Source organism: Lygodium microphyllum, chromosome 3 (genome assembly GCF_053477565.2).
Source record: "Lygodium microphyllum isolate KBCC chromosome 3, Lygodium_microphyllum_v1.1.10, whole genome shotgun sequence".
NCBI classification, from domain to species: Eukaryota; Viridiplantae; Streptophyta; class Polypodiopsida; order Schizaeales; family Lygodiaceae; genus Lygodium; species Lygodium microphyllum.
The window spans coordinates 33,942,642-34,205,521 of record NC_141137.1 but is presented as its reverse complement, the minus strand read 5'-3'; the positions used below and the strand labels follow the sequence as shown (position 1 = coordinate 34,205,521).

At 40.5% G+C, this 262,880-nt stretch overlaps 1 protein-coding gene and 1 long non-coding RNA gene across 2 annotated transcripts; one reads left to right on the top strand and one right to left on the bottom strand.

Annotated features, from left to right (window-relative positions):
• Positions 1-47,252: 47,252 nt before the first annotated feature.
• LOC148038214 (ARM repeat superfamily protein) lies at positions 47,253-172,930 on the bottom strand. The gene is made up of 17 exons (XM_087670041.1): positions 172,737-172,930; positions 172,606-172,669; positions 155,635-155,734; positions 155,290-155,352; positions 154,115-154,215; positions 144,660-144,726; positions 130,324-130,395; positions 109,580-109,741; positions 98,680-98,753; positions 98,491-98,591; positions 98,190-98,297; positions 97,995-98,092; positions 89,071-89,205; positions 48,564-48,611; positions 48,347-48,461; positions 48,140-48,237; positions 47,253-48,035 (listed from the first exon to the last, which is right to left on the bottom strand). Exons 1-17 carry the CDS (start codon positions 172,819-172,821, stop codon positions 47,949-47,951), a joined length of 1,578 nt encoding a protein of 525 aa, XP_087526167.1. The 5' UTR covers positions 172,822-172,930; the 3' UTR covers positions 47,253-47,948.
• Positions 172,931-240,012: 67,082 nt separating this feature from the next.
• On the top strand, positions 240,013-243,963 carry LOC148038213 (uncharacterized). Its single transcript, XR_015690418.1, has 3 exons — positions 240,013-240,540; positions 243,585-243,684; positions 243,797-243,963. It is a non-coding gene; the product is annotated as an uncharacterized LOC148038213 (long non-coding RNA).
• Positions 243,964-262,880: the final 18,917 nt, after the last annotated feature.

Genomic DNA, 262,880 nt, shown 5'->3' with positions numbered 1-262,880 from the left:
TGTGGTTCTCTAGTTTCCTAAAGTTATTTTCAAGTCATCCAACCATTGCTGAGATATTGCAAACATCTAGTTATTTTAAGAAGGTTGAAAGTAAGATAGCATTTATAATCTCAATTCAAAGAGGCTAAAAAGTTTAAGGTTTGTTGGAGTTGGAGTACAATGACCCTTGACTTGGTAATGATTAAACTAAACATTTTGATTATTTCATGAGTTAATGAATAGTCTAGTTGAACCTAAGAATGCATAAATGCACTACCTTTATATTTAAAGATCTTTGACATCCATTCAACACCTTTGGTAAAGCCCACTTTTTCAATGAAGCGAAGGAGGAAGAGGAGGAGAAACATGGCATCAGAGACTAGATGTGGCTTTTATTGGTATTTAATGCATTAAAGGGCCTTAAGTGCCCAGTTTAATGGTGGCGATGGGCATGCCCATGAAAAAGTTGGCTGGAGGCAAGAGATCACGTGAGGATGTCAAGGATGTAGAAGCTTTGACTAGGAGTTGCTTGAGAAATGACAAGGTTGTGGAGTTGGATTTCTTGGTTGCTACTAGGAAACACAATTAGGCAATGGGGAAAGTTGAGAAGCAACTACAATAGAACATCAAGGTGTTCAATGAAACAAGGAGGAAGGCAACCATAGACAACAAGGCAAAGGCTTTCAAAGCTCTTGTGGTGTTCTCCCTTCAAAAGATTAAGAAGAGGTATGCCAATTTTGCTACGTGTGGTCTCTTTCTTTACTTCCTAGGCAAGATACTTGATGAGGAAAACTTTCCATGTTGACTCATGCAAACATATCATGGTAGAGCCATGCTTAATCAATTCAAGTCCATTAGAAGTGGATTCTACTTCACTCTTATCAATACGCAACAAGAAAGACAACTTTGTATACACCTTGCCACGATCCCACGCTTCAACCTAGAAGACTCTCTCTAGCACAAGTGCCTAGTTTGGATTACATACTCATGCCTCCACAATTGACTTGATGAGGAGGTTGGAATCCTCTCAAAGCTTGCTAGCACACTTCTTCACTACATCTCACATTCTTCAAACAACAAAATGGAGAAGAAGACATGTATGCTATGGGATAGGAGGAAAGAAATCCCAGAGTTCCTTGAGGTCTTCAATGAGTTTCAAGACAAGTTGCAATACCACCCACTAGCCCTCCATGATTTGCATATACATGATCTAGCCTTAATGTATGTATTGCCAAGTGAATGTCCTAACTTCATCATCTCCAATCATGTGTGCTACATCCACTAAGTCATGGTACAATGACATAAGTTCTCCCATGATTCTTTTAAGATAGAAAAATAGAGCCACATGCATGCAACCTCTAAAATTGACAAGTAGTCATATTCCAATAGCCAACTAGAATGGTACACTCCCATTGGACTTTATATCATAAGGCCTCCTAAAGCATTATGCTTTTCATTAATACTATTGGTGCATATATAGACCAAATTTGCTAATGTACCCCACCCAATATAATTTATGTTGTAACTATCAAGCCTTCTTACTCCTTTTAGCACATGACCGATCTAACTTCTTCCTTGATAAGTAGCATTGCAACCCATTTTCCCCTCTCACCTCTACTGGCACCAAAAAACTGATACAATTAGGAAACTCGTCTATCTTCAAATCATCTTCTCCTATCTTTACCACTTATAAAAAGCTAGAACTTTTGGCTTTTTGGTGTCAAGTATTCATTTGCCATGCTACTCTACAACCAGTAGAGCATAAGGCCCTAGTATTGCATGAGCTTATGGTGAGCTTTTTTGTTGAGCTAGCCATGGTATGGTTTAAAATAGAACACGTAGAGCTCTTTTCTCTCTTTACCCAATGGAGCGTATATGTTTTTGTCCACAAATGGCATCCTTGCAAGTTTCTCGAGAGACACATGAGGCTAGTGTTTGTTACCTTTGACTTTTTCCCCTTCTTTAAATGGTGCCTAATTCTCCTTCCCATCCCTCAATGCATTCTTGCTCCTCTCCTTTGGCTTAACCTTAGTTTGTGTATTTCTTGTTTTGTTCTCGATAGTTTAGGTGGGTTTGTGCTTAGATTGTCCTTCCTTTCACACTTTTTCTTGCACCTATTCATTTTTAGCACTCTATCTTCCTATGTGTTGAACTTCTCAATGCCGTTTACTCTTGATAGTACTTTGGTCGACCTCCTACAAGAAGTTGAAACTTTCCTTAAGTTGGAAGAAAGCTACAAAGTTGCAAGTATCGAGATGCAATTAAGAGGAGATTATTTCCTTGAGAAGGGTGTACCTACATCGACATTCTTCAAAGTACTTCAGTATAAGTAGAGGAAGGAAAACATAATGGTAATAGAGGATATTGATGGTACAATATATATTGATGAAGTTTCTATTGCAAGTGTAGTTATTTGCTATTCAGTAAGTATTCTAGGAGTGTTGACCACATGAAGAAGACTACTAGCAAGCTACAATTATTTCTAGAACTCATTGATAAGGTGGTAGACTTGAAAGGCACTCATCCTTGCATGCCCATTCTCAATTGAAGAATTGCATTATGTAATCAAGAAAATGAAGAAGGGGAAATCCCCAAGACTGAACAGAGTCTCTCCTGAAGTGTATGAAGTAATCTAGAGCACTTGTAGAAATGACATATGTGCCTTTGATAGTTGTTGTATGAGAAGAGGGGAGATCCCAATATTTTTTAATGAATGAAAATCGACCATTTGCCTAAATCATTGGTTAGAGATAAAGCAAGGCAATAGAGCCCCTTAACCATGCTAAATGTTTTTTTTAAAAAATCATGTCTAAAGCCTTGGCTCTTTAAAATTCACGCTAGCTAGAGTACCGCATTGAGCACAATATGGCTTTGTGTTTGACCATGTAGTACATGATGCTATAATGAATATTATGGTGGCAATAGAGCATGCTATGGATATGGAGGCAATTTCATATTGGTAAATATGTACTAAGACAAAGTCTATGATAGCCTACGATGGGATTTCTTATTGGTTGTCATGGAGAAGCTAGGTTTCACAAAAGCCTTTTGCAAATGCCTCATTTAAGGCGTGAGTTAATGATTATATGTCTCATGCGTTTTCCCTAAGGAGGACAATTAGCTAAGGTGCCCACTTGCCGCTCTTTTATTCACATAGTTGCAAATCCCTTACAGAAAGCTTTGGATTTTAGAATCCACATGGTCTATTGCATGGCTTCCATTCCCAAATGGCACACAACTATTTGGTGATGACAATTCAAATATTGTCAAAGTTGAAAATTCTAATGTTGATAGGCTATTACAACTATGGGAGGAATACTCACAAGTGTCAAGGGCTGTGATTAGCAAACCTAAGAGAGAGACTCTACATTGGATCAAAAGAGACCCCAAAATGGATTCAACAAACAATTGGGTTTCAAGATCTTCAAGGTTGGGAAAATCCTTAGATATTTGGGTGCATCCATTGGTCTACGAATCTCAATTGCTCAAAATATGAGTTGATAGTTAATAAGGTAGAGAAAAAGGTAGGCCAATACTCCAAATTTCATGTGTTGTTTGGTAGAAGGTTAACCATTGTTGATAAAATACTCACACCTAGACTTATTTTTATGGCTATAGTCATGCCATTTGTCAAGAATCAATGGGAAAGAGTGGAGAGATTGATGAGAATGCTTGTGTGTAGCTATGGGGATGGGGAATACTAGCATGTGATATCTTGGGAAACAAGCACATCACTTACCAAAACTAGAGGTTGGGACTGGATAGAGCCAAGGATAGAGCTAAAAGGCTTGCCTTTAAGCTTCTAAGGCATCTACAAGGGGATGAGTCTTGGGCAAAGTGCTAACCAAGTTTGCAATAAATAAAATGAGACTGTTATAAGGGTAGCTGGATATGCTAACATGGGAGCATAAATTGGTAGTTATGAACTCTAAAATAACGATTAAGGGTTATGAAGTCATTAATAAATACTTTTTGAATGGTTAGAGAAATATTATTTAGGAGTTGAAGCGGTGAGAGAAGAATGCACACAAAGGTGTATGAAGATAATTTCACGCCAATAAATAGTAATCCCAAGAGTGTCAATACACTTGCAAAAAAAAGTCATGGTAAAGTGGCAAGATGTCTGGGATAACAAGAAGATGGAGCTCATGTAGCAAGAGGATATTGAACCCAAACTTAAGGTACATGGAAGTGAGAAAGATTGGATGGCATGTGTGCTAAGAAGAAAGAAGCTTGACTAGCAGCCTTCAACAACAATAGGTTCTACAAGTGTATGGAGCTACTAACAATGAAGATGAAGAAGAGGGTGGGATTTCAAAGAAACTCATCAAAATGGAATTTGTGAAGGTAGCCTCAGTATGAAAATATAGTTACCCTCACACATTGGTGGCTACATGGAGGAGAAGAGTGATAAGAGTTTGGAGGGCAATTAAATCTCTTGCTATTGAAAATAACCACAAGAAAGATACCCACAAAGGATAGAGTTGGCAAAATGAAGAAGCCCAATTTGAATTATGTATTCTATGTGATTCATAAAAGGAGGTTGTCATGCATTTGTATTGGTGTTGTAGAGAAGTTAAATGCTTTGCAACTTATTAAAAGATCAGTTTTTGGGCAAGGGGTTGAATGATATGCTAAAAATGAGGAGAATGCCTTTTGCAAATGAAAGCACTTTAGATGAGGAGTCCCTAAAGTTATGGAACATTGCCTACATCATAGCCATGAAATACCTATGGGTGAATGAACAAGGAAGTGAAAATTCGAGTCCAATGTGCTTAAGATGTGTAAGAAGAATTGGTTAGCCTATTTTAGGATTTCGAGAAGTAAAGCCCATGTGTTCAAGGTAGCTTGTGAGCAAATTTCTAGATGTGGTTAAGGTTTTGGCATACGCCTACTACTAATCGATGCCAATATTTGATTAATTATTATATACACCACATTACAAAACAATAAAACACCTACGATAAAGGAGTCAATATTGAGAGATGCTAGCCTAACCCAAGGTTTTTGCTTGCTACATTCATAACTTTCCAATTAAAGGCTTTCCTTATGCTTAAGTGCTTAGAGCACAAGGAAAAACATTTGCTATGATTGGTCTAATACGACCTTAGATTAGAGGATTGAATGTACTCATCATTAGTGAAAATAAACTCCATTGATATTGCAAATGAGAATTAGTAACAAGACAACCTCTTAATGTCAAAATCCAACTTTTCAACTAAATACATACTATATTTAAAGCATACTTGCAAGCTCTCAATGCCATTGAATTCATTATGCACATGGTTGGGATTTGGGGGTGATGCAACCATAGTTTTGGTGGCTTCCTCTTTACTAAACCCTCTTTCATGAAAGTAAGGTTGAAGAAGTACATGTTGTGATTGGTTAAAAATATCACAATTAGCAAACTATTATGTGAATTTTGGTACACTTGCCAAGCACAATAATTGTATGGCTAGCTTTGTTTGTAATGTTGTAGCATCTTCAAATGTGGTTAGATATACCTATTGCAATTGCTGTGATAAAATAGATCTGGCACACGGAGAGTCTTCTTTAGACATAGTTAACTTTGTTTACATTTTGAAAGCAATAGGACTAATCGACAATGATGCATTAACTTGTGTGGTTGCAAATTATGCTCTAATTAGGTGTGTTTACACCCTAAGTACATTTTAGCCAAACATTTTGCTAAATGTTACAATTTCTCCAACCAAGTAAGTTGAAGCTAATTATATGCATCACCTTTAGCCACCTGAGTTTGCCTATCATGATAAGTTGAGCTTTTTTGTTGTTTATTTTGTTAGCTTCTTTATGGTTCTCTAGATTGCGGAAGACACATTCGATTATGTTCAAGTCACATAACCATTGCAACACCAAGATATTGTGAAACATCTAGTTTTTTAATGAAAACATAAACATCCATTAACAATCTTCAATTCAAGGAGGCCAAAATGTTGCAATTTCATCACTTAAGTAGAAATCAAACTTATTGAGAAAAAGTGCAGGATTCACTACATAAAAGCCCCTTGATTTTTTTTGTAACAACCATATTAAACAATTTGTAACAAGTATATTAAACATTTCATTTACTTTACAAGTTGAAGTGCATAAATAATCTAATAATTAGGGGCAAGGCATTGGTAACAAGTTGGTGACTTGTCATCCCATGAGTTAATGCACTAACTTACTAGTGCATAAATAATCTAGTGACTAGGCACAAGCTATTGATGATTTTGCATCCCATGAGTTAATACACTAACCTATAGCATAGCTTTATCTCACTTTAACTTGCCCTATTTAGGGATAAGCCATTATTGATTTTGCATTCAATGAGTTAATACACTAACTTATAGCATAGCTTATGTCTCTTAAATTGCCCTATTTGATAGTACGTGACTTTGAAAACCAATAACACCTCACTATGGTCTATGATAAGGGATGGAGTTCTTTGTAAAGAGAACATTATCAACTCATTCCAAACTCTCTCGCATCTTCACAAATACAATGTGTAATGATCTTTGTATATTGATAAGAGGAAACAAAAGTCCATGCTAAATTAAATATTACAAAGTCTTCTTAGATTGGCACAATGGTCACTTTAAAGGAATTGCTTGCTTATTGAACAAAGTCAGAGAGAACTAATGCCAAAGCATGCCATTTTACTATGATAGTCCACCCCTTCTAAATTGAGTTCTAAATAATTGTTTTGTTCCAAGTGCATTACTCTATGATAAATAAAATTATACAATAGCAAAGCATCTTACCTTCTCAACAAATTGTTGCTTCTTTAATATTATCTATCTATTTGTGAAGCTTATTTATAAGATGGCAACTTTTTAGTGTTCTAAGGATTGCTAGACACTTTGATCATTGCCAAAACATTTGTAGCTTGCTAAACTCATATTCACATCCTTGTTTATCAATGAAAGGGACTTGTGAATGTTCAAATAATATGAAAGCAAGCCGAAAAGTTAGCATCATTATCTCAAAAGGCATATTTTCACCATCTATAAAAGGCAACCACTTAATGGTTTTCTTACCATAGTAATTTGCCAAAAAGTGGATGCTAAAGTGCTAGTAAGAAAATATCCTACAATATTGAAAGAGATATGGTCCTTCCACGTTGGAATCTTGGTCCTTGCATCTTCTAAAGATTCTATGTTTCCTTTGCTTGTTCAATTGTTTACAATTAACTTTAAGAACCTCCTAGTGCTATTGTAATAGTGTTAGCTTTTCAAAAGTGAGAATTCATATGAAAAAGTAGGTGGGCCTCGATTGGTGGATGTTGATTAAGTCACCTAGTTTAGTAACTAATCAATACAAATTGATAAAGAACACTGTCCACTTTTCTTATTATTGAGCATAAAGTAATAATGCATTCATAATGCTAATTTCTATAGCGAATTGACTCACAATAATATGTTAATGCAATGTGGCCTAGGTCCCATTCAAAGCTTGTTTAAATATGCACACTTTATGCAAAGTTTGAAGGTAGAAGTGCATGCTTTACAATGAATGTATGTAGCCACAATTGATTGCATAGCATGAAGTATAAAAGCACTTTTGCTCATTCACCAATCCTTAAGTAACTTGTAAGTCTATGTGCTTATTGTTTCTTTCATTACAAATTTTATTTCTGCTCTCAGTACTTCAATGGTCATTATAGGACCAACTTCTATGGCCTTTGTAGATACATTCCATGCATCACATGTGCCAACTACAAAGAGTATGATACTCCAAGTTATTAATAATCTTCAAAGAAAGTCATGAATAGTGGGTGGTAATATTGAAATTTCACACATAAAGATCAAGTTAGCATGCCCTAAAACCATATGACCATTAAATTAATGCAAACTAGTTGTTCTTCTCCATGTGTCTAAACAAAATTTCCCTTGTGAACCAACCAAATCCTAGACTTGTTTCAAACAATTTGAAATTGTGTAATATGTAGTCTAGTAGTAAAATATTGAATTAAGTGGATGATGCAATATTGTAGAACTCTTGTGATCCATTGGATCAAAGTTATCAAAGGAAGGGGCAAGTAGGAAGCCCAAAACAATGAAAGACTCCAATAAGTAGTGTGGATATGCAACAAAGCATGCATAATAAAACCATATTTTCTTTCCTAGATGCCAACTTTGTAGCATGGATTTGTAACAAACATAGCAAAAGTTGTTTAACATAAAAGTAATGTTTTTGTTGGGCCGAGTTGGAGTACTAATTGTCATTGTCTCCATAAACAAAGTAAAAACCAAACCCAAAATAAAATAAGTCGCTATGAAGAGCAAACCCAAAATAAAATAGGAATGTTCTCACATTTCGAGAAATGTGTACACGTACCTATTATATCGAATTAGTGATCAAGGTAGGGACCCATAATTAAAATAGTGACAAAAGAGTGAGGCTTCAATCACGCATAAGCATAAGATTTGGCAAGTACAAACATTTTTTTCAGCAACAAAGAAAGAGAGGCTCACTCTTAGGCTTCACATTGATAGCTAGATATGTTTATGTCCTCCTAGAAAAGTACAAGTATGTCTTTTTTAATGATAAATAAAGGTGTGAGGTAAAGAGGTGCAAACTATGGAGGCCCAATCTTTTATTTAAAAAAGACTTATAGAATGAGTTACACTAGTCCTCATTTTCATTTGAAAGCACCATTCTATAATTAAAGAAGTGGGATATTAAACTTTTGAAAATAAACAACATATGCTTTAAGAAAATTGTGATTTGTACAATTCAATACCAAATGCACATTTAGGCTGCAATAAGAGCATTTTAATCATGCAAGCTATAATTGAGCTATAGAGACATCAATATTGTCTTTATAGAAGTGCAAAAGAAGATGCATAAGATTAGGATTACTATCACCTCCATATTAGAGTGAACCTTTTTTGGCATGTTAATAGTTTAACTTTTTATGAAGGCATTTGTGTGATTAAATACTATTCAATAACACAAGGGCCTATAAGAAGAGGCTGAAGAGCGTAGACATATGCCCTTTGCATTAATAAAAATTGAGTTTGTAGAAAAAAATGAACACTCGGTAAGATTTTATCCTACATCATAAGCTCATAAGAAGAAAGTGAAAAGGTATGGGGCATAGATCTTTTCAAATCAATGGTCCTCAATCCAATTGTTGCACTCTTGTAGTTAGTCAAATATGCCAATGGAAAAGGGGCCATAAATTAAAAATTGAAGTTGAAGGTCAAAGATCAAGTGGAAGTTGCTAGCCAGGTAATAACACTAAATTACAAAAATAATAGCTTTCTAGCAAATAAAAGTTATTAAAACTAGCAAAATGAGGCCAAGAAGCCCATAAAAAGACACAAAGCCCAAAGTGGAAGCTAAAAATCTACAATAATAAGTTTTAATGTTATTTAAAACTCTAACCTTACCAAAAGTAAGATATTTTAGTCAAACATTGAGTTCTATAAACACTGGATACAAGTTTGAAAGTCTTGTAGTATGGTAAGAGTGTTTGATGTAAAATCAAAGCACAAACTCACTCTCGTGTAAATTATCTTAATTTGTGGCTAAAAAATAAAAATAAATGTCCCCATGCAAATTAAAAAGTTATTAAGTTTAATTAAAACCCTCAAGTGCATTGGAAGACTTAAAAGAAAGGGATAAGAGTGCTTGATGGTGTAGCTTATGTATTCAAAGTTCAAATTTGTTTGTGAAAATTGTTTACAATTTCTTTTTAAAAATCATTTTCTCTTTCTCCTTCACTCATATATATGAGTAGAGAGCTCATAGAGAGAGAGAGAGAGAGAGAGAGAGAGAGAGAGAGAGAGAGAGAGAGAGAGAGAGAGAGAGAGAGAGAGAGAGAGAGAGAGAGAGAGAGAGAGAGAGAGAGAGAGAGAGAGAGAGAGAGAGAGAGAGAGAGAGAGAGAGAGAGAGAGAGAGAGAGAGAGAGAGAGAGCTTCTCCTTTATTCCTTCTAGCTTTCTATTCTCTTCTTCTTTCTTTATTCACTCATGCGATTTTGCAAGACACAAATTAAGGGCTTCAAATAGACTTACCATAGTTGCATACCTTAGTTCAAGAAAGAATTAAAGATTCTCCCTCTACATATAAACTACAACTATGGGATAATAGGTAATTGTGAGCATGTCTTGAATCTCTTGCTTTTGATTATCTCATTTTTTTCTTTCATGGGATTGAGAAAGGCATGCATGCATGAGAACAAGAGATGAAAGTAGAGCAATATGTGTGATGGTAAACTATGAGGTCCACATACTTTGATCTCTTAAATTAATAAGAAAATGTGATTACTCTACAGGATTGAGTAGTGCTTTAGTCTCCTTTATGGATAGTAGAACTCCACAAAACCTATATTGCTAGAGTAGAAAGGTTGAACTAGAGGAACCAATTGCATGGAATATGAGTAGATTAGAAGAGGATATCAATAGGATTAGAACAAGGTGAACAAAAATAAAATTTCGTTAAAGTTCTGTGTATATCCAAAATAATGTAAGTGTCTAGCATGGGAGTTGTTTGTGTGTGCTCTATGAACAATCTCTTACGTGGATAGTGTGCAAATGGGGCATGGTAAAGTAGCTTTCACTCACAAAAATCAATATATTGAGATTATACACATAAAATCAATTTATATTCTTAGTAGATATTGAATTTGACCTTTAAGGGCATCAATTTTGTGTCATGAATTTCCTATAGAAGTCAAAGTATATCCAAACTACGTCTTGAATTGATCTAGTTGATTGAAGGACTTCATACCTTGCATAAAATTGGGATTGTATGACATTTGGGCTTCAAATTGTTATGAGAACATGAAAATTTGTGCAATTCCTTCTTTCTTTTCCATTTTGCAATGCATATGAGGGATCTAACTTGGTTGGGATAGTATAGGCATCTAGGCATTATTCGTAAGCTTCCAGATGCTTTGCTTGGTTTAATTTTGTGTCTAGCATGTCAAATGAACATGAATTAGACTTCCTTGAGGTAGAACCTTCTATAAGCGACCCCTTTGGAGTATCTTGCTGATACCTCAAGCCTAAGAGGAAATGTGTTAAGACAAGGACATAAATACTCTGGGCCTAGGACATCATTAACTCCACTCATGGTCAATGCTACCTATCCTTAGAAGATGCAAGTTCCACATGGCAAACATAGGCTTTGTCTAGGCCTAGTGAACTTTGTATTGAATTCCTGTATATATTGAAAGGCTCATTCCTCGATCCATAAAGGCTTTACCCTCGAGTGTGCAAGTTCGTTGGGTTCTATAACATTCTTGTGACTAACTCTTGAGCACATGTCTAATTTACTTAGGACATGGCCTTGATTTTGTACCTAAAGTTGCAGCACCTTGAATTTTTGGTTTGAAGGCCCCCACATACTTAAAAGTAGCCTTAAGGAAGAATAGGTTGATGCTAATAACTTGATTTAACAAACCCTTATTCCCCTCATGACAACTACTAGTGACATAGAGACTTGGCTTTGAGAAGAGATCCCTTGAGTGTCTACCTAAAGAAGTCGTTGTATTTGGGCACACACTCTTTACCACAACTCTATCAAATACCTTAGTCTAAAAGACAATACCTCAAGTCAAATCATACTTTTCATTCCTTGGTGCATAAGTTTAAACTATGTATCACAATCCAACCTTGGTCTTCAAGGAGGAATATCATTGATCTACCTTATGTTTTGGAGTCACTCTTCCTACATAGCTCAAGCCAAGTAGCTCATACATCCACCTAAGAGGACAATACCTACATCCTCAATGCTTTTGACATTCCACACCAAACTAGGGATTTAGGCATATAGCACTTGTCCTTACACCTTTTGTACATGACCTGCACCTTATGCTTGCTCAAACATTCAAACCACATGCATCACCCATTACCTCAAGCTTGAAGAAGGATCATCTTTAGCTAGACTATTGCTTCCAAAATCCATTGAAGAAGGATTGAAAGCCTTGAACCTCGTAGGTCACCCTTGAGCACACAAGAGTGCTTGCTTCTAGACTTGCAGTGTTTTAAGCCTTGGAGCCCTTATACTCAAAGATCGTGGCTAGAGGAGTTTACTTTGAGGTTGGATACATTTACATTTACATCCCTTTGATTGGAGTTTTACATAAGGCCCAAGCCACCAATCACACACAACCTTTTGCCACATCATAGGGCTCAACCCTTGAAGATTACACAATAGAATTATCAAAGCTTGAACTCCCAATGATTTTTAAGACTCTTGCACATCTTTACCTTGAAAATTTCAAGAAGTTTACCTCTAGGCTACTATAGCTTTACCTCAAGTTTGGATTGATTGCATCATATTTCATCTTCAACACCTAAGACTTAATGATACATCTCTCACATCTAATTTGGTCTTTGTGCAGACTAGTGATATTTGCTTTAGTCCTTGTTTTGGAGGTCCCTACTCATCAACTTTCCTTGAGTATATGGTATACTTGAGCCTCCTTAAAGCAAATTTCAAGAAGGTTTGCATTGAAGCTTATTATTTCAAGAAGTCTTGCATTGAATCTTATTACTGCCTCAATCATATTTGGCATTTTACTCCTATTAAAGCTTAGTAAGAAGATCCTACACATTGTATTATCTTGAGCCCTTAAGTTAATCCAAAGTCCCCTTAAGAGGCATCTATGACTTGAATGCTTGAGCTCACATAGACCACCCTTGAAGCACATATTTTTCTTGTGCATAAATCTATTTTACCTTGTGCCTTAGAGGTCCTTTTTGCATCAAACTCATTCCTAGAAGTATTTTTACCTTGAGCCTACATTTCTTTTCATTTCTAGTGTGCTTTAACCTTTAAGCTCCACACAATAATGTGTTGCATCATAGGTCACAATGCCCTAAAGCATGGGCATACAAAATCCCAAAGCTTGAACTCATAAGGCATTTGAGGCCTCTCAGACATATTTACCTCAAGCCTAGTAGGAATAACTCAAGCTTACAATGAAGCCAAAGGCATACTTCTTGAGTTCCCTTACACCCCAAACACGACTAGTAGACCATTCCGAAACTACCTTGGCTTGGTATCATTGATTCTAGGGATACAATATTTAAGTTATTAATAATACATTGATCCAAAGCCATCATTACCCCAAGCCTAGATGTGGGTTACTCCTTAGGTTTGGAAGAATCTTGGTACTATCTAGTGCAACCTAAGCACCCTGAACCTTGCCAAGGATACAATATTACTTTTTTTAGAAGAGTTTGGCATGTAAGATATTTTAGAATCATAATTCTATACATATATTAAGGAAGAATGTAGGAACACATGAACTAAATCATGAACCCCCAATGCTTGCAAATTAGAGATTGTGCCTCCATTGGACCTAGAAGTGTAGGATCTAAGTCTAAAGCTCAAAGATTTTGATCATGAGACTAAAAACATTAGAAGCCTTTGATAGGCTCTTTATCTTAAAAGATATTGTCCTATATCAATAAAACTAAAATCGAAAAGGAACCTAAACAATAAGGTAAAAGCTTATCACTTGCAAAGAAGACTAGGTGTTGTACCTTCATAATAGAATGTTTAGGTCTTGCTTTTGATTCAGCTTTTGCATCAACATCTTTTGATTTAGCAAAAGTAGGATTATGTTGTGACAACATTAAAGAAAGACATTGCGCCTTAAACAATGATTAAACGAATAGTGAAATTAGGAGTGGTTTATGCACTTGATAAGTGGAGCTGATGTATTTCATTTGAATCTCCTAGGACCTCTAGCCTATCACACCTAGTCCAAAGGACACTAATTTTGATCCTCAAAGTAAATCTCTTGATGAGATAGTAAATCAAATAGGGTACCTGGTTGACCTTGAGAGCAAAAGTTTAGATTGCATCCTACATTCCCCAAGAGCAAAGATGGATTTCACATTCATGTGACTTGACAAAGGAGACTAAGTAGGTTTTGATTGCCAACAATATGTTGAGTATCTAGAAGGACACTTTATAGTCCTTACTCTATCAATAGAGGGACATTCTATAAGACGATATCTTCCTTGGCACTTTGAGTGCCATAGGAAGAAAGCCTCCTAGGATTGAGATCAAATTGTCAAGAATCCCTTAGGTGCATGCACTGTCACTTATCCTCTTAGTAATGTCCTTGTTCCTAGGCCACTATGTGGAAGAACCATTTAAAGAAGAAAATTATACAAATCCTTATGTAGCCACTAATTAGTATGGTAACACAATCCTTATGGACTACTAGCTTTCCCTTATCATGTCATGGTTCTTGGAAATAGAGAAAGATGCATGGGAAAACTTTGAGAGTAAGTAGTTTGTTGGACCCAACATTTTCTCACAATTTCCTAAAATACAAGAGGTTGAGAAGGACAATTAGGTAGATTAGAGATGCCTGGAATGAAGGAAGAGAGCTTAGAGCAGAGGTGCATGAGTGGAAGAAAGAGCTATGGTGGAAGGAGCAAGAGCAAGAGAGAGAGACACAAGATGTGGGGACTCCAATACTCACAATGTGTGACTTGAATAAAGAATGAAGTGACAATGATGGGCACTTGCCACTTGTAGTGTACAAGTGTGTAGGTATTGTCAATGTAGTAATATATAGGCGGCTAGGCACATGCGCATTTACCCCCAATAACCTCCCATTGAAAGGAAAATGTGCCCTTGGTGAGGAGAGGACAAGAAAAAAGTGGCAAAGTACAAATGCACATAAGTACGACATGATGAGGAAGACATCATCTCATCCAATATCCATCAACTGACTAAAGAAGGCAGAATGCTATGCTAAGAAACGTTTCATGAGCAGATATGTAGGATTTTGGTCAGTTAAGATCTTGACAAGGTCAATAAACCTGTCTACCGGCCTCTCTAATGAAGTGGTAATGCATCTCAATGTATTTCGTCTTTGCATGGAAGATCAAAATCTTAGGTAATTGGATAACACTCATAGAGTCTAAATGCAATGTAGGGACCACATCCGTAACACCAAGGTCTACCTCTAGACACTAACCAAAGATTCTCCTTACAAGCCTCAGTGGTGGCTTGCAACATACTCAACCTAAGTAGTAGAGAGGGCCATGCATTTCTGCACCCTAGACATCCAAGAAACAATACCTCCAACAAAGGTAAAGACATATTGTCTCTGCATGTCCTGCATAATTAGAGTCAATGTACCCCCAAGGACTCATGTATCTTGGCCATTATAACATATGCATATAGATGTTGTGCTCTTCAGGTACCTCATGATACCCTTGACGATATCCCAATATCATCTGTCAAGTGTAGCCATATAGCATGCCACAACTCCCATTGCAAATGCTATGTCAAGATGAGTGGCAACATGGCATAGATCAAATTGCCCACGGCAGATGCATAAGAGATCTTGGCCATCTTGGCCTTTTTCTCACTAGATGGTAAACAATTGGCCTAACTAACATTCACATGAGAAGATAGAGGATAGCCAATAGGCTTACCATCTTGCATATGAAATCACTCAAGGACTTTTTGCTCCTTCTATTATAGATTATAGATAAAGGAGTCCTTTAGAGCGATCATGCATGATGCGTATCTCCCAAAAATATGCGAGATCTGTCTCATGTTCTTTATCTCAAAGCTCTTATTGAGCTAAGCTTTCAAGGTATCTAGCTCATCACATGAGCGCTTCCAGCAATAAGCATATCATCCACATAGAGTACCAAAACCATAAGGCTGCCACCACGAGCATTCTTCTTGTATAATCAAAGATTCATAGTACTACGGCTATATCACTACAAGGATTTGGGCCAGTAGCGATGCCGATCAGTGACAGCGGATAGCGGCGTCGCTATTTGCGCAAATAGTGACGCAAATAGCGACGTGTCGCAGGGAAAAAACGCGGCCGAAACCGAGCGCGGTTTTCATTTCTTGTTTGCTCCATTGAGAGTTTTGAGAGCGAGAGCGAGGGAGAGAGCGACCGTCGTGAGAGAAGGAGAGGAAGAAGACTTGCCGCCGTTGCCGCCGTCGTTGTTCGCGAAGGAGAGGAGGAGCCTTCATCGCAAAGAGAAGCCGCTCCACGCTCACCATATCTCATCGGTGAGTCTCCCTCTCTCTTTCTTTTGCTTGTTCAAGGTTTAAATCACTCTCTTTTGCTTCTTTAGGAGAGGAAATGAAAGAGAAAGAGAGGGAGAGTGAGAGAAAGAGAAAGAGAGGGAGAGTGCATTCTCTCTCTTCCTCTCCCTTTTGCTTGTTTAATGTTTAAATCACTTTCTTTTTTGCTTGTTTAGGGGAGGAAACAAGAGAGTAAGGGAGAGGGAGGAAATGAGAGAGGGAGAGAAAGAGAGGGAGAGGGAGGGAGAGTGCATTCTCTCTCTCCCTCTCCCTTTTGCTTGTTTAATGTTTAGATCACTTTATTTTTTGCTTGTTTAGGAAAGGAAATGAGAGAGAAAGAGAGGGAGAGGGAGAGGGAGGGGAAGGGGAAGGAAATGAGAGAGGGAGAGAAAGAGAAAGAAAGGGAGAGTGCATTGTCTCTCTCCCTCTCCCTTTTGCTTGTTTAATGTTTAAATCACTTTCTTTTTTGCTTGTTTAGGAAATGAGAGAGAAAGAGAGATAGAGAGGGAGAGAAAGAGAGGGAGAGGGAGAGGGAGGGGAAGGAAATGAGAGAGGGAGAGAAAGAGAAAGAGAGGGAGAGGGAGAGGGAGAGGGGGAGAAAGAGAAAGAGAGGGAGAGTGTATTCTCTCTCTCCCTCTCCCTTTTGCTTGTTTAATGTTTAAATCACTTTCTTTTTTGCTTGTTTAGAAGAGGAAACGAGACAGTAAGAGAGAGGGAGAGGGAGAGGGAGAGGGAGAAAGAGAAAGAGAAAGAGAAAGAGGGAGGGGAAGGAAATGAGAGAGGGAGAGAAAGCAAAAGAGAGGGAGAGGGAGAGGGTGAGAGAGAGAGAGAGAGTGCATTCTCTCTCTCACTCTCCCTCTTGCTTGTTTAATGTTTGAATCACTTTCTTTTTTGCTTGTTTAGGAGAGGAAATGAGAGAGAAAGAGAGAAAGAGAGGGAGAGAGAGGGAGAGAAAGAAAGAGAGGGAGAGGGAGAGAGAGGGAGAGAAAGAGAGGGAGAGGGAGGGGAAGGAAATTTAAGATAATAGACTTATCAATAATGGTATGCAATGTGCTTTGCCATGGGCCACGTACATTGGTGACTCTTTAAGATGGCTTAAAATTGGTCATGTCCTTCATAATGTCCAAGTAGGGGATCTAATTATGATATGCATAATTCATTGTTTTTGTATTAACTTTATAGGCATAACAAATTAGAAATCATGCCAACTAGTCAACGGAAGGACTAAAAGAAAATGATACCCTAGCTAATGGTCATTATGGTACTTCATCAAAATGAACCCAAAAGTATTGTTATAGAGGAAGAATCCCTTAAATTGAGTATATGATATTTTCTCTCAGGTCTTATGATTATGAGTAGAATTGATTGAAATAAATTTTATTACTATAGTTGATAAATTTCATAGATGGCATTAATTTTAATACGCGATCCTAGGACAAAAAAACCACATTTCTAAGATGCTTTTTGTTGAGACTGATTTATTATTAGACTAAGAGATCCTCAATGATGTTCAAAATGGATTACTTATACTCAAAGCCCTCTAGTGTAGTTTTTTACAATAACGAATAATTATCTACTGGGACAAACAAATCCTTGAGCATGATACAAGGCCGAGATATAACATCGGAAAATCTCTCAACTACTATGTACAATGCAAGATTTATGGTCAACTTGCAACTTGACGTACATCTCCATAAAGCTATCCATTTAAACCTCATTTGCTGTAATGTAGATAAGATGGAAAACGAAGAAGGTCTTGTTGTTCAAGACCGCGAGACGTATCTTAATCAGCGTGTCCCATGTCCTTGCTCTCAATGCAAGTTGGCAATTAGACGAAAACGCCAATTGTCTATAGAACACGTACGACGATTTGGCGAGTTTCAATCTGAGATCATTGATCAGGCGATTGCGGATTTTCAGCAAACGGTAATTTGAAGTTAATATTAATCATGCATTGTACTCGCAAGCTAATTGAAAACCATATACAATAAGATTGGGTCTTGTTGGCAAATTTTCTATCCAGGGGGGTGATGTCTCGACCCAAGGGGGAGTGCACCCTTTGCGGCCAATTAGAAGAGTTCGTGGACGTGTGATGGATGGATTGCAGGAGCCAATCCACCACTCGCAAGGCCCATCTATACCGTCAATGCCAGAGGAGATAGACAACCTTCCCGACCTACCTACAATCTTGGAGCCTGAGATGGAGGCAATGATCGATACATTGATTTCCATGGATGTTGAGACATCTGACCCGCTTAGAGAGGAAGCATCCATACCATTATATGATGGGTACCGAGTATCTCGGTTGAAGACATTGCTTGCACTCTTAAGTGTGCAAGCAAAATACGATTGGAGCGATACGAGTGTGACTGAGTTATTCAGGTACCTTGCACATAGGCTTCATTGATTTTTTTAAAACAGTATTATTGCAAACATTTGTACTTTTTCAAGGTGTTTTATGATTTTTTTTAGGTTATTGAAATATCATATATTACCACATGCAAATACCATGCCTGAGTCTCGTGATGATGCACGACATGTTTTACGGAAGCTTGGCATGGACTACAATAACATCCATGTATGCATCAACAACTGCATATTGTTTCGAGATGAATACAAGACTATGGAGACCTGTCCAAAGTGTGGTGCTCACAGGTATCGACAGGACTTGCAAGGGCAAACCATCCCTCAAAAAGTTCTCAGACACTTTCTGCTCATCCCTCCCATAAACCACATGTTTTGCACGTCTGGCATGGCAAGCTTGACAACGTGGCATGTGAAGAATAGGTCCACGGATGGAGTTCAACAAATATCAGCGGATTCGTGCACATGGAGCCACATTGACTCTACCTTCCCAGGCTTTGCGCGAGAGCCAAGGAATCTTTGGCTCGGTCTCGCCATGGATGGTGTGAACCCATTCGATCTGCGCTCGACTTCTTACAGTGTGTGGCCTATAGTGCTTGTCAACTACAACATCCCTCCATGGCTTTCTACGAAGAAAGGACATCTCATCCTTAGCTTGCTCGTCCCGGGCCGCTACAAAGTAAAAAATATGGACGTGTATCTTCATCCATTAGTCGATGAGCTTAAGATTTTGTGGGAGGAGGGGGTCACTGTGCAAGATATGAGCAGGCGCGATGGTCGACGGTCAACCAACATTCGAGCCATTCTCATGTGGACGATGCATGACTTTCCGGGATTGGGAGAGTGCTCAGGTGAGCAGACCTCCATTCTCGCTGGTAATATCTATATTTTATTTCATTCAATCAAGTATTCACTAGGTCGTGGCTCGCCTTACAGGTCTGGTTACCTCAGGTTATCATGCATGTCCATTGTGTGGGCCACAGTTAGACTCCCGAAGGTTACGAACCATCAAGAAGATGGTATATCAAGGACACGCCGCTTTCTTGTCGGAGGATCATGAACTCAGGGAAGGTTTTCTTGGACAACCTCCAGCACGTATGAACGCTGCAAGCTGGTATGAGCTGAAAATGGTAAACCTGGAATCACATCCAAATGGAATGCGACAGTTCTTAGTTTTCTACGAGTTGCCATATTGGACCCACTTACAGGTCAACTACTTGTTGGATCCCATGCATTTTTTCAAGAATGTGGGCAGCTTGCTATGGGACCACATCACAGGAAAGAGAGACACTATAGGGTCACGAATGGATTTGAAGGAGGTAGGTAAGATGGAGGCGCTTTGGCCGCAGTTGAGTGCTGAAGGGGGAGTGCAACTTCCTCGCGCTCCCTGGGTTTTGTCTACCAAAGAAAAGCGCATTGTGAAGCAAGTAATCAAGTCTATCCGCACTCCGACGGGTATGATGCGTTCTCTTAGGTCCGCATTTTCTAAAGATGACCAATTGTCGGGGCTAAAATCCCATGATTGGCATAAGATATGTCAGGTTTGTGAACAGAATGGATTGTAATTAGCGTGGGCATTTTGCAATTTGAAAAGTGGCCATTATTCATAATGCTTTCTCATTTGTGGCAGTTTGTCCTACTGATCATGATCGCAGGATGCCTTACTCGAGAAATTCGCGGGGCCATTTACAAGTTGTCGACTTTGGTGCAATGGATCTCACAAAAAGAGTTTAAGACGTCCTCTATTGAATCCGCAAGGCAGGGAGTAGTTGAGACGGTCTGTCTCTTTGAGAAATACCTGCCCACTAGCATGCTCACGATACAAGTTCACCTTCTTGTGCATCTTGTGGACGAAGTGGAGATTGCTAGACCTGTCCATACGCGATGGATGTTCTTCCTGGAGCGCTTCATGAAAACCCTGAAAGGCTTTGTGCGACAACGAGCTCATCCAGAAGGTAGCATGGCGGAAGGTTGGTTAGTGTCAGAGACGTTAGTGCATGTCTCACAATGGCTACCAATGGTGGAACCAGACAATGAAATGCTATGGACGCTGAAGGACGATGATAGGCTGACTGGAGATGTGGTGGTTGGAAACGGGGTAGAAAAAAGAATGGATGCCTCAATGGAAGAGAAGGTGAATCGCTTTTGTATGTTGCACCATGCCTCCATAGAGACGTGGCTTGCCAAGTACCAGATTGCAAGGCAAGATCGAGAGGAAGCACGAGCTGAATTCCGACGTAGTACGCATCACCGACCGATTCAATATCCCGAAGGCATGGAGGAGATGCCGCGGTTTATGTCAACACGATGGTTGCATGGAGCCTTGATCGCAGCATCCAACGAAGGGACAGAGGTCTCGATGGAGGAGTGGGAGTTCTCAAGGGGATGTAGTCCAAAGGTAATGAGGGGTTTAGAATGTGTCATATCTAAATTTGCTTGCTACATCTAATTTGAGTGTTTGAATGTACAGTACAAAATATATAGTGCAGCGTGGTCGCACGGACGACATTTTCGTGTGGAGCGTATTGACAAAATACGCTCCACAATGGATTGTGGTGTCATGGAAAGGTTTGAGCAAGAGAGTCGGTGATGAGCAACGGATCCGAACACGATTGTGGATGAGATGAAGTATTTTGGGAACTTGCAAAGTATTATTACGGTGGATTACTGTAGCTTCTCCATGATACTATTTGATGTGCAGTGGTTCAAAGTGGTACTTGGAGGAGCTGGAGCAACAGTTCGACGAGGTCCATCTGGATTTCTCGAAATAGATTTCGAAAAAAAATGGACGGATTTGTGCGACACCTTTATGTTGCTGGCCCATTGTGAACAGGTGCAAAGAGTCATTTGCTTGCTAATTGTAATACGACATGGTTTATGTCACAATGGTTTGAACTCCCTTTGTACGTGTTTGTGAACATGTAATCTTCTATCCAAACCCCCGACAACCTCGATGGTGGTATGTTATACCTTCAACTCCTCGAAGTGCGAGAGTATATGATCAAAGCGATGTTCCAGGCATATATGAAGAAAATATGCAAATAGAGGGATCGATATTACAAGGGGTGGAGGCCACCGCAAGTTTGGAGCCCGCATCGGCTAACAATGATGGAAATACAGAAGTCCAAGAATTTTTTGAGAATGAGGCAGACTCGTTCTTTTGTGGTGACATGTCTATCGACCTTCCAGTGTATGCAGAGTTGTGTCAGGAGATTAACATGGGACCATAGAATACTTCATTCTTGGAGAATTGTATTACTCAATTCGTTGTTTAGATCTTCCATAAAGGTACATAAGATATGCATTTTAAGAGGGATTTTTCAAAAATGATTTATATTATTGTGCTTTGTATAGTGTAAATTGATTATTATAACATCATTTTTTATCTGTGCAGGTGACATTTTCAGGATGAGTCGAGGGATGAGCGATGAGGAGTTTCAGGACATGATAGCACGCATGTATCCAGATTAGCTCGTGAGATTCAGAGAGATGGCAGACCAGGAGTTGTCTTGTTCTTCGTCAGGGCGCTCTGCTAGATCTGCTTCAGCGCAATTAGATGCTTCAGCTTCGAGCGACGATCTCGACACTCACGACTTGGGCCAGAGGGAGAGACTGCATCGGGATCAGGGGGTGCTACTGTGGAGACACGGACGTGGTGTCTCCGTCTCGTCGTTCAGCTGGAGCTGCATCACCTCCAGGATTTGTCACACCTGTGGGGACGTCTACTCCAGTTACTTCGGCTTTTGCGCAGCCGTCATCAGGGTGGCACCCCTTTGAGTGGCACTTCGAGAGAGGGTATCCTCGTCGGTACACCGAATGTACAGGGGTCTCTTGGATATGCCCAGGAGCGTGGACGGAGATGGGAGAGGACCCATCTTAGGCAGACTCCTAGGGGTTATGGATACCTAGTTGATAGTAGGTCAGGAGCGGTTATCATGAATGATGAGGGGAGGAGGGTGATGGCTCGCATGAGGGAGTTGTGCCAACAAGTTTTTCGGCACAACGTCCTGGATCATTGGAAGAACATACCGGAGGGGAGCAAGGACTACATAGTAGCATCCTTGAACGAGGAGTTTCCGGTGCCAGCTGCAGTAGATAGATTCTCTACGGGCTGGATGATGGATTGCATGTGTGCATACATGTCACATAGACGATCCGACGCACGCAAGGCAATCAAGAGTGGGGCTGCAAAGCCCGAGTGGTTAGATGTAGACGACTGGCGCCGACTGAGGGAGGAGGCTACAGATTTGCCAGGCCGTTGGAGTCAATAGCGGGGGGTGGCGAGGGCACGACTCGTGGCCGGAGTGGCGCATCATCTTGGGAGTGGCGGCCACAGGATATATTTGGAGAAGTTTGTAAGTTTCTCTTTTGTTTTGCTTATTTGTTTTTTTGAAATATTCTTTGTACTGACAATCATGTTTCTAACAGTTAGCATTTTGTTTTCTTTGTAGCACTCCATTACAAATCGTGATCCGCAAGGCCTTGAGACTCGATATGCAGAGAGGCACGGTCTCAATGCATTGATCGACCGATTGTATAGACGCGGCGGCCCTGTAAGTCACTCATCTTTCTTGTCCGTAGTTACCATGAGATATTTGAATGCATTATTGTATGGTGGATTGATATGTTGTTTCTTTTTTTGCAGAATCCGTTCGATGCTCCTTTGTGGTGGGACAAGCTTTCGGGGGACGAGGATTTGTAGCTCGCCCTTGGATCCTTGGAGCTCACACACCTTTAGTTTTTAGTCGTCTGATCTATGTAGACATTTTCTATGTATTAGTGACATCCTTTCATGATTGTACCAATCGCATTTTATGCGATCATGTATTTATTTCATGTATCAGTTTTATGATTTCAATATACATTCTTTTTGTTTGCAAGCGCTTTGTATGCAGTAGTGCAGAAACTATTTTGTATGGCTCTCATACAGCACACAATGCTATATGTGGCAGGGCAGCTTGCTGCCCTGCCACAAAAAGTTTTTTTCCCTGTTACCGTCGCTATTTGCGTCACAAATTTACTGCTCGCGTCGCTATTGGCCTCGCTATGAGCGTCGCAAATTTACTGGTTGCGTCGCTAGATAGCGACGCAAATAGCGATCTAGCGACGCAGATAGCGACGCAAATAGCGACGCATATAGCAACGCATATTGCGACGTTTTTATGGCATCATCAATAACGACGCTTTTTGCGACGATGGGGGCAAATTTTGTTGTTTGTATTTTTGTCGCTTTAGACGTCGGTATAAGGTCTATATCTTGTAGTGTATCCTTGTGAACGCATAAAAGTATTAAACTTGTGGTACCATTCCCTAGGTGCCTGCTTAAGGCCATAAAGAGTCTTTCTCAACTTGCATGTTAGGTGTTACTTGTCTTGTTCTTCAAAGCCCCTAGGCTGATGCATATAGATCTCATCATGCAAGTCCCCATGTAAAAAAGCTGTCTTTATATCCATCTAATAAAGGTTGAGCAACCAATGCTAATGCCAAGCGTAGGGTTGTCATTTTGACTATAAGAGAAAAAACTTCATAAAATTTAACACCATATTTCTACTTTAAACCCTTAGCTACCAATTTGGCCTTATAAGCGGGCTTGGGGCATCCAATGATACTTTTTAGCTTGTATACCTACTTACATGGCAATACCTTTTTACCACTAGAAAAATGAACCAAATCCCATGTATGGTTAGTCTGTAAGGAGTCAAGCTTCGACTACATAGCCATGTCCCATGAGTGACTATCATTTCTATACATGGACTCATTATAAGAGAGAGGCTCACCAACATTTGTCACCATAACATAATCCATGGAGGGTGTAAATAGCTCAGGTTGATGTCTAGCTCTAGTAGAGCATCTTAAAGTAGGCTAATCCTACACAATAGATGGGGCTTGGGCCATTGGAGTATCAACTATTGTAGGTTGTCTAGTTGGCTATATGGGAGTAGGAGGCTCCTCATGAAAGATCACCTTGTGTACCTCAACCACCTTCTCAAGCTACTTATGCATATTTTTCTCATGGAAAATGATGTCATGGTAGTGGATAACCTTGGGAGACTATGGATCCCATAGGCGATATCCCATCTCACTTGCATCCCCATAACCAAGTAAGATACATTTCACAGACTTAGGATCTAGCTTATTATGCTTATTTTTGGGAATATGGCATAATGCCTCACAACCAAATAAACACAAATGAGCATAGGATAGAGGTTTCCCAGTCAAGACCTCCTTGGCAACCTGGCAATCAATAGCTATGCATATTGTGGACTCTCTCTTGAATCATCCTGTTCATATGTTCAGTAATACCATTCTAGGGAGGAGTGTAGGGGGTGGTCAACTGATGCTTAATACCTCGCTCATTGCAATACTACTCAAAATCTTTTGACACATACTCACCCCCATTATCTGTTCATACTGTGGACTCTCTCTTGAATCATCCTGTTCATATGTTCGGTAATACCATTCTAGGGAGGGGTGTAGGGGGTGGTCAATTGATGCTTAATACCTTGCTCATTGCAATACTGCTCAAAATCTTTTGACACATACTCACCTCCATTATCTGACCTTAGGCATTTCAGCCTATACCTAGATTGGTTCTCAACAAGAGTAAGCCAACATTGAAAGGTAGACAAGACATCCAATTTTTGCTTAATAGGTAAGCCCAAACCTTATGTGAGTAATCATCAATGAATGTGACAAAGTACTTTGCACCACCTAGTGACTAACAAGGCATGGGACCATATACATCATCTGAATTAAAACAAGAGCCAAAAGCTCATCCATGCACTTCATGCTAGACTTCTTATGCATACTACCTATTTTCTTGCCATATAAGCAATGATTATAAGACTCAAAACACTTATAGTCTAGGGGTGAAAGATACTACAAATTGGTAAGCATTTTCATTCCTTTCAAAAATGTGTGTTAAAGGCGATAATGCCAAAGAGATACATGTGGAACTGTAGCCACAACTATCAATGTAGTAATACACATGTGGCTAGGCATATGTACATTTGCCCCCAACATGGAATGCAATATCACCCACATGTATCCTAACTATCCATAGAAAGGAGCTTCAAAAAATAAGGAAATAGTATCCTCATCACAAGCAACCTCTTTAGAGTGGAGATGAGATCACAAGCAAGTAGAGCCCTATTCCAATAAAAGTTATCACTAGAAGCAAAATGGGAGGTGTAAGCCTTCTTGCCCTACTTTGGTTGTTGGCTCAACCATTAGTAAGATAAGATTCGAGAAGAGAGTACAAAGGAAGAGCTTTAACAAGGTTAACCTAAAGACTAAAAGTGAGACCGCTAAGTGCACAATACTACTAGCACTTAATGGGAGGAGTGCAACAAAGCTTCCTCCATTAGCTTCTAAGAGACATGCTATGATAGGTGTTAGGGCTCGGATTCCATTGTTTATTTAGTAATTTTATACCTTAGTACTTATATGTATGTAGGCATTAGTAATTAGCATATGTAAAGTGGCCTAAAAATGTTATGTGACTTCACCAACTATGATATAGAAGGGCAAGTTCTAGAGCAAATCCAAGAAAATACATAGCCTAACAATACCCTAGATTGACACATATAAGGAGGAATGTTAAAAGTAAATTTGGATCTTCACTAGCTAAAGCTCATGGATGTTGGAGTAAAGGACAATGGCCAAACAATGGCCATGCGCTTCTTGTACTAGTGCATATTATACAATCATATATAAGTGAAGATAATGAAGTATAAATGTATTGTTCTATCCATTAAAAACTTCTTATGTAATCACACACACACACACACACACACACACACACACACACACACACACACACACACACACACACACACACACACACACACACACACACACACACACACACACACACACACACACACACACACACACACACACACACACACACACACACACACACACACACACACACACAGAGTAGAGCATTGACTTTGCACCCCACCATTGCATCCTGTGGGAGTTCGTGGCTCCATCAAAGAGTAAGAGGAGTCAAGCTTCATCGTGACGTCGAGGGTTTGAGATCCATTGCGAAATTGGTGCTTGATTTTTGATTTAAAGAAGTATAGATCTCGCTATTAAGCTCTCTCTTTGAGTCAAATAGGTGTTTCGATTAAAAGAGCCATGGAGGCTACCATAGCTTGATTTATAAGTCATTGGATGAAGAATAGTGGTTGGAAATAAGGAAGAACAACTTGATTTTGGAATGCTTGGAAAGAGGTTTGGGTACATGTATTTGATGTATATAAGCATGAGGGTTGCTTAAGCACATGGACAACTTGATGCAAAAGTAGGGGGTTAGCTAAGCAAGAGGCGTGCTTGTTTGGAGCACACGACGTACTTGTAATCTCAAGTAGGGGGCTAGCTTGTTTTTGCAACATATAGAGAGAAAGAGAGGTTCAACTCTTGGTTATGGTGGCTTTGTGTAAAAGAGCCTTGGAGCTTATCAAATGCAAGTGTGGAAGTAATTGAGTGTATTTTTGATCAAAATGTCATTTAGCATGGACATACTCTTATCCTATGAAGATAAGCAATATTCACCTTCTTTTGATTTTGATAATGCTTATGAAGCCTTAAGGCTTATATATTACGGATTAAACACCTTGCTTCATAAATCCCTTTCATACTAATAGGCTACTTGAATTGTTTTGAGGGAAAAATTGCTCACAAGAATTATGGTCACACTAACTTTTAGTGAGCTAGATATTTTTGAAAGGCAATCTTCATGTTGCAATTGTTTTGAGCTAGTTTAGTTTGAACCAATTGGCAAAAGACCGCATTCATTCTACAAAGACTGAAATTGATTATAATGTGGGCTAGTTGTTGAAATTGTTACTTTCATAACACCTTGGGGGTGTTTTTGTTTATCGAGTTTTGCCCTTTGGACTTACAAACGCTTCATCACAATATCAAAGAACAGGTAAACAAAGTGGTTGCTCCATTTCTTGGTAAGTTTGTAGGGATTTCATGATGACGTTTCTATGTATAGTTCACAATTGGAACATAGTGAGAAGCTAGATAAAGTCTTTGAAACAATGAATGGTCATGATTGTCAACTAAATCCAAAAGAATATAAGTTGGCTCAACTTGAAGTGAAATTACTGGAAACATTATTTTTGAAAATGAGATTGGGCCTGATCTTGATAAGGTAAAGGCTTTGGTTACTTTGGCATCATTGGGAACTACCAAGGAACTTATGATGTACATTCATAATGAAATATATATTTTTGGCTTTATTCCTTTAGCCTCTCAATTACTTTATACATTGCAAATGATTGCAAACTGTGATCCATTGACTTGGTATTTAGAAGTTGACAAAGCATTTCAACAGGTGAAGGAAAGAGCGGGACATGCATCAACTATACAAGCACTTAACTAGGAGAAAGAGTTCTATGTGAATCCTTTGGTAGGACAAGTTTCTATTGGAGTGGTCCTCATGAAACAAGGTGTGAATTCAAGGTATATGAGACCAATTTATTTTGCTAGTGTAGAGTGAAGTTACAAGTGTAGGAACTCATTCTCAAATTGCGACGATCATGGTTAGTGTGATCTTTGCTTGTAGAAAATTTAGAAGATACTTGTTGCCAAAGCCATTCACCATCTTGACTAGTTATACCTTATTGCCCTAACTTGTGAATAATGAAAATCTTTCAAAAAGAGTAATAAAGTGGATTGTGGAACTTTGTTGGATTTAGAGTTGCAGTAATGCAAGTACATTGCTAAAAGAAGAGGACTCTTGAGAGACCACAGCTCAAAGTGTATTGAGAGGCATGTAAGAATAAAATAGACAAGAGTAAGTGTGCCTTAGAGTGTATAAACATATATACAAGGCCGGTGAAAAAAAACCTCCTAAAGAGGGATAAATATTCCTTGACGATCCTAAGTGTGTTCATGTGCATCACTATCAAAATATGGTAACAAATCCCCCTAGGAGTGATGTGGTAAACAAGAGTTGGCACTCGTGTATAGGGAAGTGCCAATCATAGTGGTCTGGATCAATCCATAAATGAGATTAAATCCAAAGCTTTGTAGAGAGCTTCAAAATTTTTATGAGGCAAAGCCTTTGTGAAAAGATCTACAAGGTTGTCCTCTTTTGGCACATAGACCAAATTGATTTGTCCTGCAAAGAGTCTCTCCTTAACATAACGATAATGCACCTCAATATGCTTTATATGTGTATGGAACACTAGATTTTGTGCAATTTTCAATGCACTCTGACTATCAGTGAAGATGGTAGTGGTAGATAACTGTCCAACACCCAAATTAACCAAAAGGCATTGAGTCAAACTCATTCCGTTCTAGCTATGAAAGTTGCCCTATGCTTAGCTTCACAAACTAGAATTGGTCATAGTGGTTTGCTTCTTGTCACCCACGATATGCATGAGCTGCAAAGCATGAAGAAAAACTACTTGTGGATACATGAGTGGCATAACATCTAGCCTAGTTATAATCCAAAAAATCTAGTGGTAATGAACCCCCCTTGGGATAAAACAACCAAGATGCCAAGTACCACTCAAGTACTGAAATATCTACTTCATTGCTTGCCAATGCATATAGTGCATGGGATATACATAAACCTGCTCATCTATAAGATTGCAAACTAAATGTCAGACCTCATAATGCATACATAATTCAAACATCCAACAACCTGTTGATAGATGAAGACATCAAAACTTTCTCTCGCATTGTGAAGACTTGACTTCAAACCTGTCTCCAAGGAGTAGTAATAGACTCATAGTCTTCAAGACCAAATCTTTGCAATAATGCCTCAATGTACTGTGTTTGATATAAAGCAATACCTAGTGAGCAGTATGTCATCGACATAAACCACAATGATTAGAGGCTAATCACCCTCATGTCTGACACGTAAAGTTTTCTCAGTTAGACTATTGTGAAAGCCATGTGTAGTCAAATATGCATGTATATTTTCATAGCAAGCTCAAGGTGCTTGCTTTAAACCATACAATGTATTTTTCAATTTGCGCACTTTGTTTTCTTGCCTCTTCTGCATAAAACCACGAAGCTAGGAAACATACACTTCCTCATGTAAATCACCATTCAAAAATGTATTTTTGATGTCCAACTGTTTTACATATCAACCATTATGAGCTGCTGATACACAAATGTTGCTTGCCCTCACAGGGTTGCGACCCTCTATCTTGGCAAATTGCATTTGGGAAAAAAGGTTAGCTAGACAAACTACGAATAGACAACAAGTGAGAGCAAAGATCTCATCAAAATCAATGCCCTTTGCTGAGCATAATCCTTTGCCACAAGTCTAGCTTTGCATTGATCAATATTGCCATCTAGTTTGCACTTTAACTTATAAACTCACTTGGTGCCAATGGCCTTCTTGCCAAGGGACAAATCACATAAGAACTAAGTACAATTTTTGACAATAGCATCATAATCAGATTGCATAGCAACTACTCTACTTTTTGAACTTTGTGCTTCTTCAAAAGACATGGGCTCATCTTCATCAAATAGACTAGAAATAACCATTGCATAACAATCCAATCCAGAAGAGGCACTATGAGAGCTTGAACGAGTATGACAAGCCAATAGTGTATCCAACTTACTATCACACAATGTTTGCACCAATCATTTTGGCATAGTTTAGGACTGCTCAACTTGTATTTAACTATAAAGCCTTAGTGGGACATCTGTTAAGTACATAGGTTGCACATAAAAAGAGTCTCAAGCTAGAAACTATGTGGCAAGGCTTGACTCTTAGTCATGCATAATGTCATCTCCATGAGTTATATGATTTTTTCTCTCAGCTCTACCATTTTGCTATGGTGTATATGGCACCACACAATTGTGTTTTATCTCACATTCAAGTAGATATGCATTAAAATCCTTAAACATATACTCCCCCCCTTGATTTGAATGGAGAGGGCCCACTTTACATCCTAACAAATTTTTAGCCATGTTAACAAATTGTTTGAAGCACAAAAATACTTTGGACATAAGCTTTCAAACCATATACCCATGCATGCCTAGAATAGTTATCAATGAAAGCCACAAAGTATAAGTAGTTACCAAAAGATACTGTGTGCATTGGACCACAAACATCATTGTATACAAGCTGCAATTTGCGAACAACTCTTATTGAACCATCTTTTGGAAATGAAGAATGCTGCAATTTGCCCAATGTACAAACTTTATAAATGTGTTTCCAGGTGCCTCAAGAGTAGGTAATGAAGACACCATATCATATTTTTGCACACGCAACAAATTAGTAAAATTTAGATGACCAAAATGTGCATGCCAAAGTTTTGTATTTGTAATAGCATATGAATCTACAACTACGCATGCCACATCTTCCACACATTTACCATAATGATTGAACTTGTAGAGAGTGAACCATATGCAATAATTGCATCACCACAAGAGAGATCATGAACTATACATCTATCCCCTAGAGAACTGGATAGACTGTGATTGTTTGCTATACAAGTGGGTCATCCATTGTATCAAGGAAGAGAAACACTTGAGCTAAAAGATAAATTTCTTTTGAAAGGTAGAGTACCTTCTAAGGTTCCTGAAGAGAAGAAGTAGTATAGGATATTGAGATGAGTTGGTAAGTATAAACTTGTGAATACCATGCTTTTTGCAAAATGAGTGGATTTAGTAATCAGGAGAGTACCTTGGAAGGAAGAAATTTACCATATCCTCCAGAGTAACTATAAGCGGGATTACATGAGACATTATGCCTATAAGGTGACACTTCAAAAATTTTTAATTGAGAAATGTATGTGACCTAGTTTGCAAAAAGGTGTCAATCATTGGTGTCAAGCTTGCCATGTGTGTCAACAAATAAGTAAGAGGGTATTGAAGTTGGAGTTGAGAAAATCAATTCTTGCTTATGATATTTTTGAAAAATGGAGAATAGATGCCATTGGACCATTAGCCCACACTTCAAGGGGAAAAATCTACATTTTAATTGCAATTGATTACCTTTCTCTCATTGAAGTTGTAAAAAACATCAAAGCAACCAATGTGGGGAGATTCATCTATGAACACATTTGCCACAAATTTTGGATACCACTTGAATTTTATTCAATAGAGGCCTAGGTTTTCAAGGTGAGTTGCTTAACTATTTTTGTGGAAAAATGCAAATAACAAAATGTTATTCTCCATATTATCCACAATGCAATAGTCTAAACTGAAAGGCTTAATGGGGGAACTCATAATAATACTTTCAAAAATTACAAAAAACTATCCACAAACATGGGCTTTGGAGCTTTCAAGTGCATTATGGATCCATTGTATATCCAAATGAGAAAGCACAAGATTTTTTGCCTTTTGGTTGGTCTATGGGAAGGAAGCCTTATTGCCAATTGAAGTCAAGATATCGACCTTTAAGATGCTAGAAAAGTTGAGTGATGAGGAGAACAAAGATTGTTGGAAAGAGAGATTGCTAGAATTGCAAAAAGTGCAGTTGGGGATGATAGGCAAAAAGCATTTCACTATTATGAGAGAAATCAAGAGAGAAACCTTCAACAATTTGATAGAAAAATCAAAGACAAAAATATAAAAAAAGGGGCCTTGGTCTTAAGATACAACAACAATATGGATAACACATTCTAAAAGAAATTTCAAATTGAATGGGAAGGGCTATTAAAGTAAGGGAAGTATTTAAAAATGGAACATATGCATTGGAAAACTTAGATGGGAAAGCATATAAACAAAGATTCAATGAATGTTGCTTAAAGAAATATATTTCATGTGACTAATGACTCTTGGTTGGAAAGGAAAGAGGGGATTAATTATATGCAGGAAGAATCAAAGGATGGCAAGGAGGAATAGTTGAAAGATGTAGCCACATTTTATGTAGGTTGCAATGCATGAATGCTTGCAGGCTTGAGGAAGGGTGGCTAAATATGTCATGCGTCTATGAGAAATAAGAAAAAACCTCTAGGTACACAAGAAACATGTAATTTTTTCTTCATTGATTACATATACTGTAGAATAGTTTGAGTTTTGTAAGCTAGGTTAAGTTTTCTTACACACTTTTAATAAGGTTTCTATATTACACTTAATAATCCTTGGTTAAGAATGCATTACTTTTTCATAGATTGCTTGGAAGGCCATGATTGAAAGAGTGAGAATTGATAATCGGGTATGTGCCATCATTGCGCACTATAGCATAAGGCCCACTATAGCCATATGTAGCACATCACACAATTACTTGCACATGCACAAAGAGAGAGCACACTCTAATTGTATGCACATTTTTAACATGCACATAGAATGGGAATATTCAACACTCAAATAGGAACCCAAGCTGAGTGGGTAAGAAGGAAGGTGAGAACAAGGGACATGGAGGTCTCCAAAAATTGCAAACAAGGGATCTTTTCATTGGTCTACATCACATGGCCAAATTTTCTTGAGAGAATCATGAGCTTGGGATGGCTGGAGAGGAGCAACATTTGTTTGTTTAATTGAGAGGTGAGGATGAGAGTAAATGGGTCAACTTCAAATGAAAATTTCCATTGCAAATTGCATAGCGTGCATGCACATAGATAGGCTAGGCACAATCTTTCAATGCATTCATGTTTTTGTACCATTCATTCAGTGTGTCTGACATGAATTGTATCATTTTCAAAATTACATAACCCAACAAGTATCATGAATGTTTGAACATACTTTGATCTTGGCATTTTTTCCAAGTGGGCACACCGTATACCTCAACTAGATGCTTCAACAAAATTTTTGACGACCCAAAAATTCAAAGGTTTCCTTGATGTGTGCTACAACATGTTCAAAAGTTCTTGATGTATCTTGCAAGCAAAATCAAAAGACATATAGAGGAGCGTATGCTTGTAGGGAAAACAAAAAGGCCACAGATTTATTCAAGCATCCAAGCTTGCAAGCATAGGAGGACATGTTTCATAAGTAATCACATACCTATTCACCATAAACCCCCCATACCTTTGTGTACTATCCTAATAGATAACCATTCATGATATTGTTGCTACATATTTCCAAGATGACTCTTTAGAAAGTTGATTTAAAAAAAATATAGATGTTTTTACTACATCAATATTAATTCTTAATGTTATTGTCTATTCCACTATAGTTGACACTCTAGGGAATCTTTTCTCTATGCTTCTTGATTTCTACCCCCTATTTGCTTTCATAATCAAGCCTCTAAATATATTACAACCCTTTCTCGTCTCGCTCATAGATCTGTCTAGATAAGTGTACTAATATTAAGGTGGTGTAAGTCCCAAAAAAATTACCCATTGTCAACTTTAGTTAAGTGGTCCACTTAGCCTTGGAATGTGTGGATATTTTGCTTTTAGAGAAAGAATAGTTCATTTTAAAAAATTAAAGAAAAAGGTCTCTCTCTCTCTCTCTCTCTCTCTCTCTCTCTCTCTCTCTCTCTCTCTCTCTCTCTCTAATGCATGAAAAAAGGGCAATGCTCTTGCGCATGATAGTGCGTCCTTGTTTTACCTTCCACTCTTAAAAGAAAAATGTAGCTAAATCTCTAATGTTGTAAAACCCTCTATTGACTCAACCTCCCAAAAGTCTTGTTAATTTTGGACGAAGGTTGATGTATGTATGGGATACAAGATCATCCTATAAGCTTGTAAATAAATTTCTAGCTAGAGCTCAAAGTTTATTATTTTTTTCTTTTTTATGTGCTTGCATGGCGTTGATACCTAAAGTGGAATGTAATGAGCTATTGGATTTCTCTATAGGTCAACTTTGGCCACATTTTATACTAATTACTAATAATTAATAATGTACATTATAGTTGATGTGATATATAACTACATTACATATTCTGATTCTTGGAATATGCTAACCCATTATAGGTTTGGCGTTTGACATATTATGATGATATAATTTAAACACAACAAAAAAAGTTACTTTGATACATTAGTATATTATCTGTTAATATTTGGCATGTTGCAATTATATAATATAAAAAAAACAAAAAAATTACCCAAAATGATTGCATTTGAATACCACTTGAATACTCATACATGATACATACATAAAAGTCCTACTCACTTGCAATTACAACATAGTTGTTGGAGCAAGCACCTCCTTTTAGAAACTTCTTTTTCTCGACTTATTATTGATGCATGTAGGCTTCTAAGGCAATTATGTGTTGTTGATGAAAGGGATAATACTCGGCCCATGTTTTGATTCATTCTAACATGTAACCTATTGACCAATATTCTTCATAAATTGCCATTTGCAAAACTATTGAAATTATTTATAAAATATCCTATAATTGAAAGAAAGAGGGGGGTTTGGGATATAAGTGGTTGCAGGTTTTTAAATCATGTTTACAATTTGTTCAAAATTATTATTGTTTATAAATTATCCTTTAATTGAAAGAAAGAGGGGAGTATCCTTTAATCAAAAGAAAAAGGGAAGCTTGAGAGTAGTTGGAGAGTGACGATGAGGAAGACATGGAAGGACATGAGAGAGAAGTCCACATCATAGGACTAAAGAAACATGAGATGAATCTATGCTCTATAGTTGGATGACATAGACACACACACAGATAGAGACACAGACACAAACATAAACATACGCACAGACATAGACACGGACACAGACACAGACATAGAGGACAAAGAGAGGGAAGAAGAAGAAAGATAAGAACAAGATCCAAAAGTAGGATATGTAAGAGAGAGAGAGAGAGAGAGAGAGAGAGAGAGAGAGAGAGAGAGAGAGAGAGAGAGAGAGAGAGAGAGAGAGAGAGAGAGAGAGAGAGAGAGAGAGAGAGAGAGAGAGAGAGAGAGAGAGAGAGAGAGAGAGAGAGAGAGAGAGAGAGAGAGAGAGAGAGAGAGAGAGAGAGAGAGAGAGAGAGAGAGAGAAGAAAAATTTAGCTTTTTAGAAGGCCACAAATTACAATTGACTTTTTGTTTTAAATTGGGGAGGAGCCCCTTTATTCTTTTTGCTTCTAGCTAGTACCCCTCCTCTCACTATTGATCTTTGTCATCAACCACTTATAGATTAGCACACTTTCTACTCAACATCTCCACCTTCTACTTCATAGATTTGCAATACTTATATATTTAGACTCTTAAATTAAAAAAAGGCCTAAATTTAGTGCTTGCGATGACAACATCAAGTGAGGCCATATCATCATCAACAATACTAGTTTAACTCCCATGAATGGTGTCAATCTGTCTCTAGCTAGCATGGTGTCTTGATACAAAGTAGCTACAGATGATAGAATCGAGTGCTTCCTTTGCCATAGAGTGGCACTAGCCAACCACTGGTTCCATATCCACAATGCCACTTGCCAACAATGCAATGCCTCTTCTATGTCTTTATCCTATCCATGGTCATGTTCTCATCAAACATGCCAATCCAACAACACTGTCAATTTTTAAAAAGAGATTGAATGCCATAAATCAACTATGGATTAGTTTAATTTGTTTTAAGAAGCTTTTTTGAGTGAGGAGGACTAGGATTGGAGTTCAGAAGAACCTAATATTTAAATGAGACCAAGAGAGTTCTCAAGACATTGTTCTATACAGATTATTAGCATAATACATTACAGGGTGCATTAAGTGTTTGGAAAGGCATGCAACCACCACTACAACCTTACTTAACAACAGACTGAGTCATAATTATTGAAGGAACCCAAGTACATCTAATCGATGCTAAGTTTTTGCATATGCAACTTAAGAACAATTTTCTTTATTTTTTTGCTTTTAAAAAAATTATCCACCTTTAAAAGTGTGCTTATTTAGGCTTTTCGAATCACTCCTACAATTTCAATAACAAGTATATTGCATTGTATCAAGTCACTTGCTTTTCTTTAATTCTTATTTGCTCGTGTTTAAATTCTCTTTTCTACAAGCTTTTCAAGTCTTTCATTGTCTCATGTTTGAATCTCTGTGTGTGTGCGTGTGTGTGTGTAGCTTTTGAGAGCAGACGAGATAGTTTAGGCTACCATAAAGAGTGTCGAGTAGGCCATTGTGGGAGATGGTGCTAAGCCCAAAACTACCGAGGTTGATCTTTGGTCATCCAATAGGAAGAGAGAAAGCATGGGATACTAATAAGAGTCAAACTATTGCTCACAAGATGTGGAGGAGGCTAGAGTAGACATTTGGTTCCCACTTGATTTGTGAGTTGTCCTTGCTTGAGAAAGCAACTGTCTCAAGATCAAACTGAGCATCAATACAATTATTTGCATCGTAGGCTCGCAGACCAAAGTGATGATCAATACCATTATTTGCAAGATGCTCCTTAACCATGTAAATCAATGGGTTAATTTAGGAAAACAAAAATCCAATGAAGGAGCACACTAGTGGCACCAATAGTCAATTAGGTATGTTATGCATTGTTGTACCTTCTTAAGGCTATTCTCATCCATAAGATCGCATAACTTGGTAAAACAATTTTGGATGGTATTTCTTCTTTACCTTCCCTTCTTTTGCTTCTCTTTGTCATCATCTTCCTCCTAATTCTCATCCTCATCATCCTCATTCTTCTCCTCTTCCTTTAATCTCTCTTCTTCTCATAAGCAAAATCCAATGCTTGGAAACCAGAATTAAAATATCAACCTAAACATGCACCAAAGATCTAATTTGGTCCTTCATGCACCAAATTAGATCTATGCTAGTCCTTTGTGATTGATCTACATTGGCTTATTCATCACTCATCAAGTCTCAAGTGTAGCCAAAGCAAACTTTGTTGTGTGTATAAGAGGAGGAATCCATATTTCGAGATCTTATTTCTAGCCATACTGCCATGTACATAGTAAGTGGAGTCCATGTTCCATTTGATTTCTAGCTATACTTCAAATCAAGTCAAATACTTGGATGGATCTATGGTGCTATTATTGCATGATGCCATAGTTGTCCATTTGCTTTTCCTCATATGAAGAAATTAGAGCACAAAAAAGGAATCAAATCTTTAATTATATAATTATCGTTGAAAGTGCATGCATCTTCAATTGTAATTATGTGTGTTTGACATTAACAAACATTCAATATGTGTTTTGCTATTCATGGATACTCGTAACTTATATGCTTGGCTTATGAACTTTTTTTTTAGAGAGAGAGAGAGAGAGAGAGAGAGAGAGAGAGAGAGAGAGAGAGAGAGAGAGAGAGAGAGAGAGAGAGAGAGAGAGAGAGAGAGAGAGAGAGAGAGAGAGAGAGAGAGAGAGAGAGAGAGAGAGAGAGAGAGAGAGAGAGAGAGAGAGAGAGAGAGAGAGAGAGAGAGAGAGAGAGAGAGAGAGAGAGAGAGAGAGAGAGAGATTTGCTAGACCCTGCTATGAAGACAAAGCCTCACATTTAAGGTTTTTTTTCCATCACTTTTACAAACCTCTTGACCTAAAAATCCTGGTAGAAAAGCATATGGTGCTTTTCTCATCTTGTATCAAGCACAATCTTTTTCCCATATCAATTGATCTTGCTCTCACTTGTGCTCCTACTCCAATACAATCGATGTTGTACTTGTCTATGCTCAATTGTGGACCATGCGGGCGACAACCTTGGTTTTGCCCTCTCTCCCCTTATATTCTTTTTTCGAACTACTTATCTTAGTATAATCCATCTATGATAGACTTAAAGTTTCTTTTGAAGTGGATTTTTTAGTGGACTTATAGTCCACCTCCCTGAAGGTTTCTATAGTTGTGAAGAAATGAATGCTTCCAACAAAAAACTCTATTGCTACTGATCAAGCTAGGGCTGCTTCAAGTCTAGTCTCAATGTTAAACTTTTTCTCAGTTAATTAGGTATTACTAACATAATAGTTAAATTAGTTAGCATATTCACTAGTATAGTATATTAACTAGTATCAATTAGTTAGTGTATGTAGTAAATTAAGTGTCTAGTTAATTCATTAATATATTGTATTCTGATTACTAATTATATTAGTGTAACTAGTTTATTAATCTATCATGTTGCGATAGCTAGTGTATTTAGTTAATTTTTGTGTTGCAAATACTTATTGTATTAGTTTAACTATTTCCTCAATATATTTATACTTAGAATTAATGTACTTTGCACATTTGGTTCTATCTCATTGTCATAGGGTTCACTTTAGTAGAGCTACAATCTCGATACCTACAATCTTTAATAAGGTTAGATCTACTTTCTTCACTTTTTTTCATAATCCAATAGTAAAGAAAAGCAAAGAAAAGCACGTATCTTCTTGAAAGACAAGGGAATGGCACCTTCCCCCATAATTATAAAACAACAAAGAGACATGTGCTAGCTCTTCAACATGCTACTTGTATAGAATGTTTAAGCGTTCTTTTGTATTACACTTGTGCTTTCACGAAGTAATAAGCTAGTTCTTGCCTAAAAAAAGCAATCAAATGTGAAAGCCACCACATCTCAAACTTTGACCAAGAAAATTTTTGGTTTTTGGTTTCATCTTTTTCAAGATACTCTTTATCAATAGAATGTCTCAAGTAGTACGACAAGTTTCCAACCAAATATAATTAACTTCAAAACCTTGTGAGTGTTGTTCATCTAATTCATGCGTTAAAATAGATTTTAGGTATGGTTAAAAACAAATTCAATTAAAAAATATTACTATCATATATAAAAAAATTCACATTCAGTTCTCAGGGATAGGTGCTTCCTCTCTTTTGAACATGGGGAGGTGCTAGCCCTAAGAGAAAACTATATAGCAAATATTGTAGAAAAGGCTTTCCTATAAATAATAAAAGAAGATTGACTACTTGGTCCACTTCACTAGTTGAAAGAGAAGCAGAGGAGAGATAATAGCAAGAGGAGGAACCTCTTTTTGCTTCTATTGCTTGACTACTATACAAACCTCCTCCAAATATGCTAGGTTAAAACTGTATCCCTCTACTATTTCAGATGGAATGAGCATAGAATGGGAGAATGACCCCTTGTATCCTAATGTCACTTTGCCATGAAGTGCATTTGCGGATAGGGCTATCTTCCACCCAAGTGGATTTCTTAAGAGCCGCAAGTCGTACTACTCTATGCTATTCTTTACCTAACTAGCAACGTATACATGTCATTTCCTCATGATGTGTACCATCATCTATCTTTGGGTTGGTAGAGGAAGAAGGGGCCCATAAGTGATTTACAAATGCTCATAATGAGGATTTAAAGAAGAACCAAATAGTGACTTATATACCCATGAAAATAATATTTGCAAGAGATTACTAAATAGATAAGTGACATTGTTGTTTGAGAACCTCGTCTCCCTACCTAATTCCTCTTCCTTTGATAAGGATCCCCCTGAAAATGTAGGTGAAATTACTAAACCCACCTCAAGTTACTTGTCTAACAAACAAAATCTCAAAACCTAAACTTGGTTGCACATGTTAGCCTAATTGTGTTATAGTCGACAATATGGCACCGATACCTTGTAGCCTTGGGTCAATTCCTTCTGCGCAAGCTCTATGTTAAACAATAATGGGTTTGCATCAAGGTATTTAACTATACTCTCATAGTTGTGCCAACTATTATCCTTCCTATTGCAGATGCATTGTTGAAATTCTAAGTATTATTTCATCATGATTAGGACATTCTTGCCAGCTAGATCCTATTGGTTACTATAGCTTACATCTCTAGGACTGTAGCATGGCACTTCACCAAGATTCATAGTCTTAATTGATCTCATATCTACTCACCATAACTCCATCCTCTTTGTGTATTGTCTTGATGATGACAAATAACCATTTGTGATATTATTGTTGTGTATTCTCAGGACAACTCTTTAGAAAGTTGGTAGTTTTTGAAATATGGCCATTTTACTACATCATTACTTCTTAATACTATTGTGTATTCCACTCCACTTGGCACTTTGGGAAATCTCTTCTATATGCTTCTTAGCCTCTGCCTCCTATTTGCTTTCATAATCAAGCCTCTAACTATACTAGAGCTCTTTTTCATCTCAGTATTCTCACATATTTGTCTAGATAGGTGTACTAATATCTATGCTTGCTTGGATAGGTCTCAAATGGATTATTTAGTTTTACTTGCTTTTTTTGGTAACTTTTATTTGGATTTGTACAAGTATAAAGTGGTATGTAATGACATGTTCCTTTCATAAAAATTATTCCTTGATCAAAATGTATCTCTTGATATATACTCAATCAAGATGTGAGGTGCCTCCTCCAACTGACTCGGAGGAGTCCTCTCATTTAGTAGTTGACCGAGATTCATATCCATGCACATCACCATCCCGTCTCCCCATGGGAAACCTCGAACTTAGTTGAACATGGGAATCTCATTTCTACTTCAAAAGGGAAGCCTGGATAAGTCACCCCTAATAGCAATCTAACGCCTACATAAGAAATACGACTTTGTAATCAATCAAAGGCATGAGTGAGGTTAACACCGCACTTGGTTTAAAGAGAGTGAGAGATGGGGTAATGTAACTCGATCCCTCTACCCGTAAGGTAAAATCTTAGCTCCGACCCCCTAAAATGGTGTTAAACTTGGTAACTAATACTGCCGATATTAGGAGGGTCACGATTTAATTAGCTCTATCTAGTGTTGAAAAGTTACTCAACTTATCGGATTCACCTAGCCATAGGCATTCGCGATTGTCACATGATCAAAGCCTTCCATTTTCCTCAATTGGGTTTGCTTAGTTTTCTGATTAGCAAAGCATACTACCATGCTGTTTGGACATATAAAAACAACTTTGTTTTATTACTCCGTTAAATTGGGTTTGTTAAAGTCAATCTTTAGCACATAACAAATGATTCGAAAATTAGATACTTTATTCCATAATAAAAAGTAGAACCACCACTCCGCAGAGTGGTACAAAATTGTCTTTCCATAGAAAGACATCGTCCATAGGACTTTCAAATCCCTCAGGATTGGGCAGTATGTGATTGTACTCTGTTCACAGTCAATAGGGAATTTACTGGCTCAGAGTCCCTCTAAGCTTCCCTGAGCCTCAGGAGCCATCCTACATAACAAGGGCACTCATCACTTGGCCCTTTGCCCTCTCACGTGCTTGAGTGATCAAAAACCAAAAACAACTCCCTCCCTCGGGAGCATAGAACCCCCATCCGTAGGTGGGTTTTTCCACACTCCGTAGAGTGTTAGGGAGCATTGGGTTGGGGACCCCAATGTCTTGAACCACCACAATCCACAACTCATCCGTCTGTGCAAGCATAGAATCATAAGAGCTATAATTCATAATTCACAAATCCAAAAGCAATCATAACCATAAGACATTTTTAACACACTTGTCTCAATGTATGCGATGCATAGAATCTATCCCCTCCATCAATTCTCGTGTTGCTTCCTAAAAAGCAATTGATAAGTTAGTCCATGAGCTGACATATAATACCTCATTAACAATTATCTTCATAGTTAAAGCTAGTTTTAAAAATGTGCAATTTTGTTTTCAACATAAATCAAAATTTTGGAATCTATATGCACATTGTTTATTAAAATAAACAAAGTAATGGAGACATTACAAAAGACTATAGTTTCATCTATTTACATGTGAGCACAACTCTCATTCTATGGGCCTTGCTATATATAAGTAAACTTCTAGGAATGTTCATTTTACCTTCCACTCCTCCTCACTTGCAATTACAAAACGTAGCTATTGGAGCAAGTGTCTCCTTTAAAAAAACCTATTCTTCTTGATTTAACACTATTGCATGGAGTCTTCTAAGGTAATTGTGTGTTTTTAACGAAAGGGTTTGTTGATGTGTGCAACACAATAATCCCATCTTAGTTCTCACTAATTGGGTTCTTGTTTGGTTTGTAGGCACCAAGATTCAACTTTCACATTTTTTCCTTTCTTGTATGTCATTTAGCAATGTTACTCATCATTATTCTATCACTTCTTATCACCTCTTCAAAGTTTATCAATTTGTTTTAAGGTTATTCAAGTGGTCGAGTATTAATATAATGGGATCACCTTGCAATATTATGTGCAATTTGAATATGATGTTTCAAGAGTATTTTCTTATGTTTTATGTCCTGTTCACACACACACACACACACACACACACATGTACGCGCACGCGCACGCACGCACACACATCGGATGAATCTTCTACCATAGCCGTTCTAGTTTCTAGAGTAAATTGCATCACATTTTGTGGGCTATTGCAAGCAGTGATCAACAAGGAAAATCTATCTTCTATGCTTCAAATAGCTGCTCCTACACTTTAGAAAGACTGATCATCAAGTTGAAGTCTTCTTCTCCAATTTCAAGAGGTTAGTATTGAATACATCTCTCTCCTTTGTTTAAGATCTTTGGGATGGCAAGCCATCTCTCCATAAAAGCTTGCATCAAGCTTAAATAAGCTTCTATTTCAACTCTCAACTCTCTTCCTTAAAGCATTGGACATGATTTCACCCCTTTCTTGAACATTTTTGAAGTACTCTAGCTATGAAGTCTATGGGAAACAAGCAATCTCTTACTTGAATCTTATCAACTTTTCAAGGGGCTTTTATTCAATCTCTTCTTGAACACTCTACTTAACCTTTAGCATGCATTAATGATGCAATATTGAAGCAATATCATTCAATTATTTGAAGATTACTCTCATTTTCTTGATTATAAAATAGGGTAGTTTGGATCTTAGTTAAAATAAGGGCTTTTGATCTCTACTCATTCCAAGGGTTCACCTCTTCATCATACTTCAAGGATCAACAAAGATTTCTTCTCTCTTGATAAGCATTACAGCAGGCCACCAAATGTTTGTCAAATCTTGGATTATTGTGCTTCTAATCATGGGGATTTTAGGCTAAATCACTTCATAGGAATAAGAGGAGATTCATTCCATTAAATCTTGGTTAACATTGTTGATTTATGGAAGAATCTTGTGCCATTTCACACTCTTGAACAAGGGCAACATTTGTGAATGATGTGCCTTGATCATGACATGAGACCTATGTACATTGGCAATGCATGAGAAGCACATGTGCATGTACCTACAAATACACATATACACACATGCTTGTGCATGCACACACACTTCCTATTAAACCTACTCCTCTATCTATACACACGTATACAAGCATACATGCATGTGCTTGCATGCACACATACAACATTTTTAGGCACATGTGCAAGCACACACTCACATTCACATATGCACATATCTACCTTATTGCTTGGCTTATCTTTTTATGTATATGCATATTGTCACATAAACATACACAAACATATGCTACCCCACCCCCGCATATTACTTTGTTCATTATTCTGTAAGATGTAAGACACATACTTGTAAACTCACCAACTTTTACTTATCTATTCACATATTGACATTAAAGTTCTTTGGGTTAGTTTGTGTCAATACTTGCAATATACATTAATATTGATGGTTCTAATAATGTGTTTTTGTAAACAATTGAACCTTTCGCTTTTGTTGAGGCTTTGAAAATCTATATTCCAACAGCTTTTATGAGGATCTTGTTTAATGGAATTAGTGTTGTATTTATTTTTCATTATCAATGCATTTTATATTTCAAAAGATAATTTATCAAAACTTTTATATATTTTTCATTTATCTTATATGGTTCAACATTTATTTCAAGGACACACACACACACACACACACACACACACACACACACACACACACACATACACACACTTAAAGATTCCAAGACTCTTGAATGCTCAATATTGAGTGCCAATAGAAAACATGAGATTTGCACAACCATTGGATATTATATAGATTATATGTAGCTCACAAAATGTTTAATACTAGAGCTTGATTTGAAGTCAAACTTAGAGACAAAGAAATTCTCTAAAAACCAAACATATCTCATGAGATGTCTTTAACGATTGCAAAATAATGAAATAAGCCCTAGCTTTATAAAATTTTATTAGCCTTGGTCAATCTCTTGGCTTTTGCTTTGCAATTGAAACAATTCTCCACAAGCATGCTTTCATCAAGAACACTATTTTTTAATTTAGAGGTGTCATAGTTATTTAGATGCTTCTTTACACCCAAGGCAAAACGAATGATGAAGGCCCCCTTTGAAAATTTCTTGTGATGGCTAGATATGTAGATGTAGCAATAAGTACATCTTTGTCTACATCTTGTCCTCACTACTATGTAGCAAATGTGTCCTCGATGCTACCAAGGTTAGAGTCCCCTTGGAAGTGCATTATGATGGACTAGACATGGTACCAACCTTTGTGTTGCTTCCTAAGATATAAGCGATGGGCATTGCTGATCTTGATGGCTTTGTTTTTTATTAGCGTTGGAACATGTGCACACCTCCCTAGATCTAGAGGTGGGATTACATTTAATGGCAATGGAGTATATGCTTGATATCATATGGTAGTCCCATGGGGTAGTAGACAAAGCCTCTCAGAACTCTTTACGCGGGCTTCTCATGTCAACTTTGTTGACATAAAGTTAGGAGTCTTTATGCCTACAAAACTCAAGTAGATAGAGTTTGAGATGGTGTTAGTCTAATACGCTCATCAAATGACAAAAGAAGGACCCTTCAATGAGAATGTTACTATAGTGATTTCTAATCTCTTAACATGCTACATAGTAGCACATGTAATGCACCTTTTGATTATCTTTGCCTACTATTGTATGAAAATATCAAATGTCAAAGAGACTAGATGATCCCAATAGAAAGCCATGCATGTCCCCAAGTGTCGTGCAAGTTTCTAATTAAGTCTAGCATAACTCTCTCTTGCTTGATCACTTAGTTTTGCTTATGGAGGCTAAGTGTATAAGATGTTGCCTCCATGCAATGTTAGATAGGTAAAATCACCCAAGGGATAAGCTCATGTAGCCCAAATTAAACATCAACTTATGAATGCCAACATGTATCCATGTTTGCTTCAAGTTGTCATGCGAGGACTCCAAGGCTAGTCTAGAGTACCTATCCTTTGGGGTGTTAATGTAGAAAGCAAATAGGTGTAATTCCTAACTTTGTACACACAATGGCATGCAAAACCAAGGTAGGCATGCTTCAGATTATACAAGAGATCATCACTAGGGACTAGTTCACAAGTTCTTTCCATCATAACATTCCTCAATGCCCTATGCAAACTCTATCCTAAAATAGCTTCCGCTACACTATCTTCATCCCCCGCTTGTGCATCTAATGTGCTATTATCCTCATGCTCCATATGCCTACTTGCCTCTCTATCTATGGACCAAGCTCAACTCCTACATAAGAGTGTAATAATGATAAATTCACTAAGGTATCAAGTAGCCATAAATTTTTCTTAATTCCTCAACTCTTAAAATTGTCGATAAGTAGGACTCCAAATCACCAATGACTATGCATCCTTGTATCCACCAATGCTCAATTGCCTCCCTCACGTAAGAAATTGTGTTTGAACAAAAGCCATCCCTAAACATAATCTAAATATAAAAGCATTGAGATCAAAGGGATATACCATCCACCTCATCATTATATTATCCACAATTAAAGTAAAAGCGAGCAATTTCGTTTCACTCCAATGATGCTTCTCCTCCCAATAACCATTTGGAGCTTCAAACTTACATGTCATCTTCTATAGATTGATATGATACCCCAAAGCATCCTATTGGAATCTCCTAGATCCTACAACTTGCTCATGAGTTTAACTTTGGTACAATGTCAAGAGCTTTGTGCGAGTCCATAAAGTAGCAATTGCCAATCCTCCTATATACCCTACCCTCCTTAGTAATACCTTGAAGGCTAGAGATATGATTAAGTAGACGTATAGAAACATCATTATAGATCTTGGTACAAACATAATGGTTCTATAACTCTCCAACTTTACGAGGTTTGCAATTTTCAAGACTGACATTAGTGTGTTACTCAGCCATTGGACAAAGAATCCCTCACTTAAAATGTAGTTGAATAGATGTATCAAGAGTGACACCAATGTCTCATGCATGAAAGACGTGTTCAATCACCAAACCATCATGATCTTGTGACTTTCTAGAGAGAGAGAGAGAGAGAGAGAGGTAGATATCATCAATTAATTCAACTTCATTAGCACAATGAACTCTAACAAGGTTGTACATAGTGCCAAATGAGGGAGTATGTGAAGAAATCACTCGCATTGGCTCCATTTGACAAGGGTGTTCCTTGAGCCTTTTGTTTTTTGCATTGGTGACTCTCCAATTCGATCTTTATTATGTAAGCTTGTTGTCATATTGAATTCATGGTTTGAGTCTTCCATGATAAACTACATCCAAGATAGATTCATGAATTAGAAACCTTAGGGTTGGCTTGCGTGCGCCAGTCTCTAAAGCCAATCAATGATGACCAAAGTCATTACTTCTTTTTGACCTTTGCTCATTTGCATAGAGAAGATGAATTGGTGTAACCTAGTAGAATCATGTTATTGGAGTATTTGGGAAACTATCAAGGCTATGTTTGGGTCTCTTGATAGCATGCCACTATGAAGCACCCTTTATTGGATGTTAAAAGTGTCATACAATAGCTTTATAGATGGCTTATTGTAGGCTTTATGAGTGGAGCACCAGCCTTGGGTAGATTTTACCGAGGCTTTGATTGAGGAAGTCAAGGCTTCCCCGTGGCAAAGCAAACATCATGGTGGCAATGTCTTGAATTCGAAACGAAAAATCAAAACTTTACTTTGATTTGCTCTATCATATACTTTCTTATAGTACAATTTTTAGGTTTTACTACTTAGGATTCCACACTATTATGCCTACCTACTTTGTAATGTATCTTTCTTTTGTTAGTAGCCTTGTGGCTTCTTAGGTTGTTTCCTACCTTTCTTTTATGTTAGTATGTTGGTAAGTTAATCATTAAAAGATTGATGTTTTTTGTTAACATGAAAGTAGGATATCGTGAACTATCCTATTTGTGCATAAGAGCAGATGCCAGCGTGGCCTGCCCATGCTCTTGGCTAATGCTAGCACGTGCTCTGGGCTAACATTTGGAGGGGTGTTTGTGTCTTGTATCTCTGGGAAAGAAAACATGACAGTAGATAATACTTCAAAGCTGATGCACGAACAAAGGGAAGCAAATGTGCGAACTATGCCACAGCACCTTATATGACAGGCGAAGGAAGTCGGTCAACCTTTCAACACATGCACGTACGTGAACACCTTTTGAGAAGTGCACATACTAAAGTTGAAACTAGACTGCTTGTGGAGGCTACCTTGATGTAAAAATGTGCAGGAGGCCTGCTCCTGCTCCCGCTCCTGATCAACCACGACCCTCCCATCTGACTGGCAACTGTGTATCCAGCGAATAAAAGTAAGACAGACAAAGACTCCAGACGTTTGGCCAAAAGCATCTTTCGCTCTTTTCTGTCTCTTTCATAAAGGTACTCATTTCCAATATTTGTTCGGGCTTAGGAGCTCTGGTTTTGGCAACTGATCGTCAGTTTGATGGACTCTTATCTTATCCTATAGCCTTGACTCTGGCACAATGCTGCATGCGCTGAGTAAGAAAGAAACTCAGGTAGTATTTACCAACTTCATTGACACCAGGGTTCCACACACTCAACGGGTGAAGCCAGAATTCTTGATGCTTCACAATTTTGACATATATATATACACACACACACACGCACACTCATCTTAACATCCAAGACAGCAAAAAAGATTGACTGCTGGCTTCGAGTGATGGTGAACCCTCTGGTGTAATCTCCATGCTAAAAACGTTCCTGTGTTGCCACCCATGGTTGGGCTTCAGGCTTCTCCCTTGTTAAAAAGGGTCCTTTCCTCACAGCAGCTTGAAGCTGTAGAAGAAACCAGCAGATTGTTGAAGAAAACAGGAAATCAAGCATTACTTTTATTTATATTGACAATGCAAATATTCAACAATTAAAAGAGTACGGGCTACCCTTTCTATGACATCTTCCAGTGTTGAATCTGTCCGATAGGCGGATGTTGCTAATGCTGTACTTAATGCAACACAGCATGCATGCCGCCATTCCATACCTAGAATAGAAAGTTAAGTAGAGTAACTACTTCCAAACAGTGAAACGCAACACATAGCAAAAACTGAAAGCAGAAGGAAAACATTGCTCGCAGATCAACTTTAACTCACCATCCTTTGAATGTTCTACATGCGGGTCAGTAAGATACTTGATGATATCTTTATTGGAACAGATTCCAATAACAAACCAGGATCGTGCAGCCATCGGCACAATCAGCCTATAAGCCTGAGCATTGTACAGCAAATGCATACGGATGAGCCTGAGCATAACATTCAATGCAAGCCCTGAAACTTGTAAAATTTTCCAAGCAAGGCACTGTTATCTTACTGCTAGTCTTGTTTCATATGCTTGCTGCAAAAGCCATAGTATCATATCCTGCACAAGCAAGGAGAAAAGGAGTTGTGGAATCTACACGACTTTGTCAACACACATCCTTGTAAAGTAAAAGCAAGCCTCTCTTATTATTTCATGCTTTTGAAATATTTCTAACCTTGTTTCCTCTCTCCCTCCTTGCTACGTAGGCATTTGTACTTTGGAGACCCTCACTCATATTTGGGAAGAGATCATTCCTTCTCTCAAAGGCAAATCAGAGAGGCCTTGTTAAATACATCGAGTCTAACACCTTATTTCACTTTGGGATGCCCCACATGGTTTTGCATACTAGACCACCAATCTGGTTAATGTTTTAGCCTTGTACTCGATATCTCTCTTGAGCAAAGACAAGGAGCGTTTGTCCCTTCATACATTCGTTCTCTTCTTTTCATGTATTCATACTTTGTATATTTACCATAGTGGCAATGATTGTTGAGACGCCATCTTGTGAAAAAGACAAACCTAACTTTGGATGAAGGAGAACCACTGTTCATTCTCTTACAAGGATAATAAACCTCATATCTGGCAAAACGCATCCCAAGAATGCATGATTCCTTCGAGTCTAAATTGTCCACAAAGCCCAAAATCTAAGCCAATTTCCAAACTTAGAGAATTCTGATAGTGAGGATGAAAATCACGAAATCCCAAAGAAGTAGGATTGTTTCTGGCCTGCCTTAGTAGCACAAGATAGTGATAATCCATATATTAAGACCCTCTGTGTATCTTTGGAGTCCAGATCAAGTCTACCAAGAGGGACCAGTAGAATTGCACACCAAGCATAACATTTGATTGGACTGGGCCAAGGCATGTGGAGTCTAGCATGTAAGGGCTACGTTGATAACCTGCAATATTCTAGGCTCAATTTTTCTGACAGTATGGGTGCTGCTGGAATCACCCATACTCGCTATTCTTGTGACACTATGGGTGATTGGCACATTTTGTTTAGTGCAGAGTCGTGAGGTTGTCTAACAGCAAGGCTATCCTATTGGAAGGTGGGTATGGGTGATGCTGGAAAGGTCCTTGTGCTTCCAAATATGAGGTGTAAGTTTCCTTTTGTGAGCATAGGTTGGTGATGTTGGAAACTTTTGCTTTTAACATTGGTCATTGTAGTCATAAAGTGACCTAGTGTGAATACACTAGGGGCACTTTGGTTTAGGGCAGCTGAGTCCTATCTATAGGAGTCAAGACGCATTGTGCATATTAGTGTGTGATCACCACTCTTGGACTTTCGGCCCATTGGCCAACACATCCATACACTAGGATGGTGTGGACTGGTGGTATCGTGCTATGCTTTATGCTAATCAAAACCACACTCCTTAAGAGCTCCAGGAGGGCCTGTGGATTTACCTCATTGATTCAATAACTACTAGCAAGTGCTATAACTCATCTTTGAGGTATTGTGGGCCCTTCCAAATTACCAAGAAGAACAATAGCATGTCTTACCAGTTGGATTTGACATTTGAATTTCATGGAGTCATTTGAAAGAACGTTTTGGGCAATGTGAATTGATTGTTAGGATCGAGGAATCTGATTGGAATATACTGCTTACATTCCACTTGAACCCGATTTGGTTCTTGACAATAAGACAAAACCAACCCATCGAACTATTTATCCTGAGTATTTAGTCAAGTGGAAGAACCACCCAAAGGTGGAGGCAACTTTGCAGTTAGTGCATCATCAAAAAGTCGTTTTTCCCACTTCGTGCTTGAGGATATTGTTGAGGACAGCAATCATTCACAAGCAGGGGAATGTGACATCCTTAGACATATAGATGGGCGCCAGTAGCACTCGTCATAGTGGTAATAAAGGGACCTAGTGCGAATGCACTAGGAGCACTTTAGGGTTAGGGCAGTCAAGTCCTATTTGTAGGAGTCGAGGTCCATTGTGCACGTCGTGAGTGATCACCACTCCCGTTGGCCAATGTGTGTACACATTGGGACTGTGTAAGCTAGTGGTATGAGATGCTAGCTTTTGGGATGTGGTCATGAAATTGATATACTGCTGGCTCCATGCTTAAGGGAGCTTGTTTGGTTCTGTAGTTTGAAGGTAAGTCTGATGTCCACTCCCTTTATGTCCTATGCCATGGGTATCGTTTGTGTCATGTCTTGTGTGTAGGTTGGATCCCAAGGGGATATTTCAACTCCTTTATTGAAGCACAACAGACTTTTTCTAGTAGGGAGGGTGGTGGTGGTTAACCAGGTTCTACTTGCCACCATGTGATAAAGTACTTCTTGTCGAGCCTTCTCTAGGTGAAGTGCCTCATCAAGAATTTCATTTGCTCAAGTTCCTGATGAGGACTAGAGAAGCTTGCAATGTTGTCATTCAGCCCAAATCTTGGGCTGTGTTGGTGATGACAAACCTAGGTTGTCAAAGTAGAGCATTGTTGGTGAAGCTCATTGTGAGGAGTCTTCTTCTAGGCAAGGAGCTGCGGAAGAAGTTCTTGCTATGGAGACTAGAGACTCTTGCTCTTGCTGATGGAGAAACATGGTAGCCTAGCATTCATTTGATTTTTCAGCAAATTGGAGCTACAAGGTTTGGGAGAGGCTTGAGGTTACATTTGCAACTGTTATTATCAAGGCTAGATCATTATTCACAGGACTCCACCAAATTTATCTAGCTAGTGTTGAAGAGAAGACGAGACAACATGCTCTCTTCAACCATTTTCAAGATGGAGATAGGCTTGACAAAACCATTATTCACTCACAGAAGCTTGTATAGTGGGGGAGTGGTTTGCCTTTCTTGAATTATTGGCTGATCTATAGAGATAGTGACTTCGGAGCTTGAAGCGGCCAAAGATTATATAGAAGGTAAAATGGAGGTAGTACTCCCAAAGTAAACTAATATAGACACCTTTGAGACTTGGATTGGTACCTTTACCAGAGGACACATTTTTTCTTGTAGTGGTCGCCGCTAGTGGAGAGTGGGTGTTTCACTTTAGGTGCAAGAGGATGGCAAGCTCAAGACATTTGGATCAGTATGAGTTCACAAGATGTTCTTGGCAAAGGATGAGGGTGGTGGCTTGTTGTGAGAGAGTTGGTATTAAACTTGCGTAATTTTCTTGAGCTTTCAAAGCCCTCTTAAATCCTCTATGTTTATTCAAGGCTATAAACCATTATAAAATACAAATTGCTCTAAAACTATGCAGTCAAAATAAGGAGATTTTGCATGTCATTCCCGCTGAATTTAGAGTGAACACAATCTTCACAGAACATTTTCTCCACGTACATTAGAATTGTTATTTCATGCATCCTGCCACCAAAGTTTGAACACATAACTCTTGACAAAAAACTGTCGAAAACGAAAGCCACACCCCAAGGAAAGAGATCCTTAGAATTCGCCAATAAGCCACCAATGAAGTCTCCACAAACGCTTTGTCTGACTGCCGATAAAGCACCAAGCCTATATATTTGATTTCCAAGAACAAAATACCAGCAGCACTATCCAAACAAGAAATTGCTGCAGGGTGAAAAGTAGAGACTCTGAAGATATGTGCTTCAAATACTCTAGAAAGACTATCAGCTTGTTCGTAGAATAGACTAGTAGCTGAACATTTTCAGTAACTCCTCTAAAACGTGCATGGAATAAAGGATTGTAAGACCACGCAGGCTTTGACCTGGAACAGAGAAAAAAGGTCATTCGATTCTAATGAGCACGAGCCATCGTTTCACCTCCCAGCCTTGCCTAGTTCATTGCTGGCCAGACCCATCGTGATCCAATTGCTAGCAGTCAAACCTTGGTGAGTCCTACTATTCTTGGACTCTCTTTGGTTCTAGGCTCCCCTATACCCCGTTCGGGCGCCCAAGACCCCGGACGGTCATCCTCGTGCATGTTTCCCTTGATTTACCTTAATGTCACATTTAATGTCACATTTCCTTCCCCTTAAGAATCGGTTTCGTCCTCGAAAACGATACTTGGAAGGTCTAACTATAAATTGGGAAACCTTTTCTTTAAAGTACTTACTTGCTCCCATGTTGAGCTTTCTTCTGAACAATCTTTCCACTTAACCAAACATTCTTGATAAATAGTATTCCTTGTTCGACTATTACGAACATTTAATATTCTTTCTGGTTCATGTGGATTAGATTAGTCATTTAATAGCTCCTCAATGTCATCATTTAAGATTAGATTATCCAAATCACCCAGCTTCTTCCTTAATTTACTTACATGAAAAACTGGATGTATTTTACTACCAGCAGGTAATTGGAGCTTGTAAGCCAATTCTTCCACCTTTTTAAGTATTATGAAAGGACCACAATACCTCGGTGAAAGCTTTGGACATTGTCCCTTTTTCATAGTTTTAGATTGTTCAGGCACCTTAAGATAAACCAATTCTTCTTCTTCAAAGGAGATGTCTCTTTGGTGAGGATCTGCATATGCTCTAGCTCGATTTTGAGCTTTTTTAATATTTTCTTGAGCAAATTTTAACATACTATTCATATCCTCCAAAAAATCTTTAGCTGCCTGAACCTTTTCCTGTATGACTGCATAAGGAGCTTTGGGCTGAAACCCATACATTAATATAAATGGACTATATCCAGTGGAAGAGTGCTTGGCACTATTATATGCAAACTCTGCTATCGGTAAATACTCTTCCCAATTAGTTTGCCTTTTACTTACATATGCCCTAAGCATATCTTCAAGGATTTGGTTAACCCTTTCAGTTTGCCTACTTGTTTGCGCGTGATCCGCGGTACTCATGCTAAGTTTAGTATCCAATTTCCTAAATACCGCACGCCAAAATTGACTATCAAATTTTCTATCCCGATCAGAAACTATATTTGCCGGAAGGCCATACAACCGGTATATGTTCTTTACGAACAATCTAGCCAATTCCGGTGTTTTAACATCACTTGAAGTTGGAATGAACCTAGCCATTTTGGTTAACCTATCTACAGTCACCCACACAGAGTCGTGCCCCCTCTGTGTTCTGGGTAAAGCAACAATAAAGTCCATGGAGATACTCTCCCATTTTCCCAAAGGAATCTCTAGTGGATGGAGAAGTCCTCCCATTTTCAATCTTTCAGCTTTATTAACCTGGCATTTATTACATTTGACCACATAGTCAAGGACGTCCTTATTCATTCCAGGCCAATAGAACTGCCTTTTAATAAGACTATAAGTCTTATTAACTCCTGGATGTCCCGCACTAGGGGTATCATGACACTCAAAGAGTATCTGGTGCCTTATTTCTATATCTTTCGGGATACATACCCTACCCTTGTAGAGTAAATAACCATTATCAATGGTAAAATTCTTCCACTTGAATCCAGTTTGAGCAACCCCTGATGCTCCATTTCCTTGTTGAACATCCTCAGATATTTCTTCCTCAGTAGAAGCACTTTCATTTGTCCCCATTTTTTATTGCTTCCCATATGTTGGAATATGCAAGATCAACTTGGCATTTCCCTTTTAAAGATTCAAGCAAGTTGGAAGTGAACTGAGTAAAACTCAATTCATTAATGATGGGCATTTTGTTGAGTGCATCAACTACTATATTATACTTTCCTTTTCTATATCTTATCTTATAGTCGAACTCTTGGAGGAGTTCGGCCCATCTGGCTTTACGCCCGTGTAAATCCGGTTGATCATTAAGTCACTTAATGCTTTCATGATACGATAAAATCAAAAGTTTGGCACCGTACAAATAGTGCCTCCATTTCTTCATTGCATGTACTATTGCATATAGCTCCCTCTCATAAACAGAATAATTCTGTTTTGCACGGTCTAATTTCTTGCTTTCAAAAGCAACTGGTCGACCTTCTTGTAATAAGACCGCGCCTATCGCCTTATCACTGGTATCAGCTTCAACCACAAATGGTTTATTGGAATCCATTATTAATAATACTGGAGCTATAGCAATAGCTACCTTAAGTTTTTGAAAACTTTCATTTTGGTCTGTTCCCCAATTAAAGCTCTTTCCTTTCCCTTTAAGTTGGTCTGTCATTGGAACAGCTATTTTGGCATAATCTCGAATGAATCTACGATAAAATCCAGATAAACCTAGGAAGATCTACAGCTCTTCCAGGTTCCTTGGAGATGGCCATTCAATAATTGCCCTTACTTTTTCTGGATCCATGTTGATTCCCTCTTTTGAGATAATATGCCCCAAATATTTGACCTCTTGTGCAAAGAATTCATATTTAGTTTTCTTCGCATAAAGGGAATGTGTTCTTAACAGTTGGAATACTAATTGTAAGTGTTCCAAATGTTCTTCTCTTGATTTACTAAAGATCAAGATATCATCCAAGAAGACTACTACAAAATGTCCTAGATAAGGCCGTAAAACACTATTCATCAGCTTCATAAAGGTAGCTGGTGCATTAGTGAGGCCAAAAGGCATCACCAAAAAATCATAATGCCCGTATCTAGTACGAAATGCTGTCTTGGAAACATATTGTGCCTTAATTCTTACTTGGTGATAGCCTGATCTTAAATCTATCTTTGTGAAGAATTTTGCCCCTTGTAATTGATCAAAAAGATTTTCCATTCTGGGCATAGGGAATTTATTCTTCACCGTTATTTTATTAAGTGCTCTATAGTCGACACAAAGTCGCATAGAACCATCTTTTTTCTTTACTAATAAAATTGGTGAAGCCCAAGGTGAATAACTAGGTTGTATAAATCCTTTATCAAGGTAATCCCTAATTTGTCTTTCAACTTCTTGATGCTGTGTTTCACTTAATCTATACGGTGGTTTAGAAATAGGGTGTGTGTCCTTATTTGTGTCAATTGGGTGATTTATATCACCCCTATCTGGTGGAAGGCCACTTGGTAAATCAGAAGAAAACACATCTTTAAAATCATCTAACAAACTACTTAATTCATTATTCACATTCAACTCACAAACATAAGAAAATTGTTGCTTTATATTACAGAAAGTGAAAGTGTTTTATACAGGAAGAGACCATAACATATATACCTCACAAACTTCCTTCTTTATCAGCTTCTGAACTTCAGTAGAACACAGCAAAGGATTATCAGATACTTCATGTTCACCTTGAATGACAAAAGTCTTACCATCCCTTTCAAATTCCAGTGTATTATGATGGTAACTACGTTTTAAGGATGGTTCCAATCCCCATAGCCACTCCCTCCCTAGAGCAATATCAGCTCTTTCCATGTTCATAATTTGGAAATCAAGTTTATCTTTATATCCTTGAATCTCAATTTCCAAATTGGATACCATTGTATCCCATATTTTATTGTCTTGGCCTTGCATCATACGAACAACATATTGATGCCCACTCTTTTGTTGGGAAAGTTTTAATTTTTTGACAAGTGCATAATTTATAAAATTATGTGTAGCAAAGTCATCAATCATGACTCTAACTCTCTTTCCAGCTATCAATCCATGTACTCTAACTAAATCATGTGGCCCAAAAGTAGGCTGCCACATAGAAGTTGACATACAACACTTGTGTTGTACATCCATGTGCAAGACCTCTAAAGATTTGTACCTTTCATGCCCCTTTAATTCTAAGGTCTGCACTATATGGATTTGTTTTTCTTTTCCCTTGCCCTTGTCCTTATCCTTTCCTTTGTCTTCCCCCTTTTTCTTTTAAGGGCAATTCCAAGCAGCATGGTTAGGGGATAGGCAATTGAAACACAACTTTTCTTTTTTGGCCTTATCAAAGTCATCAGGACTTAACTTTGGCCTCACATATTGTTTCTTTTCAAAAGGTTGTTTTTTACCCTTAAAAAATGGCATTTTCCTTTTAAATTTACCCACAAATTTTGAGGTTTCCAATTCCTTAGACTTGGGCTCCGTATCAGTGAGACTAGTGAGTGTACCTGGACGCATACTATCTTCATTGATTAATGCAAATTTAATTGCCTCTTCCAGCGTCTTAGGTGAACTCCTTTTTACTTCCTTTTTACAGGCTTTATCTAGTCCCCTAATGAATACTCTTGTTTTTTGAAATTCATCTATTCCTTCCAATTTGAGGATTATCTCACAATATTCCTCCAGATATGTCAGCAGGGGTTTTCCCTTTTGTCTGACATAATCCCAATCTTCCCAATTTCTTTTCATTTTATTTTCATGAAGGAATTCTTTCAAAAAGACGGATTCAAATTGAGCCCAAGTTTCACGTATTTTATTTGCCTCCTTTAAAGTTCGCCACCACTTATATGCTTTGGGCCCCAAAGTTAAACTAGCCTCTAGTGCTTGGAGATGTGGTGGAGTATTTTTAAGTTTATGTAAATCTTCCCATTTTTGGAGGAAATTAAAGATCGTATCTTTATTTCTATCTTTTTCCTCCCCGTGAAACTGAGGGGGTTTCATATATTTTAGAACTGGATTATCCCTCAACTTGTGGTGGGGTTCCTTAGGATCTCGCATAGTCACATCTAAATCTTTCGATGAAGATGGGACATCCGAGGTTTCTATCTTATTTTTATCTCTTTCTAACAATAAAGTTAATTGAGATTTTATTTCAGTAAGTGTTTGAGTTAAAAATTCCATTTGAACCCCCTGAGCCTGCACACGAGCAGTAAGATCATCAAAATGTTCTCGTGTAGGAAAAAATTCTTCCCACTGTTCTTCTTGCATCTCTGGTTCATGGGGATCTACCATAGGGTGGTCCCTAGAACTAGAACCTTCCATTACTCCCTCTTTCCCTTTTCCAGCCATTAATACACTGGAATTGGAAAGCAAAGATAAGAAATTTGCATACAAAGTAAAGTACTTCCTTGGTTTTAATGGCAGGCTATTGTTGCTGGTTTTGTAAATAAACCCAAAGAGTAAGGAACAAATTTTGCCTTCCCAGACTAAAGCAGTGAAGCAGTCATGTTGAAAATGAAGTTTCTTGACTTCAATCATGTATCATCTGACGTTTTTTCCGTCCGTCCCATGACGTTTTCCCGTCCGTCCCATAGCAGTCACCTCACGCATAGAAATCATCTCACGTTTCTGGCGCACAGCAGTCGCCTCACATTTCTGGCGCCTTTTCACGTTTCGCCTCAGTTGACCACTGTCTGATGCTCCGCCCTACGCCTTTCCTCTGCCCACAATGTGTCAGACGTAGCATATCTCACGCCTTTCACTTTCCCTCACGGCCCGTCACGCTTTCACGGCGTCTCCTTCCTGCGACGTCTCACTTTTTGGCCAATAATGACATATGACGGGTAACGTATCCGTCATTTCGCCTAGCCTCAGACGTATCCGTCAATTCGCCTGGCCTCGCTTGAAAGGAACTTCACGAATGGCTCTGATACCAATGTGAGACCACGTAGGCTTCGACCTGGAACAGAGAAAAAAGATCATTCGATTCTAATCAGCACGAGCCATCGTTTCACCTCCCAGCCTTGCCTAGTTCATTGTTGGCCAGACCCATCGTGATCCGATTGCCAGTCGTCAAACCTTGGTGAGCCCTACTATTCTTGGACTCTCTTTGGTTCTAGGCTCCCCTATACCTCGTTCGAGCGCCCAAGACCCCGGACGGTCATCCTCGTGCATGTTTCCCTTGATTTAGCTTAATGTCATATTAATGTCACATTTAATGTCACAAGGATGTTTATTGGCGCTCTCTCTTCATCAATTCACTATCTGCTTGTTTCAAATCTACTCAACAAGATCTTCATATCAGTACCTTTCAGAGGATCAAATTGCGATTACCTCTTGAATCATAACTCATCCTTGTTGATACTTACCAAGTGCCATGAAAACTAGGACCTTGTGATGTGCATGATAGGATAGGGCATGGGCCACACCATAGGATAAGGAACAAATTACCTTAGGGGGGGTTCTCTTCTTAGATAGCTTCAATAGTGGGGGAGTGGTTTGCCTATCTTGATTTTATTGGCTCATCTACATAAACAAAGACTTCACGGCATTTAGGGGGCCAAAGACATTATAGAGAATATTATGAAGGTAGTACTATTGGACTGGACTAGATTGACATAGACACCTCTAAGAATTGGATTGGTAACTTTACCAAAGGACACATTTCTCTTGTAGTGATTGACAGTCGCTACTAGTGGAGAGTGGTGTTTACCTATAAGTACAAGAGGATGTCAAGATCAAGAGAGGATTTGGATCAATCAGAGATCATAGGATGTTCTTGGCAAAGGATTAGGATGGTGGCTCATTGTGAGAGGGACTGGTATTAAACCCTAGACCCTGTGACATACATGATGGATGGTTGGAGATATTGGGCCTGTTGAAGTAGGCCTCTCTAAAATTATAGTGGACCTTGGGGAGTGAGTTTGGAGAGATCCCTTTGCAAAGAGACCTATGGATGTCCCCTTTTTTGATAAACCACTAGATTGGGGTGCAATATTCAAATGAGCACGATTGGAGGGATGCAAGTTGCTACTCAACATTGGATTGGATAGGCTATCTCATTGGGTTTCCTAGTTGACCTCTGGAGGAGATTGAATGATAGCTTTGAATCCAAAAAGATTTCGCTCTTTTTGTGACTACACAATGTATATGAGCCTAGCAACTGGCACTTAGCTTGGTTATGGTAGACACCTAGTTGCTTGTGCCAGATATGGATAGCCACAAACATAGAACATTACATATGGTTTGCCTTAGGGCTCAAGAGGTTTGAGACCCAAGAAAGAAACATGGACACTGATGAAGCTGCCCCCCCTCCGGTCATCTATTGCTGCCCACCTCTAGCTAGGATGCCGTTGTCCATCGGCCTCTTCCTACCTATCTCCACCCTTGTCTAGTGTTGCACTTGGTGCATTGCGCAATCTGGTCGTTGCGGCTACCCTAGCTGCCCCCACCCCTCAATCACGTTTGCATTTTTGCTGCCCCCTAGACCAGGTTCACTCTTTCTATGAATTCACAATGTATATGAGCCTAGCAATTGGCACTTGGCTTGGTTATGGCAAGAACCCGGTTGCTTGTGCCAGATATGGATAGCCACAAACATTACATATGGGTTTGCCTTAGGGCTCAACACATCAGAGACCCAAGAAAGAAACATCAACATTGACGATGCTGCCTCCCCTCTTGTCATTTGTTGCTGCTCGTCTCTAGCTAGAATATTGCTTGCCCATTTGCCTCTTCTTACCTATCTCTATGCTCACTTGGAACTGAATCTAGCGCATCATGTAGTTTGGTCACTGCTACCCTAGCCGTCCCCACCTTGTGCCTATTTGTCCAATCGCCCTTCCCCCCCTACATGTTGCCTCCCGCTCCAGGTACAAGCTACCGCAACATGTATCTGAATTTCATACAAAATTTTTAAGTCTTTATGTCATATGATTGAAATCATGATTGATTACACATTTCACGAGTCACGAGTCACGACTCAGGAGTGAAGATTGAGGAGTCAAGACTGAGGACTCAATGGCGGAAACTTGAAACTTAAGACAACTTAAAACAATTAAGACTCAATTTTCAAAACTTAAGGCAACAAAATGAATTAGAATTTATGACTCATGAAAAATCTATGATCTAAAGAGTAGTGAAGACTAAAGTCTGACATCAAGAACAATGAAACAAGAATTAAGATGCATAATAAGTGGGATCAAGATACAATGATAGTAACTATGTCATGTGAATAATCTGTCAAAGCTCCAAAGTCTAGTGAGGCTATAAGTATCAATATCAATGTATATCATGATTCATGACTCATGACTCATGACTCATTCGGACTCTGAGGATCTGTGTACCATCTCCTCGTCCGACTCCAAGGACCCTGATCGAGAAGTTGATGAAGCAGCCTTAGCCTCATCCTCAGACTCTAGCTCTAACTCTGCCTGTGATGCACGACCACGTGTGGCCCTCACTCTAACCCTCCTTTGTGCGTGAGTCTCATGCACCGGTGCCAATAGCTCCTCATAGAGCATGGAGTAGATATCCCGCTCCTCCTGTGGTATTTGCAGAATGTCACGCAACTTCTCTACATCAATCTTGTCAACATTCACTTGTAAAGGTGAACAAGATAAAGATATATCATATGAGAGGAGATTCAATATGTTCAATGTTCATACATATCACAATTTACAATCCAACTTTCAAGCAAATTAGCAACGTCAAGTGTTAAGGAGTCAAGGTTAAAAAGCTAATTATATATAATACTAATCATTACTAATTTACCTGTGAAGGCTTAGGGGACAGAGCGGTCCTATGCTCCAGTTTCTCTCAGCAGGCCTTGAACTACAATCTTGCGAGAGGACTCAAATAGCAATGCGTTTCTATTCAAATTTAAGAGACTGAAGTTAAGGAATTGACAATTGCTAATATGCATACCACAAAATTAACATTTGACTGGGCAATAGATTATAGAACTTGTTACCTTGGTTGCATAATGCATTAGATAATCAAGATTCAAAATATAAAAGTCACTAGTCACATACCAAAGTAGGAGCATATTTGCCATATTTCTCCTACCAAGCCTAGCTATGGGTTGGCCAAAATGAAGAGAATGATTGCGGAATGCTAGCAAATCATCCTCTACTCTTCTCATCATATCTATATCATCCCCTGTGAGGCGCCTCATGTACTCTATGAAGCCCTTCTCTAACTCCTCGCTAGTGTACTGCTCCTCACTACGCCAAAGGGGATGCAAGATATGTGCGACAGCATGGATTGGTTTATGGAACCAATTTCATCGTGCATTCCACAGTGCACGAATCTCATCAACCCTATAGATAAAATAAGTTAAAAACTTAGAAGTTAGAATAATGATCAATAATCAAGGAGTCGTTAATACCAAATAATTACATGTGTAAAAGTCAAACAAAAACTTACTTGTCTTTGGGCAAAAAGCTGTTGCGAAGCAAGCTTCGCCAATTTTATCCATATACTCTCATTTAAAATATTGTGTCTAAAAGCAAGAGTCTTTGGAGACTCTCTCTTACTCCATGTGAGCCACTCCTGGGATGCAATGGTCCATATCAAATTTGGACGGACCCATATCAACCTCTCCAATACAATAAACATATAAGCAAGTCTAGTGGTGGAGCGCTTCAATAGCTCAAGTGTGCTATTGGCTCGAAACATGCTTGTGACAGATGGCCTCTTCTTTACAAATCTTACCATACTTGTTGCCGTCTTGAAAATGTCATCCACCCAAGATATTTGCCCAATATCTTTAATAAGCAAGTCAAGGCAATGGGATGCATATGGAGTCCATACTATGCTAGAAAACTCCTCCTCAAGCATACGTTCCATAGATACACAATTGCTTCCATTATTTGTCACTACCTACACTACATTTTGGACTCCTATGTCCATGATGACTTGTCGCATGTGCTCCCAAATGAAAGCTCCTGTGATGGAAAGACTTGAGCAAAGGCATCGATGGCTTTAATGAACATGGTACCTTTACATGAAGACACCAAAACATTGTAAATATTCCTTCGGCGCATATCTGACCATCCATCGCATAATATTGCGCATCTATATTTCACCCATGTCTCCTTCAAGAGTTCCAATTGAGCCTCTATGGATACTTTCTCCTTTCGAAGCTCTCGTGTGCGTAATGCATTTGCGGATGGACCTTCCAACTCACACCCTATGCGGCTTACTGCTCTAATTGTCTTCTTTCATTGATGTGTAGTGGCCACATTGAAAGGAATAGCACACCGAATAAATAAGCATGTGAGTTTCCTAGTTGCCTCTAGAATTGCCTGCCTCTGAAGTCCTGTATAGACACTTGCACCATGGAAGGAGCCCTTTTGCCCACCGCCACTAGAAGATGGCAACAGGGTTCTTTTTGCACTTGGCCCCGATACGGATATGGATACACTTCTTTTTGATGCACCACTAGCACCTCCAATTTGGCTAGCACCACTAGGCCCACTAGCCTCTCTTTGCCCCACTTGTGCTTCATTAGCTCAATGTGGTGTTGATTCGTTCTCTTCTAGCTCAATACCCATACGCTTTCGGTGGCAAAGATGGATACTTACTATTACTTCTGCCGGCACATTTGCGCAAGGCCTAATGTCTTTGTTGGGAATGCAAGCCAAGTGGTCTTTCACACGCGTTACCATCCCTAATTTCTCCAATCCACAATAGTTGCACCGCCACTTCTTTGATCCGCTGGAGCCCTCGTATCCCTTGATTGGAGTGACGTGCCTCCAATATGGGTCCGACGCCATGATATGATTAGCCTTTAGGAGTCAGGACCTAGGACCTAGGTAATGGATTAGAGGAGGAGGAAGAGGAGGAGGAGGAGAAAGAAGAAGAAATAAGAAGAAGAAAGAAGAAAGAAGAAAGAAAAGGAAGAAAAAAGAAGAAGAAGAAGGAGAAGTCTCAAGGAGAAGGAGAAGAAGAAGAGCTTAGAGAAAGAGAAAGAGGAAGAAGAAGGGGAAGGGGAAGGGGAAGAGGAAGAGGAAGAGGAGGCAGGCGAGAGCTACTAGTGTGCCGCGCGCGCAAGTCGGAAAGGAGAACGGGTTTTGTTGGCGTTGGATAACCACTCGAAACGGGCCGCAGGACTGCCGAAACGGGGGTCTCTCGTCTCCATCTTGGTCTAAAACGGCCGGACTGTTTCGGACCTCCTGAAACGCCGTTTCGAGATACACTGCTATGTAGGGAGATGTGAGTATGGCAGTGAACTATGTGGCGGCTGGAGTGTTTCTAGATAGGGATAGTCTTCAACGTCGCACTAGGCTCTAGTCCGTGCATTGAGGCAGATTGTGCTGGTCATGCATGGACGGGCCACATGGTCTTGATAAACCTTGAGAGGTTGGGTAGGTGTAGACAGCTGGTTTGAAACCACCATTGGATCAATTCATTTTTTGTCTCTACCTAATATTTTTCCCTTGAGGTTATGTTATAACCTTAACTGTAGCCCTTAAGAAAGCCCCTTAAGTTGGTGCTTTGCCTTTAATTTAAAAAAAAAAACCACCCACTCTTCATTAAAAGCAGACCACTCTTGCACCACCTTGATTATACCAACCACCAACAATCTCTTCTATTTCCTCTCTCAAACCCTTGGAGCTCGCATATTCATCAATAAAATAAACTCTCTTCTCTTGCTCTCTCTATCCTTTCAACTTTCTCCGTCACTCTCCACACCACTATCTTATACCATTACCATGGCCTTTCACAACATGCCTTGCTTCAATGCACTGCTTGTTAGTGAACCTTTTTGCATGGAGGATGTCCAAGAGGCTTCCCTTGATTCCAAACACATGCATAGGTGTTGTCCTAAGGTTCTTCTACACTAATATTATACATAGATTTGTCCTTGTGGTGGCTCTACAAGCCCAATTGAAGGAAATGCAGTGGCAACTTGCCAAGTTGTGCACTCCCTACTTTCCATTTGTGCCCGCAGCCACAAGGACGTTGCCTTTATGATTCCAACACAATCCCTTCAAAAAGGAGAAGAGAGAACGTGATGAGCCAAAGATTGACTCACGGTTTGCCAAATGGATAGCCTATTTTGACATGTATCAATTTGGTGCTGCTTAGCACGTCTTACAGATGTAGATTATGTTACACGGGGAGGTGTGAGTGCTTGGTGGAGGGGGCTACACCCCAAGCTGAAGACATGGGCAGATTTTCAATACCATTTTCGGGAGCAGTTTGTGTTTGATGACTGGATTTAAAACTTCTGTAAGCTGTTTGAATTGGATATGGGGAAGAAGATCTTGAATGCATACCCACAAGAGTTCAAGAATATCCTTGACAAAAAGAAGGCCTCAGAGGACTTGTAGGTATATCCACTACTTCTTGGGTCGCCGTTGGATTACCAAAATGAGGTGCTTTGCAATTCTTTGCATTTTTTGGAGAATGTCTTCAAGTACACGAATATTTTAATAAATAGTTTGACTATGAATAGGGATAGCCAGTCGATGGGCCAATCCATCGAGTTGTCTCTATCTTTAAGTCAAAGGAACCCCCTACATTAGCAACATCTCATTAGTCATCTTGGGAATCACAAAAGAAAAAAAATGGTAAATGCAAGGTGACTCATAGCAAAGTCTATTTGAAGGGTCATTGCTTTGCATATCACCAAACAAGACACTTTTGTGGGGATAAGGAATGTCTGCAGAACAAGAAGGCAAAGATGACTTCCAAAGTGTTAGTAAATACTGTGGAAGTTCTATGTATCTCTTTTGATTTTTCAGCACAGATTGCTTTGTTAATGTGAGTAGTTGCCCAGTTTGTTTAGTAAATAAAACTATATTTAGTCCACATGACCTTTTGAAGGTCACTCGTGGTGTTAACTACCAGTTGGTATAGTGTATTTGAGAAGAGTTCTACTCATAAATTGATTTCTTCTTGATTGGTGTAGGGACTTTGACTCCACACTAACTGAGAGTATTCGATTCGATATGCAGAGGCCTAATTGTGGATTGTTGGGATCGGATGGTGCCAAGATTGGATGTTTCGATCCAATAGTACCACAAGCCTTTGGACTCCTAATCGATGAGTTTGGAAACATGTGAATCGCATTCTTGGCACACCATGGGATTTTCATAGATGTTCCTCACTTTCCATAGACTATAAATCGCATGTAGTCTCTTTTGAACATGATGGTTAATTTTTTGCGATTGAGGGCTATCCACCTGCCAAGATCATGGAATCTAATGTATACTAGCCTTGGAATGCAAAGAATGTTTTCATGATCAAGATGTTGTTACTTGTATTTGTTTTATGAAAAGCCCTAATCATCAATGGTGCAATGTAATTCCCTTTCTTTGAATAATAATGTTGATAATAACCTTGATATGAATAAGAATTTGGGATTCATATTGCATGAATTTGCTAATGTATATTTGATGAACTTTTGTTGTCTCATGGTACCTTAGATCATAAGATCAACATGTTGCCTAGTAGCCATCCTGTTCTCGGAAACTGTAAAGATTTAGCCTAAGAGAGGAGGACGAGATAGCTAGGCAACTTCACAATTATCTTATGAAAGAATTTATTGAACCTAGTAAGTCTCCATGGGATACACCTATCCTTCACATAAAAAAAATGGATGACATGATGTGCTTCTACATGGATTATAAAGGTCTAAATAAAGTAACCATGAAGAATAACTATTTGCTACCTCGAATGGATGAAGTCATTGGAGAAACATCCAAACCATTTGCATATCATCTTATATCTCTTAAGAAAGGAACGGTTGCTTGCAAAATTGTTTAATTGTGAATTTTTTCGCATGGAGCCTTTTTATCTCGAATATATCATCTTGGTTTATGGCATCTGAATTGATCCTGAAAACGAGTCATGCTCGATTTGGCCTATTTTGAGGACCATTAGGCAAGTAAAATCTTTCTTGAGTTTTATTGGTTTCTTATGAAAGTTATTAAAGACAATGCTTACATTGGTGAAATCTTGATACGTTTGCTTGAAGTAGGATCCAAATGAGCAGGATTAAAAATGATGCACGTGGTGACTCCACTGTGAGAACACAAGTGGATCGAAGCTTAGCTGAGAGTGAAGTAGACAGTGTGGAGAGTGAAAGCATGACACCCAATGCAATAGAATGAAGTGTAAAACGAAAGTACAAAGTACAATCCTTAAACCTTTGGGTTGTAAGAGGGTATTCACACCCACACACGATAAGTGCCCGAAATTGTATAACATAGGCACATAAAATAAAGATAATAAATCTCCGGGAAAAAACCTCTTGTATGAAGAGTAAAAAGTGTCCTAGTGTCCTACTGAAGATCACTGACACTCCTCTGTGAGTGCAGGCGTAAGTGAAACCCAAGAAACCCCCCTGGAGTGAAGAGTGATCAAAATACAAGAGTCATCTACCACCAAAGGAGATCAAAATTAAAGCATTGCGAAATGCTTCAAATTTGTGAGGAGGAAGAGCTTTCGTGAAGATGTCTGCCACATTACTCGTGGTAGGACAATAGACAAGGCTGATATCTCTGACATGTAGCCTTTCTTTAACAAAGTAATAATGGATGTCAATGTGTTTCATGTGTGCGTGAAACACTAGGTTCCGTGCCAGTGCAATGGCACTCTAACTGTAAGTGAACAAAGGAGCAGGTGCTATGACATATACATCCAAATCAGCTAGCAAGCGTCTAAGCCATACACATTCCATTGTGTTAGTGAAAGCTGACTTGAATTCAGCTTCACATGACGATGTGGCAACAGTGGACTGTTTCTTACTAAGCCAAGATATGCAAGATGAGCCAAGAAAGAAACAATTGCCACTAGTGGAGTGAGGAGAATCATAATCACCAGCCCAATCAAAATCACTATAAGCATGTAAGTGCAATAGTCCCCCCTTGGCATAAAGCAATCCAAGAGTCCTAGTACCCTACAAGTAATGAAAAACATGCTTGATAGCTTGCCAATGTGACATGTGTGGCTGATGCATATATTTGGTCAGGGCTGAAATTGCAAATTGTATGTTCGGCCTAGTGTTGGATAGGTAGATAAGGCATCCAATTGTTGGAGCATATGTGTGTATATCAAACAAGTCATTGCCATCATGCAATGACAGCTTCAATCCAAGTTCCATTGGTGTACAGATTGGCTTGCAATCTTGTAAGCCAAACCTCACAAGAAGTTTACCAATGTATCTTGATTGTGATAAACCAATACCTCTAGCATCATGAATGAATTGAATGCCCAAGTAATAGTGTAAAGACCCCAAATCAGACATCTCAAAAGTTTGCTGCAAATTTTGTTTGAATGCTGAGATCTGATCAGCATGTGTCGCTATAAGCAAAAGGTCATCAACATATAGACAAATGATCAGCACACATTCCCTCTCTTTACATATGTAAAGAGTAGACTCTGATGAGCTCTTTATAAACCCTTGGCTTAGTAAAAAGGCATCAATCTTTGCGAACCAATCTTGAGGAGCTTGTTTCAAGCCATATAAAGCCTTTTTCAGCTTACAAAACAAGTGTTTGGATCCCTCAATTGCAAAACCAATGGGCTGCTAGACATATACTTCTTCATGAAGTTCCCCATGTTAAAATGTAGCCTTTATATCTAGCTGATGCACAGTCCATCCATAAGGGGCAGCCAAAGCAACCATAGACTTGATGGTAGTCATGCGGGAGGTAGGAGCAAATGTCTCCTCATAGTCAATGCCTTTCTTCTGTGCATAGCCCTTGGCTATAAGCCCAGCTTTATATTTGTCAATGGATCCATCTGCATTCTTTTTGTTGGGTTTTCACTCACGCCTACGCTCATAGAGGAGTATCGGTGATTAGTAGGACACTGGGACACTTTTTACTCTCAGTATGAGAGGTCTTTTTCCCCCGACTTATTGTCTTATTTCGTATGTGCTTATGTTACACACTTACGGGCACTTATTGTGTTCGAGTGTGAACACCCCCTACAACCCTAAGGTTTAAGGGTTGTACTTTGTACTTTCAGCCTGTTGCATTGGGTGTCGTGCTTCACTCTCGACACTATCTATTGCACTCTTAGCTGAGCTTCGATCCTCTCTCCATCTCACATTTGGTATTAGAGCCAGGTTATAGTTAGTGCATTCAAATGTATGTGGGTCTATGCAAACAAAGTCATTGGGAGGATGTTACTATTTTATGACTTTTATTGATGACTTTACTCGATTTTGCTAGGTCTATTCTTTAGTAAAAAAGTTAGAAGTGTATGATGCATTCTTGGCTTTTGTTGCACTTGTTGAAAACCAATTTGGTTGTAAAATAAAGACTCTCCGTTCTGACTGAGGGGGGAATATATGTTCTTCTATGTTGAATTCTTTTTTGAAGCAGAAGGGCATTGTTTATCAATTCACTATTGCTTATACTCCACAGTAGAATGGGGTTGTAGAGAGGAAGAATCGGTCACTCATGGAGATGACCAGATATATGCTGAAAGCAAAAAGCTTGCCACGCAGTTTTTGGATGGAAGCAGTTATGTGTGCTTGCCATGTTTTGAATAGATGCCCCATCAAAGCATTAAAGAATATCACGCCTTTTGAGGCTTGGAACAACTAGAAACCTTCTATTGGGCACTTTCATACTTTTGGGTGTCTTGCATATGCACACATTCCCAAGGTACTTAGAAAAAAGTTGGATGACAAGGCTGTCAAATGCATTTTTGTGGGGTACAGCAGTGAGAGCAAAGGATATAGATTATATGATCCTGTCTCTAAGAAGGTATTTGTCAGTAGGGATGTAGTTTTCAATGAAAAATCAGAATTATCCCTTGCTAGTTTTGACACATATCAGGCTGCCAGTGATGTATTTGAAGGGCTGCTGCCCATTTCATTTTGTGATTCAGCTAGAGTTTCAACAAGTGAACTTAATGTTCAGCCAATTGCTCCATTGGATGATGCATAAAATCAGCCGATGGCTGATCTGAATATTCAGCAAAGTGCTGAATCTGAAATTCAGCAAGAGCTTTGCACAGTCAGGAGGCTAGATAAATGCCTAGATGGTATTTACAGACTACGAAAGATAGTCATTTGGATGCTCCCATAGCTGGTCCTACTAGAAGGAAAGCTCGTATGCATGATAATGCACATACCATGGAGTTTGTTATGGCACCACATACAGTTGATGATGAGCTGCCTGAACGTTTTGAGGATGCACAACATAGTGTGCATTGGATGGCAGCAATGCAAGCTGAGTTGGATTCCATCATTAAGAATCAAACATGAGATTTAGTGTCTTTGCCTATTGGGAAGAAAGCCATTGGAACGAAATGGGTCTACAAGCTGAAATAGAATGCAGATGGATCCATTGACAAATATAAGACAAGGCTTGTAGCTAAAGGCTATACACAGAAGAAAGGCATTGACTATGAGGAGATATTTGCTCCTACTTCCCGGATGACAACCATTAGGTCTATGGTTGCTTTCGCTGCCCATTATGGATGGACTGTGCATCAATTAGATATTAAAATTGCATTTTTACATGGGGAACTTCATGAGGAAGTATATGTACATCAGCCCATTGATTTTGCAGTTGAGAGATTTGAACATTTGGTTTGCAAGCTGAAAAAGGCTTTATATGGTATGAAACAAGCTCCTACAGCTTGGTATGTAAAGATAGATGCCTTTTTGCTCAACCAAGGGTTTACAAACAGCTCATCTGAGTCTACCCTTTACGTATGTAAAGAGTGGGGATCCATGCTGGTCATTTGTCTATACGTTGATGATCTTTTGCTTACAGGAACTTATGCTGATCAAATTTCAACATTCAAACAAAATTTGCAGAAAACTTTTGAAATGTCAGACTTGGGGTCTTTGCATTATTACTTGGGGATTCAGTTCATACATGATGCTAGAGGTATCGGTTTATCACACTCAAGATACATTGGTAAACTTCTTGAGAAGTTTGGCATACAGGATTGCAAGCCAGTTTGTACACCAATGGAACCTCGACTAAAGCTGTCATTACATGATGACAGTGATTTGTTTAATATACACACATATGCTCCAACACTTGGATGTCTTATTTACCTATGCAACACTAGGCCAAACATATAGTTTGCAATTTCAGCCCTGAGCATACATATGCATTAGCCACGCATGTCACATTGGCAAGTTGTTAAGTATATCTTTCGTTACTTGCAGGCTACTAGATCTCTTGGATTGCTTTCTGCCAAGGGGGACCACTGCAGTCACATGCTTACCGTGATTCTGATTGGGCTGGTGATTATGATTCAGGTTACTCCACTAGTGGCAATTGTTTCTTTCTTGGCTCATCTTGTATATCTTGGCTTAGCAAGAAACAATCCATTGTTGCCACATCGTCATATGAAGCTAAATACAAGGCAGCTTTCACTACCACAGTTGAATGCATATGGATTAGACACTTGCTAGTTGATCTGGATGTATCTGTTACGGAGCCTATTCCTTTGTTCATTGATAGTCAGAGTGCCATTGCAGTGGCACGTAACCCAGTGTTTCATGCACGCACGAAACACATTGAGGTACATTATCACTTTGTTAGAGAGAGACTACATGCAGATGATATCAGCCTTGTCTATTGTCCTACCACCAGTAATGTGGCAGACATCTTCACCAAAGCTCTTTCTCATGACAAATTTGAAGCATTTTGCAAATGCTTTAAATTTGATTTGCTTTGGTGGCGGACGATCCTTGTATTTTTTATGACTCTTCACTCCAGGGGGGTTTGTTGGGTTTTCACTCATGTCTACGCTCATAGAGGAGTGCTAGTGATCAGTAGGACACTCACGCATTTTTTACTCTTAGTACGAGAGGTTTTTTCCCCCAAACTTGTTGTCTTCTTTCGTATGTGCTTACGTCACACACTTACGGGCACTTATCGTGTTTGGGTGTGAACTCTAATCAATAAAAGTCACATACGGACACTTATCGTGTTCGGGTGTGAACTCTTATTGTCTTCTTTCGTATGTGCTTATGTCACACACTTACAGGCACTTATCGTGTTACGGGCACTTCCTACTTTCAGATTACACTCTTTCAATCTATTGCCTTGGGTGTCATGCTTCACTCTCCACACTGTCTATTGCACTCTCAGCTGAGCTTCGATCCTCTCTCCATTTCATACTTTTCAGCTTGTAGATCTATTTCGTTCCAATGGCTTTCTTCCCAATAGGCAAAGACACTAAATCCCATGTTTGATTCTTAATGATGGAATCAAACTGAGCTTGCATTGCTGCCATCCAATACACACTATGTTGTGCATCCTCAAAACATTCAGGTTCCTCATCATCAACTATATTTGCTGCCATAACAAACTTCATGGTATGTGCATTATCATGCATACAAGCTTGCCTTCTAGTACGACCAGCCATGGGAGCATCCAAATGACTATCTTTCATAGTCTGTATCTAGGCATTTGTGTAGCCTCCTGACTGTGCACAAGCTCTTGCTGAATTTCAGATTCAACACTTTGCTGAATATTCAGATCAGCCATGGGATGATTTTCTACATTATCCAATGAAGCAACTAGCTGAACATTAATTTCACTTGCTGAAACTCTAGCTGAATCACCAAATGAAATGGGCGATAGTCCTTCAAATACATCATTGGCAGCCTGATATGTGTCAAAACCAGCAAGGGATAATTCTGGATTTTCATCGAAAACTACATCCCTACTGGCAAATACCTTCTTAGAGATAGGATCATATAATCAATATCCTTCGCTCTCACTGCTGTACCCCACAAAAATGCATTTGACAACCTTGTCATCCAACTTTTTTCTAAGTACCTTGGGAATGTGTGCATATGCAAGACACCCAAAAGTACGAAAGTGCCCAACAGAAGGTTTCCGGCTGTTCCAAGCCTCAAAAGGCGTGATATTCTTTAATGCTTTGGTGGGGCATCTATTCAAAACATGGCAAATACACATAACTGCTTCCATCCAAAAATTGTGTAGCAAGCTTTTTGCTTTCAGCATACATCTGGCCATCTCCATGAGTGACCGATTCTTCCTCTTTGCAACCCCATTCTGTTGTGGAGTATAAGCAATAGTGTATTGATAAATAATGCCCTTCTGCTTCAAAAAAGAATTCAGCATAGAGGACATGTATTCCCCCTCTCAATCAGAATGGAGAGTCTTCACCCTGGAGCTAGATTGGTTCTCAACAAGTGCTACAAAAGCCAAAAATGGATCATACACTTTTGACTTTTTCACTAAAGAGTAGACCCAACAAAAGCAAGTAAAGTCATCAATAAAAGTCACAAAATAATAATAGCCACCCCAACGACTTTGTCTACATAGGGCCACATACATTTGAGTGCACTCTTTGTAACTTGACTGTGGCTCTAATCAACATCACGGGAAAATGAAAACCAATGCATTTCTCCCAAAATACATCCCTCGCATAAGTGCTCAGGAGGTCTCTCCAAGTGAGGTAATCCATCAAGCATCTGTGTAAGCGGTAAAAGCAACAAGCTACCATAGTTTACATGCCCCATGCGAGTATGCCATAACTCCGCCTGTAGTAGAAGTAAGAGAGGATGCTAAATAGGCTGATTGATCAATTGAAAGAGAATCCAACTCATATAACCCATGACATAGAGTGTCAGTCAAGGCCAAAGTCATGTGTTTCTTATCTCTCACAATGCATCTGCCATCATCAAAGGTGACCTGCAAACCACACTGTGCCAAAGAAAAGATAGATAACAAATTCTTCTTTATACCTAGCACAAACAAGGCATCCTGTAGGCGAAGAATAGAGCCATCAATGGCTGTGAGCACAATCTCGCCAATACCTCTAGCATGGTATGTTGCATTGTTGGCACATTGTACAGACTTGCCAACTGGGGCTGGACCAATAGAAGCAAACAAATCTCTGCGAGATGTAATGTGCCTAGAAGCACCACTGTCAAAAAACTGTGTGCATGTATCCTCAGTAGAGCTAAATGCTCTATCACCCCAAGAAGAGTCATAACTGCATGCATAAAAACAATAGTCCCTGTTTACAACAAAGAACGCTGACTCAGTAGCAGTAGAAGGAGTATCATAAAGAGACATCCTTGACTTCTTTTTCTTCTCCTTGGCTATGCACTTTCTATACTCAGTGATGTAGTGGCCTGGCTTCTTGCAATAATGGCATTTTCTCTTCTTTGCTTGTGTGCCCCCTTGTTTCTTATTGCCCTGTGAAGTGCCTGAAGTCCCAGAACTCAAAAGAGTCTTCTTTGCTTGGCTGCCCTTGCCCTTTTGTTGTGCCATAAAAGCCTACTTAGAGGCTATAACATCCACACCACTCTTTCTTCTTGTCTGCTTCACCAACTGAAGTAAAGTAAGTTGCTGTGGGGCAATTCCCATGTTGAGGTTCAAGGCTGTATGAAAGGCCAAGTACGAGGGCGGCTGTCACCAGGACGTGAAAATTTAATGCTTTGCTCATGTTTAATTGACATTTGATTAAAGGATTAATCAAATGTACAATTAAAAGATGCACATGTGAGGTGCAAGCTACTTTTTCACAGTTGAAGGCCGAAGGACCTTGTGAAAAGGTTGGGTGTCAAAGGCAAAAGTTGTAACGAGTTACACTTATTAGATTCTAGGTAAATTTTGGTGTCAGTTTGCCCCTAGGACCATTAATTGACCATTACGTGTCAGTGGTGACACTAGGGACTAGGCATTAATTAATGGATTAATGCTTGTCCAAGAGTCAATTAATGCATGGGACCACTTTGGGTTGCAAATGGCCTAGCCAATTAATTTTTGGATGGGCAAGGTCAATTTTCTGGGCATGGATTAAGGGCTGAATTAATTTTCAGAATTAATTAATTCTGAAAATTAATTAAATGATTGAAAATTGTTGAAAATGGATTAAGAAAGCTACCACTTGGCATAACTTTCCCATGTAAGTAGGGAAAAGGCTAAATAGGGCTGAAGGGAGAGGGAAATCTCGTTTTTTCATTTTGGAGTTGTAGGAAAGAGGTGTTAGACTGGCCAGCTTTTGGGGCCAATTTCCAACCTTTGGAGACCATTTTGGTGATGGAGATTGCATATTCTTGACCTTGGGAAGCTAACAATTGCTGCTGATGCACTTTCTCCTGAAGATCACAGTCTCTGATGCTCCTATTGTTGTTGATGCATCCGTTTGGGGCTGGTATAGCAGGGCAGCAACTGATTTTGATTAGTTCTTCACGACAAATCTCAAAATTTTCTCTCTTTACAGCATTCTCTCATCTCCTTCAGCCTATGCTTAGCCATTCTCAGCAATTCTCAGCCATTTGGAGGAGATTCAGCCATTTTTGGTGGGCTGATCTATAATTTCTGTAGTAAACCCTAATTTACAGTAGAAATTAGGGTTTAGCAATCACCTTGGGATCTGTGCCAAAGATTGAAGGCTCAAGGGACTGAAATCAGCAGCTGATAATTGAAGATTATCAAGGGAATTCAAGAGCCAGCCCATCCCAGATTGAGTTGGGGTAACATTTGGCCAGCCAAGGGTCAAATTGGAGAAGAGGTCTTGGGTGAATCAAGGGGCAAATGACCCGAAAGGCTTGCTGGTCATTTAGGACAACAAGAGCAATTGGTTAGCAGGAGGAGATTGAAGAATCTCAAGTTGTACTCCTGCCAATTGAATGAAAGCTAAAGAAATACCGCAAGGGGCGCCACTTTTGGGGCCAACAGGGTATCTACTGTCCAAGAATGTTATGGTAAAGTGTGTATTTCATTTTATGTGCATTTATTTATTGCTGTAATTAACTCTTAAATCAGGTTATCATGACCCATTCTAAGAAGGAAGGCTAGTTTCGTGGTTCCATCACCGGGATACATCAAATCTCTTGATATGGTGGGCCCGAGGCACCTGATTGCAAGCGAAAGCTTTGTGTTAGTGCTAATCTTTGTGCTCAGTTGAGAAATTACAGCAAGATGTCTTCACACAGTGGGATGCAAGCAAGCAGTAATGATGTCTCCCATGATGCACACTCACATGGGGAAGAAGGAAATGCAATGCCTGATCTTGGACAAGGCACGAATCATGCACAGCATGTTGAAAATGTGGTTGAAGGCCAAGATGTTGGACCCTCAATGCAAAAAGAGGATGATGATCAACAAGGGGAAATGGAATTCGATGATGCATTCAAGAATCGAATGAGGGCAGCAGCCAATACCTTTGCTGAATTGGCAAAAGATCCTCAGTTTACTCGGTTTTTTGAACACTCCTACGAAGGACAACAAGGGCAAGAAGAGAAAATTCTCTTCTAGAACTTCGGGACAGCAAGATGCACCAAAGAACAAGCAAAAGCCTTCTCAAGATGCTCCTAAAGATGCTCATGGTGAAAAGCAGTTGGTGCCAATTGGGCAAGAAATGCAAATGCAAGTTCATGATGTGAATGCTAATCCTATGGTTTTTGGACAGCAAGGTTTGCATGAGAATTTAGGGCAGCTAGCTTACTTTGATGATAGTACAATTTTTCATGCTATGGTGGGTGAGCGACCAAATATGGGAATGTATGGCACACCTCCCCATAATTTTCAACAACCAATGCATGGCTTGCATAACCCAATGCACTCAGGTATGGCTCATGGAATGCATAATCCGATGTATGGCGGCATTGGTATAACGCCTGGTGTGCAAAATCACGCATATGGGCAAGCATCGGTACCTCGTCGTGCTTTTGGGGCTCAAGGAATAAGTGCTGGTTATGCAAATGCTCCGTTTAATGCTGGCTATCATGGAAATACAGCAAATGCACCCTTTTTGCAGCAGCCCATATATGACAATTTGACCCCCATAGGTCTAGCAAAGGACTATGATGAGGGAGGTAAAAGTGTGAAATTTGAACTGTTCAATGGTGCACAAGATAGGCTGAAAGCTTTGACTTTCATTCAGCAGTTTGATGCAGCCTATTCTGGGGGAAACTTTGCCGAATCCTCTAAGATTCGAAAGGTAGCCACTTTCTTGAAGGGAAATGCATTGTAGTGGTGGTCCACCCTCTTGATGCAAGGTAAAGCACCATCAACATGGGTACAACTCAAGCAAATGTTTGCATCAAATTGGTTAACTAGTACCTTTGAGGTGGACATCATGACAGCTTGGAACAAGCTTGATGCAAAGGAATGCAAGAATTTAGAGCAATACAATAAGAAGTTTTGGGATGCATTGCTGCCCGTCACTTCTTATCGGTCAGTTCCCCTTCATGAGCAGGTGGAGAAGTATGCATGTGGTTTGCCTAAAGGAATCAGGGATTTTTGCATTAAATCCACTGTTTCAAGCATGTCTCAGCTTATGGAAACTGCTACTACAGCTGATACATTGTTGTGTGGAAAAGATGCTCGCTTTCAAGACCATGATGAGTCAAATGTCAAGGAAGTGAAGGCTAAGAAAAATGGCAGATCTGAAAATCAGGCTGAAAGGAGGCAAAAACAGTAGCAAAGACCTTCGAAAAGTGTGGCAGAGCATAGAGAATTGAGGGCTGCTAATAAATGTTACATATGTGAACAGGAGGGACACATTGCTAGGAACTGTCCTAATCAACAACAAACTGATGATAGCACATGAGAGAATCAGTGATGTATGGAATATCACACCGGGTTGCATGTGATGAAAGATTGGACATGCATTGTATGTTAGCAAGTGAAGCATGGTAGGCAAAAGATGCCGTTGTTTATTACAGCTTATGTAAGAATAAAGTATGCGTTTCAGAGAACTTAAGGAACATAAAAGGGAGCAGTTGATCACCATGGATGTGTGTTGTATTTCTTAAAGGGTGATTATGTATTGCTGCATTTTGAAAATTCAAGGCTGAAAAAGATGAAAGGGCAAACGAGAATGTATCTGCAGTTCAGAATGAGGAACTATGGACCTTTCCAAGTGTTAGAGAGGATCAACGATGTGGTATATCGGCTGAAATTGCCTCTACACTAGCGGATACACTATGTCTTTCATGTGAGCTTGTTCCGGCCTTTTTATGGTGATGTGCCTAAGGATGTATCTGCTGAAATTCAGTCCAATGTAGAGGAGTTGAATAAGATATTGGTATCTGAGAAGATTTTGGCACATAAAGAGAAAAGGTCAATTCCATAAGCTATTGGGTGAAGTTTCACAACTATTCACCAATGGATGGAAGAGGATGACTTGGCAGACCATCCTCAATTGTTGCAGCTTTACCTTGATGCCTTTCAATTAGAGCTGGCTTTGGATTGGGCTCTTTCAGGTTCAACAGGGCAAGGATCCAGAGTACCACCTAATACTCAAGGGGGAGGTAGCACTTCCACTCCTCCAAGAATGGACAACTCTTATGTATAGTAGATCTTGGATGCATTCAATATGCATCCAAGGTACTATGCTGACAGTATGTCTGCCATGAGGTCACTATTCAGTGTACTAGTCACTGTGGTATGTATGCAGATGGGTATGGTTTTCACTACAGCTCTAAAACTGTACATTTGCATCAAGTTATGATCATGAGAGATTGATTACCGAGTGCCGGTTTTCAGTGTATGATCATTAGTTTCAATGGTATTCAACTGGTTCTATGGACAGCAGCATGTGTATTGAATGCCATTGACAATTCAGCCATGGTTTTGGCTCGAATTATGCTTTACTATGGTTGTGTAGTCAGCACTGTTGAGAAACAAGAGTTTGGGATGCATTCGATGAGTTTCTAACAACAATTCTAAACTATTGTTGAGCTTTATGCTATGTTTATGCTGGCTGGAAATTTTCAGCAAATGGTGGGCATATGAGATAGTTAGCCAACAGTGGCCAATGTTGTGTTGACTATGATGCCTTGTGGAAATTCCAGTGCAGTATTGTTTACTTTGACACATTCCAGTGCAATCGAGGACGATTGTAAGGATTTCAAGGGTGTGGTCTGCCATGAGGACGTGAAAATTTGATGCTTTGCTTATGTTTAATTCACATTTGATTAAAGGATTAATCAAATGTGCAATTAAAAGATGCACATGTGAGGTGCAAGCTATTTTTTCACAGTTGAAGGCTGAAGGATCCTGTGAAAAAGTTGGGTGTCAAAGGCAAAAGTTGTAACAAGTTACACTTATTAGATTCTAGGTGAATTTTGGTGTCAGTTTGCCCCTAGGACCATTAATTGGCCATTAAGTGTCAGTGGTGACACTAGGGACTAGGCATTAATTAATGGATTAATGCTTGTTCAAAGATCAATTAATGCATGGGACCACTTTGGGTTGCAAATGGCCTAGCCAATTAATTTTTGGATGGGCAAGGTCAATTTTCTGGGCATGGATTAAGGGCTGAATTAATTTTCATAATTAATTAATTCTGAAAATTAATTAAATGGCTGGAAATTGCTGAAAATTGATTAAGAAAGCTGCCACTTGGCAAAACTTTCCCATGCAAGTGGCTGAAAGGCTAAATAGGGCTGAAGAGAGAGGAAAATCTCGTTTTTTCATTTTGGAGCTGTTGGAAAGAGGTGTTGGACTATTGCTGCCAGCTTTTGGGGCCAATTCCTAGCCATTGGAGACCATTTTGGTGATGGAGATTGCATATTCTTGACCTTGGGAAGCTGACAATTGTTGTTGATGCACTTTCTCCTGAAGATCACAGTCTCAGATGCTCCTATTGTTGTTGGTGCATCCGTTTGTGGCTGGTACAGCAAGGCAGCAACTGATTTTGATCAGTTCTTCACGACAAATCTCAGAATTTTCTCTCTTTACAGCATTCTCTCATCTCCTTCAGCCTATGCTCAGCAATTCTCAACCATTTGGAGGAGATTTCAGCCATTTTTGGTGGGCTGATCTGTAATTTCTGCAGTAAACCCTAATTTACAGTAGAAATTAGGGTTTAGCAATCACCTTGGGATCCGTGCTAGAGATTGAAGGCTCAAGAAACTGAAATCAGCAGCTGATAATTGAAGATTATCAAGGGAATTCAAGAGCCAACCCATCCCAAATTGATGCCAAGGGTCAAAGTGGAGAAGAAGTCTTGGGTGAATCAAGGGGCAAATAACCCAAAAGGCTTGTTGGTCATTTATGACAGCAAGAGCAATTGGTTAGTAGGAGGAGATTGAAGAATCTCAAGTTGTACTCCTTCCAATTGAATGAAAGCTAAAGAAATACCGCAAGGGGCGCCACTTTTGGGGCCAACAGGGTGTCTATTGTCCAAGAATGTTATGGTAAAGTGTGTATTTCATTTTATGTGCATTTATTTATTGCTGTAATTAACTCTTAAATCAGGTTATCACCACCCATTCCAAGAAGGAAGGCTGGTTTCAGCAGCAATGAATTCAATGTAGTAGATATCATCTGTGTATCTGAGTGATACTCATCAACATTCATAAGTTGCTTACGCAAGTCCTGAATTTTGTTTGGGTGATCCTGCATAGAATCACCCTCATTCATCTTTAGTGTCTCAAGCTCTTTCATGAAGAAAGAAATGCAGGTATCATTCTTACCAGCAAACATCTGCTCCAAGGTCAGCCAAGCTACTCGTGAAGAAGTTGCAGATCGAATGTGAGGGATAATAGACCATTGAACTGACAATGCAATCAACGACTAGGCCTGTGCATCCCGTGTATCCCATGTCTTTTGTGTTGCTGATCTTTGGGGAAGTGGCTGAGCTGGAGCAGGCTGAACAGGCTAAGTTGCTCGTTGTCCACGTCCTCCTAGAGGAGTAGTAGGAGCCACAAATCCGGGCCTAACTTCTTCACTGTTGACATATTCCCAAAGATTCTTCGCAATCAGTACATTCTTCATCATAAAGGACCTGTCCTCCTTGGATACATAGGTAAATACATCACCTCCCTGATTTGCCATGATAAACAATGCTGATCAGAGTAAAATAGCGATGTCCCAAGCTCAACCAACCTAGAAATCTCAAAATTTCCAAAAACTACAGCAAGTAATTTGCTGCAATTAGGGAACTGAAGCACACACTGTCAAAATTGTCTGTAATGCACGCAGTCCAAGGTGCAATAAATGCTCAACAACATTGTAGAAGCAAAAGCCCCAAAATTTCTTGGCCCCAAAATGCTCAAAAACACTCTATTTCAGCCTGAACCTGTACTACATGTACCAATGTCTACAGAAAAGTCAAAAGCACCAAAATTCGTGACTGATTTGCCAAGAAATTCCTGCAATAATCGTGTCCCAGACACGTATTGAGACTGCTTGTGCCTGCCCAGGCAAAAACCCCTTCTCCAAATGAATTTGAAATGAAAAAGGTAAATTTTTCTTTTTTCCTTTTAAAAAAATTGTACCACCGATGGTAAATGCAGGCTCACTGGGGGATTAGGCGGCGCTGGCTGGGCAGCAATTATCAGGCACGCCTAGAGCTGCTAACAGGCGCAAGGGGCAGCGTCTAGGTCACAAGGGGGTGCTGGAGGAAGCGCTTACTGGAGCTACACAGTGTACTAGTGGGCGGCGCAGCGCAGGGCACAGGGGCAAGGGCAGCAGTTGGGAGCAGCTGGCAGGCGGAAGCTGGCACAGGGCAAGGGCAGCTGGCCCAAGAGGAAGCGCTGGCTGGAGCTGTGCTTCTACTACAGGTAAGGCTATTGGCTGGTGTCTTGGCAGCTGGCTGGCTGTTCCAGCTGAAGGGGGACCAATGGGTGTGTGCAAGCTACAGGTTCCTGAGTGTATCGTCATTTGGGGTTGCCTGCCTGCATCATGAAGAACAATTCTTGGCCTCCCCAGGTGCACAGGAAGTGAAAACAGAGCTCCTGACAATCTCGAGACTCGCCTTGCACCTCATCCCACCAACCGCAGAGGGAGTGGATGATGAAGGTTTAAAGCTCTGTCAAAGTCGCATGTACTGAAAGGCTCTCCCCACCAAAAACCTCTTGGCAGCGTGCCTTCCAGATGTGCCATCCAATAAGACTCCTTACGATTTTCATCATTCCAGATGTACAGAAAGCTCCCCGCGAGATACATCTCAGCCTGGGTGCCAGACGGAAGAGAATGCGACATGCTCCTCTCCACACGAGCCATGCCAACTCCTCCATCCTACTGCATTTAGGCTAGCCTTTACACCCTCCATCCTACTGCATTTAGGCTAGCCAACTCCCCACTGCCACACCTCTATGTGCCAAAAGCCATAAGAAATACGATACCCTCCTTGGCCTCCAATTGTCCCATAGGCGGCACCAGAAATTCTGACGGAAGGCATCCGTAATGTTGAGCTCTTCCCAGTATTTGCTACACGAGGGTGCCTAGCCCATGTCCTCCTGCATCAGTACATGTCTGTCAATCTTGGTTGTATATCCCAAGAACCTCGATGACTTCTTGGTGACCGTAGTGGCCGGCCATAGCCACTCTCCAAGGTCCCACTCCAGCTCATCAAGTGGCTTGCTCTCCCATATCTAGAGGTGCTGCTCCCCGAACTCCTCCCAGAACACATAGGGGTCCAAACGCCACATCTTCCCTTGAAGACCAGCCACCCGAATCCTCCTGCAAACTGAAGAAAGGCCCGTAGGGGCCACCGCCCTCTCTACCTGTCACCTGTAGGGGGATACTTGTTGGTGAAAATCTAGAGACCCAAACCTTGCCAGGCTCTACCGGCTCTTGTGTCAAGGGTTCAAGCCACTCCTCAGGTATCGTTGCGTCGATCTCCCTTCTCCTTAGCTCAACTCCTCTCTCACAACCTGATGCCTATTGCAACACCTCTTGGTCCATCATCTTGTACACCTCTTGCCATGTCCTGATGGTACGAGCAGGGCTAGCCTCCCAACCAGCCCACTGGATGTGGGGACGCTTGCCAATCTGTATCCTGTCCTTATCCCTGACCTGGGGTTTCAGATCACCAGCTAGAAGTCTATCTCCTCCTGGCAACCTGGGGGCTCTGAATTAGGGCCTTGCAGAGACCCTGCCACACACGAAGTAGGCTACGGAGGAAGGAAGATATGGGGGGCGTGATCTAGGTCATCGTGAAGATCCATCTCAAGGGCGGCCTCCAATCACCGCCAAGCCTTGGTCTATACTCTTGGAGACTCTCCTGCAATAGGACCTTCCAGGTCTACCCTCTTGTTGTGAGCCCGCAGATTACAAGCTTGCCCAAAAGGGCCAGGCTCTGGAACTCTAGGTCTATGATCCCAAGCCCTCCCTCAGATCGATGTTGGATGATAGTCGCCCACACCACCTTGGCCCGAGAATCCCTGTAACCGTCTAACCTAGCCCAAAGAAAATTCCACACTAGGCAGCGAAGCTAAACTACATAAGATGAGGAAAAGCACCAACACGAGGCAATGTACCAAGCTGTCGCTAGGAAGACCTGGTTGACCACCAATGCTTGGCCTGCTAAGGAAAGACGGACAGTACTCCACTAGGTCAGCTTCCGTCTGATAGAGTCGAGGATTGGAAGAAACTACTTGGCAAGAGTGATGTCGGGTCCCACCTCAAACCCTAGGTATCAGACGGTCTACCCTCTGCCCACCCATCTGACTCCCAAGTGGATGCCCCACTTCGTGGTAGAGTCCGGGTCTGCAAGAAAACCAACCAACTTTCGCCAGTTGATTTTCACTCTCGCTGCAATGCAAAACACCTCTAGAGCTAGTCTCACGCTCTTCAACATCAGCTCATCGTTCTCTATATAAAGTGCGGTATCATTTGCATACACTAAATCTAACAGCTCCGTCTCCTCTCTCACCGGAAATCGAAGGCGACGTAGCCCGCTCACATGTAGCCTGAGGAAGTAAGACATCGCCTCTACAAAGTGTAGGAACAAATATGGGGCCAGAGGACAGCCCTGCCGGACAGATCTCTCCAGCCAAAACTCATCCCCCCTTCTGCCACCTATGAGAATCCTATTGGTAGCTGATCTGTAAAGTGCAGACCCCGTGGATCCATGCCTAGGGGAAGTCCAACCTCACCATGGTAGCTAATCTGTAAAGTGCAGAGACCCCGTGGATCCATGCCTGGGGGAAGTCCAACCTCACCATGGTAGCTGATCTGTAAAGTGCAGAGACCCCGTGGATCCATGCCTAGGGGAAGTCCAACCTCACCATGGTAGCTAATCTGTAAAGTGCAGAGACCCCGTGGATCCATGCCTAGGGGAAGTCCAACCTCACCATGGTGCCCTCCAAGAAATCCCAGTCAACCCTATCATAAGTTTTCTCAAAGTCAGGAGAAGTATAGTCAATCTTTGACCATTGTGCTAGACCCACTCGGTCGCCTCAAAGAAGATGAAAACATTGTCTAGGATGCTCCTATCCTAGACAAAACCTGTTTGTGTGTCATGAATGATGTTTGAAAGCACGGGACGAAGTTGCCTACCGATCAACTTGGCTAGTGCCTTATAGGCCACTGACAACAGGGTGATTGGTCTCCACTAGGATAGCTCCAATCGGTCTCCCCCTTTGGGGAGGACACTGACAACACCAACCGATAGATTCCCTAGCACCCATTTTGAGCTGAAAATTTCCTAAAAGGCCAACACTAGGGGGTCCTTTACCACCTCCCAGTAGGTAGTGAAGAATGCCTTAGAAAGAACATTCTCTCCCAGGCATTTCAGCCCGTCTTGTGTATGGAAAGCCTCCTCTAATTCCTTCTCTCTGAAGGGGTCTAGGAGGGAGCGTCCCATCTCCTTTGTGACAGAGGGATGGGATGTGGTCCCAGACCTACTGCCTACAACGTTGTCCTCTGCCTAAGACTGTCTCCTGTTGGAAAAGATGTCTATAGTAGTTAGTGGCAATCTCTATCACCTCATCTGGGCTAGAGCAAATCCTCCCATACTGATCCCAGAGGCTGCATATCTACTCCTTGAGGTGCAGTGCTGATGCACCTGGAAAAACTCCCTGCACATTGTGTCCCCCTTCCGCACCCAAAAGGCTATTGAGGTGCGGAAGGAAAACTCCGAGCGCCTGTCCTTGAGGCCGGCGAGGGCTTCTCATGTGCGCACCTCCTGTGCATAGAGAGTGAGATCCCCTAGTGCCTCCTGAAGTAGTCTCTGCATGGTTGCTAGGTCTCGCCAGAGTGCTCTCTCCTCCTCCCAGCTCTGCTCCCTGGCCTGTAGGACTGCCTCCTGGGGGATCCTACCCGACTCGGCTAGAACCTCTGCAACCTCCTCTGCGATCCCGTCCCTCCTATTCCACTTCCTAGTCCAGAGCTGCTCAATCTGTCTCTTCGTGTCCTCCCTCCTCCTAAAGACCGAGTCAAGGATCCGACAAGATCGTGTGTCTAGGGCTGAAGCTGGGGCATCAAGTGTTAGGAGAACCGGGCAGTGATCAAACAAAGTGGTGCCAGCCAATTGCCCTACCTGACCTCTGCGAGAGCATCCCCACTCTCCCACATAGAACCTCTCCAATTGCACTAGCAAAACTCCGCCCAGCTGCCCGTATCCCCAAGAGAAGTCCAATGACCTCTCCCTGCTGTGAAAAGCTGAGTCTTTCCAAGCATCACATGCTTCTACTACGAGGAGGAAGACCTCCCATGCCTCTTGCTGCTCCCTAGCCATACCCTGGTAGTTCCTGCCTTGGCCTTGCTGGTCTTCTAAGGCCTCCAAGTTGTTGAAGTCTCCTCCAACAATCCAAGAGTCCACCTCTGTGAGTCATGCTGCTATCTCCATCGAGATGCTGCGTGTCCTAACCTCAATAGGGGCATAGACATTGAGGACTCCAAGGCATGAGTCCCCAATATCCAATCTGATCCATAGAACCCTCCTTGCCACAATCGTCCCATGGTCACGTACAGAGGCAGTGAGGCTCGGGCCAGTAGAGGTGCATACGCCTCCACTCCTACCGTAGGCATTGATGGTGTACTCCCAATAAGTGTGTGAGCTACCTGGGAGTACTTTCCCTACCCGACGGTCTTGGGTGGGGATGAGAGCTTGTGCTCCTGTAGAAGTAAGATGTCGATCCATCCGGCAAAAACAATAGCAGGCTGCAACTCCTGCCAAACAATCAACTTTGTGGAACCACACGCCCCACTGTAGTGGAGGCTATTCACATTCCAAGATGCAAGATGTAAACTCATAGGGAAACCTGTGAGTGATCGAATAGGCATTTGTTCAGTGTGGAAGCTACTGATGAGAAAGAAGAGCTAAGGGGCATGCCGATATGCTTTGCTGCAAGCCCGAATGGTGAACTCCATTCCCCCATGGTGGCCCTTGGGCACGGACCATGGGGGTGATAGATGCTCCAGGTGGTACCACTAGGGCATCTATCAACCACGCTGAGAGGCGTGACTCTCTATAGTGGTAGAAACGAGCCGCCTGTGCTAGGGGCCACTCGATCACATCCATCACTGCTCTCCACTGTGGAGGGGCTCGAAAGATGATGCTCAGATGTGGGACCTCGGCACCAACCGACCAGTTAATGTCCATCATGCAACTTGGCCACTGCTGGGAAAAGAGTGCTAGTCCTCCATCTCCCATCCACTTGGAGATGTGGTCTGCCACCTGACTCTTCATCTCCTCCTCTATCTATGTCATCATCTAGTCTCCCGTGTGAGAGGTCTGAAGGAAAAAAGCATAGTTTGGTCCATCCAGTGGTGCTATTAAATGGACCTTGCTGCTCCTTGACTTGCGTACCACAAAGATCCCCACCTCCAAAGGTAGTGGGAACTCTCCGCGCCCCGCAACTCTCAGGTAGGACCACGGACCACTGCGAAAGAACTCCTGTGGAAGTAGCTGCGCTTGCCTCGGGAAAGTGTGATGGGCGGCAGGGACAGATGAACTGGTGGCTATGGGGGGGGGGGGGAGGCTGTTGGTGGGTGGAGGATGTTGGCGTATGGGACTCCTCACCTCCTGTGGGAAGGGGGGGCTGGGCAAGGGGTCACCTGTACTGGGTGGGGATTAGGGGGACTAATCGGCACGGGAGATGGTGGGGAGGACGATCGAGGGATGGTGAGGTGGTTGGAGGTACGAGGCAAGTGTGAGGGGGGGCTATGGGCTAGGGTTGGAGGGGGAGCCGTAGGGGGAGGTGGGGGCTGTGGGATCTTGGGTGAGGTAGCCTGTGGTGCCTCCATGGGCGGTGGATGTGGAGGCATGTGGTCCTACCGAATGGAACAAGAAAGGGAGGGGGTTTGGGGGAGGGACTGTGCGCTGCAGGGTGCTCTACTGAGGGATCGACGCTTGCCCTCTTGCTCCCTACTGTTGTGGTTGTGTTTGAGGGGCTGACTGCGGCTCCCCCTGCCTTCTCCCTCTCTGTCGTCTCTGGATCCATGTAAAACCGCCAACGTCCACCTACGGGCTTGCCAACGGAGCCGCCTTGGCTCCGAAGTGCATGCAATCTGTTGCCTGATGCCCAAAGTCATGGCAACGTAGGCACTGCCTTGGCTGCCCAATCACAATAACCTGTTGCCTGAAAGAGTGCTCGCCTGCCTCGATCTCCAGGAAACTTTGGTATATTGTTTGTATATTTCACTGCCACCCATACCTCTTGGACTCCTGCAACTATCATTGCATCCATGAAGGAGGCACGAAGAACTATGCCGAAGAGCCATTCAAAGTCCTTCACTAACTAAGAGTAAGGTGACTGGATGTCTAAGAAACCTGTTATGGAGCGCGAATGCCTCCACTGTGAAGTTCACGGGCAACGTCTGTAGAGGTGAGTTGAACCATGAAGATCCCTTGACCCATGAGAACTGCCTCCGTGATCTGCGTTGTGCCAATGCGCAATGTAGAGTGAAGCATAAGGTGTTTGACTGGGGGGACTCATGCCTTGGAGTCCTCAATGTCTTGCCTCTCTCTCTTCTGTGCCACAAAGAGGACAATGCGTAAGGTGTTTGACTGGGGGGACACTCGTAGAATGCACGGGTGTCTGACCAGAGGTTTCCATTGCGCGTCCCTGATGAGAACCTACCAATCACACTATTGTGCTATCGGGGGGGGGGGGGGGGGGGGGGAGTTGCTGCAGAGGAAGGGAGCAATTGGGAGTGGGAACCCGATGGCGAGGAAAGGGGAAATGCTTATTCAGACACGTCTGATGGCTGGCTCTCAACAGGCGCAGCGCGGGTGTTGGGCCTGCCGAGCGAGGCCGCAAGGCGGAAGAGGTAGGGGGTCATGGCAGAGGGGGGTGGAGGGCGGAGGAGATAGTGCCACAGGGGGGAGAGTTGGCGGAGAGTCATCGGGCAGCAAGAGAGGGGGAGAATTGATGCAATGGCGGGGGTGCGGAGCGCAGCGCCTGTGACAACAGGGAGCTCGTGTTTTTTTTTTTTTTGCATTCTACATTGGAGGTGGCAGGCTCGCGTGAGTCGCCATGGGAGGACAAGAAAAGTAGATTCAATTATTCAGCAAGCCTGCTCCAACGAGCTCTCCCTAGCCAGATAGGCACGCACATACACAGAATGCAACAGGCCTTCCTAGCATCAAAATGCGACATGAAGGTAGCCAGCCTTCATGCTAGGACACACTTCTCTTCTTCGTCCACCATGCAAACTTTCCCCCTTCTTATCATCTTGACGGGGTGATATTCAATTGTCAAGTTCATGCTTGGAGGAGTGACATGATGTGTTTATGTGGTCTTGTATGACAGGACTCAAAGGGCATGCATATGTGCTAGTGGAAGAATCTTGGTGTCACAATGAGCTATCCATGGAGCATGTGTGGTTACAAGAGGTATAAGGTGGCTAGCTCGACTACTTTGCTTTCACAGAGGGATTTTGGCATTTGGACTTCTTCATCAGGGTGCTTTCTTGCCAAGGTGCATCAAACGGAATGCACGCTCCTTGAATATTCATGGTGCATCTTGGGTGTTCTTGTTAATTGCTTATTCACTTGTCCTTTGAGAGAGGGTGTTAGAAACGGTCATATCACAAGTTCATAGGTGCCCACGGCCTAATTATGGACACTTTGTTTATTCTTTATTTGGTAATTGGCCAACCTATTTTGTGGTAGCACAACTCCTTTATTTTTGTCTATAAAAGGAGGGAGTGTGGCCACTGTCCATTATTCCATTTCATGTACTTACAGATTCTTGGTGTGGACAGAGGGAGCTTGTGGAGTGTGAATGTACACTTGTCATAGTGGAATCCTATTCCTGGTTACATTTTGGAATTGTCTCTTTCATCGATCTTGTCTCTTTCATTATTCCACCGCGTGTTTTGCTCTTCTAACAATACCAACACATATTCATGTGCTTTGCATATTGGGAGTAACAACAACTTATATATCCAAACTTGAATATTGTACAAGATTAGAGGTACTATTCTCTCAATTATGACAATATTATTCCAACTGCAATTTGTCCAATTTCTAATGTAAAGTTGTTGCAATACACACTATACTTTTATAGACAAAGTCAATTGAGGTGACTTGGACTTTCTAGAGACTTCTCTCAGTCCTTTTTTGGACCAGACCCGGACCCAAATTTTGGACCCCCATTTTTGGACCGGACTCTGGACACAAGACTGAACTCATGGTTTCTATGGATACTTTTTCTCTAGGGAGAAATGTCGAGAACTTCCCCAAGTTGGTCTCAGAGAGATTCCAGGGAAAGACAAGATGTAAGAAGATTTTTTGCATTGCCCTTCTTTTCTATAAAAAGAGCAACTCTCTTGTAGACAGGATCATCTAGGAATGATAGGAGTGTGTATATACTTTCTGCTCTACTGTGCATTTCTCAATGTCTCTTCCCCTCTCTACTCCACCTCAGTTCACCCTCCATCTTTCTCTCTCCTATCACCTTTCTCTAGCATTCCCTCCCCTCTCTATTCTCTTTTTTCTTTGCTCCTCTCTGGACCTTGGACCTCTCCAGACCTTGGACCTCGGACTTTTCCTCCAGACTTCTCTCCACCTTCTCTCGAACCCCTCTCAAACTTTCCCTGCAAACTTCTCCAGACCTCTCAGACTTAACCTCCAAACTTCTCTCTGGATCTTTCCTACAAACTTTTCCTCCAGACACCTCTCTGGACCTTTGCTGCAGACTTTCGCATTTCTTCCAAACTTCTCCTTGGACCTTGCAAAGGCCCTCTCACCATTTTCTGTAGCACTTTTCCAACTTCTCTATGAATTTTCGGAGGCAATTCTGTGGCATACCAAAGATGTTATGGTGGAGTGCAGAGCAAGAATACTGCTCTAAGGAACACATCGGCACCACGCACCTGTATCCTACAATAGAAATGCTTAAACATACCTGGAGTAATATTCACATTCGAAGGCATAATTAAATATGTCTCAATCGAGAATTATACTCAAACCCTGCTTTCTGAAGAAGAAGACTGTGTTGCCAGAGATAACCATTAAAAAAATCCACTTAAAATGTTATCCAGACAAAAGGAATGATCTGCAAGTGATACTCACAGCTGGTGACCACTTGGATGATTTCTGAAGCTCTGAGAAAATAAGATTCTTCATCGAATTCTCAGCTTGCTCACTTAGAAGAGGGCCATCTGGACGCTCAGACCCAGCAATGGATGCAAGAGCATGAATGCTCACCTGATTATATAAAACAGAAAGATTAAATAACAAACACAAGTTATAAAGATACCCATTGAATATCAACAATATGCCAATATAAACAAAATTCTGATCTTCCTTTTTCAGCTCTACAAAGATAGGACTGTTAAACAGATCTTCTTGCGACCTACTGCTCCCAACCTAAGTTACATTATCAAGAAAGTCATACACACTTGGGCCGAGTCAAATAGAATAAATGGAATAAGTCTCCTGATACACAAGGAATCTTGAAGATCGAAGTCCAAATCAAGGTAGGTAGGTACAATTCATACAATATGTCCAATATGTGGACTTAGAACAGTACTGAACATAAACAAAAAGTTTACAGTGTACCATATGGTCACTAAAAAATACATAAAAATTTTATGGTTAACCTATAAAATATAAGCTATAAACTGAATGCTTCAACATGGTGGCCATGATACAAAATCTAACCAGGGTGACATGGCAAGTAATGCCAAAAACAGAGCTAGAGCTAGAGGTGAAGGATGATGCAAAGTAGGGCATCTCAATAATGCAAGGGATGATGCATAATTGAGATAAAGATAGGCATCTCAATTATGTGTGGATGGGATGAGGTAGACAAAGAGGATGTGCTAAAAGAGAGGTAGAAGGAGGTGGTATGAGCTAGATGAAGAGAAAAATGAAAAGAGAGAGGAAAACGAAGAGCTTGAAGCTTGCAATGATACTAGAGGTGAGAGCCTGAGGGATGGGAGACAAATGTGAGGAAAAGACACCCAGAAAATGGTCATAAGATGGGCAGGGAGACACTTTGTTGAAGCTTAAACAGCCAATTATTTTTCACCAGTCCAGACCATATGGATGATACAAGTCCGACTAATCCCACATGGATGATACAAGTCCGACTAGGTTGGACAGATCATACTATATGGACCTCTCTGCCAACTGAATGTAACTATGCTCCAAATAGCCTAAGTCATGAAGGTTCTATCTACATCAAGCAATTCTTCTATATATGATTTGCAACTCAAAATCCTATTTTGGATCAGGAGCTTGTCAAGATTTATTTCTTGCCCTTTGGCCAGGAAAATTTGGACCCTCTTGTCTAATATTTGGAGAGTTGTGTGCCCGTCCATGTGCCCCTTTGATTCGGATTTTGCTAAGGTAAAATATCCCACTTCGGCGCAGCCACATATGAAGATTTTGTTCCATTTCTCATATTTTGGGGCTATTGGCATAACTCGGTCACCTGGAATGCATTTGTTTTTGACTCTGCCACTGGTGTCCAGTGACATATTGCTAGGCTTTAGGGTCTCCCACATTGGCAGATAGATCTCATTTAGCATGCTGGTCTTCTCCCTAGGGAGGATCTGGTTCCTTGGCATACGGGATTTTCTTCTGTTTCCTTGCTGTGACTTTTGTATTTCTTTTGTAGTTTGATATAATATAATTACTCATTATGAAAAGAAAAGAAAGAGAGAGCATGCAATCAGCCTCTGGTTTCCTATCCAGACTATGAACACTAACAAGTGCATGGTAGCAGGCACAAACCTCATCGTGTGGGCAGCTGCACTTCAGATATGTCTTCACAGCAAGCAGGCATGACCTGAGGGCAACAATTGAGACCTCAGGGCAGCTAGGTGGATCTTTAGGGCAAGCTGACCAGCAGAGACGACCTGCAGAGCAAACACAATCCAGCAGGCTCTGCACTAACAAACCAAAGCACATATGGACCAGCAGGATCAGCATAATCAGACCAGCATGATCTGCAAAGAGCAAACTCAGATCAGAGGGGCCTGCCTTAATAGACCTGCGTGATTGAACAGAACTGCATACCTGTGGCACAGAAGAGAGAGAGAGAGAGAGAGAGAGAGAGAGAGCATCTAAATCGGCCCTTATCAGTTGCATTGAGAGTGATCTCTGGGCCTTGGGCGGGCAAGGTGAGCTGGTGCTTAAAGGCTCTGCCTTTAGCACTTGGGCTACCCCTTGGGGGTGCAGGTTTCGCCCAAAGTGCTAATGGATTGGATTTCCTCACGCATTATGGATACGTTTGTGTATTGGAAATCACAAGCTTGGCCTTTCCATGTGAGATTAAAAATAGCACAGACAATCGTGATAATGATGGTGTCGCATTACCTTCCCTTGCTCCCTTGGCCAAAGTCTCATTTACGGTAAATTATTCAACCCATCTGATTTTTGATGTGGAAAAAAGATTCTACATGGATGGGTATTTCTTGGATTTCTTGGCACCATGTTTGCACTCCCAAAAGAATGGGTGGTGGGGCTTGTTTGGGACCTGGAGACACATATGATTGGGCTTCGTTGACTGCTGTTCTAGGCTGTGTGAGGGCAGACAACCCTGGTACTTGATTGCCAATGGTTTCATTGAGATTGAGGGTATTAAGCATGGGAACACCAGGATTTCTGCCTCATGGTTGCATGCGGTTAATGCTAAGCAGCCTTTTTATATTAAGTCTTCTATGTTGCTGAATCATTTGGTCCACACTTGGAGATCAGTCCTTGTCAAAGCTTCTTGGCACCCACCTTTGAATCGAGAGGCAATTAACTTCCTGACAACAGAAGTGTTGCTGGTTTCAAAGCTTCTCTCTTGGCAAGGCAAAGAGGAACAATGGCCAATGTTGAATAGGATGGTGCACTTGGGACTCATCACTGTTGTTGATGCTCTTCTATTGGTCACTGGGGCTGTTACATCTTTCAGATCAGTTCGTTGCTACATTCGTGTGCCCCTAGGCTATCATAATTTGTGGAACGCCATCTCGACCTCTCTATGGGCCATGTAGCTTTTTCCCTCTTTGGACCACGAGGCCCCTTGGTAGGATTGGATGATTAATGGTCAGTTGCTTTTGGGTCGTGCTTCAACCAATCAGATATATCACTTGCTTATACATGATAAGAACTAGCTTGTCTAGAAAGCTAATACCAGCTGGGGTCTCCAGAAAGGCTGGGTGTGGTGAAAATATGTGGTAATGATAGGCTGACTTTACAAAACGCCTTTCCAATCCAAGGTCTTCATTTGGCGAATGTTGATTGGTGCACTTCCTCTTGCCTTTGCATTCTCGAAGCGAAGGATTTCCAATTATTTCCAAGGGTAGGAATATCTTGCATAATGTGTTGAATGTTCAGATGGGCATTGACTATGCTAAGTACTCTAAGCGGAAAGTTGTGCTGATTTAGTTGGATCTTGAAAAGGCTTTTGATTACTTGGATTGGTCTTTTGTGGCAAAGCTTATGCATGTTATGGATTTTGATTTGCACATGTCTCATCTAATATATGCTGTCAATACAAATGCCTCTTCGCAGGTTATGTTGAATGGTGGGGTCATTGAACCATTCACTCTTGCATGCTCAGTCAAACACACCTTCCCTTTGAGCCCTTGTTCTTTTGCCTTGGCGACCCATCCGATCCTCTCTATGTTATCTCATTTGGTGGTACTGGGACAACTGCTAATCTTTCTCTTCCTTTTGGCCAACATTTTGTTGGCCAATCTCAATGCAAAACGAGATAACCTCCACAAGGCATTGGACGTCTAGAATCTTTTTGGGCATGATTCTGGTCTTCATATAAATGCTGCCAAATCTTCCCCATTAGTTGTACTGAAGTGGATTTGCAATCCTTGCAATGGCAAGATATGGTGATTCCCTGTGATAATGTTGCAAAGCATCTAGGCTATCCTTTGGGAATTGATGTTCAGCCCAACCAACTGCTGCAATGGATTTCTCACAAATAGGAAGCCAATTTTCTTTACTAGAAATCACAGGCCTGGCCTTTCCATATGTGCCTTAAAGTGGCATAATACATCATGCTACCCATGCTCACTTATTTAGGCAAAAGATTATGTGTTCTTTGGAAGAGCAAATGAGCTAAGCTAACTTGTTACTTAACTCATTTAGAGATAAAAGTTTTTGCTGCTTTTGCCTTGGACTACCTCTACCTTGGAAGGATCTTACTAGACACACGTCTTATGCTATGGAAAAAGGACTCTTTCCACGCTGGTATCTCTTGGATCTCTTGGAGCCATGTTTGCACTCCTAAAATTATGGATCATGGGGCTATTCTAAATGTGCATACTTACATGGTTGCTCTTTGTTGGTCTCTCTTTCACGCTATGTGCACTGGTCAATACTCCTAGGTCTTTCTTGCTTGTCTTTTTCTCGAAGACCGAGGTGTGGTACATGGTAATACAAGCATTGAAGGCTCATGGTGGCACGTTCTTAATGCTGATGCTCCTTTCTCATCATCTTCCTCTTTCATTGTGACTCGGTTGGTATGCTCATGGAAGTCGGTTTTTCAAAAGGTGCAATGGCATTCTATTAAGGATCACTTGGTTGCTAGTTCTTTTCAAGTGGAATTGCTGACCGTGCCCAAGCTACTCTTGTGGGATGGGAAACAATAGGACTATCCTAGATTTAATCATATGGCACGCTTGGACCTATCTTCTGTTTTTGTGCCACTCTAGTGAGTCACAGTGGGTTGATGTCTTTCGGCATCACCTAGAGGCTATTTTGGATCCCTCAAGGATATCGAGATTTGTGGGACCAGCTTTTGACAGTATTGTAGCCTAGGGAGCCCTGTCTTGCCCTTGATTCTCATCATCCATGTGGCAAGATTAGGATCTTGCAGGTCGACTCCATTTTGAAAAGACTTTGGCTAACGAAGTATCACCTTATGATAAAGGATCACCATTGCCTGGCTACCAAGGCCAGTATTGTTTGGGGCTTGCATAAATATTATGTAGTTGCAAAATGCCAAATCTACAATGGCAATTACTTTTTCTATCTCACCACTGCGGAATCCTCTCACCATCAATTTCTTTCATGTCCTTTGGCTTGGAAAATTTGAACTCTTTTGTCTGATATTTAGAGGGCTGTCCATCCTACCCTCACTACAGTTTTTCACACTATCCATCTCCGAGCACTACCACTCCTGTTGCAACGGCCAAGAATGCCTTCATGCATAAGACACATTTTAACGGGTCAAATTTTACCACTTCGTCGAATTTCATGCAACAAGTGCTTGAGTCTCAAGGTCTTTGGGACCTCGTCATTGGTCTAGAGCCTATTCCAGACCCTCGACTAGCTCACCCTGACTACATCCATCAATGGAGAGCCCACAATGCCACAGCCAATGTTGTGCTAGTTCTTGCATTACGCAAGGCTGCATAATCAAGTCCACAAGAAATCCTCATCACAGCCTTATTCAGAGCAGAGGGGGTTGGTTGCCTCTTCTTCGGCAGGGAAAACCACCAATGGCAAGAACTCGCAAGATGAAAAGGCAAGCCAATCAAAGGGTGACTCCTCTTCCTCCAATGACCTATCTAGCAACAACTCCCTAAGAAAAACCAGTTTTGCACACACTGCCAGAGAGCAGGCCATGTGGACGAGGAGTGTCACTCCAAGGCCCAAGGTCTTCCACCTAAAAAGCCCCAGCAGACCGCTACGATTGCATAGTCTAGTGGGCTACACCTTCCGCTTCTGCTTCATCTGCTCCTTCAACACCTCTTGTTGTTAATGGAGATGTGGCTCAAGTACAGCCTCAACAACCTATCTCTTTCACTACCCCTAAGGGACTGGTTGATTGGTCTGCAAGTTCCGATCCCGTTGCACTTCATGCATCTATCTCACCTTCCTCCCCACCTCGTCAAGCGTTCCCTTGCCAGAGCCCTGCTACTGGATGTATATGATAGTGGCCACCTTCTTAGCCTAGCATGTCCTAGGTCCTTTCAGATACCCTAGGTCAATCTAGTGTCCATTTTTCGCACTCTTAGAGTTGGGCCCATAGGATTCATTGTCCTTAGCTTTTCCATTCTTTTGTCTTCCATTGCATTTACTCATACACATACACATTCATTGCATTTATTTTGAGTTGGATTTTCTTTATGTTATGTTTTGCTTTGGAGCATCTCACCACTAACCTTTGTGTTTACACATTCTCATCTCTTTTGCAGGGTTTTGTCTTTCAGTGTTGGCTAACTTGTAGATTACTTTGGTCCTACCTGGGCCAAAGACGTGGGGATACGCACCGTTCCTTTCATGGTTTCATCATCCTAGGAGTGTTTGCTCTTCTTCCAGCATGGCGGTTTCCCCTCTCGAGGCGGATTGTGCAGCATCTCTCTCGATGGTATCATGGCGGTGACTTCTACCTTGCTCTTCTAGCGCTTCATCCACTTCATCTTCTTTCATTCCTTATGGTTCTCGGCACCACACGAAGACCGACATAAGGCTCCTCTTTCTTCTTCGACATCTACATCCAGGTTGAGAGGGGGTTCCTACCCTTCTTGGTATTCTATAGGCTTTAGCACTTTGTCTTCGACACCGGCTTCTTTCCCCTGTTGTACCTTTACCTTTGCATTGCATGATTTCATCATTCTTGTACTAGGGCGCTTGGACAAGTGAACAATTTTCCCATGAGGGACATTGTCCAAGTGGCACCTGTTGCATGAGCATTCTTTAGCATGTAGCGTACTTTGCATCTCATTGTGCAGAGCACCACTTGAGCGAATCCTAACTTGTTTCCACCCACGGCTATTGTTACCACACCACTATCCTCCATCACATGGATACCTCATCACCTATTTTTGCTCGTCATCGACACCCTAAGTGGATGGGTTAGCTTACTCTGTTTTGTGATATATTGGGTGTACTCTCCCTACTCCCGTCGTCTGGGTCACTATTCCTCAATCGGCCGCATCCCATAAAATTTAACTCACTTATTCAAAAAAAAAAGTTCAATATGGTTCCATCCACCTTTGTTGGGCTTGGTAGGCCACTGGGCAACCGACGTGCACCCTTTGTCTAATGCCCTGTCCTCTCGGGGGTGACTACTTGGATTCCCTTGGTATGATAACCATCACCTCTGTAGCCTTGGTAGGCCACTGGGCAGCTGACGTGCACCCTTTGTTCGATGCCTTGGTTGCTTTGGGGTGGGATGCCTTGGAGTCAATAAACATCACAGTGGCTGGCCTAACCTTTCGGCTCAGGTTTGGACTTGAGAGGGGGTGTTGAGCTAAAACACGCTTTTCAACTGATTAGCATTCTTAAACAATCCCAAAACACACTTAATTAATGAAAAACCCTAAAAAGGGGAGCGGTCCGAGAGAGTTTCAAAGGTCTCCCAAAAACCCTAATTTTTGGGGCACCCTTCTACATCTATAAATAGATAGGCTACCCCCATTCAACCTCATTCCATCTATGCAGGTTTCACACTCTCCAGTGCAGATTGCAGCCATCAATCTACCTTCACATGGCTGTCCAGCCTTTGCGACTGTTGCCACCTCTCCCTCCAGCCTCGCAATGCCCTGGCGCCTTCTTCCAACTGTCACCCACTGTCTGGTGCCATCTCCCAAGCTGCGTTTGGTCTCTAGCTGCCATCGCCAATATCTCCAACATCAGGCAACATCTTACAACCTGCGTTTGCATCCTTCTGGAGCCGTTTGGTGTCATCTCGCCCCTTTGCAGCTATCGCCTCTGTCTCTGGCAGCCCTTGGTGTCAATGTTTTGCAGTTTCCTCTCTCTTCACACTCCAACCGGTGGTCACAGACTCGGGATCCATCTCCGATGGACGTCAGACTCCAACATTGCTCTGCCCTTGAGCACACTGTACACTCTTGCATTCATTTACAGCATTCATTCACTTTAGAGTTGTGTTCTCTCTCCCCCTTCTTCTGTTTGTGTTTGAGTTTTGAATTTTGTTCTCTGTGTCTACGTCTATCTCTTTGTGTTTCTATCGTGGTTGTACACTCTATGTGTCCTCAATGCAAACCCTAGCAGTTTTCTTCACAGATTCAGTTTCCTTTTCACTATTTTTGGGGCTGTTGGCACAATTGGATCACCTGGAATGCTTTTGGTTTTTATTCCGCATCTGGTGTTCAGAGAGACCTTGCTAGGCTGAAGGGTCTCCTGCATTGGCAGCTGGATCTTATTTCGCACACCAAACTTCTTTCCAAGGAGAACTTTGTTCCTTGGCATATGGCAATTTTTGTTGCTTCGTTGCCGTGGCTTTTGTACACTTTTAGTCATTTGACATAATATAATTACTCATTACACACACACACACACTGAGGGCGTGTCTATAAGGGGAGAGGGAGCCCTCAACCAGCTGCCAACAAAGTCCAAACAAACCACAAATGGCCAGAAACACTGGCCCAAACATCTAGTTCAGTAGGCACTTTTTTGCCCCACAAGCGACAACTGCTATTGGATGCCATCAGACTAGATTGGACAGGATTGAATAAACTGGAAGGATAGAACAGATAGGACTAGAGGTGCTGTCCATCGGCCATGGACAATCCTGGATTGGCCAGCACCTTGGTGATTGATTTGTAAATCACCGACATTAACATTACTAGCAGCCAAGCCTTTGCACTTTAGCCTATCTATGTTGGATAGGCCCATGATAATATTGACCACCACTCAAATGCTCTTCTTGCCTCAAAATGCTGTCATATCACTTCCACTGCTTTGCCATAACAATAGATGTATCAGATTCCTGGTTGTCATTTCTCCTGGATATTTTTCATTTCCTAGCTAGATTTTTGCTTCAATTATACGTTCGAGCAAGAACAGAGGGCAAATGCAAAGAGGATGAAAACATAAAAAATCTGCAAAGACCCTTGTGATAAAGGGAAGAGTGTGACAAGCTTAGGACAGCGGGCAACAAGACGAATGCAACAAGAGGCCTGTGATGCAGGTGGCAAGAGAAGACCAATAGGAAGACTGTCAGGCTCCACCACACCACTTTGTGCACATGCACCTCACAAATCCTATTAAGAAAGGAAAAAAAGGTTTACCCTTTGCAAATCACCTCCTTTACGACTGAAAGCAGCTTCAACGATATTATATGCAGCAGGAGGAGAACTTAGAAGGAGCCACTCAGCACCCAGTTTTGCTGCACAGCAAAACATGTTAATTTGCATGAATAGACCAAGCATTATCATTCATAACGCACAGAGAACAGAATCTTATAGAATAAGCTATTATCTTACAAATTCCAATGCGCCCCAGAGCATCAATTGCAGCTTCTTTAACCCTTGGGTCAATCTCTTCTGAATTTCTTATAGTTGTATCTATAATTTGAACCATTTTCATGGCATCTACAAGAAAAACCCATTTGTCTTACCTACGTTGCTTTACTGCAAACAAATTTCCTTCACACGCAACAATCAACAGTCCAAGAAATGAAACGGACTGTAAATAAATGCTGTTAAGGATTGATAATGTGTTTATGTAACTGTATAATATTTCAAACTTTTTTTGGAATGACCTTTTCAACTTTCCCACACGTACCCTCTTTTGAGACTCCTGATAATTGAGGATCTTCTGGAGAGATCAAACGGGCCGCAACCATCATAGACTGAGCATGTACAAGTGGATTGACAGAACTATCACTGCCCATTAGAAGTTTGATTTGTAATAAACAGTCATAGCACGTGTACAATGCAGTTACTCCACTAAATCAAAAGCAAAGGTACTTACCCCATAATAGAAATCAGGTGATTTAGAATACCCCCTTCGCTAAGAAGCCTTGATCCATCAGGTGTCATACAAATCTGCAACCAATCCCTCCCCAAAGCAATTACACTTACACTCCTAATTAGTCAATAATTATCTATGGACTAACAAATCCAGGCAAAGGTTAAGGTATTGTTTGACAAAGACCTCTTATCAAATAATCAAAGGTATTATGTAAACTCAAAGCTCATATAGGGATCCGAAATGTGCAAAAGGACTCAAACAAGCAACTAGGACTCATCCAACCTATTATCAATTGTATCATAGACCATATGCAATTGCTTGAAGAGTTTAGGTATTTGGCAGGGTAACCGGCATGATTTCTGCTATGAGCGATTGGAACTTTTTTTTTGCAAATAAAGTGTGGCTAAATATATTACTTCAGAAAAATCCTGAATACAAGAAAGTGATCATGCTCAACAGACTAGCTAGAGCTGATGCAGAGTCACAGCTAAATCAAGTATACAAGCCTCTCACGGCGGTCTAGGGGGAATGGGGGCAAGAAGCCATGGAGAGGGGGTGTATCGCCATCTGGGGCCTGCATCACAAAAAACAGGTCCCGGCCGCCCCAAGTGCGCATGAAATGAAAACGGAGCTCCTGCCGAGCTCGAGACTCGCCCTGCACCTGGTCCCATCGGCCGCGGAGGGAGTGGATGATGGAGGTCCAAAGCTCTGCTAAAGTCGCATGTACTGAAAGTCTCTCCCCGCCAAAAACCTCCTAACACCGGGCCTTCCAGATATGCCATCTAGTAAGACTCCCTACGATCTCCTATACCTCAGAGTGGTCTACTATGGGCTCTAGTACCTGGCGGATGGATGGATAGAGCCTCCAAACCGACCACTACGCACGACCATGCCCCAATAATGAATATCGTGTCCTGCATCCCAACCTCATACAGAAGGTGACAGCCCTGGCTAACTGCCTTCCAGCAAAAAGCTCCCCATGAGATATATCCAAGGTTGGGTGCTATACGGCGGAGGATGCGGCATGCTCCTCTCCACACGAGTTGCGCAGCCTCACACGACCAAAGGTAGAGCTTTGGAGACTCCAGAGGTTGCTGTGTACAGCATTTACAATCTCCCTCCTGCATCTGGGCTAACCAACTCCCCACCGCCAAGCCTCCATGTGGCACCATCCATGAGAAATATGATACCCTCCTTGGCCTCCAACTATCCCATAGGCGGTACCAGAAGGTCCCTTGGAAAGTCTTCGTGACGTTGTGCTTTGCCCAGTACCTACTATGCGACGGTGCCCAATGCATGTTCTCCTACATCACTACGTGTCTGCAAATCCTAGCTATGTAATCCAGGAACCTCCGTGGCTTCTTGACGACCGCAGTGGCTAGCCGTAGCCACTCTCCCGGATCCCACTCTAGCTCATCAAGTGGCCTGCCCTCCCAAATCCAGAGGCACCACTCTCTAATCTCCTCCCAAAATACATAAGGGTCCAGTCGCCATGTCTTTCCCTGAAGGCCAACCACCCGAATCCTTCTCCATGAAAGGACAACTATCCCCTCATTCTCCTATCCTTTGTCAGGGGCCAGACGCCCCCTCCCCCCTCCTACACGGTGAAGAAACTCCCATGTGGGGCGCCTCCCACTCTACTTGCGCCCTGTAGTGGAATTCCTGCTAGTGAATACCTAGAGGCCCATACCTCCCCGGGCTCTACTAGCTCTCGTCTCGGGGGAGCAAGCATGGCTGATCTCCCTTCTCCTCAACTCAACTCCTCTCTATCAACCCAATGCCCACTCCAGCACCTCCTCGTCCACCATCCTGTACACCTCCCACCATGTCCTGATGGTACGAGCCGGGCCGGCCTCCCAACCAGCCCACTAGATGTGGGGGCGCTCGCCAATCTATACCTCATCCTGATCTCTGACTTGGGGGTTCCAGATCACCGGTGGTCTATCTCCTCCGGGCAGCTTGGGGGGCTCTCAATTAAGGCCTTACAGAGGCCCTGCCACACACGAAGCAAACTACGTAGGAAGGGGGATCTTGGGGGGGGGAGAGGGTGTTTGTTGTAAGGGTGATGGGCTATCGTGAAGATCCATCTCAAGGATGGCCTCCAATCACTGCCGAGCCTCGGTCTACACTCCTAGAGATCCTCCTGCAATAGGAGCTTCCAAGTTTGCCCTCCTGGTGTGAGGCCGCGGACTACTAGCTTGCCTAACAAAGCCATACTCTGATACTCTGGGTCTATGATCCCAAGCCCTCCCTCTGACCCATGCCAAATGATGGTCACCCACGCCACCTTGGCATGCGAATCCCTGGAATCATCTAACCCGGCCCAAAGGAAGTTCTGCACTAGGCAGCGAAGCTGAACTACACAGGACGAGGAGAAGCACCAACATGAGGCGATGTACCAAGCTATCCCTAGGAGGACCGGGTTAACCACCACAGCTCGGCCTACTAGGGAAAGGCGAGCAGTACTCCAATAGGTCAGCTTCCTCCAAATAGAGTGAAGGACTGGAAGAAACTGCTAGGCGGGAGTTATGTGGAGTCCCACCTGGAACTTGAGGTAACGGACAGTTTGCCCTCTACACACCCATCTAAACCCCAAGTGGACATCCCACTCCATGCTAGAGTCCGGTTCTGTAAGGAAACCAACCAACTTTTGCCAGTTGATTTTCGCTCCCACTACAATACAGAACACCTCGAGAGCCAGTCTCACACTCTCCAGCATCAATTCATCGTCCTCTACGTACAATCTCCTCTGTGACGAGGGATGGGATGTGATCCCAGACCTACTGTCTACATTGCTGTCCTCTAGCTCAGGCTCTCTCCTGCTGGAAAAGGCATCTGTAGTAGTCGGTGGCAATCTCCATTACCTCGTCGGGGCTAGAACAAGTCCTCCCATACTGATCCCGAAGACTGCATATCTGCTCTCTTGAGGTGTGCCTGGTGCACTTGGAAAAACTCCCTCCACATCGTGTCCCCCTTCCGCACCCAGAAGGTTGTTCAGGTGTGGAATGAGAACTCCGAGCACCTATCCTCTAGGTCGGCGATGGCTGCTCGTGCGCGCACCTCCTGTGCGTGGAGGATAGGATCTCCCAGTGCCTCCTGTAGTAATCTCTGCATGGCTGCAAGGTCCCGCCAGAGTGCTCTCTCCTCCTCCCAGCTCTACTGCCTGGCCATTAAGGCTGCCTCCTAGCAGATACTGCTTGACACGGCTAGGAACTTTGCAACCTCATGTGCGATCCGATCCCTCTTGCCCCACTCCCTAGTCCAAATCTGCTCAATCTGTCTCTTCAACTCCTCCCTCCTATAGATTGAGTCAGGGATCCAACAGGATCGTGTGTCTAGGGAAGATGTAGGGGGATCAAGTGTCAAGAGAACCAGGCAGTGATCAAACAAAGTGGTGCCCAACAACTGCCCTAACTAGACCCCCACAAGAACATCCCCACTCTCCCACATAGAACCTGTCCAACCACTCCAGCAAGACTTCACCTAGCCGCATGCATCCCCAAGAGAAGTCCAGCGACCTCTCTCTCCTATGGAAAGCCAGGTCTCTCCAAGCATCGCATGCTCCTACTGCCAGTAGGAAGACCTCCGATGCCTCCTCCTCTTCCCTAACCATGCCTTGGTAGTTTCTGCCTTTGCCCTGTTGGTGCTCTAAGGCCTCCAGGTTGTTGAAGTCTCCTCTAACAATCCATGAGTCCACCTCTCGGAGTCCTGCAACGATCTCCACCCAGCACCTGCTCTGTGCCCTAACCTCAATAGGGGCATAGACATTGAGGACTCCAAGGCACGAGTCCCCAATATCCAATCTGATCCATAGAACCCTCCTTGCCACGATCATCTCATTGTCTTGTACACAGGCAGTGAGGCTTGGGCCGATAGAGGTGCATATGCCTCCACTCCTGCCGTGGGCACCGATGGCGTGCTCCTAGTAAGTGTGTGAACTGCTCGAGAGTACCTTCCCTTCCCGCTAGGCCTAGGCGGGAGTGAGCTTGTGCTCCTATAAAAGTAAGATGTCCATTCATCCAACACAAGGGCAAGCTGTAGCTCTTGCTGAACAATCAACTTCCTGGAACCGCGTACTCCACTATAGTGGAGACTATTCACATTCTAGGATGCAAGATGTAAACTCATGGGGAAACCTGTGACTGACTAAACAAACATCTATTCGATGTGGAAGCTGTTGACAAAGAAGAGGGGCTATAAGGCATGCGGATACGCTTCGTTGCCATCCTAGAGAATGAACTCCATTCCCCCATAGTAGCCCTCGGGCGGACCATGGGGGTGATGGATGCGCTTGGTGGTACCACTTAGGCATCTATCAGCCACAAGATGAGAGGCGAGACTTTGTACACTAGTAGAAACAGGCCGCCTGTGCCAGGGGCCACTCAAACACATCCATCCAAGTTCTCCACTGCGGTGGGGCTCAAAAGATAATGCTCAGATATGGGACCTCGGCCCCAATCTAGCACTTAATGTCCATCATGCAACCTAGCCACTGTTGGGATAAAAGTGCCAGTCCACCTTCTCCCATCCATTGGGAGATGTGATCTGCCACGTGGCTCGTCACCTCCTCCTCTATCTGAGTTGACATCGAGTCTCCTGTGTGAGAGGTCTGAAGGAATAAGGCATAGTTTGGTCCATCTGGTGGTGCTAGTAGATGGACCTTGCCGCTCCTTGACTTGCGTACCACGAAGATTCCCACCTCCAGGGGTAGTGGGAACACTCCATGCTCGCAACTCTCAGGTAAGACCACGGCCCACTGCGAAAAAACTATTGTGGTAGCAACTACACCTGTCTCGGGAAAGTGTGACGAGCGGCATGGACAGATGAGCTAGTGGTTGTGTGGGGAGGAGACGGACTAGACTACAGATGAGTGGAGGATGTCAGCGTATGGGACTCCTCACCTCCTGTGGGCGAGAGGGGGAAGGGGGAGGGTCACCTGTGTTGGATGGGAATCAAGGATACTGGTCGGGGGTGACGGTGGAGAGAGGAAGGATCGAAGGATGGTGGAGTGGTCGGAGGCACACGGTGGGTTTGGGGGGGGGGGGGGGCTAAGGACTAGGGTTGGCGGGGGAGCCGTGGGAAGGAGGGGTGAGGGGGTGGGGGATGTGGGCCCTCAAGTGAGGTGGCCTGTGACGCCTCCAAGGGGGGTGGATATGTAGGCATGTGGTCCTACCGGGTGGGACGAGGAGGGGGGGTCGCATGGTGTTCTGCCGTGTGGGTGTTGGGGGGGGGGGGGGGGGGGGGGCCCGGGTGCGCTCGCCCTCTTGCTCCCTGCTGTCGTAGCTGTGTCTAAGGGGCTAGCTGCGGCCCCCCTGCCGTCTCCCTCTCTATCATCTCTAGACCCGTGTAAAGCCATCCGCGTCCACTTGTGGGCTGTCAATGAACCTGCCTTAGCTCCAAAGCACGTGCACTCTGCTGCCAAATGCCCAAAGTCATGGCAACATAGGCACTGCCATGGCTGGCCAGTCACAATAACGTGCTGCCTAAAGGAGTGTGCACCTGCCTCAATCTCTAGAAATTGTGGTATGTTCTTTGTCTCTTTCATTGCCACCCGTACCTTTGGGACTCTTGCGGCTGTCACTACATCTGCAAAAGAGGCGGGAAGGACAGTGCCGAAGAGCCATCCAAAGTTTTCCACAAGCTGGCGATACTGTATCACCAATCCGAGGAAGAGTAGGATAACCGGGTGTCTAAGGAAACTGTTGTGGAGTGCAAATGCCTCCACTGTACCAAGGGACCATATACATAACCCCCTTCGTGGAAGCATAGGGTGAACTGGCCACTAACTCACGGGCTACGCGCGCTGAGGTGAGTCGTACCATGAAGATCCCTTGCCCCATGAGAATCGCCTCCACCATTTGCCCTGTGCCAATGCACAACGTGGAGTGAAGCCAATCTCAAAGCTGAGCCTTGGATGGGGAGCGTCCTACAATCTGACCAAATATCACTGTTCCTTTTTAGCTCCAACTCTGTGGGACGGACTGCTAAGAGTTGTTCCTCAGAGAGCACGACGTGCAAGGTATTTGACTGGGGGGCACTCGCAGAATGCACCAGCGTCTGACCAGAGGTTTCCATTACGCATCCCTTCAGAGAACCTACCAATCACACTGTTGTACTGCTAGAGGAGGGGGTGTTATTGCAAGTGGAGGGAGCAACGAGGGTGGGAGGGAGGTGTGATAGCGAGGACGAGGGGGATCTATTTTCTGATGACGATGGAGGCACTGAGCACCACGGGTGATTACGTCAAGCTGGAGCACGGGTGGGGGGCCTGGAGCTGCAGGGTGAGGCCAGCGGGTGCCTAGGGCGTCAAACTGGCGTCGCGGAGTGTGGTGAGCCTGAATCATCCGCCTGGAGCAGCGCGGGAGAGATACCAGGGCGGGGAGGGGAGGGGGCAATGCAAATGGGGTGCAAGCGGGCGGAGCCACAAGGTGAAAGGGGTGCATGCGGGGGGGGGGAAGACATTTCTTTTTTATGAGCAATTGGAGCTTGGAGAAACATATCTTACATTGCCACATGTCCAAAATGCTATCTGTGCTAGCCAAAGAGAGGGAGGGGACAGCTATAAGATGCTTTTCGTTAGAAAAAGGAAATGTCAACATGCCTTTTGCTCTTCAATCCTTATCCCACGGCAACTTGAGGTGGAGGTGTAGACTGCAAACAATGAGATTTCCCCAAAAAATGGCCATTGTTGATGAGGATGAAACAAAAGGCAGCAATCATTAAATATCTACATTCTTTGACAAAGGCTTCGAGATCACATCTTAGACTAGGCCAGTAGAAACATCTATTCCATGACTCCATAGTACCAAGTATATCATGATGACAAGCGTAAGTTATACTATCTATATATTTCATAACCTTTGTCTTAGATATTCAGTGGTCATTCAGGTAGCAACATTTGGGGCTGAATTTGTCGCCCAAGGAGCACAATTCAAGGCCAATCCAAACCAAGGGGTAAATTGGTTTGAAGGTTTGCTGGTCATTTATGAAAGCAAGAGGCACTTGGGTTAGTGGAGAAGATTAGAGAGTCTTATTTGTACTCCATCCATTTGCAACTCAAGATAAAGAAATACCATGAGAGGCACTAGATTTGGGGCCAACAGGCTGTCCATTGTCCAAGATTAAGTGGTAAATGGCACATTTCAATTTATGTGATTATTTACTTGCTGTAATTGTTGATTAATCAAGTCATTACAACCCTCTTGGAGAAGGAAGGCTGATTGCACAAACCCCTCCTGAAAAAATCAATGAAATCTACAGCATCCCTTCAACATTTGAATGTCTTTCTTTTCAATCCGTAGCCCCAAAACACACAAGGTGGAGACATAGGCTATAAATAGTGAGATTCCCTAAGAAAATGCCATTGTTGATGATGGCAAAACAATAGGCAACATTGATACAATGTCCAAAGTCTTTGACAAAGGCTTCAAGAGCACATCTTAGATTAGACCAATAGAAATATCTCTACCATGACCCTATAGTAGCAAATATACCATGATGACCAGTATAAATTAGACTATCTATTTCTGTCATAACATTTGTCATAGATCTTCTAAGATAAACAAATGGTTGTCATAATAAGGGCATCTGTTTACAATGTTGGATGTCTAGAATGAACACTCACAACATAGCCTTGGATCGCTTAGTAATTAGGTCTGAATGTGCCTAGTGCCATTAAGGGGTCACACAAAATAGGATTCAAGGGCTCATTTGCAGCACATCTTACCAGGCCCATACACAATTAGGTTCACACACTAGGATGGTGTGAGCTGGTGGTATGGGGTGCAGCTATGCCCCAAGCCTAAAACTGGACCGAATTTTAATCCACCTTTTAAAAATGATTTATAACTAAACATTGGATCAAAAGCTTCAAGAAGTTGTTTGAGATTAACATGGGAGAGGAGACATAAGATGCATATTCACAAATGTCCAAGGAACTTATATAACAAAGGCCTTGGGAAACACTCGAGCACTCCTCTATGTGTTGTTTGGGTTGCCCCTACCAAAGCTTGAAAAGGAAGTGTTGCCAAACCCCATCATTCATTGGACGAAATTTACAAGCACACAAAAAACCTCAACAACACTTCAACACTAAGTCAAGGAGACAAGTCTCCAAGAACTACTCATCATTAAGTCTCTACTTCTTTTCCATAGATTTATTGTACCTTTGACATGTCATCTAAGCAATGGCAATAGGATTGATCCCAAAATATGAGAGTGCTGCTTGAATGACCCACACTCTAAAAAATTAGTAAGATGATATCATTTTTGGATTTCACAATCTCGAAAGTTCATAAAGGACTATGCAAAGGTTGCCAAACCATTAACTTACTTGCTTAGGGATATTTGAAGTAAAAACACATGCATGTTGGTCCTATCCTCTAGAATGGTGATCTCAATCAATGTTTCCAAACATTGAAACAGCTGGTTACAGATATGATGTTGTAAACTGTCCATTTGAAGAAACCTTCGAAGGTTTGTACAAATGTGAGTGACTACCTTAGGTGCCACCTTGAGTCAAGAGAGCCCATTTATTGCACGAGAGCATAAGCTCAATGATACCTAGATGGTCTATACGACATAAGAGAAGCGCCTCTTGGCAATCATCCACACACTTAAACTTGGTGTCATCGTTTATATGGTGCCCAATTATTTATTTGGATTGAGTACAACTTGTTGAAATTCCTTTGTGATCAACCCAACCTTCAAGCTATAAGAAACTCTGGCCACAGCCAATGAAGGAGTTCAACTTTCAGATTTACTACCACAAGGGTAACAAATACATGATAAACTCGAGCCTGCAAATCTTAGGGGAATTTGATCATCTCTAAGTTGGCTATTGACAGAGATGGGGGGAATACTTCTCAAGATTGGATTGCTATTCAAAGTAGGAAAAGTAGGTTTGCTTGTTTACAAGGATATCCACACAAGTAAATTTTAGCATACACCAAACTTTGGCAATGGTTAGCAAGTAGTTTTACTGGTTGCACATGAAGACCTTCATAGAAAACTACTATGCCAATCATTTAACTATTTCAAATAGCATTGCACAACATTCTAACATGATTGAGAAGTGATTTAAGTTTAGTATTTCACCAATATACAAACTAAGATAGCTTCATGACATATCTATATTTGTGGAACAGGAATGGTAATAGTCGTCCTTATGGAATACATTTCCAAGTTCCTTGGTTTACAAAATGGAGTCCATGCACAGGGACATGATTTATCTCTGGCTCTTTGGGTGGGTCCAAGGCATTGCATGAGTTGTGCCAGACAGAGACAAGCCATTAGTTGCTAAGATTCTATGAATGAATAGTGAATTAACTAATGTATAAGTTGTGTGCATATTTAATGAATTCAACTTGGGTGAACCAAAATGCTCCATTTCATTTTGTGAATTTGAGCGTTGGCCAAAGTTTCAGGTTGGGACACTTAAATTGAATAAATTAATGGCCAAAAGTTAACTTAGTAAGTATGATGGTTCCCATAGTGTTGATCTTCTTTTAAAGTATATTTGTGAATTCCAAATAATGTATACGGTCATGATAACTATAATGAAAAAGAAAAGATTAAGATTACAACTCTTCATTTGACCAATCTAGGCCACACTTGGTAGCCATGGTTTGGACATATGATCATAGGTCCTAAAGACCCCTCATTTGCTTGTTGAAGGTCCAACTTCTCACTAAGCCCATTTCACACGAGATGCAAGATGGGACAGGCATGAAAGAACAAGACGTTTAGTGGCTAAACAAAGAGATTTTGGGAGTTTCTCTTGACAGTTCATCAAGTTAAGGAAATCAGTAGCTCCAAAAAGCTGATGAATTCTGAGGTAGTTTGCATTTCAAACAGACTACTCTCCATCACCATCATGACTCCAATATCCAGGAACTCATAGACTTTGCTGACACAATGGAGATAGAACACAATGGTGCTACCTCATTCCAAAAGAATGTTGAAGAGAGACCTGCTGATCAAGGGCAATATTGAGGGCCTAAAGGAGGACAGCAGCAGCAGCAGACATGGCATCAATCAAAAGAAGATGAAGGTCTACGAATATTTCAAATGCTCCCTTTTTTCCAAGCCAATCTATACCCTCAAACAAAGAAATATTTTGAAGAAGCACAAAAATGTTACACATGAAAGTGTTTCAAATCTGAGCAAATTTGCCAAGCAGTTAAACAGTGTCCAAATAAACAGGTAAAATAGTCTTTGACGGCAATGCACACATAGCAAGATTTGCCACAAACCAGAGATGATTGCTAACATTATCACTTGGTTCGTTTGGACAGATACACCAGCAAATCACACCAATATCACAGACTGTCTCAGATATGGTCAGCGATCATTTGTACTCTCATAAGTGGATGGGAGACATTGCAAAGGAGGAGGAAAAGCCTTCATAGCTGTTTAAGATACAGGAACTTTCTTCAAGTGGAGACCTTGTTGCAGCCCACCAGATTGGCTTTCTATTCAGCCCATTGTACAAGACATTCCCCTTGAGAATCCCCATCCTTAGGGATTTTCTAGTTGCACCTTTTCATAGACTTGGTTTCTTTCATTGAATCTTGAAGATCTATGTAGTTGGCTTAGCTGCTCAGCTGAGGTGTAATGGACAGAACATTTTTCCTTAATGGAAAAAATGAAGAATGAACAGAAAGAGAGCCGGATAAGAATATGAAAGATCCCTAGAGTGTCATTAAAGTAGTTGTATTTAGGTATTTGAAGTATTGATTATGAAACCCGGACAAGAATGGTATAAGTATATCGATATTAAATCTAAGAGGCCTCTTGGATATTGGAGAAAAGTTAACAAGAACAATCCAATAAAAGAAAAACAGATTCCAACAAATTTTAGAGTAAGGTTAAAGCATGTAGCAGCTTCAATGTTCCATACCTCATAAAGCAGTTCAAGGGCATTCATTTGCACTAGTACATCGTTTGTATTCCTCAATTCTACTGCCAAAACTTCAAGGATGCCTGAAGTCTTAATGGCACAATCAGCCTCTTTTGACTGCCCTAGCAACTGAGCAATCATGGAAAAAATGCGAATCCTGACCTGAAAATAGCCGTCACATTTCAAGTTCATCCACATATTCGAAGAGGAAAACAGAAAAAGATATACACCTCAGCTTGCTTGCATACCAAAAGGTCTTAAACAGAGTTCAAATGCCTGTATCCCTTTCTTAAACTTATAATATTATTCATAAGAGTTCATTTCAGCTTTCAAAAAGCATATGCTCTGCTGCTCTCACTCTATAAAGATATTCTTGCTGTAATGCTTAGTTGATTGCAATTTTTTTATTTGGGCATTTTCTATGTCTCCAAGATGTGCCCTCCATCGCTAGAGATGGGTTGTTGATAGCGAAACAGAGACTAAGGGCTTGATACATGAGGGAGAAAATGAAGAGCTACATGATGCTCTCTAATGATACACTAAAGCCTATCATTAACAAGTTTGCCTTGATGTTGCTGTACAGTCCATACAAGAGGGCACCTTCACAAATCCCTCCATGGCTATGAGGTGAGGTTGTTTTTTTTTAATAAACAAACATTGGAAATGGGCTTAAGAGTATGTTGCATTCACTTTTCTTGATTCTAATCTATGGTAGGATCCCAGTTCCATGGACTTCAGCCTAGGCAGGATTTGGGTCAAATCACACATGACAGGCTGCTCCTGCCACACTACATGCTAGTTTGACCATGCCTGCTTGCCTGCACCTTGCTACTGGCTTCCACCCAGCAACTGCCCACCAGCTCCACCCATCCTCTGCCTTACCAGGATCTGTTTTGCAATGGTCACACACTTACAACCTCTCATCTCTCCTTCCTCGCCTACTGCTCTAGCTCTGCCTGCCCCCTTCTCCACCTCGCTTACTTTTCCCAGTCTTTTGCATGACAGCCCCTGCCCTCCTCTTTCTGCCTGCCTGACATCTCCCACCAGCTTCCTGACAACCTCATATGCCATCATGGCTTCCACTCTCACCATGTTAGCCATGTCTTTTCAAGTAATGGCCACTCCCCTTTCTTCCTCACAAGCAGCAGCACAAGACCAGCAGAGTGCAGAAGATTCAGCAACAGAAGAGATCGACAGCAACAAGGAGAGAAAACTTGACTCATGAGATAGTAACCAGTTCCTCTTCCCTCCTAGGAGACTCTAGTGCAGCACCCACAGTCCACATAGCCGATAATTACCCATTGATCAGGTTTGACCAGGTCTGGATCTCGAAATTACAGAGAGAACGGCAGCCTTGGAGATGCCATCTATGGCGTGCCAGCTGGTCAGTTACAGACCACTAGCACACTTAATGAAAGATAGGATACAAGCAGCTCTCCCAAGCACCTTTGCAAGGGTCACAATAGTAACCCTCCTAGGGAACAGATGCTTTAGAGTCAGCTTCAGTACACCAGAGCAATTCCAAGTGGCAGTTGCCACCAGCCCATTGGATGTCACACAACAATGGCCTTCTTCACCAAGTGGACTAAGGGCAAGGATTACTCCATGCTCGAGGATTGTAAAACTATCACAATTCATTTTCTTGGCCTCGACTACTACATCTTGCCCCACATTGCTCAAATCGGTGGATCTTTTGGGCACATCATCCATAGGGAAAGGACCTTTGCAGGGTCAGTTGCAGAGTGGCACACTCAGCACCATCTATTAGGGTCATGGTCCTGAGTTCTTCACTACACTCTCTTCCTTGGGCCATCCAGAACCCCTCTGTGCATGGGGGATTCATGCTACATTGACCCCCCAGAGCAGTGTTTCACCTACAAGATAGTGGACTACTTGTAACAGATGCGTTAGAGGAGACGTGTTTGAGGCCCGGCAGAGCCACCTTTCAAGATGAGGGGGGACGACCCTTGCCCCATAGGAGTGAGAGAGAATAGTAGAGGAGACAAGCTGCCTAGATGGAGGAGGAGACAAAGACAGACACGCACCAAACAAGTGGTACAACAGCATATAATTGCTGTTACAGTCAAATTGATAAATTCAGAAATTTTGGTAAGAATCGGCATTACATTACTATAATTTGTACTTTTGAGGGCACGCATTACGAGGCAGGTGTGGAACAGCAATGCATTGCTGTTATTCCTTGGTTGGATGCTAAATTGGGTGTAATTGGGCACACTTTGGCATTTGTGTGAATTGGATCAAATTGTAAGACCTCAAAATCGGCATGGGATGTACTTCAACATATGTTTGCAGCATGTAACGAGGCCAAAATATCTTATCTTTGAAGAAAGTTGGCCAATGTGAACATGGATGAGGGTGATAGCATGACAGATCACCTTACTCACATATAGGATTTGCACGAGCAACAGTTCAATGTGGATAAAAGCATTCAAGATGATGAATTGGTAAACATCACACTGAACTCTCTTCTAGAGTCAAATCTTGGTTTCCACACCTCTTTGATGTTGTTTTTGAGGGAAAAGGTGGGGTAGGTGGGTGTTTTGTAGGGGGGGGGGGAGGGGGGAGGGGGTGTTGTGGTGCAACAGCTCCTTACATTTGTGGAGTTGGAAGGTCTCTTGTTGCAAGAGGAATAGACTCGGAAAAATGCTGCATTGCATTCAAGAGATGTGGCTGTGCTTTCCAAGTTCAAAGGCAAAGGAAAAGTCAAGAAAAATGCAAAAAATCAACAAAAGGGTGATTAGCCATCAAATAAGACTGCCGAAAACATAGAAAAGTCTAAAAAGAAGGAGAAATGTCATTATTGCAAGAAGCCAGGTCTTTATATTGAGGAATGCCATAAAAGATTAGCCAAAGAGAAGCAAAAGGACTCAGGTTTGGCCATCCAAGAGACATCAGCCAGCAAATCTACTAATGGTGATACTTCATTCAACTTTGTGGAGGAGGACTATGCACTTCTAGCTTGCAATTATGATTCTTCAATGGTTGATTCAGCATTTAATGTTGTTGAAATGCAACAAACATGATATTTGGACAGTGAAGCTTCAAAGCACATCACTTCTAAGAAGTGTTTGTTTTCCTCTTTGCATTCAGCTCCTATTGGGAAGTATGTTACATGTGCAAACAACAATAGTTATGATGTTTGTGGCATTGGGACAGTCACTATTACTGTTGTAGATGGTTTTGACTTCATCCTTCTAGATGTCTTGTTTGTGCCTAGCATTACAAAAGACTTGTTGTCTATCTATCCTTTCAACAAGCATGGCTTTTAGGTCATCTTTGAGGATAACAAATGCATTGTCAGAAACAGGGATATGCATTATGCACTCAAGCTATCTTCAACCCCCTATATAAGGATTTGTTTTTGTTGGATACCTATGGTGCATAGTCTCATGATGCTTTGGCAATCACTGCTCTATCGCCCGCTATGCAAAATGCAAAGCAATGGCATGCCTGCTATGGACATATGAGTTTTCGGAGTTCGATGACCCCTTCAAAGGTGTCATATGGTAGATGCATTGCCTCTAGTGGAGACTCCACATCCTCATACATGCGAGGGATGTAGTTTGGGCAAGATGCATGAATTTGCCTTCAAAAAGGATGGTGCACTGCGTGCTGTCCGGAACTTTCACTTTGATATTTGTGGTCCCATGGGGATGCAAGCACTTAGAGGTCATCTTTACTTTGTTACATTTAGTGATAACTACTCTTGGTATACATGGGTCTATGGACTGAAAGCAAAATCTGATGTGTTCATGCATTTTAAACATCTTGTTGCAAAGCTTGAGGCTGAAATTGGATTGAAAGTGCAAACACTTGGGACAGATAGAGAGGGCGAGTACATGTCTCAAGCTTTTGAGATATATTTGTTTAATCATGGCATTATGCATCAAGCCATTATTAGAATGACTCCTCAACAAAATGGTATTGCTGAAATGAAGAATCACACTCTTATGGAGATGTCTTGTTGTATGATCAAAAGCAAGCAGTTGCCACATAAATTTTGGTTAGAAAACCTTCAGCATGCAAATCATGTGTTCAATCGTGCACCCACTAAGGCACTAAAAATGATCGCCCCATTTGAAGCTTGGCATGGCAAGAAACCCAAGGTTGACTACTTTCGAGTGTTTGGTTGCATAGCCTATGTACATATTCGAAAAGAGCTTCGGGGTGGAAAGCTTAATGACAAGGCTGTTAAATGCATATTTACTAGCTACAGTTCAGAAAGCAAAGGCTATCGTTTGTATAACCCGCGCAAAAAGAAAGTTTTTGTCAATAGAGATGTCATATTTGCTGAAAATGCTGCATTTTCACATGATCAATTTCAAATGCCAGCCACCCATGACATTGGTGATGCTTTTGAGGGTCTCTTGTCACTTTCTTTGGAGTCCGTACCTACTATAAATGGCCGAACAGACATAATACGGCAAGCTGTGGCTGCACCATATGCGCCTCAACACTAGGGTATTGATGATGGTTTGCCACATGCAGTGGAAGAAGCACTATAGCTTGAAAGGGCTACTATAAAGGCAACAAAAATAGTCCTGAGATGGCTATTACCAACTCCCCAAGAGAGTAAAATGGATGCTCCTCTATCTCAACACACTAGAAGGGCTGCTAGACATGCCACACATGATGCAAAGGGAGCCCATTTGGCTGATTTTATGGAAGTAGATTGTAATGAGCATGTATTTATAAGCTCACTATTGCATGATGATCAGCCCACTTCCTTGGACGAAGTTCAAAAAGATTTACATTGGATGCAGGCCAAGCAAGATGAGTTAGAATCTATTGCCACTAACTCTACATGGGATCTGGTGGATTTACCACTTGGCAAGAAGGCCATTGGCACAAAATGGGTTTTTAAACTCAAACACAAGGCTGATGGTACCATTGACAGGTACAAAGCATGGTTGGTAGCAAAAGGCTATGCACAAAAGAAGGGCATAGATTATAAAGAGATTTTGGCTCCTACATCCCGTATGAGTACAGTGAGATGTGTAATTGCTATGGCTACAAATTATGGTTAGAAGGTACATCAATTGGCCATTAAGACAGCATTCTTAAATGGGGATTTGCATGAGGATGTTTATATGTCACAACCTCTGGGGTTTGTGGTTAAGGGGAAAGAGCACATGGTATGCAAGCTAAACAAAGATCTTTATGGTCTCAAACAGAATCCTCGTGCATGGTACTCTAAAATTGATGTATATTTGGCAAGCAAAGGTTCAAAAACAGTCCAATTGCTCCCACTCTATACATTAAGAATGAAGGGGGGGGAGTTACTGATTATCATTCTTTATGTGAATGGCATGCTGCTCACTGGACCTTCAGAAGCAAAAATTACAGATTTCAAGGCTGAATTAAAACATGCATTTGCTATATCAATATGGCTGTCTACACTATTACTTGGGGATTCAATTCACCCAAAATCAGCATGATATAATCGTGTCACAGTCACAATATGTGGATAAGTTGTTACATAGGTTTAATATGCAAGATTACAAACCTATGTGCACTCCCATGGAGCCAGGCTTAAAACTATCTATGCATGATGGTGAAGAGATGTCAAATGTTGCAATTTACAGCCAGGTTGTTGGCTATCTTATTTATATTTGCAACACACACCCTGACATTCAATATACAGTATCTCAGGTGAGCAAGTATATGCATAGCCCACGGACTATACATTTGCAAGCGGATCTTTAGATACTTGCAAGGTACTCAATCACATGCATTATTATTTCCCGAGGAGCCTTGCAATTATAGGCTTACAGTGATTCAAATTGGGCTGGTGATGCAAACACTAGGCTGTCTACTAGTGGACACTGTTTCTTTCTAGGCTATTCATGCATTTCATGGCTAACCAAGAGATGGCCTTCAGTGGCACGAAATCCTATGTTTCATGCTCATACAATACATATTGAGGTGCATCGCCATTATGTCAGAGAGTTACCATGTAGGAGAGATCAACTTGATATATTTTCCTACATAGGAAAATGTTGTAGATATTTTCACAAAGTCACTACCCCATGAGAAGTTTGAGGCTTTTCGCAAGTCCTTAAACTTGCGACCCTTTGGTGATTGATCGTTCCTATACTTTACCACATTGGCGTTGTAGGGGGGTGTTAGACTTTGTCAATTCTATGGGCAATGCCCAAAGCTTTAGTCTTTAGTTCTTAGTATGAATACAACTAAAGTTAAAAGTTGTGTCACCACTGTTAGAGTAACAAGTTAGAGTCAGTTAACTCTAGTTGAGTTAAAGCTAGGTCTATCTTAGATCTATCTTGTACCTTTCATTCTCATTCCTTCAATTTAGCAAGTACACTCTACTCTTTTGTTTCAATACACTCTCATTGTCTATCTTTTCACTTCTCCATTGCTAATTGTCATTTTTCAATGCCAAAATGTGAGGAGACATGCCCAAAACGCATTTCCCCAGTCAATCATTTCCCCTTCTAGGAGCCACGTGGCGTTTCAAATTGGGGAAATGTTTCTTGCTCACCTATTTTTACCACATGCCCGAAACGGCTTCTTTAAATGTGGCTAACTTAAGTGCTAACATTTGACGTTCTTCATTTTTTGTTTTTAATGTTTCATATAGGCCGTTTTTAATACCATTGTTTCTATCCTTTTAATGTTTAATTTCATTCGTTTATAATGTTATTGTTTTTATTCTTTTAATTTATCATTCTTAATGTTTCACTTTGATTCTTTGAGTTGATAGGGCTTCATGGCATGAACAGTCCAGGGGTGCATGAACTGTTCTAACTACTAGAAGATCATGGCAAATTGCGATCATTTCTCACCAACATGATAACGCTCTAGATCACTCACTATGCCATGTTAGATAGACCCATGTGGGACATTTTAGGATGACCAAGCTCCATCAGCAATTCCACACCATACTTGGAACACATATGAATTGTACCCAACCTGTATACCATTTTGTACCTACTCAATTAGTTTATCATTGCATTAGATGGTAGCTTTACTAGGACCTGGAAAGTTTCCCAAACATTTTGTATGTAACATTTTGGTCTCATAGGCCAACTTGGCCTTTCGTACACGTTAATATAACTTTCTTTCTTTCTTTCTTTCTCTCTCTCGTGAAGAAGCTTAAATTAAATGAAAGTATTTACATTAGGCCTTCCAGCCAGCCATTTAAAAAACCATAAAAGTAAAGCAAACAATAAACCAAGGAGCAACCATGTTAGAAGGACCAAGTCCTCCAAAACCATGGAAGAAATCTGCCATAATAGTAATCCTTGAACACAGGCCACACGGCCATAGATACCCAAGGCTGAATGAAAAAATAACAAAATAATGCATTAGGGTATGCCAAATGTGCCTGATAACTATCCATCTAAGAAATTGCAAGAGGCAGGGATGATTTGACTACATGGATGACAAAGGAGGCTTCTTATCCAAGACCCAAGAATGGACTAGCATCCACTAGCAAGTCACAGAGGTCCACACATGCAAAACAAAGCTCCCAAATATGTCTCGCTACACCGAGTAGGAGAAGAAGAGATAAATTGGTGTCTCAGCACAGGTAGTGCAAAAATCGACATTGTGAGATCTTGTGAGCATGTAGAGCAATGGGAGAGGCCCCCAAATAAGTAGCCTTTTTGTGTGTGTGTGTATGTGTGATCAGCCTTCCTTTCAAGAAGAGGGTGGTAATGACCCAATTAAACATTGATTACAACCAGCATGAAATTCACATAAACTGAAATGAAATTGTTACCAATCAATCTAGGAAATGGACACCAGATTCACCACAAAAATTGATGTCCTCTACGGTATTTCTTTAGTTTGTCTTGAAATTGCTTGGAAATGCACTAAGACTGCTCTCCAATCCCCTTAATTTCTGATGCCCTTGCTGCCCAAGGTGGACAGCAGGTCTTCAATTCAATTTTCCCCTTGATTCTAAAGGGGATTTGCCTCCAATTTGCTGTCACAAGCAGCCAAACTCTCCTCCTCAATAGCTCATGATTGGAAAATCAGCTTCTACCTCTCTTCCCTAGCCCAAAACAGCTTTTCCACTCTTAGAGAGGCAAGTTTTGCCAAGCGGCAGAGCCTTCCTTATCCATTTCCGGCAATTTTCAGCCCAATTAATTCATTTTCAGAACATTAATTCTGAAATTTAATTAATCTTTAAGATTTTTGCTCAAAAAATAATGGTGCTAGCCAATAATTAAATTTGGCTAGACCAATCTATCACCCAAGCTGTCCTGAGCTTTTATTAGCTCCAGAACTAGCATTCATTAATCAATTAATGCCTAGTTCCTAATGCCATCATTGACATTAATGGCTAATAAACTGTCCTAGGCCAACAATTGCCACCAAGTACCACCTAATACATGACCAATACAACTTATTATAACTTTTGAATTTGACACCCACCATTGACTTCTCCAAGTCCTTGGCCTCCGACATTGTGTATTGATTAACTTGGACACCACATGTGCACCTCACAATTGCAAATTTGATTAACAACTTAATCAGATGCTAACCAAAGCATCAAAATTTCACATCCTTATGACAAACCTCCCCCTTGAAATCCTTACAATCATCCTCAATTACACTACAATGTCAAAAAAAAGATATTGTACTAGAATTTCCATAAGGTATCATAGTAAAAACAGTATTGGCCACTACTACTTAACCATGCTACTGCCAAACACTTGCTGATAATTTCCAGCCAGCATAATCAAAACATAAAATTCAAAAAGAATCCAAGACTACTACTAGAAATCTATAGGATGCATCCGTTACTAATGTTTCTTAACTATTCTGGCCAGCAACCATAGTAGAACATAAACTAGGCATAAACCATAGCTGAATCAAACCATAGCTGAATCATCAATGGCATTCACAAAATACATTGTTGTGCATAAAACCAGCTGAATACCACTGAAAATTGATGATGATCCTTTACAAACCAGCACATGGTAAGGAACCCCTGATGATCATAAATTGATCCAAATGTATAGTTTCACAGCTACAGTAAAAACTATATCCAAATTCATATCGACTGCAGTGACTAGTACACAGAATAGTGACCACATGGCAATCATACTATCAGCCATAGTACCTTGGATCATAGTATCCCGAAACACCGTTTCAGCACCGAAACGGACCGGCTGTTTCGGACCAGGTTGGAAATGGGAGACCACCGTTTCAGGATCCTATGGCCCGTTTCGGAGTGGTTAACGAGCGCTGGATCGCAATTCAATTCGTTCTCCTTCCCAACTTGCATGCGTGGCACACTCCAGCAGCTCTTGCCTCCTCCTCTAAGGAACCTCCAACTCCCGCCTCGAGCTCCTGCCTCCTCTTCCTCTTCCACTAAGCTCTTCTTCTTCTCCTTCTCCTCGTCCTTCTTCTTCTTCTTCTTCTTCTTCTTCTGCTTCTTTCTTCTTCTCCTTCTTCTTCTTCTTCTCCTCCTCCTTTAATCCATTACCTAGGTTCTAAAGGCTAATCATATCATGGCGCCGGACCCATATTGGAGACACGTCATTCCAATCAAGCGATATGAGGGCTCCGGCGGATCCAAGAAGTGGCGGTGCAACTATTGTGGATTCGAGAAATCGGGGAGTATAATGCGCGTGAAAGACCACTTGGCATGCGTTCCCAACAAAGACATCAGGCCTTGCGCAAATGTGCCAGCAGAAGTACTAGTAAGTCTCCATCTTTGACGCCGAAAGCATCTGGGTATTGAGCTCAAGGATGAATCAACACCACATCGGGCTAATGAAGCCCAAGTGGGGCAAAGAGAGGCTAGTGGGCCTAGTGGCACTAGCCAAATTGGAGGTGCCAATGGCCCATCAAAAAGAAGTGCAAAAAGGACCCCATTGCCATCTTCTAGTAGTGGTGGGCAAAAGGGCTCCTTGTATAGTACAAGTGTCCATGCAAGACTTCAGAGGCAAGCAATTCTGGAGGCAACTAGGGAACTCACATGCTTATTTATTCAGTATGCTATCCCTTTTGATGTGGCCACTATACATCAATGGAAGAAGACAATCAGGATAGTAAGCCCATAGGGGGTGAGTGGAAAGGCCCATCCGCAAATGCATTACGCACACGGGAGCTTCGAAAGGAGAAAGCATCCATTGAGGCTCAATTGGAGCCCTTGAAGGAGACATGGGTGAAATATGGATGCACAATATTATGTGATGGATAGTCAGATATGTGCCGAAGGAATGTTTACAATGTTTTAGTATCTTCATGTAAAGGTACCATGTTCATTAAGGCCATCGATACCTCTGCCTCAAGTCTTACCATCACACGAGCTTTCATTTCGGAGCACATGCGACAGGTCATCATGGACATAGCAGTCCAAAATGTGGTGCAGGTGGTGACAGATAATGGAAGCAATTGTGTGTCTATGGGACGTAAGCTTGAGGAGGAGTTTCCTAGCATAGTATGGACTCCATGTGCATCCCATTGCCTTGACTTGCATATTAAAGATGTTGATTAAATATCTTGGGTGGATGACATTTTCAAGGCGGTAACAAGCATGGTAAGATTTGTGAAGAGAAGACCATCTGTCACAAGTATGTTTCGAGCCAATAGCACACTTGAGCTATTAAAGCCCTCCACCACTAGATTTGATTATATGTTTATTATATTGGAGAGGTTGATACGGGTCCGTCCAAATTTGATACGGACCATTGCATGCCAGGAATGGCTCACGTGGAGTGAGAGAGAGTCTCCAAAGGCTCTTGCTTTTAGACGCAATATTTTAAATGAGAGTTGGTGGGTTGAGACAGAGACATTGGTGAAAAGTCTCACTCCTATATACACTGTATTGCACATCACTAATATGGAGGGAAGTATTTTGGGGCTTCTATACGAGTATATGGATATATTTGGCGAGGCCTCAATTCGCAACAGCTTTTTGCCCCAAGACAGGTAAGTATTTTTTTAACTTTTACACATGTAACTATTTGATATTAACGACTCCTTGATGATTGATCATTATTTTAACTTCTAAGTTTTTAACATATTTTATCTATAGGGTTAATGAGATTCGTGCAGTGTGGATGCACGATGGGATTGATTCCATAAACTAATCCATGCTGTCGCACATATCTTGTATTCCCTTTGGCGTAGCGAGGAGCAGTACACTAGCGAGGAGTTAGAGGAGGGCTTCATGGAGTACATGAGACGCCTCACAAGGGATGATATAGATATGATTAGAAGAGTAGAGAATGATTTACTAGCATTCCACAATCATTCTCTTCATTTTGGCCAACCCACAGCTAGGCTTCGAGAAACACACCTTCAGCATGTCTCTTGGTAGGAGAAATACAGCAATTGTGCTCCTACTTTGGTATGTGACTGGTGACTTTTATATTTTGAATCTTGATTATCTAATGTATTATGCAACCTAGGTAACAAGTTCTATAATCTATTGCCCACTCAAATGTTGATTTTGTGGCATGCATATTAGCAATTGCCAATTATTTAACCCCAATCTTTTAAATTTGAATAGAAACGCATTGCCGTTCGGGTCCTCTCGCAAGATTATAGTTCAGTGCCTGTTGAGAGAAATTGAAGCACATGGACCCTCTTCCACACCAAAAAGAGAAACAAGCTCATAAATGCCCAGCTGGAGCATTTAGTGTTTTGCCATTGCAATCTCCAGCTTCTAGAGAGGACCGCTCTGTCCCCTGAGCCTTCACAGGTAAATTGGTAATGATCAGTATTATGTATAATTAACTTTTTAAACTTGAGTCCTTGACACTTGACATTGCTAATTTGCTTAGATAGTTCACCTTTACAGCTCCATGCTCTATGAGGAGCTATCGGCATCAGTGCATGAGACTCGTGCACAGAGGAGAGTTAGAGTGAGGGCCACATGTGGTCGTGCATCACAGACAAAGTCAGAGTCAATGTCAGAGGATGAGACTAAGGCTACTTCATCAACTTCTCGATCACGGTCCTCGGAGTCGGACGAGGAGATGGTGCACAGATCCTCAAAGTCCAGATGAGTCGTGAGTCATGACTCATGATATACATGAGTCAGATTAGCATTGCAGAGTCCAGACTAGAGTTGCTAGTTGTTCATTGATGTTGATACGTATAGTCTCACTGGACTTTAGAGTTTTGACAGATTATTCACATGACATAGTTACTATCATTGTATCTTGATCCCACTTATTATGCATCTTGATTCTTGTTCCATTGTTCTTGATGTCAGTCTTCACTACTCTTTAGATCATAGATTATTCATGAGTCATAAATTCTAATTCATTTTGTTGCCTTAAGTTTTGAAAATTGAGTCTTAATTATATTAACCTGTCTTGAGTTGCAACCATTGAGTCCTCAGTCTTGACTCCTCAATCTTCACTCGTGACTCGTGAAATATGTAATGAATCATGATTTCAATCATATGACATGAAGACTCAAAGTTTTGTATGAAATTTGGATATATGTTGTTGTTGTAGGCATTGATATATTTACATACCCACATATTACTGTATTTTTTTTAATATACAATCCGAAACGTCGTTTCCCCGTTTCCAAAATTTGGCCAAAACTCCAGTTTTTCCCGTTTCCGTTTCCCCCGTTTCCGAAACTCCCCCGTGCTATGCCTTGGATGCATGCTGAATACATCTGCAATCCACTATACACTAGATCCGTCCATCACTAGAGAAGTGAAAGTGCTACCTCCCCCTTAAGCATAGTTGCCAAAAAAGGTGTTTCCTCAAGTAGAAAATGTTAGAACCACCTAGACATTTCTAAAACCTAGGAAATGGTTGAATTGAAAATTTGTCCTTGAAGATTACAATCAGCACAATTTTGCATGTTGGATCAAATTGTCCTTTTAGAGACATGCATTTGAAGTTTGATCACATTTAGTAGCAGTTTTCATAATTCATGTGACATGTCACATGGTCCATGTATAACATTTTAATGTCCTGTAAAGAGATGGATTATTATTACTATATTTAAGGATTATAGTTCATATACTCGTGAAATTTTAAACTATGATATTATTCTTCTTTTATATTCATGAAATCTGGATGATGAATCATGAAATACCTATATTGTGCATGTAAATTGTTGGTCTATATATTGTTCACTTAGATTTTCTATACAATGCGTCAAAGGTACACTCAATATGTATTTTGTTGTGGCTATGTGACTTAAAAGTATAGTTACATGTAATTTAAATTTCACTAATTTTCATCTTGAATGAAACCGGTTTCCTACATTTTAGGAAACTCGTATGAAACCTTTGAAAACCTGTTTCATATCGCCTATTTCTGAAACCCCTGCAACTATGCCCTTGAGCATCATGCAATACTCTGGGCCCCTACTCTGTTGAACCTAATTGAGCCCAATTCAAAGTCAGCTCTAGTTCAAAAGCATCAAGGTAAAGTTGCAACAATTGAGGACCTTCCACAATGTCAACTAGCCCCTTGCCTAGGGAACTATTCACTTTATTATTATATGCAAACTCAACCAAAGGCAAGTATTGCTCCCACTATGTCTTACGATCTAACACATAGCACCTCAAAGATCTAACGTTGTGGAATTAGCTTCTTCACTTTAACTATATATTTGCAAATGGAAGAGGAGAGAAAATTTTAATGTGGTACCCGTGTTTTTAAACAATCGCTTTCAAAAAAAAATGGTCATTTGAGGATCTTAATCAGTTGCCGCCGCTGATGATCTACTCTGGCATGCCACAATACTTAAACACATGCTGCATACACAATCGTACCATATGATTAGCCTTTATTTTTTTCCTCAAATGGAATGAAATGGGCTTGCTTACTAAACCTACAAATAATAAGCCATATCCCATCATTTCCTATAAGTGTCCTAGGAAGATAAAAAATGAAATCCATTGCAATGCTCTGTCAAGGTCTATCACAAATAAGCAAGGGCTGCAATAAACCTAGCATCTTCCACCTATCATACAATGCGTATCCTAACAAACTACTCGATATTGTGCCTCAAAGCATCTTTTACCTATCATACAATGCATGTCCTAACAAACTACTTGATATCGTGCCTCAAAGCAAGCTAATAGAAAATAGCTCCATTGCCTTAATGGTAGCATCTATACCTCTATGCCCTGCATAAGGAGTATGACTCTTAGTCATCACCTTAGGCCTCAACTACTTTGTCACACACAAACGTAAAAAACCATCTCTAAGCATAAAGTGCTCATATTATGCGGCCATTGCAAAGCTGATCATACACATTTGCAAAGACTGAATCAGCAACATACTAATCTTTCATGGCATCCAATTCAATGTGATAAACAAGATTGATACAATCGATATTTGAGACGTACGAGACAATGCATCAGCCACTACATTCCTTTTGCCATCTACATGCACAATTCGAGAGACGGGTTTGGGCTACTATCTAGAGTCATGGATTTCACTAGCTAACGATTCCTTGGTCTCTTTTTCCTAGAGATACTACAGCTTCAAGACTCTCTCTGCATTTTGAATTAGATCATAAATAAATAAATAATGTGTTCTGGAATTAGACACTGACCTTGCCAATGCATGTGTTAAGAGCTTTCCAAACGCTTGCTCTATGAGATACTTTCCCCAGATTTTTATCCAAAAAGATTTATATTTTCCTTTATGATTCTATTAGGGACTATATTTCAAGGGGGGTAGTAACCACTTACCGCATGGCCTCTGAGTTGAAACTTGATTCCAAAAGCTATACCCATGTATTTTACCTCTGGTCATGTGCCCAATGCTTCTGAGCCACACTTGCTTTTGATCAGCCTCTGAGCCATGCACACGCACCTCTAAACCATGTCTTACTTCGGGTCCCTGAGCTTTTCGGTAGAACATATCATGATCTTTCTCGTGGTGCATCACTCTCACTTATGTATCTCCTTTCCAAAATCTTTGTACAGGATTAGACACTGCCTCTTAGAGGTAAGACCTTCCCTTTTCCTTTTTCCATATGTTTCGTGTCACAAGTTTAGCCACCCATGACCTGAAGAGACGATTTGTTAGATTTATATATCCCCGTGTTTGAACACACATTATTGTGTGCAAAAGTGTGTATTAGGTGTGAACACCTTTTACACCACTTAGCATTTAATAAGGGTCAAAGGTGTAGGTGGATACGCCAGACTATATATTCAGGCCCTATCACATCAATCTATTCAGCTTGTTGTGTACTTGCAAGAGCTCTCTCTCTTTTTTTTTTGTAAAAGGTAATTGTATTAATTACGAAAAAAGGTACAAGATTACATGATTACATGATTACAAGAGACACGAGGGCCCTAGGCCAACGTGTGGGAAATCCCTGTACTAATGCACTAAAAAGGTTACACCAATCATGGCGACGACCCAGAGGTAATTGCCATATGCCAGGGATGCAAATCCTCTCGAGGGAGCAAGTCGGAGCGTCGAATGAGAACTAGCTGCCAATGCAAGAGCCCTTTAAGCTTGGCAATATGTCTCGGTACATTAGAGGCCGAATCAAAGAGAAAAGCATTGCGCGTGGTCCAAATGTGCCAGCATCCCCAGTATCTGAAAAAGTGAAATAAGATCTGCATATGTAACTGTGGCAGTGTGGGGTACTTTGGGCGCACAAAAACCCAATCGAAAGGAGTTAGTGAGGACCCCACCACCGCACGCCAGATTTGCGACAAGAGTAACCAGACATTCTTGGCTAGCGGGCAAGAAAGAAAACGATGTCGGGCCGATTCCGCAGTAGTGGTACAGAAGAAACAATTGCTATTCGAGATTTGACGCTTGGAAAGGGCCGAGGCAAGAGGAAGACCACCAATCATTACCCGCCAAAGAAAGACTTTGCATTTGAAAGGTGCCTTATTCCGCCAGCCCTCCATCAGCGTCGCCTGCCACCATGACATCGATTTCCGCAGTCCCCAAACAGTATTAGCTTTCACACCCAGCCATTGGTGATCTTGAATGAGAAGATGATACACCTGATTAGTAGAGGCCTTTTCCAGACTCAACTCGCCTGCAAGGTCCCAGTCCTGCCAAGGACAATCCACAGCCAGGGCAGGAAAGGGTTGCCTACCCTGAAGCTCCAACAAAAGCTTTTCCCATAAACCACGGTATCCGCGCGGGATCCTGAAGAGTCTCCTAGCAGTCCGAAACGATGCGAGGACATTGCGAGTGGCAAGGGTAGCATCCGCGATCGACGTCACACCTAAACGGGCCATGCGGTTAAATCTCAGTCTGAGCTGATGTTTGACTTCCCATGAAAGTAATCTGGATACTGCCAACAATTCCAGCTGAAAGGAGTTAGTCTGCAAGCGGTCCCCTACTGGATGCCAACGGGCCTGTGTTTTCTGGATGTTGTAGCCATGATACTCCAACTATGCAACTTATATCACTTCAGAACATCATGCAATCCAAACCTCATACCCAGCCGACAGAATGGAATACAAAGGGCACCTATCTACATGGAATTATGCTATGATGGTTTCAGGAGTGATATTTGAGTTCCTTAACTCTGCAGAATATTTTTCATGGTCTTGGCCTTACGATGTATGCAGGTATTGTTTTGTTGAGGTGCATATCTTATCAACAGATAGTAAAATGTATCACCAAGAGCTGCTTCTTGTCAGTCTCTATGTAACATTGAGTGCTGATTACACGGGCTCAAAAGAGCACTGGTTTTGATTGATAGAAATCTGTTTTTAAGTTGGTTTTCTCATTCTGCATATAGCCCTGAAAAATGGGATGCTTTAAATAAGAGGAGTTGAAACGTAAAGGGAGCCTATCCAGCAACTGCATAAAAGGTGCAATAGATTGTGCCCGCATCTCAAGCTGGAGGGGGAAATGGTCCGACAACGCATATTGCTGCAAGACCTTCATTTCCAACATCTCGGGCAGAAAATCATCCCCTTGCATAATATACATTCGGTCCAACCGCGACCAAGTAGTTGCATATTGTGCGGAATGAAAAGTAAAGCCTGAAAAAGAAGGGTAAAGCCACGACCAAAGATCTTGCTTAAGCACGCGCAAAGCAAAAGAATTCCACACCCGGCTTTCCGGCGTATCCATTACCGAATGTCCTGAAGTGGACTAAGAAGAGTCAACACACATATTGAAATCTCCCATCAAAATCCCCCTTCGGCCAAGTGACATGGAGCCCTGCAAAGTCGACCAAAGATCCCGTCGGGATGCGGGATCATTCGGAGCATAGAGGCCCAGCAACCATAAAATCTCTCCTTCAAATAAGACTTCGATTACCAGAAAGCGGCCCTGCACATCATTTTTGTAAAGAACAGGCTGGTATTTCTCATGGACAATCATCAGCACGCCCGAATAGTGCGTAGCATGTGTCCCTGCATAAAACAGACGGAGGCCATGACAATCCACAATTTTCCCTGCTTCAGCGTGACTTTTGTGCTCAACTGCACACAATACATCCCACTGGTTCTCATGCAAGACAGTCCACATGGCATGTTGCTTATGGCGAGAGCAAATGCCTCGCACATTCCACGTGGCTATCTTCATATATCTTCAAACAAGGAAGTCAGGAACGAGGCGCCTGTTGCCTCGCTTTCACCTTTTCCGCGAGAGCATCTAGGACGCCCTCATCCAGAAAATCAGCCAATACTGCAAACGAATTCTGGCGACCTGCTTTAGAGGTAGAAGGAACATCCACTGCCTTGGGAGTGGGGCGGGGATAACACCGATCCCAGGGTGTAATCACATTACCTTTTGTATCAAACGCCAGCTTAGCAGGTGGGCCCTTGGGGCCGTCTGTATAGGCTTTCCTTGTAGACTGATTACGGGGGGAAGACGGGGCCATAGTATGCGCAGCCGGGTGTGAAGTGAACATTTCTCTCCTGCGCATATACGTGCGCACGGAATCCTGTGAAGTATTAGGCCCAGGATCCACCAGGCCTGCATCCAACTTTTTACCTTTTTTTTTACAGGCCTCAATCCAATCAGTGCTACGAGAATCCAAACCCAGGACCTGTTGTTTGCCTTTATCCACGACATTTGGTGGCTGAAGGGCCTCCTGTGTCGGGGCATCAAGCACCATGTCATCCTTAGGCAACACAACCTGCGCATCCTCGGAAGACGGTTGCCTTTCAGGGCATTCGGCCATGAAATGCCCCAATTTACCACATGAAAAGCAATGGCCTGCAAAGTTGCCCCATTTCAAGCGAAAATGCAAAGGATGCATGCCAGAACAATTGAGGCGAAGCCACGCAGGCCTTTTCCTGGCTGTATCCCATAACATGCATAAACGATTTCGATTCATAGCCCTGAGGCTTGGGGGCACTAGCACTGTTCCCACAACGGCCATCGCATCCTTCAACAATGACCAATAAACCGCCGGACAATTTTCCACTTCCACCCATACCGGGCATTCTCGTTGAAGCAAACGCTGGAAATCGCCCATAGGGCGCCATGGTACAACATGGACCAAGCGGCGATCAAAGAATAATGGCAGCTTGGACAGGAGCTCAGCTCGATGTGTTTCCGATTTCAACAGCACCTCATAAAAGCCGCGAGGTCCAAGGAAGATCTCCTCAACACACTCCCCTTGCAATAAATGGTGCATCCACTGGCGAATATGTGAAAGCACTGGGATCCTGCCAGTGAAGAAAAGTATAACTGCACGGTCATAAAACACCGAGAAGGACCGCAAGACTAATTTTGGGTCCACCGTGGCTTCCAGCACATCATCAGTTCCCATGTCAGAAAAAGTTAAACTTTCAGGAGTTTGCTTAGTTGCAAACTTTGTAAGGAACTCATTTTTGACTTCATTCCAATTCACCCTTGTCTCTTCATTCAGTGAGTTCCACCATAATCTTGCAGAACCTTCAAGCAGCATGCTGATCATTCGAAGCTTATCTGCATCAGTGTCTCTTCGATCTTGGTAAGCCATCCACTCCAATCTATTGATAAACTGATTAGCATCCTCATTTTTAGTACCAAAGAAGGGTTCATATCCAAAAGCCGCCATGCTTGAGTTTGTGTATAGGTTGGTTTCCAAACCTTACAGTGTTGTGCTGGACATAATCGCCAAGCAGAGTATTGGCAAAGTCCAGCAAATGCTCCCAGTCAATCTCCTGCGAATCCACCGGATCAGAGGCAACCTGCGCATAGGAACGTTCCTGAGGACCCATTGGCTCGTCAGAAGTATGCTTGGAGCGTTTGCCCGCAGGCGGCAGTTCAGAACCCGGAGGCCTCTCTCTCTCTCTCTCTCTCTCTCTCTCTCTCTCTCTCTCTCTCTCTCTCTCTCTCTCTCTCTCTCTCTCTCAGACACAAAGAAGCAAGTATAGATATAAATCAGACCTTAAAATGCCTCCCTAGGGCTGGAATTCCCCTTGGAAAAAGGAATTCCTCCATGGCCCCTCACCTGGAAAAGGCCGAGCTTGACAATCCAGGTCAATGATTCCAGAACATTGGCTGAATGTAACCTTCACTTTGGCTGGGTGTCCATCACCATCCAGCCAGACAAAGTTACAAATGTGCCACATCAATGGGCACTACGAGGATGGGTACTCTGATCCTTGCATGCATTTGCCAGTCGTGAAAGAGCTCATAGCCTCTGCCACAAACAAAAAGGAAAGAGTCTAAAAAATAATTCCATCTACTGTCTAACAAGCAATTCAACCTCCATATATTAAACCATTTTCTTCTAGCACCACTGAAAAGCACTTGACTATGCCCTGAAGATTAAAGAGCTGTGACACCCTGGACCCTCTGCTGTGGGAATCCCATCCTCAACATCGTGCCCTCCAAAAACCTCCTAATCAGCTCTGTCACATGCTTTCTCAAAATTGAGAAGCACAATAGCAAGGTCCTACCTCCTGGCTCTAGGGAGTGTTGTGGCTCGAAAAAAGTGAAAATGTTATCTAAGAAACAGCATCCCCAAGCAAAACCCATCTTAGTGGCATGGATCATGTCTTGCACACAGTTATAACAGATCAGCTAGAGTATAGAGATCATTAGCAATACAGTGGTTCCGCAATGTCCAGAAGGTGAGATGCAAACAGGCAATTGAGCAGCAAAGGATTCCACTCATAGAGATTTTGGCCATCTGGCTCACCACTAGGCGAAACTCCTGGGAGACTTAGACAGGATGAGATGAAGGCAATGCCTTTATGCATATTTCAATAGGTCATTCTTACTGTTTAGAGTAGGGAGATCTGTTGGTACTGTGGCTGGTCAAAAATCAATCATGGATGGATATCTAGCACTAATGTCATGTGTGTGGATTTATTTACATCTGGCTTCTTAGTTATTTCCTTCACTGCAGTACTCCAATATGTATGACAAGGATGTGCAATCTGGACTTACAACAATGCTCAAATAAGTCTAGTATGATAGCCCTCTCTTAAAGCTTACAATTACATAAAGTAATATCCTTGAATTCCATAGGTAGCTTTCATGGTACTCTCAATAATGAAGAAAAAAAGCAAGTATGTGTTGTATCTTGTAGCTGTTTATTATATCAATATTAAAAAATCTCCTGTTCTTCATCATCTATATTAAGAGAACACTGCTGTACTGATTTCAGGTAAATTACACTTTTTCTTAATATGTACTGCACAGGAACACTTAACAGGATTCCCCACTTCTGTCCTACTAATGGATCCATTACATGGTATGGTAGTCCAAAAGAAATGCAAAAGTCTTAAGATCGTCCACGACAGCAAGTCAATCAAACAAACTGAATCAGTAAACACCATTCCAAATCAAAACCTTTTTAAAAATTCGAACTCACTAACATACCAGGGATGACCCATGGATTGCAAGCTTCTTCAGATAACCTGCTGATTCACCTTTTTCTGCAAAAAGTAGTTCCTTCCACCCCAAAATCAAACATCGTTATGTTTTAGTCAAAGCAAAAGTCCAGACACAAATTACCTAGGGTATCGAATTTTCAACAGTATATAGGACCTTTCTGTTTCATCAGCATATGTCATATGAATGAATCATTATTGATAAACAAGATCTATGCGCTACATTAACTTTCAAAAGCCTTTGAATATGCCATGATTGCACAAACTAACGACTTTGAAAATACAGGAAAGGTAAAACTAACTAAAACCGAACTTCAATGACCACTTTCAACCTGTGCATGAAGAATATACTCTCAGAAAAGGGAAAAGAACAATTTATGTCTATACTCCGTTGCACAAGAAGGTTGTAGATACTTGAATGTTTAGACTCTTTTCTTGCACCACCTTGCAAGAGTTGCTGTTCCCAGTGCAATAGACAGTGTGCAAGTTTAGAAAGGCGTGTTATGGACCCAGCCACAAAATTTGGTCATTCAGATTCACAACTTCCTTCTTTCCAATGTTTAGTCTTAGAGGCTGTGCTGATGGATACATATAAAGGGCACATGATTTTGAAGGTATCAATTTGTGCTCTGTGGAGGACCTTATTGAAAAGTGTGATGATGATAAATTTGAAAGCACTCTTAACTTCAATTTTGAGATGACTGACCTTAAACTTTTACATTACTTATTAGGTATGCAGGTATGTGGCAGATGCATAAAGGGATTCTTTTGGCATAATTTAAGCTTTTAAGTGTACACCATGGGCCCTTTTAGATGTCCCTCTACTCCGATGACTCTTACAGTTCATTTGGTCCATCATAATACACCAGCTGCAAGCATCTATGTAGAATAGATTTGAAGCTAAGCATCTCTGTAAAATAGATTTGAAGCTAAGTGATGGTCTCAACTTAGCTTCATAGCAAAAAAAAAAGACCCTTAGCATATTTGCATATCCATGATTTGTGAGCCTACTCCAGAAAGAGTTCATGATTAGCCCTTCACTGATACATCACCAGTAACTGTCAAAAGGTTTGATGACTCATTTATCTGCACTAATGTAATGGTTGAAACAAGAAACAGTAAAAGGCTAGAGAAAACTAGACATTCTTCATAGTTAATATGATTGCTCATTACAGGAAAGGGAAACGAGGTAAAAGGCTAGAGAAAACTAGATATTCAATACACATCATTCATCTCTGTTCTCTAAAGATATGTGAAGACACATACAAGCAGTGTTGTTTTCAATAATTATAATATTACCACCACACAGGTTCTAATATATTCTGCAGCAACAAACATCCAAGTCCTAGAGGAATTCCATTTCATGGTTGTTCAATGACATTTGGCATTCCACTTTATAAGTGAACAAAGCAATAAATTGGATGTTAATTTCATGGAGGATAGGTGATCTTTGTGTTGAGTTAAAAATGCATTAGCTTTACTTAAACAGCCCCAAATCATGCTTAATTAATGCAGAAACCTTGTTTATTTAAAAGAGACGCGATCCTAGAGAGTTTTTGTGTCCCATAAGCACAAACCCACTCGGGAGGGCCCAAACTTTCTATAAATTCGTATGCTGCCCTCCATTGAGCCCTTAACCTCGTTTTTGCAGATTACAGGTGTTTCAGCTTGCTGCCCACACCCCGTTCACAAAGGACGTCTCAGCCAAAGCTGTCCATTCCTGTCTCAATCAGTTGGCGCCTGATTTCCAGCCCTCTTCACACAGTTTGGAGCTGATTCCAGCCAGGCAACTGCTATTCCTGTGCAGACCTGCTGCCGTACAGCCTGCCACGTCATCACAGCCCTGCATTTGCTTCCTGCAAGCTGCTGCAGGTGTCCACTGTGACAATTTTCTCTCTCCTCTAGCAGTCGCCAGCTGCTACAGGCTGTTCTGCCTGTGTTTGGCAGTTTTCTCTCTCCTGCAAGCTATCCTCCCTGCGTTTTGTCTTTCTCTCACCTGCTGCCTGCGTTTTTAGTCTCTCTCTCTCTCCTCACTTCTATCTGCATTAGATCCAACTTCTCACTGCTGCGTTTGCTGGTGTTCGACGTCCGAAGGCTGCCTTGCTACGATTCGAGATCCGTTCAAAGTACGACACACTCTCCAGCTCATCACCCGTTCCGTCCTAGTCCAAAACGGCCAGTCCGTTTCGGCACTGCCGAAACGGCATTTCGGGATACTATGATTTCAGACACCTCATGTCGCACCGCACATCACACCGGGGGGTTATGGAAACATAGGCACATCCTTTAGGACCTCATCCTTCCGTTAGCCGAGTGGTGTTCCACCTACTTCACACACATTTTCGGGATCATTGCAACCTGGGTATCCCCCCCAATCTCTCCCAAGTGTGGATGAGTTGACTCCATAGTTTGCCTCCATGGGTTTACCTAGTGGACTTTCTGGTCATACTATTGTGCCCCAGCCTCACTTTGGACAGGGCTTTCGTGTCCCAGTGCCTCCACCTACACCAGCACCTTATGGAAACATTCATGTTCTAGTACCTCCGCCTCAATCGGCACTCATTGGACACTCACAGCCTACTTCTGCCTACCCACCTCTACCCCCTCCTTCTACCTATCAAACATATCCACCTCCACCATCTTATTCCCCAAATCTATCTTATCCCACCTACCCGACACCTCATGGTTCTAGCTCATCTTCTGCTAAGCATGCATTTAATGACAGGACTCGTTTTAACGGGTCAAACTTTACCATTTGGTCGAACTTGATGAGACATATCCTTGACTACCAGAACCTATGGGATCTTGTGCAAGGGTTGGAACCCCAACTTAATCTTGCACTTGTCCCATACGAGGTTGTCCACTCATGGAAGGCTAGGAATGACTCCGCTATCGTCGAGCTGATATAGGGCTTATTGCCTGAGTTTTATTCTCAACTTCAACATTTCGACTTAGTGTCTAAGCAATGGGCATACTTGACTGACTACTATGCAGCTCAAGATAGGACCCGTCGTATCAATATTAACCATGAACTCCAGCTTTTCAAAATCACTGACCGGGATGACTTAAAAGTCAAGTTGGCCGAGTATCGACATCTTTTTGCTGAATTCTCCACTACGGGGACTTCCAAGTCCTCTAAAGATCAGGTCACATTGTTCCTAAATAAACTCCCCATGAAATATTTCAATTTTGTGAAAGTTATAGTTTCAAAACCTACCATGCTTACATTCTATGAATTTGAATATCAGTTGTTGCGTTACGCAGGGTTGTTCAATCAGTTTCATATGAATTCCTCTTCAGAGGGGGCTCTTGTTGCTCATTCTTAGAAAGGGCAACAAGGGAAGGAAAAACAAAACCAAACCTCCACTCAAAATCAAAAGCAAAAGCAAAATCAATCCGGAGAATCACAAGAAACATCCCAATCTCTCAAACCTAGGTGGTAGAATGCATCTAAAAAGAATAGGTATTGTCAACATTGTCAAAAGGCTGGCCATTTTGACAAGTGTCGATCAAAGGCAAGAGGCACAGCACCAAAATCTAAGTCACGTACCCCCGCCCCTCAGTCGAGCAACCCCCAACAAGGGAGGCAGGGTGATGGCAAGGGGTAGTTTAAAGGTCAGACTCATGCTGCCACCGCTCAGCCATCTCAACAACGTTCTCAACTCCGAAGGGCTTGTCTGACTGGTCTACAAAGGCCCACATCGTCTCCATAGAGACATCTGATGCGAGTCTCGTCCACATCTGTGAGTTGCCTCCTGATGAGGTTACTGCATAGGCCCACTCGTCACAACCGAGCACTTCAGCTCCTGTTCGGATTGTGAACAGTGGAGCTATACATCATATAACTCCTATAATAGACATTTTCCGTTCCCAAGCCCCTGTAGCCAGACGGGTCCGCATAGAAAACAACTCCTCAATCAAGATTCAGACTCAAGGTTGCATCAGTTTTGCCACTGACAAGGGTCTAGATCTGGCTTCGCTGGACAATGTATATCATGTCCCTCAGCTTGGGGTGAACTTGTTATCTATTCAGCAGCTTTGCCGGTTGGGGCAAGCAATCTTTTTTACAACGACTACAATCGAGATCCTTGACTCTCAGACTAGTTTAGTGATTGCTCGCGGTTAGACACAGCCTAATGGCCTATACCACATGACACATTTTCTGACTGAGCCGACACCTGAGGGCTCCATGTTCCATAGCTCCCAGGCCTTAACCACATCTTGGGAGCCAACGAACAATGAGCGCCTTTGGCATTTTTGCTTAGGGCATCTTAGTTATGACTCTCTTTATAAGTTGTCACGTCATGAGCTGGTTAAGGGCCTTCCGCGCCTGAAGCTAGCTCGAGATGTCTGTAAAGCATGTGAGCTCGGGAAGCAGCACCATATCCCATTCCCTCAACAAACCTCACATCGTGCAAAGGCACCTCTTAGATTGATTCATGCTGATCTTTGTGGGCCGACATCCATTGCCGCCTTGAACGGCACACTGTACTTCTTTTTTATAGTGGATGATCATTCCAAATACATGTGGGTGTACTTTCTTAAGCATAAGATGCTTCCACATATTTTTCTACTCGGGTGCTGCTGGTTCATAACCAGATTGTTCGTCGTGTTGGTTGCATGAGGAGTGATAGCAGTGGTAAGTTCATCTCTCACGAGTTTTCCGAGTTTCTACAGAAGCATGGCATCTCCCACCAGCTCACCTCTACCAACTCCCCTTCTCAGAATGGAGTCGTAGAGCGTAGAAACCGGACAATCATGGAAATGGCACGCTCTATGCTATTCGCAGCAAAGCATCCTGAGCGCCTTTGGGTTGAGGCTGTTAACACTTCAGTGTACATCCTCAACCGGTGCCCAACTACGGCTCTTCTTCTTAAGACCACGTATGAGGCATTTTTTGGCTCTCAGGCTGTTATTTTCCACTTCAAAGTCTTCGGGTGTCATGCGTACACACACACGCCTAATGACAAGATAGAAAAGCTCACTCCTCGAGCTGATCTCCTTATTTTTGTGGGATATTCCTCTGAAGCGAAAGCCTATCGTTTGTTTGATCCTCGAACAAACAAGGTGATCATTAGGCAGGATGTCGTCTTTGACGAGAGGGATATCATGCAATCCTCTGCACAGGACTCCGATCCGATTCCTTCTTCCACATCATCAGAGATCGTGCCTACTGTGCCTGATCTGCTTCCCGCTCCTAGCATTTCCGCATATTCTTCCGCTCCTAGGTCCCCCTCCTCGAGATCCATTACCTCGTTGGTACCAGCAGACCATGTAGGATTCAGGGATCCTACCACTAGATTCCACTCCAGAGGGACCTAGAAGATCTATCCGGCTTGCTCCTCACGCATCATTTGCGTTGTTGTTTACAGCTGATTATATAGCGCATTCTGAGTCCCGTACATGGCAAGAGGCTCTTCATCACCCTCAATGGCAAGAGGCAATGAAGAAGGAGCTAGAGAGTATTAGCCGAAATGAGACTTGGACATTGGTGGATCGTCTGAGCCACAAGAAAGTCATCGAGACAAAATGGATTTTTAGGACCAAGCTAAAAGATGGGACTTTAGACAAGTACAAGGCTCCCCTTGTCGTGCAAGGGTTTCGATATAAGCGTGGCATTGATTATGAAGGGACCTTCGCCCCTACTACGCGGTTGACTTCCTTTCGATTACTACTCACGCTAGCCGCTCACCACGGTTGGCCAATACATTAGATGGATGTCAAGAGTACCTTCCTGAACGGTTTCTTGGAGGAAGAAGTCTATCGGGAGCAGCCACCAAGCTTTCCTTCAGGAAACTCTAGGGATAAGGTATTTCTACTTGCATAAAGCTTTTTATGGGCTGAAGCAAGCGCTGCAGTCTTGGTTCCATAGGATGGATGAGTTCTTGCAGACTCATGGATACCATTCTACCCCTTATGACCCAAACTTATATGTTCGATCTACTAAAGAGGGGGTTAGCTATATCCTGTATACATTGATGACTTACTCATCACAAGCTCACATTGTGCTGCCATAGCGGAAATCAAGGCTAAGATTAAAGCTACATTTGAGATGACAGACCTTGGTTTGTTGTCCTATTTCTTGGAGATGAAGGTAGTTCATTCTGGGGGCTGTATTTTTATGTCACAACAAAAGTACACACTTTAGCTCGTGGAACAGTACACTCCTCGGATCAGACACGGCCAATGGCCACGCCTCTAGATCCTACTATCCACTTGTCGAAGGATACCCTAGGACAATCCTTCGATGAACATACCTATTGTTTTGTTGTAGGAAAACTTCTTTGGTTAATTCACACTAGTCAAATTTAGCTTACTCAGTTAGCATACTCAGTCAGTATTTCGCAGTACCTAGGATGTCACATTGGATTGCATGTCTTCATGTGTTGCGTTATTTGAGATGTACTTATTCTTATGGCTTGCCATATAGTTCTAGTTTATGTTTGCAGGGGTAAACTAATTCTAATTGAGCAGGAGATCCTCACACCCAACGTTCCCATGGCGGCTACCTCTTTACCTTGGGCATGACTCCCATTTCTTGGCCCAGTCGTAAGCAGGGGACAGTGGCAGCTTCCACAGCCAAGGCAGAGTACCGGGCTCTCTTTGATGGCACCACCGAGGCCATCTATCTGAGGAGTTTACTGGCAGCGCTTCACTTTCCATGTGACTCTCCCACAGTTATCTACTACGATAACCAGAGTGCCATTGCCCTTGCAGGCAAACCGATCATCAAACCACAGACCCGGCATGTGGGAGTCCACTTTTGTTGGAAATAAAGCGCCATCGTGCCTTTTATATGTGCACACGTGTGAACACATCCTTAGAATATTTGTACTTTCATATATATATATATATATATATATATATATATATATATATATATATATATATATATATATATATATATATAAAACCTAAAGAGGTACACTAGTCGTTGTACCCAATATCAAAGGTATCGTGCTCACTCTCTTTTCGACTACTCTCTACTCTGGGTGTTACCTGTCGCGTTCACTCTTAGCTTGGCGTCAAGCTCCATCAAACTGGTATCAGAGCACATAGGTTGTGCACGTTTCCTGAAGCCAGTGACAGTTGTCAGGCCATTTGACAAGTAAGTAAGAGCTTCAAGTACCAGTCTCAGCACGCACGACCTGCACTCGACCTGCGCAAACGTAACTAGGCTCGCGTGCAAACAGGACCAGACGAAAAGGGTTGCAAGTAACGGTTGTCACTAGTTGTCACTTGCAACCCTTTTCGTAAAGCCAATGACGGTTGTCAGACCATTTGACAGGCGATAGGTTGGAGTGACCAGCCTCAGCACGCATGACCTGCACTCGACCTGCGCAAACGTAACTAGGCTCGCGTGCAAACAGGACCAGACGAAAAACGGCTGCAAGTGCTAGACGAAACATGATGTATTTGTCCTTGGAACAGCTATAATCAGTTGAGTGTTGTAGCATAAGGTTTAGTGCTTCTGAAAATTTATCTACACATCTGACATTTCTACTTTTACGTGGTTATTTATTGCTGGTTGGTACTTGTTTATACCTTGGTCACTTGTGTGATAGTTTGGGCCTGCATTTGCTGAATTTTTTTGTCACATTTGGGCTGAAAATCATGGCTGGCAGTAGTGACAGCAGTCATCTCATGCACATTAAGAAGCTTGAAGGAGCACATAACTTTGCAATCTGGCAAAAATAGTGCTATAATATCCTGTTGCAGAAGAAGCAAGCAAAGCAAATTAAGAACAAAGGGGCAAAGCCCGCAAACATTGAATGGGAAGACTGGGATGAGTTAAATGAGCTTGCATGCTCAACCATTGAGCTATCGATTTCTGATGCCTTGTTGTTTAACATTGAAGGTTTGGATTCTGCCTATGCTATTTGGACTCGACTGGAAGAGCTGTATGCCCAAAAGAGTGCCGCAAGCAAAGTTTATTGGCTAAAAAGGCTTATGGATTTGTGTATGAAAGAGGGTACAGCAATGTCTACTCACTTGAGTGAGTTTAACTCCATTTTCAGCCAGCTGGTTGCCTTGAAATTTTTGATTGATGAAGAATTTAAGGCTACGTTCTTGCTTTGCGCTCTGCTAGAGAGCTGGGATACATTCAGGACTGCTATGAGCAATTCTAATGCGATCCTTTTGTATGTTGATGTAGAGAGTCCTCTACTCATGGAAGAAACGAATCGGTAGAACAACGCATCCAGTAAGTCTTCCAATGCTTTGCATACTAAGGGCAGATCACAGCAGAAAGGTAAATCTGATAGCAAGGGACATAACAAATCACGTGGTAAGGATGTTGAATGCCATCATTGTGGCAAGAAGGGTCACTTTAAACCTGACTGCTACAAATGGAAGAAAGAGAAAGGAAAGGGCAAGAAGACAAATGATAGCAAGGAAGAGAAGAAAGAGAGTCAGTCTAAGAAGAGCAGTGTTAAAATTGAAGAGGTGAATGTAGTCACTCATGGCAGTGACAGTGGGAATGACGTACTTTTTGTCTCTTCACACTTTAGTACACATGCTTTACTTGCAAATATGAATGATGACATGCATACTTGGATTCTAGATTTAAGTGTTTCTTTTCATGTCACCCCTCATCATGAATGGTTTTCTGACTATACAAGGGATCGACATGGTGTTGTCCATCTTGGAAACAACTATACATGTGACATTGCAGGTATTGGCAATATGCAATTGCAGTTTCAGCATGGTTCTGTCTTCACACTTCAGCATGTATAGCATGTATCTCAACTCAAGAAGAGCTTAATTAGCACAGGGCATCTAGATAAGATGGATTTCATACCACCTTTGGTGATGGGAAATTGAAGATCTATAAGGGATCTAGAGTGATTGCCAAAGGTTGTAAAAGTGATATCTTGTATCCTCTCCATGTATCTAGTATGCGTGACCATGTTGCCGTGACCGAGCAGCCAAGTGTTTCTTTGTGGCATGGCCGGTTGGGACACATGAGTCAAACTAGAATGAAAGTGCTTTCTCGTTTGGGTTACTTGCCTTGTCTTCGTTATGCTGATTTTGAGCACTGTGATCATTGTGTTTATGGTAAACATACACAAACATCTCATAAGAAGTCTCTTTCGCTAAAATCTTCTCCTCTAGAGTTAGTACATTCCGATGTATATCAAATGCTAGGGTTATCTTTAGGGGGAAGAACATGTATGGATTTACCCTATTCATAGCAAGAACGAAATGCTTAACAAGTTTCAAACATTCTTGGCATTGATTGAGAATCAGACTGATAAAACACTTAAGTGTCTTTGCTCTGACAATGGTGGGGAATATGTGTCCAAGGCCTTTCAGGCATTTTGTGACACCAAAGGGATAAAGAGAGAGCTCATTGCCCCTCATAATCCACCCCAAAATGGAGTTGCAAAGAGTATGAATCGGACCATACCGGATAAGGTCCATACAATATTGTCTCATGCTGCATTACCCCATGGTTTTTGGGTAGAGGCTGTTATGATAGCCGTATACTTGATTAATCGGTCACCAAACAGATCTTTGGGAGAGTGAGTTCCCCAAGAAGCATGGTCGAGCACCTTCGTATGCACACTTGAAGTGTTTGGCTGCAAGGAAATTGTGCACATTCGTAAAGAAGAACGCTGCAAACTTGAGCCAAAGTCCTGTAAATGTATTTTCCTAGGATATGGTGATGAAGGTGAAATGGGATATAAATTATGGGATCCCGACAAAAGAAAAGTAGTACGCAGCAATGATATTATCTTCCGGGAAGATCACATCCACAAACAGCCCGAAAGAACAAAGGAAGTCCGTACAGTTGTATTCCGGGAAGAAATACCTTTTGGACAGCAAAATGTACCCGCTGTACAGCAACAAATACTTGCTGTAAATGAACCTGCAAATGCAAATAATAATGCTGGCAATGATCAGCCAACCATTGCCTATAATGATGAGCCACTAAATGTGCAAGAACAGCCAGGACAGCAAGCTGTTAATGGTGATTTGTAGGCTGAAATGCCAGGACAGCAAGCTGAAAATGGAAATTTGCAGACTCTAACAGCCAACAAACAATGATCATTGGATTAGGAGATCGTCTAGGGCTACTAGACAACCTGATAGATTCATTCCTAGTGCAAACAATGTGGCTGATTATGTCATGTTGACAGACTGTGGTGAACCATCTTGCTTCCAAGAAGCAATGGACAAACACAACAACAAGAAATGGTATAAAGCCATGTTGTCAGAGATGGAATCTCTTGATAAAAATGGCACTTGGGACTTGGTGCAGTTGCCTATAAGGGCAGAAAACCCTTCCATGCAAATGGGTTTACAAGATGAAGGTCACTTCTAGTTCCTCACCAAAGTACAAAGCAAGATTGGTTGCAAAAGGGTACAAGCAAGAACATGGAGTTGACTTTGATGAGATCTTCTCTCCTATAGTCAAGATGACTACATTGAGAACCATTTTGGGCTTAGTTGCAGCTGAAGATATGGAGCTCATACAGATGGATGTAAAGACTCCATTTTTACATGGTGATCTGCATGAAGACATATATATGCAGCAGCCTGAAGGGTTTATGGCAAAAGGGAAAGAGAAGATGGTAAGTAAACTTAAAAGGAGTTTATATGGGCTGAAACAAGCACCAAGAGAACGGTATCATAAGTTTGATACATTTATGCAGTCTCAAGGTTTTCATAGAAGTCAAATGGATCAGTGCTTGTACACCAAGAAGGCAGCAGATGGCACCCTGATTATCTTGGTTCTGTATGTTAATGACATGCTGATTGCTGGCAAGGATACTCATGCCTTGGATTCACTCAAGCAAAGTCTTCATGGCAGCTTTCACATGAAAGATCTTGGTGATGCAAATCACATTCTTGGCATGCGAATACTCAGAGATAGATCAAAAAAATTACTCTATCTATCGCAGCAAGAGTATATCTCCAAGGTTTTGCAGCGTTTCAATATGGAAGGGGAAAAAACAATTGGGGTTCCATTGCCTCGATATGTGAAACTTAGTGCAGAGGATAGCCCTACATCTAATGATGAGAAGGCTAAAATGACCAAGATACCATATGCTTCAACTGTTGGCAGTTTGATGTATGCCATGGTTGCTACACGTCCTGACATTGCCTTTGCAGTGGGAGTGGTTAGCAAATGCATGGCAAACCCTAGTAAAAAGCATTGGGAAGCAATGAAAGGTATTATGAGATACCTCAAAGGCACAAAGGATTTGTGCATCTGCTTTGAAAAGCAAAAGGCATCTGCCATTGGCTTTACGGATGCAGACTATGCCGGTCATGCGGATTGCAGAAAGTCCACTTCTCGGTATGTGTTTACCTTCACAAGAGGAGCAGTCTCTTGGATCTCCAGGCTACAAAAGTGTGTTGAATTGTCTACTATAGAGGCAAAGTATATGGCTGCCACTGAGGCATGCAAGAAGACTTTATGGCTTTCACGTCTGATGGGAGAGCTTGGCATTACAGAGTGACCTATTATCCATTGTGATACTCAGAGTGCTATCATGCTAGCACGGAATCCCATCTTTCATGCAAAGGCGAAGCACATACAGGTGAAGTATCACTTCATTAGAATGCATACAGATGATAATCTTGCAGATCTTCTCACGAAGGGTCTTCCAACAGAGCGGTTTGCTCATTGCCGACAAATGATGGGAGTTGGATAGGTATATGTATTTCAGCTTTGTACATACCTAGACTTAGCTAATTCTTTTTTCCTCTTAAGGCACATTGCCTTTAGGTAGGAGGTTGTTGGGAATAAAGGGCCATCGTGCCTTCTATATAAGCATGGGTGTGAACACACCATTAGCAGATTCATACTTTCATATATATCTATCTGAAACCTAAAGAGGTATACTAGTCATTGTACCCAATATCAAAGGTGTCGTGCTCACTCTCCTTTCGACTGCTCTCTACTCTGTGTGTTATCCGTTGCGTTCACTCTCAGCCCAGCGTCAAGCTCCATCAACTTCCACTTTTCCAGAGAGCAGGTTGAGCTAGGCACTATTCGCCTAGAGTTTGTGCCATCATCAAATAATTTTGCAGATATCTTAACCAAAGCGGTCAATGGGCCGGTTCTTTAGTACCACCTACCCAGGATCAGCTTGGATACACCCTCCCCTACTTCTTCAACTTGACGGGGAGAGAGTGTTTCCCTCTTGCTTTCCCTTCCAGTTTGAGAGGGGGTGGCTTCTGCACTTGATAGTGACAGTGATGATACTTATAGTTTTTTTAGACATTACATTCTTTTATTCTTTTCTATTGTATTATGAACATTTGTAACTTCATCTGCACTGTCAAGATGACATGATTGTAAAAGGGTACTTGGACAAGTGAACAATTCCCCTGCGAGAGCATTGTCCCAATGGCACCGTTGCATAGCATATTGCATGAGTATGATATCTTGTATCTCCCTTTGCACTACCCTATGCATTGGCATTCTATTAATGTAAACATGCATCTGTGCGTATTTATCCCTTTTCGGTCGTTTGGAGTGGTCAACTCTAGGATCCACCATATTCGTGGCATTGCACATAGCAGTCTCCAAGGCAGTCTTTCCCAGCTTGCTTGCTCGCTTTGCTTGTCTTGCTTACTTGATATATTTGCTATACACACACCTTAGCCATTTTCTTCGTCATTGACACCCAATAATGGTAGAAATAGTATGCTTGTTTTGTGAAGGTCTTGGGTTTGACCATCCCTTATCACTCTCCCGTTTGGGACACGGATACTCAATAGCACGAAAATTGATTTGAAACCCTCACTTAATGCTTAATCTATCAAACCTAAAAAGCCCTCAAAAGAAAAACCAAAAAAATAAAAAATAAAAAATCCATAGCTGATTCCATCCGCCTTTGTAGGGCTTGGTAGGCGCCACTGAACAGCTAACATGCACCCTTTGTCCGATGCCCTATCCTCTCTGGGGTGATCACTTGGGCTCCCTTGGTAAGATAACCATCACCTTTGTAGTCTTAGTAGGCCACTGGACAGCCGACGCGCACCCTTTGTCCGATGCTCTTGCTACTTTGAGGTGGAGCACCTTGGGGTAAAAGATAAACCAAGAAAGGGCTTGGCTGGCCTCTATTCTCGTGGCACCATTTTTGGGCCTGAGAGAGGGTGTTGAGCTAAAAATGCATTGGCTTTACTTAAACAACCCCAAAACATGCTTAATTAATGAAGAAACCTTGTTTATTTAAAAGAAACGCGATCCTAGAGAGTTTTTGTGTCCCATAAGCACAAACCCACTTGGGAGGGACCAAACTTTCTATAAATACATATGCTGCCCTCCATTCAGCCCTTAATCTCGTTTTTGCAGATTTCAGGTGTTTCATGTTGCTGCCCACACCCTGTTCACGAAGGACATCTCAGCCGAAGCTGTCCGTTGCTGTCTCCATCACTTGGCGTCTGATTTCCAGCCCTCTTTATGCCGTTTGGAGCTGATTCCAGCCACGCAACTGTTATTCCTGGGCAGACCTGATACTGTACAGCCTGCCACATCATCACAGCCCTGCGTTTGCTTCTACAAGCTGTCACCCAGCTGCCGCGGGTGTCGACTGGCAAATTTCTCCTCCAACAGTTGCCAACTGCCCCAAGCTGTCAACAAGTTGTTCTGCTTGCACTTGGCAGTTTTCTCTCTCCTACAAGCTATCTTGCCTACGTTTTTAGTCTTTCTCTCTCTTGCAAACTATCCTCCCTGCGTTTTTAGTATTTCTCTCTCCTCATTGCTATTTGTATCAAATCCAGATTCTCACTACTGCATTTGCTGGTGTTCGACATCCGAAGACTGCCTTGCTGTGATTCCGGAAACATTCAGAGTACGACACACTCTCCAGCTCATTACCCCTACCTTGATCCTTGAGATACAAGAGTTCGAGGTGCAGTATTCATTCACTGCATAGTGTGTTTGCTGCATGAGCATCATATATTCAATAGTCATATCACTTCATTCATTCACTGTGTTCATCGTCTCTGAGTTACCCTAACCCTAACTGTGTTATTTTATTAGTCTATGCTTTGTCATACGGTTTCTATTTATGTTTCTGTGTTAGGGTATTTCTTTACACTTTGGGCAAACAATGAATCATTCATCGAATTATTAGCAAAGCCAAGGCTAAAGAATGATGGAACAAATGGATATCCATGCAAGCACAAGTTGGCTCTAGATTAATGGATGCAAGTAAAGCATGATTTTGACTCCTGCAGTTATAGTTTTGTTGTGCGAACATTAATCTAAACAGGATAGATGCTTGATTGGCTCATGTTGACTAGTTATATTGCAAAATTTCAAAAGATTTCCCTCCTGATTGAGCTTTGTTGGAATATACTTACAGAACCAGTAGAAGTCAGGGTAAAATTAGCAACAGCCTCCGCTGCAGCACTTGCCACACTAGCATCCCTGCATTGTCTTGCAATTATTACTAGCAGCAAACATTAATGCTAACAGGAAAAAAAAAAAAAGCCTTTCTTCCTAAGGGAGTATCATACAACACACAGATATAATAAAGTTATTTTCCTTCTACATGCCAAGAAGGTAAAGCAACCATAACCCTCCACATGCTTTGAAGAAAACACTCAGCACTATCAACTCTATGAAGCTTATCTCCGCATAGAAACAGTTTGAGACCCACAATAGAGCACTTCAATAGAATACACAGAAAGGCCTACAAATACAATGGTTAGAATGCATATTTACTAAGTGGAAACTACCTAACAGTTTAAAAGATGCTATAGATTACCTCTTCCCCTGTTGATCTACAACACACCCTCGCACGTTCACAAAACCCTCTTGTCTTTAGTCTTATTCAGCACAGAACAAAAGAGGCAAGCATGCAAACTTGGCTTATAACCAAATAGTATACTTCAAACAAAGGGGTTGGAAAAATTTGCACTTTGGAAAACAACAGAAGATTCCTTAGGAAGTATGCAGTCAACCAAGGATGAAGTGACAGCCCAGACTTCAGTTGTTGATTAAGGGTCAACAGAAAGCGCTAAACAACCAAGTCGGAAAGGCAGCAGTCGCTTCACAACTAGAATGAACAGCTTCACCTTGAAAAGCTCCTTTTTGAGACTCAAATGAAGAGTAACCGAGCATGAATACTTCATAATAGGCTGAAAGCAGCTCAACTTTCTGTGGGTCCAATGCTTTCGCTTTATTGACAGCATTTATGACAAGTAGCAAGATTCACTATTTGGCTAAATGTTTGCAATTATCTCAATACAAGAAGAACCTAGACAGGCTACAAAAGACACATGTAAAAAGAGCTGGCAGAGGCACATCCTTTCTGCCATGTCAACAGGTAACACATCTACATGTATGTCCCATGTTCCATTGGTTTGCCTTGGTATCATGTTCACCTGATAGTCCTAAATGACACCAAATGTCTAATCTCTATGCATTTAATGAACACTGCTTGAGTTTCCATTTGGACCTGTTGAATGGAAGCTCTACATCCATCCGACCTGGTTCTTGATCCAATATGGAAATGGGTATAATTGTCATACCATTCTTGACATGTATTAGAATCACAGAGTCGTGGGGAAGCTGGAGCATTATAGGAGAGACTTTAACCGACACAAGTATCTGGAGCTATGAGGCTTTAGTGGCGGCTAATATCATACTATCTGGTTTATTATTTCTAGTTTCCATCTATTTAATGATGATCATACAGGAAAGCCCTACTTACCCAAAATATTTAGTACTCATGTCTTCTTTTCAAGAGTGCTTTTTGTTGCTCCTGGAGCATCTCAGGCAACTCATCTATTTGGTCCCAGCATGTTTATCAGATCCCTACAGATCAGTAGGAAAGGTACAATCTATAGACCCAACTTGCAGTTCACATGATAGCACACCTCCAAGGACCTTTTACAAGATATCCATAGATGGCATCATCAAGAGCAGCATACATCACCATTCTCTCCATCCAAGATAAGTTACATTCAAAATGTTAGCACACGTGTCCACAATCACACCACTTTATTGGCTGACAGTGATGATTACGGATTAACTTTTGTAACTACTGCTTTTAAACTCCAACCCTCTACAAACAAGGTGGAACCCACTGTGAGTCACCTAGCAACTTTTCATCCACCTCTCCAGAAGTTAAATAGGAGTTAGCTTACTAACTACAAGTTAGAGTTTCTCTCTTCTAGCAGTTTCTATGGGAACTGATTTACATGTCTTTCTGTTTATTCCAGGCTCTCATTACTTTCCTGTACCCACATTAAAGTACATTCTAGAAAGGATCAAAATTGGCAAGGTCCAATTCTAGGACAGGTTTCAAGGGCATTGTCAAGGTAAAGGCTTTAAGATTGACAAACAATTTTGCAAACTAGCATGCTCATTATGAGTTTGCAATTATGTCTTCTGTTGCTCAAAAATGCACCAGTAACCTTTAATTAGCTGATAGTTAAGAGTATTGCAGGATGTGCTGAATAAGTCCTTTTCATCCTTTTGGGTGACAGACTACACATTGAAGAGCAGCACGAGAACAATGTGCAACAAGAAGACCATCATCGATCTCCCTGATGAGCTTAATTTATTTTACATTGTTAGTGCAGAGAATGTCATATTGGACAGAAGCTTTAAAACAAGCCGCAGACTTATAAGACTTTTTTTTTTTTTTTCGCAAATAAAGTGTGGCTAATTATATTACTTCAGAAAAAACCTGAATACAAAGAAGTGTTCATGCTCAACAGACTAGCTGGAGCTAATGATGAGTCATAGATATATCAAGTGTACAAGCCTGTCAAGGCGGTCCAGGGGGAATGGGGGTAAGAAGCCATGGAGGGCGGGTGTATCGCCATCTGGGGCTGCCTATCTGCATCATGAAGAACAAGTCCTGGCCGCCAAGTGAGAACGGAGCTGAGGGAATGGATGATGGAGGTCCAGAGCTCTGCCAAAGTCACTTCTATTGAAAGTCTCTCCCCGCCGAAAACCTCCTGACACCGCGCCTTCCAAATGTGCCATCCAATAAGACTCCTGTGATCTCCCATACCTCAAGGTAGTCTGATGTGGACTCCAGTACCTTGCGGATGGGTAGAGCCTCCAAGCCGAACACTGCGCACGACCCAACCTCAGTGATGAAGATCGTGTCCTACATCCCAGCCTCATACAAAAGGTGACGGCCCTAGTTGACTGCCTGCCAACAAAAAGCAACCCAAGAGATACATCCAAGGCTGGGTGCTATACGGCGGAGAATGCGGCATGCTCCTCACCACACGAGCTACACCGCCTCACACGACCTAAGGCAATGTTTTGGAGTTTCTAGAGACTGCTATGGGGAGTGTTTACAATCTCCATACTTCTGCATCTCGGCTAACCAGCTCCCCACTGCCAAGCCTCCATGTGCCAATAGCCATAAGAAATACGATACCCTCCTCGGCCTCCAGCTGTCCCATAGACGGCACCAGAAATTCCGTAGAAAAGCATCCGTGATGATGTGCTCCGCCCAGTACCTGCTACACAAGGGCGCCCAATCCATGTCCTCCTACATCAGAACGTGTCTCCCGATCCTAGCTATGTACTCCAGGAACCTCGGTCACTTCTTGGCAACCGCAGTGGCCGGCCATAGCCGCTCTCCAAGGTCCCAGGTCCCACTCCAGCTCATCAAGTGGCCTGCTCTCCCATATCCAAAGGCGCCACTCCCGAAGCTCCTCCCAAAACACATAAGGGTCCAGACGCCGTGTCTTCCCTTGAAGGCCAACCACCCGAATCCTCCTCCACGGAAGGCCAATTATCCCCTCATCCTGCTGCCCTCTGTCAAGAACCAGACACCCCTCTTGTAAGATGAAGGTCTCCTGTGGGGCACCGCCCACTCTACTTGCCACCTATAGGGGGATACCTGTGGGCAAAAACCTAGCAGCCCATACCTCACCAGGCTCTACCAGCTCTCGTAACAAGAGATCAAGCCACTCCTGGGGTATCGCAACGTCAATCTCCCTCCTCCTCAACTCCGCTCCTCTCCGGCAACCTGATGCCCGCTACAACACCTCCTAGTCCGCCATCCTTTACACCTCCCACCAAGTCCTGATGGTACGAGCTGGGCCGGCCTCCCAACTAGCCCACTGGATGTGGAGCCGCTCGCCAATCTGTACCCCCTCCTAATCTCTGGTTTAGGGGTTCCATATCACCGACTGGCGGTCTATCTCCTCCTAGCAACCTGGGGGCCTCAGAATAAGGACACCTTACGGAGGCCCTGCCACACACGAAGTAGGCTGTGGAGGAAAGAAGATCTGGAGGGCATGATCTGGGCTGTCGTGAAGATCCATCTCAAGGATAGCCTCCAATCACCGCCAAGCCTCGGTCTGCACTCCTAGAGGCCCTCCTACAATAGGACCTTCCATGTCTACCCTCCTGGTGTGAGACCACGGACTATAAGCTTGCCCAGAAAGGCCAGACTCTAATACTCTGGGTCTATGATCCCAAGCCCTCCCTCTGACCGATGTTGGATGATGGTTGCCCACGCCACCTTGGCCCTAAAGTCCCTGGATCGGTCTGACCCCATCCAGAGAAAGTTCCGCACTAGGCGGTGAAGCTTAACTACACAGGACGAGGAGAAACACCAACACGAGGCGATGTACCAAGCCGTCGCTAGAAGGACCTAGTTGATCACCAGTGCTTGGCCCGCTAGGAAAAGGCGAGCAGTACTCCAATAGTTCAGCTTTCTCCGAATAGAGTAAAGGACTGGAAGAAACTGTTGCACAGGAGTGATGTTGAGTCCCACCTAGAACCCTTGGTAACAGACTGTCTACCCTCTGCACACCCATCTAAATCCAGGTCTGTAAGGAAACCAACCGACTTTCCCCAGTTGATTTTCGCTCCTGTTGCAATGCAAAACACCTCGAGAGCTAGTCTCACTCTCTCCAACATCAACTCATCGTTCTCTATGTAGAGTGTTGTGTCATCTGCATACTTTGAGTCTAACAGCTCCGTCTCTTCTCTCACCACAAGTCAGAGACCGTGTAACCCATTCACGCGTGACCTAAGGAAGTGGGGCATCGCCTCTGCAAAGAGTAGGAACAAATACGGGGCCAGAGAGCAGCCCTGCCAGACCGATCTCTTCAACCAAAACTCCTCCCCTCGCCTGCCACCTATAAGAACCTTGCTGGTAGCCGATTTGTAAAGTGCGAGGACCCTGCAGATCCTTGCCTGGGAGAATCTAACCTCACCATAGTACCCTCTAAAAAGTCCCAGTTCACCCTGTCATAGGCTTTCTCCAAGTCCAAGAGTAGTACCGCCAATCCCTGACCACTGTGCTGGACCCACTTTGTTGCCTCAAAGAAGGTCAAGACATTGTCTAGGATGCTCCTATCCTATACAAAACATGTCTGTGTGTCATGAATAATGTCTGGAAGCATAGGCCGGAGACGCCTATCAATCATCTTTGCCAGTGCTTTATAGGCCACTGATAACAAGGTAATCGGTCTCCACTAGGATAGCTCCAAACGGTCTCCCCCTTTGGGAAGGAGACTGATAAGACCTGCTGATAGACTCTCTGGCATCCATCCTGAGCTGAAAATCTCCTAGAAGGCCAGCAGTAGGGGTTCCTTTACCACATCGCCGTAGGTAGTGAAGAAGGCTTTAGAGAGGCCACCCTCTCCCGAGCATTTCTGCCCGTCCTGTGTATGAAATGCCTCCTCTAGTTCCTTCTCTATGAACGGGGCTAGGAGGGAACATCCCATCTCCTCTGTGACAAGGGACGGGATGTGATCCCAGACCTGCTATCTACATCAATGTTCTCAAGCTGAGGCTGTCTCCTGCTGGAAGAGACGTCCGTAGTAGTCGATGGCAATCTCCATCACCTCATCTAGGCTAGAGTGCATCCTCCCATACTGATCCCAAAGGCTGCGTATCTGCTCTCCTAAGGTGCGGGGCTAGTGCACCTGGAAAAACTCCTTGCGCATCATGTTCCCCTTCCGCACCCAGAAGGCTGCTAAGGTGCGGAATGAGAACTCCGAGTGCCTGTCCTCTAGGCCAGCGATGACTGCTCATACGCACACCTCCTGTGCGTCGAGGATGGGATCCCTTGGTGCCTCCTATAGTAATCTCTGTGCGGCTGCTAGGTCCCGCCAAGGTGCTTTCTCCTCCTCCCAGCTCTACTGCCTAGCCTATAGGGCTGCCTCCTAGCAGATATTGCTCGAATCGGCTAGGACCTCTGCACCCTCCTCTGCGATCCGATCCCTCTTGCCCCACTCCCTAGTCCAAATCTGCTCAATTTGACTCTTCACCTCCTCCCTCCTGTAGACCGAATCAGGGATCAAACACGATCATGTGTCTAGGACAAATGCTGGGGGGTCAAGTGTCAGGAGAACCAGGCAGTGATCGAACAAAGTGGTGCCAACCAACTGCCCTACCTGGCCTCCACGAGAGCATCCCCACTCTCCCACATAAAACCTATCTAGCCGCTCCAACAGGGCTCCTCCTAGCCGCCTATATCCCCAAGAGAAATCCAGCGACCCCTCCCTCTTGTGGAAAGCTGGGTCTCTCCAAGCATCGTGTGCTCCTACTGCCAATAGGAAGACATGCCTCCTGCTCCTTCCCAGCCATGCCCTCGTAGTTTCTGCCCCTACCTTGCTCGTCCTCTAAGGCTTCTAGGTTGTTGAAGTCTCCTCCAACAATCCAAGAGTCCATCTATGGGAGTCCTGCTGCGATCTCCACCCAGAACCTACTGCATGCCCTAGCCTCAGTAGAGACATAAACATTGAGGACTCCAAGGCACGAGTCCCCAATGTCCAATCTGATCCAGAGCACTCTTCCTGCCACAATTGTCCTGTGGTCCCGTACATAGGCGGTGAGGCTTGGGCCAATAGAGGTGCATACGCCTCCACTCCTGTCGTGGGCACTGATGGCGTGCTCCCAGTAAGTGTGTGAACTACCTGGGAGTAACTTCCCTACCCGCTCGGCCTGGGCGGGAGTGAGCTTGTGCTCTTGTAAAATTAGGATGTCAATCTGTCCGGCAAGGGCAGGCTGTAGCTTTTGCCAAAATCAACTTCTTGGAACCACGTGCTCCACCGTAGTGGAGACTATTCGCATTCCAAGATGCAAGATGTATACTCATGGGGAAACCTACGATTGACCAAACAAACATCTATTCGGTGTGGAAGCTGATTACGAAAAAGAAGAGCTATGGAGCATGTGAGTTCGCTTTGCAATAGGCTTGGACGGTGAACTCCATTCCCCCATGGCGGACCACGGGGGTGATAGACGCACCTAGTGGTACCACTAGGGCATCTATCAACCAGGCTGAAAGGCGAGACTCTGTACACTGATAGAACCGGGCCGCCTGTGCCAGAGGCCACTCGATCCCATCCATCGGAGCTCTCCACTACGGAGGAGCTCGAAAGATAATGCTCCAATGTGGGACCTCAGTCCCAACCCACCAGTTAATGTCCATCATGCATCCTGGCCACTGCTAGGAAAAAAGTGTGAGTCCTCCTTCTCCCATCCACTGGGAGATGTGGTCTGCCACCTGGCTCTTCACCTCCTCCTCTATCTATGTCATTGTCCAGTCTCTTGTATGAGTGGTCTAAAGGAAGAAAGCATAGTTTGGTCCATCCAGTGGTGCTAGTAGATGGACCTTGCCGCTCCTCAACTTGCGTACCACGAAGATTCCCACCTCTAGAGGTAGTGGGAACTCTCCGCGCTCTGCAACTCTCAGGTAAGACTATCGCCCACTACGAAAGAACTCCTGTGGTAACAGTTGCGCCTATCTTGGGAAAGTGTGTCGCGCGGCCTTGCCGGATGAGCTGGTAGTTGTATGGGGAGGGCTAGGCTGATGATGAGAGGAGGATGTAAGCATGTGAGGCTCCTCACCTCCTGTGGTTGGGGGGGGGGGGGGGGGGGGGGGGTTTTGTTGATCGGCGGGGATGATGGTGGGAAGGGGGAGGATCGAGGGATGGTGGGGTGATCAAAGACTCAAGGCGGATGTGGGGGGGAAACCGGTGGCCCTAAAGGGCCGGCTATGGGCTAGGGTCGAGGGGGGAGCCAAGGGGAAGGGGGGGGGGGTGGTGAGGGGGATGTGGGCCCTCGGGTCAAGAGGTTTGTGACGCCTCCATGGGTGGTGGATGTGTAGGTCTATGGTCCTGTTAGGTGGGTTGAGGAGGGGGGACTGGGTGGTGTTCTGCTGGGGGGGCGACACTCGCCCTCCTGCTCCCTACTGCTATGGTTGTGGCTGTGTCTGCCAGGCTAACTCCAGCCCCCCCTGCCGTCTCCCTCACTGACGTCTCTGGACCCGTGTAAATCCATCCGCGTCCACCTGTGGGCCTATCGGCAAAGCTGCCTTGGCTCCGAAGCGTGTGCAATCTGCTGCCTGAAGGAGTGTCCAAAGTCATGGCAACGCAAGCATTGCCCTGGCTGCCCAGTCACAATAACCTGTTGCTTTGCCTGAAGGAGTGTCCTGCCTCAATCTCTAGAAACTGTGGTTCATTCTTTGTCTCTTTCACTGCCACCCGTACCTTTGGGACACCTGCGGCTCTCACTACGTCCGCGAAAGAAGCAGGAAGGAGTGTGCCGAAGAGTCATCCAAACTCTTCCACTAAATGGCAACACTCTATCACCAATCCAAGGAAGAGTAGGGTGACCAGGTATCTAAGGAAACTGTTGTGGAGCATGAATGCCTACACTATGAAGCCACTGTACCAAGGGACCATGTAGATAACCCCCTTCGTGGAAGCATAGGGTGAACTAGCTAGTAGCTCACTAGTTGCGTCTGTTGAGGTGAGTCGTACCATGAAGATCCCTCAATCCATGAGAACCGCCTCCACGATCTGCGTTGTGCTAATGCACAAAGTGGAATGAAGCCGGTCCCAAAGCTAGGCCTTGGATGGGGAATGTCCTACTACTTGACCAAAGATCATTGTTTCTTTTAGCTCCAGCTCTGTGGCACAAACGGCTATGAGCTGTTCCTCAGAGAGGATGATGCGCAAGGTGTTTGACTAGGGAGCACTAACAGAATGCACCGGCATCTGACCAGAGGTTTCCATTGCACGTCCCTGCTGAAAACCTATCAAACACTCTGTTATGATGCCGGAGGGGGGAGTGTTGCTGCAGATGGAGGGAGCAACAGGGGGGGATGCTGTTTTCCGAGTGGTGGAGGGGTGCTGGACTCCATGTATGGCTTGCTCCGTATGGGGACACGGATGGCCTACTGGGCAGGGCTGCCAGGCGCGGGAGGCTGGGACAGCATGGAGGGGCGATGTGATGGCGTGACAGGAGGGGGGAGAGGAGGTGCGATGGTGGGCAGCAGCCTGTTGGCAGGGAGCAGGGAACCTATTAGACTTACAAACATGAGTTGTTTCTTCTACACAACCCAGGCACAAGGTAAACTGGAAAGAACATAGAAGCGAGCTGACCTTGGTTGAGTGTCATTGGTCAAAAGCAAGTGACTGTAAAATAGGACACAATAAACAATCTTTGTTAGAGGATTTTATCCAGGTATAGAAAGTTGGTAGCGTATGGACAAGCAAATCAATCTGCATCCTCAGTCCCTACAAATATCAGTAATGTGCTAATGATGGCTTTGTGTTCTAGGAGGATGAAGCATTGGGACTAACATAAAGGAAGCACGCAATCACTGAAGCCTGGTATTCAGGAGTTAAAAGGGTTCACTCCCATCTGATTTTTAGGAAAATAATTGAATCAGTGTTATCTCTATGTAGGGCCACCTATTAGGTTGATCCATCTCAAACACTTATGTAAGCAGTTAAATGAAGCTTTCTTGTAGTTACTATGATGAATAGCTTGAGAGTTCATCTGCTAAAACTTTACAAAAGACATTTGCACGTACTCATCTGTGATTGCTTTGACAAGAGGAAGCACCAAGTTATTTGTCATAAGAGCACGAACTGCATCATTGCTTTTGCCTACATATTTGAGCAGCTTTGAAATCTGCGAAAAGAGTGGTTGTCGTTGTTTTAGAAATACGAGTTGTCTTGACCCATGTCTTAACCCCCAATAAACGAAACTGGGAGGAGGCAATCTAATGCATGGCTAACACACAAATTCTTTCATCTCACCTATTTAAATACTGTACCATCAAGATACCTACAGAGTTAATATATACTAAATGTTGCATGCCTACAAAGCAGGAAGTAGACAGATGTGAAAACACACGAGTTCAAAAGTTATTCCATTTTAATATATGCAGTTATTATACATGCATAATTACTATATAGCTGCAAAGCAGGAAATAGGAACATTTTAAAGACACAAATTCACATATGCTTGGACAAATACATTCCATCTTGATGATGTGAACATAACCAGATGTAATAATAATCTTCCAATCCAGCTACCAATCACCTTGTCATTTCAAGTGCACAAATACTTTGAATACTTCAGAGATACAACAGAATAAGGTAAAAGTGTGCAGAAACTGCGTAACGTACTGGTGCTAAAAATACGCCCCAGTAGCAAAACTGATAACACTCAACGAAAAACAGTTCCATATGTACCTCAATGAGAAGGGAAACTGGATAGAGGCAATGGACATATTCTGCTTGACAAGTATTTGTGATAATGTTGCTATAATTCATATGGTCAATATTAGACAAATGTCCAAAGGACCAAGGTTTTGGTTCTTGCAAACTTAGATAATCCAGCCTCGCTGTTTTAATGGTGTGAAGTTGCAGCTCCTTACAGGTTCTAATGGCAAAGCTTCACATCAACTTTATAGAATATACACCTTTAGCCCAGCCTCAATATCTTAGAAACCATGTGAACCTCAAGCATAATCAGCACTGGAACATGGCAGTCACTCTAACCAACCTAAAGTCGCGGATTGCATATCAAAAACCAGTGCATTGATGGATGATGTCAGTAACTCTCAACAATTTCACATAGGTTCGACAGGAATACTTCATTTCAGTAATTTTAAAACTTCTAATGCCTTTGAACTGCTTAGTTTTGGCAGAAGAATGCGGTACAACATTAGTAAATAAGAAAAGGTGAATCCATGCTTACGCCAGTACAAGTCATTCGTCTAATTGCAAGAGAACTTGCTTGTAGTCCAGCTGCAGCATAAGGCTGCAATACCAAACATAAGGGTTAGCAAGTTAAGATAGACACTCACGGTCAATGTAACAACAGTCTGTTTAATAATCTCAACACTTATTTCACTTTTATTAGAGGGTGAACACCAACATGTGCCAACAATATTTCTGCAATGGTGGATTTTTCTGCTTCAACCTTGAACCACCCTTTCTGAATGATGAATATTACATTGGCTAAAGTTACCAGTAAAAACAAGGATTTTGCTCTGGCTAAATATGTTTATAGGAACATGGGAAACAGCAACAGGATATTTACCAAAACTTGAAGAAGCGCATTTACTCCTACTGGATTACTAAAGAGCTTCTCCAAAACAAGAATTATCAAGTTCTCTAGCTCTCCACCTGTGTCCAGTGCACTGATGGGTGAAGTGCAGGAAAAAGTCAGTACATGAGAGATGATCAAGTAGAATGTTTATCAGTAATGCTAAAATTTTTCCATATTGTTGTAAATCATAACTTCTCTGCTCTTTCTTCTGTCTTAATGTATCTAGAAACATGTTAAATTCCATAATGACAAGGAGCTTTCACGGCAGCGGTTCCAAAGAAGTGAGATTTCCACAACTCTAATCTTAATATAGATTTCAATCCATATAGCCATGAGAGTTGTTTGCCAAGAGGTTACAAATAGGAGGTAACAAATGCTCTTTTAACAGATAGCAAAAGAATAATGAAGTTTGAAATTGGAAGAAGACCCTCTCACAGTACACACAGATGTAATTACGTATGTGCAGAAACAGTTCACAGCACTGAATGAGTAATACTTTACCGCGCTTGGACTTGAGGCCCATAGGTAACACATCCTCGTTGCAGATTGGTGGTACGGACACAAACCCTTACAACATGAACATGGTCCATTATGCTGCTTGTCCTAGGCTTGGGTCAGCCTATTTGGCTCCATGATTGGGAGGCAAATCTGATGTCAATGTCTCTATGTTTGATTTCTGCATGAGCCTTGTCATGTGCCTGATCTGCAGGTTGGATCTAGGTGGGCATTTCATGGGTAATGGAAAACCTTTAAGCATGCCAACTGGGTATATAGGCAGTTATCACATCTTCTATGATTTGAAACTTTTTAATGAAGGAAGAAAGAGGAGAACAGAGTATACTACATAGGTAGTTGCCATAGCTGACATGTCACTCAAATTGCCACGCTGCCTGAGTCAGCAAACTGCAAAGGTGTCAGGATTGGCACGAAGCCCAAGGCTGCAAGCATGCAGCTTGAAGTAGGCTTGGGTCAGCCTATTTGGCTCCATGATTGGGAAGCAAATCTGGTGTCAATGTCTCTATGTTTGATTTCTGCATGAGCCTTGTCATGTGCCCGATCTGCAGGTTGGATCTAGGTGGGCATTTCATGGGTAATGGAAAACCTTTACGCATGCCAACCAAGTGCAGGTATATAGGCAGTTATCACATCTTCTATGATTTGAAACTTTTTAATGAAGGAAGAAAGAGGAGAACAGAGTATACTACATAGGTAGTTGCCATAGCTGACATGTCACTCAAATTGCCACGCTGCCTGAGTCAGCAAACTGCAAAGGTGTCAGGATTGCGCGAAGCCCAAGGCTGCAAGTGTGCAGTTTGAAGTAGTTGGCTTGCACACATCCGAGTCGAGAAGGTGTAGCACTGCTATGCAACCAAGGCAATGGGACAGCTATTCAGAGACCTAGAAATTGCCACAAATTTTTCAGTTTGTTTTGGCCTTTTTTTCTGGCTCTAAAAACATTCCAAATTGAAGGGGGTGTGCGCAGCAAGAGTGCAGTGTGTGCAGCAGTAGAGAGTGCAGAGCGAGAGCAAAAACGTGAGTAGGGTGTGTACCAATGTGGTACGCACAAAGAAGAAATGAATGTGTTTATACTTAGGGTGCAATACACTTACACCTATAAGGGTGCGTTCACATGTGCAAGTTAATATATACACGGGAAGCGTAATGAAGGGCCTTTACACCCAACTACCTCTCACTTAAACGTCCAGAGTGAACCTTTAACCAATTCTCACCAATCAAATGCAATGCTCATGTTGAGCCTTTGCAAGGCTTTTAGTAATAACATCTGCAAGGTTATCTTGTGTTTTTATCTTAGTCAATGTGACTAGATCATCATCCAAAACCTGTTTGATAAAGTGGTACCACACATTAATATGTTTGGTATGTGCATGAAACATGGCCTTCTTAGCCAAGCATGTAGCACTCTGGCTACATCCAAGTACAAGTGTTTTGGTGGGCAATCCTAAATGCTTGACCAAACGGCCAAGCCAAATAGCTTCTTTTGAAGCATCAGTGTGGCTGTGAAATATATTCAGTCTCAGTGGTAGAGAATGCAACTATCTTTTGCAATCTAGATCACCATGAATCTACCCCACTAGTCAAAGTGAAAATGTATCCACTAGTAGACTTGCGAGTATCCAAGTCACCTACCATGTTTGCATCACAATATCCTTATAGACCTAATGTACCTTTTCCATAGCATATACATCTTCTTTGTGTGCTCTTAAGGTACCGGAAGATGCATAAACAGCGTCTTTTGAAGCATCAGTGTGGCTGAAATATATTCAGCCTCAGTGGTAGAGAATGCAAGTATCTTTTGCAATCTAGATCACCATGAATCTACCCCACCAGTCAAAGTGAAAATGTACCCACTAGTAGACTTGAGAGTATCCAAGTCACCTACCATGTTTGCATCACAATATCCCTACACACCTAATGTACCTTTTCCATAGCATATACATCTTCTTTGTGTGCTCTTAAGGTACCGGAAGATGCATTTCATTGCCTCCCAATGCACTTTGGCAGGGTTTGACATAAACATGCTCACGACTCCTACTGCATGAGCAATATCACGTCTAGTGGTAACCATAGCATACATGAGTGACCCACAAGTTGAAGCATAGAGAACACCCTTCATAGTACTAGCTGTCTTATCATATTTTGGGCAATCTACTTTGCTAATCTTAGTGTACGGTGGTAACAGTACACCAAGAGGCTTAGCACCAGCCATAGAAAACCTATCAAGTACTTTGTTGATGTACTTTTCTTCTGAGAGAAATAAGAGCTGCTGGTCTCTATCTCTTGTTACACGCATGCCCAAAATGTGTTTAGCTACATCTAAATGCTTTGTGGAGAAGGCTGAATTCAGCTGCCTTTTCAATGCATTAACTCGGCTATTATGCTTACCAGCAATAAGCATATCATCCACACAAGACAAGAATAATAAGTCTTCCATCATCAACCTTCTTTGTATATCAGCAGTGATCTGCATTACTTCTCTTGAACTTATATGAGAGTATAAGGATATCAAATTTCTTATACCATTGTCTAGGGGCCTACTTTAAACCATACAATCTTCTCTTAAGCCTACATACCAAATACTCCTTTCTTGGCAAACAAAGTCTTATCACTACTTTATGTATAGCTCTTCTTTAAATCACCATGCAAAAATGCAATTCTTACATCCATTTGATCAAGCTCTAGATCCATAGATGCTATAATGGCAAACAATACACGAAGAGTGGTCATCTTGACAACAAGTGAAGACACTTCCTAAAAGTTAATCCCTTCTTTTTGTGTATAGCACTTAGCCACAAGCCTGGCTTTGTATTTGGGTTTGCCATCTACACACTTGATTTTATAGACCCATTTGTTAGGAATGGCTTTCCTATATTTGGGCAATGGGACCAACTCCCAAGTATCATTCCGATACAAAGATTTCATTTCTTCCTGCATAGCTAGCTCCCACTTTTTCTTCAACTCACAAGATTGTGCCTCTTTGTATGTGAGAGGCTCACCCTCATCTGTGAGTAAGATGCGGTCCAAGAAGGGATCCAACCTCTGTATAGGTCTTCTAACGTGTAAACCTTGTCACCCAATGATCTATATTCTCGGGCAATTGGTCTATATCCAAAGAAAATGTACCTCATTATTTAACTACTGAAGTACATTTTCAAGCTATTGTAATTCATTTTCAGCATGCTGAGTATGCTGCCCAAGCTGATTTTCAGCATCCCTTTACTGCCCATTTTCATTTGGCTCAATAATAACATGTTGATCATCAAAACCAGCATCAAACGGGGCTGAATTTTCAATGGCTGATGGCTGTTCAAGTGGCTGATCATGCTGAATTTCACTTTCTTCTTGTCTAAGTCACTAGATGTGGCATTTTTCAGCAGCTTTGATTCATTAAATACTACATCTCAGCTGCATATTATCTTTTTCATGCTTGGAATCCAAACTCTATAACCCATTTCACCTTCATCTCCATAACTCATGAAAATGCCTCTAATGGATTTCATGCCAAGTTTAGTTCTGCTATCAACACGTACATGTAAATAACATCCACAACCAAAGACCTATTAGTGGTCATATGAAGCACATTTGCTAGACCTAACCTCTTAAGGGATGCCGCTATCAAGCACACAATGTGGAGATAGATTGGCAATATACACCGCAGTTTTAAGTTCCTCCCCCCAAAATGATTGCAAGAGATTAATTGTGGACAGTATGCACCGAATCTTCTCACATTAAGTGTGATTCATCCACTCAACCACACCATTAGATGACGGATTATAAGGGACAATGAGCTCCCGTTTAATCCCATTTACATCACAAAACTAATTGAATTCTTTTGATATGTACTCTCCTTATCTATTCTTATGCACTTTAGTTTTAAACCCTTTTGAGTACTAACAAACACATAAAACCTTTTAAAAACGTCCAATACCTCACTTTTTAGCTTAAGAAAGTAAACTCATAGCTTTCTAGAGTGTTCATCAATAAAAGACACAAAATAATGTAAACCACTATGAGTTTTTATTGGCATGGTACATACATCAGAATGGACTAAATCCAAAATACATGCCTTTCTAGAAGCTCCATGAGAGTATGAACTCTTTACATGTTTTCCCAAAATACAGTCATCACAAAAGTCAAGCTTTGAATCTTTCACATCAACTCTTCCAAGTGAAGAGAGTACTTGCAAACCCTTTTGGCTCATGTGTCCAAGATGCTTGCGCCATAGCTCCAACTACAACAAACTTTCCAAGAGGTGCCTTGCAATGCAAATAATACATAGTTCATTTTTTTACTACCTCTAGTAACAAGCATAGATCCTTTCTATACCTTCCACATTCCACCACCAAAAGTAGTGAAGTAACCCCTACTATCTAACTGCCCAACTGAAAGCAAACTCTTCTTGATGCTAAGTACATACCTAACATCATAAAGAATCAATTCCTGGCCCTTTTCAAGAGCCAAGTATATGGTGCCAACTCCCTCTATGTCACATGCATACTTATTTTGCCCCAATCTTGAGACAATTTCTGATCAGCTTAAGAACCGTTTACGGTCACTTTTGGGATCAGTTTTTGCATTGATTGCTGGTCAGTTTTTTGCAATGAGTTTGTGATCAATTTGGCGTCACATTTGCAGCAGTTTGTGATCAGTTCTTAGATCAGCAAGTAATCAGTTTATTATCAGATTATGCTCAGTTTTCAATGGTTTACATCTGGTTCCATGGACAACAACATATGTTATGGTGTCATTCATGTTTTAGCCATGGTTTATGCTTGGTTATGCTATGCTATGGTTTGATTTTGCCAGATGAGTTGAGCTCATAAGAAATAGACATGTCACATGATAATCTATCAATGTTTTCTAAGATTCTTTGTGAGTTTTATGCTATGTTATGATTGGCTCGTAATTTTTAGCATGTGTTGGGCATATGGAATGGTTAAGCAATAGTGCGCAATGTTGTGTTAACTATGATGCCTTGTGAAAATTCCAGTCCATTATTTTACATTTGATGCATCTGGTAGTGCAATCGAGGATGATTGCAAGGATTTTAAGAGGGAGGGTTGTCATGAGGACATGTATTTTTGAAACCTCGCTTAATATGTGGGAACCCGAGGAAATCACGGGATGTCAAACGTAAAAGTTGCTATAAGTTATGCCGCACAAGTACTTAGTGGTATCTGGTGCCAGTTGTTGGCCTAGGTCATTCATTTGGCCATAAGTGTCAATTGATGACACTAGAGAAGTGGCGTTTAATGGTACTTAACGCCAATCTAATGGTCAAAGATGACGCATAGACACTCAAGAATGAAAGTTACCTAGCCAATTTGATTATTGGCCAGCCAAATTAATTTTCAAGGCACCAAAATAATTATTAAACTAATTCTCAATATTTAAAGACTAAAAATTAATATTTAATTGTGGATAATGCTCAAAAACCCATTTGAAAAAGCTACCACTTGTCAAAAATGTCCATGCAAGACTAAAAAACGTATTTAGAGACTAGAGAGAGGAATTTTAGTATATTCAGTCTTCACAAGAGGGGGAGAAGATGTTGGCTGGTCTGATTTGCAGCCATTAGAGGACCTTCTAAGGCAACCAAGGGTAGGAGAAGACCAATCAATAACAAGTGACAACATCTATTTTCTTCAATTCTTCACGAAGAAAGTCTGAATTTTCTCTCTCCTCAGCATTCTCTCTCATCTCCCAACCTTTCTACAACCTTGCTCCGAAGATTACAGCATCGAGATTACCAGAGATTGAGAAATTTCAAACTTCTCTACTATAAATCCTAATCTATAGAAGAAATTACGGTTTAGCAACAGCCTCAAGAAGCGTGCCAGAAATTGGAAGCTCCAAGGCTTGGATTCAATAGGGCTGAAGCTGTTTTCAGTCAAATTCAGGTGGAGGGGCCAAAAAACCAATGAATTTGGGGCATTTTCTATCTCCATCAAAGTGGATAAAGGCCAATTGACTGCCCGAATCAAGGGGAAAATCAAATTGAAGACTTGCTGGTCATTTTGGATAGCAACAGGAGTTGGGATACCCAAAGGGATTGGAAGAATCCCATTGTGCATCAACTTCTTCTTCGATTAAGTTCAATCAATACCGAAAGGGGCGCTAGTTTTAGAGCCAACAGGGTGTCCAATGTCTAAGATTATATGGTAAAGTGTGTATTTCAATTTTGCGAATTTGTTAATTGCTATAAATAGTGCTTAATCAAGTTATTTACCACCCTATCCAAGGAGGAAGGCTGGTTTTAGCTATGCTGTTATATTCAAATGTGGAGATCTATTTACTCATGGAAGAGCTCAATAGGCAAAATATTTCAGCAAACAAGTCTTTCAATGCATTGTATACTAGAGGTAGATCCCAGCAAAAGGGTAACTCTGACAACAAAGCACGTAGCAAGTCTCATGATCAAATATAGAGCGCCATCACTATGGCAAGAAAGAGCATTTCAAGTAGGATTGTTTTAAGTGAAAGAAATAGAAGGGCAAGGACAGAGCACTAATGATAACAAAGATGAGAAAAAGGACAATCGACATGCAAAGAAGAGCAGTGTGAAAATAGAGAAAGTCAACGTAGTCAATTACGAGAGTGACAGTGGCAACAACACACTCTTTGCTTCTTCTTTTATTGCACAGTCATTGATTGCAAATTCTGATGATCACATACACACTTGAATTCTTGATTCAAATGCTTCACCCCATGTAACACCACACCGTGAGTGGTTCTCTTACTATAGTGGTGGTAGACATGGTGTTATCCACTTGGGAGACAACTATGCATGTGACATTGTAGGAATTGGCAATGTGCAATTGGCATTTCAGCATGGCTGAATGTTCACTTTGCATAATGTGAGACATATATCTCAACTCAAGAAGTGCTTGATAAGCACAAGGCAACTAGATGATGAAGGCTATCACACCACCTTTGGAGATAGCAAATGGAAGATATATAAGGGATCTAGGATTATTGCTAAAGGCTCTTAAAGTGATACTCTATATCCATTACATGTATCTAGTGTGCGTGATCATATTGTCGCCATAACCGACCAGCCAAGTGTATCTTTGTGGCATAGCCGGTTGAAACATATAAGTCAAACTAGAATGAAAGTACTTTCTCATTTGGGTTATTTGCCATGTTTGAGGTATGTTGATTTTGACCATTGTAATCATTGTATATTTGACAAGCATGCTCAAACATCACATAAAAAGTCTCTTTCATTAAAATCTTCACCCTTAGAGTTGGTGCATTTATATGTATGTGAAATGCCAAGGTTGTCTATAGGGCAAAGAAATATTTTCTCACTTTTGTTGATGATGCCACACACAAAGTGTGGGTTTATCCAATCCATTGTAAAGACGAGGCCTTGGATAAGTTTACAAAATTCTTGACACTTGCTGAAAATATGACTAGCAAGACATTAAAGTGACTTCACTTTGGCAATGGTAGGGAATATGTATCAAAAGCCTTTCAGGCCTTTTGTGAAAGCAAAGGGATAAAAAGGAAGCTCACTGCCCCTTATGATTCGCCCCAAAATGGTATCGCAAAGTGTATAAGTAGGACTATTCAAGAAAAGGTCCGTACCATATTGTCTACTGCTACATTACCTCATGGATTTTGGGTATAGGCTGTTATGACAGCCGTACACTTGATAAATCAATCATTGAACAAGTCTTTAGGGGGGAGAGTTTATCAAGAAGTGTGGTTGGGCAAGCCACCTTCATATGCACACTTGAGAGTGTTTGGTCGTGAGGCATTTGTGCACATACGCAAGAAACAATGCAGCAAATTGGAGCCAAAGTCATATAAATGCATTTTCCTAGGATAAGGTGACAAAGGAGAAATGGGGTATAGATTATGGCATCTCGAGAAAAGGAAAATTGTATGCAGCAATGATGTTATCCTCTAGGAATACCGCATAAATGCATTTTCCTAGGATAAGGTGACAAAGGAGAAATGGGGTATAGATTATGGGATCTCGAGAAAAGGAAATTGTATGCAGCAATGATGTTATCCTCTAGGAATACCGCATGCATAAACAACCTGAAAAGTTGAAAGGAGTCAAAAGGATTGTGTTCCGAGAAGAAATACCTATAGGATAGCATACATAAACAACATGAAAAGACAATGGAAGTCAAAAGGATTGTGTTCCCGAGAAGAAATACCTATAGAATAGCAAAGAGTGCCAGTTATACAACAGCAAATACCTGCTGTAAATAACCTTATAAATGCAAGAAATGATGCCAAAATTGATCAGCAAGAAGTCGCCCATGATATACCACAGTTTTAGCAAGAAAATGTGCCATTGGAACAGCCAAAACAAGCAGGACAGTCTGCTGAAACATTTAAATAGCAAGCTATTAATGCAAATTTGCAGGCTGAACAGCCAACAAACACTGATCATTGGATCCATAGGTCGGCTAGAAATACCAAACAGCTAGATAGGTTTGTTCCTATACAAATTATGTTGCAAATTATGTCATACTGACAAATTGTGGTGAACCATCATGCTTCAAGGAAGAAATGGACAAAGACGAAAGCAAGAAATGGCATAAAGCTATGTTGTCAGAGATGGAATCTCTAAAGAAGAATGGTACTTGGGATTTGGTGCATTTGCTAGAAGGGCAAAAAGTCCCACCATGCAAACGGGTTTACAAGATGGTCACTTCTAGTTCCACGCCAAAGTACAAAGCATGACTTGTTGCAAAAGGGTACAAGCAAAAACATGGGATTGACTTTGACGAGATCTTTTCTCCTGTACTCAAAATGACTACTTTGCGAACCATATTAGGCTTGGTTGCATGTGAGGATATGGAACTCATACAAATGGATGTAAAGACTGCTTTCTTACATGGTGATTTGCATAAGGACATATATATATGCAGCCAAAAGGTTTTGTGGCCAAGGGGCACGAAAAGATAATATGTGAACTCAACAAAAGCTTGTATGGGCTAAAACAGGCACCGTGTGATACGTTTGATATATTCATGCAATCTAAAAGTTCTAAAAAAACTAAAGTGGATCATCACTTGTATACCAAGAAAGCAGCTGATGACAACCTTATTACACTAATTTTGTATATTGATGACATGCGGATTTGATAGTAGAGATGTTCATGCGTTAGACACATTGAAGTAGAACCTACATAGCAGTTTTGACATGAAGGATCTTGGTGAAGCAAATCACATCCTTGGCATGCGTATACTCAGGGACAGATTGAACTATCTTCTTTATCTGTCATCATAGGAATATGTATCCAAGGTTTTGTAATGTTTCAATATGGAGGGGGGGAAAGCAATTGGTGTACCATTGCCTCCATGTGTGAAACTCAATGCAAAGGAGGACAGCCCTATGTCTAATGGTGATGAAAAGGCTGAAATGGCCAAGATTCTGTATGCTTCAGCTATGGGTAGCTTGATATATACTATGGTTGCTACACGTCCTGACATAGCATTTGCAGTTGAAGTGGTTAGCAAGCACATGGCAAATCCTTGTAGAAAGCATTGGGAAGTAGTGAAAGGTATCATGAGATATCTAAAGGGCACAGAGGATTTGTGCATCAGGTTTGGAAAGCAGAAGGCATCTGCTGTTGGCTTTACAGATGCAAACTATATTAGTCATGCCAACTACATGAAGTCTACTTCAAGGTATGTATTCATCTTCACAAGGGGAGCAGTTTCCTAGATCTCCAAGCTACAGAAGTGCGTTCATTATCTACTACAGAGGCAGAGTATGTAGCTACCATTGAGGCATGCAAGGAGGCTTTATGGCTTTCACGTCTAGTGGGAGAGCTTGGCATTACCAAGACCCCTATCCTCCATTGCGATAGCCAAAGTGCTATCATGCTAGCATGGATTCCCGTCTTTCATGCTAAGATGAAGCACATATACGTGAAGTATCACTTTATCAAGGATGTACTTGATAGCAGAAGCATTGAGCTCGTTAAGGTATATATAGATGATAATCTTGCATATCTTCTCACAAAGGGTCTTCTAGTAGAGCAGTTTGCTTATTGTTAACAGATGATGGGATTTGGATAGATGTATTTAAGCTTTATATACACTTAGACTTAGTTGATTCTTTTCTCCCACCTTAAGGCACGCTACCTTTATGTGGAAGGTTGTTAGGAATAAAGGGCCACCGTGCCTTTTATACGTGCTCAGATGTGAACACACCCTTAGCACTTGTACTTTACATATAACTATAACAAAAACCTAAAAGAGGTACAACTCTTTATACCCACACATCGTGCATCTCACTCTATCTCTCTCACTCTACTGCTACTCTCTTTTTTTTCATAAAGATAATTGAATTAAGTAGTAAATATTTACATCAGACCACCAAGTTGGCATAGAAAATAACTGACATAAACGAAAGTCTACCAAGACTCTAACACAAAAATGTCACACAAAAAAAACAGCTCGTGTGGAGCGAACAATATCCAGCCAAGGAGCAGCAATATCAAAAAGAACCAGATTGTATTGCTACTCTCTCTCTCTCTCTCTCTCTCTCTCTCTCTCTCTCTCTCTCTCTCCACCATTGCCATTATTGAATATTGCATCTCCACTACATACGCATCATTACATGGGAAACCATCGTGAACAAACAAGGCATGTATCACATCCTTTTTAGTGATATACATGTCTTCTATTGTCATAGCATGTGGGTCTGAAGATGCAGCCTACAAATCTGCAGTATCTTCATTTTCTTCTATCTCTTCAATAGCAACCCTTGGTACCACATTTTCCTTCTCTCTTTCTTTAGGGATAGAGTTGCTATCTTTCTCATTATTTTTGCCTTTTGCATTTATCCGCTTTTTGCATTCTTGTTCCTTTTTAAAATACCAACAATCGGTCTTTTTATGCCCTTTGCATCCACACCAGTAGAGCAAGTGATATCTTGTTGTTTTTCCTTGCTTTTGCTCTAATTTTTATGTTTATTTGCAGCATTTGACTTCTTTTCAATTCTTCCTCTTACATTATAGACTAATCTCCCACTTGCCTTGCATCTAATTTGCTCATTGAGAATAGAACCATGCACACCATCAAAAGTCAAGTTGGGATTGTTGCTCAAAGAGACAACCAATACTTCCCATGAATCTGGTAAAGTCATGAGCAAGAAGATAGCCTTCAACTTAGGCTTCATTTGCAACAAATTCAAGCCGTTTGCAACAACTTAAATCCTCTTTATCAGCCCTACATTAGATAACAGTGTTTTTGTGTTTTCTTCACTCTTGAAGGGCTGCCCAATAGTCGCCTTGATAGCAACCATTATCTCGAAGGGATTTCATCATATGCTTCATCTCTAACAGCTCTTGAGGACTACATTTTGCTACCTCTACAACTGATTGTCCTTTCCTTCATCATTTAGCATTACCTTCCATATCCTACTACTGTAGGCCTACATTTCTCTCCTTCACTATGCAAATTTCCGACAGGTGTTGCCGCTTGATTTAGACAAGACAACGTAATTATCTTCAAAGCTTCGGCCTACTGTATTAGCTTGATTCACTTAACATGATTCAATGATTCATCCTTCACCTTATTCTTCTTCTATATTTCCTGAGTATCTCTTCTCTCTCGGTGTTTGCCGTACACACTCCGTGTTTCCCCTCACAACCCCTACTCTCTCTCTAGTTTACTTTCACAACAATCATATTCTGACAACATAGACAATAAACACTTACAAACTTCTTCTCCAAGAACCCACTACCACCAATGCAAGCCTCACCACCTATCCCACTTAGTTGAGAGCCATTGAAGGTGACCATTGAAAGAGTCATAAGAGTTATGTAGAGATTGAAAACCCCATCCCCTTAGCACATGCTCATGAGATTACATGAGGATACATGCCATGATATCCCATCATTGTCAAACATTCTCAATGACCCATACCTCAAGAAATACCTCCTAGATATACTAAGACCCCTTTGTTAGCATATTAGTCAAACTCATGAGCGAGTTTATACATGTGTATTTGTGGGCTAGGCACGTGGGATTATTTTAGGTGTTTTTCTTATGCTCATTTTTCCATGGTTTCTAGCATTTTTTGGCTAGCCGACTTTATTTCTTAGCCATTATTATGTTGGCCGACCTAATTTACTTTGGGTATTATTTTATGCCTATTTATTTGGGCTCCCTCCTCCTCAATGATTCATTCACTTGTACTCTTCCAGAGTAGGTCCTATTAGAGAGAGGGAGCCGGTGCCAATACCCACACAGTCAATGACTCACTGTTGTTTGCGACTGTCTCATGTTTGGTATATGGATTCCATTTCACAAGCATATCTCTGAGTTCTTTCTTTGCAATGTTCCTCTATTCTTGTGCTCTCTCTTTATTCTCTTGTGCAACTATTACAGCAATCGTCTACGCTTCCATCGCTGCAACCTCCCACTCCTATTCCAATTGATTAAGACCCTATCAAGCATGAGAAAGTTGTGCTTACATGGGATTCTGATTTACACAGGTACAAGATTAGCTTTGGTATATGTAGTCTGCGCTTCCAAAGGCTCTTGTGGAAATTGAGCTCTATATGCTCCCTACAAAGTTAGATAGAGCAAACAATGCTCTGGGGGCCCAAACATCACCCAAACCAGCCAGTTTCACATATCCTCAATGTTGCTTGAGCATGAGGCGTCATTGAAATTACAAGGGAAGCTTTCATCTCGGTATGGTGGCCATGATGAGGCATTTTCAACTTCAAGAAGGGTTGACAGGAAGAAGTCGAAGGCTTGGTGCTATCACTATGGTAACAAGGGGCATTTGCACATGGACTATAAGGAGTTAGCAGTTTTGAAGAAGGAGAAGAAGAAGAAGAAAAAGAAGAAGAAGGATATGGACTCTTACCAAGAATCATCCTCATCCTCCTCCAACTCCAACTCAAATCCTCCAACCGAGGCGAAGACCAAGGCGCGAAAGGGGTCATCTTCTTTAGAGCAGGGGAAGAGGTTGGCTGCCCCTCCCTCTATTGCTTTCTAGTGTTGGTGATGCAATCATTCCTCAAGACTCTCCAATGCCAAAGTGAGAGTGTGAGAGGGTACTAAGGTAGGACTGATGAGTCTCATCCATACAAGTATACAGGTGCAAAGGATCTAGAGAGGGACTTCCCCTCCGCATTGATTCAAATGCAATCGTTCCTCACAACTCTCCAATGCCACAGTGGGAGTGTGCGAGGGTACTAAGGTGGGGTTGATGAGCCTCATCCATACAAGTATACAAGTGTAAAGGATCTAGAGAGGGACTTTCCCTTCGCATCAACTCAAGTCTGGCAGGTTTTGAAATCCTGGAGCTGCGATTGACATCCAAATTCATGATGGGTTGTTCCTTGATAGAGAGCAAGACTAGCTCCAAGTCCGAGCTCAAATGAGGGACACTTTGGCAATCTAGCTAAAGGCAGGAAATCCACGGCCATATATGCTCAAAGGCATTAATGATAGAATGGTCATGTATGCTACCATGAGGCATTGTTGATAAACATAGAGAGTTGCTATGATTCTTCTCTATTTTCAAGTTCTAGTACGATCGACATCGACATTAGGTTCTCTCTAAGGCACTTTGACGATGGCTTGATCACCCACTACTTGAGTATCCACGGTCCTATTCTGATGGTCTTTGTTGTGTGGACTATGATGTGTCATTATCATTGTATCATCATATTGTAACAAATTACTCATGATCTAAGAGAGGGTGTTAGTAGATTAGTCAGCTCATGAGTGAGTCTATACATGTGTATTTTTTAGCTAGGCACATGGGATTATTTTACGTAATTTTCTTATGCTCATTTTTCTACAGTTTCTGGCATTTTTTTCTGGCTACCTTTATTACTCAGCCATCATAATACTAGCCGACCTGATTTATTTTGGGCATTGTTTTATGCCTATTTATTCGAGTTCCCTCCTCCTCGGTGATTCATTCACTTGCAGTCTTCCAAAATAAGTACTATTAGAGACAAGGAACCGGTGCTAGTGACTCACTATTGTCTGCAATTGTCTCATGTTTGGTATATGGATTTCATTCTTGAGCATATCTCTAAGTTCTTTCTTTGCAGTGTTCCTCTGTTCTTGTGTTTTCTCTTTCCCTCTCTAGAGTTGAGCAATCTATTACTGTAGTTTTCTATGCTTTTGTCACTACACCCACTTCTAACACCCTTCACACTAGGTATCCCTATGCTAGATAAGGTGAGCTAGGAGCTCTCGTGCCCATATATGAGTCTCCTTTCATGTTGTTTATTTGTTTTATTGATGATCAAACATACTATGGATTAATTAAAAATCACCATTTTGGTCTCTTAGGTCATTTTGGTCTTCAATAAACATAGTATGACTTACTCTCTTCTTTCATCCTCTTGAGTATCCATCATTACTACCATAAGAATCCACCATGACAAGGTCAACTCCAAAGTGGATGTGCTCAAGTATGTCCAAGCACATTTAAAACATAAGAATTCCATCCATGTCACACCATCAAGTCTACAACAACTTGCCGATGAGTGGCCACCTTCACACCTTACACACATCTTCTTCAAATACATGCCTTTGCCAATGGACTAGAGAATCCCACCTTCAAGGCAAGTTGTCCTTTCAATTATTCGATTCTTCTTGTTCAAAAAAAGAATGGCATGTTTCAAATTTATAACTATTAAGACCTCACTGTGAGGAATCAATTACTAACCCAAAAATTGATGACATTCCAAATTGATTACTCAAGGATAGCAACGCCTACAGCTCATGGCCAAATGATATAGTATATCCAATGTAGAAAGAAGTAACAGTTTCGACAACTTCTACTCACTTTAAGCTTTTTCCTCATGTGATTAGTTTCAAGCTTCACAACACATGGCATTGTTTCAAGTTGTAGTCCTTGGGACTTGATCCAAAATACAAGTAATGTATTCCACATCAAGTAATGGTCCTTAGGGCTTGATCCAAAATACAAGTAGTATATTCTTCTCTAAGTAACCAAGCAAACAACTATGTCATGAGATCAATTGTTCTTTTGTCTGTAATTGATTACACTCAATGACTTCTTCATATGGGATAGTGTACTTTGTATCTTGTTCAAATCCATTCCTTCCAATCTCTTTAAATTGAAGTGTGATTGAGAGGACAAATTTATTTGGGTTGAACAAACCAATACATACTACCTAGTGGCAATGACTTTGGCTCAAAAATATGCTTGATTTCAAACCACCTCTTTGAGAACAACAAATCAACACATACTATCAAGCTCAAGAATATGTGTAGTATATGGAGACACTTATGACTCGACACTTTTTGGCTAGCCATGAATAATTGATTGATACGCTAGGACTAGATAATCACTCAAGGGTGAGAGACTTAGATCTTGTGCCATGCATTGTTGAACAAGTGTACATCTAGGGGTAGAGTTTGTACAAGAATCATATCAATCTTGCAAATAATATGCTATTGTTGTCCACAATGCATCACATAGGCTGAATTTTCTTTTTGTTGAATGTTGTAGGATTACACTTGGCACTAGAGCTACTTTTACACAAAACTTGTAAAGTGTTAGTAGACGAACAATGAAGGCAATTGAACTCACTTAGCTACTTTTATCCTCAAGTGATTGCTCTAATACAGATAGAACCAAAATTGGTCAAGTGTTTATATGCTTGGCTATAAGTGCGATTGCAGTCAAGATTTTTGAATTGTATCACAGATGCACAATAGCTTCACTTGCATCCAAAGCCAAAGCCAATAGATGGCATGTATAGTTTGGGACCCAATGCTGATTTTTGTGAACTCTCTCATTCCTTTAATTCAAGTGCATAGCACCACTTAATGGACAATATGCACTTTAATTCAAGTGCATATTGTTCATTAAATGATGCTAAGCTTTAAAGCTTGTATAGCGCAAGGTGGTGTAATCAGGTTGCCCATAGCAAGGCCATTAGCTCACAATTCAAAACACAGCCAAAAAATTTGGGTTTTAGGGGCGGATGTCTTATGCAAAGCAAGGCGATATAATGACATTGGCCGTAGCAAGGCCATTAACTAGACTAATTCAACGCATAGCCAAAAGATATGGAGGAAAACGGCATTATATTGTAAATAAACAGGCATAGTCCCAATCTAGGCAGTTATAGCCTTGCCGTGCCAAAATCCCCCGGTCCGATCCTCAAGTACCATGTATTGGCAATCAACTAATCACCACAACGGTATGGTTTACTATGTCCGGGACTAATGATAGCAAAGAACCATCGAATTTACAAGCAGCTGCACTACTAAGCGGTTGCATCATGGTCATAATATGCGCACCACTAAAACCCATCATGTTGCTTGAAAGCTCGAAGTAATATAAGGAACAATATGTCTTTTCGGCGATGTCTGTTCCTCTTCTCCATTATGGACAGTAGACACATTGGATGGCAAACATTTACGCTGCATAATGTTAAAGAAAGCTGAAAATCCAACACACCGGAATAGAATGGGGAGAGGATAACGGTTGAGAAACTGCGTGGCTTCTTCGTCGGATGGAACACCTGCCAACAAAATGTAAAGAGATCATTCCAATGCGAGACAGACAGACAGACCGACCGACCGACCGACCTGGAATAAGCGAGAACTGAGATGCCTCCGCAGAAAGGGCAGCAAGATCAAATGAATCGATGTCCATAGCCATCGTCTCCGCCATTGCGCGCGACTTACAAGTATCACTTGCTGGGATTAAAATGCTAATTACCTCGGGGGTAATGCTACGCCTGCTCACCTACTTTGCATTGCCACTTGCTAATAAATCCTACTTATGCGCGATAAATTACTCGGCTGAAAATAGATGTTACGTTGCATTTAGATGGGTTATTTATTTTCAAGGTCAAAACTTGGGCAGTTAGTCCTAAATCTTAACTAATCGTATTTGTCCTAAACTAATTTAGATTGCTTATTTATTTTCAAGGTCCAAACTTGGGTTGTTAGTCCTATAAATCTTGACAAATCGTATAAACTCAATATGAGTGTCACCTTGTGATTGGTTTGTTGTCATGAATGGCATAAGTTCACAACCCTAAAAGCACTGCCTTTTCGAAATGGGTTAGGAAAAAGGTCGAGGGTAAAATTATGTTATCGTTGCAAGGTGGTTTCACCAAGCTTATTAGGGAAGAGTAATGCTCCTCATCCAAGTTTGTGGGAAAGGGCTTCAATGTTCTCTTGTTGGGTCTCAATAAGAAAGAGATTAGATACTTGCTTTTAACATGATTTTCAAGGGGAACTTCATTTATGCTTTGCCTTGGAACCCTCATTTCTGCCTAGAGAAGACACTCATGCATGAGTGCCCAATGTGGACTCATTCCTAGGATTGTCTAACTAGATGGATGAAGATATCACTATACTTCTTGAATCATTGGTTAAAGTGCTTTACTTCCCTACACCCTCAAATGGCATCTTACAAGTGGAAAAGAGAGCATTTCTAGATGGTAGTGGAAGTGGCTTTCTTGACATTTTTGTTTCACATGGGCTTGAGATGGGCTACTTATGTCATCAATCAAGGCATTTTGCAAGTGTTAACTAGACAAAGTGGAGGTTGTCAAGAAGAGAGCTATGGCACTAGCAAATCAAAAGGGGAGGGAGAGTCTAAGAAGGAGTTATTGAAATCCAAAGGCAACAAGACCCAGAAGACCATCAATCTATAGAGGAAACCACTACAACCATTGCATACAAATGAGAGTAGAAGCATGTAGAATAAAGAGACATAGAAAGAGAGGCTCAATGCTTCTAACAAGAAAGGCAAGGAGGTACAAGAGAAGTGATAGGAAGATGCTAAAGTTAAAAATGGTACGATAAAACCTAATGATTCTCTTAAAAAACTTATTAGATAAACCTTGGTTGAGTGCAATATCTATGCTCCATTGGCTATTGACATTGATGAAAATTTGAATCCTTTTTAAAATAATGTTTACTAGCATTCTACGTGCGCTTCGCGTGCACAGAATGCTAAGCCGCTTCGCGGCAGCTTCACTGCCTCAAAGCGGCAAGCAAAGTTGCCGTGCTATCGCACGGCAACTTCGCTCAATAATCCATTTCTCATCTTTCTCTCTCCTCTTTTTCCTCTCTCCCCCCCGAATTCTCTATGTCTAATTCTCTCTCTCTCTCTCTCTCTCTCTCTCTCTCTCTCTTTGCCTTCTATTTTAGTTTATTTTTTTCCTCTCCTGGTTCTCTCTCTCATTTTTTTCTCTCCCCGCTTTTCTTCTCTCTCCTTTTATTCTCCCCCCTCTCTCCTCTCTTTTCCTTCTCTCTCCCTCTCCTCTTTTTTCTTCTTCTCTCTCTCTTCATTCTCTTTTTAAAATTTTTCTTCTCTCTCTCTCCTCTGTGCACTTTTCTTCTCTCTCTCTCTCACCTCTCTTTTCCTTCTCTCTTTCTCCTCTATTTTTTATTCTCTCTCTTTTTAAATTTATCTTTTCTCTCTCTATAATTCTCTCTACATGTTCTCTCTCTCTTCTTCTTCTTGTTCTTTCACTTTCTTCCCCCCCCCCCCCTCAGTCTCTCTTAAAGTATGTAAATTTTATCTTTTCCTTATATATAATTCTCTCTTTAAGTTTATATTCTCTCTCTCTCTCTCTCTCTCTCTCTCTCTCTCTCTCTCTCTCTCTCTCTCTCTCTCTCTCTCTCTCTCTCTCTCTCTCCCCTTTTCTTCTTCTCCCCTTTCTCCTAATTTTCCTTTTTTTCTTCTCTCCCTCTCTCTCTTTTAAATTTTATATTTTTCTTCTCTCCCTTCCTCTCTCTCTCAAAAATACTTAAATTTTAAGAAGACTTTTCTCTTTTCTATTTTTCCCCATCTCTCTTCCTCTTTTCCTCTCTCTTCTTCTTATTCTTCTTCTTCTTCTCTCTCTCTCTCTCTCTCTCTCTCTCTCTCTCTCTCTCTCTCTCTCTCTCTCTCTCTCTCTCTCTCTCTCTCTCTCCTCTCCTCTCCTTTCCTTCTCTCTCCTCTTTTTTCTTTTTTTTCTCTCTTTAAATTTGTTTCTTTTCTTTTCTTTTAAATTTTATCTTTCCTCTCTCTATAATTCAAATTGCTTATTTATTTTCAAGGTCCAAACTTGGGTTGTTAGTCCTATAAATCTGACAAATCGTATAAACTCAATATGAGTGTCACCTTGTGATTGGTTTGTTGTCATGAATGGCATAAGTTCACAACCCTAAAAGCATTGCCTTTTCAAAATGGGTAAGGAAAAAGATCGAGGCTAAATTTTTGTTATCGTTGCAAGGCGGTGTGGTTTCATCAAGCTTATTAGGGAAGAGTAATGCTCCTCATCCAAGTTTGTGGGAAAGGGCTTCAATGTTCTCTTGTTGGGTCTCAATAAGAAAGAGATTAGATACTTGCTTTTAACATGATTTTCAAGGGGAACTTCATTTATGCTTTGCCTTGGAACCCTCATTTCTGCCTAGAGAAGACACTCATGCATGAGTGCCCAATGTGGACTCATTCCTAGGATTGTCTAACTAGATGGATGAAGATATCACTATACTTCTTGAATCATTGGTTAAAGTGCTTTACTTCCCTACACCCTCAAATGGCATCTTACAAGTGGAAAAGAGAGCATTTCTAGATGGTAGTGGAAGTGGCTTTCTTGACATTTTTGTTTCACATGGGCTTGAGATGGACTACTTATGTCATCAATCAAGGCATTTTGCAAGTGTTAACTAGACCAAGTGGAGGTTGTCAAGAAGAGAGCTATGACACTAGCAAATCAAAAGAGGAGGGAGAGTCTAAGGAGTTATTGAAATCCAAAGGCAACAAGACCCAGAAGACCATCAATCTATAGAGGAAACCACTACAACCACTGCATACAAATGAGAGTAGAAGCATGTAGAATTCTTCTTCTTCTTCTTCTTCTCTCTCTCTTTTATTCTATCTCCTTCTCAAAGTGTGTGAAAAATTATATTCAAGAAATTTTAAAATTAAATTTTTAAATGTTTAATTTAAAAAAAATAAATTAAAAAGTTTAATCTAACACACACACACACACACACACACACATAGAACCTAGGCCCTACACATGAGAGAGAGGGGGGGAGGGGGGAGGAATTTAATTAAAAAGAGAAAGGGGTTTTAATTTAAAAAAGGGAGGTGATGAGGGGAGGCTTTAATGAAAAAAGGGAAGGATAAGAGAAAATGAGATATTACACGTGAGAAAGAGAGAAGGGGAGGGGGTTTTGATTAAAGAAAGGAGGTTTGGAAAAGGAGGTAGGTTTAGGAAGCTCTCTGGAGGTTCGGGGCTTTCTGAACCTATAGCTAAAATAATATAGTAATAATATGAATAAGCTTTCTACAAAATGTACAATGACATAATAGCATGTTAAGGGGATTTGCTATGATAACATGAAAGTAGTGTGCAATCGCCTTTTTTGTCAACGGAAACATGATGTATTTACTTTAGAAGAGGTCAAATTAGTTGAAAAGGATGTGTACAGTAATAGTATTTCTAATTATGTTCACTTTCTAGCCACCTATAGTAGGGAGGAGGTGGTTTCGTACTCCTTAGTAAAAAAAATTTAAGGCCAAGCTTTAAATGGAAAAATGATGATGCTCATGTTCTCTCTTGAGCCCAAATCAAATGAGTATTTTACTCACTTCATTGGACCAAGACCTATTAAGGGGCTTTCCCTAAAACACCATTGTTTGACTTTGAAAAAGCATTAGCCCAAGTCATTGCCTAGCAAAGCACTTGGTAGTGCATTGACCCAACATACTTCAAAGGACCAATAGCTAGAGCTAGTCAAGGTAAGTTTAGTGCCATGGGCAATACATTAGATAGGAATTCCAAGGGATCTACAAACTAGTGGAAGCATTGTTTGAGGAGAATCGAATAGCCTAGAACAAGGAAAAACCAAGGATACTTGTGATTAGTGCAAGGTAATAGATGGAAGGTCTTTAAACCACTGATATGAGGACAAAACCATCATAAAATTAGAATATAGAAATTGGGAAAGAACAAGCTGAGTGACCAAGAAAAGACACAAAGACAAGCCCTAGGCTTCAAGGCCCCCAAAAGACCATAATATTCCAACTAATAGATACACATATAAACTCGAGCCTTTAAGAAGAATTAAAGAGTTTTATTTGGATATTGAGACCTTGACACTTTGTTGACACACTTATATAATGGACTAGACCTTGAGGGCTACAAGTCCTAACCTCTTACACATCAACAAGAATGGGAGAATATTTCCATCTAAAACTCACTGACAAAATAATGAAGCTAGATAGTTGAGAAATAAATCAAGGACTAGTAGATAGGATGGTGATAAGAAAATTATAGGGGGACATTCCACAATACATCCAATATTATATCCAAAATTTCATAGAGTTTGACATTAGCCAATTAACTGAGGGTGCAGTGCTCAACAAATGGTAAAAACTCTTCAAACCCAAGGAAAGGAAATGTAAAATCCTCGTGTACATTGAAATTGAAAGCGTACTAATGATGTTTTACATGTTGTTGAATTGCAAAGATGTAGAAAAAGAAGTCCTACTTGGAAGACCCATCCAATATGTGACTGAATGTGACGTTGATTATAAGGCACAAGGGATAAACTTGAGTCTCTCTAGCATAAAAATAATCATAGCTTTCAATATAGGTAATCTTGTCAACTCCTAAAGAAAGGATAAGAGAATGGTCTTCAAATCAAGTATGAAGCCTAGTGAGGAGGGCAAGGAAGTGCTTGAGGAGTTACTTAAAGCACATAGCAAATGACAAAACCCAATTTGCATGATTCCTTGTGAAACAAATAATACAACACATAAAAGTGACCTCCAAGATTGCCACGAACAACCATCAAAGAGCTCCAACAAAACAAAAGAGGAGACCTAGAGCCAACACCCATAAGCATCAATGAAGAGCTAGTACAAAGTAGCCATGTATCCCCAAGGCCCTATTGCATGCTCAAGGGTACTATGTACGAAACTAATGGTCATGGTTACTTAAGACATCCACAAGATCACCTTCCTTAACTAATGCTAAGGTTCCAACACCCTCACGAAGGGAGAGAACTTGATGTGGGTGCAAACCAAGGTCAAAAGCTAAGCAAACATTGGAATCAGGACCACCTAGTAGTTGCTAACATGCAAAAGAAATCAAAGGGATGTGAGAAGTCATCTCCTCAAGAGGAAAAGACAAAATTGCCAAGGCCCTATAATACCACTCATTCCAAACTACCAAGGCCCTATAATACTACCTAGTCCAAACTACAATTCAAATAAGGAGATGGTAAAAACATTGAACATTAACGTAACGTACAACAACCAAAGCCAGTAGCTAGTCCAATTAGACACCCAAATTCTCCTCAGCATAAAATCCTTCATCACCCAAATAGGAAGTGCAATAAGAATACTAGGCTTCTATTGCTCAAACCACTCAAATGAATCCTAAAGAGAAATAAGTGCTAGATGAGCAATAGAAAGGAGCCAAAAGCACTAGTAAGAGCACATTCAAAATTCTAAAGTCTCAAGATACTTCCAATCACTTCCAAGTTCCAATTGAGCACAATTGCCCTCATCTACTCCCATAGCCAAATCCACTAACCCTGTTGTTACTACTTCCCAATTCGGAACTGGAATCCCAATAGTTTCACCCCTTAGTGATGACTAAACCAACCAACTCTACTAAGGAAAAAACCCTTAGTGTGGCAATGAAATAGGATAGAATTGTTGATTTCAAAAGTATCACCAATCCAACTCTTGTTGCTAAGAAGTGTTGCTCTCAAGAAAAACCTCTAATCCACACAAAACCTCAGTTGATCAAGAGATATATCATGGAAATGGTAGAAGAAAAGGTGCAAAAAGAGAATTGACCAATAATAGAGTGCCATAAGAAACTAGATAATGAAATGAAATTGCTTGCTTATACCTTGGTTGTTAAGCAATGAAATATGAGAATTTTCTAGAATGGATGTTGATCATAGACAGAGTAGGAACATGTTTGTGTGTCACACCCAAAAATGACTACTATACTCACACATCATATTTCTAAAGCTAATGCTAAGTAGCTTTGTTTGATTCCCTCCTCACACACTAAGAATTACCAAAAAAAAAAAAAAAAAAAAAACATGGAGGTAGTATAAAATTTGAAATTGAAGGCACAATGGCAAAGTGAGTTTGACAATGAATGGTATGGTTGGATTTATGGTTGCAAAAATGCAAGTATAGAGCTTGGAGAAGAAGAAGCTTGAGAGAGCACAACTCAAAACGTATTGGTAGGTATCAATAGAGAACATTTACAAGACTATGTATGCTCTAAAAGTGAATAGGCATGTATACAAGGCCAGGGGGAAAGAACCTCCTAAAGAGGAAAAAAGTGCCCTAACGGTCCTAACTGTATTCACACGAATCGTACTAAAATATAATAACAAATTGCCTTGAGAAAGGGGGAGCAAGCCCAAATCTTTGTGGAAAGCTACAAACTTCTCATGAGGCAAAGCCATTGTGAAAAGATTTGCAAGGCTGTCATGTGTTGGCACATAGGCCAAGTTGATCTCTCCTACAGCAAGATGGTGGTGGTAGATGATTATCCAACACCCAAATCAGCCAAGAGGTGTTCGAACCAAATACACTCAACCATATTTGTGAAAATTACATTGTACTTAGCTTCACAACTAGAAGTGGCCATAGTGGGTTGCTTCTTACTCAACCACAATATGCATGAGTTGCCCAATAAGCATGAATCAAAAACCACTTGTGGATACACAAGTATCATAGCAACCAACCTAGAAAAAGTATATAAATCTAGTGGTAATGATCCCCCCTTGGGATATAACAGCCCATAGTGCTAAGCAATGAAATATTTGCTTGCCAATGCTTAGTGCCAATCTTGTTCATTTGTGAGACTAAAAACTAAATGTCAAGCCTTGTAATGCCTATATAGATCAAGCATCAACAACTTCTTGATAGAGGAAGACATCAAGGCTATCTCTAGCATCATGAAGGCTCAACTTCAAACCTGTCTCCATAGGAGTAGCAATAAGCTTGCACTCTTCCAAAGTAAATCTCTACAATAATGTCTCAATTTACTTTCTTTGATACAAATTAATACCTCCATCATAGTGCTTAAATTGAATGTCCAAAGATTGATGCAATAGATCCAAATTTGACATGTCAAATGCTAAATTCAATTTATCCTTAAATTTAGAAATACGCATCTCATTAAGATGAGTAAGCAGCAATTCATCGACATGAACTACAATGATCAGAGGCCCATCACCCTCGTGTTTGACATACAAGGTGCTTTTAGTGAGACTATTTTGAAAACCATGTGTAGTAACGTATGCATGTATCTTCTCATACCAAGCTTGAGGTGCTTGTTTCAAATTGTATAGAGCCTTTTTCAATCTACACACTTTGTTTTCTTACCCCTTCTACACAAAAACACGAGGCTAAAAAACGTACACTTCCTCATGTAAATCACCATTCAAAAATGTAGATTTGATATCCCATTGATGTATGTTCTGACTAATACGAGTTGTTAATGTGTAAGTGCTACGAATAGTTATTATACGGCAAGTGGGAGCAAATTTCTCATCAAAATCAATGTCTTTTTGCTAAGCATGACCCTCTGTCACAAGTCTAGCTTTGTAGCAATCAACACTACCACTTAGCTTGCACTTTAACTTGTGAACCCATTTGGTACTACTGGCTTTCTTGCTAGTAGGAAAATCATATAAGAACCAAGTATTATTTTTGATAATAGCATCATAATCACATTGCATAGTAGCCATCCAATTTTTTGAATTTTGTGACTCTTCAAAAGTCATAGGCTGATCCCATAACATAAGCTAGAAACAACAAATGCATTATAATTAGATGCATAAGAGGCATTATGAGAGCTCAAATGAGTATAGCTAGCAAACATTGCATCCAACTTACTATCACATAATGTTTGCACTAGCCCATTTGTCATAGTCCTAGACTGTTCAATCTCTAGTCTTTCATCAAGAAGTGCATCATTCACATATGCACCAATAGGTTGAACTGTGTTATTATGAGAACACCACTAAAAAGAGACAACAAAGTGTCATAAATATCCTATGAGCATACATCAGTCTCTTTTGTACATGAAAGTAAAGGCAAAAAAACATATTTCATAAAGACAAATCATGAATGACCAAGATATGCTTACTTTATGGATGGCATAACTTATAGACTTTGCTTTCACGATTTTACCCAACAAAAATACATTTTACATCCTTGTCATCTAACTTATTGCATTGTTGCACTAGAACCAAAGCAAAAGCCAAGCAACCAAAAACATATATGTGAGCCACAAATGGTTTTTTCCCATGCCAAACCTCATATAGAGTGATATATTGCAAAGCTTTAGTGGGACACATGTTAAGTACATAGGCTCCACATAAAGCAACTTCAAGCCGCAAGTATGTGCCAAAGTTTGGCTCTTAATTATGCATCATGCCATCTCCATAAAGTGATCTATTTTTCCTCTCAATTGCATCATTTTACTATGATGTAATTGGTGCTATACATTGTTGTTTATCCCATATATTAGCTAGACATGCTTAAATTCCTTAGCCATATAGTCCCTCACTTGATTAGAATGAAGAGTGCCCACTTTACATCGTGACAAAATTTCAGCCATGCTAACAAGCTACTTGAAGCACAAAAATACTTCAGACTTAGCTTTTAAGCCATATACCCATGCATATCTGGAGTAGTCATCATTGAAAGTCATGAAGTATAGCTAGTTGCCAAAAGATGCCATTTGCATTGGACCACAAACATCATGGTGTACAAGCTATATTTTGCAAATAGCTCTCACTAGACCATCTTTTAAAAATGAAACACATTGTGTTCTTGATATATAGGCTTCAAAAATGTGTTTTCAAAGTGCCTCAAGAGTAGGAAATAAAGATACCATATCAAATTTTTATAAAAATAACAAATTAGTAAAATTTGAATCACCAAAATATGCATGCCAAAGTTTTGCATTTAAAATTATAGGTGAAATTTTAATAGCATATGCCATGTCTTTCACCCATTTCCCATAGTTATTGATCTTATACAACCCATGACATAGTGAACAAGATGAATAATTGTATTTCCACAAGAGAGATCCTGAACTTTATATTTATCATCAACTTCACAATCAAGCCAATCTTGGCAAAAAGTGACAGCAATTTCTTTTTTATCTCTAGTACATATAAAGCATCCATAAGTATGAAAGCACTACCATTAACACTAGTTAGCACAAATTTTCCAACTTCTTTGACAAGATAATAGAAGTTCTTTTATAGATTGCACCTTGTTTTTGTGTCTTGTTCCTTGAGTATTCTCTATCTTTTGCCTATTCTATGTTGTCATAAATGTTATATAGTCTCTTTTTCATGGTCTATAATGGTATTCTTGATTTTTGTGTTTATTTCCTAAAGAAGTAGTGCAATTTGTTGCAATGCCTACATTAACAATGCAGCCCTATTATGTATTCTACATAAACTAAGGGTTGTAACACTTTGGTGCCTATGACAGCCTATACCATTGGTCTAAAATTTAGGAAAAAGCAACCCTATTTCATGGTTGAAATTTAGTTCTTTGCAAATCCTAAATCAAAGATATATAAGTAGGATGATGCAACTTAAGGGGCTAGTTTTGCCTTTCTACTTATATGTCAAAGAATTATTCTTATTCATCAAATGTTATTTTGAAAATAAGAAAGTCTAGAGAATTATGGAAATTATGGGTAAGATAGCAACATTAGGATTCATTGTGGAATGACACAGGAGAAGTAGGGGAATATGCAACCATGGATGACAAAATTTACACAAGCTCTGTAGAGGATTACCACGACATTGGTACCTCTAGAGGATTGCACTCAATGTACCATTCTCTTGCTAGTTCCACAAAGGAAGAGGAACCAATACATGTTACCCAAGATCAGACTACTACTCCTCATCAAGTGATAGAGATATTGCAACTTTTAGTGTTGGGAAGTGCAGTCCTATTTGTAGACTTCTATGTGCTAGCAAAGAAATATTCAACTTTTAATCCCTTACCTCCATTGAAGAGGCCAGAGAGACAGCACATAATGAATCCAAATCAACTAGTTAACCCTAAGGTTAGGGCTTCCATTTTTTTTGGAAAGAAGAAGAAAGATCCAGACGGCCATGTGGCTTAGTTCAAGATAAGATGGCTTGCTAGCGACAATAAAACAAATATGGGAATCAAGTCAAAGCTTCAATAATTGTTGCAACCTTTGAGGGGAAAGCTATGGATTCATACACTACATATGATATTTTTCATTTCACTATCAATGATGCACTCAAAATGAAATTTTAAGTAAATTTTTAAAGGATTAAACAACCATTGATGTTCTAAAGAAATTGAAGAAAATTAAACAAAAGTCTATGCTTGCACAAAATCATGCATAAAATTTTAAGGATTTTTTGAATAGATTGGATGCTATAGTGGATCCACAAAGTTCCTATTTTGTGAAGGGTCTAGATAAGTTCATAGCAATGATACATATGATAATTGTGAGGATGCGAGTTCTTCCTTAGGATTGGACTTTGAGTCCAATGATTCAAATGATGAAAGGAATAAGACAAAGATGACATAAAAAGAAGCCAAAGAAAGACAAAGATTCCTCTAGGGATTAGAGGAAAAGTAAAGACAAAGATGGAAAGACAGCCTTGGAGAAGTAGCTAGAAAATAAGATAAAAAGAGGTAAAGATTTTCTATAGTTAATCAAGTTATCTTAAAACCCAAATTCAAGCCTTTAGTAGCTTAGACCATAAATGTAGCTCTTGAGATAGGTGATGATGAAGAATAGTTTTTTTTGCAAACTCATCCCATTGACATTTAGATCTTTGAGATTGATGTGGAGTAGATCTTAGTACAATACACTGTACTACTTGCAACTCTGTGCAAGTAACTGCAACTCCTATGCATGAAAGGTAACTTGATGTAGGAAAACAACAATTTGGAGTAAGTAATCAACAACTCCATTTATGAAAGTTAGGACACTAATGGGAAAGTTCAAAATTTGTAGGACTGTCATCAGTAATTGGAGGTTGAGGAAGCTTTGGAGAAAGCTAGTCAACAAGCAATCATTGATGCAAAATCAAAGTTTGAGTGTAGCATGAACAAATTAGCAAGGATTGTTGAAAATGATGTACAAGAGGTAAATCTGGATCTTGTGATTGGCTAATTAAGATGAGTATTTATATGGATGAGGATCGTAAACAATAACTTATAAAGCTTTGTCAAGAGTTCCAAGATATCTTTGCATGGGAATATATTTAGAAGGGCTTTGATCCTAGGTATGCTAGCATCGCATTGACTTGAAAGCAAATGCTAAACTTGTAATGTAGAAGAGGTATCGCATGAAACCTTATTATCCAAAATAATTAAATGTGGAGATTGATAAGCTTATCAAAGTTGGTTTCATTAAACCTATCAATGAAGTTACATGGCTTTCACCTATTATGGTTGTGTCCCAAAAAAGAATGGCAAGATTCAAGTTTGTGTAGACTATAGGAAGTTGAATGCTACTATAGTAACTAATCCTTTTCCTCTCTTGTTTATTGATTCCCTTTTAGATGATGTGGCTGAACATGAAATTTACATATTTGTTTATGGTTTCTTAGGGCATAACCAAATTAGAATGCACCTTGATGACATGGACAAGATAGCATTCATCATTGAATGGGGAGCTTTTGTAAGTACACTCATGAACTTTAGTCTTAAAAATTCTCCACTTTAATTTTAGGGAGCAGCTCGCAAAACATTTGATCCATACTTAACCACATTTGTTAGAGTTTTCATAGATGATTTTTGTGTCTTTGAAGTTGATTATTTGCATCATCTCAAGTTATATTTTAAAAGATGCTAGTAGTTTGGGATGTCATTAAATCCCTTCAAATCAATATTTGCTACTAAGAGAGGAGTACTACTTGGCCATATTATTTCAAGGAAGGAATGGCTATTGACCCACAGAAGATCCAATCAGTCTAGAAAGCTGCAACTCCTACAATGGTGCATGAGGTCATGAGGTTTTTTTATTGAATCAAATGGCACAACATGTATCTTAGATACTTAGCTCACATATGTAGGCCTTTAACTATGTTGAAAATAAAGGTTTTCCAATTTGTTTGGAGAGATGATCCAAATCAAGCATTCAATATTTTGAAGAAGATGTTGTTAGTAGCTCCAATTCTGTAACCCTCACAATGGGATTTACCATTTCATGTTCTTGTTGATGCTTAAGATATTGTTATGGGAGTTGTTTTGATGCAAGAAAAAGTGCAAAGATGGTTTAAATGTTTACTATGCTAGTAGGAAATTAACTAAAATAGAAATGAACTATATTGTGATAGAAAGACAAGCTTTGGGGATGATTTTTTCTTTACAAAATTTCCATCATTACCTTGTTGGAAGGCTCAATTATCTTTCATGTGGATTGCCAAGCTCTTTGTACTTGATCAATAAGCCATAGCTCACAGGAAGATTAACCATGTGGATGCTCTTGTTGCACGACTTTGATTATAAGATTGTGCATACCCCTAGGAAGGAGTGTGCAATAGCATATTTCTTGAGTAGAATTGAATCTATAGATATTGTGGAGGGAGTCAATGACCAACTTCTTGATGGTGACTTGTTTGGAGTATAAGTACACTAGTTTGATTCTTATTATGAGTAGATGATCAGTTTGTTTCTTGATGGTGTTATGCTAGCAGATCTTTTTAGAGATCAGAGGAGAAGATTGGCCTTGCAAAGCAAAAATTTTCAGGCCATTATGGGAGTCCTCCACAAAAGAGGTGTTGAGCAAGTTTTGAGAAGATGCATTCCAAAGAGTAAATAGCTTGCAATTTTGCATGAAGATCATGCAAGTTTATTTAGAGGACACTTTTCTAATGAAATTACAAGAATGAAGATCCTTCAAGTAAGTTTATGGTGGCCTACAATGCTAAGATGCTCATCAATATGCTAAGGAGTGCACTTGTCTACGTGCAAGAGGGCAAACCGTAGTAGCCACAAGAGATAGGATACAAAATCATCCAATGTTACCCATAGAACCCTTTCAAAAGTGGGGCATAGATTTTGTTGGTCCCATAAAACTAGCAGCTCACGAAAGCAAAAATAAGTACATATTGATTTATATAGATTATTATACCAAGTGGGTAGAGGCAAAGGCTTTAGGGACAATATAGTAGCAAGTGTTGCATAGTTTCTCTAATCCAACATTATGACAAGATTGGGTTGTCCAATTGAGTTGGTAAGTGACTGAGGTAAGAATTTTCTCAATGATGTTGTAAGGGTGCTTACTTCAAAGTTTGTAGTACAACATAAGACATCCATATTGTATCATTTGTAAGCCAATGGTCAAGCAAAGAGTTTAAACAATATATTGTTGTGTATTTTAAAGAAGATTATTAGTGATAACCATAAGGACTAGGATACCAAGCTTGATTATGCTCTTTGGTCCTTTAAAAGAATTGACAAAGTCACAACAGGTTTGACTCCATTCAAGTTGGTGTATGGAGTGGATGTGGTAGTTCCTATGGGATTCATAGCACCTAGTTTCAGAGTTGTTGTAACTCACAAATTATCTCATGAGGAGTTAGTGCATAGCAGGTTATAGTAGTTGTTGCAATTGGAAGAGCATATAGTCATTACGTGTTTATAGTTGTGCATGCAAGAAGCCAAGCATGGATTAACTTGCATGTTAAAGAAATGTTTTCAAAGGAAGGGATTTGGTAATGGTCTACAATTCCAAGCTTGTTAAGCACCTAGGTAAGTTATAGCTCCATTGCATATGTCCTTATGAGATAGCTAAGGATGTTGGCCAGTGTACTTTTATCCTAGCTACTTTGTATGGGATTTTATAAAATTTGCAATTAATGGATTTAGGCTAAAGAGATTAATTCAACTTGATTATGATGAACCAAAGAAGGATTCAGTCTCAGTCCTTCATGGTTCATTTAGTTTGTTATGTAAATGGACTTAAAATGTCACGAGATCAATAGTTGGTATAGTCATAATATGTGTGGCTTAAAAAAAGATATTCATCTTCTTTGTCTTATCGATCACAACTATATGCATTGTGATATTAATGAGAGATTCACAGAGATACATCCTTTGACAGGTTGCACCTTATTTTTGTGTATTGTTCCCAAAGTATTCTATGCTTTTTGCCTATTTTAAATTGTCATAAATGTTATTAGTATCTTTCTCATGTTCATAATGTTCTTCTTGATTTCTATGTTCATTTCATGAAGTAGTAGTGCAATTTGATGCAATGGTTATAGCAAGAAGCAATACAATCTTGCTATGTATGTTGCATAGATTAATGGATACAACAATATACTTGACAGTCTCTGGTCCAATAATGCTTATTGTAATAGTAGCAATAACAAACTTCAAAAGTATGGAATCTATTATTTGCAATATGTGTCAAACAACCTACAACTTGAAACTGCTTGTTTTTAGCAAATTGTCATTAGTTTATCAATGTTTGATAACTAGTATAGAGCGTCTCTATAGTCGACATTGTAAGCCTTGATCTATTTTGCAGGTTTTGAATTACCTATGTAGAATTGTTGAAAAAGATGAGACAACCCATGCAATGCTTACACTTTAAAAATGGGCATGGAATAGTGCTAGATAAAAAAACAAAGCAGACAAGTCGTTGTAGGTAGACCCCCAAATTTTGTTTATCTCTTCAAATATCAAATCTCATCCAAAATGGAGATAATTAAGATATTTGTTGGCGGTGCTAGCTTGAAAATCCATCCCACTCTAATACCAATTGTTGAAGCTGTAAGGAGAATGGAGATTGCACACACACACACACACACACACACACACACACACACACACACACACACACACACACACACACACACACACACACACACACACACACACACACACACACACACACACACACACACACACACACACACACACACACACACACACACACACACACACACACACACACACACACACACACACACACACACACACACACACACACACACACACACACACACACACACACACACACACACACACACACACACACACACCCCTATAACTATGTTTGTGGTGCTTACAATAGCTCTCTTGTGAGTAGTAATGTATTGTCTTATCACTCAAAAAAATAAAGGATAAGTGTATACATATAGTTAGGCTTAGTGAATAAGATGGGCAATCAACCACATTGGCCTTTACCCCAATAGGCTTGTTACCCAAACTAGTCCTAGTGTGAGATAACCCACATTAGTTTACTTTTAAAATTAAATAATGATAAATTGGGTCTTAATGTTTATGTTCTATGCTTTTCTTATATGTAGTGAGGCACCACATCAAGATGGAGGATGCCACATACACCCTCTACCTCTCCCGCTCCTTGTAAAATAGCCCCTATAACATCATCAACAACCATAGGGGTTTGATCCTCCCATGGAGATGCCCCTTCTACTCCATATGCATGTGTAGGGGAGACTGTGGGATTGCATGTGATGTTGATGCAAATGGGTGCATTGTGCTTGTGGGAGGTGGTAGTTTTTCAGTTCTTCAGAAGCTATAAGGAAATGGCTAAATTGGACAACTATTCTTTTCACCAACCACAACTAGAATTCCTTGGATACATTGTTTCTCAAAATGAAGTTTTTATGGATGAAAAAAAACACGAAGACTATCCTTGCATGGGAAACACCAATATCAATTTGAAACGTGCAATGCTTCTTGGGTTTTGTAAAATTTTATTGAAACTTCAATAAAGATTATACCAATATCATCGTGTTCCTGAAATTATTAAATGAAAAATGATAAATTTATGTGGAATCTTGATGTAGAAAAGACTCTTCAAATGCTTAATCAAGCCTTCACTATAACCGCAAATTGATATACATGGATCCATTTACACATTTCTTCTTCTTGAATGATGCATCAAATTTTGCTCTTGGTGTTTTTGTTTCCTTGACTAGTAATGATGGTCAAGTACTTTGAAATTCATGATAAGATGCTTTTGGTTATTACTAGCTCTTTTGAAGCATGGTGGCATCTTCTAAAAGGAGCACCCTACAAAATCACAATCTTTATAGACCAAAAAAATCTAGAGTACTTCATGGGTTCTCATGTCTTGAATCAATGGCAATCAAGATGGAGCACCTTTTTTTCTAGATTTGCTTTTGTCATATCTTATAAACTAGGTAGTCAAAAAGGACAAGTAGGTGCATTTTCTCGAAGCTCTTGTCTTACACCTAAGAAAGGAGGTATGGTTCATAACAAGTAAGATCTTGTTCTCTTAAAGCTAGAACAACTCCAACTTTGTGAAATGTCAATAAAGGCTCTTGAAGTTCCAACTTTCCTTCTACAACTTAAGAAAGAACTTTTCAAGGATCTCTTTGCTTAAAATACAAAGCAAAATATCCAAAAAGGGTGTACAAATATCAAACACCTTCAAGAAGTTGAAGGCTTTCTCTATTACTAGGGCTTCTATATATACCACCCTAATCACTTCAGTTACACATACTTCAAACCATGCATGACCTTCCCAGCTATGGGACATTTTGGAGTCAATTAAACAATAGACTTGATCTCTCATGGATTTTGGTTGCCTCAAATGTGGAAATTAGTCAAAGAATTTGTATCATACATGGTACATGCAATAGAGCCAAAGTCCCTCACCAATGACCCCATGGGTTATTCTCTGCCCCTTGCTTATTCCTCATCACCCTTGGTCATTTGTGTCAATGGACTTCATCACTAATATCCCTTCTTGAAAGGGATTTGATTCCATTCTTATAGTAGGTGATTGGTTTACCACGATTCTTATCCATAATACAATTACTAGCAAATGCATGACTTGACTTTTGTTTGAATATATCGATCACTATCATGAGTCACTAGATGACATTGTTTTAGACTAAGGACCATAATTAGTGTCAAGCTTTTGAAGAAGCCTCCACAAGCTCCTAGTTGTTCAAAGCAACCTTTATTCAACCAATTGCCTTCAAAGTGATATACAAAAAAAAGTCTTGGAACAACGTCTCTGGTGTACAATCAACTATCATCAAGGTAATTAGATGGATTTACTTCCCTTGGCTAGCCTACAATAATTCTAGTCATGCATCTATTGGGAAAAACCCCTTTCTTTGCAGAATATGGAAAAGAAACCCTAAAATGGACATGTATATGAGTCACCCAATAAAGAATCCAATAGCTATAAATGTAGTTGAAACTGATCAATAGTCCACAAGGAGTTGAAGTCATATATTTAACCATCCTAAGAAAGATATAAATATAATGTTGATTGAAAAATGAAAGCAACATTTGGCTTACATGATGGTGAGAATAAAATATTTGCTTCTCCCCCTTATTCCTATCAAAACCTTCTTCCCCCCAATGATTGAAAGAAAAATCTCATTCTATTCTTCTTTAGTCCCACATCTCATTCCCCCTCTCAATAATAATAATAACAACAACAACCTTCCCTTCTATCTCTTATATCAAGAGCTCCTCTCCCCTCTCTTGGATGATCTTGGAGGATTTGGTGTAAAGGCTAAGGAAAATAAAGAAAATAGGGGAAAGAAAGGGAGAGAAGAAAGTGTATATGATAGAAGAAAAGAGGCCGATAGGCTGATTGAGAGAGAGAGAGAGAGAGAGAGAGAGAGAGAGAGAGAGAGAGAGAGAGAGAGAGAGAGAGAGAGAGAGAGAGAGAGAGAGAGAGAGAGAGAGAGAGAGAGAGAGAGAGAGAGAGAGAGAGAGAGAGAGAGAGAGAGAATGTGTGTGTGTGTGTGTGTGTAAGAGAAGAAATATAAAGGGAAGATTGAGCGAGAGATAGTGCGAAGAAGAAATGAGGAGTGAGGGAGCTATGAAATTGGAGTAAGGAGCGGAACGAAGTGGAAGCACAACCACTCATCAATAAACATGTAAACCAATTAAAGGACTCCTTCATAGAAAGTTGGAAGTTTTTATCATGCTTAAACATATAGATATAAACCTTGATTAGAAATTCTTAACATTCTTTTTGATTAATTGTCAAAGTTATAGAAGTTATAATGATAAATTTATTCATATTCACTAATACATTGAATGATGTAGTGTTCCATGCCTACTATATGGATTTAGATGTACTTGAAATATTGCGTAGATAGCATAGTTTCGCACTTAAGCATCATAAGTATAGAATCAATCCCTTTAATTATGTTGGGAAATCAATTTACTAGAGTGGCCATAATCTAATAGAAAAGGAAGAATAAAACTACTAAATTAAAGCATATCATGCTACCTCAAGTAAACCGTGTTCCACAATAGTGGTTATTCAAAATTATGGCCACCCCTTGTTAAGATCCTAGCTGGTAGCAAGAATTTATGAAGGAGGCATCTACATTGGTCCGTACGTTAAGAAAAAAGGGGATGGTTACAACATCACTTGGATGGTAGAAGAGGCAAAAGACGCTATTTGCCAAATGATCTAGCAACAAGATGAGTAACATTTGTTAAGCATTGTAGGAATAACAATTAGCTAAACATATGTTATGACATAGTCCATTGGCCTCAATCTACGTGAAAAGTTTACCCCCATTTTACAAGTCTACTGATGATGAGAAGTATTGAAGACCATTACATTGGTCTTCCAAAATTCCACAAGAAGAACTAGTGTTCACAAAATATTTGTAAATGTGTAGAGAAGAACAAAGAGGGTGTCTAACACTCTTGCCAATGTGGTGCATCCAACCCTTCAAATTACTCTACATCAATGTATTTAGATGAGAAATTAGTCCTTTGTGTGAATCAAGATGATGGCATAAAGAATGAGTTTTGTTACAAATGGAAAATATACTTGCATAGGCAGGTAGTAGAGCCATTGTTTATCATAAGAAATGTTATGATTCAAAAATTAAATTGATGATTTTTTTCTACTGAGATTATGATAGGTTTCCCCTCGAATAAGCTATTGTCTAAAAGTGTATTAATTAGCCTAAATAAGATCGGTTGTAAGTGGACTTGATGATCCGAAGGGGGGGGATGGCATATTGAAACTAGGAGAAGGAGAGCTTGAGTTTTTTTTTCTGTCTCATCATATTGGGGAGGGGGGTGGGGGCTCAATTCATAATTTTAAAAAAAGTATATTATTGAATTTTGTTTTTTTGGGGGGTGACTATATTTGGTGCCCAAAATGGGCTACTTCCCATTCATTCATCTCAATTCTTACTCTATTTACAAGGGCTTTGATTAAGGTTCCCCTTATAAGTGGCTATTTGCGCACAAGGGTTCACACTTCTTGGAAGTCTTCATACAGTGATGAAAATAAAATTTTCATGTTTGATCAATTTTGAACTGATGATTGCATGGTTTGAGATCCAATTGTAATTTATGACTCTAGATCTTCGATGCAAAAAAGGAAATATATTCCTAGCAAGATTTGTAAAAGCATGCATGAATACTTTTGACTTGGTATTTTACATTCTCTTCCCCTTAGAGAAATCAAGATGTCTTCATCTTGAGAGAAACTCGGGGTGGTCTCCTCGCACGATGGACTCCTTGATCCATGTGGCATCCTCTTTGCGGAAGCCTTTCCATTAGATAAGGTACTTGTAGAGAGTGCAGTTCTTAAGAGGCTTTTCTCTGATCTAGGATTCATGAGGCTAAACTTCCAAAGCTAAGTTAGCATTGCAATTTGCCCATAATCTAGGACATGGTCAGGGTTGGGGATATATGATTTTAGAAGGCTTACATGAAATACATTATGAACTTTGAGATAAGACATAAGTTCTAATTTATAGGAATTCTTGTCAATTCACTTGATAATCTTGTAGGGTCCACAATATCTTGGGCTAAGATTTTAAAATTTTCCAAGAGATACATAACTCTTCTTTGGTTGAACTCTTGGGAACACCAAGTCTTTGTCCTTGAAAGTCAAGGGAGTTCTCTTGGGGTCAGCAATGAGCATATGCCTTCTACCGATCTTGTGCTGCTTTGATGTCCTACCAAATGGCCTTGGTTTTCTCCTCCATCTCTTATAGCTTTTTTTTTTTTTGGATTCTTTGTCCCTCAAGTTTGGATTTGGCCTTTGTATTTCTCTATCTCTCCTAGTTTGGATAGACCTCTTTAACTCAAGGTAGTTAGGGTCCTAAGGAATTTTGGCAACTACATCCTCTAAAATAGGATTGCTAGGCATGAAATTAGACTTGCAAGAATTCTTTGCTAGCTGGCTCTTCCAAAAGTAGAAAATTCAAGAAAGATTTCTTGCTTAGGGTATTAGCTACCACATTGTCCTTTCTTGGATAAAACTTTATTTCAAGTCAAATTCTTGGAGGAGTTCTATCCATCTCCTTTTTCTCATGTTGAGATCAAGTTGGGTGAAAATCCACTTGAGACTTTTATGGTCTATCACAAGAGTGAATATTCTTTTGGGAAAGTAGGGATGCCATAATTTCATGGTGTAAATCACTACTAGAAGCTCAAGGTCATGCATAGCATAATTCTTCTCGTAGCATTTAAGCTTATGAGAAGAATACACCACTAGCATCTATAATGAACTCAAATTTCTTTCATAAGCACTAGTGGCTTCAAGTTCGGGGCAATAGTGAGACATTGATTTAGCTTGTCAAAGATTTCCTACTCTCGAATCATCTAATGATGTGATTTTTGCTTGCTTTTTGAGTAGTTTAGTGAGGGGCGGTGCTATCAAGGACTAATCTTTGATAAAAATCTTGGTTCACTTTGCAAGACCCAAAAATCCTTCGATTTATCTTACACTTTGGGATAGAGGCCAATCTTGAATGTACTTGACCTTGGTAGGGTCAAGTGACATGCCTTCTTTTGAGATGATGAATCCTATATATTCAATCATTTTCTTAAAGAATGCACATTTTTTTAGTTTGCAAAAAGCTTGTTTTTTCAAAGGATTTCCAGGGCACTTTGTAGATGGCATGGATGATCTTTCTCAGCCTTGGAATAAGTGAGTATATCATCAAAAAATATGAGAATAAATTTATGTAGGTGTGGTTGGAAAATATCTTAGACTAGCATGTAAAAATTAATATGAGTGTTGGTTAAGCCCAAAAGACATTGCAGTGAATTTGTAATGGCCATACTTGGTGTTGAAGGTTGTCTTTGGTACGACTTCATCCTTTGTCCAGATTGATAATATTAGGATCTTAGATCAAACTTAGAAAAGATAATTGGCCCTTGTTATCAATCCATCATCTCATTGATTTAGGGAATGGGATATTTATTATTGATGTTGACTTGATTCCTATAATTTATACACAATTAAACGGTCAGGCCCTTCTTTGTTTGGAATAGAATTGGAGCACCCCATGGAGAGCTGCTAGGATGGAAAAATCCTTGATCTAGTAGTTGCTTTAACTACTCATTCAATTCGGTTGCCTCAAGGATGAATATTTTGTAGGGTCTTCTTGTGATTAGTTCAACTTTAGAGATCAACGTAATCTCATGATCCATATCCCTTTTAGGAGGTAATTCTTTTGATTTCTTGAAAAAAAAGACATCCATACACTTACTTAGCCATGAAGGCTCATCCTCAACCTTGTTGAGTTTAACTAGGTAGACATGAAGTCTTTTCCTTAATCCCTTTATGATTCAACTATAATTTGCTAACTAAATCTTGGGTTTATCTTGTTTTCAAGACTTGTGGATGCTATCCAGTACAACAAACCAACATGTTGTGAAACTTTCCTCTTGGTTTTTGCTACACACAAAGGCTATACATCACATCATGTTGGTTTTCTCTATAGACTTTTACAATCTTGCTAGGAGTATATTTATTTTTTACATCCAAGATCTAAAGCCATAAATCTACAATTGTATTTTTAACCACAAAAATTTGATTTTCATCAAGTTTACGAAGCCTTCCAAGAACATAGCCACTTGTAAGGGGAACCTTTTAATCAAAGCCCTTGTAAAGGATAAGAATTGAGATGAAAGAAAGGGGGGGAACCCAATTTGGGCAATTAAAGCCACCCCTGAAATAAATAAATAAATATTTTTTAAAAAATTAAATGTGGATCCCTTATAATTTTTGGGGAGGGGAGTTTAATAGTCATCAGCCCCTTGTCCTCCCCCACGTTTTCCATGCCCCCCCACCCCCACCCAAATGATGAGACATAAAGAAAAACTTAGGCCCTCCTCACCCCGGTTTCAACACGCCATCCCCTCTCCCCCATGTCATCAAATAATTATCCCCTCCCTTAATATGTTAATATGGGGATGATGGTAAGAAAAAAAAATCCACATCTCCCCCTGTTTTTGTTGACACCTTCTTCCCCCTAATGATTGAAAGAAAAATCTCATTCTATTCTTCTTCAGTCCCACAACTCATTCCCCCTCTCAATAATAAAATTAAAAAAAAAAACTTCCCTTCTATTTCTTATATAAAGAGCTTTTGTCCCCTCTCTTGAATGATCTTGGAGGATATGGCATAGAGGTTGGTGGAAAAGGAAGAAATTAGAGGAAGGAAAGGGAGAGAAGAAAGAGTATATGATAGAGAAAAAGAGGCTGATAGGATGATTGAGAGAGAGAGAGAGAGAGAGAGAGAGAGAGAGAGAGAGAGAGAGAGAGAGAGAGAGAGAGAGAGAGAGAGAGAGAGAGAGAGAGAGAGAGAGAGAGAGAGAGAGAGAGAGAGAGAGAGAGAGAGAGAGTGTGTGTGTGTGTGTGTGTGTGTGTGTAAGAGAGGGAATGAGAGAGAGAGAGAGAGAGAGAGAGAGAGAGAGAGAGAGAGAGAGAGTGTGTGTGTGTGTGTGTGTGTGTGTGTAAGAGAGGGAATATAGAGAGAAGATTGAGTGAGAGATAGTGAGAATAAGAAATAAAGAATGATGGAGCTATGAAATCGGAGTAAGAATGGAACTGAACGCGGTGGAAGCACAACTAAACCCTTCCTTCCTATTATCGTATTTCACTCATAATGCCATGAAATCATGCAACTATCCTAGGGTCACCATCAAATGTGGCCCATGAATCTACACACGTGTTTATCCCCATGGAACTCCATGTTTCTCGCCTTCCAATTGCCTTATAGTTGATAGTAGTAGTAATAATAATATTAGTACTCATTAATAGACATTTATGCCAATCAAAGGACTCCTTGGTAGAATATAAGAAATTTTTGTCATGTTCAAGCATACAAATACAAACCTTGTTTAGAAATTTAAACATCCTTTTTGATTAATTGTCAAAGTTATAGAAGCTATATAGATAGATTTCTTCATATTCACTAATATGTTTAATGCTCTAGTGCTTCATGTCTACTAGATGAATTTAGATGTGTTTGAAATATTGAGTACATAGCATAGCTTCACACTCAAGCACCATAAATATAAAATCAATCCCTTTAATTTTGTTGGGAAGATCAAATTACTAAAGTGACACGCTCTAATAGATAAGAAAGAATAAAACCGGTAAATTAAAGCATATCACATTACCTCAAGTAAACCATGGTCCAGGGTAGTGGTTATTCAAAATTATGGCCACCCTTTGTTAAGATCCTAGCTAGTAGCAATAACTTGTAATGGAGACATCTACATTTGACTATACATTAAAAAAAAGGGATGGTTACAACATCACTTAGATGGTAGAAGAACCAAAAAACATTATTTGCCAAATGATCTAACAATAGCATGAGTAACGTTTGCTAAGAAGATTATTAAGCACCGTAAGAATAACAATTAGCTAAACGTATATCGTGACATAGTTTACTAGCCTTAATCTATGTGAAAAGTGTACCCCCATTTAACACGTCTACTGAGATGAGAAGTACTAAGGATCATTAAATTGGTCTTCCAAAATTCCACAAGAAGAACTAGTATTTACAAAATATTTGTAAATGCGTAGAGAACAAAGAGGGTGTTAATACTCTTGCCAATGGTGCATCCAATATATCAACTTATTCTACATCAATGTATTTAGATGTAAATATTAGTCCTTTGTGTGAATCAAGGTACTCGCATAAAGTGTGAGTTTTGCTACAAATTGAAAATATATTTGCATAGATAGGTAGTCGAGCCATTGTTTACCCCAAAAAATGTCACGACTAAAAATTATATTGATAAATTTACTCCATTGAGATTATGATAGGTTGTCCCTAGAACAGGGTGTTGTCAAAAAATGTATTAAGCCTAAATAAGGATGGTCGTATGTGGGTAAAATATGGTCATGGCATCTTACAAGTTGAAACAATTTTTGGTAAATGTGATTGGTTCAAGCTAAGTAAATAAATTATTTTAAAGAGTGATTTGGAGTTGGTTCCCATCACACAAACTGTATGTGTCTAGTTATATCTATTTTTGGATATGATTGAAAAGAAATATGATCACTATTGGAATGAAAATATTGTCAGCTTGAATTCTCCCTCGAGTCTTGCCTAAATGATTTTCACGTGTGGTTGATTTCATTAATCATCTAGATTTTTAGCCAGCATCTAGATGAAAGGCTTCGATTGAGGAAGGTTCCTCCCTTAACATGGCACAAGAACTAGTGGGGCTCTAGTAATAATACTCAAAGCCAATCCTCGAATAGGGAAAGAAATCCTTGATAGGCATAGTGCCTAGGGCAAGGGCACTAGAGAGGTGCCAAGTAGAAGAGTAGGTATAAAGGTGTGGACAACCTAGACTAGGGTCGAAAATCAAGGATTAGTGACAATTTTTGTGTAATGTCCCCATTACTTAGTTTATTTTAATGTGCGTATGCATTCCAAAGAAAATTGAATAGCTCTAATTATGAGACTGACTCTCATTATGAAGATAATAATTATTATTAATGAAGTATTATCTGCCAGTTCATGGAAGAAATACACGGGAGACCCTCCCAATACTAGATTATTAAAACTATGTTTGTAGTATAGAACAACAAAAAGAACTAGCCTAGTGGATAGTCGCTTGGCAGTTAAGTGCACTTGGGTGATGACATTGCCGGGATGGGTGATCTCTTGGGAAGATTTTCCTACAAGCTAGTGGAAGTTTCTCGAGCATAGCCAATGGCGCCAACAAAGCCTTTGTAGCCCATTGCCAAGTATGCCAAGGCGAAGATGCCAATGTCTATGCCTTGGTCACCACCTTGGAGTGATGGCCACACGACGATGCGCCATGCAGTGCTTGCCCATATATTCGTAAATTTTTATCTTCATGCTACAAAAATGGAGCTCCCTCTCTAACGTCATCAATGATGTCATTAGAAGCGCTAAAAGAAAGTGTTCTCTCTTTGTCATCGATGATGTCATAAAAAAACACTAAAAAGCAAGTGTCCTCTCTTTTACCCCCTGCAAAACTATAAATTGAGGGCTTGGGGTGACCAAGAAGGGGGACAAGAGCAATCTTGACAAGGACGAGGCATTGATCGAGAAGGAGGAGACTCTATTCTGCAAGAGGAAGAGACATCATTCCATTCAACCCAACGAAGTGGATACGCAGAAGGTCTCTCATCCTCTTCTACTCTAATATGAGAAGAGAAGACACTGAAGAACTTTATCGTATTCTATCAATGTAGTGGGAGCTCATGCTCAACCGCCAAGACCCATGGACCACTTATTGCTTCAAGCATTTCAAGCGAGCTCTAATGGCTATCTCTCACCTAGCTGACGCATCGTCGATCTTACGAGTGTAGTGAGCTTACCTTGATGCCGATATGAGTAGCGTCCTCCCTCGCACACCTCAGTACCTCCACGATTCTTGATGCTAGCTCAAGCATCCTCAAGCATCCTCCATCTCCAAGCTCCATCCTCCATAGCCATGTGCACGAGAGAAGAGAAGAGAAGAAGAGAAGAGGAGACGGTGAAGAGCGTCACCCTCTTGATCCCTCACACTCTCACACTCCCTCTCTCAATAGCACACACAAGCAAGAAGAAGAGAAGAAGAGAAGAAGAAGAGAGCTCTTGTTAGCCACACACCAAAGAATGAGCTTCCATTCACTTTTTGAACTTTATATACAAACCCTAAAATCCCATGGGCACCCATCACCTTTTTTACATGACCGGCCATTGTGGCAATGTCTTTTTTCCATTTCCCTCTTCTAGCCTTACGCCTCTAGCTATGCCAGTCTAATATTTTACAATTGGCACAGGAGGGAGCCTGGAACTCCTTAGTATGCAATCAATTCCATCTTTTACACCTTTAAACAATTTAGACTAAACCATTACACTAATCCCAAAGTTATCACAAAATGCTTGTGCAACCATAGAAGAGAATTGATTCAATGCATCTCTCTAAGTGGACTTAATAAGCTTATCATTTATAGGGTTGACTTAGGATTAATGTGGATTCCACCATGCTTACCTTTATGAACCTTCAAATGGTTGATCTAATCTCCTCTTCATCAATAGTTTCAGGTTGGACAAGCTTGCAAGCATTGATGTATCACTTCCATTTTCCACTATTTTCACTCAACTCAATGGTTAGTTTTCTTTTTGGTTACTATCTTAGCTTACTATTAATCTTATGAAGTTCATCAATGGTGTCCTCTCCTCATATTGGATGTTGAAATCATGGCATATCACCTTTCATCCTATTGATTCTTTGTGTTGTAGTTATCCATTGACATGCATAGCCTAACTTGATAGTTGTTGAGTCTTGGCTTATTATACATTGATGGAATCAAGACAATTCTTGATTGTGTTCTCATAGCTAGAACAAACCCCCATTACTTGATCAATGAGATGCATAGTGTAACGAAGCAACCCATTCACGCCTTCACATACAAATTTTTGTAAGTTTGTGAAACCAATTAAAGTGGGAGGGGTATTAATGAGATGATCAAGTGGGTATATTGCTCCATCCACCCATAAACCAGTATGCTTCATGACTTAAGGACTAGCTTGGGCAAGTTACTATGTCCTTTTGAATAAAGGAGCACATCCAACACCTATATTTTGTGTTTAGGTACTTCTTTCCTACATGTCTTTTGGGAGAGAGCACAATGGAGGTAGAAAGAATAGGCCAAAGAAGAGGATGCAAGAGAGCTTAGAAGAGACATCAAAGGCTACTTTCCATATGCCATGTAATTTATTAAAAATCACCTCCAAAAAGGTGATAGAAAACATGAGAATTTATGGACTTCAATATCCTTTTCTAGCACTTAAGATAAACATCCCCTTCAACTAAAAAATAAACTTAAAAAATTTCACATGTATTTTTAGTTCAAAATATTTCTTGAGGCTCAAGCACTAACACACTCCTATCCTAACTAAGTAAAACACTCTTGTACTTATAAGAAATTGCTACATGGATAGTCAATTTCTCTAAAAACATACTTTTAAATGAGATGATAGAAGGAATGTAACCAAACCCCTTGTGGATGAGAGAGAGAGAGAGAGAGAGAGAGAGAGAGAGAGAGAGAGAGAGAGAGAGAGAGAGAGAGAGAGAGAGAGAGAGAGAGAGAGAGAGAGAGAGAGTTTTTACCATTCTTCTCTTTACTTCTCAAGGAGGAGAGGGAGGGGGCCAAAAGGGCCTTTTTGAGATCTTATCTCTCCTCGATAAAATTTTAGTTTGTTTTGGCTGTTAACCTATTCTTATGAATAGATACAACTCTATCTCTCTCTACATGTGTGTATAAGAAAAAGTTTATATATATAGCATGCATAAGTACAAATAGTCTCTCTCACATTGGATGTCGATGTACTCTTGCTCTTGCTATCTCTCTCTCTCTCCATAGGCTAAGAGGGCCAATAAAGCAATAGCTAAGAGGTCGACATGTTAGATTCCTAGTTTAATATTTGAGAAGTCAATTTAGGGGTTATCAATGGTTGTGCAATCATGAGAGGAAGCTCATAAAATAGTTTTTGAAGTTCATGATGGGTTGATGGAACAAAATGCAAGCCCCTAATTATGCTTATGTGTAGAAACTTTAAGGGATAAAACATCTACATGTGTGACTATTCAAATGTCTACACTCAACACTAGTATTAGCATACACTTGAGAATAAATACTATTGTGTTTGCTCATATAATGGATTCTTGGTATTATTGGTTGTTCATTGATTAAAAGCTGACCCCATTAGAGTTTAAATATACACATCTAGTTTCCCATGTGCACTCAAAATCATTTAAACAATCAAAATTTGATGTGAATCATGTGTTGGGCATAAAGGTGCCTCTGCCTAGACACCAGTGTATTACTACATTGACAGTCACCGCCATACACACTACAGGTGGCGGGCGCCCGTCACCGTCACTTTATTCTTTATTCTTTTAGTGACAATTTGAATAAAGGAAGACCTGGTCACACATTGTGACTGTTGGAGTTCCCATTTCTAGTCTCTCCCTTTCTTGCTCTTGCTCTCCCGCCATAGCTCTCAAGTCCAACTTTCGATCCGTCGCTCCCTTTCAACTAGTATCAGAGCTTTGCTTTTTGACTCTTGAGCTTGGTTCGTGGCATTCTCAGCATTCCATCGACTGCCTACTCGCATTGGGTCTCCTTCCTGGCAGCCATATCGGACTCCTTCGAGCTCCCGTCACTCCCCGGCTTCCCGAGCACCTTCTCAGCATTGTTGGGCACCTTCAGGGCATTACATCAGAGGTATTTGATCATTTTCTTCAGGGTTTACTTCAGTTCTCTGGTCACACAGGCTATGAACAATTTGGGGCAGCCACCATTGAAGCTCCGATGCTTCATATCTTCATTGCCCCTGCTCAAGAATCCTTGAGGCTTGGTGTGTGTCCCCTTGGGCACCTACTTGAGCCCCGACTCCACCCCAGGTATGCCACATGGGCTGAAGGCCCCCCAGGACAGCAACACGCTATTTGCGCCTATTTCAGGCTAATCCGTACTTGCTCCACCCCGATCCTCCTCAAGCTCCAGGCCATTGGGCACTTCCACAAGCTTCGTCTGAAGCATTTGCACATGCTTGATGCTCAATCTTGAAGGCTTGAGCATTGGACATTGATTTTGGGCTGATTCAAACACTGTTTGGGAGTGTTTACAATAGTTCACAGTCATGTTATGCTAATGCTACATTGACAGTAAATGCTATGCTTGTCTAGGCATACATAGTCAATCGGTTTGATGCCTATTGGATGCCGATTGACTTAGGGATGGATTGCACATGTTATGCCATCATTTTGGAAGATTCTTTTATTTTGTAAATTAGCTAAGAATACGCAAACTTGGGACTAAAATTTCTCAGTTTTTACAGTCATTTCATGCTGTAATAAAAGCAGACTGAAGCTATTACACATGCTTTGGGTTATGCCTATTGGTTCTAGCCTATGTCTTGGATATATGCCATGAAGTGTTGATCTTCGGGGTACGACTTCGAGCTTGGATTTCATTCCGGATGCTTTTGGAAGAGCTTTGACATTACACACTCATTGACATGGTTCATGCTTGACAGTGGTATATGCTTTGACAGTGATGCTTCTTGGGTTTATGCATACCCGTTGCCTACGGCTTGATGCTCATGTCACGGTTGATTACCCAATGCATATGTTGAGCTTGAGTACTCATTGAAGATCCACCTTGGATGAATTTTGGATTATTTGGAGTAGTCTTGGATGCTACTTGGCTTGCCAGAGTTTGGATTGGGATGTATTTGATGTCTTACATGCTTACGGATGCTACATACGGATACTCTACCGCCTACATGTTCGGGATGTACTATTGATGTATTGTCTTGGACTTATGTCATTGGCACTGTGTCTTGCCTTGGCTTGAGCTCTTGAGCTCGTACATACGACTTTTGTGCTAGTGGGAGCATTCTTGAATGCTTATCAGACATTGAGTAGGCAGTACTTTTATGCATTGAGCCGTTACATGCCATTGAGCAGTTACAGACACTTGAGACTTTGGGACTTCTTACCCTTTGGGATGATACATTATATGTCTTAGTTCATTGTATGCTTATGAGCTAAGTCTCAGTTTTGGATCCGTATCTTTGTGAACTGACACCTACTTGTGTCAAGTTTTGGTAGTGGCAAGAACACTTTGCCCCGTTGACTGGGGGGGTGTGTCTACTCACTGGCAGATGTTTGTATGACATACTTGGGTGTTGGATTCATGCTTATCGATCGTTATATGCTTATGCTATGCCCACATGATGCCGGATTTGGTCTTGGCAGTATCTGATTGCCTTGGGATCCGATTTTGACATTGTTAGCTCTCTTTTACTGAAATCTGAAATTTATTACAGCAAGCATATATGTATGGACTGACATGGACTTTTCATGCTGAAACACTCTGAAATGATGTACTTTCACTAGTACTTGGAGGGCAACAGCTTTGGTTCCACTTTCCTCACCATTTTTCCTCGATTTTGGTGATTTTTTGGTCATTTTCTGCAGTAAACAGCAAGCAGTTTTGAACTGTCTACAGTGCATTATGGCGAGTTCATCCACTGATCATGCTATTTTCAACATCACTAAGCTTGATGGTATGAATTAATCTTATTGGAAGAGCCAGATTTGGCAGGTGCTGGTACAAAAATCACAGATCAAATCTTTAGGTTAAGCGGGCATCTGCCTGCAACTATGCCAGATGAGGAATGGCTTGAGCTTGATGAGTTATGCAAGTCCACCATTGTATTGTCTCTCATAGAACAGGCTCACTATAATGTCTTTGAGGAAGAACAGAGTGCATGGCAGTTGTGGGAAAAGATAAAAAAACTCTATGATAAGAAAAGTCCAGCGAGTCAGATGTATTGGATGAAGCAGCTTATGGATCTGCGCATGAAGGAGAATGTAACTATGTCTGCTCACTTGAGTCAGTTCCATGCTATACTCAAGAACTTGAATTCGCAAGACATCACTTTTGCAGAGGATGCCACTACTCTTTTCTTGCTTGGTACTCTTAATGAGTCATGGGATGTATTCTGCACTGCATCATGTGCCTCTCCTGCTACCTTGAAATTATCTGATGTTGAGAGTGCTCTTCTGCAGGAAGAGGTTAACCGTAAGAATTTGGATGCCTCTCGTGTGTCTCATGCTATGATAGTTAGAGGCAAGAATGATGGATATGGAAAGCACGACAGTGGTAGTGGTCATGGACGGGATTCTCAGAAATCTCGGTCCAAGTCTTGTGGGAAGTCACGTAGCAAATCCCGTAGCAGGAATGTAGATGTTACCTATCACCATTATGGGAAAAAGGGCCATATTAGGCCATAATTCCATGAATTGCGCAATGAAAGGCGCAAAGATAAGGGGAAAGACAAAGTGCAGGATAAGTCTTGTGATCGCAGCATAGTGCCTACAAAGTCCAACTTTAAAATTGAAGAGATCAATGTTATGCAGCCTAAGGATGTTAATGATGATGATTATATCCTAGCATCTTCTTCTAGTGCTTCGCAGATGACAGAGATACACTTTATGTATGCACAGTGTTGGCTCTTGGACTCAGGTGTGTCCTTTCATGTGACACCTTGCCGAGAGTGGTTTCATTCCAACTGTATTGTTTTGGGTTCTATGCGCTTGGGTGATGACAACTCTCTTGATATTGTGGGCATTGATGATGTTAGGCTGCAGTTTCCTTCTGGCAGCAATTTTGTTATGCAGGATGTACGTCATGTACCTGCTTTGACATGCAGTCTCATGTCCAGCTGGATAGCTTGATGACGCAGGATATCATGTATGTTTTGGAGACTCTACATGGAAGATCACTCGTGGCAGACTTGTGATTGTGAGAGGTGCCAAGGCTGGCAATCTCTACCCCTTGATTGTATTAGCTTCTTCCCTTGATCATGTTTTGTCTGTGGATTCTATTCCACATGTATCTCTTTGGCATGCCTGTTTGGGCCATATGTCTTTGAAGGGAATGAAAATGCTTTCTGGTTTGCAGTACTTACCGCCCCTTGATTATGCATGTTTTGATTCATGTGAGCATTGTCTTTATGGCAGGCAGACTAGGTCTACTCATAAGAAGTTTGGTAGGCCACGCATGAGTGAGCCCTTGGCATTGGTACATTCGGATGTCTGTGGGCCCATGCCTTGTCAGTCTATGGGTGGTGCCGAGTATTTTGTTACGTTCATAGACAATTTTTCGCGGAAAGTTTGGGCTTATCCCATTAAGCTGAAATCCGATGTCTTGGCTGTGTTTTAGAGATGGCTTGCATTGGTTGAGAACCAGTCTGGGTATAGGCTAAAATGCCTAAGGACAGATAATGGGGGTGAGTATATCTCATGTGCTTTTGAGTAGTTATGTGATGAGAGGGGTATTAAGCATCAGTTGACTGCCCCCTACACCCCCCCCCCCCCCAGAATGGTTTGGCTGAGCGAATGAATAGAACCATCCAAGAGTGTGTACGCAGTATGCTTAGCCATGCAGACCTACCACAGAGCTTTTGGGCTGAGGCAATTAGTATAGTTATGCATGTCATAAACAGATCACCCTCTAGTGGTTTGGATTTCCAGGTTGCAGAGGAGGTATGACTGGAAAACCTGCCTCTTATGTGCATCTCTGTGTCTTTGGATGTGAGGCATTTTGCCATGTGCCCAGGGACAAGAGAAGTAAGCTGGATCCTAAGAGTGTCAAATGCATTTTTCTTGGTTATGGGGATGCAGGCGAGATGGGTTACCGACTCTGGGATCCGCGGGCACAGAAAGTCATCCGCAGTCATGATGTAGTCTTCCATGAATACAAGATGCATAGACAGCCTGAGAGAGTTGTTGAGATCTGTAGGGCCATATTTCAGGAGGAGTTGAGAGCTCCTGCATAGCCAGTTGGACAGCCTATAGCTGCAGTAGATGCTCATGGTCAGGCCGTTGGACAGGAAGTGGGGCAGGCAACAAAGCCTACCGTGAGACAGTCTACTAGAGGCAGACGTCCACTAGATAGATTTTAGCCCTCGATGCATAATGTCTTGGTTACAAATGCAAGAGAGCCTTTCACTTATGATGAGGCTATGCGCAGGGGTGATAGTCACTCCTGGGAGAGGGCTATGCAGTCTGAGATAGACTTCCTGCATAAGAATGACACTCGGGATTTGGTTTCCTTGCCTACGAGCAAGAAGGCTTTGCCATGCAAGTGGGTGTACAAGCTAAAAAGTACCCCTGGACATCCCAAGCCAGCATACAAGGCTAGATTGGTAGCAAAGGATTTTAAGCAGGAGCATGGTGTGGACTTTGATGAGGTCTTTTCTCCTGTGGTTAAGATGACCACCCTGCACTTAGTCTTGGCTTTGGTTGCTTAGCTTGACTTGGATTTATACCAGATGGATGTCAAGATGGCTTTCTTACATTGGGACTTGCATGATGAGATTTATATGGAGCAGCCCAAGGGCTTTGCAGAACCTGGTAGGGAGCACCTAGTGTGCAAATTGAAGAAAAGCCTTTATGGCTTGAAGTAGGCACCTAGGGAGTGGTATCATAAGTTTGATGCCTTTATGCAGTCACAAGGCTACAATCGGAGTGCTATGGATCCGTGTCTTTACACGAAGAAAGCCCGTGATGGTTTTTTATTGATTTTGGCACTCTATGTGGATGATATGCTGATAGCAGGGAAAGCTCATGATGAGCTAGATGCTCTTAAGACTCAGCTCAAGAAGAGCTTTGAGATGAAAGATCTAGGACAGGCCGCTCATATACTTGGTATGCGCATTACATGCGACAGGCATCAGGGACTCCTCTACTTGTCACAGAGGGAGTACATTCATAAAGTCCTTGAGCGCTTCCACATGCAGGACGTAAAGCCTATTGGCTGTCCATTACCTTCTTATGTGAAGGTATCACAGGCTGATTGTCCACAGATAGATGAGCAGAGGGCCGAGATGGCCAAGATTCCCTATACATCCGCAGTGGGCAGTCTTATGTATGCCATGATAGCCACTCGTCCAGATATTGCCTTTGCAGTTTCTATTATGACATGCTATATGGCTACACCTGGCAAGAAGCATTGGGATGCCGTGAAGGGTATCATGAGGTACCTGAAGGGTACTGCAAATATGTGCATATGCTATGGCAGCCAAGATACATGAGTCATGGGGTATACTGACTTTGATTATGCAGGACATGTAGATAGTAGGAAGTCCACTTCCGGCTATGTATTCACCTATGCTGGAGGTGATGTTTCTTGGATGTCCAGGGTGCAGAAATGCACGGCCCTTTCTACTACAGAGGCCGAGTATGTTGGAGCCACTGAGGCTTGCAAGGAGGCCATTTGGTTGGGTTGTTTGGTTGCTGACCTTGGTATTGATGCTATCTCTACACTGCATTCAGATTCTATGAGTGCTATTCAATTAGCCAAGAATACGGTCTTCCATGCGAAGACGAAACACATTGAGGTGAGGTATCACTTCATACGTGGGGTCATTAAGGGCAAGTCTGTTAATCTTGTCAAGATCTCGATTGACCAGAATCTTGCAAATCTGCTCACGAAAAGCTTCTCTACAGAGCGCTTTGCCTTCCTCAGGAGGTTGATGGGCGTGGGATGAGATGACGTCTTTCCTCATCCTGTTGTACATGTGTACATGGTTTACTATCTTTTTCTTTTTCTTTTCACTCCTCACTAGGGCGGATTCGCCTTTAAGTGGGAGGTTGTTGGGGGTAAATGTGCCTCTGCCTAGCCGCCCGTGTATTACTACACTGACAGTCACCGCCACTGCACACTGTGGCAGGCGCCCGTCATCGTCACTTTATTCTTTATTCTTTTAGTGACAGTTTGAATAAAGGAAGGCTCGGTCACACATTGTGACTGTTGGAGTTCCCATTTCTAGTCTCTCCCTTTCTTGCTCTTGCTCTCCTGCCATAGCTCTCGAGTCCAACCTTCGATCCGTCGCTCCCTTTCATCATGATGATACTCATATAAATTGCTTATCTAATTCATCTCCCCTAAAGTATTTGTGGGTGCCAATAGTTGTGGGGGGTTATCTTTACTTACCCCCACATCACCTTTACAAAGAGGGTGGTGTAAAAAAGCCATAGCTAGGGCAACAAACCTTCCAAATCCATGACTACTTCTTCCATAGGATAGAAAATAGTCACAGAAGGGGATACTTGTAGAACAGTCTCTAGAGTTTGGACATTATGATGAAGGCTAACATTATTATTGAAGCTTTGCCAAATGTTTGGAAATTCACACTTCCTTAGAAGGACATATTATTTGCTGGAGGATTCTACTCGATATTTATGTATCTTGAAGAGTTTTAAAAGACAGGAAGCGGATAGGGACTTTTCTACTTTGGTGAATTGGAAGATTTGAGGCATGTCATTGGAAAGGATATGTATGTCAAGCCTATTTATGAAGTATTTTGTGACAAAATGGGCTTAGATGTAGGAAATATAGAAACCTTATATCTTAGGAATGGGTAACCAATTTTGGGATGGTGAAAATTTTAGCTCTCAAATCATTAGCTTTATCAAAGAATATTTATGGGAAGGATATATGGGCCAAGCCTATTTGGGAAGTACTTTGTAACAAAATGGACTTAGATCTAGGGATTTTACGAACCTTTAAATGTTATATGTTAGGATTGAATAACCAATTTTGAGATAGTCACAAATTTAGCTTTCAAGTTATTAGCTTTATTGCCCTTCAATTAATTGGAGGGCTAGAAATATTTGGCTATTTTGAGACCAAGGCGTGCTTAGGGAACAAATGTGTTTGGCTTTTTTAAAAAAACTACAAATATTGGAATATTATATTAATCAAAGTATTTCCATCAACATTGCTGAACAAGCATTGCTATACATCATTTCGACTCTAGAGAGCAGCTTGTAAGATGCTTTACATACTTGAATTTTTCCACTTACTAGTTTCAAAATTACTTTCCCACTTACTACTTTCAAAATTGCTAAAGCTAAAGCCTCACTCCTATACTTGCCTACAAATTTTTCAACATCTAATTTATCTTCTTTGGCTCTTGAAACTCTATTCCTATAACCTCAGATATTATTGCAGACAATTGCTGTTGTGATATTCCATAGCCTTAAGGTCTCTTCATCCATATTAGCTTGGCTACCAAAAAGGGTTGTTTTCATCTTTAGATTAGAATAAAAGCCAACCTTGTTTGATCACTCCTTGATTTTTGCCCATATTTTCTTGGACTCAAAGTAGTTCCAAAATAGGTGTGTAATGGTTAATCCCTCCTGCCAACACATCACACAAAAGGGGGTAGATTCAAAATCATTTTCAAACTATCCTTGGTCAGTATATTATTCATCTCTATCCTCCTTCACATGAACTTCTGTTTTAGACATGGGGTTACCTTCCACGTAGATTTGCTTATCCTCTCCCATTTGCCTACCTATGTATTCATGAATGCTCTCCTCCATGCTTGTTGTCTTGTTAAAAAAATTTCATTGTTGGGTTGGGAAAAGTTAACTCTCTTCTTCAACTTGCATGCCAACTTTCCTTGTTAATAGGGGGTTTCCAAATATTTTCATGCCCAACCATCTTTTTGGGTGGACAAGATTCCCAACCTTTGGTGTAGCATGTCATTCCACCATTCTTTTTCACCTTGGGTAAGGGAACATTTCTCCTTTGCTTCCTCGATTGACATCAATTCTTCATCAATCCATAAGTGCATCTATTGTGGTAGATGCCTTTTCTAATCAAGGAGATTGCAAGGTTTAGTCTCTCAGGGTAGCTCCTGTCCCATAGGTTCTTGAGTAGCACCAAACGACTTGCAAAAATGTGTGATCTCCCTTTCTATTCGGGTTCGTGTTCCACTTCAACACTTTTAGACCTTGCCTTCATGCTTTGACTAGTCCCTTGACTACATGGCTCACTTTTTAACTTGAACCTTCATGGGTGCCACTAGAAAATTTTCCATCCATGTGAGCCCAACCCATTCCTTGTTCTTCATGGTTGCTCAAGCTAGGGCTACCTTGGTTATGACCATTCAAGGTTCACTTTGCTCTAGTCCAAAAAATAGCTTGAAGACAAGGTGAGTTACTTTTCTCTCCAATGATTCTAATGTTACACCTCCATTGGCTTTAGGGGCAATGATTAGATTCCATCTAATTGATGGCCATCTCTTCTTTCTACTAAATGAAGTTTTGCATCCTCTTTTACATTTTGTCCCATTGATTCTTATTGAAGAGAGTTGTTTCTTCTATGAAAATGGTTATGGGGGTAGTAATTTTGTTTACTATGATTGTCCTCCCTAGACAACTCATTGGCCAGCCTTGCAAATTTATTGATCTTGGCATCCTATTTCTCACCACTATCCCACCTTGATCACCTTAAAACCTAGGACCTCCACCCACTTACATGTAGCCATGCAAATTTATTGATCTTGGCATCCTATTTCTCACCATCTATCCCACCTTGATCACCTTAAAACCTAGGTCCTCCACCCACTCAACACCTTTGAGAATCTCTTATAAAGTTGTAGCAAAGATTTAACATTATATTCCTCTCCCACAAGGATGTTGAAGTTATCATCCAAAAATTGATCATCATCTTGGAGTCATAGTCCCCTAATCATGTATTGCTAGAGATTCCAATACATATTTCTCAAGAGGGGTTCAATAGATATAGGAAATGGTAGAGGAGATAAGGGGCACCATTGGTGGATTGAACACTTGAGAGGGAAATGATGAGACATGTATCTATTCACTCCTACCCTAGTTGAAGTGTTAGAAAAGAGCAACATCACCATCTTATAGAATTGATTGTTGCTAAAACCCATCTTTTGAAAAACCTCTTCTAAAAACTCCCATCTTCGGTGATCATATGCCTTATCAAGATCCATGTTTAGTAGTAAGAATTGACTCTCAATCTATAAAGCATAATCTAAAGAAACCATTACATTGAGCACTACATCATGTATCTTCTTGCCATGAATAAACGTACTAAGCTTGATGAAGAACTTTAGGTAGGATAAACTTGGCTCTCAAAAATAGTGATTTTTCTATGAGCTTATAGACCACATTGAGCATGGTGAGGGGGTGCCATTGACTTGGGCTTGTTATATTTAAGGACTTGGATATTTTTATGTATGCATATTGGAAAAGGAGCAAATATCCTAGTTGCATGCCTCCCAAATGCCATCCTACACCTCCAAATCTATGCCACTAGGGTTATCTTCATCTTCCCCATCATAAAATGAAATTCATCTTTTGTAAATGATTGGGCTAGTAAGAGTGCCACATCCTCAAATATGGCTCTCTCCATGGGCTCTAGGAACTTATGCACTTCCTTTTTATGTTCAAGTTTGGGGGATTTCCAACAATTACTAAAAGGCGCTTTAGAAAGACTTTGGCAATCAACACATTGTCTCTATGTATGCACCCATTTTTATCTTATATCTCCATGATCATTTTTCTCTTTGTTATTTTGTTTGTAGGGCTTTGTAGAAGGAGGTCAAAATCACACCTCCATCCACCATCCACCCCCCTTTAGCCTCACCTTGATTGCGACTACTTGCCTCTACTGTATCTAGAAAACTCTCCACCTCTTTAATATAGAAAATAAGTATAGGATCACTAGAATTAGAAGCACTAGCAAACATTAGATTGCCTCTACATTTATGTACAAGTCCAACACTTTTTTTGAGCTTAGATTGAGTGAGAATATGAATTTTGGCTATTTTGGTAATAGTTTCAATACAATTGATGATTCTATCTATCAGTGATCCTATATCCTCCCTTATGATTTGAACCATTGGGCATGGCAAAATCCACCACCCCCCATTGTTTGTGTAACACTTGATCCAATCTAGTGACCTGCCCTGATGGATCCTTGTGGCGATTGTGCCAAGTGAATTCCTAGGCTATACTTGTAGGCATCATGCACAAGGGATCAACTAAATCATGATTAATACATATTCTCTCCCACTCCTCCTTTTCATTGGTTAGCATGGTGCTACAAGCATGGGATCTATCCTTGACATTGATGGTCATATTCTAGTCCTTAACTAGGATTGAGTTGTCTCTTCCATTTGATAGTTTAAAGCATTCCATAAGACATCCTTTTTGGCTAATGAACACAAGCCATATATTGAGTAAATCACTACTTCCCCCCCTCCAAAGCCTATCAAAATTGCAACCACATGGCCCTTGTCATCTTTATAATGTAGACTAGGTTATCCTTAATTAGAATCATTGTGCCATCCCTCCCTCTTATAATTGGTGACATGAACCACATGTACTTAGGTAACTCCTGCATATTTAGGTCTTCCGCCATGATTTTGATTAATTGGAGTGCTAAAATAGTTGGCTTCCTCTATCTAAGCAATATTTGACAAACAACTTTTCTTATTAGGGAGCACATACCCCATATGTTCCATGAGGTTATGGATAGTTTCTTGGATGATCTATCCATAAACACAATCAAACTAGAGCTCATCATCATCCAAAGGTGCAAATATATTATTATCCACTAATGGAAGTCTAGTTAGTGTTGAAGCGAGATGTTCCCTTTACCATTATATTTTTTTTCCCACCAAATAGCAACTCATTATCCTCCAAAGGTGGCAAAATATTCTTTTCCCTGTCAATGGGAGTCTAGCATACTTTTAAGGAAGATTTTCCCTTTACTGTTAGATTTTTGATTCTTGCCATTTTCCTTTCCATAGCTTTCTTGATTGTATTATCCATTAACTTTACCTTTATCTTTTGGTGGCTCCTTTGTAGGTGGAGTTTGGACTATCATACTTCCCTATCTAGGCCTTATAGACGACTCCACCGATGACTAATTATCACTCTTTTCCAATTGGTTTTATTAAGCTTGTTGTTGCTGAGATCATGTTCTTCTGTTGTTGTAGGTATTATTCTCACTAGTCTTCTTTTCTTCCTCTTTGAATTTACCAAGAGAATCCTAGGCAAAGTGGCATGTCTTCTTGCATTGATAATAGGAATCCAAAAATAGAAAGAACTTGACTTACAAATCCCAACTTGATTTTGTGTGGATCAAAAACCTCAATATAATAGTGTATCTCCCTCTTCTTATCCCAGAATATGCATGCCTTTTGTTTGTGCCAAGTAGAGCATTTGCAAATCTTGGTATATAGAACATCCTCCCTAGTGTCTTCACCAGTGCTTCCACCTCACCATCCAACCAATTTGGAAGTCTAGGGAAGGTGATCAATTCTAGGCAATCATGTGATAACATGCATTTTGGGGAAAATGTGGTGACCAAGGTAAAGAATAGGCCAAGTTTCCTTTGTAACCAATAGATGACACAAGGATCCAATCTCAATATTAATAGCTAGATAAAAACCTTCACCTAGAAACTTAAACAAGATAAGGGAAGCTCTAGCATGGAATGTTTGGAGGACCCACTTTGAGAACTTGTCTTCCTGAGGTAGACATCCCATAAAATAGAAAAAAACAAACTTCCTTTTGATTCATTGTAGGGAGAGAGCCGCTAGGGCTTTGTGCATTTGTATTCAATTCCCTTGCCACACTTCTTCATTTCTTGCTAAAATCTTCAAGATTGTCCTACATAGTCTTCTCAATCTCCACTATGTGAACTTCACCCAACTTGGTGGCTATGCAAAAGTTGCGAGCTCCATAGCTTCAACATTATTTTGCACCTTGTTACCTCCCTTAGGGACCTTCATGTCTCCTCCTATCTCATTGGGGCCATGCTTGCCATTCCCATGGGCTTGCATGGATAGTTGCCACCTATGACAGAAGAGTTAATGCAAGAATATGGAAGTTAAATGCCCTTTATGGCATTTGAACACCATGTGTTTTGTATTCCATTGACCTATTAGGAGAACTTCTCCTTTAGAGATTTGAGTCGGTCCTACCATTAGAAGAGTTATTAGCAATTTTTTTTGGTTTTGTAAATGTTCTTTATACACTAGGAAACCTTACCTTAATCAAGGCTAGCATTATTGCCCTTCAATCAATTGAGAGGCTAGAAATCTTAGGCTATTATGGGGCCAAGATCACAATGCTTATTGGGTTATGCTTAAGGAACATGCGTATTTGGCTTTAAAAAATGGTTTTATATGCTGATAGACCTTGATCAAGCCATAGTTCAATATTATATCTCTCATTTTATCTTAGCAATAATATCTAAGGCACCGCACCCTAGTATTAAGTGACTTTATCGATTAAAGTGCATGAAGCTCTTGTTCACATGACAATCTTACCTCTTTATTTTCCTTTCTCCACATGTGGCAAGACCATGTCATATCTTTGGCTCTTGTTCTAGATATGCACAATAGCATAATTTGAGTCAACAAAATGTTATAACAACAATGTACAACGAAATCTTTAAGTCCCGCATCACACAATCTCCTTTTTTTTTCTCTGTCTCCTATTAAACTTCCTACACTTGATTCCCTCTCTCCTTTCCAATGACTCAAAAACAATTAGATATTATTCCAAGAAATGAAATAGCGATCAACAAAATTATCAAAATTTTTAAAACCCATTTTAATCTAAAGAGGAAACTAAGAACGATAAGCAACAACTTATGTTGTATACAATCTATATTTGTATGCAATAGCCAAATTTGGCAACCATAAGCTATAATGCTTTAACTAGAATCCTACCGATGTTGAAACATTGACAAAAAATGGAGGTTAATAGGGATGTAGCACAACACAAGGATTATAAAAGACCCAAAATGCACCAAATTGTAAAAAAGTAAGTTTTTGAATTGTGTATTTGTACTAATACAAACTATTTGGAGCTATATTAGGCTTCGCTTTATTGAAAAGTTTTTAGAAATTATATGAAGATAGTGCCACAAAATGTATGTCAATCTATTATACCTAGCTTGCCTTACAAAAAGGAGATACGATAAAGTCTAAAAATACATGATAAATCCTAACACATGTCTCTAAGATTAGTTTAACTAGTTTTAATAGATAAAGAGCCTTTAGAGTCACTATATGCAAGCAAAATGATGATCATGCACAAGAAATTTTGCGACTTCTTTGAACATGTTTAGGTCCAGACTCCCATATGTAATTGAAAATTGTATATATATAATGGCTCAGGATAGTTGCACCTCCAATATATCCACAATAGCAATATCAGTACCTATATATATAATGGCTTAGGATAGTTGCACCTCCAATATATCCACAATAGCAATATCAGTACCTATGGAATCTTACAGTACTCGAGCCCATGAAGTTGTAACTCATTGGTTCAAACTCATAATATCTTTATATATTGCCCTAGTACATCCTCTTACTCCTCTCACTTTCTCCAAAAAATGGGAGCTTGCATCTCGTATTATGCCCATCAAGTAACGTTCTTCGTTAATTATAGGCACACCCATGGTGATGGAGAAAGAAACCTAACCTAAAATTGGCAGATCTTAGATTTTGTGTTACATTAATATATATATAAAATAATATCAACATATGGCTTGCATATAGCCAACAATTTTATAGACTATTATAGGCAATGGGACAAAACTAACTAGTACTTCAAGACAAAAATAATAAGACATCTATACATTCATATATCTCAAAGCTTGTATAATTTTTGAAAATGTTTGAACTAATTTTGAATAACCATTTAGATAAAACTCTAAAGAAAAACACAGAAAAACACGTCAAGTGCATGTATTACTTGTTCACATTTGGCACATCTGGGAAAATGATTTCAATCATCACATTTTTCCAATCTTAGTAAGCCTTGAACATGGGAGAAGACTTCAATTCCCACATTTCTCCAATCTTAGGAAGCTTTCAAGGAGGAACCTCTAAGGAAATATGTGGCTTGCACGTGTGATGGTCAAGATGGATAAGTCAATGTACAATGCATTGTCTCACGTGATCAATAAATGCTCAATTCATCATAAGGTACTTCTAGTGTTCTCATTGTTTTCCCCATGAAAAGAAATATGGCAACTCAAAGTCTTTTCCCTAGTTTGGATTGCTACCAAAAACTGTCTCTATTGTTTTTGGTATAATCTACTCTTTTGTCTTATCATTTGGCGTCCCTATCTCAAAACTAATACATGAGACATTCTCCAACATGAATTATTTCTATATTAATGAGACAAATACAAGAATGTCCAAATTATGCTACAAAAAATATCATATATGCTAAACTACACATGATCAAATACAAGAATGATCAAACTATGTTGTAAAACAACAATATACATGCTGAAATACACATGAATTAGTGCCAGATTTATGAGAAACACATGAGCATGGATCTAAATAACAAAAATAGCAAACAAATCTCTAATTATGCAGAACAAATTTATGCAAACTATAGATCCTTAAGACATCGGAGGCAAAGCAAACCTAGTAGCTTTAGAGAAGAGGGTTCTCTTCATGTTAAGAGGGCTCCGTATCTTGGATACAAGCTCTAACAATAATAGCACCCTAAACTCAACTGATGAACTTGATGAATCCAAAAAGAAGAAGGTATAGATTGATTGATAGTTGATGTAGAGTCTTAGACACCCTAAACAGGTATGCATAAGTGTTTCTAGTGTGTTTATGGATGCGTAAAAGTAATTGTTCACAATGCCATCTAAATATGTGTTTATAGGCATGCAATTGTTAGAACCCTATAGAGCTTCTTATTGGTGTATTTACAATTGCATGTAAAACATCATTTAGGGAAGCATTAGTTGGACACTTTATACAGAAGCTTAATCACATGTTTGACCAAGCATTCATAAGTGTTAACATATATAGCACCATTTATGTAGACATAGAGCAATGCATATTATGAACCCTAAATGTTATAGATCTAAATTGTTCAAAAAAACAAACAAGCTGTAAATGTATGCAAACCATAGATTCGAAAGACACTAGAAGCAAAGCAAACCTCGCCACCGCATTGGGTATGAGTGTCAATACCTCATAGCACCTTGGATTAGCTCCCTCTCCATGTCTCTCTTACTCTCCCCCTCTCCCTTTTGATGTTTACTTTTTGCATGTCCCTTTTTTTTTTTTGGCTTTTTGAAATGCCTAATTTTGGTGTGGTGGTGTTTTAAATCATTATGCTTGTAAAAGCACGTGAAATAACACATGAAACCTGTTGTTTTAAATTCACGTTTAAGTCACATTTATATGTGTGATTCATGTTTTCCTTGTTCCCTGAGTGTAAATGGTATAGCAACCACGAATTTAACGCATCCACTTAAGCATGTTTGGCTTTTGCATCTCTACTTCCATTTTGTTGTGGTGAGGAGGAGAAAGGATAAGCCTTGATGCCCAAGTTTTGTGTCACACCTAGGGTTACTAGAAGGAGTGGAATGCCACTTTCCCCACCACTAATCCAATGGTTGCACTCTTGGGTTTAGGGGAAGGGGATCACCTCAAACCCTATCCTCAACTATTAGCTTGATACTAGCATGATTAAGCCCATCTTTGCTCTTTGATTGGTTACACAACGCAATTAACAATAGTGCAATTTGATAGGTTTGATTTTTTAAAATTTTTTTTGGCTTGGACACAACTTTGAATTCTCTTTTCAATTTGAAAATTGAAGCCTGTTAGTTTTTTTTTTTTTTTTTTTTTGGGGGGGGGGGGAGGCAAGGAGAAGGGATAGGCATTGATGCCTACTAAAGGTCATATTGCACTGATGGTTAGTGAGAGGAGTGGAATGCCACTTCCCCCTACTAATCTAGTGGTTGCCTTGTGGGTTAGGGGAAGGGTTTTCCTTGCTAGCTTGATGCTGGTAGGGTTAAGCCCATGTTTGCTCTCTCATTGGTTATACATGGTTGACAATAGTGCAATTTGACAGACGTGTTTGCTCATTGCATTAATGGCACCACTAGAAATTCTTTTTATTTAAAGCTCCAACTATACTCATTTTTCATGAGGCTATCATTAAAAATGTATGTCCTCTTCAATTCGTTTCTTTTCATTGCAGTGTAGAGCTCTGGTGTGAGTATTGGGGAGGAGCAACACGTGGGTTGTCATTTTCCCATGCTCAAATTGGGGTGATTGGGCCCTAAGGCATTGTAGCACCCTCTTCAAAGATGAGAGATCTATAGTGTTGATAATTAAACACTCGTTGTGAGATGTCCAAATAGTATCCATGAAAAATCAAGATGTAATATATAAATAGGTGCTTCGCGCCTAGACTCAGCCTGGCGCTTCACGTTGAAATGTGAAGTACCAATGTTTTAATTTGTTCACACATTCTTTCACTTAGTAATGAATCAAATAGTCTTGCAATTTTTAAACTTCATTATAAAATCTAACAATTCAATACAATAACATTGATTATCTCAACCATAATAATTGGAAAAGATAACTGAAGCAAAAGTGATTTTTAAATATCATTGAAAGAATTCCAACTATAATAACATGTAAATGGAAAAGAAAGTATATAATGTTTTCAAAAATATAGTTGTATCGTCAAAAATCAACTATCGAAAAGAAATCTTTCTCTTCTTAGATGAATTATCAACAGTGGATCTAGCATGGGGAACATGTGTGGGCGAAGCTGTGACATGCCCCGCCCCAAATTGTGCTGCAACATTTAAAAATGAAAAAAAAGACTTTAGAAATAAAAATATTAAATTTATAAAGCAAAACATTAATGAAAATGGTGAGTAAGTATTACTTGGGGATGTGATATGATTGGCTCTAACGTTAGTAGAGCAGTCGGTGGAATTTGGATGAAACTGATGCAAAGTTACAAAACATGATAAATCTTGAAACTCCCATTGACTCCAGTCATTCGGTATGTGTCTAGTGTGGGATCGAGATATGAAGTACTCAACATCTGTTTTTCCAACATAGTAGCATTGGATCCATCCAAAATATAAAATTTCTACATATAAAGGAGTGTTTCCATTAGTAAATCCATCATGGGGTAATCTTTCGATTACCCTAGCCAAAGTTTTATGGATAATATCATCCGTAGCAATAGTTTGCAATGCTTCTTGAAGTCTCATTTGATAAGGAGAGGCACGATAATATTCGAACACTGTTTGGGCCATCTATTAATAAAATTTAGAAAACATAAAAATTAGTAATATTGATTATATTTTTTAAAAGGAAAAAAATAACTTCACAATATTGAAATTAGAAGACCAATTTAAAAGAGAAAAAGAGTTTGTAATGTATATTGTATAAAAGAACTTTATACATGATAATTTCTCAAAACTTACTTTTGTATAAATGCAAACAAAATTTCATAGAAAATAAGTCAAACATGGTTTTATTCAAGGAATATAATATTTCAAAAGATCACGAGAGATTAAAACATTTCATTTTTTGTTAAAGGAAAAAAGTTGAACTTACTTTTCTTTGAAGACCTTAATACTTAAAAAGAACAAGAGACAGTAAAATAGTTCATTTCCAAAAAATATATTATAAAAAAAGAATAAATAAACTTTGATGATATTGCACCAAAAATATTATGCAAATATAATATGAGAAAAAAAACATTACACTTATGATAGAAAGTTCAAATAACTTTTTATGGTAGAAATAATTTAAACACTATGTTCTCATATAGTAAAACAAACATACGTTTAACTCTACATAAAATCATGAATATCTATCCATACATGAGAGATATGATTAAAACATTAAAGTATTAAATAAGAGAAAATAAGTCAAACTTGCTTTTCATCGACGAAGAACTTAATATTGAGAAAGAGCATAAGAAAGTACAACACTACATTTTATAGATATGTGGACAAAGAATAAAAAAAGGCTTTGATTGTATTGAAATAAAAATATTATGCAAATATAATATGAGAGAACAAAGATTACACTTTTGAAAAAATAGAGGTTACAATACTTTCTGTAAAACTTCTTTATATACAATATTGATGGTACCATTTACCATGTCCTCTTTCTCATCAATCAAGACTTCCAATCTATCCGGAGACTTTATTCTTGAGAAAGCAACATAGAGTTGACCATGAGTAAAGACTGGGGTTTTTAGATATATCCCTAAACATGATAACGTTTGGGCTTGAGATTTGTTGATTGTCATTGCAAACGCCAAACAGACTGGGAATTGCAAGCGTTTCATTGAGAAAGGAATTTCCAGTGTAGTTGGATGAAAGTTATCCTCGGGATAAAAACTCTGTCACCAATATTGGTCCCTATAATTATCTCTGCATCAATGACCTTGTTATTGAAAGCCTTGCATACCAACCTAGTATCATTGCATAAACCTTTAGAAGGATTCAAGTTCCTGAGCAATATTATTGGAGCATTTACTTTGAGCAACAAGATATGAGGAGGAATACCTCCACGGAGGTCAAGGGAATTTAGATATTCCACAAAATAGAGGTATGAGTTCTCCTCAGTTCTATCCACAGAATTAGTACTGTAGTATTGTTTAACCTCTCCTGGTATCAGCTGCAATGCATGATTGTTTATCATTTCCACATCATTGTTTCGAGGTGCAAGAATGGCATGTTTACTAAAGAATGTTTTGTAATCAATTACACAATTCATTTCACGATAGACAAAATTGATCAAGTCTTGTATAGATCCTCCATTTAACAATAATGCAGGTGGAATTTGCAATATATTATTAGTATGTGTAAAATCTTTTCCATCTCCAATGTCTTGCAACCATGCAACAAACTGATCCTGATCTGATGCGACCCGCATATTTTGTGTAAGTTTCAAAACATTGAAATATTTCCACAAATTGGAACAACATATAGCAGCACCGACAATATCCTCATGGGTATCCTTTGGTACAACAAGTAATATTTGCCTAAAATCTCCACTTAGTAGAATAACTTTACCACCAAATGGCATATCACATTGCATTATATCCTTTAAAGTTCTGTCTAGTGCCTCAAAGGTATTACAATGCAACATAGGAGCTTCATCCCACAAAATAAGACTTGCCTCTTTTAACAGTGCTGCAAGGTGACTTTGAATAGGTATATTGCATGTAGAATTATTATCTGCTTGCAATAGAAATTTGAACTTTGAATGGGCAGTACAACCATGTGGCAAAAGCAATGCAGCAATACCAGAGGATGCTGTAGCTATGGCAATGTGACCTTGACTGCGAAGCTTTGCAAGCAAACATTTGTATAAGAATGTTTTTCCAGAACCGCTTGGGCCATCTAAGAAAAATGGTTTACCCAAACCACTATCAATAGCATTCATTATTGCCATAAAACAATTTCTTTGTCCATCATTCAACATAGCTTGCATTGTTAAGAAGGTATTCTCTTGTTCTACCTTATCATATAGTTGTTCATCAAGGATCAAAGGATTTGTGTACTCTTGCATTGTCACCTCAGGCAATCCATGATACTCTGTCAAATTGCATCCATGTTGATCTAAAAGTTTTTGAATATTCATCAACGCATGATTATTGGCCTCATCTTGCATATCAACATTTTGCCTATTTTGCAAGGAGAGTCGGTGTTTTATATCCTCTATCAGCCGAACTAAGAACTCTTCCCATAGAGCCCCAAGTCAGGCAAGCGAACAAAATACCAAGATGGATGCAAACAAATTTCTTAATTGAGCACTGGTTTGCATCAATGCAGCTTCATGCAAACACATTTGCCATTCATCATCTGTTTCCAACATTCCTTTTGCAATGCAAGCCTCCTTAAAAGTTGAATATACCACATTATCAACCGTACGCAATGCCTCAAAGGATGTGCACCCCTTGCATATAGTGAGCAGTAGGTGCAAATAGTATTTTTCTCCACACGTAGGTGAAACAAAGTATATTCGACCACATGTGTTTCCTTGCTTTCTCTTTGTTCACATTTTTTTGTGTGCATTCCAAACCCAAAACATTGAAAAATCTTGATAGAGAACTGTGTTAGCGTCAGGGTGCAAACGATTGCATGTAAACCATTCTGTGAGAGTTGTTTTTTGAGCATTTTCATTTTGCACCACATCACAAATGTTATTAGAGTCACGAAAGGAAACAGTATTCTCTCCAGGTAAATGTATTTACAGTAGTTGAATATCGGGTTTCTCATCATGAAGTTTGAATTCAAATATTCACCAACATGCTTAAGAAGCTGAAATATATCGTGCATCTAAGTACCTCTCAATCTCATCAATATTTTGTGCATCAATATTTTCTGTGTCAATATCATTGGATCTGGAACCACGCGTACTTGTAAACTGAATGGTTGCTCGATTATGGCCCTTATATACATATTTATACAAATATTTGACAGCTGCAATTGTCGAGCAAACCTCAACATTTATGTGAGCACTATACTTGGAACTCAAATAAGGATTGTAAGGCACTATCAATCGGTTATCCAAGAGGTTATCATTAGTGTTATGAGTCCTTCCATCCTCTCGACGTCTGTATAAAGGATAACCAGTTTTATCAATTGTAGTTGTATGTATAAACTTTTTTGGATAATCCTTTATACACTTTTCGTCCACCATGCAAGTACTTTTTGGATTGAACCCACCACATGGACCATGTATGTTACATATAGTAATAATTCGAACAAATCCGAAAAACTTTCCTTATCAGGTAGCTCAGCGCACACCAGTCTATCATAATGAGTGCTTCTAGTGAATTAAAGCATGGTTCTAATATCAAGAGTGTATTGAATGAGGCAAGCCTCTCCTTTTGGAATTCTATGATGCTCCTTTTTCACTATCGACTGCATCATGTCCTTATGTTTCATGAAAAACTCTAGCAGTTAAATCTAGTCGATCATGTGCAGTTTGACCAGGCAACAAAGCATTTGTAATTTCAGAACACTTAGGATTACATGTCATGGTGATAAAAAAATTAGGTTTGCCTTTGCTACGCACAATTGCCATAGCATCTTGATATAATTGGTACATGAATCTTGGTCCACCTATAAAGCTAGATGGCAATACTATTCTCCTGCCCACACCAATCCCAGCGATATTAGTATCAACTGCATTTGAACCATTGACCATATCAGCCAATCCCCTATACATTTCAACTCGAAATGTTGATTGATTACGACGACACCAAGCCAATCTACATTGTTCAATGCTAGAATAAGCATCGACAATGTACTGTTGTAGCAAGCGACCACCACACAAAAGACACACATTAGTATCATCTCGAATCTAAAGTCAAAAAGCGTAATATTGCATTTGAGTGACAATCTTTATTTGTAAGATTATTGGCATTAATATGAGCATCTATAAAAATATGGAACTTTAGTATGCCATCTATCCTCTCCATTTGGAAAAAGAAGAACATATAACAGTGGCATATATGCCTTGTATAAGTTAGAAATATAAATCAAATGGCCTTGTCTTGTGCGAACTTGAATGCTACGATGATCAAGTGTATCATCATCACCTTGTCCAGGCATGATTGCAGCAACCTCACTTGTAGTGGGAACTGAATATTGTCTAGAGGTGGATCGATTTTAAAAAATGGACATTATTATTTTACTGATGGATTGCGTTGCAAGCTTGCACCAATTGCTATAAAGACCCCCATGTGATTCAATAACTCATGATCAATGTCATAAATATAAAGTTGTGAAAACTTTGGTATTTGTTGTCCAACCTCACTTGGCAATAGGGAACCTATTCGGTGATATATTGATCCATGAACTCGAAAAGTATAATCATTTCCATTTTGAGGCAAAAGCTCATCAATTTTTGCACCCATTGAAACAAAAGCCAATGCGCTATTATAAGCATGTATATTTTTTTTAAACTCTCTACTTTGTGGATGTGTGCCATTAAGCAAATTACATAGAGATTGTGATGGCTGCTGTAGAGGTGGTAAAATTACTTTCCCTTCTCTACAGCAATGCTTTCCAATCGAAGTTGTAAGCATCGTTTTAGTTTCACTGTGCCACAACTTAGCCATGCAATGGTGACAAACCTTGCAAAGGGTACCAATTGCATGCAAATTTGGTTTTTGGAAGAGAAAAATTGTTACTGATGGATGAATATCCAAATTAGGTGGCATGTCATGGAGAATTGAACAAAATCCACCATTTTGAGGTAGAAATATAGGAGCTGGTCATGTACCATCTTAGTACTTGCACCTGCATTATGGATAGCTTCATTCTCTTCTTAAATAATGCGAGGCAATTGAACATGTAAGGACAGTAATGGTGCACCAAGCATTTGAGCACTTAGATCACTTGTATTTGTTGTAGTGCGATGCAATTGTTGTAATTGTGTTCTTGCTCTTGCCCTGTGTCTACGGTCAACTCTGGTAGCATCAAGCATTTGCCTACAATTTCTTAATCCACCATCTAGATTATTTGTGTTTCCATTTCTTTGTCAACTTGTGCTACGTACCCCCACTTCGAAGGGTAGCAATTCATGGTTATCCAACATCTCAACATCTATATTGTGGATAATTGCATTGTCTCCTTAACAAATAGGAGGTGGTTGAACTTCCAATGGCAACAATGGTGCAACTAGCATTCGGATACTTTTAGCTTGGATGCCATTGTATGTATCTCTATCTATGGTAGCATGATGCAATTATTGTAATTCTGTTCTAACTTTTGCCATGTGCCTAGATTCAGCTCGTAACATTAAGCATTTGCCTACGCACACTCAAGCCACCATTAGGATTGTATTGTCGAGTTGTGGTAGACATCTGAACCTGAAAGGATACCAAATCATGAGCAACAGAGCAAGATGCAGCACAAAATTGATTAGTTTGACATAGCTGATTTGGGATTTGAACATCCATATTGTTTCCATTTGCATGATGTTGTTCATACATACCTCTTGCATGGTCACGAACATGTAATTCACTCCTAACTCTTGAAACGTGCCTATGTTTATGTCTAGTAATTTTGAGCATTTCCCTACGTGCACGTAATACATGATCTCTAGGCACAGAATGTGTTGGAAGTACCATTGTCAAGAAAAACTTGAGATAAAAAGAAAAATGTACTTTGATATTAGTATTTACAAATGTGAAGTTTTTTGAAACGTTATTATAGTCTATACTATGATAAAGATTATAATTTCACATAGGGAACAATGTAATCTCACATAGGCAAGAATATAAATTGAAATAGCATATTACGTCATTGTCATGAGGGATACATAAGTCCAAATCACATGAAATTTCTCAAACCCAGCAATAGAATGGCATATCTATTGGAGGATTTGTCCAAAAAGTCTTGAAGGAATTAGATACGTTAAGAGAACTATGCATTGGACGATGAACTCGTATGACGATTCACACCAAAGTTTTGGCAGAAGGAGATTGAAGCTCTTTGAAGTTTGATTAAACTCTTCATTTGCTTCTTAATTGTATCCAACCGATGCATGAGCTTTAGGGATACAACACAATTGTTGTGTCATTTGACATGTTTGAGGGCACATCAAACTGACTTCGTCCTTGGCATGCCTTAGATTTTACAGATATTCATCCATGCATTGAGAATGCATGAAATGATGTCTGGTACATGAATATTATTTCTTGCATCAGATGTTTCAGCACACTCCATATGGTCATCATTATACAACGTATTTTTAAAGAGAGAGAGAGAGAGAGAGAGAGAGAGAGAGAGAGAGAGAGAGAGAGAGAGAGAGAGAGAGAGAGAGAGAGAGAGAGAGAGAGAGAGAGAGAGAGAGAGAGAGAGAGAGAGAGAGAGAGAGAGAGAGAGAGAGAGAGAGAACATTTTTTAAAAGTAATTGCATACTTTTATGACCTAGGCGTACTAAAATTTCTTCCTATCTCTTAGAGAAGACTTTGGCAAAGATATACCTCAAGATAAATTTATTCTAAACACTATTTCAATATAAAATTTGAAGATTATAACGTCACATAAGCAACAATATAATCTTACATATGCAAGAATATAAATTGAAAGAGCATATTATGTCATTATCATGGGGGATACAAAAGTCCAAATCACATGAAAATTCTCAAACCCAACAATAGAATGACATATCTATCGGAGGATCCGACAAAAAGTTATTGAAATCCTTAGATATGCTAAGAGAACTATGCATTGGATGATGAACTCATGCGACGATTCAATAGGTTCAACATTGCAGAGAATCTATTGAAGCAAACTTTTAGAGATGTGACATGCACATCGAGGCAAATGCTCTCAGGTGCAAGCACGCTTGCATTCTTTTGAGCCAGTAATTCACACACTCCATTCTCTATATGATCATTGCTCTTAGCAAGGTCTCACAGCTTTTCTGCATGGCCTTCCAAAGCACACCGTGGCCGGTGCTTGTGAACCAACTCATAGATTTCTCCTATATATAGCCCTTTATTTCATCTATATCGTCTTGCAAAATTATCCCATCAGCCAAGCCTCCTTCATATTTTTTTGCCAGGATTTTTTTGATCCTTTGAAGGCAATCACCAAAGTTTTGACAGAAGGAGTTCGAAGCTCTTTGACGTTTGTTTAAACTCTTGATTTGCTTCTCAATTACATCCAATCGATGCATGAGCTTTAGGGATACGACAGAAGTGTTGTGTCCTTTGACATGTTTGAGGGCACGCCGTATTGACTTCCTCCTAGCCATGTCTTTGACTTTACGCACATTCATTCGTGCATTGGGAGTACACAAAACAATGTCTGGTACATGGACATTATTTCTTGCATCATATGTTTAAGCATGCTCCATACTGCCGTGGTTACACAAAGTATTGAGAGATCATAGATAGAGAGAGAGAGAGAGAGAGAGAGAGAGAGAGAGAGAGAGAGAGAGAGAGAGAGAGAGAGAATTTTTAAAAAGTAATTGAATACTTTTATGACCTAGGCGCACCAAAGTATTACAATATTTATGCATACATGAGAGAGACACAATGAGACTATGTCGATAAAATATTTGACACATCTTTTTCTCCACATCAAAGCATGAATATCCATACACACATGAGGGACATCATAAAAGCATTAAACTATTAAAGTATTCAAGCATTAATTAAAACTTAAATGAACAAAATATTAAGTTTTTTAAGTTTTAATAAACAATCTAATTACTTTATTCATCAACATTAACACATCTTTAACTCTATATTAAACCATGAATATCCACAGGTATTTGAGAAAGACAAAGTGTGTATCGATAAAGAAAAACATTTTACATGCAATAAATTACAATATTTAAATTTCAACTTTGTAACTTTTAAACGACACATAATACACATTAATTAATAGCACACATACACAAATCAATACATAACATTAACACAAACATAACAATATTATCACACATCCTCTCCATAACACACTTAACACACATTCATATTAAATGCATAATACACATTAATTAATAGCACATATATACATATGAATACATATTATTAACACAAACATAATAATGTTATCACACATTTATACTAAAACACATAACACACATTAATTAATAACACACTTAAAACACGTAATACACCTTAACAATGTAATGACACACATAACACATTAATTAATAACACGTATAAACACATTAAGAAATAATATTAACACACTTTCATATCAAAAGACATGACATGCATACATTAATAATACGCATAATACATATTATTTAATAACACACATTCATTTTTAAATGCATAATACACATTAATTATTAGCACATATATACATATGAATACATACTATTAACACAAACATAATAATGTTATCACACATTTATACTAAAACACATAACACACATTAATTAATAACACACTTAAAACACGTAATATACCTTAACAATGTAATGACACACATAACACATTAATTAATAACATGCATAAACACATTAAGAAATAATATTAACACACTTTCATATCAAAAGACATGACATGCATATATAAATAAAATGCATAGTACACATTATTTAATAACAAACATTCATTTTTAAATGCATAATACACATTAATTATTATCACATATATACATATGAATACATACTATTAACACAAACATAATAATGTTCACACACATTTATACTTAAACACATAACACACATTAATTAATAACACACTTAAAACATGTAATACACCTTAACAATGTAATGACACACATAACACATTAATTAATAACACCCATAAACACATTAAGAAATAATATTAACACACTTTCATATCAAAAGACATGACATGCATACATTAAAAAAATAAACATGCAATAAATTAAAATATTTATATTTTAACTTTTATAACTTTGAGAGAGAGAGAGAGAGAGAGAGAGAGAGAGAGAGAGAGAGAGAGAGAGAGAGAGAGAGAGAGAGAGAGAGAGAGAGAGAGAGAGAGAGAGAGAGAGAGAGAGAGAGAGAGAGAGAGAGAGAGAGAGATGGATCTGAGAAGTATTGACGATGACGAAAGAGTAGAGTTGCTGGCGAAAGCAAAAGTACAAAAACTGCATGGAAAAATAGAAATGATGTTAGAGAGTAACGTCAAATATATTTAAGTGCATCATACACATTGGCAATGTAATAATGCACATTAATTATTAATATGCCTAGACACATCCCCCTCTCTCATTCTTCACAATAGCATGCACACAATACACACTCACGCACTTGCACGCACGCGCGCGCGCGCGCGCACGCACGCACGCACGCACGCACGCACGCACACACACACACACACACACACACACACACACACACACACACACATGATATGCGTACATTAATAACTCATTAGGAACTTACGAAGCTCCAAAAATTAGTTGAGCCCGAGTCCACTTTCTTACGCAAGTGGTATACTCTATGCATTTCATGGGCTCAAGAGGGTTATCAAATCATGACCAATGTGGATCAACGACGTGCCATCAAGACTTTTGAGTGCGACCCAATGTATGTGGCCCCAACCTCATTTAGAGTATTAGCCATGGCAAGAAATTGGCCATTAGATGACAATATAATGCTACATCCATACTTGGATAGAATTCTAACTAAGGAGGAACCCCACATCGCAAGCTGAATCAACTCAAGTGACCTCTTGACCATGTATTGACTTACATCACATAAGTGGGCATTTATCCACAAGATATGGACTATCATGCAATACTAGAGTATAACCCAAAGTTTTATGACTAGCTCTTGAAAAATTAAGGCACACCATGGACGCACTGAAGGCCCTTACACCTTGACTTTCACAATCCTGAGAAGGATTTTATCATTTCCAAGGGGGAGGTGGTAAAAGTGGAAGATGAATGAAAAATCGAAATAGGAGTTGAACTTCAAAGAAAAGGATGAATGGTTCTTATTCTTTTCATAAATATGCTCCATGAAGTTCTTGTGTAGAATGTATGAATTAATTGATGTGGAAATCCTCATTTTGTTGATTTATATATTTCATCATCTTATATTGATCTTTCTAGTCACTTTACCTTCCGTCAAGAAATCTCCTTTACGGAGAACTAATTGTAGGCTATTGTGTGGTGACAGGAACCTAAATGGTAGGGCGGAACCTAAATGGTAGGGCATCAAGATAAAGCCAAGAAGCTCCCATTCTCGGAGGAGGAACATAGAAGATACGGTTTAGCCATGGAGATACGTACATTCAACCGACTGAAATACCACAACATCCACAACCTAGGGGGTTGGTGACATCTGAAGAGACCGTTAGGTGGATAATAGAACATTGCAATCTTGCCAAGTACTTGGAGAAGGTGGGGCAAGACATCGACCATAGCAAATGCGCTGAGTTCATAAGGACCTTTAATGCACAGAAGAACAGTGTACAATAACAATCAGGTAGGGAGATGCCACCAAAAGGATGGAAGTTGAACTTAGCCAAGAAATTGTGGAGAAGGCCCCAGGATTAGTGGACAAGCCGAAGAAAAGACCCAAGAGGGATGTCTATGGGATGCTGAGAATGGACAAAAAGAAATTCTACACAAACGATGGAACCAGCTTGGTTGACATCCCCGATCCCACCATAAGATTGCAAGCAAAGATGGTCCACATCCTATTCTCAAGCTAAAGATACAATGCCCTCATGAACAGAATAGGAGTGCTATTGCTTAAGAGCCTTGCAGCAAATGCATTGGATGAGGTAAATTGGAATGCCTACATCCAAAAAACAATCTAGGCGTTAGTAAAGGTGCTAGAAATAGCACGATCAAGGGTAGTAGGGAGGAGTCTCCGGCTACCACAACAAAGTCAGAAAGGGAAAAAATAGCTTCCAAGGCATCAACCATAGGGTTTGGAGGGTCGTAATGGCTATAATCCAAGAAGCCCTAGGGGATGTGGAAAGAGAAGAAGTGGTAGAGAAAACCCTTGAACCATCGCCAATCCAAGAGGAGCATCACTCCCCCACTCCAGTGAGACCTCTTGTTTTATTTTCATTAGAAGAACAAGGGGAGAAAGAATTCAATAGGGATCAACAAGACAAAATAGAACAAGGTGCTAATGAGAAAGAGGCTGACTTAACCACTCAATGGGCAAGGAACCTCTAGTGAAAGGATAGTCAGTGAGACTAGCAAGGCTCGGAGCTATCAAGCCATGGAGGAAGAAGAAAGATCACATTGAAAATCTCCATCAGGAGAACCTGTTCCATTGTAGAAAAAAATAGAGAACTATAGAGAGTGGAAGAAGGATTTAGGAGGCTTGAAAAGGATCATAGAAAGAAACAAGAGGAAGAGGAAGAAATTTTGAGACAAGAGGAGGAGAAACAAATAGCATTGGCTATTAGGTTATCAATGGAGCAACCGTCCCGATCTCAGGAATTAGCAATGGTGAGCCCCACTCAAGAGGACATGCCAAGCACAAGTGCAGTGGTGATAGAACATGCATGACAAAGATCTGTGGGGCAGAAGGCAAGGGTAAGGCCCCTCTATACACAAACCCACTAGTCATAGTCACCCCAACAATGACCGTGATGTAAGGAACCATTGAAGGGGCAGTTGATGAAAGCAATGGCATGGCCTAGGTGCAGTATTTAGTGAGAAAAGTGCAAGAACTTGTGCCTACACCAAGAAAAGGAGCCCCCTTGCAAGAATCAAAAGGCGAGCAAACAGCTGATGCCAAATCACGCTAAAGACTAAAGGTACCTCGCTTGGAAATATCAACCACTTCAGTGTCCTCAGCCATGTGCGACACAAAAGGATATGACGATTTGGTAAAAGAACACTGAGGTATGTAATGAAGCCATATGGTTTACTTGTCTAGTGTTAGATTGGGGTATTGTAAGACAAGTGTCCATTTTACATTGTGATAGTCATAAATCCATCTAATTGACAAGAAATCTTATTTTTTGAAGCATCTTTTTTTATTAAGAAAGAAATATGCAAAGACAAAGTGTACTAAGTGAAGGATCACTTCATCAAGGTTATATTTGAGAACAAACACATTGAACTTATCAAGATTGTCATCTTTTTCCTGCCGTTTAGATGGACTTGCACTTGATTATAGCTTGAGAAGCCATCTAGAAAACTATAGCCTTCCTTTCTTGCCATTCTCTCTAATGTGTGCTTAGTGTACTGTAATGGATAGTTGTCTCTCTTTGTAGCTACATTGACCTTCTTATAGTTTATGCACACTCGAATCTTTCCATTCTTTTTCATGACTATGAGTATGGGTGATACCCAATCCGTGTGATCTATTTTGTAAATGAATCCTACCTTTAGTAGCTTATCAACCTCTTCTTTCATTGTATGTGCATGCTTAGGATTCATTGCATATTGCCATTGCTTCATTGGTCCTGCATCAAGGGTCATAGGAATGTTATGAGTCACGATACTCGAATCTATTCCTTTTAGATCATCCATGCAAACACATCAGAGAATTTCCTTAAGAGATTTATGAGATCATTATCCTCCTCTTTAGTTAGGTTGTCTACTATATACACAGGTTGAGGCTTGTCCTCTTCCCTCACCAAGGTGACTTCCCTAACTTTGGCTGGTCCTTTGATAGGTTCACTTGCTTGCCCCTTCCACTTGGCTCTTACTAATACCACTATTTGATCACCCTTCTTGAACTTTGTAAAGTGCTTGGATAGGTCCTGGGGCTTCTTCTGTTGTTCAGCTTCTAAAGTCTTTGATTGTTTCCTTCTCTCCTCCTTTAGCCTCTTGCACCTTAGGTGGATTGGGTCGTCCCCCCTGGTGTGGTTGGACCCAGGTGATTGAGGCATTTTAGGGTCACTATCAGAGCTCATATTTGACTCAGAGTTGTACTTGCCATCCTCATTGGAAGATGTTGTCTCCCCCCCTAGTGGTGTCATAGCTTTGAGGCGTTGACTCCACTCCAACTAATGTTGTGGTGCAAGGCTAAACTAATTCCACTTGCTCATAATATACCACCTCTAGGCATTCTAGCCAAGCTCAATCACAATCTACCTTGGCAACTCCTTTGTTCACTCTAAATGTGTTGACTTCTTGGGGTTTGGTGTGTGCTCTGATTTGCTCAATCACTCTTCCATCTGTGTCATATTCTATGGTCTCTACTTCCTCTTTACTTCCCTCACTGATGGAACTACAATCTTCGTGCTCATCCTCGAAATCCTCATACTCGAACTGTGCATCATTTTCAAGGTTCATGTTCTCAAACTTTTTCTCACTTGTCATGAGAGTCCAATTATATGGCAGGTTTAAGTTGTGCATCTTAGTCCATCACCACTCCTCTCTTTCCATGAGATCCTTGAGGGGCTTTAAATTTGCAGCAGCTGGGTTGCCAGCTAGCTCACTTAATAGGCACTTGAGGATTTTATGGAGTTCCAATTTTTTAGTTTGGGATGCGATAGGTGATTGGTGTTGGTCGGCTGATGGAACTCCTGGCCATCATGCATAGGGGCACCGTGGGTAGGTTAGAAGTTATGATGTTGTTGGGGATTTGCTAGCTAAGTGTACAACCTGCCTATATTCATCCTCATCCTCCGCAAATGGGAGATCAATGCTTGCCAATGCATGTATCCAATCACACTCATCCTCAGGACAAAGAATGTACTTCGTTATAGTACTCGCTTCTAGCCTTTGAGTCACCCTTTAGCATAGCAAAGATGGCATCTAGGTCCACTGGTGAGGCTTTCCAAGTGCCTATCTGTACTTGGATTGCTTTTGATCTACTACCTAAGAATATCAAGCCATTATCCCAATCCTCTATCACACTCAGGCATTCCTCATCTGGGGTCTATCTAGCAAGATATCATAATCCACTCCTACTATGAAGTTCACGGAGAATTGGATTCCCACTATCTTTAAAGGCCAATCCTTCAAGACTCCAAAAGGTCTAAGCTTCATTCCATTTGGTAGAATGACATTGGACCGTGTAGTTTCCATCGATGGGTTTCCTCAAGCTTGCAGGACTACATGGCTAAGTACACTAACTCCTACTCTTGTATCTACTATCCCCTTTCATGTAGTATCTCCTAGGGCAACAACAAGTAAGACTATGTGCATCTCAGTGCCTTCCCAATTGGTATTCACTTATGGAGACTGAGACATTGGATTCATTGTGAGGCTTGGTATGTGTGTCACAGCATCATGATCAAGCAAGTCTTGCGGTTCCTGTTTAGCAATTTGTTCAACCCATTGCTTCAACCCTTACCATAGTGTGGGGTTTTGCTTAAGCAATTTTCCCTATGACAATGTCACAAGAGTTGATATTAGTGTGCTTAGCAAATTGCCAATTGTCTTTCCCTTGTTTGCTTCATGGGCTTCCTTCCAATGCTCTTGGGTGGCCCATCTATTCATGGTATCCATGCTCTCAAGTACGTGGGAGAGACTAGTGGACTCATGGTTGAGACTTCATTGATCTCATCCTCAATGATAAGTTCAACATCTCCCAAGTGAGCTCGTGCTTCCTTTATCCATTCCTTCACCTTATCCACAGTCTTTAGCTATTGGTTGGGGTCAAGGTACCCTCCAACCTTAGCACTTCCCTTCTCCCTTGCCTTCAGAGCAAACGTTTCTGCTTTTGCATCTATAACCTACTTTTCATTTATTAAGGTGGTCACGCTCTCTATTTTAAGTCACTTTTGCCTCAAACCTCTTTCTTCTCCTTCATCGGCTCTTCTTTCCTATAGGCGATGCATCTAGCTTGGTAGGTCTAGGCAATGAGATATAGGCTTGCTTTATTTGGGCTGGTATCATGACATTTATGGGGACGTGTGTGGCATCGTTGTTAGGTGATTCGACACAAAAGAGTTCGAGCAGCACAAATGGTATGATTGTTGAACTAGTGAAAGGTTTCCACCTAGGGCAATTGGCAAAAAATTGTGTAACTCCGCATTTGAGGCACCATATGCCTTGGATGGCCAAATTTCCAACAACAAGCTATGGGCTCATGGGTTTTATCCTCCTCCTAGGTCTCTACCTCTTCCTCTACCTAAAACCATGACCAATACATGCTAAAAGCCCATCAATATGGGATTACCCTCCTCATCATAAGAGACATAAGGGTTGACATATGAGTCTTCCTCCAATGGTTCCTCTACAAAGTGCACTAGAGCAATGGATGAGTCACTATAGGTCTTGGCGGTCTAGGGATTCTTGTTGAGTTGATGTCAATCCTTGGAGCAGCTAGTTTTGAATTATTAGGTGTGGGTGGAGCAAAAAGGGCTCCCCTTCCTCCGAAGTAAGACTATCTAACTCCTAGATAGTATGGTTGAGTGTAAGGTTGTTGGTATGGCAACCATCTCAGCAATCAACAGTGTATAGCATCATGCCCCGAACTCACAGTTAGCACAAGGCTGGGATCTAGGATTGGGACATTCAGATGGTAGGTGGTTCCCTCCATAGTGCACACATTGCACGTGAGGTTGTATCGTCCTTTGTATTGACTCATGTAGTCTGGTCAGCTCAGACTTGAGCTTAGCTATCGCTTGGGTCTAGTCAACACTCTTTCCTTTATCTTGCTCACTGGGGGCTTCTCATTCACTAAGTGCTATAGCTCTCTCGACATTTCTAAACATGTTGCTCCCTTGCTGCGTAGCCCTAGAGCTTCTCTATCTAAGCAAGTCATCCACTCGTATGGCCTCCTCAAAGACTCTTGCCACCAACACATCCCTTTGCAGGTTTGAGTTACTCACTAAAGCCTTGTAGGTATCCTCTTGTATAGACTCCTCACATGAGTGACATAGTCTCGTATGTCCGCTTTGTCTTTTTGGCTGATATTCATCAACTTAACAATGAGGTTATTGGAGTATCCTACCTCCGATAATCTCTTGATGAAGAGATCATTTAGATAGGGGAAGTCATTGCACTTGGCATTATCTAGATTGGTAAACCAAGTCCTCCCTTGTCTCCCAAGCAAAGATTGAATGCTTGTGCTCGTTGAGCAGGGTCCATGAGATTGTTAGCCTCACACACTTGCTCAAACTGCTCGATGAAGCTGTAGGGGCCATTGCCTACTTGATATTTACTTAGTTGCTTGGCCACTATGGGTATCTTCATTTGGCTCCTAGTATTTGGAGTGACTCCCAATCCAGCTAATAATGATGTTGCCAAGGCTGCCCTACTTTGCTCGACGCCAAACAATCACTTTATAAGTAGCTCACTATTGTAAGGTCTGCTTCTAAGGCTCTCTCCCTATCAGTATTGCCTCTTCTTCTGTTTCTCCATGAAGAAATGGCAAGATCTTGCAAAACTCATTGAGCTCTTTCTCTTAATGCAACCTCTAAGCCCTTTGCTCCTGGCTATAGCTCGCTATGCACTGCAATGCTATCGTTCCCAATCTTCTCTCCTCCTCAAGGTCAACTATGATATCAATTGTTGGTTTTCCATGATGTGATATCCTTGTCTGCTAGTCATATTGTGTGATAAGTTGCTGAATGACGTCCGCGTATCCTGCCATGCCAAGATCAAGGTCGAGGTCGAGGTCATTCTCATTTGAGCTGGTACCTACCATGGTGGTTGTTTCCTGACCCACTAGAATTTCTATGAGGTCAGCTAGGTTAGCTAAAGATGTGTCTCTATTCTTGGCTAGTCCTTCCTTCCCTCAATGGTCTGATGGTTCTGTCTTCCCTAGACGTTTGTTCCTGGTGTCTTGGGTCACTTGTCTGGTTCACAAGGGTTGCACTCCTACTGGTGGGGCCATTTAGCTTAATCCCCTTTAGTGTGTTCCTTGTTAATCCAAATACTTAAACGCTAGAGCAATGTGACTCAATGTGAGTTGTGCGAAATTAGCCTTTCCATCTTTCACATGCACTTAGGTGTTTACAATTCAAGGTGTAACCTTCAATAAAGTCAATCACATTCAATCAATTTCATGCCATTGCAGCTTTTTTTAGTGGACCATGATCACTCCTAGTAGTCCGATTTTGGGTCCTTCGTGGGTCTTAATAGGTGATCTGATGGGTATTCAGCCGAGACGGTCAACTTAGATCTCTATCAGGGGTAAGCAGTTGGTGGTCAGTCATTTCAATCATTCATGGGCTGCTAGGTTAAAGTTTTTGAGTACAAACAGCTCTATGGCCTCATCTGTTGTTGGTTCGGATTCCAACCTAGGTTACTGGACAGCTGGCTATAGGCCCTAACAAGTCTTAGAGTGGCCAAAAATGGTCAAAATTAGAGTTTTGGACAACTCATCCGAGTTCCAAACTCAGTCATCTGAGTGGGTTTCTAAAGAAAAGTGGTTGTCCTAGTGGTTAGACTTGAACACAGACCAAGGGTATCCATTTGAGTGTGTGGTTAAACTTGAACTCAGACTAAGGGTATCCATCTGAGTGTGTGAGTCGACCATCTGAGGCCTAAGGTTTGGCAATCTGAGCCAAGTAATTGGTTTGAGTCCGAGTAAACTCTTGTCTGAGTCGAACATCTGAGTGGACTTTAAGTGGCTTTGCCCGAGCCTGATGGAAAATCGGCCATCTAAGGCATGTGGTCGCTGCTCAAGCAGCACAAGAAAAGTGTCGAATGATAATAAATAAATGAAATAGATCCAATGCAATGCCTATTAATGCACCCAAAGTGCATTTATATGCCTATTAATGCACCCAAAGTGCTAATCTCATTCAATGAATATCAGAGGAGACTCAAAACATACATGGAGTGCTCAAATGTGACAATGCCAAGGTGTGCTACTACTACTGTCTCTGGACCTGTAGCTTTCTATCTCTCTCTCAATAGCTCTCTCTTTATCTCACAATGTGGAAGCTCTCTCTTTCCCTTTTTACCTTTTGTGTTCTCTCTTTCTCCCCTTACTCTCTCTCTTTTTAGCTTTTGAAATCTCTATTTCTCCCCTTACTCTCTATTTTTCTTCCTAGACATAAAGATATTTTTCCTCTCTTTCTCAATTCCACTATTTCCTGGTTATACAAAGAGTTATCTTTTCCTTCTTTTTCCTTATTTCCCAAACCTTAATGTCTCAAATCTAATCAAAATACACTTCTCCTAGTCTAACCAAACCTAAACTAATCCACAAGAGAGATTGAATGGCCTTCGACTCCCTCGCTTCCTACCTAAAACCAAGTGCCGTTTCGGAGATGAACTCCTACTTCATCACTCGATTTGGAGTGCCCAAGCACTAGAGCTTGAATATGTTTGTCTCAACAATGGAACCAAAATATTGCCGCTCTTGCAAGCAAACCACCTAAACCCACGGACCACTTATTGCTTCAAGCATTTCAAGCTGAGAGCTATGGCTACCTCTCACATAGCCGTATGCACTCCCCCATACACAAATGTAGTTAACTTACCTTTGACAAATGTAGTTAACTTACCTTTGAATCCCATCGAGTTACCTCCTCCCATGATTCCATCGATAGCTCCATGATCCAAGATGCTCTCAAACAAGCTCCATCTCCATGCTCCAAGCTTCAACCTCCATAGCCATGCGCACAAGAAAAGAGAGGAGAAGAAGACGATGATAAAGAGAGGAGGAGAAGAGCTTCTTCATGGTCCCTCACTCTCTCTCTCTCTCTCTCACTCACTTTCCCTCACTCCCTCTCTCATGCACAAGAAGGAAGCCAGAGCAAGAAGCAAGAAGAGAACAAGTTTGGCCACATACCAAGAATGAGCTTCTTCGTTCATTTATTACTTTTATACATGCCCTATCCCCTCCTTGGGTGGCCATCCCCTTTTTGGTCCTGGCCCATTCCTTTACTCTCTTTCCTCCTCCTTTCTATTAGCATTGGCCTTAGCCCATGCCTCTCATTCTTTACAACTTGCACAGGGAGAGCTCAATGCTCTTTTACAAGATGAATTACAAGGTACCTTGTGCTCTTTTTGCAAAAATATTAAAGTGTGCTTATTCGTGTGCACCTTCCTCTTACATTGAGACTTTTCATGTGCTTTGTGTCTTCAAAATTTCCTTATTGCACCTTTGTCCTTTGTCTTCCTCTCATCTTGGGACTGTCTTCCGCTTTTGATTTTTTGAATTTCTCGTCTTGGTCTTTTGAGGGTTAACAACTAGACAAAGCTATACATGGTTGCAATCAAGAGACCTATAAGACTATACCTTCTATGAATGTGAAATAGACTTCATAGAGTCCACATTTCCTACAAAATTTGCATCTGCATACCCAAGGATACATGTATGCTTCCTTTCAAAGAAAATGCACATAGATCTAGTGCCATCCAAGCATCTCGTAATATTTTTCATTACTTCCCAATGCTTCTTGCTAGGGATTTTTCCATATACTTGATGCCCACTACTATGTAAACAAATGTATGGATATGTGGTAGCCATAGTATACATGAAGAACCAACTGTAGATACATAAGAAACCTTGGCCATTTTAGCCTTCTTCTCATCTAGTTTAGGGTTGTCCTCTTGGCTAAGTTTCAAATATGAAGACAATGGAATATTGAAATGCTCAAGTATCTTCTCAATGTACTCCTTTTGAGAGAGAGAGAGAGAGAGAGAGAGAGAGAGAGAGAGAGAGAGAGAGAGAGAGAGAGAGAGAGAGAGAGAGAGAGAGAGAGAGAGAGAGAGAGAGAGAGAGAGAGAGAGAGAGAGAGAGAGAGAGAGAGAGAGAGAGAGAGAGAGAGAGAGAGAGAGAGAGAGAGAGAGAGAGAGAGAGAGAGAGAGAGAGGCTTGCCAAGCTAGCTTTATAGTGACTTGTGAAAATAAGTGAAACCACATATATTCAGGATTTTTCCCTATAGTTTTAAGCTTTTGGGACCCACAATGATAGCTTTCATCTTTGTTTATAGTTTTTAATACTTTTTTTTCAATTTTGAAGTGTCAAGATCATGCTATGATTGCCATGTAGGCTGGTTGCTATTCATCAAGTTTGGTTTTACCCTTAATAGATTGTACAATAAATAGTATAGATCTTGAATCAAGAACACATTTAGAGTATCTTAAACCCAAAATGACATGTACATATGAAAGAAGATGACATAATAAGATGGATATTTTTGCATTGATTCTTTGTATCATCACCTTTGTGTATGCACATGCATATACATGTATGTCTTTGACTCTTGTTGACATATCATCACCTTTGTATGTGTGTGTGCGTGCATGCATGCATGGGTGTGTATGTGTGTTGGGGGGAGGTATTTAGGTCTTTCAACCTTGGCAACATGGGTTAAGGTCCATCGCATTTACCAAAATGGAGTTATATATCCTCCTTTTATATGTGTGATAACACCTACACTCTTGTCTTCACCTTGGGAAACATTATCTAGAAGATTCTATAGATTGTAGTGAGCCAAAGAAAGCAAAAATTTTATTTGTAAGTGTGGAGTGTAGTGTGATGAGTTTGAGAATGTAAGGGGCCCATACAAGGTCTCGGTAGGGTTAAGAACTAAGTACTAGTGGCAATATTCTCCAAAAGTTCAAATGTTATTTCTAAAGTAAATAGTTCAATTAGAAATGTAAAATGGTAGTGACACAGTTTTTAAAAGTGCATGTAAGAGGCAAGGCTAACTATTGTCATCTTAATTTTGTTCTACTAGTCCTTTTTGGGTGGGTCAAGAAGGGAGGGGGGGTGTGCTTCACTTCCTATGAAATTTGGCCAAAAATTGCAAATAATGGTTGCATTTATGGCAAAAGGATAGCATGTGCCATTCATCAAAGAGTAAGAGCTATGAAATGTGCAGGTACAATTAGGTGCACATGTGAATACAATCAAGTCCATGAATGTGTAATAGGGTCAAGGGAGTATCCTCACTTGTTGGAGTTGCTTGATATGACTAAAGAAGATAACTTGTTGGAGTTGCTTGATATAACAAGACCTCGGCATGAAGTCAAAAGGAACCAATCTTGAGACTCACGTCTTGTGCACACGCGTCACAACAACAAAGAAAACCATCTCCCAGACTTACCATCATCATCATCTTCTTCTTCTTCTTTCGCAGCACTCGAATCCTATCAACCATGCTGAACTCGGGGTTTCTGCTCTGCCTCTTCGAATGCCTGTCAGTCGGCCTGAAGCTGCTCTTGGCCTCCATCTCCGGAAGCCCCACCGGGGCTTGGAGGCTCATGCAGCGCACTCTCTCCGACCCTCACATTTCTCTCCACCGCCATGGCTTCATCACCTACCACTAAGCGCGCGCGCCCCCCCCGCCCCCCTTTCTTTTTCCTGTTCCTCCTCCTTTCTCCTGTAAATCAGCTCCGCCTTTGCAAAGAGGAGAGGCCTGATCTCGTCTTTGCAAGTCTGTAAATACCATGATAGTTAATCTCATTTTCTTACTGACTGTACTTTTCTGCAGCCTCCAATTTCCTTTGTTGTAGATCTTCTGACTTATGGAGCCCTCTACTCTTTACGCTTTCCACACGAGAACAAAACGAGTCTGGGATCATGTCACGGAGAAAAAAAATACAAATTTGGTAGAAGGGATTTTTTCACTCACCTTACTGGTATTTGCCATTTCTATATTAGCTAAATATTTTGTAAATTTGTACATCTTTTTTATACTTTTTAAGGTTTCCAAAAAATATTTGCAATCTATCTCTACTATTAGTTAAGGGGAGGTGGGGGCGGGTGCCACATGGCAGCCCCCAACCTCCCCACAAAGAAACACGGGGGCGGGTGCCACAAGTCCAACACCCGCCCTCAGCGTGAAAAGGGCGCGCGAAAAATGCGCCGGTGCCACCCGCGACCTGCCCTTTCACCCGCGATCTGCAACCATGTCCTTGCCCGCATTTCGACCACGCCCCCGCCCGCATTTCGATTTGCGACCACGCCCTCCTCGAGCTGCGCATGGCTGAACCCTTGATTTGTGAGCCATGGCTGACAACCCTCCCAGCATGATGATCAGGCTAAAGCTCTATATAAAGAGCATCCTCATAAGAAGGTTCTCATTCTTTGCAAGCACTCTTATACACCCCCCTCTCTCTCTCCCTTCGTCATCGTGAGACTCTCTCTCTCTCTCTCTCTCTCTCTCTCTCTGTGCAATGTTAGCTACTTAATGTGGGAAAGGTTGGTTCATGCATAATATAGGTTGGATCAATTGGGGGTAAGGATTGCCTTCTCATGCCTTAAGTTTGAAGGACTTGGATTAAAAGATAATACCTTTGGTATTTTGTAATGTATGATTCCATTTTGTGAATTAAAAACATGTGTAAGTATCTATCTTAAGAGTTTTAGACAATAAGAAGGATTAGCATTAAGGGGTAGATGTGTCTATAGTTTTAAAAAAACACTTTATCACTGATATAAAAAATATACAATGTAGTAAGAGGTCAAGGAATCCTAGAGCGTATAGGGATATCCATGTTTCACACGTGGCAATGTATTACTTTGCCTTAGCCTATCTACACATATTCCCTATTTGTAGGTGCAGAGGAGGTAGAGAAAGAGAACTCTTAACACTTAGGGTTTAGGGTTTAAGAAAGAGAACTCTAAACACACACTTTGTATTTTAAACTATTATCTTTAACATAAATGTACCAAATTCTTTCTACCTCAAACTAAACAATATATGTTTTTTAGAGATATATATTCTCATATGATGCTTAATATGAGCGTGTGTTAATATTATGTCTTAATGTGTGTATGTGTGTTATGAATTAATGTGTGTTATGTGTGTTAATAATGTATGTATGTTATGTATTTTAATATGAATGTGTGTTGTTACCGTGGAAAATTTTCTCTTCTCGTAGGAGGTAATTAAGCATTGGTTTAAGGCATTTTCTCGTGAGATTTTGTTGGAAATCATCTCGTTTGCAATGATGGAGACCTTAATGAAGATGAATTTGTATTCTTCCCAAGAAAATGGCAAGGAACTACCTCATTTGCTATGGGTTCGTCAAGTAGGCCTAGGTCCAAACGTTCGTAACTTCTAGCAAATAACATGAAAGTTGAGTCCAATCATCGGATGCACATTACTAAGTCATCCTCATGTCCATGGCCATGTTGGAAGCCACTTCAAAAATGGATAGTTATTGTTGCGATGGCTTAAGGCCTGTCTCGGTAGCTTTGGTTTGGTTGGATTGGACAAAAAGGGATGTCATAGCCTTGGGATTCTCATTAGGTTTGGTGAGCTTGGTTGAGAAATTTGGGGGTCGATTGATGCTTTGTCATTGGCTTTTGTAGTGGTGATCACATCAAAGTCATTAGGTTGGAGCTCATTCATGAGTGGTCACTCATTGACACTTGGTTGATGGGTCAATAGATCATTGGAGCACTCGTGGATTGAGCACCCTTCCTTTTGGTTTTTCTCTTCCCCTATCTTGATTTATGTTTCTGGGCCGCCTTAGTTTTTGGAGCATGAAATTGAGGATCGTACATACCACTTGTAAGTTTAGATAGCCACACCAAGGTGTTACCTTCGTAGTAGCCTTGGGCTCACAATAGGGATTTTGGAACCTAGCACGGTGTAATCACCAATGAACTATAGGAGCACTGACTCCTCCATTTAGGTCTAGAGTGTGAGGCATGGAAACTATGACTTCCAAATGATTGGCATTTCTGAGACTATGGTCTATGCTTGGGGACCCACTTGAGTGTTTGGATTGTAGCTTTGGTTGTGATCTCTAGATGCTGGTGTGACTTTATTAAGGGAGTACTATGTGGTGTACTACCTCCTACTTAGCATTGACACTAGGTTTAACTACCGGTGGCATGCTAGACCTGTAGGTGTTTGTGGTGCCCTTGTTGAAAGCTATTACTATTCCAACATTGCCAATGGCAAGGTGGATGCACTACGAGTCGTAGTCAACATTGTAGTAAACTTGTTTTGGAACACTCACCCAACAATGATTCCTTACCAAAACTTTGCTTGTTAGGTAGCACATAAAAGATTACGGATAGGCTCTTAGTCTCGATAGAAATGATTAATTTTCATTTTCCCAAGAGTGGATAGGACTGTTCCCAAACGAGTTGAGTTTCGCATTGGTTGGTTGCAATTAGGGTTGACCCATGGCAGTCCAGTGATCATATGTTAAGATATTTGAGTCAGCTCCCTCATCAATTAGTGCATCAAAAGTATGTATATGCATATTCACTTTTAGTGCATAGTCTTGTAAATTGTTTCTATTGATACTCCTCAATACACTTTGAGTTGTGCTCTCTCAAGCTTCTTCTTCTCTAAGCTATGTACTTGATGCCAGGAGGCATATTTCACGGTGGATTCCGTGAGGTTTTACGGTGGATTCAATAAACTTTGATGACCGGGGCTCATACACAAAGTGGATTCTTTGTGCGAGAAGTTGATGAGGACGTCTGTCCTTTTCGGGCGTTTCATTAATTTAGTGTGTACATGGGTGATTCCATAGCAGGCGATTCCGCAAAATGCATATTAAATTAATAAACGTTTATGAGTTTAGAGTACGCACTCGTAATAAATTAAGGTTAGGATTTATTTCTAACCGGTTGATTTATTTATGTAGCTGAAGACTGCTAGGTATTCACTTTTGTCGGTTTAATTGTATTATTCTACTAACGATTGTGAATGCTTCAGTTGATGTGTAGAGATAACAGCAATGGCGGAGAAAAGCATTGGAGGATAGTGAGTATTCGATTTATGGATTATAATTTGATGGGCGCATACATTAGGCATGGTACCTATATTTTGTCACGCCTATTTATTAAGGCGTCGGATATTTATTATTATTTTGTATGCGCATGGGCGTACGATTATGTTGTTTTTACTTGGACATTGTATGATGCTAGGAGGCATATTCCACGGTGGATTCCGTGCCACGGTGGATTTCGTGAGGTTTTACGGTGGATTCCGTAAACTTAGATGACCGGGGCTCATACACAAAGAGGATTCTTTGTGCGAGAAGTTGATGGAAACGCCTGTCCTTTTCGGGCATTTCATTAATTTAGTGTGTACATGGGTGATTCCATAGCGGGTGATTCCGCAAAATGCATATTAAATTAATAAACGTTTATGAGTTTAGAGTGCACACTCGTAATAAATTAAGGTTAGGATTTATTTCTAACCAGTTGATTTATTTATGTAGCTGAAGACTGCTAGGTATTCACTTTTGTCGGTTTAATTGCATTATTTTACTAACGATTGTGAATGCTTCAGTTGATGTGTAGAGATAGCAGCAGTGGCGGAGGAAAGCATTGGAGTCTAGCGAGTATTCGACCTATGGATTATATTTTGATAGGTACCACGCCTATATTTTGTTATGTCTATTGAGACATCGATTATTTATTATTATTTTGTATGCGCCCATGCGCACGGATATGTTATTTCTATTTGGACATTGAGACTGGGCGTGCCAGACTCTATGGGCACCGTCCATTAGCTTTATTTCCTATTTTTGTAGAAAGCAAACTCAAAAGCTAAAAGCTTGTCATATTTTTATAAATTGGGCTATTATTGAGCATGAAGAATGAAATATACATAAAATACATGCTTTGTGAAGCGCTCACACAAGGCATGGGGGGAGATTGAACCCAATTGGTCTCTTGCTTCTTGTTGTTCATGCTTTTACATTGTTTTTTGTGCAAAAAGGTAGAGTTCATTGTTCTTGGGGACCTTCTGGGATTCACTACGTGAGCATATTGCGACCGATCTGCGCACTAGTGGTATCAGAGCGGAGCTGAGATCAAGAGCTTCCAATCGCTACCCATCTCGAGCGAAGGCAGAGCTCCAGGAATGATCGGGCTCTACAGTCAATCTCGTCGCGAACCGTCGATATATGCAGACTTCTGGCGATCAAGAACCCCTATTTCTACTCTCAGATCGCGAAGGACCAGGCTGTGCAGGCAGAGGACCACGCATCCATCTCCTTCATCAGGCCGTCAAGAAACAGTGAGGAAACTTATAATCCATCTTTTCAAAAGCTTAATTGTAAAGCTTATGAGCTTTAAAGAAGCTTAATAGCTTCAAATTTCTTAATCGAGGTCTCAGAGGGGCCTACGATTTTTTTGCGCGGCGAAAAAAACGCCCCCCCTCCCCCCCCCCCCCCCCCCACAAAATTAGATGACGACTGATCATTAAGCTTTTCAAGCTTAATTCCCTTAAGTCAAGCCAAGCTATTCAAGTCACACAGAACAAGAAAGTCACCAAACTCCGGGTCCTGCGCATCAAAAGTCAAGTTCTGCAAGTCAACTGGAATCAAGTCCTGAAAGTTCATCAAGTCGGCCTAAGTTCTGCAAGTCTGTAACTCTGCAAGTCGGCTAAGTCTGCAACTCTGCAAGTCAGACTAATCAACTGGAATCATAACTGACTAGTGCTCAAAACTCTTAGAAGGGCTGTTCCTGCGCAAAAACTTTGAACTGGAAAGTTGTTCGTGGCAAAGTATTGTACCTATCTACAGGTTCGCTGAAGTATTTTCAGCAAACGAAGATAGAAATATTGCAGATTTTCTAAAAATTGAGAAAGAAATACCCACAAATACATAGCCTTGTAACCCTGAATTTGAGCTACGCTCATCCCGCTAACCTGATTTTGAGTGAGAAAGGTTTATTGAGTTTTACAGGATGACGACTCCACATATAGATGATCCTATGGCTGAAGACGACCTACCTGAGCCTACCATGGAACAAAAGCTGGATCTAATTATGCTGCAATTGGAAGAAGAACGAAGGGCTAGGCAAGCATTGCAAGCGCAATTGACAAAATTATAAAGAGCGTCCACCGACAAAGAAGAACCTCAAGCTGAAGATTTGATTCAATGTATCATCGACACCACTCTTGAAGCTCAAACTATTCGCAAGGAATCAAAGATAAGTAAACGAAGTTTCAAATTTCGCACTTTCAATGGCATACGAGAAGGAAATACTGTTTTATCTTTCATTAGCCAGTTTGATGACTATTTTCATGAGGAAACTTATCCAGAAAAAAATAAAATCAAGTGTGCTACTAATCATTTGGTAGACAGAGCATCACTTTGGTGGACTGTAGTACGCAAGAGCATAGAATGTCCTGCTACTTGGGAAGATTTCAAGAAGAAGTTCATGCAGAATTTCCTTCCACCGCAATTTCATGAGAAGGCTATCAAGCAATGGGATTTACTTCAACAACGGGATTGTGAGCCTATACCACAGTATACAGAGCGTTTTTGGAATGCACTCCTACAGTTACGCATGCTTGAAGATGTACCAGAGATGATACATAAGCGGAAGTATATGTCTAGACTTCTTGGACATTACTACGCTGAAGTGAACATGTTCAAGCCTGCTACCCTTGAAGACGCCATCTCCCTAGCTCACGACACTGAAGATAAGTTACGCAGAAGAGACAGACGACCACAGCAATTCCAAGCCAATGGTAATTATGGATCTAAACAATTCAATTCCAATTTTAGAAGGTTTAATCCAGGTCGTTTCTCATCACCATCTTTCCGCAAGAATTGGGCTAAACCACCTGCATTACCATCTAATGTCAATCCAAATCCTAAGCCTATTCCACAAGCAAATCCAAATGTACCCAGACTTCCAGCCATTGCAAATAATATAACCAAAACCAAGCCAATAGTATGCTATAAATGTCACCAGCCTGGGCATCTCGCAGCAAATTGTCATTCAAAGAAGCCACCAGCACATATCAACTATCTTGGAGCCATGGACGAAGACGAGCATGAGGATATGCCTGATTTCACTGAAGATGAGGATGATACTATTACTACTTCAGACACTTTACCAGGTATGCCTACTCCACATTCATTATTGACTATGAAATGTTTGGTGCATGGAAAGGAAAGAACTATCTTGCATGATGACGGTAGTACTCATGACTTTATTTCAGCAAAATTGGTAAAGGAATTGAAATTACAGACTGTACCTACGCATTATCGTATAAAAGTTGCATTTTTAGGCACTAGGTATAATGGCACACAAGAAGTACAAGATTTAGAAATTCAAATTGGTTCATACATTGAAAGAAGAAATTTCTTAGTTGTTCCATTACAGTCAAGCGACATTATTTTAGGAATGCCTTGGAGACACCAGCATAATCCAAATATAGATTATTCCACACACACAATGAATATTAATTTTCAAGGAAAATCTATTACATTATATGGTATGCATGCATCTAATGTTTTTCCACTGCTTTCGCATACTCAAGCAAAACGTGCATTATGCAAGAGTACTAAATCATATCTCATTTGGGTGAATGAATTGCACGCAAAGGAAAATCATATGCACCCTAGGCATAAGGAATTTCTTGCATATTTTAAGGACTGTTTTGTAGAAGACCTACCACCAGGTTTACCACCTTCACGTCCAGAAGACCATAAGATTGATTTAATCCTTGGCACACAACCACCTTGCAAAGCACCATATAGGCACAATCAAATAGAGCAAAAAGAAATCCAGAACCAAGTTGAAGAATTATTAAATAGAGGTTTAATTCGACCTAGCAGTTCTCCATTCGGAGCACCTGTACTCTTAGTTAAGAAAAAGAATAATACCTATCGTATGTGTATTGACTACCGAGCTTTAAATAAGATCACTGTAAAGAATAGGTATCCTATACCTAGAGTTAATGACCTTATGGACAAACTGCAAGGATCTTCTATATTTAGTAAAATTGACCTTAAGTCTGGATATCATCAGGTGAGGCTAGATAAATTTGACATATTTAAGACTGCATTCAGAACACAGTTTGGCCATTACGAATTCTTAGTCATGCCATTCGGATTGACTAATGCATCTGCCACCTTCAGTAGAATGATGAACCGTATCTTTCTGAAATATCAGTATTGTGTGATTGTTTTCTTTGATGATATTTTGGTGTTTAGTAAAAGTGAAAAAGAGCATTATGAGCATTTATCATTAGTTTTTCAATTACTGAAAGAAAATCAATTGTTTGCAAATCCTGAAAAGAGTGAATTCTTTAAGACAGAAATTGAGTATTTAGGTCATATTGTATCAAAAGAAGGAATTAAAGTTGATCCTAAGAAAATTGATGCAATATTGTATTGGCATGTTCCTAAAAATGTGCATGAATTACGCTCATTCCTTGGTCTTGCTAGTTTCTATAGGAAGTTTGTACGTAATTTTTCATTACTTGCTTTACCATTAACCAAACTTCTCAAGAAAGGAATTGTTTATCAATGGACCAAAAATCAACAGAAATCCTTTGACTTACTGAAACGTGCATTAACCAATGCCCCTGTTTTACAATTGCTTGACTTTAATAGACCATTCTTTCTAGCTGTGACCGATGCTAGCGGATCAGGAATAGGAGCCCTACTAATGCAAGACAATCATCCAATAGCATATTCTAGTTCTAAGCTGAAACCCTCTGAGCTGAAATATTCCATTTATGACAAAGAACTATTAGCAGTTGTACAAGCATTAAGACAGTGGAAACACTACTTAATGGGTTCAGAATTCATGATAAAGACCGACCAGCAAAGCATTAGACATTTACTTAGCCAACCCCAAATCTGTGACCGTCATATCAAATGGGCTTCCTTCATTCAAAGTTTTCATCCTATCATTCAATACCAACCTGGAAAAGAAAATGTAGTTGCTGATGCATTGAGTAGAAGACCCGCAATTCATAATATTTCTGTCATATCTTTTGATTCTTTGATTGTTATGAAAGATACATATCACCAGGATATTACTTTTCATTCTGATTGGCAAAAATTAGTTCAAAACAATTTCATTCCTGTTGATTCATTGTCATATAATGATGGATTTATGTTTTTTGAAAAGAGACTGCGTGTTACTATTCCATTTCGATCTTTTGTTTTGAATGAAATTCATTGTCCCCCATATCAAGGTCATAGAGGTATCATATCTACATTACGCATGTTAACTGAAGATTTTTATTGGCCTCATATGGATGCAGATGTATCTAATTTCGTTTCTGAATGTTTGATTTGTCAAAGAATAAAAAGACATCATGGTAAACAGTATGGATTACTAATGCCTTTGTCTATTCCATCTAAACCTTGGGAACATATTTCTATGGATTTCATTACTGGTTTACCAAATACTAAATCTAACCATAATATGATTTGGACTGTTGTAGATAGATTTAGTAAGCAAGCATATTTCATTCCATGTAAGAAAACTTTAACAACATCACAAGCAGCACAATTATTTTTGAAAACTGTTTTTACTAACCATGGATTGCCAAAAGTCATTATTTCAGATCGTGATTCTAGATTTTGTAACAATTTTTGGATTATCCTGTTTGCAAATCTAGGCACAAAGATTGATTTCTCATCTGCATTTCATCCAGAAACAAATGGACAAACAGAAGCCACAAACAACACTATCCTAGATCTTTTACATGCATATACTATCTCTAAACCTCAGACATGGGACACTCATTTGCATTTATTACAGTTTGCATACAACAATACACCGCACACATCTACAAAGAAAGCACATTTTGAAGTCATTTATGGATATAGATTATCTACACCTGTTGCATCTTTGTCTAATAGAATTCAGAGTGCTGATGATACTGCTACTATGCATAATAGTATTTTTGATGAGGTTAAGGATATGATTGCTAAAGCCCAACAATCATATACCAAACAAGCCAACAAGAAAAAACAAGCCATGAATTTCAAAATTGATGATTATGTTTGGCTGAGAATAGAAAAACGTAGACTGCAAAGTGTAGATAGACATCCAGTTGTCAAATTAGCTCCTAGATTCTATGGACCATTTAGAATCATTCATAAGATTAATGATAATGCATTCAAGTTAGAATTACCATCTCATTGGAAAATTCACAATATATTTCACATTAGTTTATTGAGACCATTTAGAGGCCAATTACCTATCCACCTTGTTTATGAAAACCCACCTTTATTAGAGGAAGAGACTGAAATACTTGAACCAGAAGCCATCATAGACACTGACTACATGACCACTAGAACTGGCCGAAGGTATTCTAGATATCTAGTTAAATTTAAGAACCATCCTGTAGAGGAAGCACAATAAATGCACACTAGAGACTTAAATGCTTTCCCCACTCTGTTAGCTCCACATTGAGCTAATAGCAATTGAGGTCAATTGCTATCCCACCTCGGGGGTATGATGCCAGGAGGCATATTCCACGGTGGATTTCGTGCCACGGTGGATTCCGTGAGGTTTTACGGTGGATTCCGTAAACTTAGATGACCGGGGCTCATACACAAAGAGGATTCTTTGTGTGAGAAGTTGATGGGGACGCTTGTCCTTTTCGGGCATTTCATTAATTTAGTGTGTACATGGGTGATTCCATAGCGGGTGATTCCGCAAAATGCATATTAAATTAATAAATGTTTATGAGTTTAGAGTGCGCACTCGTAATAAATTAAGGTTAGGATTTATTTCTAACCAGTTGATTTATTTATGTAGCTGAAGACTGCTAGGTATTCACTTTTGTCGGTTTAATTGCATTATTTTACTAACGATTGTGAATGCTTCAGTTGATGTGTAGAGATAGCAGCAGTGGCGGAGGAAAGCATTGGAGTCTAGCGAGTATTCGACCTATGGATTATATTTTGATAGGCGCCACGCCTATATTTTATTATGTCTATTGAGACATCGATTATTTATTATTATTTTGTATGTGCCCATGCGCACGGATATGTTATTTCTATTTGGACATTGAGATTGGGCGTGCCAGACTCTATGGGCACCGTCCATTAGCTTTATTTTCTATTTTTGTAGAAAGCAAACTCAAAAGCTAAAAGCTTGTTATATTTTTGTAAATTGGGCTATTATTGAGCATGAAGAATGAAATATACATAAAATACATGCTTTGTGAAGCGCTCACACAAGGCATGGGGGGAGATTGAACCCAATTGGTCTCTTGCTTCTTGTCGTTCATGCTTTTACATTGTTTTTTGTGCAAAAAGGTAGAGTTCATTGTTCTTGGGACCTTCTGGGATTCACTACGTGAGCATATTGCGACCGATCTGCGCACCATTGTATTGGGCATGCCAGACTCTTTGGGCACCGTCTATTAGCTTTATTCCTATTTTGTGTTAAAGCAAACTCAAAAGCTAAAAGCTTGCTATTTTGTAATTTGGGCTATTATTTGAGCTTGAAGATGAATAATACATAAAATACATGCTTTGTGGAGCACTCACACAAGGCATGGGGGGAGATTGCACCCAATTGGTCTCTTGCTCTTGTCGTTCATGCTTTTTACCTTGTAATTTGTGCAAAAAGTAGAGTTCTATTGTTCTTGGAGACCTTCCGGCATTCACTATGCGAGTGTACAACATCCGATTTGTGCCCCAATGGTAGCAGAGTGAAGCTGAGATCAAGAGCTTCCAATCGCTACCCATCTCATGCGAAGGCGGAGGTCTTGGAACGATCGGGCTCTACGGTCAATCTCGTCTCGAACGGTCGATATAGGCAGATTTCTGGTGATCAAGAACCCCTGTTTCCATCATCAGATCGTGAAGGACCGGTCTGTAGAGGCGGAGGACCACTCCTACATCTTCTTTATCAAGTCGTCAAGAATAGAGATAAGCTCTCTCTTAATCCCAAAAGTTTATAAGGTAATCAAGATTTAAAAGCTTGAGAAGCTTAACTTAAGCTTTAAAGAGCTTAAAACTTTCGAATTTTCGTGGCGCCTCAGAGGACATCAGCGCAAATTTTGCCGCCTTGCAAAATAGCTCCCCCCCTTCAAATCGACGTTTTTGCTGCCCTTTGATTAAGCTTAATCACTTAAGCTCTAATCAATCAAGTCATAACAAACTTCAAGTCACACACAACCAGTCAAGTTTAGCAAGTTCTAACAAGTCAAAGTTTTGCAAGTCCGACAAAGCAAGCAAGTTCTGCAAGTCTACAAACTTTGCAAGTCACATTAGTCTGGTACTCTGCAAGTCAGACAAGTCAACTAGAGTCAAAACTAACTTCTGTCCAAAACTCATAGAAGGGCTGTTCCTACGCAGAAACTCCGAACTGCAAAGTTGTTCATTGGAAGATACTCTACCCATACGCATGTTCGAAGATTGTGAAAGCCACACCCAAAAATACATAAGCCTTGTATTCCCGAACTTGAGCTACGCTCATCCCGCTAACTTGATTTTGAGTGAGAAAGGTCTTTTGAGTTTTGCAGGATGACGGAACCACATATGGATGATTTAATGGCTGAAGGCGACCTACCTGAACCTACGATGGAGCAAAAGCTGGACTTAATCATGATGCAATTGGATGAAGAACGAAGGGCTAGGTAAGCATTGCAAGTTCAATTGGAAAATTTACAAAGATCGTCTACCGACAAAGAAGAACCTCAATTTGAAGATCTTATCCGACGTACCATCGATGCAACTCTCGAAGCTCAAATCATCCGCAAGGAATCAAAGATAAGTAGAAGAAGTTTCAAATTCCGTACTTTCAATGGCATATGAGAAGGAAAAACTGTTCTTGCATTCATTAGTTAGTTTGACAACTACTTTCATGAGGAAACCTATGCAAAAAAAGATAAAATCAAGTGTGTCACTAACCATTTAGTGGACAGAGCATCTCTTTGGTGGACTGTAGTACGCAAGAGTATAGATTGTCCCGCTACCTGGGAGAATTTCAAGAAGTTTATGTAGAATTTCCTTCCACCACAATTTCATGAGAAAGCTATAAAGCAATGGGATCTTCTTCAGCAACGAGATCGTGAGCCTATTCCTTAGTACACGGAGCGTTTTTGGAATGCACTACTCCAGCTACGCATGCTTGAAGACGTACCTGAAGCGACACACAAGCTTAAGTATATGTCTGGACTCCGTGGGCATTAGTACGCTGAAGTTAACATGTTCAAGCCTGCTACTCTTGAAGACGCAATTTCACTAGCTCACGACACTGAAGACAAGCTGCGAGGTAGAGATAGATGTCCACAGCAATTCCAAGCCAATGGTAAGTATGGATCTAAGCAATTCAATTCCAATTTTAGAAGATTTAATCCAGGCCGTTTCTCTTCATCATCTTTCCGTAAAAATTGGGCAAAACCACCTGGTTTACCATCCAATGTCAATCAAAACCCTAAGCCTATTCCACAGCCAAATCCTAATGTCCCTAGACTTCCTGCCATTGCAAATAATGTAACCAAAGCCAAGCCAATAGTATGTTATAAATGCCACCAGCCTGGACATTTAGCAGCAAATTGCCATTCGAAGAAGCCACCTGCCCATATCAACTACCTTGGAGCAATGGACGATGAAGAACATGAAGATATGCATGATTTCACGGAAGATGAGGACGGCACTATTACTCCTTCAGATACTTTACTAGGTATGCCAACTCCACATTCTTTATTGACTATGAAATATTTGGTGCATGGAAAGGAAAATATTATTTTGCATGATGACGGTAGCACTCATGATTTTATTTTAGCTAAACTAGTAAAAGAATTGAAGTTACAGACTGTACCTACGCATTATCGTATTAAAGCAGCATTCTTAAGCACTAGGTATAATGGTACACAGGAAGTGCAAGACTTAGAGATTCAAATTGGTCAATACACTGAAAGAAGAAATTTCCTAGTTGTTCCATTACAGTCGAGTGACATTATTTTAGGTATGCCTTGGTGTCATCAGTATAACCCAGATATAGACTATTCCACACATTCAATGAATATTAATTTTCAAGGAAAACATGTTACATTGTATGGTATGCATGCATCTAATGTTTTTCCACTGCTTTCGCATACTCAGGCTAAACGTGCAATACGCAAGAGTAGTAAATCCTATCTCATTTGGGTGAATGAATTGTAAGTAAAAGAAAATCATACGCATCCTAGGCATAAAGAATTTCTTGCACATTTTAAAGACTGTTTTGCCGAAGACCTACCACCTGGTTTACCTCCTTCACGTCCAGAAGACCATAAAATAGATTTGATTCCTGGTACACAACCACCTTGCAAAGCACCATATAGGCATAACCAGATAGAGCAAAAAGAAATTCAGAGTCAAGTTGAGGAATTACTAAATAGAGGATTGATTAGACCTAGTAGTTCTCCATTCGGTGCACCTGTTTTATTAGTCAAGAAAAAGAATAATACCTATCGTATGTGCATTGACTATCGAGCTTTAAATAAGATCACTGTAAAGAATAGGTATCCCATTCCTAGAGTTGATGACCTTATGGACAAACTACAAGGATCTGCTATATTTAGTAAAATAGACCTTAAGTCTGGTTATCATCAGGTGAGACTAGATAAGTCTGACATATTCAAGACTGCATTTAGGATACAGTTCGGTCATTACAAATTTTTAGTGATGCCATTTGGATTGACTAATGCACCTGCTACATTAGTAGAATGACGAACCATATATTTTTGAAATATCAGTATTGTGTAATTGTCTTCTTTGATGATATTTTGGTGTTTAGTCAAAATGAGAAATAACATTATGAGCATTTGTCATTGGTTTTCCAATTATTAAAAGATAATCAACTGTATGCAAATCCTGAAAAGAGTGAATTCTTTAAAACAGAAATTGAGTATTTAGGTCATATTGTATCATCTGATGGAATTAAAGTTGACCCTAGGAAAATAGATGCAATATTGAATTGGCCTATACCTAAAAATGTGCATGAGTTATGCTCATTCCTTGGTCTTGCTAGTTTCTATAGGAAGTTTGTACGTAATTTTTCATTACTTGCTTTACCATTGACTAAACTTCTGAATGAAGGTATTGTCTATCATTGGTTCGAAAATCAACAGAAATCCCTTGACTTATTGAAACATGCATTAACCCATGCCCCTGTCCTACAGTTGCCTGATTTCAATAGACCATTCTTTCTAGTAGTGACCGATACTAGTGGATTAGGAATAGGAGCTGTACTTATGCAGGATAATCATTGTATAGCCTATTCTAGTTGTAAGCTGAAACCCTCTGAACTGAAATATTCCACATATGACAAAGAACTATTAGCTGTTGTACAAGCATTAAGACAGTGGAAACACTACTTAATGGGTTCAGAATTTATGATTAAAATCGATCAGCAAAGTATTAGACATTTACTTAGCCAACCCCAAATATCTGACCGACATATCAAATGGGCATCTTTTATCCAAAGTTTTCATCCTATCATTCAATATCAACCCGGTAAAGAAAATGTAGTGGTTGATGCATTAAGTAGAAGACCTGCCATTCATAATATTTCTGTTATATCTTTTGATTCTTTGATTGCTATGAAAGATACTTATCATCAGGATATTACTTTTCATGCTGATTGGAATAAATTAGTTCAAAATAACTTGATTCCTATTGATTCATTGTCATATAATGATGGATTTATGTTTTATGAAAAGAGATTGCGTGTTACAATTCCATTCCGATCTTTTGTTTTGAATGATATTCATTGTTCCCCATATCAAGGTCATAGAGGTATCATATCTACTTTACGTACATTAACTGAAGATTTTTATTGGCCGCATATGGACACTGATGTATCTAACTTTGTTTCTGAATGTTTGATTTGTCAAAGAGTTAAGAGACATCATGGTAAACAGTATGGATTACTTATGCCTTTGTCTATTCCATCTAAACCTTGGGAACAAATTTCTATGGATTTTATTACTGGTTTACCTCATACTAAATCTAACCATGATATGATTTGGACAGTAGTAGATAGATTTAGTAAACAAGCATATTTCATTCCATGTAAGAAAACTTTAACAGCATCACAAGCAGCACAATTGTTTTTGAAAACTGTTTTCACTAACCATGGATTGCCAAAAGTTATTATTTCAGATCGTGATTCTAGATTTTGTAACAACTTTTGGATTACTCTGTTTGCTAACCTAGGCACAAAGATTGATTTCTCATCTGCATTTCATCCTGAAACTAATGGACAAACAAAAGCCACTAATAGCACTATTCTAGATCTCTTACGTGCATATACTATTTCTAAACCTCAGACATGGGACACACATTTGCATTTATTACAGTTTGCATATAACAATACACCACACAAATCTACAAAGAAAGCACCGTTTGAAGTGATTTATGGTTATAGATTATCTACACCTGTTGCATATTTGTCAAATAGAATTCAGAGTGCTGATGATATTGCTAGTATGCATAATACTATTTTTGATGAGGTTAAAGACATGATTGCCAAAGCCTAGTAATCATATACCAAACAAGCCAATAAGAAAAGAGAAGCAATGAAATTCAAAGTTGATGACTATGTTTGGTTGAGAATAGAAAAACATAGACTACAAAGTGTAGATAGACACCCAGTTGTCAAATTAGCCCCTAGATTCTATGGACCATTTAGGATCATTCATAAAATAAATGACAATGCATTCAAGTTAGAATTACCACCTCACTGGAAAATTCACAACACATTGTACATTTGTTTATTAAGACCTTTTAGAGGCCAATTACTTATACACCCTGTTTATGAAAAACCACCTTTGTTAGAGGAAGAGACTGAAATACTTGAACTTGAAGCTATCATAGACACTGACTTTATGACCACTAGAACTGGCCGAAGATATTCTAGATATCTAGTTAAATTTAAGAATCATCCTGTAGAGGAAGCACAATGGATGCACGCTAAAGACTTAAATGCTTTCCCCATTCTGTTAGCTCCACATTGAACTAATAGCAATTGAGGTCAATTGCTATCCCACCCCGGGGGTATGATGCCAGGAGACATATTTCATGGTGGATTCCGTGCCACGGTGGATTCCGTGAGGTTTTACGATGGATTCCGTAAACTTTGATGACCGGGGCTCATACACAAAGTGGATTCTTTGTGTGAGAAGTTGATGGGGACGCCTGTCCTTTTTGGGCGTTTCATTAATTTAGTGTGTACATGGGTGATTTCATAGCGGGTGATTCCGCAAAATGCATATTAAATTAATAAATGTTTATGAGTTTAGAGTGCACACTCGTAATAAATTAAGGTTAGGATTTATTTCTAACCAGTTGATTTATTTATGTACCTGAAGACTGCTAGGTATTCACTTTTGTCGGTTTAATTGTATTATTCTACTAACGATTGTGAATGCTTCAGTTGATGTGTAGAGATAATAGCAGTGTGGCGGAGAAAAGCATTGGAGGATAGCGAGTATTCGATTTATGGATTATATTTTGATGGGCGCATACCTTAGGCATGGCACTTATATTTTGTCATGCCTATTTATTAAGGCGTCGGATATTTATTATTATTTTGTATGCGCATGGGCGCACGATTATGTTATTTTTACTTGGACATTGTATTGGGCATGCCAGACTCTTTGGGCACTGTCTATTAGCTTTTTTCCTATTTTGTGTTAAAGCAAACTCAAAAGCTAAAAGCTTGCTATTTTATAATTTGGGCTATTATTTGAGCTTGAAGATGAATAATACATAAAATATATGCTTTGTGGAGTGCTCACACAAGGCATGGGGGGAGATTGCACCCAATTGGTCTCTTGCTCTTGTCGTTCATGGTTTTTACATTGTAATTTGTGCAAAAAGTAGACTTCTATTGTTCTTGGGGACCTTCCGGCATTCACTACGCGAGCGTACAGCATCCGATCTGCGCACCAGTACTTGCTATTCTGTAGTACTTAATCCACTATCTTGAGAGAAAGTGATGGTTGAATGTGGAGTCAATGCAATGAAAGCACAAGAGGGTGAGAGAGAGAGAGGAAGTACACAATAGGGTTTTTAAGCAGGTATAGTGATTACTCTTATTCTTCATTGCCTTCACTTATATATGATTATACAATGTGTACTAGTACAAGGGGTGCACTCGATCTTTCACCATCGGCCTTTACACCAACAACCTCCCACTTAAGGGTGAATGCACTTTTAAGAGAGAATAAAATAGTAAAGATATAAAGCAATGCCTATTAGCACTCTATAGTATGTAAAGTGCTCAGAAGATAAACTCTTCGTGAGAAAATCAGTATGCTCACTTGTTATCCACCTTCTTGATAATCCACAGGAAGTCCTCACCATATTACCCTCAAGCCAATGGTCAAGTTGAATCCATGAATAAGATCTTGATGAATGTCCTAACAAAGGTAGTCTCTGCTTCACGCAATGATTGGGACAACAAGCTCATGTCAGCTTTATGGGCATATAGGACGGCCTACAGAACAACCATAGGATAGACCCCATTCAAATCGACCTATGGAACCGAAGTGATTTTACCAATAGAGTTCTTTATTCCAAGCTTGAGAGTAACAGTCCAAGAGAGATGGGAGGGCAAGAAAGCATGGGAAAATCAGTTGGTAGAACTAGAACGCCTATTTGAGACTCGGCTCATTGCAACCCATGCTCTAATATGTGAAAAGGCACAATGCAAGAGTTGGTTTGACAAACACATCAAACAATGAGACTTCAGGCAAGGACACCTAGTCTTGTTGTACTTTGTCAAGGGACACAAGCATAAGATGAAATTCAGGGGATTGGGGCCTTTTAGTAAAATGGCCAATGTGAAACTTGAAACCCTAGAGGGGGAGAGCATAGGATTTTTCAATGGAAGTTTCATAAAAAACTATTACCCTCTGTCACATCCACCATGAAGCTCCGATGATAGAACCACCACTGAATGTGAAAAAAAAACCTCCTAAAGACAGAAAAAGGTGCCCTAGCAGTCCTAAGTGTGAATACACATCACTAACAAAATATGGTAACAAATCCCCCCTTGGAGTGATGTAGTGTTCAAAAGCTAGTGTTAACAAGAAATCGAAAATGTAAAATCAAAGCAAAATCAAAGCATAAGTATTGGATTTATTCTTTGGTACATTATTATTTTTGGAGTGATTTGATGTGTTTGGGCACTTATCGCATTTCACGGACAACATTACTATGGATTTTTTTTTTTGGAGAGCCAACCTCACTATATTTGTGTATATTGTATTATCACCCACAATCGTATTTGCCACATCCACAATTATTGTATAGGTTGTGTACATGGAAATACAATTAGAATACTATAGGCTAGGTCTAATTAGGCCAAGATATAATCATGCTTCAAGGATTGATCAGCCTAAATTCCATAAGGTGGATAGGATGCCCAAAAGAGGGTGCAAACCCTAATTCACAATTGTGAAAATAAAAAAATGTAGATGAGGTACAAACCCTTAAATGCAAAAGGGGTATCATCCTAAAAAAGGGGCCTAACCCTAATCCTAATGTTGATCTATATAGGGTGGGAGGTGTTAGTTGTATTGATCCTTTTGGTACATCCATGATGTGAAAGATCTGTCAGTGTAACTATTGAAGCTAACCATTCACTTTTTCTATTTTATCATCTTATTTTCATTGTTGAGAGTGAGGGAGAGATAGAGTGAGAGGTGTGTGTGAATGAGGGATCAAGGGAAGGTGAAGCTCTACATCATTTTCTTGCTCTTCTTCTTCTTCTTCTTCTTCTTCTTCTTCTTCTTCTTCTTCTTCTCTCATTGTTGGCATACTTGGTGGTCGATGTGGACTGACGGTATTGGATTGTATTGTTTTTGGGTCATAGAATCATCTTTGAGTCTTCAAGATTTTGAACTATAATGTGGGAAGGTAAGATAGGTGAGTTCACTACACCTTGAACCTAAACTTGTGTTCTTTCTTTCTTTGGTTGGAGAAAAGGATGCATGGTTAGTTAGAGTGGAGTGTCAAGAAGACAAGGCGAGAGATTGCTGTTGAAGTGAGTTGTAGCTTCTAAAAGAATAGAAGTCCATCCAGTGTCCCGACTATTGTACATTTAGGCCAACATTTTGATTCCATTTGCTAGTAAAAAGGACAATCTAAGAGCCAAGGTTCTCACACTCCTATTATGTGGTGGAATAAGATGCTTTTCGGCTTGAGTACGGATCGGATTGATGGGGTATTGATCATCCATACTCGTGACTTGCATACTCTAAAATACATGTAGATAGTTTAGGAAGTTCAAATAAGAAGGAACTGGTTTGTCGGATTGAGATTGGAAAATATTTGATTTGCTAATGTAGGAGAAGACTCAAAAAACACAAGAAGAGAACTTGAAAACACAAAAAAATACAAAACACAAAATAAAAACTCACCTCTTATTTCTTTAATAAATGTATGAGAATATTCTAGATTGTAAGTGCATCTTGGCTATTGTGGATGATTCATTATGTGTGCATGCAAGGATTAAAATATTAACTATATTTAAAACCCTAAATACTCACAACATGTAACTCAAACTCAGATTTTGAATAAAAATCTTGTGCATGGGTTATATCATCTTCTTTTCCATGAGTATTGGGGGATTGTGCACTACTCATGGGCTTTGAGAACTTGAGTCCCTCTCCTCCACAAGGCAAAGTCTCACCTCCACATGCTACAACTTGCATTATTGTGTCAAGAGGAAAGTTCATTACAAGTCAATGAGGCACATGTACTCCTCTTATTGGCATCTTTTAAATGGTTTGAAAGGCAACACTTTGTTTTGCATTTTTGATTGCCATTTGTTCATGGATTGACTCCTCTTAGGATTTAGCATTAGGTTACATTTAAAGGTTGTGCTTGCTTATCATAAGTGATTTGTATGGTGGCATTGTTGACTATAGAGTTTCCTAAATTGGGCATTGCGAACATGTTGTGTGTTGTGTTTGTTTTACTAAAAGGCAATAGCTCTATCTTGATCAAGGTCACAAATTATTAAACCTTTGACTAGGAAAATCTTGCCAGATTTTGTGTGGAAGACATTTGTGGGGTCAATGTGAACTTATGGATTGATTTGACTATTGCAAGAACACCATTATTGTTATTATTAATTTTTACAAATTATCTTTCCACACTAGTGCCTAGTTGGGAACAATTTTGTAAAGTTTGACAGCATGATGTACTATTAACATTTTGGTTGCCCTCCTAACTCATGAGGGGTGTTGGTTTTGGAACTATCGGGTGGTAGGTAGGGACCTTGGTTTGGTGGGTTGTCAACACTACGTGGTTGTATCCAATTGATTCTCCATATCTTCCATGTTTGCATTTTTTTAGCTGCACTCAATATCTAGTGCTTGCCCAACTCAACTATTGCTCATATGCGTCATCACACAGTGATTATTGAGTACTCGGTTGATGCTTCCACACACTCACTTGGTTGATCATGGCCATAACTCTCCATTTGGGCCAAGTTTTTATTCTTGACGTGGTCTTGGGTTGCAAGATATTAGCCTTAAGTAGCCATCTCTTCACATTTGGGTTGTTACTCGTGAGCATCTAGTATCTAGTGTTGAATGGTTCAAGGCAACATTGATTATAGTTCCATGTTGTACTTTGAGGTCTCAATAGGTGTGATGGGGTAATGCCACTCCATTTTTTTGGGGTTGCAGCAGAATAATATTGTTGGTGATAGATGCAAAAACCTTTAACTCAAAATTTTGGAAGGATTTTAAAATGAATTTACACGGATTTATCATTATTATAACTAAAAAATTTCAAAGATTCAAGGCTTTAAAAATTATTTTTTGAATATTGAAGTTTTTTTGAATTTTTTGCAACTTACGTTACATAAAACCTTGGTTTTTTGTGAGCATTGGTTATAGCTAGACTAAGGTATCTTGATCTGGGTGCAAGTTGCCTTGGGTAGTTGTGGATAGGTGTACTATTCACAGTTTGGGGCACCAAACATTTGAATGTTTATGCTTCTTTGATGCTTATTCACTAAAGGTGATAATGTATTGATGCTTGAGGGTTCTCTATGGATTGATTGGAGCTCACTTTGCTTAGCCTTTGTAAGGCTTATTACTATCATAAACAATGGATAGTAAGCATATGCCTTGAATATTAGTGAAGTCTATGCTTTTATGCTACTTGAAAATGCTCTTGGATCATATATATGATTAATATTGCCAGTTATGTTGGATATACTCTTATTTGAGCTTGAGCTTTGATTTAAAGATCCTTTACATTTATATTTAGTAGAGGTTGCATTGGTTAGTGATTTACTATATATGGGCTTGGATGTTTATATTATTTATATGCTCCTATATGTATTACATGGTAACATTGTGCATCTAGATATTAGGATGTTCATGCATTGAGCTTGGTTTTCTCTCATATACTTTGGTTTGCATCTTGTGAGAGTACTTTTAGATTTTCAATTGTAGAGCTTGGATTTTAGAGATTGTGGGATCTCTCTATATAATCATTGGTTTATATAGACACTATCTTTGTAGTTATTGAACTGTGGGCTGATCTTTATTTGATATTTGGTTATATTGTACTTCCTCTTGTCAAACATGTTGTCTATCATGGATACATACTTTGTTATATATTAAGCTTCACTATTCAGAAGTAGTGACCTGGTTGTAGCTTGGTAGATCTCTTACCTTATCGGATCTCTCACTCTCAGGCAATCTCACAACCTCACATGCAACTCCAAATTCAACTCTCTTACCATAAATGGGAAGAAGAAGAAGAAGTAGTAGAAGAAGAGAAATAAGAAGATGTAGAGCTTCACTTTGCTCAGTTCCTCACTTAACACAACTCTCACTCACTCTCAACAATGGAGATAGAATGAAAAAATAGAAGAAGAGAATGGAAAGCCATAATAGTTGCACTAATAGAGCTTTCATAGTACAAATATACCAAAATGATAAATGCAAGTAAGACTATTGTCCTTATATAGAGCAAAGATAAGGTTATGGTTAGGTCACTTCTCTAGGTTGATGCCCCATTTTAGGGTTTGCACCATTTTTGCATTTAAAGTTTTTCACAATTGTGAATTTTGCTTGACCGATTTGTGATCTCTAGGTTGGTCTAGGAGATGATACAATGTGTAAGGGTGTGAGTTTGACTCTCACAAAATAATACGATCATACTAATATATAATATGGTGAAGTTCCAAAAAAATAATGATCCACAAAAAATAATGTAGGCACCTATGCCTTGACTTTCTTCCACATTTCCCATTAACAATAAACCAA

Bases quoted from the DNA above. Each gene is read 5' to 3' on its own strand.
- LOC148038214 (XM_087670041.1), bottom strand. From the start codon at position 172,821: ATGGCGGAGACGATGGCTATGGACATCGATTCATTTGATCTTGCTGCC. The intron at 154,216-155,289 runs GTAAGCATGGAT...CTCTTTTCGCAG, and splicing joins GACGAATGACTTGTACTGGC to ATTTCAAAGCTGCTCAAATA. The intron at 98,592-98,679 runs GTAAGTACCTTT...TCTAATGGGCAG, and splicing joins CACCTGATTTCTATTATGGG to TGATAGTTCTGTCAATCCAC.